At 39.0% G+C, this 270,017-nt stretch overlaps 5 protein-coding genes and 1 long non-coding RNA gene across 16 annotated transcripts in view; 2 read left to right on the top strand and 4 right to left on the bottom strand.

Annotated features, from left to right (window-relative positions):
- The window catches only part of DYNLT5 (dynein light chain Tctex-type family member 5), a 26,108-nt gene extending 1,635 nt beyond the window's left edge, over positions 1 to 24,473 (top strand). The window contains exons 2-5 of one of the 2 annotated variants that reach the window (XM_084871389.1): positions 925 to 1,046; positions 14,235 to 14,326; positions 22,830 to 22,954; positions 23,836 to 24,473. In XM_084871389.1, the coding sequence (XP_084727515.1) occupies positions 931 to 1,046; positions 14,235 to 14,326; positions 22,830 to 22,954; positions 23,836 to 24,039 (537 nt within the window). In that variant the 5' untranslated portion in view covers positions 925 to 930 and the 3' untranslated portion in view covers positions 24,040 to 24,473. Of the gene's footprint in view, positions 1 to 924; positions 1,047 to 12,312; positions 12,508 to 14,234; positions 14,327 to 22,829; positions 22,955 to 23,835 lie in introns of those variants that run through there. The other variant, XM_084871390.1, reaches the window with a different exon arrangement.
- Positions 24,474 to 39,919: 15,446 nt separating this feature from the next.
- Positions 39,920 to 97,469, bottom strand: DNAI4 (dynein axonemal intermediate chain 4). Of its 4 annotated transcripts, XM_084872593.1 has the most exons (17): positions 97,276 to 97,469; positions 91,961 to 92,135; positions 87,242 to 87,426; positions 85,805 to 85,917; positions 83,016 to 83,172; positions 78,934 to 79,073; positions 74,952 to 75,146; positions 69,118 to 69,312; positions 63,655 to 63,863; positions 59,479 to 59,565; positions 58,157 to 58,308; positions 55,679 to 55,836; positions 54,712 to 54,833; positions 50,906 to 51,004; positions 49,599 to 49,825; positions 44,927 to 45,083; positions 39,920 to 40,414 (listed from the first exon to the last, which is right to left on the bottom strand). In XM_084872593.1, the coding sequence occupies exons 1-17, from the start codon at positions 97,320 to 97,322 to the stop codon at positions 40,364 to 40,366; spliced, it is 2,469 nt and encodes an 822-aa protein (XP_084728719.1). In that variant the 5' UTR covers positions 97,323 to 97,469; the 3' UTR covers positions 39,920 to 40,363. The 4 variants fall into 4 exon arrangements, with proteins under 4 accessions (XP_084728719.1, XP_084728720.1, XP_084728721.1 ...); XM_084872594.1 differs by lacking the exon at positions 74,952 to 75,146; XM_084872595.1 differs by lacking the exons at positions 87,242 to 87,426; positions 91,961 to 92,135.
- A 68-nt stretch (positions 97,470 to 97,537) lies between these two features.
- MIER1 (MIER1 transcriptional regulator) lies at positions 97,538 to 152,388 on the top strand. 7 transcript variants are annotated; one of them, XM_084872603.1, is made up of 16 exons: positions 97,559 to 97,716; positions 98,847 to 98,947; positions 101,707 to 101,780; positions 113,110 to 113,134; positions 113,267 to 113,303; positions 118,621 to 118,766; positions 121,806 to 121,967; positions 122,618 to 122,750; positions 124,698 to 124,762; positions 127,224 to 127,296; positions 135,128 to 135,279; positions 136,267 to 136,348; positions 137,631 to 137,725; positions 140,655 to 140,782; positions 147,139 to 147,278; positions 149,513 to 152,388. In XM_084872603.1, the coding sequence occupies exons 1-16, from the start codon at positions 97,650 to 97,652 to the stop codon at positions 149,815 to 149,817; spliced, it is 1,785 nt and encodes a 594-aa protein (XP_084728729.1). In that variant the 5' UTR covers positions 97,559 to 97,649; the 3' UTR covers positions 149,818 to 152,388. The 7 variants fall into 7 exon arrangements, with proteins under 7 accessions (XP_084728723.1, XP_084728729.1, XP_084728726.1 ...); XM_084872600.1 differs by lacking the exon at positions 113,267 to 113,303 and having other exon boundaries at positions 97,579 to 97,716; XM_084872597.1 differs by lacking the exons at positions 101,707 to 101,780; positions 113,267 to 113,303 and having other exon boundaries at positions 97,538 to 97,716.
- Positions 152,389 to 161,970: 9,582 nt separating this feature from the next.
- On the bottom strand, positions 161,971 to 164,432 carry LOC311616978. Its single transcript, XR_014794030.1, has 2 exons — positions 164,023 to 164,432; positions 161,971 to 163,975 (listed from the first exon to the last, which is right to left on the bottom strand). It is a non-coding gene; the product is annotated as an uncharacterized lncRNA (long non-coding RNA).
- A 657-nt stretch (positions 164,433 to 165,089) lies between these two features.
- SLC35D1 (solute carrier family 35 member D1) lies at positions 165,090 to 212,863 on the bottom strand. Its single transcript, XM_084872992.1, has 12 exons — positions 212,190 to 212,863; positions 211,290 to 211,323; positions 211,106 to 211,192; positions 209,808 to 209,875; positions 208,223 to 208,294; positions 207,101 to 207,169; positions 204,833 to 204,935; positions 199,249 to 199,341; positions 185,105 to 185,172; positions 183,981 to 184,059; positions 180,567 to 180,649; positions 165,090 to 168,037 (listed from the first exon to the last, which is right to left on the bottom strand). Exons 1-12 carry the CDS (start codon positions 212,390 to 212,392, stop codon positions 167,929 to 167,931), a joined length of 1,068 nt encoding a protein of 355 aa, XP_084729118.1. The 5' UTR covers positions 212,393 to 212,863; the 3' UTR covers positions 165,090 to 167,928.
- Positions 212,864 to 222,257: 9,394 nt separating this feature from the next.
- On the bottom strand, positions 222,258 to 246,877 carry LOC311615748 (uncharacterized protein C1orf141; the record flags this gene model as incomplete). The annotated part of the gene is made up of 4 exons (XM_084871188.1): positions 222,258 to 222,839; positions 225,177 to 225,339; positions 244,707 to 244,864; positions 246,803 to 246,877. 4 exons carry the CDS (start codon positions 246,875 to 246,877, stop codon positions 222,258 to 222,260), a joined length of 978 nt encoding a protein of 325 aa, XP_084727314.1.
- Between the last annotated feature and the right edge of the window lie 23,140 nt (positions 246,878 to 270,017).

The raw sequence follows: 270,017 nt of genomic DNA, 5'->3' as shown, positions 1-270,017 counted from the left end.
GATATGAACAATAAAATGGCAATAAATACGCACCTATCAACAATTGAATCTAAAAATCAAAATAAACAAGCAAGAAATATAATGAACAAAATAAATTGATGAATAAAATAGGCCCAGAGGCATGAGAACGTGGAATACACTGACCTATCTCAGAGGGAAGGGGGGAGGGAGGGTAAGAATAGATTAACCAAAGAACTTAGATGCATGTATGCATCACCCATGGACACTGACAATAAGGTAGTGAAGGCATGGGGTGGGGTGGGGAGCGGGTGGAGGAGTGGCACTGGGAGGGACAGGGCAACATCTGTAACACTCTCAACAATAACGATTTAAAAACAACAACAGCCCTAACTAGTTTGGCTCAGTGGAGAGCATCAGCCTGTGGTCTCCAGGGTCCCAGGTTCAATACCAGTCAACGGCATGTACCTTGGTTGTGGACACATCCCCAGTTGGGGGTATGTAGAAGGCAACTGATTGATGTTTCTCTCTCATTAATGTTTCTAACTCTCCCTTCCTCTCTGTTAAAAAAAAAAAAATCAATAAATATATATTTTTAAAAACACAACAACAACAAAATAAATAAATGGGATCAATAAAAAATATTGCTTTCTAGGATGGGATACTATCTTTTCTTCTACGCATGGCTATCTTTTCTCAGTGACCTTAGCCTCTGCTGTAGTTCAGCAATGTGCTGCAGTTTAATATCTGCTTATGTGGAGTAAGTATACAACTGCATAAATAAATGTTATCCATTGAACTGACCAGAATAACACCATACATTAAAAATCACTCACTACTCCACTTCTCTGTTCAAAAATGGTAGAAAAAGTATCTGTGTACTGTATTGAGAATGAATATCTGAGTTATACTAAAAATGGTGTCAGATCTTTCGCCTGCTGTTTTGACAGGAGTTTTCTTCCATAGGTTCTGATGATGGCAGACACTGCTAAAGACGGAAGGGCTCATTCACTGAAGAAAGAGGGGAATGTGTCTTCTCTAAGCAGCCATGAGTCCCAGTGGAAGGAACATCATGGGCGCCTCAAAGAGTGAGTAACTGAAGGTCTCATATCTTACGTTCAATGACTGAATAAAAGGTTCATAATGTTTATCAGGAGAAAAGAAAACATTTCCTTTGGGAAGTAAAAAAAGAAAATGGACAAGTACAAGGTTCAGGTCATCCTTGGGAGGCATATTTTTAAAAAGCATTTTTTTACTATTTCAAACACTACCCCAAAAAATAACCTGCTCAAAAGAACACCATATACAATGTAGACCAGATACTTCCTACATGTCTCATAAATTTCCACCTTCAACATTATATAAATTCATAGTTTAAGCACTTTTGCAATCAATATATACATATGCAATGCATTTAGCATCATTTTATACAAATTTTGTAACATATTTTCACAACCATTGTTTGTGTCCTTATACATGGCTGTATAATACTTTGCCAGTTTATAATTCTGGGTGAGCTAACCATTCCCCAGCTATTGGGCACTTCGTTTCCATTGTTTTTCTTTTCTACTGTGTAATGCTTCTGTTGCTTTCTTCCCAGAAATAGAATCAGTGGGTCAAAGGGTACTAAGTACTTTTTATTATTTTGGCTCTTATTGAATATTGTATTTTGTCTCCTAAAGAGATAAATCAATTTTTTATATTTTTATGGCATTTCTATTTGACTGCCATTGGGAAGAAAACAAAACAAATTATTCAGTGCAGAGGTCAATTAACTCATATGACAGCCTCTCTTTCTTAACCATCTCACAGAATGGAAGGATGTGGTACAGTAATTAATCCTTGTGGTTGAGAAACAGGAGCTAGTGTGTCCTATGGAACAGAGACCATAAGAGCTGGGATAGATTTACATTAGAATTCTGAAACCAAATCTTTCTACTCTCAGAATGTTTCAATGCACTTATTTAAAACTAGATGCCTGGTGCACAAAATTCGTGTGCTTGCGAAAGGGCACAGGCCAGGCCGAGGGACCCCACGGGTGCACAGTCAGGGCCGGGGAAGGATGTGGGAGGTTGGCCAGCCAGGGAAGGACCAAGGGAGGGCTCCAGAGTGTGTCTGGCCCAACTCGCTCAGTCCTGACCCACCAAACCCCAGCATCAAGCCCACCTGCTGGTAGAAGCGTTTGCCTCCTGATGGTCAGTGCACATCATAGGAAACAGTTCAGCTGTCTTAGCATGTCATTAGCATATTATGCTTTGATTGGTTGACTGGCCCACTAGATGAATGGACACTTAGCATATTAGGCTTTTATTATATAGGATTCTACTTTCTAAACTTTCATGCATATATGCATGACCCATTAAGATGATGAAGGCCTGGGGCAGGGGGCGGAGAGTGGGGAGGGGGACAGGATGGGGCAGTCTAGAAGGGGCCAATTGGGGGGAAAAGGGAGACATATGTAATACTTTCAACAATAAAGATTTAACAAATAAATAAGATAACACTTTCCAATCCTGGATATTTGTGGATTTCAAGCACAGTCTCTCTTTTACAGATAAGAAATACAAAGGAATAGCAATCTTAGCATGACAGAAGTTAAGCTGAGAGAATAATTAACCTCTGTTACTTTTGCTTCTGACCCTAGCCATTTGGGCTGCTATTTCCGATATTTATGTATAAGAGTTCATAAGAGTTCTTTCAACTATGTATTTTTAAATAATTGTTAGGTTCAATTCAACTTTTTTCAAGAAAATATTTATTATAATCTGACATAAATCACATTCCCATGATTCATAAAAATAAAAAAAAAATAAAAAAAACTTTCTTCATCCAAAGACTAAACTGTTATCCCTATTTACATACTTCATTTACCTCTTTCCTTTCAAAGCAAATTAGGAAGTCATAGAGAAGCAGAGCATGGCCACATTTGAAGAATTAGAGGTCACTCTTTTTATTGAAGTATAAACACAAACTAAGCAACACAAATAAAAAATAGTTTTATCAACACATTAGAATCGATTTCTCACTAACAAATACATTTAAGTGATAATTGTTTTGATATATTTTGAAGTAGGAATTTGAACTCTCAAACAAAACATTCAGAATGATCCTCTATCTACACTTTTTCTTGAAGAGCCTTGCAGTCAGAGCCCTTTAGGAGGCGTTCTTCTTACACTCTGGCTTCCTTCTCCTCCTTCTTTCTCCTACCTCCCCACCTCTAACTCCTGCGTAATTTCATTGTCTTCATCCCTGTCTTAGACTAGACTGCATGGTGATTCCCTTCATGAAATCCACCATCAGCTCGTAGAAAAATTCTGAAGGCTTCGAGGCTATGAAATGCAGACATCGTTTTGAAATTGCAGTGCTTTATGGAACAGCATACACCTTTCATTTGAAAGTTATTTCAAACCAATTTTAATAGATCAATTTCAGTAGTATAAAGTATATATCCTGAAGTATATTGTGGACCTAATACACTGTCTCTTTTCTTCCCCCCAGCATTAACCCTACAGGGGGACATCATTTTTATCATTTTACAGTGAAATAACTGCAGCTTACAAGTGGAGTGATGATTTAATGACTAGGATACAGTCCTAGATCATGAGTAGGGCATATGACAGTGATTTTCAACCTTTTTCATCTCAGGTACACATAAACTAATTATTAAAATTCTTCAGCACACCAAAAAATAGGTTTTTGCTGATCTGACCAAAATAGGTTTAATTTTTATTCATTCACACCAGATGGTTATTGTGTTGACTGTTTTGTTATTTTTAATTTGACAATCCAGGGGAAAATAAGTCAGTTCCCTGACTAAATAGTCAGATATTGCTTGTTTTAAAAATTCTTTTGGCACACAAAAAGGAAAGGACAGACCCTTGTCCACTTCTCTAGCACCATCTTCTCAACTATCCTGCTATTGTCTATGCTCCAGCCATACTCAGCTCCCATACTTATAATCCCCTCAGTGCTCTGTCTTCCTTCCAGCCATTGCCTTATGTTCCTTTCCCGTGGGGTTCCCTTATCAGGAATATTCTTCTTACACTCTGGCTTCCTTCTCCTCCTCCTTCAGAATTTATCTCCATCTCCATCTTTCTCTCTCTCTCTCTAGGAAGCTCTCTCTAACAGTCCAACTACGACCACTTTCACTTCCAGACTGTGTTAGACACTCTTCCTTTCTGTTCCCGCTGCTTTCCTCTTGAACATGGTACTGTATTTGGCATGTTCGTTTGTTGTTTGTTTGTTTGTTTATCTCACTCATTAGGTTGTGGCCTCATTTGTGTTTATAACAATAAACACACAGATAAGAAGAGCACAGAGGAGTAGAATGTAGAGCTACTAGGAAAGCAGGATCTTAGGTGTGCTATAAGATCTGCATAGATTTAAACCTGCAGTCTTGGATTTTTTGTCTACAGTCTTATACAGTGGTAACCAGTGCCTAGCATTGATCCCTGGGCATAATGAACATCCAAAGAGCCCTCTGAATTGTGAAAGAATGATAGAATGTATAGCCCAGTAGGTAGAGTGTCAGCCTGTGGGCGGAAGGAACCTGGTTTTGATCCCAGTCAAGGACACATACCTCAGTTGCAGGCTTCTCCCTGCACATACTTTGGTTGCAACCAATCGATGTGTTTCTCTCACATCCATCTCTCTCTCTCTCTGTCTTTCCCATTCTCTCCACTCTCTCTTAAAAAATAATAATAAATCAATAGAATATATAGTCAATATAATTATTGTTAACAGTTTTTAGGGTTGTGTGTATTTATTGAAATTATGTTTTAATTCTAATGTAATTTTATGCTTTCTTTTTTTTAAAAAAAGAAACTTTTTATTCTGGATCTTACTATCTCAATATCCTAAGTGTTAACACATCACATTTCGTCCTATGCACCTACAGAGTTGTCATCATACTTTGTGTTTCACTTCCGCGATTAATAGCAGTAAGGGTGATAATGGCTGACACTTGTTGAGCCCTCACTATAACCTCACTGAAGTCTCATAGGTCTATCACAGACAGTGGCAAACTATGGCCTAAGGACGAAGTTCAACCTGCCACCTGTTTTTGTATGGCCCTAGTTAAGTATGGTTATTACATGGCTTTAAAAAATCAAAAGGAGAGTAATATTTTTGTCACTTGAAAATTATCAGAAACCCAAATTTCAGTATTCATAAATAACTTTTCATTGGAACATACCCATGACTCTATGTATTATATGTATTGCCTCTGGCTGCTTTCCCACTGGAACTACAGAGTTGAGTAGTTGCAATGGAAATCACAAGTCCCACAAAGCAAAAAATGAAAATTAAAAAAAAATTTGCTCTATGGAATTTTACAGAAATGTGTGCCAACCCCTGCTCTCCAAGACAGATGCTATTTATCATCTCCAGTTTACGAATGAAGAAGCAGATGCTTCAAGAAGCTGAGCCTCCGAAGCTACAGAATTAGGAAGTGGCAAAATGGGCTTTTGCTTGGGGTCAAGTATTCTTATTTCCTGCAAAGTGGCTATCTATGTGTGACTTGCATAAATGAACTCTTCATTCACCGGACCCTTGTTTCCCATCCAGGGGTAAGAGCAGGTATTTACAATGACGTTCTTCTTGTTGGAAATTCAGCCTTTGGCAACCGCAAACAGTATTTGAACAGATGTGCTGCTCTCACGTCCTTAAAATGGAAATTGAAACCCGAGGTTAGGTTACTGTCCCAGGATCATGTGACGTGATATCCAGGCTTATGATCCCTGAGTCTGCTGGTTCAACTAGTAGGCCAGGCCTCACGTTGGTGATGAGAGTCTCTCTTTTGCCCCAAATCAAAATTACAGTGATGTCAGGTTGTGAGAGCTTTGAGTATGGATCCCACAGCTCTTCGCCGGAAGCCTCTGGAGCATCTAACACACCATCCCATTCCTCCGCTTATTCATTTATTCAGGTTCATTGAGCTTCTGCTCCGTGTGGATGATTGTGCCTCGTTAGGCATGTACAGGTGACTCACTGTAAGGTTCGACTCTGGAGAAGCTCATTTTTTTTTTTTTCAAGTAAACTAAACACCACCTGGTAAATTTTTTTTTCTGCAAAAAATAGGAAAAACCATATTCATTACTTCATTTAAAATATATATTTATTAACCATGGAGCACATTCCAGGCACTAGGGGAGGTGGTAGACCACCCAGGAATAATCCCTGCTTTATTGGTTCATAATCTGGTAGGAAAGATTCATTATATGGAAGAAAATAAAGCTGGATTTTTAAAATATATATATATATATATATATATATATATATATATATATATATATATATATATATATATTTTAACTGATTTCAGAGAGGAATGGAGAGGGAGAGAGAGAGAGAAACATCAAAAATGAGAGAGAATCATCAATTGGCCACCCCCTACACGCCCCACACTGGGGATCGAGCCTGCAAACCTTGCGTGTGCCCTAACTGGGAATCGAACCGTGATCTCCTGGTTCACATAGGTCAACACTCAACCACTGATGGAACCCTGGTGTGGAAAGCTTTAAAATTAGTAGAAGAAAGTATAGGAGAATGTCTCTGTGTTCTACATGTTCCTTAGGAAAAGATTTCTTAAATAAGATCCCTACACACAAAAAAACCCAAAACCATAAAGTAAAAAACAAAACAAAAAGACACCTTGATAAGTAGAACTACAAAAAAACTTACCATTTCTGTTCAACACAGAATACAATAGGCACAGTTAATAAGCCGGTGGAAGATACGTGTTTTTTAATCATGGGCCTTAACAATAAAAAAGGAAAACCACTTTAAAAATAGTCATGTGAGATAAATAGCAGTTTACAAAAGCAAAGCTCAGATGGCTAAACAGAACATGAAGAGATGCTCACAAGCAGAATTTGAGAGATGGCTGAACTCACCTTGGAATTAGGAAAATGCAAATTAAAACAAGATACCATTTCACCCCAATCTGAATAGCAAAACCTAAGAATAAAAACTGATAAAGCCAGTGCTGTCAGTGAAGCAATCCAACAGCATCTAGAAAAAATAGGCTTGTGCCATTATGCCCATACATCGAGGAAACTGAGGCTTAGGGTGCGCTTGACAAATTATCACAACTGCCAGGTGCTTCCCTGACTCCAGCATTTAGAGACATCGTCAAAGTATTGGTATTTGCAATGGGCTGAATCGTGTGCCCCGCCCACCCGCAACGCGCCTCACTTGGCCTCATCTTTGCTCCCTCCACTGCAGCTACTGTGTATTTTGCACTTCAAAAATACCAAACTTGCTATGAATTAAATGGCCATAAAACTAAATTACCTTATCAGGCAACGTATACTTCCTACTGACAGGGAAGGAGTAGACATGCTTTTTCTGTAAGATTACTCTGCATAAAATTATCCATAGAAGCTTTGAGGTAGAAAGTTCCCAGGTAAGTGTTTAACGATGCATATTTTATCTTGTTTTCTCTTTCTTCCTTCTCAAGCACAGGGACTTTCTTTGTACTGCAAGGACTTCCCACTTCGCCCCCGCATTCTGGGAGAGGCACATTTGTTGAAAGATGAATGGGGGGGTAGGGAATGCAAATTTATATTCCCTGGAGCCCTCCTTTTCTCTGTGCGCTCTGAAATATCCCCACTAGGAGGCAGCACATCACTTCAAAATATGGTATTTCCAGATATTTATGGTAACAGAAAAAATGATATTCCGACCTTCTTAATCTACTAAATTAATGGCTTTACATGCATTCAATTATTATCTCTTACTACCTTTTCAAAATATCTAAGTGATAATGGCAGTGAACTGTCTGGGAATGACTTCTCAATGAAAATTACGTGGTATGTGTGGCTAGTGAGATTTAATTGAAATAATTGTTTCTATCTCTAACAGCCAAAACAGTAAGACACGCCTTGCACTTATTCTGTGTAATTCAAGGAATGGCCAGCAAGCAAATTTGTAAGATGTTTTCAGTGAAACTGAATTTCATGGAAGAATAAATGTATTCCAACTCCTTAGCTGTTTATTTTCAAATTTTTTGCCCCTTTTCTGAGTAATCAGAACACTGGCTGCTGGGTTAGTTCGCATGGGAAGTTTCGAACTCACGTGTACAATATCAAAGGGTGACTTTTGTCACTCTGGGCCATTTTATGCAGCTATTTCTGCATCCAGGTTAATTTCAGGTCTACCCTCAGCAACAGTACATGTGATTCCAAGTATTAACTGAAATTTGCATTGGATTACAAATTTTTACTCCTCTCTCTAGAATTTTGTTGATTTGTTCAGTGTTTTCACAAGTTTACATGAGATTTACTGGTAATCTACCTTTCTTTTTAAAACTTTACATCTGCCTTGTATATATTTTGCCAATTGAAATTTTTTCTCCATTAATGCCAAGAAGCTGATGGTAAGCATAAACAGCAAGAACATTTTTTACATTTACTAGTAAAAAAACAAAATCACCCTATTGTCAGAATGGAGAGGGCCTGGGGAGGAGGGTTAGAAGAGGCCAGTGTGAGAAGTAGGGACTATATGTAATACTTTCCACAATAAAAATTTTTTAATTTAAAATAAATAACAAGCCGAAACTGGTTTGGCTCAGTGGTAGAGCGTCGGTCTGCGGACTGAAAGGTCCCAGGTTCGATTCCGGTCAAGGGCATGTACATTGGTTGCAGGCACATCCCCGGTAGGGGGTGTGCAGGAGGCAGCTGGTCAATGTTTCTCTCTCATCGACGTTTCTAGCCCTCTATCCCTCTCTCCTTCTCTCTGTAAAAAATCAATAAAATATATTTTAAAAAATAATAATAAATAAAATAAAATAAAATAAAATAAAATAAAATAACAAGATCAACTATGGCATTCCCTTTGCAATGACTCTAGAAGAGTTACTGTGATACACTAGGGAAAGTCTGGTCATAGACAACTAAAATTCATCCACTTGCAATGTTGTGACATATACTCAATAAATATATTGTGCTGTGTATGCAGAATTGGTAATTAAAATAAGTTTTCTCTTCAAGCATCTCACGTTTTTATCTATAAAATTTTCCAAGGGCTTGAGTAAAGCTGTTTATCAATAGAAAACATGTTTGCTCCTGGCCGGGTAGCTCAGTTGATTAGAGTGTTTTCCTAACATGCCAAGGTTGTGGGTTCGATCCCCAGTCAGAGCTCATACAAGAATCAACCAATGAATACATAAATAGATGGAACAACAAATTGATGTTTCCTCTCTCTCTCTCTCTCTCTCTCTCTCTCTCTCTCTCTCTCTCTCTCTCCCCCGATCTCTTTCTCTCTCTAAAAATAAATAAATAAATAAAAAGAATCTATATGTAAAAGTCTAAGTTACCATTGCATCCGAAACAACCAAATGGACAATGAAACAGGCTGTGTGGAGTGACCAGGCCAGAGGGGGGATGGGGGGAAAGGGCAGTTGGGGATGATCAGGCAAGAAGGCACGTGAACAGTTAGGAGCCAGTGGTCCCGGATTGTGAGAGGGATGTCCAACTGCTGGTTTAGCCCAATTAAGACTAAACCGGCAGTTGGACATCTCCTGAGGGTTCCCGGATTGGAGAGGGTGCAGGCTGGGCTGAGGGGACCTCCCCCGCCACATGCACAAATTCTGTGCACCGGGCCTCTAGTATATATGTTTGTCTAAATCAATATTCTGATTTAATATTGGTTATACTCAACTTTCAAATATAGGATTTCTTTTTTATCTAAAAATTTACTGAGTTCATGTTCTAGTTTAATGTCAGTTGCCCAGATTGCAAGCATTTTTAATATTTTGTCTTTTTTCAAGAAATATCTTTTTTTTCTTTCTATTTTTTCTTTTCAACTTATTCTTCTCTCTTTCTTTTTTCAACTCATCTTATTCTAGTATTGGAACTGTCAAGTTTCGGTTCCAAAAATACCATAAACATTTTTAAGTATAATTTTCCTCAAATTATTCATGAAATTATAGCCTTGGTTTATAAATAGTCAGCCTATCCAAGGTACATAAATTGATAGACTAATTAAATATTTTCCCTCTGCATGATACGGGATACTGGATTTCCAGCAAAATATCTGAAACCTCACTCCCCAAAGCCCTGTCTCCTCTACAAAACTAACTCCAAGTTTTGTGCTCTATAATTTGCAGCATCCCAATTCCAATAAACAAATTCTGTATCAGAATTTGAATCAATTATAGCTCTAATCCTATATTATAAAGATGGAATATGCAAATCGACCATCACTCCATCACAAAGATGGCGGTGCCCATAGTCACAATATAGCGCTGCCCAGTTCCCTCAGCCCCGCCTAAGTCCTTTTAGCCCTTGCTGTGGCAAAGGGCAAGCAGGCCCCTGCAGAGAGCAGACAGCAGGGCCTGTGGCAGCGTGGAGCAGGCAGGTCCACAGAGAGCAGTGAACCACAGGGAGCAGGCCTAAGCCATCAGTAGGACATCCCCTGAGTGCTCCCAGATTGGAGAAGGTGCAGGTCAGGCTGAGAGGATCCACCTACCGACCGCGCCCCCCCCCCCCCCCCCCCCCGTGCATGAATTTCATACACTGGCCTCTAGTTTTTATAATAATAATTTTAAAAACAGTGGCTTAGCCGAAAACGGTTTGGCTCAATGGATAGAGCATCGGCTTGGGGACTGAAGGGTCCCGGTTTCGATTCCGGTCAAGGGCATGTACCTTGGTTGCGGGCATATCCCCAGTAGGGGGTGTGCAAGAGGCAGCTGATCGATGACTCTCATCGATGTTTCTAACTCTCTCTCTCCCTTCCTCTCTGTATAAAATCAATAAAATATATTTTAAAAAATAAAAAATAAAAACAGTGGCTTAAACAAAACAGAAATATATTGTTCTCTTACATAAGAAGTATGGAGGGGAGCATTTCAGGGATCTAGACATTATTTTTCTGATCCATAATCTATAAGGTCATCTCAAGACCAAGATACCTGCTGAGCTCTTGCCATCAGACCCATATTCCAGTCATCAAGGAGGGCACATGCAGGCTCCTCTTGGTTGAATTAGTTCTTTTAAGAAAGCTCTTTAAGAGTTTCCACCCAAAGCTTTCACTTACATCACAAGCCACATGGCACCAAAGAAGTCCAAAATGTGTCTTTAATTTAGAGAGAAACATTTCTACAAATTTAAGGTTCTGTGACCAAGGAAGAGAGAACAACCTTGGAAAGCAAAGGGCAGTCCCAGCCACAATGATCATTACAGTTTTCTTTATAATAATAGAATAACGGACACAACCTAAATGACTTAAAGAATAAACAGTTAAAAAATGTAGTATGTTTATATGTTAAATACACTCTTGGTGTTTAAACTATTCATGTAGACTGCTATTCATTGACATAGAAAATTATTCATGATACATTTCTGAGAGGGGAAAAGCAACTCAACATTGATCATGGACTCACATTTGTAAGATCACATCTGAAAATATTTCTTTTAACGTTAACAATGGTTAGATAACCACTGTGGTTAGTACTTTTTTGTGTAATTTTACTTTGTCCTTTATACTTTCCTACACTTTGAACTTTTTACAACTTTTTACAATGACTATGCGATGATCATACAGATGATGACTGTGGGAATAAAAAGACACTGAATGAAATTGTTACAGGATTCCAGGGAAGGAGGAATAGGGAAACTGAGATAGGAAAGTTAAAACAAGGCCAAAGAGTGTGGGCAGTTTGCAGCCAGCTTGTAACTAACAAGACACCTGAGAGCAAATGGTTAAAAACCTCCCTTGTGAAAGAATAGGGAAAGGGGGAGGGGTTGGGGGGGAGGGTAAAAGAAAAAGGGGAAGTTTTACTCCCAGTGGTTGGCAAACTCATTAGTCAACAGAGCCAAATATCAACAGTACAACGATTGAAATTTCTTTTGAGAGACAAATTTTTTAAACTTCTTCTAATGACACTTCTTCAAAATAGAATTGCCCAGGCCGTGGTATTTTGTGGAAGAGCCACACTCAAGGGGCCAAAGAGCTGCATGTGGCTCTGACCACAGCCCTAAGCAGAGGAGCCAGCAGTCTCAAGGCTTGGCAAGATAATGTTAGCAGGTGCTTCTCATGAATTCTGGAAGGTCACAGCAAAGTAAAAATAGGACGTTGAGACTAGATCTATGCCAAAATATTCAGCAGCAGGATTTTGAAACCTATAGATAGGAGGATATATAATGCCTCAAACCCTCACCCAACTTGCTCTTCAGGTTAGCTTAGAGCTCTTCATAAGCCAGATGTATAGGTTTGCTTACTTGCTTTGCTTTTTCAATAAAGGTGCGGGCTTTAATTGCTTTGATAAATTGGCTTTTCACAAGGCAGTCAAGGTCTCTCGTATAAATTCATTCAGATGAGAAGTCAAGGATCGAGTTGGGGACAACCCTCTCCTGGTGACTCAGAGGGCTGTCCCATAACACCGCTCTGGTGACAGTGAGAGGTGCCTGTGACAATATTATCTCCATTCATCAAAAAGGTCACCGCAAAACTTTCCATTTGTACAGAATCTTCAGCCAGTGAGGTTTCTAGGCTCCCTGTGATACCCATTTCATTCTGAAAATATTAAACTGCCCAGAACATCAGTTTGTAAGTAGCATGCCGATCGCAAACAATAATGAGGACTGTTTGTCAAAATCCTTATTTGCTTTCTTGTCTTAGACTTCTAACTTTTGCAAGTCTGAGTTTTGTACCATCTCTACTTCTCTTTCTATGAGTTCTTAGTATAGTATTCAGTAGAAAAGAAATAGGGATTCTATTAATACCTTCTTATGTTTATGTGTTATTGGCAGTCACTAATTTTCCAGGTAGTCATTACCCCTATATTTATTCTGTCAGGTACAATCATATGTGAGACTTTGTCTCATAGGATATTTAAAATACATCCTCCTTTTCTACGTGAAAAGCAAGCCTTTTGCATTGTTCCCTGTAACTCTGAAATGAGTATATAATACTCCTTTACTAATTTAAAAGAGCATTCTGAAGGTAAGATAAGGTCATTCTAGGAAATGTTTTGCAAGTTAAAAGTAGCATTTATTATACTGGGACAGGCTGGCTTATCTTAGAATCGAGGGGCTTATGCAACGTTAAGCAGAAGCAGTCTCCTCCGGTGCTGCCCACAGCACCTGCAGCCAACGGAGCCAAACAGGCTGGTTGCTACTTCAAAGGGAGCAAAAAATTGGGGACAGCAGGTGTTACAAGAATGAGCACTCAGTCACTAATCCAGAAAGCCATCGTGAAAAACAGCCACAATTTCTTGCATCACCTTCTTGATAAACCTTAATTTATTGTGTAAATGTATTGCAATTAAGGATTATAAAAAAAAAATAGGTCATCCATGATGTTCTTACAATATCACTTTGCAAGAAGCTCACTAATTCCAAATAGCTGAGAACTAAGTATTTTAAACTCCTCGTGGAAGAAAAGAAGAAATTCCAACAATTAAGGATAAATACCTCTTTTTTTATATTTAAAGCAAAAACACAGCCTGCTTATCAAAGGGGTCACTCTGAAAACACACACACACACACACACACACACACACACACATTATATAATCTCCTTTGAAATGACATCTGGCTTAACCTCCATTCTCACAGGTGGAGAGAACTGGGGTGGCGCATTCTGAGCCTGCCCTTCGTGGCAGTTGGATTTCCTCTGAATTGGGCTGAATTCAGTCGTGCCTGGGGGACCTTAGGGGCTTCTCTGGATTAGGCCTCCTGTTCAGCACCTGGTGAAGCTTATATTGCCTTGGTAACCGAGCCTAAACCCTTTCTGAGCTTTGAAAAGGGTGATTGATGCTTATTGATTTACCATCATTTGGGTGAATTGTGGTTTTTCTCACCATGTAGATGAGTTTTTCGCTTTTCTTTTTTTCTACTAACGGGATTTGTGAGGTACATACAACCGTGCATTCTTTATAACCCCCTATGTACACATAGACTTGTTTCCCAACGTGTTGTTTTCCATATATCTCCAGCCCCTTTTGTGAGCTTTGTCCACCTTGAGGGGAGCCTGTGCACCTGGGGTGGAGATGCACAGACAGACCCACCACGAACACTTTTTCAAGAATCAGATGCCTGGGCACCGCACTGGGCTTCGATTACTAGTGAATTCAATCACAATCTTCTTATACCTTAAAGTTTCCATCTCTCAAATGTTTTGGGCTTTAAATGTGCCACCGGGGTATTTACCTGGGACTTGCTTAGACTTTTTAGAGGAAATTTTACTTTTGTGGTATTTTTGCAGAAAGCAGTATTGTGCTTTGTTATTATCGTTGTAATAACCACTGACATCGGTTTTCTTCTTTCTCCTAGCTGCGTGAGTTCTGTGTCGTACGTGGATGAACCTAGCCAGCATGACGCTGCCTCTCACCTCACCGTTCAGATGGAAAACACCTATCAGCTGGGTGTGTTATTTTATCACTCTCTTCTGTGTTAAACTTCTGATTCCGTGAAGTTTACTTAAACTAATATTTGATAACTGGCATTATCTTCAACGCTAGTACAATGTAAGGAATCATAATTGAGTGATGGATGCTGCTGTAATTTCTCTTCTTTCCTTTCCTTTTCTTTTCTTTGAGTGTCATCACCCCAAACTTTAATTCCTTACAAAGAGTTCTCCACAACTCCATCTCTGCAGGACAAAAGGCTGCAGTTCTTCATGTGGGGGGCCAGGTTTCTCCCTGGGGAGCAGTGTGGCTCCATGTAGATAGCTGGACAGAGTGCAACTTGGCAAGACAAGGGACAAGCTTTTCCTAACCAGGAATCTCAGGGAATGCCCCCTCACTCCCAAGGCCTGAGGCTGGCAGGCTCCTCAACCCCAAACGATTCACAGCTGATTCAGGCTACCTGAGTCCTGGTCAGCTCCCCTCCCCTCCACGGGAAGAGGTAGGACTGGGACCGGGGTCCGCAAACTCATTAGTCAGCAGAGCCAAATATCAACAGTACAACAATTGAAATTTCTTTTGAGAGCCACATTTTTTAAACTTGAATATCTTCTATCACCACCTCTTCAAAATAGATTCGCCCAGGTATTTTGTGGAAGAGCCACACTCAAGGGGCCAAAGAGCCCCATGTGGCTCGTGAGCCACAGTTTGCCGACCACAGGACTGGAGTAATGGAAAGGAATGGGATTGGGGGAGACTCATCTTAAAGAGATCTGGGATTTGGAAGGGTCACCTGTGTGGAGACAGGTCAGGGCTGGATCTCTTCACCCCATCTGGGGGTCTGCTGGTGCTCATGCAGAACCACTTACAACCCTTCTGGAGGGTCTGCTTTCTTTTGCCAGTGGTTCCTCAACACCAAGCAATTCACTGGGCAGCACTGCTGAATACTGGGTCTGACTGAAGTCAGAAGTCCATTGAGTACTTGGGGGGATTATCTTGTGGAGTTATTTTATATCTACTTGAAATGAAGTGTATATGTAAAACATGAAATAAAAGAGCTATGCATTAAAGTTTTATCCAACAAAACCAACCAATGCTGTTGATAGGTGGGGGGGAAAAGCCTTTAAGTCAAAGGCAAATGATGCTGGGTCCCCTGCTGACAGAGATGTTTATCCCTGCACACTGAGGTTTTAGATCTTTGAAAACAAAGATCTTTGCACCTGCCCCTGAACTCCCAGGGGAGTCCACAGTGAATATCTTTTCCCATTCATGTTTCCTTGTAGGCCTATTTGTTTTCTCTCAATGCGTCCCTGCCCACTATTATCTGGATCCATATATAATTACTGCTATATAGAAATTCCGCAGAGACTTACCAATGACCAAAGAAAGACCCTCTGGGCCAGAGCAGTTCCATCTGTGCCAGTTAACCTCGTGAAAATTATAGACCATCCCCACATCCCATTAAGCCTTGTAGCTGGGTTTCTACAAGTAATCCCCAAGACTACATGGATTACAAGGCTCCATAATTAGTCAGTCTACTGGTATTTTCATCATGCTGTGGTAGACAATGAATATGCCTGCCCCCCAATGCACTTTTACACTTCTTCTCGTAACCTTACCCAGTTTTTTGGGGGGAGTCATCATTACCACTTTGGGTCCCTAACATTCTGCTGAAGCTGATCCTAGCCTCAGAGATTACTAGTGACTGATTCTGGGATGCATACATAGACCCTTTGATTGGCCAAGTCAATCAAAGCCTTGATATTCGATTCAGAAAATGTTTGGCTGTTGAAGAAGCAGACCGGGCCCTGAAGCCTTAAAGAATGTAGAAGCTGTGGCAGCTTTTGCTCTCTTGACCTCACAGGAAGCCTAAAACCAAGAGAGAATTTACATCCCAACGTCATCGTTTGAATCCTAAGTCCAAAGTACTCTGGGGCTTTTTAGTTAGGCAAGCTAAGTTTAGGTTAGGTTTTCACCCACTAGTAGCTACAAGATCTTTGCCATTCCATGCCTATGATTTGGGGTTCATATTTCAACAGGGTTTGGGTCCGATTTCAACAAGATAAAGGAACTAAAATATAAAGCCATCTGTTTCTCCTTCCTAGGACATATTATTTTTATGACTTATTTATTCAAATAAATGGGCTAAATTGTCTTATCAGTTTTAGAAGTATTGGATGTTGAACCAAGTTAGAAAATTAGCCTAAAATATGGTGACAAAATATGGTTTTGTTGGTGGGCACACAGTGCAATATACAGATCTGGTAACATAGAATAGAAATCCACACCTGAAACTTACATGTCACCCCAATAAATTTAACTTTTTAAAAAAGAGGATAGAAAAGAAATTTTCCAAATACCTTAATATGTATAATATTTCCCACATATTCTTACAAAACTTGTGTGAATTATTCTCCTATAATTATTCTTTTGTGCTTGACAATTTTTAAGCATTCAACTAGCCATTTTATTAAAAATCAAAAACATATTTCTACTTCTATTTTTTTCTGGATTTATTTTGCATATGAAAGATACTCTGTGGGCCTTGGTAAAGATTTTCTCATATCTACAAAAGGCAATACTGACCAGATTAGTGGGGGTGGGAGATCAGTCAATCACCAGCATTATTGTGTTTAATATTTCACATTCTATAAAAAATATTTGTATCATCTAAACATATCTTAAATAGTTAACATGTTTGCCCTCCCTTTATCTGAGTAATTACAGCTACCAAGAGTGAGATGAAACATGAATGTAAATTAATGAAATGAAAAAAAAGGGAATGATAAATACATATATTTCTTGTCATGAAATACCATTTACATATGCTCATTAATTAATTATTGAAACATGTATATAGAAAAAATACAGTCTATAGGATCCAATATATCTGAATTTCAATACTAGTTTTGCCAAATTCTAAATAAATGGTTTTCAAGCAAGGTATTTAGAATCCTTGAATCTCAGTTTCTTCATCTACTGTATAAATAGGGATAACAGTCCACACATCAGATGGATATTATGAGAATTAAATGAAATAATTTATTTACATTGCTTCTCCATTCATTATGTTATTGCTTCTCAAGATGACTGCCTCTAAGACTTTACCTTGGATCAAGTAAAAGAAAAGCCTGCTATGACATCCAATATAATTTCCTACTAAGTATGGAATGAGTTCTCCATGGTCCTTTTTTGGAGCAATGATTAAAGAGGTACTTGATTCTTTAAAAACACTGACTGATAAGCAAATCAGACGAGACTCATTGGTGGCCATATTTGCTGCACATTGAGACAGCCTGCATGAGGATGAAGCCAACATAATGGAAAGTTGACTTTTAAGATGAAGAGAGAGAGAGACATCATTGGAGCTCACCTTCTGTGAGAACATCAGGCATCAGATTGTGTTGTTGGACAGAGCCCATGAGTCTCAGCTCTGACTTCAGCCCACCCTGAGGAGACCTCCCTTCTTCCCTACTGACACCCTCACTGATCTCATTGCCTTCTCTGCACCAGCCCCCCCTTTCCTTCCTCAGAATAAGGTAGCAACAACAACAACAACAACGTATATCGAACTAGAGGCCCAGTGCATGAAATTTGTGCACAGGGGTGTGTGTCCCTTAGCCCAGCCTGCACCCTCTCCAATCTGGGACCCCTTGAGGGATGTCTGACTGCCAGTTTAGGCCCAATCCACCTGTATTGGGTCTAAACTGGCAGTCAGACATCCCTATCACAATCCAGGACTCCTGGCTCCCAACTGCTCACCTGCCTGCCAGCCTGATCACCCTCTAACCACTCCCCTGCCAGCCTGATTGATGCCTAACTGCTCTTCTGCCAGCCTGATCACCCCTAACTGCCCTCCCTGCCAGCCTGGTCACCTCAATTGCCCTCCCCTATAGGCCTGGTCTCTCCCAACGGCCCTCCTCTGCTGCCCTGGTCTCCCCCAACTGACCTCCCCTCAGGCCTTGTTCCTCCCAACTGTCCTCCCCTGCTGGCCTGGTCTCCCCAACTGCCCTCCTCTGCTGCCCCTGTTCCCCACAACTGCTATCCCCTGCAGTCCTGCTCCCCCTCCCCCCCACCAACTATCCTCTTTTGCAGGCCTTGTTCCCTCCAACTGCCCTTCCCTGCAGCCTGGTTCCCTCCAACTGCCCTCCCCTGCTGGCCTGGTAACACCTAACTGCCCTCCCTTGACAGCCTGATTGCTCTCAATTGCCCTCCCCTATAGGCCTGGTCTTCCACAACTGCCCTCCTCTACTGCCCCTGTTTCCCCAAACTGCCCTCCCCTGAAGGCCTTGTTCCCCCCAACTGCCCTCCCCTTCAGGCCTGGTCACCCCCAACTGCCCTCCCCTGCAGGTCTGTCTCCCCCCCACCTGCCCTCCACTGCAGGCCTGGTCTCCCCCAACTGTTCTCCCTTGCTGGCCTAATTGTTCACAACTGCCCTCCACTGCAGGCCATCTTGTGGTGGCCATCTTGTGTCCACATGGGGACATCCATCATTGACCATGTGGCCATCTTGTGTGTTGGTGTGACAGTCAATTTGCATATTACTCTTTTATTAGATAAGGATGAGTGTGGGGGGCAGAGGGAGGCACTGTTGTAAGCACTTTAAAAAGTTCAACTCATTTAACCCTAACAAAAAATATTTGGTCATTATTATTATATCAATTTTGGGAAACCGAGACACATAATTAATAACTATCTATTCTCTCATCTATTTTTATGGACAAGTTTTCCCCTTTTTCTTTGATTTTTATCCATAAGACCTACTTCAGGTCCTTGATTTTTTATTTCTAAAAAAAATGTTTCCCTTCTAAAGAAAAAAAGTCTCTCAAAAAGAAAAAAGAAAGAAAGAAAGAGCTTTGGCATTAACATCCCTTGACTCTGAAAGTAGCTTCAGGGAGCTTATTTTGAAAGTCAAAAGCTGAACACTGACAATCTCCTTCTCTTTGCATCTCAGCATCCCTGCCTGAGCAAGGCAATAATGATTGTGACTGTATAGGGGGAAAGTCACAAAGGTGAGAAAAGCTCAATACTATAGAAAAGCTTGTTCTATTTCAAAATAGAATCCGGTTGTTGAGATTATTTAAAAAAAAAAAAATAGCCAAAGTGCAGAAAAGACATAGGTCCATCTGGACAACAGGAGCTACTGGAGAAAGGCTCACGTGCCCGCAGGAGTCTGTCTCTCCAGCATCAAACTGTGTGAGCGCCTCCTCTCCCAGTGTCTGGATTCCTTCACACTGTGAGAAATGGGCCTCCAGCAGCTCCTGAGGGTCACATGGCGTAACTTTGCCACAGAAAGAGCCTGATCCTCTCCTATTCCCCATCAAGTTTTAAATAAAAATTCTAAGGAGGGGCTCTAATTGGCCTGGCTTGGAGCAAGTGTTTCCTCTGGGCCAATCCACCATGACCTGGCCTTGGGCTCAAAAGAGGCAGTGGGAGATCCTAAAGAACCACGTGGTCAGTGTAGGAAGAGGACCAGTTCTTGGAGAGAGAGACGCTGTTCCCAAATGGCAGGGAGGTGTACGAGGCAGACAGGCTTCTGCACCGAAGGAGTTTACTACTTTCTGAAGGCAGCCATGCATATGGTCATCATAGCACATGACCAAGTTAAGTGTCATGTGGGTGATGTAGGTCAAACGTAAGGTATGTATGATAGTGCTTGGTAGGAGGCAGTGAGAAAGAGAGAGGTATGGATCTAAAGGATGTAACCTACTTAATTTAGTCCAATCTGGCAGTTCATTTTAAAATTTCTTAAACAGAAAGGGGGGAATCATTCCCAGAATTAGCCTCATTTCACTAGAATATTTGAGGAGAAATCGAAAAGATCCACAGAAAGGGACACTGAGGTCTAGGGTACCGGGAGCTTGCCTACAGACCCATAAAGCAGGAGTAATCAAGACCAACCTTTCACAGGTTTGTAACTGCTTCTCTCTGTCTTGTGGAACAGAGATTCCTGCTGACTAACGATTGGGGTTAATTATCGCACCCATTGGGTCAGGTGTCCCTGTTTTACATGTTCAGAAGCATTCCCCACATGAATATAAATTTAATTGAACAATTTCTATACCATCATCAAAATAAAAATACTATTGATTGAGCCTCAGGAGGCTGACCTGACTCAGCTACAAGAATGGGCTGTAACCGTCTGGTTCAGTTCAGCCAATGGGAAACTTGCTTCAGAAGCCATAGGGTGGAAGGACCATGAGCTGGGTATATTTTTCCCTCCACTCTGCCCATGGGTTCATCTCAGGCTGTTTGTATCCATCCACAGAAGGACATAACTGCTCTCAAGGGAGCCTGTCCACATGCCTCTTCTAGGATCTAAGAAGAGTTCCTTTCTCATATCCCTCAAGCCAGGGATAGAATGAGGGCAATACCTTCTCTTTCACTAACCTAGAGGTGGTTTCCTTGAGATTTCCTACATCCTGCTCAGACCTCTCAAAGGACTCCCTTAGTAAGTCCTCCTGGAATTGTCTTAACTTCAGTGTGCCATGTGTTCCCTTGGGCCCTGACCGATACAGTCATTAAAAATAAACACTGAGAAGATACTGATGACTATTCAAGAAGAATTGGATATAATTCTTGATCTCATCCATTTATCCATATCAATTCAGCAAACAATGATCGGGCCCCTGTAGCCCAGGCCCTGGGCACATGGTACACATTGTAGAGTGACAGAAAGACAATGAGGTTAATATTCCCAGGAGGTACAGGCAAGATCCTGGAGTACCAGGTAAAGAAGACCCAACTGGTTGAAACCGGTTTGGCTCAGTGGATAGAGTGTCGGTCTGCGGATTGAAAGGTCCTGGGTTCGATTCCAGTCAAGGGCATGTACCTTGGTTGGGGGCACATCCCCAGTGAGGTGTGTACAGGAGGCAGCTGATCTATGTTTCTCATCAATGTTTCTAGTTCTCTATCCCTCTCCCTTCCTCTCTGTAAAAAATCAATGAAATAAATTTTTAAAAAAATAAAAAAAGAAGACCCATCTGAAGCTCCTTATCTGAACATGGACTAACTGTGGTTAAGAACAGTTGAGTCAGATAAACATGGGGCATCCCAGCTCTGCCACTGTGTGATTCTGGACAAGTTACACAATGCATTTAAACCTCGCTTTCCCATCTGTGAAAGGGAGATAACAGTAAGATTCACCCCAGAGATTACTGGAAGGTTATATAAGGTGACAAGTATGAAATTCTTATCATAGTGCCTGACGTGTAAAAAATGCTCAGTAAAAGTAGCCATGACCTGTACCATGATTATTAGCTCTACATATTTGATTCTGTCTTATTTCAGAAATCATAAATTAAATATTTCTTACACTATTAGCATTGTATTAGGCTCTGAAGAAGGTAAAAATCTGGCCAACCGTATCATTTCACTGGGCAGAAAGGCAGGTGTGCCTTAGGAGCCAAGATAGTGGTGGGGTCCCGGTGCATTGGGAGTGCAGAGAAGGGAGGGATGGTTTTTATCTGAAGGGAGGAAGAAGGCGACCTGGAGAAGACTTCTGAGCTGGCCTTGAGACACATTAGTGGATATTTCTCAGATGAACATGATGGGAAAGGATGTTCCATATTAAGAGAGAGAGAGCAAGAGAAAATGTACAAGCAGCTTTATAAGACAGATGAAGTCCATGAGGTGGAGCAGCATTGTGCAGAGACTGTGATGCTGGGAGAAGAGGTGCAGGTAGGGTGGGAGCTGAATGTTAGACCTTGCTAAGGGAAATACCACAGTAAGATCTGGGATTTAAGACCTAGAGACATGGAAACATCTAGCAAACTATCAAACCTCAGAGAGAAGGTGGAGAGGGGAAGAGATTAATTAACCAATGAATTCATATGGTTTGGGAGAGATCACTGGGGGAGGGGGGCTGTAACACTTTCAACAATTGAGGTTTAAAAAAAAAGAATGGCCCTGAGAACATAGTAAACAGCAAAAATTAAAAACGAGCTGGGATTTAGAGCGGTCCATCCCGTTGCCGTGTATTAGGTAGACAGAAGCAGAGAGAGGTGTTGAGCCTTGGACATAGGTCATTAATAGTGGGAACTGTTTAGGTAGTCTGTGAATGGAGGAGTCTATTGTCTTATTCTCTGCCAGAGAACTTGACTGAAAGCCTAAGAATACCATTTCTCCTTTAATGAAGGCCACACAGAAGATTAAATGTCTCTCCGTGTTTCAGAACTCTTAATTAGCCTGTGAGGTGGGTGGGTATGATATAAAATGACTTCTTAGCCCAGGCCAGTGTGGCTCACTTGGTTGGACATCCTTCTATGCATCCAATGGTGGCCGGTTCAATTGTGATCAGGGCACATGCCCAGGTTGCTGGCTAGATCCCCAGTAGGGGGAGTGCAGGAAACAGCTGATAGATGTTAAGCTCTCATATTGATATTTCTCTCTTTTTTCCAGTGTCTCTAAAAAGTCAATAAACTATTTTTTAAAATAACAAATGCATGCATACATACATGCACACATAAATATAAACAAATAAATAAAATGACTTCTTAGGAAGAAATTATGTCTGTATTTTCAGGTCCTACCAAACATTTTCCTGTGGCTATTGTCAATCAAATTCTGAAAGATGTGTTAACTAACTACCTACAAGAACAACAGTATGACCCAGAGCTCTGTAGACAGATGGCTAAGACAATTTCTGAGGTAATGTGCGATTTGTCTAAAGAGTTAACTGTAACTAAAATATTTTCAGAGAGCACAACCCCCTACTTTTTGAAGAAGGCAATTCATTTGCTGTAGCGGTACAAATGCTTATTTATATTTTATTTTATTAAAATATTTATTAGGTCATATTCTATCTCTGTATAAGAGCCTTTGTCTGAAACAATCATTATGGGCATCATTTGCATGTATCTCATTTTAAAAAAATGTATAAAACCGCCCCATTTATTTTTTTTAATTATTGTAAAAGATTTTTTAAAAATTAATGATCATTTCTCTTTCCCAAGGCAGCTTTGATGGACATCAAACACAGACTTTGTGACCTTTAAATTAATTTAAGTACATTCATTTCTATTTTTATCAATGAAAGTGCTGGCACTCTATCAGATTTTCTCGGTTTGCTTTTTTATAACAAAGTCTTTAATGAGCATTTATGATTAGTCATATTGCAGGAGACTCCAGATCTATGGCCTCTTAATTAGACATGAGCAAGATGGCGTGACTCTACTGCCAACATTCTTTGAAGGGAAGCCATCTTAACATAAATTTTCCAAAGAATATAACTCCATTAAATTCTGTTTTCTGGATTACAGTTTTTCTCATGCGCCTGAGGAAAAAATGTACATTTATTGCTGGTGCTGTCATTTTGTCCCTAAATGACCTTTCTCATGAGGACAGAGCTTGAAGCAAATCATAGTTATCGTCACTAATAGTTGCTAATCGACAACAATTAGTGACGGTATCTACAATGGATCATGCTATTTTCTTAAATTAAATCGATTATATTTATGACAATGAATATTTATGACAGTGCAGCTAAGTGAGAACCGTTTTTTTTTCTTCTTCTTCTTTTTAAATTCTAGGTTATTAAAGCCCAGGTCAAGGACTTGGAGATCCCACGGTACAAGCTGATTGTGGTGGTTCACATTGGACCTCGGTGTGGCCAGAGCATCCTGATTGGGAGTAGATGCCTCTGGAATCCTGAAAGTGATACCTTTGCCTCTTATGTTTTCAGGAACTCTTCACTCTTTGCTCTTGCGAATGTCTATGCTGTTTACTTTGAGTGACTGAAAATAAGAAATCATAGGCTGTGTCTAAGTACTCAAAAGTTTTACTGACTAAAGGTTTGGGAAGAAAACATTAATACTTCAAACAACTGGAAGATTTTGGAGTTTTTTATATTCTTTTAAAGGTTGGGGGCGGGGAGCGTGGCACAAGAAAGAATCTTGTTTATCTCAAGGAGGAACTAAATCTTGGTTCTGCTGGATTTTTTTTTTTTCATAGACATAGAGTCTTATTAAATATTGCTTTTGGCACTAATTATTTTAATTACTCTTCCATTAAAGAGCTGGATTTTTCTGCATTGTTTTTTAAGGAAGAAAGGTTTTTTGTTTTTTCAAAAAAAATACATGGCTACATACCCTGACCAATAAGCGACAGTAGGATATTTAACATGGCATACACAAATGACTAATGTTAATATGTCTCTGTGCTGCATATAAAAAAAATACTGGCTTCCATTTTCTATTTAATAAATTGAGCAGCCTTCATTAACTGCAATTATTGTTACATGTACCTGACAGTTGAAACTGCTGAGGTAGAATTAATGATTTCATAACAATTACTGTAGTCCCGCGGGGCTGCTAGATGAAACTGGAAGCTCTTGTGGGCTGCCTGCACTCCACAGAATTGTGGGAGAACTCAGTGTTGGCTCTTCAGTAATGGAAACATAAAGCGAATAAAGCCTTTTCCAGGCCCTGAAGTGACCGCTGTGACATTAAATATGCATGATGCTTAATAGTAAATGTATTTGTAACACATGAAATCATGAATTCGAAAGAGACACTGCTTTTAAGTATGCACTGCTCGTGGTGAGCCTTTGAGTAGGTCTTCCTAAGCTAACAAACTCGCCCACAAAATATAGCGCTGGCAGCCCAACACATCAGACGTGTGTGTTTACTATTTTGTTCTTGTGAATTTACAAGTGACCCAGTGCGGTTTTCAATGGATGGCACTAAAATTTATAGCGCTGAAAGAGCTTATTATTCCGCTGGTTAAGGTAGCTTGGGCCATGGATCATTTATTTTTATGGAGCTTTCCGTGTGTAAACTGATGCCGGGCCATTGTTCTTGGATGGTAAGTGGACTGCCTGGAGGACATTAGTTAAAGGTCAAAGACAAATCGTACACATATGGAGAAAATTAGCAACACTGTAATCCAAAGGAAAAAATGATGTGTAATTCATACCAAAAAGAATTTAACAAGCAGGGAAACAGTCGGTACTTTATAGTTTTAAAATGTACCGATGTCTCATTTTTCACCCAAACCACATTTACTTTTAAAAATCGCTTGCCTTCTGCTTGCTCTGGCTTTGAAGGTAGCTTTTCAAAATGAACTGGTCAGTTTTTGTTATTTTTTCTGTTAGAGCCTTACAGGGAAAATCTCTGTAATAATTTATCACAACCAATATTTGTCAATCTCCATAGACCAGTTTTGAATCTGGATTATGTCATAAAAACAGTAAGTAAATGAGCTTCATATTTTCATTACACACTTGAGAACATCTCCCCACTTGGAACAATAGCAGCGACAATCATAGAGCAATTATGCATGACTAAATAAGAATGAAGGAAATTATTTAGTATGTAGAAAGTCCATTATTTTAAAAATGGCTTTTCTTTTTCTTTTTCTTTTTTAGTTCTAAAATCTTATCCATGAGATTTTCTTACCATCTGTCCCAGGCTGTGTTAGGAATCAAACTTTAAAACATTATGTGCCCAGCCGGCATGGCTCAGTGGCTGGGCGTTAACCTTCACCAGGTTCGATTCCTGGTTGGGGCACGTGCCCACAGGGTTGTGGGTTCCTTCTCTGGTGAGGGGCGGGCAGGCAGCAGCCAAGAAATGATGCTCTCTTATCATTGATGTTTCTATTTCTCTCTCCCTCTCCCTTCTTCTCTGAAATAAAATTTAAAAACAAAACAAAACAAAAAACAACCATGATGGCTGTTAAAAAGCAAAAAGGAAGCAGTTTGCCAGCATATTGCCATTTTCTGTATGTAATTCAGATGGTCAATGATGAACTTGAGCAATTTTTAGTAATATAAAAATACGTAGTAAGAACTCACTGCTTGTGACTAACTGGGAAGAATGCTGGTTATCAGAAAAAGCCTTGTGGTAGGAAATGTTGATGGATGTGTTAGCTAACACCCAGGTGGTAAGCACATTGCTTATACAAATGTGTCCAAGCAACATGTCACTCACCTGAAACTTACACAATATTAGGTCCATTATATATCAATTTAAAAATTAAACATTTTCTTTTTAAAAAAAAATGACACTGTAAATTTGAGGGAATGGTTTTACTTTGAAACATCCTGAATTTCCCTGGTACTTTTCCTTCTCAGTACTTGTCCTTAAAGTGCCATCCTTCCGCCCCCTTGGCTTATGCCTTTCCCTTCCCCGCACAGCAACTTTCTTCACGTTTCAGCAGAAAACGCAGGTCTCACCTTTTCTCTACATTCTTCTCCATCCATTACTTTCCTCCAATTCTCCTCTCATCACTCTCACAGTAGAGCTTCTGATTTTCCGCTAGCCGCTTTTTAAATAATAGTTTTGTTTCCCTTACTACATTGAAAACATCTTGAATACATGGACCACACATCCTGACAGCACCTAACAATAAAATTTAGTCCATCTGAACTTTTGGAGTAAGAATCATAGGAAGGCACAATACTACCTAACTCCCAACCTCTGAAGACACTACTATGCACCACTTAACCCTAGAGGGACTAGCATCCTACCAGGATGATGAGTATACAAGTGACCACAGTACAAGCAAGAATATGATTTTGTAAGAAAATTCCAGAATGTATTGTAATAAGGGAATCAGGAAAAGATTCCTGAAGGAGGTTGCACTTACCTAGACCGTGAAGGGGATAAGTAGAATTTCAACAGACAGAGGAGGTCCTAATATGGCAAAAAGTCTAGCCTAGGTAAAAAATAGTGTTTGTAAAGATAAGCGGTCAGAACTAAAATGGGAAGGGCTTGTGGGTGGTAAGCTGAATGTCTGGCTTAGAAAGCAACGCTCCTTCCATGGGTAGTCATTGAAGGCTTTCCGTTCAGCTAATGGCAGTTATGAAACAATTTCTTCAGAGAAGTCCACCAGTAGAGATGGGGACACTGAAATGGAAAACAGGACAGTTGCACAATCAGGCACAAGGGAAGAGTACCGTATTTTCCGGCGTATAAGACGACCCCCTAATTTTACAGTTAAAACGTAGGTTTAGGCCTATATTCGCTGTATAAGACTACCCCCCACTTCCGAGGCAGCACCAGTTCTTTTTTTAATAGACCGCCTCTGACTCTGGCCAATCCAAGCAGGCTTTTTATGCATGCAAATTATACATGTTCTGTACCCGAAGCTACACTGTGTTCTAGTAAAAAGCCTGCTCAGATTGGCCAGAGTCAGAGAGGCGGTCTATTAAAAAAAGAACTGGTGTTGCCTCGGAAGTAGGGGGTAGTCTTATACAGCGAATATAGGCCCAAACCTATGTTTTAACTGTAAAATTAGGGGGTCGTCTTATATGCCGGAAAATAGGGGTCAGAGGTGACTTTCAGGGAACAGGATAGGCGGCTGAAGGTGCGGAGCGCTGGGTGTTTGCTGTCTCAGGTCTGAATCCTGCTGTCCAGCCACTAGTTAACTAACCTTAAACAAATTACCAGCCTCACTTAGCCACAGCCTTAGTCTTAATGATAATGCTGGTACCTATCTCACAGTGTTTGGGAGTCAGGCCAGTCCCAGGAGACAGAACACTTTTTCAAAGGGAGGGCTATGATGAGCCTGTGAGGTTACAGCCTCTGCTTCCTAAAAACAAGTGAAAATTCATGCTTGCTAGCCCGTAGCAGTACAATGCCTGATAGGAATCCCTCATCAAAGTGGCTCCATTGATAGCAGTTCAAAGTTTTGAGTCCAGGCAACTAGGTCAATGGTCCTATTGGCAAAACGAAGGGAGTCAGCAAGAAGTGCTGAGGACTGAAGCACTGAGTTTGAGCGTGTTCTTGTTGAATTGAAGTTAATAAGGGGACATTCCGGTGGAGATGTTCTCCAGCAGCTGAAAAAGTGCAAGTGGAGTGGAGCTACCACATCAGGGTGAGAGGCTTAGACTTGGCAGCCCTCCACGTTGAGGCCCGACATCTCCCTCCGGCTTTATAAAATATTCATTAGTATCAGCTTCCACCGCATAGTCAGTACTAAGAGCAAATTATGGATGAATCTGTTAACTCTGGGGATGTCAGCAGGAAACCCTCCCCCAAAATCAATAGGGAAAATTTCCCCCCGAAGCGAAGTCACTGGTGCCTTCCTTCTTATCTTCACTTTAAAATGTTTCTATAGGATCTGTTTCTGATACCAGACATCATAGGACATGCAAAGGGTCTCTCAAAAATACGTCAGCCTCTTGCAGCAAGTCGGAGAAAGATAAATATCACATGACCTCACTCATTTGTGGAATATGTCTGTGCTCCGTGTTCACAGGAGCCGTGACCACAGAGTCCAATAGATTATGTGCTGCGAAATGAAGCACTACTTCAGCTCATTGATTTAAAAAAAAAAAAAAAAAAAAAAAAAACGAAAAAAAAAACAACTCTTGAGAATTAACCAGTATATGGCAGTGATTTAAAAACCAACAATTGAGAAATTAGAACTTTTAAATCTAGCGTTTTAGAGAATGGGCACTTGCCTTGTTGGGCCCATTACCTGACCTGTCTTTCTAGATATTATTAAAACGCTCATTAAGAAAAAGTCAATATTAAATGGTTATTGATCATTTACTCTGCTGTTTTGCTCTCAAATGTTTAAGGAAGTGGCCTGCACCCACAGCCGCAGACTTTCTCTGGCTTCCACCTCCTGAAATCCGTCTCACCCCCCTCATCTACCCGTATTGTTTTCACAAACAGCAGACATGGTTCCTCAGGCCAAGTCTGCCAAACATCCCTCTAGCTGCACTCGCAGCAGCTTCCGAATTCATTTCTTTTGAGCAGCAGTGCGATCTAGGATTTTGGTTTTGGTTTTGTTTTTAGCACAGATTGGACAAACATTTCATTGTAGCTTTGAATCCTGCCCTACTGTGAAGTTTAGGCAAAGTGGCCAGTGTCCTGAGCCTCCATTTTCTCAAAGGTAAAAATGATTATAACAATGACCACTACTTATTACTGATCAATGATCACCACTTATGTTCTTGCCAAGAAGAGGGAGAGGCAGTGTGTAAAATATCGGATCCATCGTAGAATCTTACTCTTGATCTCCAGTTTCTTCCTGCAAACCTGTTTTCCTAAAGAATTGAGCACATGGTGAGGATGTGGAGAAAAAGGAACCCTCGTGCACTGCTGGTGGGAATGCAGATTGGTGCAGCCACTGTGGAGAATAATATGGAGTTTCCTCAAAAAACTGACCCAGGACCCCACATCTAGGAATATATCCCAAGAAACTAGAAACATCAATCAGGAAGAATATATGCAACCCTATGTTCATAGCAGCACAATTTACCATAGCTAAGATTTGGAAACAGCCTAAATGCTCATCAGCAGATGAGTGGATTAAAAAACTGTCCTACATCTACACAATGGAATACTATACTGCTGTAAAAAGGAACTCCTACCATTTGCAACAGCATGGAACCTGGAGAGCATTATGCTAAGCGGAATCAGCCAGTCAGAGAAAGATAAATATCACATGATCTCACTCATTTGTGGAATATAATGAACAACATAAACTGATGAAGAAAAACAGATCCAGAGACAGAGAAGCATCTAAAAGATGCTCAAACCTCAAAGTGAAGGTAGGGGAGGGTGGGGGTAAGGGGAGAGAGATCAACCAAAGGACTTATATGCATGCATATAAGCCTAACCAATGGACATAGACACCACGGTGGTGAAGACATGAGCAGGGCAAGGGGAGAGGGGGTGCAATGGGGGGATAAGGACATATATGTAAGACCTTAATCAATAAAGACAGAAAAAAATTAAAAATAATAAAAAATAAAGAATTGAGCAAATGTTTTAGTAATTTCTGCTCACCACCATCATGTACTGCCCTAGGTTACTTTTTTCTTCTCAAAGTTTTGATTATCTACTACTGCTGTCTTTGGCAACTAATTTCTCCTAAAGTCAACATCTATACTAATAAAAGGGTAATGTGCTAATTAGACTGGGAGACCATCCAGACATTCTTCTGGACAAAACCATGGTGGTGGGGCCGAGGTAGAGGCAGGTAGAGGCCAAGAGGGGAGGGCAGTTGTGGGTGATCAGGCCAGTGGGGGGAGGGGTGTTGGGGGCTGATCAGGCTGGCAGGAAGGAGCAGTTAAGGGTGATCAGGCCAGCAGGGGGGCCAGTTGGGGGCAAAGAGGCTGTCAGTGGGGGTCAGTTGGGGGTAATCAGGACAGCAGCTGGGGTTAGTTTATAGTGAGCAGGCCAGCAGGGGGCAGTTAGGGGTGAGCAGGCCAGTGGGGAGGAAAGGTTGGGACAAGAAGGCCAGTTGGGGGGTGGGCAATTGGGGGCAAACACACTGGCACAGGGGGTAATTGGGGGTGATCAGGCTGGCGCGGGGCGGGGGCGGGCAAAAGGGGCAAGCAGGTCAGCAGGCAGAGTGAGTGGTTAGGAGTCAGCAGTCCCAGATTGCGAGAGGGATGTCCAGCTGCCTGTTTAAGCCTGATCCCTGTAAACTGGCAGGACATCCTTAGAAAGGTCCCAGATTGCAGGTCGGGCTTAGGGATCAGGCATAAATTTTATATAAAATTCACTACTGTGTATACATTTTATATAAAATTCACTACTTTAATAAAAAATACTATTCATTTTCAAATGCAGCCTCTTTTTGCTCATCGCTGCTGGTCTGTGCGCTTCTTCCAATCAGTGGTCTTGCCGCCCTTTGAGTCCTTTCTCAGTCCCTTTCTCTGCTTTTGCTCAGTGCCACTTATTTTTCCCTGTCCTCGTGTCCATGTGAATTATATGTTCTCCTCCTTCTTCTTATGCATGCTAATAGAAGGTTGATTGAGGCTTAAATGTATTAAGTACCTGATTAAAGTTTTCTGTACTCTCTTCTCGGTTTCTTCCCTTGCTAATTTAATGAAGGTACGGATTTTTTTTTCCCCTTTAATTTTAGTGCAGGATATAACTTGAAAATTGTGGTTCCCCACCCACCCACGGGGCTATTTTTCCCAACTAAGCAAGCAAGGAACCAGTATAACCAGTATGGGAGCACTAAGCTTCATTTTCCATTTATAATTAAAAAAAAAAAAAAAAGATAGTTGTTGCTTCCCACAGACAGATGAAGATGAGGGTGAATCATCCAACTATCCAAAGGAAGGAATTCCTGATTTGTGCAGGGGGTGCTGGGAAATCATTTTTAAAATTCACATAAAAAATACTAAGCTTACAAAGTCATTATTTCATTTTAAAACTAAAAAAAAAAAAATGAACTAAATGTAATTAATTATAAAAATACCTTTTCTTGAAAAAGGAGATATATGTAAAACTTTAGATTAGTGTTTCCCAAACTTTTGACATATGTGTACCCCTTCTATAATTTTCATAATGCTGTGTACCCCTCGTACTCATAGGCGCAGCTAAGCACGGTGCAGTGCATATCCCCACCAAACTCTGGTGCAACACATACCCCCACCAAACTCTTCCCGTACCTCTGGGGGTAAGCATACCACACTTTGGGAAACACTGCTAAGTTTTAAAAATACATTATCTTTATGTTTTTATTTAAGGAAATTTATAACAAGAAATTTATTTTGGCAAGATTGTTAAAAAATTTTTTGAGAAACAGTCAATTTGCATCCCAGTTCATAAACACAAGTAAAAGCCTTTAAAGCAGTGTTTCCCAACCTTCTCTCATGATGAGAATCACCTGGTGGAGTTGTTAAAACACAGATTCCTGAATCCCAACTAAGAAGTGCTAAACTAGAATTTTTGGGAACATATAGGTAAAATTGTATACTTAACTAGTGCTCTAAGACTTATATACAGAGCACTAAGTTAGGTATGCAATTTTACCTATATGTTCCCAAAAATTCTAGTTTAGCACTTCTTAGTTGGGATTCAGGAATCTGTGTTTTAACAACTCCACCAGGTGATTCTCATCATGAGAGAAGGTTGGGAAACACTGCTTTAAAGGACCAATTCTAGGGAGCTGGGTCCATTTGAGGTAATATGATGTTCTTAAGCACAGGTCAGCGAAATGTCAAGGGCCAGTCGGTAATTATTTTCAGCTCTGTAGACCAGAGTCTCTGCCACAGCTTATCATCCCTGGCCTTGAAGCACAAAGCAGCCATGGACAGTAACCAAATATGTGTGGCCATGTCCCAGTGAAACTGAAAAGTTGCACACTTGGCTGTATTATACTGCAGTGAGTTTTTTTTTTTAAGTCACCAAGCAAAAGATACTATTGTTATTGGCGGGACAACGAGCCCTCAGTTCTTGTCTTCTTGAAGGAAAGATTTCAATCAAGAGACGAAGTGTAGCAAAGTAAATAAGAATGTACTGCCCACAGCAAAAACATACTTAGGAGAATGAAACAAGGAAGAGCATAGAAGAAAGAAGCAACAGGAGAGCCTAGGTGGGCTGCTTTAGCTCACTTGGGAAGTCAGGGGAAAGGGAGACTTGGGGACAGGGTCAGAATGTTAGCCCAGGACGAGCTGCCACTGTCCATTGCTCCCCTGGTTACACGTCTCATGGGGTCCCATAGAGGGGAGGAGGAGAAAGGAAATTGCATGGGCATGCTCACCTGGGGGAGAGTACACACAGGCGGTCCTTCATCCTGAACACATTCAGCTCTCTCTTACAGGTGGGTGTGTTAGGGCAGTGTTTCCCAACCTTCTCTCATGATGAGAATCACCTGGTGGAGTTGTTAAAACACAGATTCCTGAATCCCAACTAAGAAGTGCTAAACTAGAATTTTTGGGAACATATAGGTAAAATTGTATACTTAACTAGTGCTCTAAGACAGATTTTATATACAGAGCACTAAGTTAGGTATGCAATTTTACCTATATGTTCTCAAAAATTCTAGTTTAGCACTTCTTAGTTGGGATTCAGGAATCTGTGTTTTAACAACTCCACCAGGTGATTCTCATCATGAGAGAAGGTTGGGAAACACTGTGTTAGGGGAGGGTCTCAATGGATATTCATCAGCTTTCCAGGTGTGCTCTTTCAGGCTCGTGGTCTCCACCAATTAGTCAGTGCCAAGGCAGAAAATCATTAGTCAATGCAGCTGGAACTGAGGCAGCCATGGAGTCATTGGTTTGGTTTTGCTGCTTTTCTGGGCCTGGAGCTGAAATACAACTGAATCTGGACGTTATCTTTAAGGATGAAAAGGTCAGGGGGTCTAAACCACCTGACAAGCCATAGGCTAGGGACAAAAGGTTACCCTGGGGACGAGGTTCTTGTTTTTCCAGTTTTGCTCTTTGCCAGGCACACAGGGCTTTCCACCTTGGTGACCTTCTGTACCTGACCCATCATCCTTGCCCTGCTCATGTCTGTCTACCTGCCTATAGCTTTTTTTTCTTCCAAATTTCTAAAGAACAGATAAAGTCTTCATTTTATGAAATTAATCTTCACTGCCAAATAGGTAGAATCAACTTTCTTATGAACACGGTTATACAAATTTCAAATAAAATATTAACAGTTTGGTCATTCTGAACATTAAAAAATATTAAACCATGATCTCATTATTCTGAGAATGCAAGGGAATTTCAACAAGAGGAAGGCTTTCAACATAATTCTTTTTTATAACCTCACTGGTATGTCTTGCTGATTTTAGTGAGAGGGAAAAGAAGAGAGAGAAATATCAATATGAGAGAGAAATATTGATCAGTTGCCTCCTGTACATGACCCCACCAGGGATCAAACCCAAAACCTAGGGATGTGCCGTGTCCAGGAATCAAACCTGAAACCTTTTGGTGCCCAGAACAATGCTCCAACCAACTGAGCCACCTGGCCAGGGCCTGTAAACACAATTTTTCACCTTAACAAAAGAAAATAATTATATGATAAAGTTAAATAGGAACTTTATAAATTTAAAGGCTAATTTTAACAAAATAAGTTCTTATGCATATGTAATAGAATAAAACTCTTTAGATGACCAAGAATATTATATACAACCCTAGCTGGTTTGGCTCATTGGATAGAGCATTGGCCTGTGGACTGAAGGGTCCTGGGTTCAATTCCGGTCATAGGCACATGCTCTGGTTGTGGGCTCGATCCCCAGGAGGCGGTGTGCAGGAGTCAACTGATCAATGATTCTCTCTCATCATTGACGTTTCTAGCTCTCTCTCCCTCTCCCTTCCTCTCTGAAATCAATAAAAACATATTTTTAAAGAGCATTATATACACAATAGAGGCCTGTTGCCTGTAAAGACATTTATTTATTTATTGTTTATTTATATTTTTACCAGCGAACATCACACAGTGCCCATTCATGGTTTTGTTACATCATACATTGATATGTGTTAGTTATGCACATCTTACAAATGTTGACACATTTCATTACACAATAGCAAAAAATCAGAATTCATTAATATCACTACTGATGCTCACGTTGGTGAATAAAAGTTTTCCAAAATTGCTTGTCAGCTTCAATTTTTATCATCGGCTACAAATAGTGTCAGTTGTTTCTCTTGAAGTTATAGGATCACTTTGTTCTTTTTCAAGCCTGGTTTCATTTCATTCCAAATACCCGAGTCTGATCAACCACAGTTTTCCAGTCTTTTTCTTTAAAGAAAAAGAACATGGTGCTTCATGGGAAAAGCAGCTAGCCAGAGGCTCACAATTCAACCACACAAGTGCTTTTCCTCCCGACAGCCAGCACACTTGAGCATGCTGAAAAAGCTCTCTGCGCAGTCTTCCTGGTCCCCACCCAGAATAGTGAAAGGCATGTGCACAAGGGTTGAAGTCTTCCATGAAACTCACTTAAAAAGAAAAAAGAAAAAGGACTCCTTGGTGGTAACCTAGGGAATACATTGAGTACCAGTTTGACTTGACTGCCTTTGTTCAGTAGCCTGAATTTGGATCCAATTACACCACCTCTTCAGCTGTGTGACTTAGGACACGTTTATTTAATTCCACCGTGCCTCCATTTCTTTATCCAGAAAACATCGGTGAAGTACCATCCCACCCTTATAGGTTGCCTGCAACAAAGGCAGGAAGTAAGATATTCAAATGCCATGCACAATACCTTGACAGAATGCGTACAAACTACAGCATTGATCAGAAAAGCACTTCAGATAAACAGAGTATGACTATTGTTCCAACCCGCTGAGGTGTTGACTGTCAGAGTCAGAAATGAAAACAGTTTTGTGAAAACTGTCTTTTTATTTGTGAAAATATCCAATTGTATTGCAATGCCTTAACTGGGCCTTAGTTTCTCTAATTCCAGAATGAGAATAGAATGTCCTTTCATCTCAGCAGAAGAGAGGCAAAAGCAAGGTGGCCCAGACTGTAGGAAGGAGCTTATTACTCAACCATTTTCTGGGCTTTAACTATTAATGGGACCTGATGGTTACATACATGCCCTCAGCTATTCTTAAGGAGAATGTCAGTGCGGGATATTAAGCACATTTCTTGAGCACTCTAGGAGTCTTTGAGAAAGTGTTTTGTGTGGTTTCTTTCTTTTTTTTTTTTTTCTTTTTTTTAAAATATATTTTATTGATTTTTTTACAGAGAGGAAGAGAGAGGGATAGAGAGCTAGAAACATCGATGAGAGAGAATCATCGATCAGCTGCCTCTTGCACACCCCCTACTGGGGATGTGCCCGCAACAAAGGTACATGCCTTTGACGGGAATCGAACCCAGGACCCTTCAGTCCACAGACCAACGCTCTACCACTGAGCCAAACTGGTTTTGGCTGTGTGGTTTCTTATACCTGGCAATAAATCAGTGTTTACATTTTCAGTAATATACAGTAACCCAAAAGCTAAGAGTGGGTAATTTTTTTTCTGTTTGGTGAAATGACAGTTGGTTTTTATTGTTTACCCGTATTTTCCAGCGCATAAGATGACCCCCTAATTTTACAGTTAAAACATAGGTTTAGGCCTATGTTCGCTGTATAAGACTACCCCCTACTTCCGAGGCAACACCAGTTCTTTTTTTAATAGACCGCCTCTCTGACTTCTGGCCAATCCGAGCAGGCTTTTTACTAGAACACAGTGTAGCTTCGGGTACAGAACATGTATAATTTGCATGCATAAAAAGCCTGCTCGGATTGGCCAGAGTCAGAGAGGCGGTCTATTAAAAAAAAGAACTGGTGTTGCCTCGGAAGTGGGGGGTAGTCTTATACAGCGAATATAGGCCTAAACCCATGTTTTAACTGTAAAATTAGGGGGTCGTCTTATACGCCGGAAAATACGGTAGGATTTTCTGTTTATTGTTTTAAAGTTATTTTTAAAATTTTTTAAAGGTAAGAAAAATCACAGCAAGCTTTGTTTATGGCATTTTTATTGCAATTCTGCACAGAATTCGAAATTTCAAAGGATCTGTGGAAATTTGAAAACAGTCATCTAGGCAAAGGAAGAAAACAGGCTTCATTGTGGTTTTAACCATTCTTCAGACACAACTTTTAAGAAAGGAAAATTGCCTACCCAAAAGCCATTATTTAAATTACATATAATCTCGGGGCACTGGGCAGTAACACTGTGATTAACCATGTGCTAAAGCCCAGCCACCCATCGGGCATCTGCTCTCGTCTTAGCAAAGAGCACTCAGGTCAGCCACGGAGCAGCCACTGGTGCAGCACACACTTGCAGGTCCCATCTTGGCTGTCCACGCTGAAGACTTTCCTCCCCTGCGGAATCCGCCTGCCCAAGGTTTTACGATGTGCTTTCCTCAGAAACCTCATGTTCATTTGGAAGCTGGAAGTGGCTTCCTCTCTCAACTGAAAGAGAGAGAGAGAGGGAGAGAGGGAGAGAGGGAGAGAAGGAGAGAGGGAGAGAGAGAGAGAGAGAGAGAGAGAGAGAGAGAGAGAGAGAGAGAGAGAGGGAGGGAGGGAGGGAGGGAGGGAGGGAGGGAGGGAGGGAGGGAGGGAGAGAGAGAGAGAGAGAGAGAGAGAGAGAGAGAGAGAGAGAAGGAGGAGGAGGAGGAGGAGGAGGAGGAGGAGGAGGAGGAGGAGGAGGAAGGGAGGGAGGGAGGGAGGGAAGGAAGGAAGGAAGGAACTTCCTTAAAGGACCCTGTTAAGGAAGGCAGCAACCAAGTTCTACTCTTGGTGCAATGCACTGGATTTCGTAAAGGAAATTGAATTCTACACATCACTTTTTTTTCTGGCGTTGGTCTTGTTTCAAGAGATAGACATTTTGGGAAGCACTCAGGCCTTGCCAGCCTCCTCATTTTGTGGAGGAGGAGACACCGGGGCAGAGAGGGGGGACATAACCAGTGTCACTCAGCTGGATCATAGCCAAGGCAAGGCTTGACTTGGGTTGTCCTGGCCACCTCTGCTCTGCGGTCAGCAGCTTTCAAAGACATTAGTTACATGCTATGAACAAAAAACACACAAACACAAAACAACCCTGCGGTGTGCCCTGGAGACTTACACCTCTTGCCTGAAAATACAAAATGGGGCCCACTGTTTTTACCGGGGTGTTGTTCCCAACGTCCTCTCTCACTTTAACTTGGTTCAGACTTACTTATCGGCACCTTGGCTCACTAGCAAGCACCAAAAACTCATGTATGAATGAATGCGTATTGGTAAACCGGTAACTGATCAAATAAATAATATATGAAAAATACTCTGAAACCTATGAAAGTTTATTACATCAGTGGTGTTAAAAAGAGAGCGCCTTATACAGACATCCATTCCACTGCCAAGTGTGTCATAGATAGTCTGAATATGCTTTTTCTAGTGTATTTTGATTTTATATTCCAGAGATTGACAGATTATGTAAATCTAGTAAATTTATGCTTACTCTCTTGAGATTAAAAACACTTATTTTTTTCTGTTAACATCTAGTAACTCTGAACCTCTCAATATTAAGGTGGAGGTGGTAAGTTCATAATTTTTCAAGAAATTCACCTACCAAAGTATGAAAACTGTGGGTCATTTTAAAAAATAATTTTGTTTGCCAAAGTCATTTTACTTATTTTACTCCCTTCCTTCAATAGATTTCTATTGATTTCAGAGAGGAAGGGAGAGGGAGAGGGAGACAGAAACATCAATGATGAGGGAGAACCATTGATTGGCTGTCTCCTGCATGCACCACACTGGGGATTGAGCCCAAAACTCAGGGACCCTTCTGTACACAGTCTTACTCTCTATCCACTGAGCCAAACTGGCAATGGCTACCAAAGTCATTTTAAACCAAATAGAAGCCTTTACAATCATAGGTGACAGCATTTGTCATGTTTTCCTTTTTTAACCTTTTATGATTAGACATAAATGCAATTACTAAAATAGAATATTAAATAAACTCTGCCTCATACTTTATATAAGATTAGCAGAAAGAATACCAAACTTCTAAATTACTTGAATTTTAAAAAATGAAGAAATTCAGAGAGTTCAGTCCCCTCACTATTTCTGGAATACTGTAGGTTCATTCCCACTTCAAAATTCTGGTCAGACAATTCCTGCTACTGGGATTCCCACTATAATTCCATTTCACCCCACTTGTATCTCCACAATACTGTCATTTGTTACAGCAATCCACCATATCTTTTTTTCCTACCTGAGGCACAGCGTAGAATAAACAAAGACTTCAGTTCCTTGGTTTGCCCCCTAGGCTCATTGCTTACTACCTGGGTGAACAATTTGTCTGCGGTAAAATGGTAAATGGTGGTAAGAGTCCTTACTTCACAGAATGTTTCCCATGAAACTATCTGGCACTTCTTAAGTGCTCAATGACAGCTAGATTCCTTCCTTCCAACCTGCCTGAATTATTTAGACCTGCCTGAATTCCAACTTATATTCTACAATTATCCATGTGTGAAAATCTTGCAACTACAACATGCCCCTTGAAACCATGTGCTACCCTGATTCCCATAGCACCTGCTGTCGATGCTGAGCTTTCATGTATTGCTGGCAGAAATGAAAACCGACACAGCCAGTTTTGGAAGATGGTTTGGGAGTTACAAATCCAAACATACTCCTACCGTATGGTTCCAGCAATCGGACTGGTATTTTCTCAAAGGAATTTAGAACGTGTACATGGTTATCATATCAACTTCATTCATAATTGCCAAAATTTGGAAGCAACTGAGATACCCTTCAGTAGGTGAATGACAATTAACTGTGGTACATCCAGACAAAAAGGCAAAACTATCGAGACAGGATTGGGGAGGGGAGGGATAGATGGGCAGAGCACAGCTTATTTTTAGGGCAGAGAAAACACTCTGTGTAATACTACACTTAGAGAATGTATGCCACTGTGTATTTGCCCAAACCCATATAATGTACAACACTAAATGAACCCTAAAGTAAACTGGACTTTGTGTGATTATCATGTCTGTATAAGTTCATCAATTATAACAAACTTACCACTCTGGAGTTGATGTGGATAACTGGAGAAGCTATGCATTTCTCAGGGCAGATGGCAATATGGGAAATCTCCATACTCCCCTTTCAGTTGTGTTATAAACTGAAAGGGAAGTGAGTATAAAACTGCTCCAAAAAATAGTTTTTAATTTTTAAAAATTTTATGGTAACTAAAATTTTCTAAGAACCCAAAATAATGCCTTCTGTAGTTTCTATAACTCTCAAGTGAAAATCTTAAAAGTGTGATGCTAATCTAAAAGTATGGGAGAGTCTACAAGATTGGTGATCAGAAAGGTAAAATGGAATAGGGTCAATTGCCCAGGATCCAAGAAGTATAAAATAGCTTTATTTTTCATTTAAGCTCAATGAGAGTAGAACATGTGAAATTTTTTTAATGATCTAAAATACGTAATAAAAAGAAACACTTTTTTTCCAATGAAACCAAGTTTTTATTCAGTTGCACAGAGTGATATGGAAAAGCTAACCTTTCAGAAAGACAAGGGGATATATTACAATAGACTTAACCAAAAGGAAATGTATACCCCAAGCTTTTCTTCTAAAGGAATAATAATTTTCTAACATACATAGATATTTTATAAGTATATATATGTACTTGGAATATGATTAAGAACTGGCATAGGAATATCTTTCAAAATTTAAGGAAATCCCAACAATACCCTTACAATTAGTTTGGATAAAAAACTAACAACTGGAATAAAAGTTGATTAAATTTTTATTAAGTTCAAATAGAAGTTATACATTAAATACTGTTTTCTAAAATCAAAATCCCAGATTACTGCATCCAATCAGTCTAATAGATGTTAAACAATGTTCCTTTAAAAAAAATTAACAAGAAAGGATATCAGTAATGACAATTTATCCTGGTTGATTTGACCTTGGTCCAAGCAAACTATCTATCACATCTCTCTGGAAAAGAAAAAAAAAAGTTACACAATTATAATGCAATAAAACACAAATGAAGAGGTAGTCTTTAAATTGTCATTTAAAATTTACAAGTTAAAAAATACATATAAATTGGTGATACACATATAGAGGGCATACGATAAGATTGCAGAAGGGAAACAAACCCTAGTATAATCTGCTTTTTTCTATGAAAGACTCTTTTACTGAAATTTGATAAACAGTTTTATAAGAATTCAGTAAAGGGACAATTCCAGCAGCTCCTGTTTAGCTTAATGCATAAAGCTGAATTTTCTCATTTATAAAATAACTTTTAGTCTTAATATTATCTTAGGCTTTTTCATGATCTGTAATATGGTACTTAATTTAGAGAGAGTAAAATGTCTGAATTTCTAAGTGGATTGTGTATTTCATGTAATAAAAATGACCTTTGTACTAAAGGGGTAAAATGATCATATGTAAGAGGATGAAACCAAAGAGGGGAGGTGAGTTTTTAAGAAAGATACAGTGAAAAGATGGGAATTGGGAGCAGAAGCCTGGTGATTTCCCGATCACAAAGTCAAGGCAATCTTGAGAAAATCACTTATGTCTAGAAATAGCTAACCTCTCTCTGCTTCTACAGAGTGTTTTAAAAGTTGGATGAGCTAATAAATGTCAGATTGTACTATAAACTCTAAAGAGTTATAAACACCTCAGCTAACTTGTAGGCCAGTTCCTGTCTTTTAGCTGGTACCATAATTCTCTGTGGCATTCCTCCCATTCTTCAAGTCCTGACACTCCCAGTCGGTTCTCAGGTTGCTTCTCAAACCCATCTCTTTCTAGCTCGTTCTCATGTGGGCAAATAAATAAATCACTTCCATAATTGTTCATTATTATATTTTTAGTGCCCCAAATAGACCCTGCCATAGTGCATACTTGGTAAATATTTGCTGAAAAAATGGTGTATTTTTTTCTGCCTTCTGTGTCACTCAGCATGAATTCACTGTGTGTCTATGTTTTATGTTTCTAAAACCCCATTTTGAAGATTTTACTTATCTTTTATTTTTTCTTTTATTTGGGGAAGAAAAAGGTAAAAGCCCAAGTATATAGAATAACATGACAAACATTTGTACACTGAAACATAAGAGTAGAAATAACGTCCAAGAGTAATTCTCTACAGGCTGCCTCCAGAAAGGGAGTTTCTTTGTGCAGCGTCCCATTGAAACTGGCTTCTACCAAGTTTCATAATCTGCACAATGCAAGACTTGGGCTCCCAGCAACCAATTCCCATCATGCCAGGAGAGGAATTGGTGTTTCAACGCCAATAAATGCGAACCTGGTTGGTTAATCATGTTGACAGCTGGCTACATCACTTGCTTTAATTGCAAAGCTTGAATCCCAGGCACCTGTTCATGCCGGGCACCAGACTGATGCTACCCCAAACCATGAACCCTGACTTGATAGGATAGGGCTGCAGCCAATGTTCTGCTATGTCTCTGCACAATAGTATTCTGTTTTTTTGTTTTGTTTTGTTTTGTTTTTGTTTTTGGTTTTTTTGTTTGTTTGTTTTTGTTTTTTTGTTTTTTGTGTGTGTGTGTGTGTGTTTTATCACTTCAGGGAGGGGCCAGAGTTTCAGAAATTTCATCCCTCAAAACCTCCATAGCCCAAGGATCCCTCTCCTTCTCCTTCTCCTTCTCCTCCTCCCCCTGCTGTGCAACTCCATCACAAAGAGTGATGGGCAATGCAGAGATACGGGGGAGTTGTGGTCTTAAAACTGCTGTCAATCCTTTCTCCATGGGTTGTCCCAGTGAACCCTGCTGCAGCATATATGGTCCTTTGCCTTTGGGAAACATGTCCACTCCAAAGCAACAAATGTCATCTTTGCCTTGGAGACCTGTCTTATTTTGGTAATTTTCATCTGAGGGTATTTTTTCCATTGATTTTTAGAGAGTTGTAGGGAGCAAGCAGGGGGGGGGGGGTAAGAGAGAGAGAGAGAGAGAGAGAGAGAGAGAGAGAGAGAGAGAGAGAGAGAGAGAGGGAGACATCTATGTAAGAGAGATAAATTAGTTGGTTATTTCGTGCATGTGCCCTGAACTGGCCAGGGATCGAACCTGCAACCCAAGTATATGCCCTTGACCAGGAATCAAACCCATGACCCTTCTGTGCACAATCCAATGCTCTAAGCACAGAGCAACACTGCCTAGGGCAGCCTTGGATACTTTTTAATAAAAGAAATGAAACCATACTGATAACATTAAAGTTCCCTTTGCAGCCCTCCCCAATGCTGTTCTTCTCTCAGCATTCACTTCCCAGAGGCAGCCTTTACCGTAAATTTGGTACAGATTTTTCTTGTAGAATGAAATCATAAGCCTTCAAAAATTTTTATTCACTCTTGGTTAAAATTAATGGGGAAATTATAGATCATAATGTTACTTGATAAGATACCCATGATAGAAAATAATGGTTTGGCATTAATTACTTTGAGACTTCAAATTACTGTTATGATTATAATTCTCTGCAATGCTACAAAAGAGCTATCTCAGTTAAGCTCATGTTTGTTAATAAGTAATGTAAAAACTGATTAATAATTTAATCTTCCAGAAATATAATGTTTAACCTTTAGAATATTATGACCAAAAACATAAAAGACTTATTTGTATTAGGAAACTATAATTATTTACTAATTTATGGATTATATTTATTAAAAGAAAATTTTGCTCACCAGCATTGAAATCATTAAAACACACATACACACACACACACACACACACACACACACACTCACAACACTCACACACACACTAGTTTACCAAAAATGTTCAGACTCTCTGAGTTTTGCCTACTTTCTGCTTGCATGGCATACTGCTCACACAAAAAAAGATGTCTCTAATTGATTCAAATCCAAACACAAAAATGAAACATTGTCTTGCACCTTCCAGTCTATACATTTACTTCCTATATGTATGGCTAAGAACACAGTTTTAATTTTTGTGTTTAAGTAATATTACAAAATCATATTTGTACTTCCTTTCATGAAATTTGCTTTTATCGCTCAACGCTGTGTTTTTTAAGAGGTATTCAAAATGTGTCACATTGACACATTGAAATATACATAATTTAAACTTTGGTATTGTAGTCACTCAAGTGAATGCGCTATATTTTACTTGTATAGTTCTCCACTGATGATCATTTAGGTTGTTCCCATCACTTGATAGAAATCAATCAAGTGATGTAACAACATGTTGCAGAGCTCCATAAAAGGATGGAGAATGTAAGTAACTGTAACTAGACTTTCGGAGACAAGGGCTCTGAGACCTCTCCAAATGGAGGACAATGACGAACAGTGCAACAGGGCTAGGCCCAGCAGTTAGGAAAATCCCCTTAAATGGCTACAGTCAATATGCATCTCAGCCAGTTGAGAAAATAATCTCCAAAACTACCTATGATTGGGGTAGAACTATACCTCCAACATGTGACCCAAATCTAATCAACACATCTGCCTTTCCTGACCCTATTTCTCTCTGGTTGGATATTTAAGTTCTTTCCTTCTTTTTCTTTTTTAATCCAATTACAAACAATGGTATACTTAATTTCTTTGATTGCCTTTATGAATATTTCTACAACATAGAGTCCCAGAAGTGGATAGTGTTGGCTCATATTGCTAATTTGCTTCCAAAGAAGTTACGCCAATTTCTATTTCAAACATCAGTATAGCCGAGGACCTATCTTACCAAATGTTTGCCAGTACTGAGCAGTCTCATTAAAAAAAAATCTTTGTTTCTTTGTTAATTTGATATATGAGAATGCTATTGCATGTTAATTTAATGTAATAATTTGTTATTTCTTTAATTGTTAGTAAGGTTCAATTTTAAAATATAAATTACTAGTCATTTTTTTGTGAATGAAATTTCCAATCTTGTGCACTCTCTACTGGAGTCTTAGTGTTTTTCCTTATCAATTTCTGAATATTGTAATGTTTTTAACATGTTTATAGTATTTACTGTAATATTTGCTAGATTACTCCTTAAAATAGAAATTTAAACATAAGAAACAGAAAAAAAACTTGAAAAGCTACTTTACAAATAATGGGCATCTTTGATATTACTTTGCTTGTCAAAGTTTTACAACAAAGCTACAAAGCTTTGGTATTTGAAGAGAAAGGGACTAAAGATAATGCTAAACTAATAGAAACAAATGCCTATTTTAGGAACATTGGATAATATCTAAAAACATTATTTCTTGTAAAAGTTTTTGTATATTTTCAGTAAATTTTGTCAGCTATATTTATCAGTTATTAAGTCCTAAGTAAATACTAGATATAATTTTAAGTTCTTCCATATAACATTCATAAATCTTATGCTCAACATCATTATTCTAATTTTACAGACAGAGAATGAATAGGAATCATGCCAAGTAGGTAGCAGTTCTTGTCCATTGCACCACACTTAAGATATAAGAAATGTAAATCCCTTTTATGACACAAAATTGCAATTAAATGAAATCATACAATTACATAAAATTTTGACTTTTGAGTCTTACCCGGCTAGTAGTCAAAGCGGTGGGCATATTTCTCAGTTCATACACAGCAACCTGACCATCACTGTCTCCCACTAGAAGGCAATCTGTTTGTTTAGCGAAGAGAACAGTTGTGAACTTGATTCCAGGGTTAGCAACATTCACAATTAGAGGATCCAAACTGTAATAAAACATGTTCTTTGTAAGTTCAGTTGTTGTTAATATGTTCTTTGTATATTCAGACTTAGAGAAGTCAGAAATGTTTTTTGTGATTTTATGCAATAAAAATCAAAAGCTTAAGCATTTTCAAAATCAAAGTAACTGCTTCTTAATCCTTATTCAATCAAAACCTTTAATATCAACTAGATAAATTAAAGCAATGTACAATTGAAGGCGAGACCTTTTAAGTTTAAACTATCATGGTTAAATTTATGTATTAACTTGGCTAGGTTATGTTATTTGGTCAAACACTAGTCTACATGTTACTGTAAAGGTATTTTTTTCTTAACACTTAAATCAGTAAAATTTGAATATAGCAGATTATTCTACAGAACATGGGTCAGACTCATTCAATTTGTTGAAGGCCTTAAGAGAAAAGACTGAATTCCCCAAAGTGGACTTCTGCAACATGGACTCCTGACGAAAATGCCAGCTTACCAGCCTGTCATACAGATTTGGGACTTTCCAGGCACCACAAATCTATGAGCCTATTCCTTTAAATCTCTCTCTCTCTCTCTCTCTCTCTCTCTCTCTCTCTCTCTCTCTCTCTCTCTCTCTCTCTCTTTTCCCCATCCCACCCCATCCTACCCTCCTTCATCTCCCCTTCCTTCCTTATTTTCTCCCTCTCTTTTAATTGTTGTGTTTCCCTAATTCAAATCCTTAAATAATAAATTTATTTTAATAAAAGGATGTTTACATCCAAATGAATCTCTGAAACATAAAAGAATATTTTGAACAAGAATTTTTCCTATTTGTCATCCAAAGCATCCACTGATTCCCTTAAAAAACAAATGAAGCAGCAACTTGAATATTTCTTCTGAAGAAATACAGTCTTAAGAGCTTCAGTTTTATTAGAAAAATTAAAATCAGACAGTAGTCATCTCATATTCAAGAATAAATTGATTTGTGATATAATCCTTGATTTTTGGTTCAAGCTCTTTTATAGAACAAGCCATGACAAAATTTTAAAGTTATTAAATTATTAACTTCGGGGGGGGGAATTTTGCCTTTAAGAATAAACCCATTGAATTTTCCATCATTTATCTAAAAAATTTTTAAAACTTACTGATTTGAGAGAAGATGGGAGAGAGAAAAACATTTGTTGTTCCACTTACTTATGCAGTCATTGGTTGCTTCTTGTATGTGCCCTGGCCTGAGATTGAACCCCCAACTTTGGCGTATTGGGACAATATTCTAACCAACTGAGCTACATGGCCAGGGTCATCATTTACTCTAAACAAGAATGTTTTTCCCGGCTCCTTCTGCTAAAACAAGCATAAAGATATCCAATATTTTCTAATTGAAGTAGAATCATTAAACATTTTATGGCAACATTATATAAACTTGCATATTAAAAAGCATAAGAGGTTGTAGATGACAGTCTAATAACTTTGGTGTAACACCTTAAATAAAAAAAGTTTAATTAAACAAATCCCTCTTTGAATATGTTTAGGTGTGTAAGCCAAGATGGCAGCTTACACACCTGAACTGCTGCCATGCACAACTATTTCAAAACTACAACTAAAAGACAAAACGTCTATCACCCAGAACCACGGGAAAGCTGGCTGAAAGGAAGCTCTACAACTAGACTGAAAGAGAAAGGAGCATTCATGGCACAAGCGCTGAAAAACTGAGGTAAGGGGGCAATACGAACTGGCAGCAGATTCTGGCTGGCGGAGGGTGTAGCTTTCTTCAACTCAAAGAGAGACAATCTCCCAATCTCTCTGAAATCCAGTTTCTGGGGAGAAGCTAGACTGTCTGCCATCAGGTTGGAAAGTGAGGGTGGCTTGTTGGCAGAGCTGTGCACAAGAATAATTGTTTGCTGTGCTCGGGCGCAAGATGCAGGGACGCAGTCAGAGAGGCAGAGATGGCTGACTGGCAGCCATCACTGTTTGCCACGCCCTAGCCTGTGAAGCCCTGAGACTCCACCCCACACAATCTACAAACACACCCAAGCTCCAAACAACGGCTTTTGCATATGAATGGCCTTCTCTATTACAGTTTAACCTAGCAAACTTGCAACCTGGTGCAGACAGCTCCAAAGCCTCCAAGCTCCAAGCAGGGAGGAGAGCACTGTGGTTCTTGCTGTAGCTCCTGCAGGGTGGCCTCAGACAGTAGCTGAACTGCACCCCATTGGAGATCCAGAAGCCAGTGTATCTAGTGGTCAGTGTGAGACACCAGATTTCAACTCCTCACATCCATAAGTGACACATTCGGAAGGCAGACTCAGTGAGCACCAAAGCCCCACTGAAACAAGGCCTGCACCATAAGTGTGTCTGCAGCACAGCAGTTCTTCCATTATAGTCAAAGTGGGTCCTCACAGCCAATTGGCCTGGAGGTCAATTCCTCCCAGTGTACCAACAGCAATCAAGGCTTAACTACACCAAGACTTTGCACTCAGCCCACAAATGGTGTACCAAGAGCAACCACCTCGGGTGATAGGGGAAGCTGAGCTACTGGCTCCTATAAGTCACCTACCACACAAAGCCAGTCCATCAACACAGGAAGGCAACCAAAATGCAGAGACTCAGAAGCATGTCACGAATGGGAGAGATGGAGGAAAGTAAACTACTGGACGACACAGAGTTCAGAATCACATTTATAAGGTTACTCAAGAATCTTCTAAAAACTGCTGAGAAACTTGAAGAGACCTTCAAGGACCTTAATGAGAATACCCAAAAAAAAAAAAAAAAAAAAAAAAAAGAAAAAGGACCAGTCAGAAATGAAGCATAAACTGTCTGAAATAAAGAATATATATACAGAAACTCAACTGTAGATCAAAGGACCCCAAGAGTCAAACCAAAGATCTGGAATATGAGGGGGGGAAAAACACACAACCAGAGAGGCAGAAAGAAAGAAGAATCCAAAAGTCTGAGGATAGTGTAAGGAGCCTCTGGGATAGCTTGACGCATACCAACATCCGGATTTTTGTGGTGCCGGTAGAAGAGAGAGAGCAGGATATTGAAGGCCTATTGAAAGAAATAATGACAGAAAACTTTCCCTACCTATGAAAGAAATTGACTTATAAGTCCAGGAAGCACACAGAACCCAAAAAAAGAGGAATCCAAAGAGGACCACATCAAGACACATCATAATTAAAATACCAAGGGCAAAAGACAAAGAGAAAATCTTGAAAGCAGCAAGAGGAAAACAGTTAGTTACCTACAAGGGTGTATCCATACGACTGTCAGCTGATTCCTCAACAGAAACAATGCAGGCCAGAAGGGAATGGCAAGAAATATTCAAAGTGATTAATAGCAAGAACCTACAACCAAGATTACTCTATCCAGCAAAGCTATTATTCAGAAATGAAGATCAGATAAAGAGCTTCACAGACAAGAAAAAGCTAAAGAAGTTCATTACCACCAAACCAGGATTACATGAAATGCTGAAGGGTATTCTTTAAGAAGAGGAAGAAGAAAAAGGTAAAGGTAGAAACTATGAATAACAAAAATACATCAAGTACATACCTACTAACAAGTGAATCTAAAAATCAAGTGAATAAAAAATCTGAAGAACAGAATGGACTGGTGAATATAATAGAATCAGGGCCATAGAAAGGTATTGGACTGACAATTCTCAGGGGGAAGGGAGTCTGAGGGGTGTGGAAGGAGATTGGACAAAAATCTTACACCTATGGATGTATACAGTGGCGGGGGTAAGTGCATGGGGTGGGGTGGGGTGGGGAATCAGGTGGAGGGGAGCTATGGGGGAATAAAGAGGAACACCTGTAATAATCTGAACAATAAAGATTTATTATATAAAATTTTTAAAAAAATAAAAAATCTTTAGTTAAAAAAATTAGCCACTTCTCTACATTTTCCTGTAAACCAGTCAATTTAAAATGGTTAACTAAATTAAAGGTAGTTATGATATTATATATTAGTATTTAATCATTTGAGGAGATGAATAATATAATCTTTTTTATTGATTTTTTTAATTGATTTTTAGAGAGTGAGAAAGGGTGAGGGGTGAGAAACATAGATGTGACATTGACACAGTAATTGGTTGCCTCCAACATGTCCCACACACGAAGGAAAGATCCCACAACTCAGGCATGTGCCCTGACCGGGAATGGAACAGGCACCCTTTTAGTGTATGGAGCTATATCCAACTGAGCCACACTGGCCAGGGCAATATAACCTATTTTCATTCAAATATAATTATAACAACATAAGCAATTAATAGTAATATAGCATCTTTATTCTTAAAGAACTCTCATAGTATAAACTATTACAGGCCTTGTTTCAAAGTAAATTCAGGGTGGGGGGAAAGTAGGTTTACAGTTTTGAGTACACAGAGTTTATTCTTCTGTTATTATTTATTAATCATTGTGTTATTTTCCATATGAACAACTGTAAATCTACTTTTGCCCTACCTTGTACAGGTCTCTGTAACCAATGTCAAAACTTCCATGTATCATTTAGTTTGACCTGCTTCTACTAGAAACATCCCCAAGATAGATATTAACACTTACGTGCTGATGTGAAGGTCCCAAATCTCCACTCTGTTCTCATTTGCAGCTGCAAATATATAGGATGATTTCGGGGACCAAGAAACATCATAAACAACACAAGTAGTTGGATAAAAACTCAAAAAAGGCTTAGTATTTTCCTGTTGCCATATAATTACGCCCCAATCTGCAGAACAGCTTAAGAACACATCATGACAGAACGGATTCCAGGCTATTTTATACACTGGACCCTTAAATTAAAAAAAAAAAAAAATTTAAAACACATAGGTAAATAGTATTTAATATCTAATACTTTAAACTTCATCAACAAATTTAAAATGCTAAGATTTCTAGATTTATTCACCATGCATTATTATGTGGGTATTATTTTAGTTGAAAGTAATGTCATAAATTGAATCTTCTCTAAATTATGCCATACAAAAACATTTTAAAATAGTTCATACAATATTCACTAAATATTAATACATATTATACATATTGACTTAAAAACATAAGGAGTGTTGCCCTAACTCAGGGGTCGGCAACCTTTAAGACATAAAGAGCCACTTGGACCCATTTTCGAAGGAAAAAAAAAAACCTCGGAGCCGCAAAACCATTGCGACATAAGTGATACAGCTCCCCGACCCGCCCTGCTATCTGCCCTGCTAGTGTCGGACCTGCTGGGGGCCGCAGCAAAGGTTCAAAAGAGCCGCATGCGGCTCCGGAGCCGCAGGTTGCCGACCCCTGCCCTAACTAGTTTGGCTCAGTGGATAGAGTGTCCGCCTGCGGACTCAAGGGTCCCAGTTTCAATTCTGGTCAAGGGCATGTATCTTGTTTGCCGGCAAATCCCCAGTAGGAGGTGTGCAGGAGGCAGCTGATTGATGTTTCTCTCATTGATGTTTCTACCTCTCTCTCTCTCCCTTCCTCTCTGTAAAAAAAAAAAAATCAATAAAAATATTTTTTAAGTCAAACATTTAAAATATATATGGAATGTTAAAGAATGAAGAAATATAGATGGAACAATTATAAAAGATATGCAGAATAGGGATATGCAAGAGACAATTTTACTTTTGGATCAGTATGTTATCACAAACAGAGTCAGAAACAAATAAAAATTGCAACTTCCATAATGTGCAAGAAAAAATTGAGGATATCTGGAAACCAAATACAATGCTCCACACATTATTGATGTTTTCCATGCAAGAAAGCACTTATTTTGAGTTGATATTTTTAACTCTGAAGGTGTAAATGTATTGCATGTTTAAAATACTATGCATAATGATATTACTGTTTCAAGACACATTTTCCATACTTACTATACTTAAACTAACCTTATGTCCTCTGTAGGTATCTAGGTATTGTTCATTGTATGAACAAGAACATTTGTGAATATAACCTTCTTCAGTGCCAGCCAAATAGATATTTGTGTCCTACAACACAAAAAATCAAAATGCATTGGCTTTTGATACATTAGTAAATGTGTTAAACAGAATATTAAAACATTCGAGATATATTAAAATCAAATTCAAGATATATTAAAATCTAGAAATTACATGGACAAAAATTGCTTTAAAATGAGGAAGTATTTTTTAACACTTAGAGCTCTCTCTCACTGGAACTAGCAGTCCAGGGAACTAGTAAGTATTCTTTCAATGCAACTAGTCAAGAAGATAACTTAATAATAGCTATTGTTCTATATAAACCTAAGGAAATGATTCTTGCTGGGAATGAGAAATTGAACTAGATGGTGTCTCAGAAATCTATAACAAAATGTATGTCTTAAATAAGGATTTTAAATGTATTTCCTATAGTGAAAAATGTCATTGTTAGAAAGTCTGAAAGTAAGTGTTTTATGTCCTAACTATGTGGGGTCAGAATCACCTGAGAGCATTTTAAAACTGCAGAATCTCGCCTTACCCCAGATCTACTGAATCAGAATCTGCATTTTCACAAGATTTCCAAATAATTTGTATGTACATTAAAATTTTAGACACGCTATTCTAGTGTGTAGCAGCAGTATTTAAGAATAAAAATTCTAGATCATGGGGTATATGCAATTTTAAATTACACAAAAAGTAAAATCTGCACCCCCCACCAAGGAGCATTACTGGTTTACATTCAGCAGTAAATAAAAGTTCCCTTTGACCCACATTCGCTTCAATAGTTAGTTATATCAGACATGCTAAATTTTACCATCTATTAAGTGTACAATTATACCTAATGGTTAAATTGCCATGCATGTGAATATTAACAATGTTGAGCATACTTATTTCCTCTTCTGTTCACATCTCTGGACTATTTTACTATCAATAATTTCTCTTTCTCATACTTATTTGTGTAAGTTATGTATGTGTTCTATTACATATTATTCATCTATTAAATATATTGCAAATATCTTCTCCCAGTGAATGGCTATTTATTTATTTATTTATTTATTTATTTATTTATTTATTTTAGCAGCTCTCATTTTAATGTAGCTGGTATTTATATATATATATATGTGTGTGTGTGTGTGTGTGTGTGAGACCCCGCGCGTGAAATCACACAAGACCCAGTACTGCAGGGCTCCTTGGCAGATTCCCCCAAAGAGGTAGGCCAGAGCCAGGGGTTTCTGCCTCCATGGTATGCACAGCCACGGGACCCCAGGCCTTGTTGTGTGGATCAGCCACCAGGCCCCGCCTTCTTGACACGTGGAGCCACAAGATCCCCAGGCCTCGCCACATGGAGTGGCTGCTGGGCCCCACCTCTGCCCCACACGTGCAGCGTCAAGTCCCCGCCCACCTGTGCACACCAGCTGTGCATGCAGCCTCCTTGTGATGCGTGAAGGCATCACGGTATGAGGGCGTGATGGCCACCTAGGCCTGTGGTCTGCAAACTGCGGCTCCTGAGCCACATGCGGCTCTTTGGCCCCTTAAGTGTGGCTCTTCCACAAAATATCATGGCCTGGATGAGTCTATTTTGAAGCAGTGGTGTTAGGAAAAGTTTAAGTCTAAAAATTTGGCTCTCAAAGAAAATTTCAATCGTTGTACTGTTGATAGTTGGCTCTGTTGACTAATGAGTATGCTGACCACTGACCTAGGCTATTATTAGTATACTAGAGGCCCGGTGCCAGAAATTAATGCATGGGGGTGGGTGTCCCTCAGCCCGGCCTGCACCCTCTCCAATCTGGGACCCCTCGAAGGATGTCCTACTGCTGATTTACAGGGAATGGGCCTAAACCAGCAGTCGAACATCCCTCTCGCAATCCAGGACTGCTGGTTCCTAACGACTCACCTGCCTGCCTGCTGCCTGATTGCCCCTAACCATTCTGCAGGCTGGCCTGCTTACCCCCAACTGCCCTGCCACCAGCCTGTTCACGCCCAAATGCCCCCTGCCAGCCTAATCACCCCCAACTTCCCCCCCCCCATGCCAGTGTGCTTGCCCCCAACTGCCTCCTCTGATGGCCTGCTCACCCCAACTGCCCCCCCCCGCCCCCCCCACCCCCCACCCCCCGCCCCGTGCTGGTCTGCTCATTCCCAACTTTCCCCCCTGCCAGCCTGATCACCCACAATTGCCCTTCTCTCTTGACCACCTCTACCTCGGCCTCGCCACCATGACTTTGTCCAAAAGAACATCCAGAAGGTCTCCTGGAAGGTCTCCCAGTCTAATTAGCATATTACCATTTTATTAGTATAGATAGAGGCAAGATGCATGGATGGGGGGAAGCTGGTTTGTCCTGAAGGGTGTTCCAGATCAGGGTGGGGATTCCCTTGGGGCGTGGGGCAGCCTGGGTGAGGGGCCTGTGTTGTTTTTCATGCTGGCCATGTCCCTAGGGGTCAGAGTCCCTGCTCAGGGGGTGTGGGCAGCCTGGGTAAGGGGCTGAGGGCCATTTTCAGGCTGGCCACATCCCCTTCTAGGTAGAAGTCCGCACTGGGGTACCTGGCCAGCCTAGGTGAGGATCTGATGGCTGTTTGCAGGCTGGCCAAGCCCCCCAGTGGGGACCCTCATCTCATGGGGGTGTGGCCAGCTTGGGTGAGGGACTGAGGCTGTTTTCAAGCTGGACAATCCTCCTAGTGGGGATCCTCCCCCCATGGGGGTATGGCCAGCCTGGGTTAGGGCCTTTCTTTCTTTTCTTTTCAGTGCCTCCTTGAGTGAAGGCCAGGGCCAGCTGGAAGCAGGTATCTGGGATTTATTTATCTTCTATAATTGAAACTGCAACCTTAAGAGGAAGCCAGGGCTGACCAGGGCAGGTGGGAAGCTTGGCTTCCTCTATCGCTGAGGGCAAACCAAGTTCCTGCTTGCTCCAGCTCTGTGGCCACTGCCAGATTTGTTGGGTTAATTTGCGTACTTGCTCCTGATTGGCTGGTGAGTATAGTGGAGTGATAGTTAATTTGCATGTTTCTCTTTTATTAGTGTAGATATATATGTGTGGTACTTTTCTGTGCCTTGTTTAAGAAGATTTTTCCTACTTTGAGGTCATAGATATATTCTCCTACATTTTCTTCTAAAAGTTTTTTTGTGTACGATGGATGCAGTAGGGATCTAATTCCATCTACAATAAACTTTCAGCTTACATACATGTTAAAGGCATGCCTCAAAATTAAATACCCATTGCATTTTGAAGTTATTTATTACATGTTCTTACAAGCTAATATTTTTTTAAATTATGATACTTTGTAAAATGTTTTTGTACTCATTCAATAGAAATTTATCTGGCCACTGGGTAAAGCTAACAACAAAACTTCTGGTGTGCAGTGTGTTAAGTAGTCTTCCTGATGCCTACAATCATAAGAGCAACCCCTTACATGGAGGATCTAGAGGACTATAAGGTACATTTGGTTTCTATCGGAATAATAGAGCACCAGATCAGACAAGAAAGCCAAGCAGGGACACTTGTTATACATGCAGTGGTAAAGAGGATCTTGCCATAGTTCCTCAGAAACACAGACCTTTTCTCTGGAAAGTAGATAAAGACAGAGTATAGTCAACTGGAATGTGCCATACTATCTTTGGTTGACAGCTATGTTTGTTATTTTCTTACTTACAAGGCACACTATTAGTTAACATGCTAACTTTTTGTCTTGCTTTATATCTTAAAATACGTCCATTATTGAAAGTTGTTCTATGCAATAGTAAATCACGGATTGAAATAATTTACCTTGGGATGAAAAGCAAAACACATCCCAGGAGCTTGACGAGATATCAAAGCTTCACCTTTCTTTTCCTTTTCTCCTCCTTTTCTGTTGCTGCTGCCAGTAGTTCGCTTCAAACGCATCAAATCTTTATTTAAAGAAAAAATACATTAGATTTCTTAGGTCGCCCACAGGTTTCAAATTATGAGATTCACAGATTTTTATTTCCTTCATGGGGAGATATTAGTGTGATTTCACCATGTGATCTTTTTTTTTTTTTTTTAAGGCTCTGAAAATATAAGGTTTTAAGTGCTTTCCCTGGAACCAATTTGGGGTTCTTAGTAGTTAGAGGAAGCTAGGATGGTGAGTGGAGCAAGTACATACCAGGGGAAGAAAATCAATTGCCATGTGATTTAATACATATATGCCGTTTCTGCTACACCGGTGCCATTATTCCAAGCAATTATATAAACAACTGTCAGGGCATCTGAACTAATTTTTAGAATGAAGCAGGAAAAAGATAAATAAATGCAAAAAAGAATGGGAGAGAATAGGGTAAAATGTTTCCTGTCTTTGAAAACTAAGCTTGCAAACATAATATTGTTGTTTGAGAGTGCTACTAGTTTCAACTGAAATTCTAAACTGTCCCCAAACCAGTTTATTAAAATTATCTCAGAGTGGTAAAAAAAAAAGAAAAAAAAGAAAAGAAAAATAGATATCTTATTTATCACATGAAAAAGTATTGCAGATATAATGTGTCCCTTCGGCAAATAATGATTTCTGCTATCTTCTGCATCTGGTTTGGTTAAAATTAGCAAATACCCAAACTAGATGCTTAGAAAAAGATGACCACGCCCAGTTTTATTTTCTTATTTAGCAAAACCAAAATTTGTCACCTCTTATACATGGTTTACCAGGAGTTTTTAATTCAGCCTGTAACAAGAGAAAGTTAATTTAATATCTACTTATTATTAGTATTTTTTTTTTTTTTACCATGACAGTCCAGTCCTTTGCGTATAATCCATTTGGCGATTCTTCCGTCTGCTGATATAGAAACTAGTATTTCTCTCTTGTCATCACCTGTTGTTCCTCGATCTTGTTCTATCCACTGTAGTTGCCATATAGGTTCCAAATGTTTTTGAGGTGATTCACTGAAAAAGAGAAAAGTACCAACTATAGACTCATTATAAGAATTTTTTTTTTTTTTAAAGGCTTAGAGCACAAGTGACAAGGACACCACCATAAAGCATAATAACCTACTTATAGAGTGCTTTTATTCTGGAAAACTAGAGGCCCAGTGCATGAAAATTCATGTACTGGAGGGGGGTACCCTCAGCATGACCTGCTCCTTCAGGAGCCAGAGGCGACTTGGCAATCAGGGGAAAGCGACCCCCCCATCACACCTCTGCTGCTGTCACTACCAGCAGCACAAGCTTCAGTCGGCCCTGGTCAACAGAGCCTCGAGTGGCCCTGGGTGGATGGGCAGCCGCCATCCGAAGCTTGTCTGTATCTTGGGCCCGACCTGGGAGCTTGGGGAACTGAGGAAACTGGGGGATTCTAGAGGCTGGCACACAAAGTGGCTGAACCCACCTGGGGGTGGGCCTGGCCGTGCAGTGTGCCTGCCACCCAGGGGGATTGGGGGGACTGGGTGCAGCCATCTTGTGGCTGTGGGTGCTGCCATATTTGAGGGCATGGCAATCAATTAGCATATTCCCTCCTTATTGGCTGTGGGCAACACCATCTTTGTAAGGACGTGACAGTCAATTAGCATATACCCTCTTTATTAAATAGGACTAGATTTTTATTTTAAATATTTTGAAAAACAGGAAAAATAATAACTTTGCCATCTGATATTCACTGCCACTTTTCTCATTTCTTAAAAAAAAGAAAATTGTTACTGCCATTAATTCTATTGGCTCTCATAACAAATACAAAAGCAAATTATTTCCTTTCTTTTAAAAATTTATTTCACTTACTTTATTCCTTTTATTTTTTCTAGTTAAATTGTTTATATTTAGCTTATTTTATACATATTGAATATAAGTATAAGGATTTTTCATAGTTTAAATGAATAAGTTGTTTAAGTTTTATTCACTTCTCAGTGAATTTTTAAATCACTTGTCAGATTACTGTTTTTCTATCAGATTAGTAAATTGCTCTATTCCTAGGATTGAATCCTTTGATTTTTTTTTAATGCAAACTCTCCAAATTAAGAATTCTGAATCTTTTTAAAATCATAGATTTCTTTGATTTTATGGTAAAATTTAGGGACCCTTTTCCTGGAAATAAGCAGAAAGGCCCCAACTTACAAAACTATGTAAATAATTTCAAAGTTAAGCTTAAGAACTTCTGCTTTAATACCTATTTCCATTCAGTTCCAGCAAAATTTACCCAAAACTAACATAAATATCCTACCTCATTTCCCTCCCATTGATATCTGGTCTATTACCATACAAAAACCTAACATATTCAGTATCTTCCCCCTTTAACGTTTTTATTTTCTCAATATGACTCATTTATTCATTTATTCTTTTTTTTTCTTTTAAGAGTTCTATATGTTTCTTTTTCATTAAATTTATTGGGCTGGCATTGGAGAATAAAATTAAATAGGTTTTAAGTGTAAAATTCTATAATACATCATCTGTATATTGCATTGTGTGTTTACATTCATTCATTCTTAATCTTTTACTATAATCCTGTTACTTATCTAATATCATGGGATGGATGTATTGAGCATGCAAAGATAAACAAGACTTAATTCTTGCCCTCAAAAGGCTTACAGCCTCCTCAGTAGAATGATATATACATAAACAATTTATATACAGCATGATGTATCTGTGATAAATTTGTGTATAGCATGCACAAAAGAAAGAAATGGGAATGTTTCCTTGAGGAGGCCATACCACAGCAATCAAGGGTATAAACTTTCAGTTATAAGATAAGTCATTTCTGGAAATCTAATGTACAGCATGGTGATTATAATTAATGGTACTGTATTGTATACTTGAAGTTTGCTAATAGAGTAGACCTTACATTTTCTCACTACTTAGTAACTATCTGAGAAGATGGATGTGTTAATTAATTTGATTGTGGTCACTTCACAATGTATACAAACATTCAATCCTCGCATTGTACACCTTTAAAAAATCAGATTGTACAACAATGTACACTCTGTACAATATTTCAGTTATATCTCAATAAAATTGAGAAAACATTTTTCTTTAAAAAAGAATAAGCATAAAATTGTCAAGCCAAAGGAAATTTGTCGGTGAGGTGGGCAGAGAAGATAAAGATGTTAGGGGAAAGCATTCAAGTTGGAGAGAAAATAGGAGAAATTATTAAATGTTTGAAAAATAATGGTACCACTCTCAGTAACAATGTAAACATTCACTCAAAACCAAATAACATTAAATGTTTAGTTCTCTCTAAATAAGCATGTATTTTACATTTATCTAATTCTTGGATTCTCACCTGCTATCCAGAACTGGAACATTAACATTGCTCTGTACATTATAAACCGCAATGGTGCCATTGTGATAGCCAACTGCTAAAAGGTTAGGTGCTCCAATTGAAAAATCCACAGCAGTAACTCCATATGGACTCTGGTAAATGCGTTCTGGCCACTGGAAAAAAAATTTACTATATTACATATTAAACTTGGTTTTGTACACCACAGTAGGTAGGGTCTGATGATGACTGAAGTGTAGTTTAGTGCCAATGGAGTTAGTCTACATTAAGTTCCTTTTCTCTTCCTAAGTTTCAGAATAGATAAGAACAAAAACCTCGTTTCCCTTCCTTTGATGAATTCTCAGAGCGCAATAATTTTAATAAATACAAGATGGGTTTCTACAATAATTATCATATATTGGCAACTTTCAGTAGTATTTGTTTGATCAATACAGGTATATATTCTTAAAGAAACAAATAATGGGCTCCAAACAAATTATCTAACATATATATTCCTGTATGTTTCAAAACAAAGATAAAAGAAGCTCCAAAACTCTCTAAGGTACTTTCCTACAATTCTGTCAACCATTTTGTTTGTTTGTTTCAATGTCTAATTTAAATCCTTTCTTGTTTTTAACACCCTACATGGAAAAGAAGACAACCTACTGATGATGAATATTATACCAATCCTCCTACCTGTTTAAAATTGCTTTTCTTTTATCCTATATAAACCCATCTTCCTAACAAAAGTGGGAATATTTATAAAAACTCTATTTTTATATGCTCTCCTGATCCTTTTCTAGGTTTTTTACTTTACATTTCAGTTGTGAATTAAAACTAAATGTAAAGCTATAAAGTAACAAATTGGGGCAATTTAGCACACACACACAAATGATTGATTCTTATTTGTTCTCTTTGAAAAGTTTATGGCAATAAGATGATCATATTAACCTATTTTATATCAGTTGAGGATAACAGAAATCTATCTTATAGGGTGATAAGGAGTTATTCATATATTAAGAAACAACCCACTATTAAATGAAATGTAATTTTTAAAGTTTATTGGGTTTTTTTGGGGTTTTTTTGCAAATTCATTCTTTGTAATTAGCAGTGATAAATAATAATGGTTCAATTTTGGATCAACAGATGTAGTAGTACATAGTAAATGCTCAATAAATATTTATTGAATGAATTTGTAAATGAACTTAATTTATCCTATATAAAAAAGAACACATTTTAATTATTATGTACTTAAATAAAAAAAGTCTTGCTTGAAAAATTATCTGCTTTATAATCATGTCAACATTTAATTAAATAAAAATGGGTCTTCATTCTGTTTGAGTTACCATGGGATTTTTTATTGACCAGCAGCAAGCTAATCCTTTTTTTTGCTCTTTAAATCCAAAATGCCCATAGCCAACCGCCAAAAGGTCCTGAAAAACAGAAAACTGTATTTAATATAAGAGAGGGTGACATGCAAATATTTGCAAATTGTGCATAATATATGAGAGGGTGACACACAAATATTTGCAAAATATGCATATTAATGAACTGTGTTTAAAATAGTGATAAAACATTTCAATTAAGATTTTTTTCTAAATACTAGTATACTCTCTATTTTACTTTAAACCTTCGTCTTTCTAAGCAAAATTATAATGATAATCAAATTTTCAGATTAAAGAATAAGTACCCCCAAGGAATGAATTGCTAACAAGTTCCTTTACATCTATATCAGTGGTTGGCAAACTGCAGCTCACGAGCCACATGCGGCTCTTTGGCCCCTTGAGTATGGCTCCTCCACAAAATACCACATCCTGGGCAAGTCTATTTTGAAGAAGTGGCGTTAGAAAAAGTTTAAGTTTAAAAAATTTGGCTCTCAAAAGATATTTCAATCGTTGTACTGTTGATATTTGGCTCTGTTTACTAATGAGTTTGCCAACCACTGATCTATACTAATAAAAGGGTAATATGCTAATTAGATCAGACATCTTCAGGATGTTATTCAGGACCTCCTTCCTGATGAAGCTGGGGCTGGAGGGCCTGCTGGTGGCCAGAGGAGGGAAGCCTGGGCCCCAGGTGCCGGAAGGAAGCTGGTGCCTGCAGCCTGGGGAAGGGAGGCTTACTCTTGCACAAATTTTCATGCATCAGGCCTCTAGTATTGAGATAATCTTCCAAAATTGCATTATTACATTATAATATCCCTTGGGTTTTTTTAGAATGACCAAATCATTTTGTAAAATAAAGGCATTTAAGGTAAAGACAAGTATCATAAAATGATTGTGTCTCCTCCCTCAAAATTCACATGTAAAACTCATAATCCCCTTTGTGATTATATTTAAGGATAGGGTTTTTAGGAGGTAATGAAGGCAACATGAGGTCATAAGGGTGGAGACCTAATCTGATAAAATCTATGGCCTTATATAAAGAGAAAGACACAGAAGAGCCCTCTCTGCTATATGAGGACACAGACATCTGCAAGCCAGGAAGAGAGGGTTCCCCAGGAACAAATCAGCTGGCACCTTGACTCTGGACTTCCTAACATCCAGAACTGTGAGGAAACAAATTTCTATTGTTTAAGCCACCCAGCCTACAGTATTTTATGATGGCAGCCTGAGTTAATGAATAAAGCAGGTCATTTCAAGACATGCTTACATAAGTATAAATAGACAAAAGTGAATGATTGCACTGGCCAGTGTGGCTCAGCTGATTGGGTACAACCTATGCACCACAGGGTTTCCAGTTGATTCTTGGTCAGGGCACATGCCCAAGTTGCAAGCTCGATGCCCAGTATGGGGCGCAGAAGAGGAAGCCAATTGATGTTTCACTCGACCAAAATGAAAAGACAAACCACTGAATTGGAGAACATATTCACCATGGTACATCTGATGAAGGATTAATATCCAGAATTTGTAAAGACCTTGTAAAACTCAACACCAAAAATATAGACAAGCCAATTTAAAAATAGGCAAAGGAGCTGAATGTACACTTTTCCAAAGAGGACATACAGATGATCAATAGACATATGAAAAGATGCTTAACATCAATAATCATCAGAGATATGACTGCAGATTATAACCACTATGAGATATCACCTAAAACCTGTCATAATGGCTGTCATCAATAAATCAGCAAACAAGTGTTGGTGAGGATGTGGAGAGAAAGAAACCTTTGTACACTGATGGTGGGAATGCAGATTGGTGCAGTCACTATGGAAAGCAGTCTGAAGTTTCCTCAAAAAATTAAATATCAGACTGCCATATGACCCTGCAATTCCACTTCTGGGAATGTATCCAAATAAACTTGAAACACCTATTTGAAAGAATATATGAACTTTGTGTTCATTGCAGTATTATTTACAAAAGCCAAGATTTGGAAGCAGCCCATGTGTCTATCAGTAGATGAGTGGATAAAAAGGCTGTGGTACATTTACACAAGGGAGTACAAATTGGTCATAAAAAAGAAGGAAAGCTTACCCTTTGCAACAGCCTGGATGAACCTGGAGAGTATTATACCAAGTGAAATAAGCCAGTCAAAGAAAGACAAGGCTTTTACTTATATGTGAAATCTAATGATCAAAATACACTTTAAAAAAAATAGAAACAGATTCATAGATACAAAGAACAGACTGAATGCTGTCAGCGGGGATGGAAGTTGGGGGGGCTGGGTGAAAAGGTGAAGAGGTTAAGGAAAAACAATATAAGGAAATGGGGGGGGGTGGAGGGAGGTAGAAAAGGTAAAGAGGGGTGAATGGTGATAAAGAGACTTGATTTGGGGTAGTGAACTCCCATTACAATACATAGATAATGTATTATAGAATTGTACACTTGAAGCCTATATAATTTTATTAACCATTGTCACCACAATAAATTCAATAAAATAAAATCTAGTGTATTCAGTTTCTAAATAGAATTCATATGTTTTTTTATTACAGTTATTATTGATTTATTAAATCTCACTTATCTATGAGATGTTCTCAAGAATAGTGTGATAAAGACAAATCCAAATTAAAAGGATTTTAGTTTATTAAAAATAATATACAGCCCAGCCAGTGTGGCTCAGTGACTGAGTGTCACACTATGAACCAGGGGGTCATGGTTCCATTCCTGGTCAGGGCAAATGGTGGAGTTTCAGGCTCAATCCCCAGTGGTGGGCATGTAGGAGGCAGCCAATCAATGATTTTCTCTCATTATTCATGTTTCTATCTCTCTCTCCCTCTACCTTCCTCTCTGAAATCAATAAAAATATATACCTCTTATAATATGTTATTTATGCTTCAACAAAAATAATTATAGACCTTCTGTTTTGTAATAATCATAACAACTACCATATTTGCATATAGCACCTTAAAAGACGTGGCAATACAATAATAAGGCTAATTCTTAAACATGCATAATACAACTTAAACCAATAAATCAGTTTTGTTCACTTTAAAAATACACTAAATATCTATTCCAAAGGTATTGCTATTACATAAAAGGGTTTCAGAATAACTAGTTGAGAATCGTGTCTCCAGAAGCCTTTTATAAACCCCAAGAGAAAATAACTATCATTACTGCTGAAACCGGTTTGGCTCAATGGATAGAGCGTCGGCTTGGGGACTGAAAGGTCCCGGGTTCGATTCCGGTCAGGGGCATGTATCTTGGTTGCGGGCATATCCCCAATAGAGGGTGTGCAAGAGGCAGCTGATCGATGTTTCTAACTCTCTCTCTCTCTCCCTTCCTCTCTGTACAAAATCAATAAAATATATTTTTGAAAAAAAAAAGAAAATAACTATCATTACTTTATAATCATCTCTTTTTTACAAGCAAATGAATCATTCCCCAATTTGATGATTCATTTAATTTGTCTCAAGATGATTTTTAGCAGTTAGTATTTAAAAGAAAGAAACCTGGAGGTAGATGTTTGGGTTTGAACTCCAGCTGTTTTACTTAGAGTGTATAACTTTGGGCAAGTTGTTTATCCTTTCTGTGCTTCCATTTCCTCATTGACATAATGAAGCCTAACTCACAGAGTTTTTGTATTAATACAAATAAAATGCAAATCTGGATACCTGAGTTTAGTAAATCTTGACATAAATCAATTATATACTATATTATAAATCAATTATATACTATATTCTAGTTCACTTCTCAATAACACATACGGATTCAAGGGCACATTGCCCAGGGTGTGGGCTCAATTCACAGTAGGGGGCATGCAGGAGGCATCCAATCAATGATTCTCTTTCATTTTTGATGTTTCTCTCTCTCCCTCTCCCTTCCTCTCTGAAATCAATCAATCAATCAATCAATCAATCAATATATAGACATATAAAGATAAAAATGGTCATGTCTATTAAGGGAGAAAAATATTTTTCATAATTATATGCATTTTCCCTGTTTTGAAACATGAATTCTCTTTAGTCGTTTTAAAACTAGGGGTTATGTTTAAATACTTGCCTAATAGAAAATAAATATTCCTTAGGACTTGATAGTTTCCCTTAACTGCTAGAGATGGAATTGTTAAAATATTCGATAACTTACTGGATTACTTTTATTCCAGGCAAGGCTGCTCACATTAAGGCCTTTGGTTAAGTCACAGGAAAAGGACCAAAGTCGTTCCAAATTGGCTGGTATTGTTGATTGTTCTTCACTGATTTCTATGTCTTCTTCCTCTTCCTTCTTAATCTCTTCCTCTACCTGTTCAAGTTTTTTACCTTCTGAAAGGACTTTAGCCCCTTCAGGTTGTGTTTCTAAAATTAAATCAAATAAAAAAATTATCACCGGCCAGCTGACTCAGTAGTTGGCATCTACCTATGAAACAGGAGGTCATGGATTCTATTGTTGGTCAAGGCATATACCTGGGTTTTTGGCTCAGTTCCAGTGTGGGGCATGCAGCAGACAGCCTCGCATCATTGATGTCTCTGTCTCTCTCTCTCTCTGTCTCTCTCTCTGTCTCTCTCTCTCTCTCTCTGTCTCTCTCTCTCTCTCTCTCCCCTCTCTGAAATCAATAAAAAATATATTTAAAAAATAATATTATTCTCTTCTAATCTATAGGACCCTGCCTAAAGCTCCAAACAGCATCTCTACCACCAACACTACAAGCACCATTGGATCTGCTGGATCATCTGGCCCAAGTGACAGGGTACATTGAACAGTTCTGGCTGGACCTGTTGCAGAATCTCCTATTCTTCTGGCTTCCCCTCAAAACTAGCAGATTTTCAGGTCACTCAACAAGCCAGAAGAGCACATCCAAATGAGGAATACATTGCCACCAAAATGCAAAGAGTTCCATTAGGCATTGTGCCTCTTTTATGGTTGCAAGAGGGGCTGGAAAAAGTATATCAATAAAACAGTCATAAACATCTGTGTGCAATTTTTTATGTTGATATTAGTACCCACTATTTCTTAGTGTTAAATAAGAAAAAAAATGTAATTACCATACTCAAAGTCATAAAAATTAAACTTGTAATTTGAGAATTTCTTATCAAGAAAACTCAGTTCCAGATGGTTCACTAGTAAATTTTATCAAGCAATTAAAGAAAAATAATACACATATTTCTGGAATATAGAGAATGAAAGAAAATTTTCAAAACTCATTTTATGTGTCTATCATAGCACTGATACAAAAACCCATTAAGGGATTTACAGGAGGAAAACATCGCAGAAAAATATGCTGCATGAACTCAGTGCAAAATTCTTAACAGAATATTAAAAAATTGAATATACCAACATATAAAAAGGATAATACAATATAACCAAGTGAGGCTTAACCATAAGTATTCACTTTGTTCCAGCATTTGAAATCAAGCAATGTAATTGGCTACATTGACAAATTAAAGTAGAAAATTTATATGACCATTTTAATGAAAAAATTTTGAACAAAATGCAACACCCACTTATCTTTAAAAATGTCGCCGGGACCGGTTTGGCTCAGTGGATAGAACGTCGGCCTGTGGACTGAAAGGTCCTGGGTTCGATTCCGGGCAAGGGCATGTACCTTGGTTGCAGGCACATCCCCAGTAGGGGGTGTGCAAGAGGCAGCTGATCGATGATTCTCTCTCATCGATGTTTCTAACTCTCTATCCCTCTCTCTTCCTCTCTCTGAAAAATCAATAAAATATATTTTAAAAAAAAGTCTAGCAAACTAGAAAGAGAAGGAAATTTTCTCAAATCAATAAAGTGCATCTACAAAAAAACTGTATCTAATATCAAATTTAACAATGAAATATTGAATCTTGCCCTCTAAGTCCAGGAAGAAGTTAAAGATATTTGCAGACTTGGTGCAGGAAAAGATTTCTTAGAGAGGACATGAAAAACATTAACTACAAAAGAGAAAGCTGAAAGAGAAGATCTCATCGAGAAAAAGAAATCATCAAAAGACAAATGTATTGGCAAGCCAAAGACTTAGAGAAGATAGTTGCAATACATGTATCTTTCAAAGAGTTTGTATCCAGCCCTAGCCAGTGTGGCTCAGTTGGTTGTAGTATTGTCCTGTTCACCAATAAGGGGCAGGTTCAATTCTCAATCAGGGCACGTACCCAGACTGTGGGTTTGATGAGTGCAGGAGACAATAGATCAATGTTTCACTCTCACATCAATGTGTGTATGTGTGTGTGTGTCTCTCTCTTCTCCCTTCCTCTCTCTCTTAAAAGGGGGCAGAATACCTTGTACCCAAAACATATAAAAATAAGTTCTGACAACTTGATTTAAAAAAAAACAAAAAACAAAAAACTCAATATTAAAGTGGCCACAAAATATGCTCAGCCAGTGTGGCTCAGTGGTTAAGGGTTGACCTATGAACCAGGCAGTCACAGTTAGATTCCAGGTCAGAGCATGCCCCAGTGTGGGGTATGCAAGAGGCAGCCAATCAATGATTCTCTCTCGTCATTGATGTTTCATCTTTCTCTCTCTCCCTTCATCTCTGAAATAAATTATATATATATATATATATATTAAAGTAGGCACAGAATGAAAGTGATAGTAAAAAATATTTTTAAAATATTAATAAAAATATTTTAAGTAGGCAAAGGACTTGATCAAACATAACACAAAATAAGATTTACAAATGACCAAGAAAAGCAGATGGAAAGTACTTAATATGACTAGTTTTTAGGGCATTGAAAAGATTGCCAACATGAGGTATTATCAAGAATATAAAGCAACTGATACTCATATTGCTTGTGGGTTGTAAGATGGTACAAATACTATGGAAAGGTATTTTTCAGTTTTTTAAAAAATTAAACATACTAGCCGAAACCGATTTGGCTCAATGGAGCATCGGCTTGGAGACTGAAAGGTCCCAGGTTCGATTCCTGTCAAGGACATGTACCTTGGTTGTGGGCATATCCCAGTATGGGGTGTGCAAGAGGCAGTTGATCGATGACTCTCTCTCGTCGATGTTTCTAGCTCTCTATCTCTCTCCCTTCCTCTCTGTACAATATCAATAAAATATATTTTTTTAAGTGAAAAAAAATTAAACATACTAGTAATTCTACCCAATGATCCAACAATTTTGTCTCTAGGTAATTACCCAAGAGAAATGAAAACATGTCCAGAAAAAGACACAACAATGATAATAGCAGCTTTATCCATAATAGTTCAAAACTGGAAACAGTCTAGGTACCTATCAACAGATGAATGAATATACAAATTATGAGTGTTTTCATAAAATGGAACAGTACTTGGGGGGAAAATTAACTACTTATATACACATCAACCTAGATGAATCTCAAAAACATTATGTTGAATTAAAAAAGCTCAACACCTAATAATACTTACTATAGGAACCCACTTAGCTGATACACTAAAACAGCTAATCAATAGAGAAATCAGGTGAAAGCTTTCTATGGAGGAGACGAAGTAAACTGTAACTGGAAAACTGCACAAGGAAACTTTTTTCTTCTTTTTTACTTTATTAATTAAGGTATTACATATGTGTCTGTATTCCCCTATTAGCCCTCAACCCCTCACTCATGCCCTCACTCCCCTGTTGTCTGTGTCCATCGGTTAGGCTTATATGCATACATACAAGTCCATTGGTTGATCTCTCTCCCTTACCCCACATTCCCTGCCTTCCCTGTGAGGTTGAAGGTCTGATGGATGCTTCTCTGTCTCCAGATATGTTTTTTTTCATCAGTTTATGTTGTTCATTGTATTCCACAAATGAGTGAGATCATGTGATATTTATCTTTGACTGGTTTATTTTGTTTAGCATAATGCTCTCCAGGTCCATTCATGCTATTGCAAATGGTAAGAATTTCTTTTTTTTTTTTTTCTGTAGCATAGTATTCCATTGTGTAGATGTACCATGGTTTTTTATTTTATTTTTAAAAATATATTTTTATTGATTTTTTACAGAGAGGAAGGGACAGAGATAGAGAGCTAGAAACATCGATGAGAGAAAAGTATCAACCAGCTGCCTCCTGCACATCCCATACTAGGGATGTGCCCGCAACCAATGTACTTGCCCTTGACCAGAATTGAACCTGGGACCTTTCAGTCCGCAGACAGATGCTCTATCCACTGAGCCAAACTGGTTTCGGTGTACCACAGTTTTTTAATTCACTTATTTGCTGATGGGCACTTAGACTGTTTCCAAATCTTAGCTATTGTAAATTATGCTGCTATGAACATAGGGGTGCATGTATCCTTTCTGACTGGTATTTCTATTCCTATAAGTGGGGTCACTGGGTCAAATGGAACTTTTGGGATTGATGGATATATTCTCTATTTCTATTAGGGTATTAGTTGCACAGGCTTATATATTTTCAAAATGTATCAAACTACATAGTCAAAATATCTGTATTTCATTGTGTATAAATCTTACCTCATTAACAATTTTTCTATGGTATTTTCACTTCTTAGATATATTTAAAGAAGTGATCTATCAACATTTAATTGTTTTTAAAATGTCAAAATGCATAGTATAAAGTAAATTTCAACCTTATAACTCTTTAAATATAGGATTAAAAGTTTATGTATCTGATGAAAACATCAAATATCAACCTGATATGAGAGAAAGGAAATAGTTTTTTAATATTGTTGGATCTATGTAAATAAAAGGTTTATAGCCATTTGTCACACATGCTATTTTGTAACCTGACTTTTTGATGTAGGCATATAGAAGTTTGATTTTTACTTGAAAGATCAAGAAAGATTTCATGAAGCAGCTTGCTCTAATGCATTCTTGAAAGGTGGGAATACAATAAGCAAAGATGATGGGTACAAGGGTGGACTGGCAAACATAGTACAACTAAAGGGAAGGCAGAAATGTTCAGGTTTTGTTTGGGGGTTGTCAGGTAAGTATAACATGGATAACTTTTAGGGTCTCTAAAGTCATTCCATGGGATGAAATAGTCTGTGGCCATACTGTAAGCATATTTGTATGATACATATGAAGTTTGTAATGGGAAGGTTCTGAAGTTTTTTAGCAGCTAAATGCCATGTTCAAACCTGTGTTTATGATACATCAGCATGTTAGGATGGTAGAGAGAAAAGAATTGGAATGGAATCAAATCTTGATTGAATGCCTAGCTTTGTCATAGACTTTGTAACCTTATAAAGTTTCTATAGCCCTTATTTTGTTCATTCAAGTATTGAAAGGTTGAATTAGATAACCTCTAAAATCTTTCCAAATATTTGAGGTCTTGTGAGATGGAATTTGTAGCAATGAGAAGAGGAAGAATGATCCCACAAGAAAATTAGTAAGAGGCAATAAAGGCCAGAACCTGGGAGGTATCAAAGACAATGAAAGGGAAGTCTGAATAGGAGAGAATATTTAATGCAGGGCCAAAGAAGCCACAGATGCTTATGAGTTTTAAATCTAAGGAACTACGACTTGCTATGGGCCCTCTAGTCTGAATTCTGAGACTTGCATTTTTAGTGCTAAAAGCTATATAAATACATCTTCTGGTAAGTGATATCCCAATTGATGTTACACTTAGAAGTAATAACATCATTTAATTTTTAAAATTAATTGAGTTTGTTTAAATTTTTTTTAAATACCTTTTAGAATAGGAAGCTGACGATAAGCTGCAAGTTTGGGTTGAAATACGTTTTCCATTAGAACTCGTTCCATAAAAAATAAGTCCTGATGAAACTTATCAGATCTGAATATTGCTTGTGAGTAGTCTTCTTCTTCATCACGCTTTTTAGCCAGAATTGCATTTTCTATTTCCATTATAGAACTAGCTTCACTATCTGTAAAATGCAAACATAATGTAATGATAAAATAATCCAAATAATATTAGATGATTCATGCATTCTAAATATTAAAAAGTGACATTTTGTCATTTCTATTTGTTTTCTTCCAGGATTCAACAACTTCAGGAGACATTTGTTGAATAACTTTTATGTACCAAGCACATGCAAGATATACATATATTATCTCATTTTGGAATTCTCAACTTAAAAATGTACTATCTTCCCATAGATAAGCAATGATAACCTCATGAGGTAATTTTCATTCATGTCTATAATTTTTATTCCAATAAAAACAAGATAAGTCTTCAAATAGAGATCCGATCTGATTGTTGCTTTATAAGAATATTATACTATAACTGTGTTAATTTTTTATTGATGCTAGAGTAATTTATAAAAAAAACTTAGTGGATTAAAAACATGCATTTTTAGAGTGCTATAGTTTAGCAGTTTGAATGCAGGTCTCACTGGGATAAATCAAGAAGTCAGTAGGATATTGTCTCTTTCCAGAGGGTCTAGAGAATTGGTTTCCTTATCTTTTCCAGCTTTGGACCCATCCACACCCTTCCCCCATTTTCAAAGTCACCAATATTACATTTCTCTGAACTTCTGTCATTGCATCTCTCTCTGAGCACAGCTGGGAAAGGCCCTCCACTTTACATACATGGGATTAGATGGAACTCACTTGGATAATGCAAAAACATCTCCTTTGAAGACCTTTATTTCATCATATCTGGAAAGTCTTTCCTGACATGTAAGGTAAGATATTTATAGATTCCAGGTATTGGTATATATACATTTGGGAGGAAGTATTATTTTGCCTACCACACCCTTAGCAGACTCTTACTTTAAAAAACAAATAAAGGGATTAAAACTTCCGAAGCATTTTGAAAGATGGCTGACAACTGCAAGATAGTGTGTGAGAGAACAAAGGGAGAGTGTGTGGTTGCACAGGGAGTGTTTGTTGGAAAGAGACAACTATATAACCAGATACCCGGAGAAGAGAGATCATAGGGAGACAAAGAAACAGCCCGTATATGAAAGAAAAGTGGGCCTCACTAGAAAAGGAAGTAAGCGAAATGGAGGCAAGCAATCTGTCAGATAAATAATTCAAAGAAATGGTCATAAGGTGGATGAAGAGAATGGAAGACAAATGCAACAATATGAGTAAGAACCAAGGGGGAATAAAGAAGAACCAAGAAGAAATGAAAAATGACATCAGTGCTATAAAGAATTCAATAGAAAGCATCAACAGTAGAGTAGAAGAAGCAGAGGACTGCATCAGTGAGCTAGAAGACAAGGTAAGAAAAAATATTCAAGTAGAGCAGCTTCTAGAAAAAAAAATTAAAAGGCAGGAGGAAAGCCTAAGAGAACTTTAGGACAACACGAAACAAAACAACATCCACATAATAGAGGTGCCAGAAAAAGAGGAAACTGAGCAAGGAACAGAAAACCTGTCTGAAGAAATAATGATAGAGAACTTCCCTGATATAGGGAAGAAAAAAGCCACACAAATCCAAGAAGCTCACAGAGTCCCAAACAAAATGAACCCCAAAAGACAGATGCCAAGGCACATTATAATTAACTTGGCAAAAACCAATGACAAAGTAAGAATCTTAAAAGCAGCCAGAGAGAGACAGAAAGTTACCTACAAAGGATTCCCCATCAGACTAGTGGCTGATTTATCAACAGAAACACATCAGGCCAGAAGGGAATGGAATGAAATATACAAAGTCATGCAAAGGAAAGGTCTGAATTCAAGAATACTGTACCCAGCAAGGCTATCAATCAAAATTGAGGGTGAAATCAGGAGCTTCACAGACAAAAAGGGACTAAGGGAGTTCATTACCACCGAACCAGCAATGCAAGAAATGCTAAAGGGTCTGCTGTAAAAATAAGTAGGAAGCAAAGAAGGAGCACAGGAATAAAGAATAAAAATGGCAATAAACAAGTACTTATCAATAATAACTTTAAATGTAAATGAATTAAATGCCCCAATCAAAAGACATAGGGTAACTGAGTGGATAAGAAAGTATTATTACAAAGGATTGTTAAAAAATACTATGAACAACTCTATTCCAACAAACTGAACAACCTGGAGGAAATGGATATATTCCTAGAAAAATACAACCTTCCAAAACTCAATCTGGAAAATCTAAACATCTCAATAGGCCAATAACTATGGAAGAAATTGAAGCAGTCATCAAAAAGCATCAATCAAACAAAAGCCTGGGGCCAGATGGCTTCACAGAGGAGTTTTACCAAACATTCAAGGAAGAACTAAAACCTATACTCCTCAGACTATTCTAAAAAATTTCAAGAGAAAGGAACACTTCCAAGCTCCTTCTATGAAGCCAGCATCACTCTAATACCAAAACCAGATAAAGACAACACAATGAATGAGAATTACAGGCCAATATCCCTCAGGAACATAGATACCAAATTCCTAAACAAAATTCTAGCAAATCGGCTCCAGAAGTACATCAGAAAGATCATACATATGACCAAGTAGGATTTATCCCGGGAATCTAAGGATGGTACAATATCCGCAAATCAATAAACGTGATACATCACAAATAAATTGAGACATAAAAATCACATAGCCATATCAATTGATGCAGAAAAAGTATTTGATAAAATCCAACACCCTTTCTTGATAAATACTCTCAACAAGGTGGGAATAAAAAAATCATACCTCAACATAATAAAAGCCATATATGATAAACCCACAGCAAACATCATATACAATGGGAAAAAACCTAAACTATTTCCACTAAGAATAGGAACACAACAGGGATGCCCATTCTCACCATTCCTGTTCACATAGTACTGGAAGTATTATCCATTGCAATTAGATAATTAGAAGAAACAAAAGGCATCCAAATTGGAAAAGAAGAAGTAAAGTTGTCCTATATGCAGATGACATGATACTGTACATTAAAAAAAAAAAAACAAAAACAAAAAAAAAAAAAAAAACAAAACCTAAAGACTTCATAAAAAAACTAACAGACTTGATAAATGAATTTGGCAATGTAGCAGGATAAAAAATTAATGCCAAGAAATCTATGGCCTTTCTATACACCAATAGTGAACTTACAGAAAGAGAGACTAAAAAAGCAATCCCATTTATCATCGCACCAAAAAAATTAGGATACCTAGGAATAAACTTAACTAATGAGGTAAAAGAGCTATATGCAGAAAACTACATAACACTGAAAAAAGAGATAGAGGAAGACATAAACAGATGGAAGAACATACCATGTTCGTGGATTGGTAGAATCAATATCATTAAAATGTCCATACTACCCTAAGCAATCTATAGATTCAATGTACTCCCCATTAAAATACCAACATCATTTTTCACAGACCTCAAAAGAACTTTCAAAAAATTCATCTGGAATTTTTAAAAAGTCCCTGAATAGCCACAGCAATCCTGAGAAAAAAGAACAAAATAGGAGGGTTCTCAATACCAGATTTCAAGCTGTAATACAAAGCCACTGCTCACAAGAACAGATATATAGAGTAATGGAATAGAATAGAGAACCCAGATTTCGACCCAAACCACTCTGCTCAATATTTTACAAAGGAAGCATGAGCATACAATGGAGTCAAGACAGTCTCTTGAATAAATGGTGTTGGGAAAATTGGACAGATACATGCAAAAAATGAAACTAGGTCACCAAATTACACCATACAAAAAAATAAGTTCAAAATGGATAAAGGACTTAAGTAAATATCAGGAAACCATAGAAATACTAGAGGAATCCACAGTCAGAGAGATCTCAGACATATGCCGAAGCAATTTCTTCACTGATACTGCTCCTAGGACAATGGAAACTAAAGAGAAAACAAACAAATGGGACTACATCAAAATAAAAAGCTTTTTTACAGCAAAAGAAACCATCAACAAAACAATAAGAAAGCCCACTGTATTGGAAAACATATTTGCAAATGTTATCACTGATAAAGGTTTAATCTCCAACATTAACAGGGAACTCATACAACTTAATAAAAGAAAGATAAATGACCCAATTTAAAAATGGGCAATGGACCTAAATAGAAACTTTTCAAAAGAAGACAGAAGGAAGGCCAAGAGATACGTGAAAACATGCTCAAAATCACTAATTATCTGAGATATGCAAATCAAAATGACAATGCAGTACCATCTCACACCTGTCAAAATGGCTATTATCAACAAATGACAAGTGCTGGAGAGGATGCAGAGAAAAAGGAACCCTCGTGCACTGCTGGTGTGAATGCAGACTGGTGCAGCCACTGTGGAGAACAGCATGGTCTTTCCTCAAAAAACTGAAAATGGGACTCTCATTTGACCCAGTGATCCCACTCCTAGGAATATATCCCAAGAAACTGAAACACCAATCAGAAAGGATATATGCAACCCTATGTTCATAGCAGTTCAATTCACCATAGCTAAGATTTGGAAATAGTCTTAAATGCCCATCAGCAGATGAGTGGATTAGAAAACTATGGTACATTACACAATGGAATACTATGCTGCTATAAAAAAGAAGGAATTCTTACTATTTGCAGCAGCATGGATGGATCTGGAGGGAGAGCATTCTGTTAAGTGAAATAAGCCAGGCAATGAAAGAAAAATACCACATGATCTCACTCATTTATGGATAATAAAGAACAGTTTAACCTGATGAACAAAATATAGATACAGAGGCAGTAAAGCATCAAACAGACTGTCAAATTATAGCAGGAAGGCTGGGGAGTGTTGAGGCGGGGGGTGTGGGGGGAGAGATCAACTGAAGGACTTGTATGCATGCATATAAGCACAATCAATGGACACAAAACACTGGGGGTTGGGAGGATGAGGGCATGCTTCAGGGGGTAGAGGAGGCTGGGGAAAGGTCAATGGCGGGGGGGGGGGGGGGAGTTATATGTACTCTTATATGGAATACTTAAACAATAAGAAATAAAAAAATAATAAAACTTCAAAAAATAATAAAGATAAATAATAAATAAAGGAAATCCTGCTTTCATAAAGATGGCTTAGATGTTTTTGCCTGTTCTTCCTGATAACTACAATTAAAAATCCTGGGGGGGGGGGGCGGGATATATATATATATAATTATGAAAAGGCTTTAAAAGACTTTGGAAGAGGAAGGTATAACAATTAGATAAGAGTACTCAGAACCCAAGGAATGACACCGTTGTGAATTCCCTGGGTTTTCTTATTGCCACATATATTCTGAACATAAAGCTGAAGAGGCTGGCAAATTTAATGAAATTGAATTTGTAATTGTAAATCTCACCCACCCCCACCCCCTACCCCCCAGCCCCGCCAAAAAACAAAAAAAAAACAAACTCCAGGCCCAGATAGTTTTACTGGAGAATTCCACCAGACATTTAAAGAATTAACATTAATTCTCCACAACCTCTTCCAGAAAATAGGAGGGAAAAGAAACATTTCTAATGCAATTTATGACATTAGTATTCAAAAAAACAAAGTACAAAAGAAGATATAAACCAATGTCCCTCATGAGCATAGACATAAAAATACTATTCATGTTCCACCAGAAAGAAAATTATAACTGCTTTAAAAAAAAAAAAAGAAAGAATTTATTAAAAATGTCATGTGACAAATCCCATTCAAAAAATTGAAATCTTACTTTTTTCTATAGTACTTCCTGGCCCTCTTCGGTCCTGATCTTTAGAAGGTAGACTGGCTCTACTGCTTGCATCAATTACAGATCGTTTTATACTTGCTCTACTGCTTGAGTCAATTATAGATTGTTTTACTGGTAAAGATGCAAGCTCCAGAGCATTATAAGAATCATACAAATCCCAAGCAGTAGACATTATGCCTAAATAAAGAGACAGGAAAGTAAAAATTACTATAAACCAAATTCTAATATTTTAGTTTACACATACTCGTCAAAGCAAACTCTAAGATATCTACTGTCTGGGGGGTGGGGGGAGGAGGGACATTTAACCACAATGGCAGGAAGTGGATAAAAATAAAAAAGAAATAAATCATGAAGACACCTTCAGAGATCCTTAGGCATCACACTCGTAGCATCTAGACTTTAGTGGCAGCTCCTAATTAGCCTTACCATCCTTTCTGATTCCCTTACTCCCCCCCTCTTCATCCCCCGCTGGCACAGCATCAGCTCATCAGTTTGTCAGCTGACATGAGCCCAGACAATCTATAATAATAAAAGTGTAATATGCTAATTAGACCGTACAGCCAAATGACCTTCTGGACATCCTTCCAGATGACCTTCCAGATGAAGCCAGAGCTGCGAGTGCCGGCCAAGGCACGCAGGGCGGCCACGGCCAAGCCCCTTGTACCGATTTCGTGCATCAGGCCTCTAGTCATGTTACATAACAAGGTTTACTATTCCTTTACTAAGGTTAACAGATAAGAACATGTTATATTCTCCAGAACTTTGTATTTATAATCATCTAATTACATTTTATCAAGGAAAATTTTCTATATACTTATTGAGAAAATGACAGACCCTGTTTTCATAAAGCTGACAGAGTAGTAGGGTTTTGAACTTCTCTTTCAATTTTTTGTTTATATTTATTCAAATGAGCAAATATAACAGTCTACCAAAAACAAACAAACAACAAACAAAAAACCTCCCAACCCTTAGATGCTGATCTAAAAATGAAAGGCTTGTATAGCAATTATTTTATCAGTGACCACATAATAATATATTCCTACATGCTAAACTTTCATTTAAAGTAAAGGATTTCCCCCCTGAAAATAAAAACAGGATCTGGATCTAATAAAAGCTTCATTGTCAGAAGCTTTTATTCATGAAAAATGAAGGCTCTGTATTCTCTGGGGTTTAACAAGGTTTTCAATTAGTAGGAGTGTTAACTCGCATTTCATAGTACCATTTCTATCTTATTGAATTCATTTTAATAGTATCTAGCAAAGTCATACACAGAATAAATAGTATATTTTGCTGAATTGAAAGGGATATAATTTCTATGTTCATAAAGTAAAAGATCATAGAAAGAAGTCATCTTTGAATATTAAATTACCTAATCTCCCCCCCTTTACCTGATAGTTTATTAAGTTGAATTATATTGTTACATGGCCACTAAAAAAATAATTCCTACATAAATGAGTATGCATGTTATAAGTGAGCAATGTAAAATGTTAGAGTGATTTACAATTGTTTCTTCTTTGAAGATAACATTGGTAGTTTTACTTTGGGTACCATGATTATATTTGTTCGTTTGAATGAAGTAATTTTAAAAATAGAAAATCTCAAACCACATCCATAATATCATGGACAAGATGGTATAATAAATTGTTATAACCTTCTAATTTTATATTGTTGCATACTATTAAAGAGACCAATGTTAACTAGTATCAGAAAAAGTATTTTTGAGTCTCAGATATGCCTAAATAGTTTTCTTATATTTAAAAGTTTCTTTCTACTAATTTAATTCAGAGTACAAAAGAGTAGCAATTGGCTATATAACATTTACTGAATAATAACTTTACTTTTTAGCTGAGTAAGAAGACATGGTCATTTGAAAAAAAAAAAAAAAAAAAAAAAGGTAAATATGACTTGCATGTCCATCACCCAGAGATAACTGCTAACATTCCAGTGTATGTCCTTCCAGATTCACATATAAATGTATTTGTATGTAAACCAATATGTATATATTTTAATAAAATGAGCTCATATCACACATACTTTGATAAAAAAAAAAACTTTTTTATTGTAGTATCACATGTAGAAAACAAAGTAGCTTTATGAAATTTACAAAGTTATAAGATTTAACTGTATTTTCAAAAGTTAGCCAGAAACACAAATACACTTATTCTGTTATTCACTTATTTGTGATGCCATTTTTATTATAAACTAGAGGCCCAGTGCACGATTGGAATCCTGTGAGAGGTGCCCTGCCTCCCGCTGTGCAAGGAGGCACCCCGAGGGGGGTGTGGCACAGGACCTGTGCTTGACTCGCAGGAGTCAGGCCGGACCAGCGCTTCAGGGGGCTGGGATCTGCATCTGACTTGCAGCATTCCCCCCCCCGCCCCCCCGTCCCTGCCCCCTACATGTGTCCATTCTGGGGCCACCAGAGCCACCGCACTGGCTCGGGCAGGCCTCCCTGTCTCTGTCTCCATCTCTGCTCTGGGCCTCACCTGAGTGCACAGCCTCCTCCTGTCTGGTCTTGACCCGTTATGGCATCCTGGCCTAATTTGCATATTACCTCTTTAAATATATAGATTACTACTTATATACTGTTCAGTGGGAAAATTTTTCCTCACTTTTTGTGAATCTTTACAGAAGAAACGTCACTAACTTAACATTCTGGCCTTTGCCCTTCACTTATGCATTACCAGGGAAAGAGAAATGATTAATCCTGTAGGAGAGTTTAGAAGGAATTTCAGTTCAGTCACTTCTGGATCCTTTTGTTAGGCCTGCTCATTTGCAGAAAGCATTCATTCTTATCTGTTCTCACCTCTACAGAAGAGGTCTGATGTTGGCTAGTTGTGCCAATCACTATTGGTAAATTCTATTCTGGAGATAAGATATAACAAGCCCATCTAACTGCAAATTGAAGGCTACATTTTTCCATTAACTTTACCAGTAATAAACGTAATATTTTGATTTCCATCTGTCTGACTCCTAAATCTCTTTCAATTTCATTGAAAATAGGTGAAGGAAGAGATCTATAAAACCTTAATATTTGCTTGATTTGTATCCAAATTCTTTAGTATAAACTGTCTTTTACTATTTTAATAAAAATTTTCTTGTAAAATATATACCATTCACCGAAAAGTGTATAATAATATATGTGTAGTGTCAAGAAAAAGTTAACACCAGCTACTTATCAACCATAATAAGAAATTGAACATCTCCAGGTGCTTAGAAATTCCTTGGACATTCTCCTATCACAGCTTTCTTCCTTCTAGCTACCTAGCTTATAGTTTTGCTGAATTACAAAGGCCATTATGATTATAACCTTTCTTCTAATTACCCCTTTGCCAACACTTCACAGATTTTGTACTATGCAGTGTTTTCAGGGTTGTTAATTTATAAACATTGAAAGATAGTAGTTACAAGAACAGGCTAGAACTAGACTACTGAGGGATATTAGTTGTCTGTAGTACTAGCTGAGTGACCTTGGTCAAGTTAGTTAATGTCCCTTTGCTTATTTCTTCCTCTATAAAATGGGGAATAATAATAATACCTACTTCATAGGGTCATTGTGAGAATTAAACCAGTTAAAGGTCTAAAATAGTGTAAAAGGCCTAGAATAGTATCTGCTTCGCATTAAATGTTATTAGTTGTACATGATATTCTTTATAACATAAACAATTATTCTATAACATTTCATAAACACTTGAAGAGTACAAAGTTCTATGACATAGTTTGTGTAAAGATAAAAAATGATAATTATGTTATTTAAATCTTCTATATCTATGTTTATTACTAGTTAACTCAATTGTCATATTCTGAAAGCTATGTATCACAGTACTCAGATACTATTGTGATTTGACAAAATTATTTCTAGTTTTTGCTTTATATATTTTAATATTTACTTATTAATTGATAGACTCATATAATGCATATTAAAACATGATAGTTTATTAAAGTAGAATAAAACATAAATTACCTTTGTTTTCCTTTATAATTCTGTCACATTGAACATCTTTATTCTTCGGTGCTCCATTAATAGTCTGCATCATTCTTTCAACATATAAGTCATTGCCTAATCTATTTTTACAAAGGTTCTCATAATTCTTGTTTCTCTTCCTATAAAAAATGTAATATATTAAACTAAATACAAAAATTAATATTACTACACATATCATCTCTTTATATTATGCATTTTCTTTAAATGACTTTCTTAATGTGGACTGCACCAGAAAGGGAGAGATCAAAAATCTCCTTAGGTAGAGATTGCCTTTTATTAAACTACCAACAAATAAGTTTTTTATTTTATACCTCCCAATGTCACTACTACTTTCATTGCCCACCCAAAATATGTTAAGACTATCTCCACAAAGATTTGATAAACTTTGATATAAACACTTAAAGCTATAAATTTTCCTCAATGTACACTTACTTTTGTAACATCCTGTATTACTTTCATAATTACTTAGTTCTGAGTATTCTCTAAATTTCCAGTATGACTATTCCTTTGATTCATGAAGAATTTAGGAAATGTGCTTGCTAACTTCCAAATGTATATGTAAATATGTGTCCATATTTTAGTTGAGATTTATGTTATTAATTTTTTTTGTTGTTATTGTTAATCCTCACCCAAGGATACCTTTCCATTGATTTTTAGAGAGAGTGGAAGAGAGGGGAAGAGACCGAAGAGAGAGAAATGCCAATTTGAGAGAGATATATCAATTGATTGCCTCTCACAAGTGCCTGACCAGGGCTGGGGATGGAACCTGCAACCCATGTATGTTCCCTTGGCTGGAATCAAACCTGGGACCTTTCAGTCCTCGGGCCGATACTCTGTCCACTGAGCCAAGCCAGCTAGGGCTGTTACTAATTTTTATCTTCATTCCACTGTGTTTAGAGAATTTATTTTTTTATGATTTCACTTCTTTGAAACTTTTGAAACTGTCTCATGGCCTTGTGCATGGATGGTTTTTATGAATGTTCCATGTGTGCCTGTAAAGAATGTAGAGTTCTATGTATAACCATTAGATTATATTTTTGGTTCAAATTTTCTATATCTGTACTAAATTTTATCAGTTGACCTATCAATAATTAATAGAGGTATGTTTAAATATTTAATTTAAAGGATACTTATCAAGTTCCCAATTTTGCTTTATATATTTTGGAGATTATCTTATTATAAAAATTCAAGTTTAGAATTATTATACCTTTCTGTCATTATGAAGTAACCTTCTTTATCCCAAATAATGCTGTCAGTTTAATTGTTTCTCTATAGATGATATGCTATTTCTTTTAAAAATCTTTTACTATTTGTTGTTGTTGTTATATGCTCAATACAGCACCAGTATAATGCACTCAGTTCTTTTCTTTTTTTCTTTAGATTTTTAAAATATTCATTTCTTTTTCAGTAGAATGGTGTCTTTAAATAGTTTGGGAAAGTCCTTACCCATTCTCTTTACATAGTAATTCACCTCTATTCTTTTTATTCTGCCCTTTTGTAAATGACTAACTGTATATTAGGTCTTTATTCGATTGTCAATATCTTTTTTAAATTTGTCATACTTAATATCCCATTCTTATTTTGTATATTATACATACTTTAATTCATATAACTTATCCAGATCTTTGTTTGTATGTCATTCAGATGCATTTATTAAATCTATATTCTATTATGGCTTATTTAAATTTAATGTACTTTTTAATTACAAGAATTAAGTCAGTGTTTACTTTTTAATTACAACAAGCAAACCCTTCTCTTCTTCCTCACTTCCTCCTTTCTCCACTGCCTCACTCCCTCCCGTCTCTGCTGCCTTGCTCCCTTCTTTACCACTTTGCTTCCTTCTGAAGTGCTTGGCATCCTTCTATGCCGTCTTCAGTCTTCACTAAGCCCCTGTGTATGCAAATTAACTGCCATCTTTGTTTGGTTAATTTGCATGCTCACTCCTGATTGGCTGCTGGGTGTGGTAGAGGATGGTCAATTTGCATGTTTCTCTTTTAGATGGTAATACTAGAGGCCTGGTGCACTTGGAAGGGAGGGGGCAGTCCCCTCAGCCCAGCCTGTGTCCTTTTGCAATCTGGGAGTAGGGGATGTCTGACTGATAGCTTAGGCCTGTTCCCCATGGGCCCACTCCCCATGGAAGCCAGCCTAAGCCATCAGTAGGACATCCTTAGCGCTGCTGCTGAGGCTGGAGAGGCTCCCACCACCACTGCTTTGCTTTCCAGCCATGGGTCTGGCTTCTGGCTGAGCAGCGCTCGCACTGACCACCTGGAGGCAGCTCCTGTATTAAGTGTCTACCTCCTGGTGGTCAGTGCATGTCATAGTGACCAGTCGTTCTGCCATTGGGTCGATATGCCTATTACCCTTGTATTATATAGAATACAATATATTAGTGGTTAGGGTCTAAATCTAGGGTTTCTTATTTAGTTTAACTCTCATTTATAATGGCTTTTAAAAAGCAACTAGTAATCTTTATGGCTTTACTGTGCTTTTACCAAACCTTATCTGAGGAATCTTAAGAGCCTAAATGGGTATATTTTCCTTCAGAGAAGACTTGTGCTTGCTTATCATAGTGGCTAGGAGATCCTGCTAACCTGAGAACACTGGAGATAGTTAAGATCTTTTAAGGGTCTGAGTTTAATAAAAGAATCTCTCATTTAGCTTTTTCAGTTTGTTGGAGACCCAAGACTTACTGTGAGTCTAGATTTATGAGTTAATATAACATTTGCTTCTAACATCTCTCACTCTTTCACTCTTTGATGATTTCTTATCTATCACTTTGTTCTTTTTCTCTTTCCTTTTTTTTTTTTTTTTTTTTGGTCCTGGTAGCTTTCACATTTGTCATATGAAATTTTAAAAGTATATTATTCAATATTTTATATTTGAGTAAAGCAACAAACAGACTGTCAAATTACAGTGGGGAGGGTAGGGAGATATGGGGGAGATAAGATATCAACCGAAGGATTTGTATGCATGCATATAAGCAAAAATCAATGGACGAAAAACTTTGGGGAGGGAGGGCATGTATGGGAGTGAGGGGCAATGATAAGATATGTACACATTTAATACCTTAATAAAAAATAATATGCAATTATAAAAAAATAGTTTACATTTGGGTAAGAATAATATCCCCAAAATTATTTTAATGTATGTTTTTAGTACTCTGCATCATATTCAAATTATATTTGAAGCTACATAATCTAAATAACTACATTAATAATTTATTTGTAGTAACTATATCAATTTCAAACAGATCAGACTTCAGAACAAGGAAAATCATCAGAGATAAAGATTGGTTATTACATAGTGAAAAAGGAATCGATTTTTCAAAGACGACAATCCTGAATGTGTATGCGCCTAACAGAGATTCAAAATACATGAGGCAAAAACTAGTAATCTGTTTATAGTCATTAATAAAGAGAAATGGAAAATCTACTCTAATATAGTAAAGTCAATTATTTTCCCATAACATACATTCCCTTCTTAAATTCTGAATATAAAAATGTCAGTCCTTTCTTTTTCAATTGAAAACTTACATATGCATAAAATCATTAAACCCTATACTGACGCTTGGAAACTTCCTTTATTTATTTTATGACTTATCTTAGTAGTTCCTCTACTTTTAAAAGAATATGGTAAAGCTATGGGTTCTTCCTCTACACAAAGGTGCATACAGCATAAACACTTCAAGTATAATTTCACAGGACACATAGGGTAACAAATAATTTCACCCACCATGCACATACACTACAGTATTTATCCAGGAATCCCCCAGGACAGAAACAAGAATAAGAACTCCACTCAAACGGTGTAGCTCAGAGGTTGAACGTCAACCAATGAACCAGAAAGTCATAGTTGGATTCCCAGTCAGGGCACATACCTGGGTTTCAGGCTTGATACCTAATAAGGGACATGCAGGAGGCAACTTACTGATGATTCTCTCTCATCACCCTCTCCCTTCCTTTCTCTGAAATCAATAAAAACATATTTTTAAAAAAATAATAAGAAACTCTGTCTTAGCATTTAAATTATAGAAGTAATATAAACAATTGAACCATACATACAGTATTTTGTCAGCCTCATCAGCTTCTACAGAAATCATGACTGTTGGTAGGTCAAATAATGTTATTGTTTTTGTCTCTGTGAGTAGTATGTCTACCATCTTCTTTAGATCTTCTTTTGTTATAGCTTTTTTGGTTGTTTTCTTCGTAACTTTTAACTCTAAAATGCACAATACAAATAATTTGCTAATTGCTACTTTAAAATAATAAATAACTGGGAACATAATATGCAAACTTCCTTTAAACCTAAACAAATTTCTAGTCTATATTTACAACAACCTTTTGTTCTTTGTCCTTCTTATCAGTTGTCTTTTGATTTAGATTACAGCCTGCCTCTAATCATCTTTACCAAGAGCTAAAGACTCTTCATCTGAAATTCTGGTTAAATATAGGATCAAAATAGGCTTATTATCCATGCAAATAATACATTGAAAAAGGTTGGCCTCAAACTTCTAAGCTAGCCAGAGGTCCAAGTTTAAAAAAAAAAAAAAAATCATTCAGGACTGGGGAAGTTCGATTCAGGTAATAAAAAGCCATGACAAGGTATTTAGGTCACACAGAGTTCAATGTTTTCTGTTAAAAACAGGATGTGAAGCAGGAATCCATGAGTCTTTGAGAAGGGTAAAGCTTGGATAGCTTTAGAAAAACAAAACTTAAGGGTGTACACTTTCCACATATTAAGGCTCAGTCTCCTCTTAAGAAGTTCCAAAGCCTGAGAAAAACACTTCTCTTATGACCTAAAAAAATTCAAGTTATTAATTCCAATAATTCCAGAAAAGCAAGAGTCTAATCAATCTTCTACTTAATGGCTGATTTTTGCCTGGATCTCTGTATTAACCATTGTCTGAATGTTGCTTATATTAAGAATTTGCCTGGAACTCCCTCATTTATATATATAAAAGCCTAATATGCAAATTGTCCCCTCAGGAGTTCTACCAGGAGACCGGGAGTTCGATCACTCTCTATGACATGTGCTGACTACCATTGGGTGGCATGGAACAAAGAAAGGCCTCAGCTGGCAGTCAGCAGCTAAGGAAGGAAGGCCCCGGCCGGCAGCCAGAAGGACGTCTCCAGCCAGCAGCCAGAAGGCCCCTATGGGCCCTGATCACTGGCCAGGCCTAGGGACCCTACCCATGCAAGACTTCCATGCACCAGGCCTCCAGTACACCTATAGAATCTATCCCCTACAGCTAAAATGGCTGTACAATTAGATCTTGACGGCATATCCCTCTCTACCTGGAAAAGCCCACAAATTTATCAATTTGCCTCACTTGCCCTTATTTACTTCCAGAGATGGAGAGAATACATCTTCTCCATTCCTGATAGTTCTTCCAGAAGGAGTGAGTTCTAGTGTGACAATCTTGGCTCCTCTCCACACCTTTATTCATGATATTCCTTAAGAGGGTTGGGATAGACCAGAGGTGGTCTAGATTCTTGAATGAATGGGTAAGTGGGTCTGTCAAATTTGAGAATTCAATAAAGTCCTGCTATTGAATGATAATGTCGCATTTTGGCTCCAATCTATCATAGCTACTCTTATTATATTTTTCAATTAATTCAGAACTGTGTGGGGGAAAGGCATACTATCACTTGGCTAAGCTCAAAGACCCCACTAGACAGCAATCTGTGAAACCTTCTTTGGTTACTACTTGGCTAGAATTGGTGTGATACAATTACACTACAATTGAGTCACAAAAGCATTTTATTCATATCCCTCCTCACAAATGGATTATATGCAAATTAAGATTCTTTCTTTATGAGTTTATGTAAAAGATAAATAGCTGTTACTTATTCATTTATTTCCTGATAAGGGAGATGTGACATTTTCCTTCTTCTGCCTTTAATGTGGATATGATAATACCCAGAGCTGTGGGAGATATATATTGAGATCATGAGGCACCAGGCAAGAAAGGGCTTAAGCCTTAAGGGAAGAGAATGATGGAGCTGCCAATCCAGAGTCTGGCATAAATAAGTCACAAAATTAAGGCCAAAAGTTATCTACTTCTTAACTTCTTTTAATGTGGGGAAAAAATAAGCCTTTATTTGTATAAACAAATGGTAGTATGTATCCTCTTGTCAAGAGCATTTCTATTACACCAAAAATAAGAGTCCATCACCAAAAAGGAAGATTCCATCAAGCACTTTCCCAACCATGTCAATATTCTCACTAATCTTTCATTATCATCTTAGAGGAAAAGACATTCTTACTCTACCCCAAGGCAAATGCCCCTCAAGTAGGCACCCCTTCCTTCCAGTACTTCTGACCAACCATTATTTCCTCATTCTTTTACCTTTACTTTCATAATCTTTTGCATTATTTCATCTTCTATCCTTGGCTTGGAACTGGCCTCTACTCTTCGTTCTCACAAATAACTATGATATTTAAACCCCAATTCAAATGTCAATAATGTTCTTTGTATGAACATTCTCTTTTTTTCTCACCTCAAAGGAGCTAATATTTCCTTTGTAAGTGCTCCCATCACATTCGGCATATATCTTATTACAGCATTGATCACAATGTATCAGAATTATTTGTCTCTGAGTAAAAAGCTGAGGTCTTTTAAAATACACTCTGATTCTTGAAGATGGTGGTACAGGACAACCACCTTGGGAACTTTTAGAATTATATGGATAGTTACTACCCTGGTAATGTTCATGTTCCTACTGCACAAACGAGCATTGGGGAATCATTACCACAGTTCTTCCATCTCAAGTATCCAAAAAATAATGAGCATATTTGCTAAAGAAATATGATGGTCTGTTACTGCAATAAACAACTGTATTTTCATTACCTGTAACACTAGGCAGTCCTTCCCGCTTATAGGCTGATTCTTCTAGGTCTTCTGCTAATGACTCAGTAGTTGATAAACTTGACTTAGAAACTGTACTGCTTCCTAAAACTGACCTTTAATAACAACAACATTATTCATTTGCTTAGATGTCCTTATGGATAATTAAACATATAAATGAAAATATCAGATTGAGAAACCAATTATACTATAATCATAAGCAAAATTGATAAAAATTAGTTTTTCAAACATCAAGTTGATTTTTTATATTCTTTAAGTAATGTATTTTAGAGATAACACATCAAAACTATACCTAAAGTCCTTCAATGGATTCCCAATATATTTAGGGCAAAAACCTAGAATATAGCCGACCTACCTAGACTCTCCATCTTCAATATAACTTTTATCTTCCATTTTTCTTTTTTTCTTCTTCTTTTTTAATTTTATTCTTCAATCTTGTAGAGCATTCCTACTTCAGGGCCTCAGCCTAGAATACACTTCCTTTCATTTTTCACCCGGTTTCTGCTCATCGTTCAAATCCCATCTTAAATGTGACTTATTCATTTTGACAAAAGCTTTCTCAAGATTTACTTAAAAGAAAATCTATGTATTCATTGGGCAATCAGTATATTAAAGAGTTCCAAAATAACTTCCTTAAATACATGGACTTAAAATTACTCCAACATATTAACTGCGGTTCCCCCCCCCCCTTTCTGTCTATAAAGTCCCAACTGCACACCAAATGGGTGAGTCAAATTTAATGGAATATCCATTGTTTTGCTGAGCACACTCACTCCCCCACCCCCAAATCTCATGCCTAGTTAACATCTGGAACTTTTAATTTGTCAGATTGAAAATTACACACTCAAATATTTCCCTTTAATCTTTACATTGATTTAGGATACGCTGATTCATTAGTGCAAAGATCTGAACTTCTCTACTAGAAGCATTCACGAAATGTCAAGTGTGCTAGTATCTACATAATAAATGCATAACATTTCATTTACAAGAAAGAAGATTATAAAACAAGAGAGGAATCAAACCCTAGGAGAATAGGGATTTGCATGAGAGAACAGGTGTGAGGGAGGGGAGCAAAAGCCACTCTTTTCCATAAATTGCAGCATAAAAGAAACTGAAGAAATATGTCTGTGGGTATGTAAGACTAGCCTCCTCTTTTGTTTTTTCAGGAAATATTGAGTAAAGTTTATATATTTTTTTCACTAATGTTTTGGGGTGAGTGTAGGAGAACTTAAGACGTGCAGATTAGATCTATTCTACTTCTAATTAGATCTAATTATGAGATCATAAAGATGGTACATTAGGATGACAGAGTGGAACTTGGAGACTGGGGACAATAGACATCTAAGTTACATATATGCAACTAAAATGAAAAGAAAATGTATATAATATTTTTTAAAAGTATAGAACAGTATACTCTACCTTGAAAACTGCCCTAACATACTAGGATTTAGTGTATTTTGAAAAAGGCTGTGGGAAGCTACATATTCTGATGTAAATGATCCTTCTCGTGATGTCAATAGTTTACTTGGCTTTGGTGTACCAACCAGTGGATCTGGTCGGTAAAGAGGTCGAGGAGTAACATCAACTCCATTTGCATCAAACACCTGTGGGAAATGGTAATACAAAATTAAATAAGTAAGAAAGATGAGGTTCCTAGAAAATAGAAATAAAAGTAATAGGGGAAAAAAGGTAAGTATAATGTTTCTGGGTTAGAATAAACATGAAAAATTGAACAATAAAAGATCTTATGCTTAAAAAGTTTCTAAAGGAGGTGTACATTTTAAGTCTTATGTTTTACCTATGTGTAATATATAATATTTAATTTGAGAAAATTCAAATAGAAAAATGTTATTCATCCAGATATTTTTTGTATATTTATTTTTTTGTATGAGCTTTAAAAAACTTACTTTTCACTTATCACTTTATTAATAAGCATTTCCAGATTACATAAAGGGGGGGGGCAAAAGTAGGTTTACAGTTGTAAGTATGCGAAGCAGAGTTTATTCTTGTATTATTATTTATTAACTATTCCATTATTTTCTATTGTATTCAGGGGTCTTCAAACTACGGCCCGCGGGCCACATGCGGCCCACAGAGGAGTCTGATCCTGCCCGCCAGGTTTTTTGGGCAGTGAGCGCAGCCGAAGTGTTACAGTAGGAATTAGTAGTTCATATAGTCCGGCCCTCCAGCTCTCTGAGGGACCGTGATCTGGCCCCCACTTTAAAAAGTTTGAGGACCCCTGTTCTATTTGAACAACTATAAATCTATTTTTGCCTGACCCTTCATTCTTGGTTTGTTTTTGGCTAACTTTTCATCTTTTTAATAATGAAATTTAACATGTACAGAAATGTAATGAAACAAAATCATACAGTTAAATAACATAAGGCAAGTTATGTTAATAATCACAACTAAAAAATTAAAACATTGATAACACCTCTGGATCATGAGTAGGGCCTCTAGTCCTTGCCCCTTCTGGATGATAGCCATTCACTCCTTCCAGTGAAAATTATTAACTTAAGTTTGGTAATCCATTTCCTTTCTCCTTTTCATAGTTTTACTAGAGGTCCAGTGCATAAATTCATACACAGGTGGCCCCCTAGGCCTGACTGGTGATCGGGGCCGATCGGGGTGGGCCAGCATGGGAGGGGAAGGCAGGAACCATGGGAGGTTGGCCAGCCAGAGTGAGGAGCTGCAGGAGGTTGTCCAGCTGGGGGGAGGGCCTGCAGGAGGCTGGCCAGCCAGCAGGGGGGGAGGTTCCAATTGGGGCAATCAGGGCCAGCCGGCCATGGGAAGGGGCCACAGGAGGTTGGCTACGGGAGCACACTGACCATCAGGGAGAAGCTCCTGCATTAAACATCGGCCCCTGGTGGTCAGTGCACACCATAGCAACTGGTCAACTGGTCATTCTGGTTGTAATAGTCGCTTAAGCTTATATATATATATATATATATATATATATATATATATATATATATATACACACATATATATAGATTAAGCATGCATTCCTCAACAATAGCATTTACTTTTTATATAATGTATGGAAGTAAAATATGTACACAGAAAGTACACATATAAATGTATGGCTTAATAAATTTTTACCAACTGAACACACCCATGGACCCAGTATTCAAATTTAAAAACAGGAAATTACCAGAATTCCCGAAGTTCCTTTCATGAGAGTTCACTGTCTCCCACCAAAATTATTATTCTAATAACATGGATTAGTTTTGCTTGTTCTTAAACTTTATTTAGATGGAATCATATAATATGTACTCTTTGGAACTGGTTTCTTTTATTCATTATTATATTTGTGACATTTTTTCATATTATTAAGTATAGTAGATAGTTCATTTTCATTATTATACACTATTGCATTTTGTGAATAGTCAGAATTTTATTTATTCTATTGTTTATGGACATATCCATGTAGTTTTTTTGTTTTGTTTTGTTTTGGCTCTTACAAATGGTGCTACTATGAATACTGTTGTGTGTGTTGCTAAATATGCTGTATGCATTTATGTTAGATATGTACCTAAGAGTGGAATTTCTAATGAAGCATCTTTAATAGATACTGCTAAAGTTTTTGCAAGTGGTTTCCACTAACTATGTATGAAAGTTGATGTAATTTAGCTTTGCCTGTTTTTAAAATTTATATAGTCATATATTATGACATTCTGTCATTTTTGTTCGACAATATGTTTTTTCTATTTCTCCATGTTGTTGCATGCACATTAGTTTGTTCATTTAAAGATGATTGTAAACTAATCTGTTGCATTAGTATTACATATCTTTTTTCCATCACTTTTTATTTTATTTTATTTTATTAATATATTTTATTGATTTTTTTTACAGAGAGGAAGGGAGAGAGATGGAGAGTTAGAAACATCAATGAGAGGAGAAACTAAGATGGCAGCATAGGTAAACACCTGAACTTGCTGCCTTGCACAACCATTTCAAAACTACAACTAAAAGACAAAACGCACATCATCTGGAACCACAGAAGGCTGGTTGAGTAAAAATTCTACAACTAGAAGAGAAAAGCACACTGAGACTCAGAGGAGGTGTGGAAGTGAAGGGCAGAAGTACGGAGGCGTGTGTGTGGAAAGGGCTGGCAACTAAGGACACAGCTGTCTTTTTCAATCAGGAGGGAGATACAAGCTCCCGAATGCTATGAACTCCAGTTCCAGGTGAGACTCCTGGGACCCAGACTCATAAAGAAGGGAAACTGGACTGTCTGGCATCAGGTTAGAACCCGAGGGCAGCTTTCTCTCAGAGGTGCTTACAGCAATTACTATGGGACACTGAGACCTGGGGGCCTTTTAGTGCAAGGCTAAAGGTCAGCCATTGCCGTTTGCTCCGCCCTGAGACTCTGCCCAACCCAATTTACAACCCCACCCCAGTTGCGTGCAAAGGCTTTTGCACATGAATGGCCTGGCCCTTTGCAAACTAAAATTACCTAACAAAGTGCAGCTGGGTCAGGGAGCCCCAGAACTTCCAAAAGAAGGCCCAAGATTCCACAGCAGCTTGCATTGCTTCATAGTTGGGCCTCATCTGGGCACCTCCAAACCCCAAATAAAGAAGAGGAATCTGAAAATCTCTCCATAGCTCCTGCTGAGTGGACTCAGCAGAGCAAAATTTGCACCTCCTTGAAGATCTAAGAGCCAGTGTACCCATTGGTCAGAGTGGGACCATGCAGATTATAACTCCTCAGATCCATAAGGCAGACTCAGTGAGCACCAAAGCTTATATTTTCCTCTATCTCTTTTTTCAATGTCCTGTAGTTTTCTGAGTACAGGTCTTTTACCTCCTTAGTTTATTCCTAGGTATCTTAATTTTTTTTGTTGCAATGGTAAATGGGATTGTTTTTCTAGTTTCTCTTTCTGGAGTTCATTATTGGTGTAGAAAAAAATCCATAGATTTCTGGGTGTTAATTTTGTATCCAGGTATGTTGCCAAATTCATTTATTAAGTCTGTTAGTTTTTTGATGGAATCTTTAGGGTTTCCTATGTATAATATCATGTCATCTGCAAATGATGACAGTTTTACTTCTTTTTCAATATAGATACCTTTTCTTTTTCTTGTCTGATCACTATGGCTAGCACTTCCAATATTATGTTGAACAGGAGTGGTGAAAGTGGATATCCCTGTCTTATTCCTGTTCTTAGGAGAAATTGTTTTAGTATTTGCCCATTGAGTATAATGTTGGCTATAGATTTGTCATATAAGGCTTTTATTACATTCAGTTATGACCCCTTTATTCCCACTTTGCTGAGTTTTTATCAAAAAAAGAGTTGGATTTTGTCAAATGCTTTTCTGCATCAATTGATAAGATCATGTGTTGTCTCTCAAGTTATGTGATGTATCACGTTTATTAACTTGCGTATATCGTATCAGCCTTGCATCCCCAGAATAAATCCCACTTGATCATGGATATGATCTTTTTAATGTATTGCTGGATGTGATTTGCTAATTTTTTGTTGAGGATTTCAGCATCTATGTTCATCAGGGATATTGGCTTATAATTCTCTTTGTAGTATCTTTATCTGGTTAATTTTGGGGGAAAAGTCTTAGGAGGATTGGTGTTAGTTTTTCTTAAAAAGGCAATTCTTAATAAGTCTTCTAATGAGATATAATAACCTTCTTTATGACAACTCATTTAATGAAATTTTCTAGAGTACACTGCAAAGAAGAGGGGATGGCAGCTGTACAATCTGTATTATAGCTAGATTAGTCACAATTACTATCAAACCAACTAATTCTTAAGGTCACAAGTAGACTTTTTTCATTCAACTCCAATATTATTACCAATAATGAATTATAGGAGGCAACTGCCAATATTATGTTGTAAAATATGTTACGTGGTAAAGATGAATAAAATCAATATATCAATATTACGACCCTAGCTGGTTTGGCTCAGTGGATAGTGTCAGCCTGCAGAGTGAAGTCTCGGGTTTGGTTCAGTTCAAGGGCGCATGCCTGGGTTTCAGGCTCAATCACCAGTAGGGGACATGCAGGAGGCTGCTAATCAATGATTCTCTCTCATTATTAATGTTTCTCTTTCTCTCCCTCTCCATTCCTCTCTGAAAACAAATAAAATATACTGGGGGGTGGGGGATTGGGGGAGGGGGGTATTACCTGTATGGCTGCCTTTGTGGTAATCATTTTTTCTGTTTTCATCTCTGGTAGCGTCGACATGACTTTTGTTAAACCCAGTCTGCTTGGGTTCATACCAAGATATCCTTTTGTTTGAGCTCCTTTTATTGTGCCAGAAAAGCCAGTAACAGACTTCCTGTTAAGTAAAGCTAAGCTCCTATATCAGGAAAAGAAAACAATACAGAAGATCCACAACTGAAGAAAAACTAACCAACAATAAAAAGAGACTTTCCATTAGAAACATGAAAACAATCTAAACATATAAATAAGAAATACTATTACTAAAGAGCTCATTATGTGTAAGAATAGATCTAGAATGTTTATATGCATTATGTCAAATTTTTCACACAATTCTAAAAGGTTGCTATTACTATTATTTATACTAATTATTTATATGAAATCATAGAACTTTAGAGGGAAACATTTCTAGTAGAGTTGAAATTTAAATGCAGATAGTCAGATCCAAAGTCCACACTGATTTCTGGGTCTGTTCCCTTATCTGTATAATGGGGATGATAATAGTTTCTAATTCATTTAATCCTCATTATTTGAGGTTTAAAATAATTTATGTTATGGTTAGGAGGTGTCTATCATGTAGTAAGCACAAAAGAGTATAGAGTGCAGTTACACAGGCAGATTAAAGCATAATCATAAGCCTGCCTGAACAATTACATAATAATTTTTAATAAGTTATCATCAAAATGTTTATATCCTAGAGAAAAATTATTTTACTTTTGGATCTACTCTGTAAAGTTTCCTAAGACAAAAAACTACCTTATCATTCATTCTAGTACTCTTATTATACTAATCTGCCCTGAGATTTTAAAAGGGAAATAGATTTTCAATAAAACTTTTAAAAAATATATATTTTTATTGATTTCAGAGAGGAAGAGAAATATTGATAGAAACACCAATGATGAGAAAGAATCACTGATTGGCTGCCTGTGGCACGCCCCACACTGGGAATAGAGCCTGCAATGGGGGCATGTGCCCTGACTGGAAATTGAATCATGACCTCCTGGTTCATAGGTTGATGCTCAAGCATTGAGCCACTCCTGTCCTGGCCAAAGAAAATGTTTTAATAATAATTTTACTTTTCAAATCATAAATGACCAGACTACAGTAAGATATTTTTGAAGACATTAGTACATTTATTACGACTTGACACTATGTTGTTGTCCATTCCTCTACTAAAATATAAACATATTTAGGGCAAAAACTTTGTCTTATTTATTGCTATATCCCTAATTCAAAGGGCAGTGCCCATTATGTTGTGGGGCACAAAATAAGCATTTTTAAAAATAAATGACTAAGTGAATTCCATTCATGCTACCATATATCTTTTTTAAGTATTCTACCTGTCCTCCCCAGTTCAGACTCTTAAGTGACTTTACCTCAAACATCTCTAAGAAAATAAAAATAATCAAGTAAATTCTCCTTAAATTATTTTTCCACCTTTATTATATTCTTCTTCTTCATCCTACAAACTCATATAAACCCAAACCCATTTTTCTTCCTCTTTCAGTAAAAGAGTTCCCATTCTTATCTCAAGCTATCTTTCTACCTATGCTTTGAAACTTGTCTCTTACTACTCTCTCAGGGATACCTCTTCATCAATAACTCCCTGTCTCCTATATTTTATTTCCAATCTTTCCCCCTTAGCATATAATTATGCTTGTCATCCTTTAAACTTAAAAATCTTTCCTTTAGCTAAGTCTTCCTCTATTGCTACATTTCTCCTTCTTTCATAGTCTAACTTTTAAAAATATTGTACTAAACAACTATACTGGTTACTTCCTTACTCCTCATATTTGCTTCATAATTCACTACAATCCAGTTCTACCCTCTCCTCTTCTACTGCTAAAAACCATGTTTATCATGTCCACCATTTATAACCCCAGCAATTAGCACTCTGCCTACAACATTGAGAAATTAGACAGAAAATACAGACTTTTTAAAAGAAGTTGAAAGAAATTCCTGTAGCCGTGTTTCCCAAACTTCTCTCATGATGAGAATCACCTGGTGGAGTATTTAACACTTCTTAGTTGGGATTCAGGAATCTGTATTTTAACAACTCCACCAAGTGATTCTCATCATGAAAGTAGTTTGGGAAACACTGCTGTGGCCAATTATATTAGAAATTCATAATACATGTGTAATTATGTTAGAAAACAGATGTTCTCAAATAGATGAAAATTAGTGGGCAATAAGATGATTTTAGGAGATAATCACTCTGAAAATCACTTTGTCTAAAGCAGGGGTCTTCAAACTACGGCCCGCGGGCCACATGCAGCCCCCAGGGGAGTCTGATCCTGCCCGCCAGGTTTTTTGGGCAGTGAGCCCAGCCAAGGTGTTACAGTAGGGATTAGTAGTTCATATAGTCTGGCCCTCCAGCTCTCTGAGGGACCGTGATCTGGCCCCCACTTTAAAAAGTTTGAGGACCCCTGGTCTAAAGAATAGTCATGATACAAGAGGGCAGGTAGCTCTACACTCTTAAGTTTGCTAAAGCAGGGACTTAATTTTTAAAAAATATTTTTATTGATTTCAAAGAGGAAGAGAGAGGGAGAGAGAGAAACATGTAAGAGTTAAACATCAATAGGCTGCCTCCTGCAAACCCTCCACCAGGGATTGAGGTTAGGATTCTAACGGAAAAACTGGATAACATGCTCAACAAATGAAAATTCTAAAAATCAAAGGAAATAAATAAACACAGAAGTTAATAGAAAAGAGAAACTGAGCAGAGAAATGGGATAAAAGCATTGACCAATGAATTACTGGTAGTTTTTAAAAGAGATTGTTCAATAATGGTTAGCAAAATAGGAAAGACCTAAATTAGGAAAAATTGGAGTGAAAATTTGATAAATTCATATTCCATGTGATTTTTTTCAAAGGGCAGAATTAAATCCTAAAGAAGATGAGAAGTAACACATGTATTAGGTCAAACCATTGTATACTTTAGTATCTGTCAAATTTTAATTATACAACATGGCTAACTCGAAATGTTAAGGTTATACTACTTCCCTTCTCCCACCTAATTCTTTCCTTAACAGGTAATCTTCAATGAATTTGTCATTATTTAAGAAATTCCCATGGGAATTTTTCTCACACTCTCTCAGATGAAAGTTGTACTTTAAAAAAAACAACAAAAAAAAAAACAAAAAAACTACATGAATTCTATCTTGAGATTTTCATACCTTCATGTAAAAACAAAAACCAGAAGAGTAACCAGTCACTAAAGTACAAACTGATTCAGTCATTTGTTCAGTCAACAAATATTTATTGAACACCTTCTTTATTCTAGGCAATAGCAGTGACAAAACAAAAAAATCCCTGCTCCCATGAAGTACCCTAGCTTGAGTGAAGGCAGATTAACAAACAAGTACCAGTATACCAAATACAAATAGGTTTACTTGTTTTATGGAGAAAAATAAAGCAATGTGGAGGAGGAAGTATTTACACACACACACACACACACACACACACACATTAGGGAATTCTTTGATAAGGTGACATCTAAAGAAAATGAGTCATGAGGTTATCTAGGGGTACAATGTTCCAAAAGACAGCAAATGTATACATTCTGAAGTGGGGAAATAATGTGCCTGATATTAATGTGGAACAATAGTGAGTGTAATTACTCAAGAGGAAGAGACCAAAGTGAGATAATGTAAGTAGTGTTTCCACTCTGAGTGAAATGGGAGACAAAAGATGGTTTTGAAAAGAGCCAGTTATTACTAAAATGTGGGTGTTGGTGAGACCATTTATGTGGTTACTGCAGTGTTACAGTGGCTTATATCGGAGTGGTAAGCCTGGATTTATTTTTCAGGTAGAAATGGTAGAATCTGCTGATGGAACGGATGTTAGAGAAGTCAAGGATAACTCCAAGGTTTTTCACGAACTGAAAGAGAAGTTGCCATTTTATTACAGAGTTGGTTAGAAAATTAAGTTCCGTTTTGGATATAAATTTTGAGATGTCTTATTAACTTCTAAGGGCAAATATTTGCTTATTTAAATATTTGCTTTCTTGAGAGAGGTGTTGGCTAGAGATATAAACTTGTGAATCACCAGTGTTTAGGTGATTTTTAAAGGCATCTTAATGAAAAAAGACTGACCCCAGCAACTCTCCAATATTTAGACACGGGAGAAATGAAGTACCAGCAAAGTATTTTGAGAAAAATACTCATAAACCATGGGAAGAACAAGGGGTGGTGGTGTCCTAGAAACCAAAAGAAGTGATTGAAAACTCAAGAAGTGACAAGCTAGACCAGAGCTGCTGATGTGTGAGTTGAGGATGAAACAGACTCACTGGGCAGCAGCTAACTGCTGTGGACCTTTATGAAAGCTCTTTCGCTGGGGTGGTGAAGGAGCAAAAATCCTGAGTATCATATTCAAGAGAGAACGGCTCCTCCCCCTCTCCCCCCCCCAAAAAAAAAAAAAAAATTCAACAAGTTCTGCTAAAGAAAAACTAGCTGAGCTGGAGGAGACTGGAGAGATGTTCAAAGTTTGAGAAGAGAGAAGGAAAGGGGCCTGAAGTACGGGAGAGTGAACTCATCGGGGAACTTGAACGGCACTGCAGGGCAGCACTAAGGGAACACTGGAACTTTTTCAGCGAAACAAGTCCTCCTCGGAGCGGTGTGCCTTTCTCCAGCCTGTCTGTCATTCACCTGTTGCAGGAACACTAGAAGGTTGTAAAAAGGAATGAGCTTTGCTGAAACCGGTTTGGCTCAATGGATAGAGCGTTGGTCTGTGGACTGAAGGGTCCCCGGTTCGATTCCCGTTAAGGGTTGCGGGCACATCCCCGGTGGGAGGGGTGCAGGAGGCAGCTGATAGATGTTTTTCTCTCTCATGGATGTTTCTAGCTCTCTGTTCCTCTCCCTTCCTCTCTGTAAAAAATCAATAAAATATATTAAAAAGAAAAAAAGAAAAAAGGAATGAGCTTTAGGGCAGGATGGTACAAGAAGGAGGTAGAAAGAAAAAAAAACCCGCGACTGCTTGGGGGCTCTCAGAAGTTGAGAGCTGGAACACCAAGGCACAGACAGCTTGTGGGCAACTAGCTTGAGACTGCAGAGCGGAGCGGGAGGACCCCACCACGGAAGAGTGCTAAGGTCGGTTCTCAACAAACGCGGTCTTTTCTCAAAGGGCGAGCACAGCAGCAGGGGGGTATGTAGGGGCCCAGGAAGGAGAGACACCCCCGCCTGAATGCTGCTGTGGACTGAGCCCAGCTGCAGCCAGAGGTTCCTTCCTTCCCTCCGCGAACCCGAAGGCTGAACTTGGGTTTCCTCGCCGCCGGCACTTACGATCCGCCGCTCATATTCCTTAAGCTGTTCACCGGAGTGGTGGGCATGGTGGCGACCGTCTGGGGGAGTGGCCGACCACCCCTGTCCCCGCCGGCTCCGGGAGCCCCTGCGCCCCGATCCGATCCTGGGCGTTAGCGGCCGGGGCCGGAGCGCCGGAATGTTTGCCGGGCGCCATGGAGACGGCGGAGCCCGGGCCCAACAAGCGGCCGCGCGGTTGGCTGGCGGCTGGAGGCCCGGGAGGAGGGCGGAGGCGGAGGGGAGGGCAGAGGGTTGGTGGAGCAAGAGGAAGCTCGGGGAGACGACTAGAAGGAGGAGGCGGGCGGCCCCGGCCCCAGGCCCCTCCCAGGCTCCGAGGCTCCCCGGCTTGCAGGCGGATGGATGGGGCTTGTCCAGGCGGTGGCGGCTGCAGCGAAGGTGGCGGCGGTGGCGGCGGCAGCGGCTGTAAGTGCAGCCTCCATGAACCACCTCTCCTCTCCTCGTCCTTTTGGGGATGAGGGGCTCCCGAGATGTCCTCTGTCCCCTTTCTCTCCCCTTCCCCTCCCCCACCGCGGAGGACCGCCCGGAAGACCCTGAACTTCCGGGGCGGGACTGCCGCCCGCTTTCCCCCCCCCCCCCCGCGGGCCGCCGAGGCGCATGCGCAGCTCTCCTCCGCGCCCTCCCATTCCCTCCCTCGCCCTCCCTCCCAGCCCGGCCCTTTGCGCTGGCGGTGCCCGCGGCTCGCAGGGAATCGGCGGCGGAGTGAGTGTGCCCGACCCCGTTCGCCTCCGCCCCTTTCTCTTGGCGGCCTCCGATCCGGGTCGGGGTGGGGCTAAGGAAGCTGACCTCCCCTCTGTGGCTCCGCCTCCTCCCCCCAGCAGCTTGGGGTTCGGTCCCAGCCCCCGGCGGCTCCTGCTCGCACTGCAGCCCTGGTGGTGAGCAGGGAACCTGGGCAGAGCATCTCCTTCCAGAGGGAGTGAGGGAGGGAAGAGAGACTCCAGGAGGCGGGCATTGCTGTGAGGGGCCGAGGGCCTCCCCGCCGGTGGAAGGATTCCCGGGGACAGATGCCTCCCCCTCCTCTGGCCTTGTCCTCCCAGTAAATGGAAAGATCTCTCTGGCCTGTGGCTTCTCTCTGGTCCTCGCTTTGCTGTGTGACCTTGAGCGAGCCACCCACCACCCCTGTCCGGGGCCGCAGTTATCCCTAAAGCTTTCTTTCCAACGCTAAAATTCTTAATTTTGCAGAAAAACTTAGCACTGGCCAGGTCTTCCGAGGCCGCTGAGCCGAGATGATCTGGAGTTGGCTGAATCTTCGTTTTCTTCCTTCATGGGTGGAATGAGTTGATCTGTTTATTGAGTCGCTTATATTTTATTATTTTATTTTATTTTACTTTATTTTATTTTATTTTATTTTATTTTTTTACCATTGGTTACGAATAGTAGGGCTCGAGATTCCTTAATGTTTTCAAAAATTGCCACGGGATCCTTCTCCTCATCCCTGGACCTTCTTTAAAAATTAGAGACTGGGTGAGCGATGAGCTTGTGGTGCCAGGGTCTCTGGTCCAGTTACTACTGAGGCTCTCTTTCCTTTGATCCAGATGGTGTGGTGGCTCGATTCTCCCAGTGCCTGGCTGAGTTACGGACGTGGTTAAGAACCAACTGGTTGAGGTTCAATGCAGACAAGACGGATGTGATGCTGGTAGGCAGGGGGCACACTTGGAGATTAAGGGAGGGAAAATCCAAACTCCCTTAAGTGCTATCAATATATTGTTCTTACATGTTCCAGTGTTGGGAACTGCTGATGGGCCGAGAATGTCGAGTTTGGGTGGAATGAAAATGACATGTCCATAGCTTAAGAACTATAAAAATATCAGTTGGTGATAATCTGATGAAATAGGGCCGCTTGGTAAAACAAACAAACAAACAAAAAAACACTCTTTATATAAACATTATGAAAAGAAAACCCTCACTGATCTTTGGAGAACCAAAAGGTGTGTCTTGGGTTGGCGTTAACAATAAAAATCAAACTAACATCCGGATGCTGATGCTGATTGTTGAATAGAAGAGGGGCTTCCAAATGTAATGCATTACTGCTTTGTAACCTGCATCTTGCCTACTAAAAAAAAAAAAAAAAAAAAAAAAAAAGGAAAGGTAAATTCTCAGCCTTTATCTAAAATGTTGTTTTTAAAAATAGGTGATTTTTTTTTAGGTATTTTCAACCAAATTAGTAATTAGCCATAAATTTTTTTTACCTGCACATAATGTGTAGGCTGTCACTTTTAAACAAAAATTTTAGGAAATAATTACAAAATCTCCAAAGGCACTCAAGGATTCTGAAAATTATTAGATATAGAATTTGTTTTTAGGGTCTTGAATATGTTGTATTAATCTGTTTCACTCAAACAGCCCCGGTGTCTAAATGGTTACATTTTTTTTTTTTTTGGTGCATTTTGAGAGGTATCTTTTTGAATTGCATAGCAGTTTATACATACGGGTGTATATTACTTATATTTGAATCAGGTATCAGTAGTGAAAAAACGGTTATATTTCTTAGGATATGTAAACTGCCAAAGAAGTTTACTTATTGGTTATTTTAAAGTATTGGTTGAAGTAAAATTGTGACCTTAAAATGCTTTTGTTAACAACAAAACAACTCTGTGGTTCTTGTGTATGTGTATTATAGCTTCTATAAAATTGTTTTAATAACTTTTTAATGGAGCATTCAGTAAATTGCTTTAAAATAATTTTCCAATAGAATAGCAGTTCTGAATAGCTTAATGTAGTAAAAGCTAATGTTAGTTTCCCTGACAATAGGAAGCCTTTAGGTGGGGAATGGGAGCTAAAGAGGCATTTATTCAGGCTTTGTATAGTGAAGTTTTTGTTTGTTTTGGGACATTAGCCACAGACCTCACATAAAATTGGAATTAACCACACTTTTTAGTTTAATTTTAAACATAATACTTCAATTAACAGAACTACCATTTTGAATGTTACATTAAAAAATACTGTCAACCATAATATTTTTACGCAACTCATAGATATTGGTGAGTTTTCTCAGGCCTTTAACTCTGTCATGTCCTGTTTTCATCTCTTCTAGTATCAGTAGACTTTCAACATTTATTTTTTGTTAACCCAAGTGTAAATATTGACTGTTTGCATTTGAATACAAAGAAGACATCTGTTGTATTAATCCAAAGTGCTGAAGAACTCAGAGTAATGGATGGAAGTAACAAGGAGGTAGATACTGGATTAATAAAAGGAATGTTCCAAAAATTAGCGTTTTATTTTTTAAAAGAGCAGCTTCTTCATGACACAGTGAATCTTTGGAGGTGTAGGCAGAAAAGCCTGGTAATGAGTGGGGAAACATAGATAGGGGAGAAATATACCAAAGGACCTTTTAGGTCCCATCCAACACTAACATTCTATGGCTAACGAATACTTAATTTTTACATATTTGATATTGAAGAGGTAGGAAGAGTTTTGAAAAAGACTTTCCTTAAGGTGGCTCCTAAAATTTGTAAAGATATAACACTAGAATTAAATGGAAGTAGACTGTATTGAATATTGTAGTCACGTCTTACTGATGACTTAAAATACTGGAGCTGTTTCTCTTTACTTTTGGAATCTCTGAACCTAAAAAAAAAAAAGGAGAAAATCACTGAACCCACCTTTATAAAGACAGGAGGAAGAAAAATGTAGAGGGAATTTTTTTTCTTTATCCCATAATGCCACTTAAAATTAGTAAAATTAATACATAGTATTAATAAACATAAAGGTCACTTGTCAGTAAGATAGATATCCATTCAAGTATTTCTCAGACCTCGATTTTCCTGACCACTTCGGAATTCACTAAGTAACTTAAGAGGCTGTGATCCCTAGCTTTTTATCAGTTGGGATTTTTGTTGAGGTTTAACTGAATCAAAGATTAAATGGGTCTAAGCAAGCAAATTATTCCTGTACCTTGCATTTTTGACAGTGCTTTAAAATTTTCCTTTTGGTAACCAGCTACATAAATTTCATGTATTAGCTTTCACTTTTAAATGGAAAATCCTCCTTTGTCACCATGGTATTATAAAGCCTGAGTTTCTACCTCAAGGCCCCTCATTATTTTTGCCTTTACCCACCTAAAGTCTATGCATATCCACTGTTCTTTGCCTTTAGTTGTTTCCATCAAACATCTCAAAGTGAAAATTATGTGACTATGACCTGACTTTGAAAAGCCATTTTTATTTTGAATCCTAAGGATTAAGGAAATTCAACAGGGCAGGTAACTTAGAAGCTATATATCTATGCCAACATATTCCCTCCCCCAAGGAATCCTGAAAAACACTTTGATATAAGTATTCTAAAAAATAAAATGAAAATACTGTACCGTACAGTTAATAGTAAAAATTGTTTGTAGATTTGGGAACCTTAAAGTTTTCCTTTCTCTTCTTTCCCTTGCTTTTCTTTCAGTAGAAAATGTGCATCAGATGTTTATGTTTAATTGGTTTACAGACTGTCTATGGACTCTTTTCCTGTCAAATTACCAGGTAATGTCCTTTCACTTAGCAGCTACTTCATATTCCTGTAAATGCACAAATTATTATTGGACATAAGAATTTCAAGTTAATGTTGGATCTTTAGAAATAGGAAACTGCTTACAGAGTCTAGAATGTTAAGGGAATACAAATACCTTAAGAAAACAGCTTCCCCCATATTCATTGTAAGTTGAGTATTAAAGACAAGTTTTTCTATGTGCAACTTTTTGTAATATACTGTAGCACTGGCATTATGTTATTTGAAGGGAATGAGTAATTTTCATATTTAACTGGTTGATTTTGGTAGCCATTTTAAAAACTGCTTTGAAAGGAACCCTTGCACATTTGGGGGAGGGCGGTAAACTTGTCTTTTTGAAATAAGACTTATAAACTCCTGGCTTAGTAAAATATGTGAATGCACTTTTTGATAATCACGTTTGCATTAGCTAATACGTGCCTAAATAATGGAAGCGAGACATGTCTGTATTTTTCAATTTCTTGGCTCTGGCAATCAGAGTTGGTTGGCATTCTGGTCCAGGACAGTTAGTTCTAGGACAATACCTCATAAACTTTTAACTTGCAGGCACTTCAGGCATTGCAAATAAGCAAGTTCTCCCTCCATGCAGTTAAGTCAGAGATCATGTCCACCAAAGAGCGGCTTTTCAATATCTCACGTTAAAAAATTTCTGTCCTCTAGTGCAGAATGCAATCGTTTGCACACTTAGCATTGTGACTGGCATCGCAGCAGGTTATGTGAAAAGCAAACGAGATAGGGAGATGGCAGACTTAACACAATCCCTTCTCTTCATCTCTGCCCGTACCGCCAACATTGTGAGATATTGAATTTTTACCTTGCCTATTGCGAATCGACCTAGGGAAGACTATATTTGTCAAGGGATCACTGCTTTGAAGCGCAACATCCGTTTTTCTAGCAAATGCACTTTCAAAAAAAAAAAGGGGGGGGGCCTACGTGTAAAACATAACGTATCTGTTTCCCTGCGGTGTGAATGCCAGCCCCGCCGCGGTGTGCACCCTCCCCTGGCTTGTGCGGTTCCTGGAGGCTCCTCCCGGCTGGAGCGCGGTGGGCGGGTCCGGGCGGCGCCCGCCTCCCTCCACACCCACCTTGGCCCCGCCCCTCCGCGCGGCGGGGGCGGGCTGCGCGGGCCCGCGCGCTGCTCCCCGCGCCCGCGCCCGCGCCCGCGCCCGCGCCCGCCCGCGCCGGCCTTTCCCTCCAGTCCCGCTCGGCGGGGTCGCCGCGAGGGGGCGGAGTGGGGCGGGGCGGGGTGTGGTGGGCGCGCTCGGGCGGCTCGTGGCGCGCGCTCCCGCGGAGGCCGTGGCGGCGGGAGCGGGGAGAGGCGGCCGCGGCGGCGACGGGAGTCCCGTTGCCGAGTCTCACATCCGGGTTCTGGCCGTGACCCAGCCGGCGGCCACCGCGGAGATGTGACCCGTCAGGACGGCAAACATGGCGGAGGTAAGGGAGGCGAGCTCCCCTCCCCGTCCCGGAGCCGGGCGCTCCGGGGGCCCCGGCCGGCCGGGGAGCAGTGGAGTGGGCCCGGCCAGGGGAGGCCCGGCCCTGCCTGCCGGCGCCGCTGCCCACCTGTTGTCCGGAACAGGCCGCGCTCGGGGCGGGAGCTTTTCCGGGAACTTAGTTGGGATGGGTGCGGGGGCGGCGGGCCGAGCGCGGTTGGACTTGGGGGCAGTTTGGAGGGTCGGGCGCCGCGTAGTCAGTCCTGCGTGCGCGGAGGGCCGGGTGGGCGCCCGCCGGGCCGGGGCCGGGGCCGGGGCAGCGGCAGCTCGGCCGGCCGGCGCTCGGGCCGAGAGGAGCGGCTCTTCCTCCTGCGAAGTTTCTTCCCTCCCCGGCGGCCGAGATGCTGTTGCGCCTCTCGCGTCGCCCCCGCCCGCCGGCCGCTCTGACAACCAGTCGGTGTCGGGGCCTTCGATTAACTGCGGGCTTTCCCGGCTGGGATCGGATGGGCTGGGAGAAATGAACCTGGCCTTTCCCATCCCGCCGTCTAGGGTGCGAGTCTCCCCATGTCTCCAAACTTCCATCCCCGACCCCAAGGGAGAAAGAGCCGCTTTTTTTCTCGACGTTTCAGCCGAGTTGCTTTCTGCCTTGCCCGGTTTCACTTTCCTGGCAGCCCCCTCCCCCCGGCAGCCCTTCCCTCTCTCCCTCCCTCCCTCCCTCCCTCCTCCTCCATACCTCCTCTTTCTACCCCCCCCCCCCCCACCCCAATTCTAGTCTTCTAGTTTGGATTTAGTATAGGACCTGCAGATTTAAATTTTATTATACTAAACCATAAACATTTGATTTAAAAAAAAACTTTTTTTCTTACCCTCGGAAGAATTTTGTTAAGTACCTTTCAGTTCAAGAGATGATACGTTTAGATTTTTGTTTGAGTAGAGCCACTCACAGTGATCAATAAGGCATTTTTTCCTCTCGTGTGAATTGCATTTACATGGTCTCAGAGGCACCCCAACACAGATTCAGGAAGTAGGTCATTCTTTTAACCATGCCCTCCCCGCGCCCCCCCCCCTCCATTTTTGTCTTTCTTACTTGCTGAATGAAATCAATGGTGAGTGTTTTCATCAAAACCACATCTCCTTTTTTAAACCTTGGGATGCAGAAACATGGTTAAGTTATGGACATGTTTATGGACATGTTTATTTGGAGGCCTCTTCGTGTACCTGTTGAGTGGGGGGACACAAAGGTTAACTGTCTTCTGGAGTGGCTCTTAGGGTTTGCTCCCTCTGCTCGCTGATGGAAACTGGCTTTATATTTATGCTGCAAAAGGAGGATGAGGTTTTGCTGTGGCAGGATTGTTTGCTTCCAGTATTCTTCTTAAAACATTTAATATTTTTTTAAAAAAAACTAAATTTAGTCTTAGATTAATTCCATTTCTTTGCTCTTTGTGATTAAAGAATTGCATTTTAATTTCACATGAACTGGAGAGAAAGCATAGTACTTTGTATTTTACTTAAATGTGCCTGGATTTATTTCACTTAGCTGAAAGAATTTTAGTCCTGTTGAGTCTTAAGTGTTGCTTTCCCCCCCACCCCCCCTTCCTATGTCAGGGGGCTGGGGGATGGGGTGGTAGGTAGCTGGCTTTACATATGTTTTATCAAATGGCCTTTAGCAGATCACCCTTTCTGTGAATATGCATTGGATAAGCAGCATTGTGCTTGCTTTCTGTCATAGGTGTTGTGGTTTCTTCCCTAGTGGTACTGCTCACAATGGTTTGAGCTTTAAGGTCTGTTGTCATATTTTAAAGCAGGGTATTCTTGAAGGAAAGTAGCTTAGGATATGAAAATATGGTAAAATTTAAGTTTAAAACACCTCACCCAGAAATTATAACTGCCCAGCATACTGAAAACTTACTACGTAAATGGAAGTATTTTATTTCTCATTTTAGAAATTAAAGATGTTTGCACTAATGTAAGAGGAAAAGCAATGTGTTTTGAATTACTAATAATATACTAATTTTTTCAAGTGTATTATTTTCATTTTCTTAAAAATTGCATCATTTGGACACTGTTGGAACACATGAGTGGTCCAATTTCAAGAAGAAAAACCCTGAATTTTATTTTCAGCACATTTATTTAGTGACCTGGTGTCTTTAAAAATTCATCGTTTATATTCTTCAATTCTTGTAGGTGGTTTTTTTTTACGTCAATTTGGAAGAAGAGTGAAGTAAACTTCACTGTGTCCTACAAAAAAATCTAAAATGGGTGAAGAGGAGGGAAAAGTTATAATTTTCTGATTTCTACATTTTAATAAAGAAGATTTTAGAGACTGGTTGGTTAAAAAATTTTGATGCAGGAAAACTTTTTTCTTGATTTTGTGTGCGCTTCCTAGAGATTCATTCTTTATGATACATGTGGTAAATAATTCAAATGCTGGCTATTATACCTTTGATTAAGTAGACCTAAGGATTGAAGCTAACTGGTGAAAGAACAGTAAGTGCAAAGCAGTAAAATGCATTTATTCCATAAATCTGAGGGGAAAACAGGTTATTGAAGAAGCATGTCTCCAGAGAAAATATAGGTATTATGCGTCTGTGGGGTTTTTTGTTGTTTTTTCCTACATAGGAGAATAACCCTGGCCTTGTTTTGGCCCCCCACCAAAAGTATTTAATTCTTGAATACAAATTACTTCAGATGTAAATAGAATATATCAATTTTTCATACTTGGTCTGGTCACCTCAATCCATAATAAAAAGTAAGTAATGATTCTTCTAATTGTGATAACACTAGTAACATATATAATATGCTTCAAAGAAATGGGATATGCTCCTTTTTAAAAACACTTTTTGGTAATATTTCTTATTCTTTATTATCCCTTAAAGTTATTTATCCACCTCCTAAAAGAAGGCTAGTTGATCCTTTGGGTTTTATAAGGAACTTGGTGTAGGGACCTTTGGGAAGGAACAATTTGTCTTTTATTTCAGCGTTTGTAAGCACATAAGGGATTTTTTCTCAAGTTAAAAAAAAGCCACAGTATAACACAAGTCCTATCATTTCACCTCATCCATATTGCTGTTATATAAATAAAGAGAAGGAAATTTAATGGGCTTGCTCTTCTGTATTAGTCTTAAGTATTCAGATATTTCAAAAAATGGTACATAATCCGTTTATTCACTATCACATCCATTCATTTCTTTTAAAAACATACTCCTTCCTTAACATTTTTTTTAGTATATTTGGATTTTTGGGTGTTTGTTTGTTTGTTTGTTTTTAAGGAAATGTGACCATCTTGCTATTCTTGATAGTATTAATTTCTACGCTAGACAAAACTTGTTTCACTTTAATGAATTTAAGTCTTAAATTTCTATATTGGTAATTATTATTTTTTTAGTAGTTATATTTTAGAGCTAGAAAAGATTTATCAAAAGTAATCAAGAATACCAATGTATGAGATTACTTAAAATTAGTTGAAACTAAGCTACTTAAAAGTTTAATTCAGAAGAAGTAATAGGTAAAGTGCTCGAAAAGGTAGAAAAGGTTGGTGGGGAATATATAGTACTACTAGAAGTGAATTCGCCTTAGAGAATTCTTATGAGACTAATCAGTTTCCCAAATAATTTGGAAATAAAACATTGCCATTGAAACTTCAGGATGTCTTTATGAAAAGTAATTAGCTACATAGGCATTTCTTGCTTTTGAAGTTCAGATTGAGTCCCATATACATTTCAAAAGATTAGCAAATGGCTTCAAAATTCATGGTAGTGATTAAACTGTTCAAGTAACATTCTTGGCTAGGGACCCACTCTGTTGTACTTATCCTGTGGCTTAGAAGAATGACTTATAATTATGCTTACTTAGTATGTAGATGTGAACTCATAGCACCCCCAGAAAGCTTTTTGCAAGTTGAGATCCTCTTTTTCCAAAAGTCATAGATTAAAAATAAATTTAGAAGAGTCTGTTAAACATGTCCGATCCATTTCTCTAAACATTCCTTAGTAGTGTTGTCTTCTGAGAAACCATAAAAAAAGTAAAAAACTTCAATCTCAAAGGAATTTAAACTAAACTTGCAGAAATTTAATTATTTGAGAAAATGAAACTAAAGCAAAGAGTTTATGTAATTTGTCCGAGGTCCTGCAGTTAGTCTGTGACACAATTATTGGGGCCTAGACTTTTGAATTCCTAATGCTTAATATAGCAATTCACCCTTTAAGTTGTTACTACTAGAGTAAATTTGCTAATTTTTACTCCAAGACTTAATCTTTTTATGCTCCTTCCTCAGGGTTTACAGCAAAGTTAAGTGATTTAATTTTGTATGAAGAGGTTATGGTGAGCCCTTGGCATGGTCCCTCCTGCCTTTCCCACTAGGGAGCTGGGTCCTTAGCTCCTTCCTGGCTTCTGTTCTCATACTCACCTGAGTGAGAATCTCAGACCAGATGAAGAGAGTCATGAGCATTGTAGTCTTGGACAAAGGTTGTTTTTAAACGGGAAATTTAGTATCTGTATTCCATACTTAAAGGAATGGCGGTGGAATTATTTAGAGCGGAAAATTTAATTTATATAGTTATACTCACTGAAAATATGATTATGTTTGCCTGGAATGAAAGAATCTAAAGATTCCTTCATGTTTTTACTACCTTATTTTTTTATTTTTAAATAGTGGCAATATTCTATTTTATTATTTTTTCCTCTTTTCCAATTTATAGTTTTCTGGTGTATGGGATATTTCTCACTGTGTTCTAAAAAAATATTAAAACATTTGAACACATCTGAGGCATTGAATATTTATTACAACTCAGCAATTTGATTGGTTAAATTGTATACTATATGGGTCAAAGTATAAAAATTGCTATAAATTTAATATAAAATTAATTTAGCCTACTCAATGTGTATGTGTCTGTCTGTGTGTTATGTTTTCTATCTCAAGCAATTATGTATATACTTAAAAGAAAACTAGGTTATTTTTCAAAATTATACTACTAGACTTGTTAAAGAAAAAAATAGTGGTACTAGGTTTTTTAAACAAAGGGTAAAGTAAGAAAATTAAAATCTCCCATAATTTCAGGAGACAATCTTCCACTGATTTTAAGAAACAAGGAGTAATGTTTGTAAGTAGTTAGCAAAATGATGTGTAAAATGAAAAAAACCTCCTCTCCCCTACCCATTCCCCTCTCTCTCTTCTCTCTCTCTCTCTCTCTCTCTCTCTCTCTCTCTCTCTCTCTCTCTGTGTGTGTGTGTGTGTGTGTGTGTGTGTATATTTTTTTCTCATACAAATAAATCTGTGCCATTCATTTTTTTAAATGGACTAATAGTGTTCCTTTGCTTGGAAGAACTATATTTCCATTTCTAGCTAATTAAATGGTGAACTTTTATATTTCTCCCTAACTTTGTGCTGTGAAAACCTTAGTGGTGATGATTATTATACATCTTGGTGTTCTTTGTTAGGCGTATCAGTAGGGTAAGTTCATTTTGGCAAAAACGATCTCCAGAGCAGGTAAACCAACTCATATTTTTTACCAATAGTGTATGAGTGCACTTAAGATATTTTAATCCCCAAGGTAAAATCTTAACTTCTTCATTTTATAGTTTGAACTTTTTCTAAAAATAGATATTGTTACAAGTGAGTACCTATATAGGTTTAGTTTTATTTTCCCCATTTCCAGTTTAGTGTGATCATTACTGGTAGATTGTTGCAGTTTTCCTGGAGGGTATTCTTAGAGATACAAGTTCCTAAGGATACATAGATAGGAGTTACACGACAAATGAAAGACTTCCAGTCACATTTAAACCATTTTACAAAGAAAAAGAAAATAAGGGTAAGAAAAAAAGGAAATGAGAAATTTTTCTACGTAGTTGTTTCCCTGGGAGGTATACAAGGAATCAGGCTCTAGGCTTTAGTTCCACCTTTTTCACTTATACTATGGAACCTTCATCAAGTCACTTTATCTCCCTGGGTTTGCTGATACATAAAATGTGGTAGATGGGGACGGTATTATTGCCAAGTTTATGTTTATGATCATGTAACTATGCATTTGAAAAAAAATGTAGTTTTATAAATGTAAACTACTTTTGTTGTTTTAAGTAGGTCAATAAAAAATGCCCTCATTCCATACTGAAACATCCTGTATTATAATATTAAACTCATATTTTGAAAGATAATAATTTTGTTTGTAGGTTGGGCAGAAGTAATGTTTATAGTATAAACTGTTTTCAAATGCTAGTTTTCCAGAAGTTCCTCTTTTTGTTTGTTTAATCAGTCGTATATTTCGTTTTAAATTAAATTTATTTGGGTGATATTGGTTAATGGTCATCTTTTATTTAATTGGATATAAATACTTTCAAGAAACTAATGTTATTCCAACCCTCCTCAAACCAATAAGTGGAATTTTATTTTTAATATAGAATAAAATGTGTATGTATAGGCAAACTATCCCTACTTTCCCTCCCTCTATCCTAATCTAGGTATACCATCAGTCAAATCATGGTTTTTGAAACATTTCAGTATTTCTTTTTTTTTTTTTTAAATATATTTTATTGATTTTGTACAGAGAGGAAGGGAGAGAGATAGAGAGTTAGAAACATTGATGAGAGACAGTCATCGATCAGCTGCCTCTTGCACACCCCCTACTGGGGATATGCCTGCAACCAAGGTACATGCTCTTGACCGGAATCGAATCAGGGACCTTTCAGTCCCCAAGCCGACGCTATCCATTGAGCCAAACTGGTTTCGGCACATTTCAGTATTTCTGACATAATATGATCATTAATGCTATCTTTCAACACTGGATGTGTATTATATGCCAGCTATATTTACAAATGCTATCAGTCCTCGAAATATTTGGTATTTTATTTTACTTTATTTTATTTTATTTTTTGTTGCTAATCTCACCTAAGGATAATTTTCTATTGATTTTTAGAAAGAGTGGAGGGGGAGAGATAGAAACATTGATGTGAGAGAGACACATTGATTGGTTGCCTCCTGCAAGAGGATAGAGCCTGCAACTAAGGTATATGCTCTTGACCGGAATCAAACCTGTGATCCTTCAGTCTGTGGGCCGACACATGTCCACTGAGCCAAACCAACTAGGGCGAATAACTTATTTTTAATCAGAAAGACTTTTTTTTTTTATCAGACTGTTAGATGGAATAATTATTGGAGAGTTCAAAAATGACAGAATGCTCAAAAGACCATTTCTTTTAAGCTCCTAATTTGAAAGAAATACTGGTTTTTCTTCTTTATGCCATGCAAACTTGTTTCAAAAGTTTACTGAAAAGGAAGAACAGCATTCATTGTAAGGCTATTATGTGGATAGTGAATCTGAGACCAGATGAAGATAGTTATGAACATTGTAGTCTTGGACAGAGGATGTGCTTAAACTTGGAAAATAAAATATAATTACATGAAATAAACAGATTAATTTTTTAAAATATTGATTTGCTGTGCAATAATTTTTGTGGTGGTTAAATTCATTTTCAGCCAGAAATGTGTAGCTCTGCCTGAAAGATGTTAAGCAAACTAGAAACCCTTTGGTTCCACTAGAGGCTGGATGCACAAAATTAGTGCAAGGGGGCTTGGCCCCGCAGCCCCGCTTCATCCAAAAGGTCGTCCGAAAGGACATTCGGAAGGACATCTTGTCTAATTAGCATATTATGCTTTTATTATCATAGGTTATTGTGTTGTCCCACTCTACTCTTCAGCTTCCCATTGAAGAACTGAATTAAAAAGTGACACTTGTGCCCGGCTGGTGTGCTTCATTGGTTGAGCATTGACTCATGAACCAGGAAGTCACGGATTGGATTCTAGTCAGGATACATGCCTGGTTTGCAGGCTTGATTGGATCCCCAGTAGTGGGCATGCAGGAGGCAGCTGATTGATGATTCTCTCTCATTGTTGATGTTTCTATCTCTTCCTCCGCCTATCTTGCTGAAATAAATTAAAAAATACTGCTGAGACTGGTTTGGGTCAGTGGATGGAGCCTCAGCCTGCGGACTAAGGGATCCCAGGTTGGATTCCGGTCAAGGGCATGTGTATTGGTTGCGGGCACATCCCCGGTGGGGGGTATGCAGGAGGCAGCTGGTCGATGTTTCTCTCTCATCGATGTTTCTGGCTCTCTATCCCTCTCCTTTCCTCTCTGTCAAAAAACAATAAAATATATTTTTTTTTAAATAAAAAAATACTAAATATTCGTTTGTTGTGGCATAGTAACTTAAAGATGGTGACACTTGAAAATATACATTACTAAATTGTACCAGTCTTTTGTTAGAATAAAACAGTGCTATAAACAAGGACCATTCTCTTTTAAGAATTAAAAGAAGAAAATAGGATCCTTGAAAAAGTATGCCTTAAGAGAACTCTTAAGTCATCATGTGAAATTTGGAGTGTATACTTACTACAGTAGCATAATGTGGACATTTTTCAAAATGGAGTTTTAACACCTTATAAAAATTTGTCTTGGTTACCTAGCTTTTGAAGTATTGGGCACATTCCTCATTTCTATTTTGTTCTTGCCTCTCTGCACCGTTACTTAGGAGAAAGAAGGAACATGCTAGAGATCCCCTTTCTCTCTCTAGTGCTTTCGCCCTTCCAGTGTCTCTTATTTCTATTGGGCATAAAATAGATAGCTCTGAATGAATGGACAAAGTTTAGTCATAAAGTTTGTCATTTGAAGCATCTTTTGAGTTTCTTATTGAACTTTTAGGAGTTTGTTTGTAAATGACTTCATTATAATTTAATTAAGATAAAACAGCCATAGATATTAATAAAACAAGTTGCTAACAATTTTATCTTTAAGTTTTCCAGATGTATGTGGTTAAATTTATGAGAGGTGAAATGGTACAGTAGAAGGAGCATTATAATTTGAGCTTTTGTGGTCTATCAGATAACCTGATAATTTCTCCAGCGCATGAAAGGCTGCTTATTTTGTGATAATTTACAAGTATGTTGTTTGTTAGTGAAGTTAACCTAATATACTGTTTGGTGCTTAAGTAACACTTTAATTTTTCCTTCTGCTTGCTTGCAATATAATTTTTAGTTAAAATAATGTTTTAAATTGTTTCCATCTCCATTCTCACATACATTTAAAAATACTTATTTTAGAGAGAGAGAAAGGAGGAGGAACATCGATCTGCTGCCTCCTGCATGCCTCCTTCCAGGGATAGAGCCTACAGCCAGTCATGTGCTTTGATGGGGACTCAGCTGGCAACCTTTTGGTGCAATGGATAGCATCCAACTGATTGAACTATGCTGGCCTAGGCTCACACATGTTAAGCCAGAGATCAGCTTGATAGTAAAACTGTGCGCATAGTTTTCCTGTATTGATAGGAGGGAATATTTCAGAAAATTTTAAGATCTAAATCATATATCTTAAATTATGTTATGATACCCATATTTGCCTTTAAAAATTTGAATCAATTCCAAATTACTGTCTTTGTTTCTAGATTCAGGAGTGTTTTTCAATTTTCCTATATGTTGAAATAAATATAATGTCAGAATTAAAACGGGAAGTATTATTTTTGTCCTAGACAAGTGGTCAGCAAACTCATTAGTCAACAGAGCCAAATATCAACAGTACAATGATTAAAATTTCTTTTGAGAATCAATTTTTAAAAACTTAAACTTCTTCTAACGCCACTCTTCAAAATAGACTCACCCAGGGTGTGGTATTTTGTGGAAGAGCCACACTCCAGGGGCCAAAGAGCCGCATGTGGCTCTCGAGCCGCAGTTTGCCGACCACAGTCCTAGACAATTCAGACATTAACAATTATGGTAGTTTTTGGTGTGTTGTTAGTTGTAGTTGTTGAATAATTTCTGTAACATTTGTAAGGATTACTACACAAAAATGCTAATTTTTCTTCTTTTCTCCTCCCCCCACCCCACCCTTAGCCATCTGTTGAGTCTTCAAGTCCAGGTAAGTATCTTCTATACTTTTTAATAATCTCTATTTGACTAATATTTATCCTATTCATTGCATAAAGGCTAGGAGTTAGACTATCATCTGACTTGCTTTTCTTCTGAATGCTTCTTTTCTTTGGGGAAAAAGAAATGGATGAAATGTTTGACTGCCCATGAAAGTACAGGTGAGGCTGCTGTGAGTTCAACCTCGTGACTCTTTATGGGTTCTCTCTTTCCTTCTCTCTCTCTCATGAATTTTCACATATATTGCTTAATAGTTTTTAATTGCTATTTGACTTGAAGTATATATTCATATACTTTTTAAAAAGAAATTAACAACTTTTAAAAAAGAAATTACTAACAACTTAGAAAGACTAGCTTGTATAGGAAATTCAAAATATTTTTAGAGAAATATTGTTAAAACATTTAGTAAAGGAAGGAGAAATAAAATAAGAAAAACATTCAACAAATGAATATTTAATATTGTAAATTAAGGAAATTTTTAAATATTTGAATAGGAACAGTTTTTATCTTCTGAATACATATCTTTGGATTTTTGTATTATTTAAATACAGTACAGATTCATTTTTTCCTAACTTAGATGTTATCTTTGGACTAAATCTGGCCACAATAAATGTGTTTAAATTTGAATATTTTATATAAAAATCAGTATTTAGGCTTCTCTTGATCAATTAGAGGTTCCAGCACCATTGGGTACAGCATTTCTGTGTGGCAACAATTGGTTGGAACTGAATAGCAGTCAGCAAAGAGTTTGGTACCAACCAGTTTTTCTGACTAGTGTCCAGGGACTTTACCGAGAGAGAGTACTGTCTTCTGCAATGAAGTACTTGGATTAAGGGACAGAATAATGTAGCTAAAGAAGAGAGAGAAAGGGAGCACTGTTAAGGCATTGTAATATTTTATTTGAAAACATCTCATATGTTGAATATTTAGTTATGTATTACTAAAATTTTCAGATTATTGAAGCAATCACTATTCTTTGTGTTCAATTTTAGAAAGTAAATTTGTAAAAATGCTTAACATAATGGTAATCTTTTTTGTTTGTTTGTTTGTTTGTTTTTAATGGATCAGGGTTCTTTTCATGAACACATATCATTGCACTCCATGTAGTATAAGGCATCAACTAGGGTGGTTGGACTAGAATACCTCCAGATTCATTCAAAAAGACAAGTGTGCTAAGTTAACAGTGGTTTTACCATATTTCAACTTCATGGTTTATAAATATGTTCTGGATAGTTAAGATTGGAAGTAGTCTGACCTTAGATAAATACTAGATTATCATATCTTTTATAGGACATAGAATTTTTCTTAATTTCTTTTTCTGGCAAACAGTAATCATTTTCATTGAGGAAAAAAAAATAGGTTCTAGTTGTTTTTTGTTAATGTGATATCACAAATTGAGTTTTGTATATTTCTCCTTGAAATTTTGAGATATTCATCAGGTAATACATAGGTATAAAAATAATTTCTTCAAAAATGATATTAATGAATCTTGTTTCCATTGCATTTGAATCAGTCTAGGTTGCATTGGAAGAATAGTAGAGCTTGAAGAATACAAATGTCTTTGATGCCCTTTACTACTTGCTGAATGCTTATGCAAACAGATTGACTCATTGAGTGTTTTTGTTTTTAAATTGGTTTTAGATTAAGGAAGATCTTTCAAGATAGATAGTGTTTCTAATATTAGGCTTCTGCCCAAGGGAATATTTATTTTTACAAGTAATGCTAATAATGTAAGTTGGAAGCAATTAGAAATAGAGGCTTCATGTAATAAAATGTTTGGTCCACTGGTGAAAGGCTGTGTCCTTTGTAACATCTGCACTTTGGAATTCATTACAGTAATAACGGTCACATGCCCAGGTTAGGTGGTTTGTCTATAGATACCATCAGTGTAAACCAATGTGGAGGCATAAGACAAGGTTTAACCTGTAAGACTAGTAGCCATTAGAGGTAGGGATTTAGGGAGGGGAGGAAAGAAAATAATTTAATAAGTGCACATCCTATATAATAAAAGAGTAATATGCAAATTGGTGGAACAACCAGTTGGCAGGGTGTGGGGCTGGTGAGCAGGCAGCACCAGGCCAGCCAAAGTGTGTGCCAGCAGGCAGAGGGAGGGGAAAGCAATGGGGGAGGGGAGGTTGTGGTGATGACCAGCAGCAGCAGAGAGGCAGTGGGGTGCGGCTACTAGCTGGCCTGTGCCATCCCCGATAGCCCAGTTGCCTTCCGCAGAGGCCACCGGCAGGGCCACTTGCTGCCTGTGCCATCTCCTGATTGGCCCCACCAGTTATCTCCCGCAGAGGGAGGCCAGACTGCAGCTCAGTCAGACATCCCCTGAGGGCTCCTGGACTGCCAGAGGGCACAGGCTGGGCTGAGGGTCTGCCCTCTCCCCCCACACCAAGTGCACAACTTTTCATTTACCAGGCTGGGCCTCTAGTGATATAAGTGGAATTTTATCTTTTGAATGGTTGAAATTATGTAGGATACCTTTTAGTAATTTTGCAGTAGGGTACAAAAAGCCCTGATATTAGCTTAACTCGGAAAATTAATTCTTATTTTCACAGTGCATCATAATAATTTATTTTTGAGACCTTTTTTTTACTTAGGAGACAGCCTAACAATGTGCCTTAGTAATTAACAAAAAGGAATAGGGTGATTATTTGGTCCCAAAGAACAAGGTAAAAAGAAAAGTCATAAAATAAAGAAGTCATATGAGGGCAAGAAAAAATTGGAAGTTTATAAAAAAAAAAGTTACAGTGTATATGTAGGGAAAAGAATTAGAGTAAGAAGAGAGAAAAGTTTCACCTAAGCTATTTCTTGTAGGGAGGGGGAAATGACAAAACTTTAAATACAATTGGTCTTGTCTATAATGACAAAAAATGAAGGGCTTTAGGTAAATCATATGACATGATTTGGTCTGATTTTTTTTTTTTTTAAGTTCGTAAAGGAAGGGAAGCAGTTAGGAATTAAGCATAGTTATTTTGACAATATTTGCATCTAATAGGAATTATATTATGACTAAAGGCCTGGTGCATGAAATTTGTACACTTGGGGTATGTGTGTGTGTGTGTGTGTGTGTGTGTGGCGGGGTGGAGGGGAAATCCTTCAGCTCAGATTGCGAAGGGTGCAAGCCAAGCTGAGGGACCCCACTGGTGCACGATTGGGACTGGAGAGGGATGTGGGAGGTTGGTCAGCCAGGGAAGGACTGTGGGAGGCCTCCAGGGCATGTCCGTCCTATCTTGATTGGCTGGACCTCAGCAAGCTAACCTACCAGTTGGAGCGTCTGTCCCCTGGTGGTCAGTGCCCGTCATAGCAACTGGTTGACTGTCTGCCCCCTGGTGGTCAGTGCACATCATAGCGAATGGTTGAGAGACCTTTGTATATCATTAGCATATTATGCTTTCATTGGTTGAATAAATGACTGGGCACAGCATATTAGGCTTTTATTATATAGGATTAGTATAGTATACAAAAGGTTTGTGTGAGCCGGGACCGGTTTGGCTCAGTGAATAGAGCGTCGGCCTGAGGACTGAAAGGTCCCGGGTTCGATTCCGGGCAAGGGCATGTACCTTGGTTGCGGGCACATCCTCGGTGGGGGGTGTACAGGAGGCAGCTGATCGATGTTTCTCTCTCATCGATGTTTCTAACTCTCTATCCCTCTCTTCCTCTCTGTGAAAAATCAATAAAATATATTAAAAAAAAAAAAAAAGTTTGTGTGAGGGTTTTTTTTTGTTTTTTTTTTTAAATCTTTCTGCATATGAGAGAGAAGAAAGAAAAGTATAGTATTATCTGTAGGAATACATAATTGTTAACTAAGTGTCCTAAAAGATTGATTGCTAGGTGAAAAAAGTTTTGGGAGCGTTTTCCGTTAAAAACTCAGAAAGAAGGAATAATGATTAAAACAAAAAAAAACAACTAAATTAATGGTTCTTAAACTGCAAGTCCCTCAACCACTACTAAGATGCTCTAATTATGCCATGTTTTTCTTACTTTTCCAAAAGAAATTATGATAATATGCTTTTCTAAATGTTTTTATTTTGTATATCATTCTAAAACTTTGATACTTTGTTAACTTTTTTTGTTGTACTGTAGGATGAGAACTGATTTAGCAATTACTTATCTAGTTATTTTATGTTTAATATCGGTATTATGTTCCTCAGAAGGTACCATCACTTCTAAGTATATTGCTTTCTAACCTGGCTTGCTATTCACTCATTATAGTAAACAGAGGCTCTTTTCAAGTATTCTCTGAGGCAGGAAACCTACTGTTTCTGAGGCTGTGACTTACATGAGGCTTGGAGTGCAGTAAAAGCACAGCCTTTGGAAATACAGGCCCAGGATTCAAATTTCATCCTTGCCACCTACTGGCTCTAAGAGTTTAAACAAGCTATTTAACTCTGAGCCTCAAGTTTTTCTTTCTGTTCCTCGTAGGATTGTTTGCTTAAATGAAATGATATATATGAAGTGCTTGAGCATAGTATATGGTACATAGTAAGCACTCCAAAAATATTTCCTATTCTAAAAATTGTGGCAGGTGACAAGAACCTGGAGCCTTCTGTATTTCCTTATCCCTAATAGACTGTATTTAAAACAAATCAGCATCTGTAGCACTTTGTTTTACTTATTGGTTCTTTTACTGAAGGAAAAAGGAGGAGTAGGTGCATCTGTTAATACAACTTTTAACAGTTTAAACTTAAATTGATTATTTAATGTTAAATAACTCATTTGTTCATTTGTAAACAATGCTTTTGCAAACTTATGTCCTTGTTTAACAATAGCCAAATCTGGGGGTAGTTTACAGAATATGTATGCCCCAGCATTTGCAATCCAGTATTACAAGGCATGACCTATTGAGTACAGCAGTATTCTCCAGCCACCAGGCTAAAAATAGATTAGCTTACACTTCAGTTACCTACTAGGCTATTTTTAATGCCTTTCATAAGAGTTTTGTATGCAATTTTGGTACATTTTGCTTCTATAGTTTATCTTTGAGTTATTTTATATAAAAATCATCCAAGTAAGTTAAGGACAATTATCCATATACTAGAATAAATTTTCATAAAAGTGCTAATAGAAGAGTAATATTTGAGTGCAGCTTTGTTTTCATTAGACTATATGTTAAGATGACTATATATTTTACATGAATATATACTCTCAGGTGCCATAGGGGTTCATACTCATTGAGTCTATTAAATATTGATCAAGTGATTAAGAATTGTGATTCTTATTTTGCAGTTGTACCTGTGTATAGAGATGAGAAAGGCAAAAAGTGGTCGCTTAAAACCCTTAGAGAAGGTTTGCGGGGAGATATGAGTAATGGCAAGAATTTCAGAAAAAAACAAATACGTAATACTTTCTGTGTATAGCTTTTCTTTGATACTGTTATTTGATTTATATCAGCTTCAAATGTCATATACATTGTATTAATATTAATGAGGTATACTTAATTTAATTTACCAAGCTTTTAAAAATATTCTTTACCAGGAGGTTCAGCAACATCAGATGACCATGAATTTGATCCATCAGCTGACATGCTGGTACATGATTTTGATGATGAACGAACATTAGAAGAAGAAGAAATGATGGAAGGAGAAACAAACTTCAGTTCTGAAATAGAGGATCTTGCAAGGGTAAATAAAAATAAGAGTTAGAGGATGAAGTGTTTATAACTTTTTTGTGGTGAAAGGAAACACTTGAAATTTTGGTTCTCTGCCTGTGTTTGGGGAGAAAAAGGATGTTGTATAGAGTTGACTGAAAAATTCTATATGATCATAGGTGGTATGTTTAAAGTTTGAGATGAAAGGCCTTTTTTAAAGAAGTCACTCCATTATGTAAAATAAAATTCAAGTAGTTACTTTTGTAAAACATCACAGGTATCAGGTCAAAAATGGACTATGAAAGGATCCTAAATCTCTTCTTACACATCTCTGTCCTCTCCCAATTAATGCACCTTTTATTTTTATCCACCTTCACAGCCAGAATTTAAGAGTTGTTATCTTCCTTATTTCCCAGACAACAATAAATGATTCTTACTTGATACTTGCTAAATCTTTAAGCATTTCAGTTAGCACATAGTAGGAACACTTATTTGAATTTAAAAGAGGATTCCGCAGCAGAATTGATTTTGTTTTTTGTAGTTTTTTAGCCCAGTGTTGGCTACAAGATTTTGACTTTATACCTTAGATCAAGTAAGTTAACTCTAACATGTATTCCACAGTGGGTCATTACTATTGCTTACTAATTTATTGCTGCTGACTGTTGCTTACTAAATTGATATTGAGTGACAGAGGTTAAGATAAAAGTTAATACCTAACCAGAATTATAATACCATTATATAGTTTGTTTTTTAATATGTTTGGTGTGTTTTTTTAATTGATTCAGAGACAGAAAGAGAAAGGGAAAGAAGGATAAAAACATCAATGATGAGAGAAAATCATTGAGTAGCTGCCTCCTACATGCCTCCTGCTGGGGATCAAACCAAGACATCCTGGATCATGGGTGGATGCTCAACTACTGTGCCATACCAGCATTTTATATTAACTGAGCATTTTCTTGATAGAATAGGCAATGATTCTTTTGTTTACACATGATAGAATCAACCTAAAACTAATTTTAAGAATACATTTTAGATGTATATTAGAACTTTTTTAGAACTTTGTTTATTTTAGAAGTCTTGTGGGTATCAATAGCCAAATGTGGGGATAGTTTACAGAATAAGTATGCCCCAACATTTGCAATCCAGTAATTCAATGAACATTGAATCTGGATTCAATGTTCCTAGGACCCCTTACACTCTTAATCCATGGTTACATCCTCTTGGTTTCTTCTGCAAGGTCTCTTAAGTTTTTTCTTTACCATAACCACTCATTTAGTTTAGGTTCTAATTATACTACATGTGATTTACAGCAGTGAATTCCAACTTAGCTTAGTCTTTCTGGCAAACTAAATCTCTCCCTGCCTGAGTCCATCTTGAACATTTGGTTATATTTTCCCTAAGCCCTAACATTGTGTTATTCACTGCTCAACATCTACTTTCAAACCAAGTCAAAAGTAGAATATGAAGATTTTTTTAAAAACTATGATAAGTAAGACTAGAGAAAATAGTTTAAAATACCAGCCCTAACTTTCTTTTAGTTATTACAGATATCCTCTGCTCTTATCACGGTAACCTACTTAGCATTTTTGTTTCTATACTTGTAATAGTTTTTCCTGAATTGATTGACTTTTCTCTGCCAGTTCTATTACTGTTTTTTCAAATTAAAGTGGTTCTTCAAAAGCACTGTGATGAGCTACGTTTGACTCTCCTCAGTTCTCTATCTAGTCAATATTGGAGGTGTTGGTAAATTTTTGTTTTAGAAATAAATTTTTATAAAGTGAGTCACATTTCTCAAATATGTATCCAAGAAGCAAAAAAATCTAACCTAACTATGGATGTCAACATAAAGATTTCTTATGACACCTATTTTTTTGACACATAACTGAGGTAGATGTCAGATATCAGTGATAAGCTTTATTAAAGTTAATGATCAATCTTTATTACCTTCCACTGGAAAGGCTGATGTGCAGGTAATTTTATCTTAGAACTATGAGCTAATTGGTTCTTAATCTGATCTCATACAAGTAGCATCAGTATCACCTGGCACTTATTTTAAAAATGCATATACTCACGCCCTACCTCAGCTTACCTAGATCAGGGTGGGACTCAGTCTGTTTTAATAAGCTCTCAAGGTGATTCTGTTGTCCTTGAATAAGACAGAACAAATGGTTGAGAGCCCTAGGACATTTATTTGGTAATCTGCCTGTTTTGTGTTATTTCTCAAGGTATCAGTTAACACAGTTGTAAAAAAGTAGAGGGTGTGTGTGTGTGTGTGTGGATAATTTTAAAGATGAAATGAATATGAAATATACATTAAAGTGTTTCTCCTGGTTTGGCCCTTACTAGTGACTTCAGGGGCTTTTGTTCATAATAGTGACTTCAGTTGTTAAACCTGCTTCTAATTTGTGGTGCAGGATGAGTTTATGGAAAGTATGAGCTGGGATTAGGAGGTGTAGTTATGTAGTAAAGTCTCTGTCAGTGCATGATGCTTCCTTCTATTTGGTTTTCTGAATATTCATAAATAAGAGTAACAAACATTCCCATCTGGTACTTTAAAGATCTAATAAGATTGTAATACTCTCAAATGAATGTAGTACTGCTAATAATAATTTTATTGAGTTTTGATCTAAGATATTATCCCTGTACCATATCATTGCTATTTTCTTTTCATGTATTTGCGCTGAAAAGGCTTAGTTTACAGTCCCTTTATTTTCTAATTATGCTATTCCCCCACTTCCACATTATATATGATACTCTTGAGTGTGAGCATCCATACATTACTATTAACTGAGGTTCACATTAACTAAATGACTGCACGAAAGAATAGTTCTAAACCAATGTCCCTTTTTATTATACTTAAAATATTTTGTTGTTAACAATTCTCATTGGTCAATGTCTTAAAAATTCTTAAAAGAGTAGAATTTTCTTAGCTTTCAGAACTACTTTCAGTTTCACTTTTTATGATTTTAAAATTCTAGATACATGTCTAAGTGCATTCTTCAGTATGGAATGAGTGCAGATTTGTGAAGTATAGGAATATGAAATATTACTCAGAAATTAACTTTCTGTTTAGGAAAGCGACATGCCAATTCATGAACTTCTCAGCCTTTATGGTTATGATGGTACTAGTCGACTACCTGAAGAAGATGAGGAGGAGGAAGAAGAGGAAGAAGAAGGTGAAGATGATGAAGATGCTGATAATGATGATAACAGTGGCTGTAGTGGAGAAAATAAAGTAAGCTTATACAGAAATTTTTAAGATTGTAGTCTTTATTGTTGGAATTATAATTTGTAATACGTTCATTTTGACTGCTTATTTTGATCTGTATTTCTGATTTTAAAAGTAATACATTTAGATAAAAATTGGAAGTTCTCTTTAATCCACTCCTGAGGGGTAAGTTTCATCTGTGTTATTCAGATTTCTTTTCAATGCCTATTCTAAATAAATTTGTACCAACTTTTAAAAACCACTGTTTTTAAGTAATAAAGAATAGTTGGCAGTTCCGTGTTCATTTTTCTTAATTTGTTTTGAAATAATTTTAGATTTACAGAAGAGGTTCTAATGTTGTACAGAGACTTCCTATGTACTCTTTACCCAGAAATTTCCCATATGTTAATATCTTACATAACCATGGAAGATTTATCAAAAATAAGAAGTCAATACTGGAACTATACTACTTAATTAAAACTACAGGCAATTCAGATTTCATCAGTTTTTCCATTAATGTCCTTTTCCCTGGTTCAGGATTTGACCCATGCTACAGTTTAGTGTATTTATTTTAAACTTCTAGTTATATTTGAAATACTATGATCTTTTATCTCCAACAGGTTTTTATTGTTGTTACTGTTTTACATCTTAAAGCAATTTAATTTATGATCTCACAGGAAGAGAATATAAAGGATTCATCAGGTCAAGAGGATGAAACTCAGTCTTCCAATGATGATCCGTCACAATCTGTTGCTTCTCAAGATGCACAGGAAATAATCCGCCCACGTCGATGTAAATATTTTGATACAAGTAAGTGTTACTGGTTGCTATAGTCGGAGTATAATTTTTACTCTCTAATATATGGCCTTAAATATCTAGTGTGGTTTTTTCCCCCCCCCCACTGCTCTGTTTGAATTTATTTACTCTTAAATATCACTTAATAGTAATGGAGTTTTGTTCTAGGTTATTAGTTTTGCAATGCTGGACCCTGTTCATGAACATACTTCAGTGATTGTTGTGTCACTTACTACTTGGTTTTAAGTGTGTTCCTTTTTTTTTTTTCCCTTCCTAACCCTTTCTTAAATTTACTCTGTTTCATGGTCATCTTTTTTTATTTTTTCCTAGTCTTTTCCTCAGTTTTCATTTTCTACTTTCTTTGCTTATTAGCCTATTTAAAATAGATTCCTAAGCATTGCTTTCTTTAATTAATGCCTCCTAGTTCTGAAGAAGTGGTTGACTTTTGAGGTAGGAATACATTTTACTTAGAAAGAAGTCTCCTAATTTTCCTACAATTATGATCTAGTCAGAGATGACCAGTAATATATATCTTGAATATTTGCATACTTCATCTACTGCACAGTGTTTTATTCTAAACAATAATCTTTACTTTAGAAGTCAGCTTTCTGATAAAAAGTCAACTATTAGTGTTATTAGTTTAAATTTTTTATCTAAATTTCTATACTTTAAAAAAGAAGAAAAACACTTAAACAATGCCTCATGAAATTTAGGAATGTAATAACTGATTAAACATGGCAACTGCTTTGTATGAATGATTTCTGTTACACATTTAGTTTAGAAGTGAATGTAGTACTGCTAATAATAATTTTATTGAGTTTTGATCTAAGATATGGTCCAATTGAAAATTGTACCAATTTAAGAAGATATTAGTTACTGAAATAATTGTGTTGTTAATCCTCACCTGAGGAAGTTTTTTACATTGATTTTAGAAAGAGTGGAAGGGAAGGAGAGAGAAAGAGAGAGAAACATCTATGTGAGAGAGGCACATTGATCAGTTGCCTCCCACATGTGCCCTGATTGGGGGCCAGGAATCGAACTTGCAACCCAGGTACATGCCCTTGACCATAAATTGGACCTGAGACCCTTTTTGGTGCCAGGGACCAATGCTGTAACCACTGAGAACACGAGCCAGGGCAATAGTTGTGTTAATTTTAAGTTTGGGGAAATGTAGTATTAACCTCTTAGTTAAGCAGAGAGCAGATCTACTGACAGTGGGATGCTAAGTGACTGCCTGAACTGTAATTTGCTATTTCAGTTGTGATGTTTGCATAGAAGCTATATATTGCCTATCTTTCTCCATAGGGATAATTAACTTCTATATGAAATGTTATCCTATTGAACTTTCTGTACCATTTTTGAGTTAAGAAGATGCTGAGAATATGTCTTCAGATTTCCCACCCCTTTTTATAAATACATTCTTACTCCAAAATGTAAATACATAGCAGTTTGCCTGCTCTGAATGAAACAGTTGGGTAGAATGGAGGGTATCATACATATTCCCTTCATGTGCTTCCACCCGAAGTGATGCCATAAAATTCTCAGTTTCAAGGAGCACTGTTTGGAAATCACTATTCTGTCCAAATTCTCATTTTGTAAGGAAGAGATTGAGATCATATAATTTATTCTGTCACCAGGCTGTTGATAGGAGAATTAAGTTTAGAATAGGTTATTTTGATTTTAAATTTTGTTTTTGAAGTTTGTATAGAAAATCATTTCATGGAAATACAGTTGTCTAAGATTAGGATTGACCTGAAAGGTGTATGGGCTTTTTTGTTGTTGTTTTGTTTTGTTTTTTTAACTGATGGGGTATTATTTGATTTGAAATATCTTGGCCTACCTCTGGAAATAACTTTGGGCATATTTAAATATTTTGATGGTAGATGTAAGAATAAAATACAAATATACACTGTGGACAGGCTAAGCAATCATTTTATAGTAATATTGTCTTACTTATTCTAGACAGCGAAATAGAAGAAGAATCTGAAGAAGATGAAGATTATATTCCATCAGAAGACTGGAAAAAGGTAGGTAGAGCCATATTTTCCAAAAACTTAGATAAATTGATATTTAAAAAGCCCAGTGTAATTACTTTTTTACTAACTAAATATATGTTGATAAAGTTGAAGTAAACCCTATCTGACATTTAAATGTTGGGTAGATGTTCAGATTTCCCCTAATATATTCAGATGTTTATCTTATTATAAAATAAAATAATGACAGAAAGAATTGGCCTTTGAACTGGCATTCAAACCAAGATTAGAAATCCAAATTTCTGAACTGGTGCTGAATTAGACTTTTGTTTCACTATAGAAAGTATCACATTGATAAATATATAAAAATCATGAGGCTTTTTAGTATTCAGTAAATTCTGTTTAAAAATTTGATTATAAATTTACCTTATATCAATGTTGATATTTACAACAAATATAATGTGTAAAAAGGTGGATTTGGGCTTCTCTAAAACTGCATAATTAAGTTGATTTCTAAATAAGTCTAAAGAGAATATAGTATTGACATAGTTTTAAATTATAGAATTGTATAACATTGTTTAATCATACAATTAAATTGAATTAATGGTAAGCTATTGCAAAGCTGTTGACTTATGAAAGTATGAAAATATAACATTGTTTAGAGCAAATCATTTATATTTTTAAAAAATTATCACCTGATTTTTCTCTTAAAAACTCCATTGAGGTTTTTTTGTTATTGTTTTTCCTACATTTGATTTTAAATTTAGTGCATAAATTTCTTTGAATGCAGAATAGACCAGAAGATCAAATTGAGTGGGATTTTTGCACTTCAGTCATGATTGATTATTTATTTAGTTAATACTTTTGAGCTTTCCCTATGTTTTTGTGAGGTTTTTTGTTTGGTTGGTTGGTTGGTTGGTTGGTTTAAAGTTGTCTGGTATGGGATACCTGGGGGAAATTTAAAAATGAGCTGACCCCCTTCCTGATTAAAAATAAGGAAACATTATATTTAGAGTTTCTATTAGGAAGAATTAAGTATTCAAATGAACTTGGACTGGGTTACCCAGGATTTGGGGCTTCAGCCTAAATTGATCTGTTACTGGTTTCCAAAAAGATGTTTAGAAGGGAGAGACCTCTGTTTGGGTTATAGTGATAAGAAGGTTATCCCAGTATGATATTTTTTTTATTTTTATTTTTTTTTTGCAATAAATAAATGTCTAGATTCAGGATCTTATCAGGCTTGTAAGATAAAAGGGAGTTTTTATAGAAATAGGTAGAGGGAACAGCTTTGAAATGAAATCTCTTCAAGTTACAGCCCCATAACTTAATAATACTGTGTACTTGAAATAAAATTTTTTGAGTTTCACCTCTTCCCATAAAATATGGAAATAACAATTTCTAACATCAGTGAGATGACAGTAACTGGAGAACATAAGTTTTCAAATCCTAGGAGTTCTTTAAACTTGATACACGAAGATTTTGTACTTTTCCCCCCAAGTCTTCATTTTAAAAATGCAGTATATTTATTCTTAACATTTAGCTATCAGACAAGAGAGAGTCTATAATTTTGGATCCTGTGTGTTGTAAAATCTTGTCTGTGATGATCTCTAATGTCTTTCTGAATAGTTTCCCCTAATTTATGATTTGATGCTATAAAGTCAATTACCAGAGTTCCTAAAGTAAGTTTTAATTATGTTTTGGGAGATTACTTTTACATTTTGTATTTTTTTAATGTAAGTCAGGCACTAACCTCCTATCCATTTGGTTTGGAGTTTCATCCGTGTGGCCTCTACTGAGCTTTATACAAACCCTTTTTGTTACTTTCTTTATCTTAAAGCTCTGGTTCTCAGACTTAAGATGTGTCAGAATCACCTGGATACCTTGTTAAAATACAAATTGCTGAGTCCCATTTCCAGAGTTTCTGGTTCAGTAGGTCTGCATTAGGACCTGAGCATTTGAATATCAGTTTCCCAGGGACTATAGTTTATAGTGTAGATACTCTGAAAATATATGAATTTGACTTCCAGTTTTTTAGTGTTTGTTATCTTACTAATTGAATAGTAAGAATTTATTTTTTTCTCCCTGTTTTGAAGTAGTTTGTATATATTGTCTGTATTACATTTCACCCCATTATTATTACTAATATTTTCATCCAATCATATCCAAGCTCCTATTATTAACTCATTCATCCTCACAATACTTCTCTGAGGTAGTTAATTGTTGCATCTGTATTATAGGACACAGAAACCAGGAACAGTTTGCCCAAGAAGATGGTAATACTAGAAATTGATTTAAGTCTGTTACTAAGATCTTATTAATGTATTTTTAAATTTTTTTTTATTGATTTGGGAGGTATCGAATTGTTACTCCACTTATTTGGTGCATTCATTGGTTGATTCTTGTATGTGCCCTGACCAGGATCGAGCCCGCAACCCTGGTGCATTGGGAAGATGCTTCAACCAATTGACATACCAGCCAGAGCCCTTACTAATGTTTTATGTTATTTTTAAAATAGGAGATTATGGTGGGCTCCATGTTTCAAGCAGAGATTCCAGTTGGCGTTTGTAGATACAAAGAAAATGAAAAAGGTGGGTTATTAGTAAAGTTAATAGCTGGATTCATGCTTTTGAAGTGATGAACTGTTGTTTTATTATGGGATAAGAACATGACAGTTTATGATACCCCATTGAAATGTGAAAGAGGGCCTGCATTATTTCTATAAGAAGAAATATGTTTTTTGTTTTTCTAGTTCACACAAATCTAGTGGAAAAGGTGAATTCTTATTTTGGTGTTAAGTGACTTAAAACATCCCAACTTTTATTTCTTTTTTTCTTGTTCATATATTAAGTACTCTGAATATACCCTTTCATAGCCTATATAATTTAGATTTTAAAAGTTATGTCAGTGGGAGCTGTTGACAGGTTTAAATAAAACTTTTGAGTAAATAACTACTATAAAAAGTTTACTTGCTTCTGAAACTTTTAATGATTATTTAATTTATCACTTTCATATTTGTGTACTTAAAATAATTTGTAAAATCAACTTTTACATGATTTTTTTCATTTTATCTTAAAGTCCTAAGATAAGTAATAAATACTTAAGTTTCTAATAACATAAAATACTTGAGGTTTTTTGTTTTTTTAATCTGCTTTAGATTACCCAATTTAGGTGAATTCTATAAAGAATGTTGTGGTTGTATGTGTGTTTTCGATGAGTTCATGTGCAGTGTGACATCACTTGTTGCTAGAAATCTTCATTTCTTTTATTTCAGTTTACTCCATATTTCAAGCTGACATGTGCAGGTCCTTTTGGAGTTGTAGAAATCTTTTGATGTTTATTTTCTTTTTAGCATCCCCTCCAGAAATGTACTTTATATTCTGAGGGCTCAGGGGCTTTCAGGGCAACCAGCAGATCAGAGGTAATTAAGGGAACACCACAGGCTGATAAATTCTAGTGACAGTAAAAATGTTTTACACACCAGTGACTGCTTTCACTCACTTTCAAGGTAATTCTTTATTATATAGGAACTTTAGAGTTTCAATATGGAGGGACCTCGTTATATGTTGAAGTTCTGTGCATATGTTTTCTGAACACATTGTAATTATATGCAAAAGTAAATGATCCGTTAGCTTTTTTATTGTACTTTTTAAAAAAATATATATATTTTATTGATTTTGTACAGACAGAAAGGGAGAGAGATAGAGAATTAGAAACACCGATGAGAGAGTCATCGATCAGCTGCCTCTTGCACACCCCCTACTGGGGATATGCCCGCAACCAAGGTACAAGCCCTTGACCGGAATCGAACCCGGGACCTTTCAGTCCCCAAGCCGACGCTCTATCCATTGAGCCAAACCGGTTTCGGCTTTTATTGAACTTTTTAAAAAATATATTTTATTGATTTTTTTACAGAGAGGAAGAGAGAGGGATAGAGATCTCTGTTAGAAACTTCGATGAGAGAATCATCTATCAGCTGCCTCTTGCACACCCCCTACTGGGGATGTGCCCGCAACCAAGGTACATGCCCTTGGCCAGAATCGAACGAGAAACCCTTCAGTCCACAGACTGACGCTCTATCCACTGGCCAAACTGGTTTCGGCATTTTTTATTGAACTTTTCTAATTGAATTTGCAGTGCTATGCTTTACCTATCCTGTATAAGAAAAGAGCTAATATGCTAAGTGTCCAACCATATGTTTGACCATTTGCTATGACATGCACTGACCACCAAGGGGGGGCAGATGCTACGACTGGTAGATTAGCTTTCTGCTGGGGTCTTGCTGATGAGGACTGGGCTAGATGGGCCGGACATGCCCTGGAGCCCTCCACGGTTTCTCCCCGGCCCCAATCATGCACTTGTGGGGTCCCTCTGCCTGAACTGCGCCCTCTTACAATCTTGGACCCCTCGGGTGATGTCAGAGAGCTGGTTTCAGCACGATCTCCACCGGCCAAACCGGGGGACCCTACTGGTGCACATATCTGTGCACCGCGCCTATAGTGTTATATATTTAGTATGTGTTCACCATTGATTTCTTTCTCTTCAAATAAAGAATTAAAATTAGACATTTGTTCCATTTTATTAAATTTCTTTATTAAAGAAACTATTACAAATTAATTTAAATTTGACTATGAAAGATACAGTGCTTATCTTTGAAAATTTTGTATTTTGCTGTGTGAAGGAAAACTGCTCAGTTTTATATTTGGCAAGTTAATATTATGGCTGAAGATAGTTTAATTATCTATTAATGTGTTCTTTTTTATTATAACATGTTTTATTGTCATAGACCACAGTAAATAAGTGATCGTAAACTCTAATTTTCAGTGTTTAAGTTTTGGTTTAATATTTTTAGCTTTAATAATTTTAAAAAGGAATTATATTTTTTTCCCCCAGGCAAAACAATGATTCATGAAGCTTTCTTACTTTGAGAAAGCCTATTAGATTGTGTAAGGATCAGACTAGATTTAGCAAGGTGATACTGCCTTGGAGGGGGTTACTATGGTACAAGGCCTATCCTTAAATTTGTCATTACATGAATTCAAACTTTTGTTGTAATATCTAGAATTTGTTTCCACTTATAAGGTACCTTATGCATACAAACCAAACAGATGTGAAACTTATGAAAAGCACAAAGTTGTCAAGGGGTTTGTGCTGGTTAATGCAATCTTTTCTTATAGTTAAACAAGTATAGGATATATTTAATGGTTTAGTGAGCACACATTCAAAAGGGAAAGCATTTGGTCTGAGTGATTGTGATAAAAGTTCCATAAAACTAAGATAACCTGATCTCTTTACTGTGGGAATAATTTTTCATTGACATAAACCCTATTTTGAGTTTTGGAGAGATATTGATGACACTTTCCTATGACATCTGATTTCTTTTTAGTAGGCTCTGTGCACATTATATATTCCTTGTCAGTTATCACTCCTAATTCAAACAATTATATAAATACTAGAGGCCCTAGTGCATGAATTCATGCACCAGTGGGGTCCCTTGGCCTGGCCTGTGGGGTTGGGCTGAAAGTGGCTCTCCCAACATTTCCCAAGGGGTCTGGATTGTGAGAGGATGTAGGCCAGGCCAAGGGACCCCCACCAGTGCACAGCTGGAGCCGGAGAGAGACGCGGGAGGTTGGCCAGCTGAGGAGAATCTGCAGGAGAGCTCCATGGCATGTCTGGCCCATCTTGCTTAGTCCCAATTGGCAGCAGCGAGCTAGCCTACCAGTCAGGGCATCTGCCCTCTGGTGGTCAGTGCATGTCATAACGAATGGTTGAGTGGTCTTAGCATATCATTAGCATATTATGCTTTGATTGGTTGAACTGATGACTGGACACTTAGCATATTAGGCTTTTTATATAGGAAGATTAGTAGTTACAATCACATTCAAAGACATTCCTTTGAACAGGTATCCATTTTGGTTATAAAACTTCAACTACACATTAGCATTTTCTTAAATTCATGAAAATTACCATTTATTCTCACCACAATCTTCCTATATAATAAAAGGCTAATATGCAAATTGTCCCCTCAACCGGGGGTTTAACCAAGGGGTGGGGCCAGCCGGACCCCATCCATGCATGAATTTGTGTACCAGGCCTCTAGTATATAATAAAACTCTAATATGCAAATTGATTGAACGGTGGAACGACCTGCCACTATGACACACACTGACCACCAGGGGGCAGATGCTCAACACAGGAGTTGGTACTCTGGCTTGCACATTTTGTGGTCAGCCCTGATTCTGACACTTATAACAGTGTGTCAAAGCCACTTCTCTCTGCTTCAGTTTTTCCACCCACAAGATGGGGGAAAAGGTACTACTGCCTCTGAAGGATGATGTTATGTACTACTTTTTATAATTAGGGCAAAAAAACGTATCTGCCCATACAACAGCAAGATGCCTTTCACCTGTATGAAAAGTATGGTCACTGATGCATGCAGCGTCCCGGATTGTGAGAGGGATGTCCCTGATTGCAAGAGAGCGCGGGCCAGGCTGAGGGATTCCCTTCGACCCCCAACCCTGCCCCCTCCATGCCCAAATTTCATGCACCGAGCCTCTAGTATATTATAATAATTTATTCATCTCTGTATCCTTAATGTGGATACAAGGCACTTAGGTAAACATTTGGTAGCTGGTTGTTAGGTATGTGCAGTATGGCATTAGCACAACTGATATGGAGTCAGTAAACTTGGATCAGTATCTAGGCATTTGACTTTGGACATGCTACTTAATTTTTTCTCATCATCTATAAAATAGCAATAATAGATCATTTATTTACAGAGACTCCCGTGAGGATTTATACAATATGTGACATTTTTATGTGTAGTACTTAGCAGCATGGTGTCTGGTACATAGTAAGTGCTCAGTGAGTAGCATTAATACTCAATAGATGATTAATCTTATCCATTATGTTGTTTTACTCAGATTTTCAGAAATCATCACTTTATATTCTTGTTTGCAAGTGATAAAAACCCAGTTTAGCATCAGCTAAAAAAAAAAAAAAAATTTACCTCATGACTTTATTGGAAAGTTTTTTTCTTCAAATATAACTAAATTGGAGAGTTCTTACCATATTAGGAGTCCCTTCCCTCTTTCTCTTTTATTTTCAGACAAGCTAAGATGGCTACTGGGAGCATCTGGCTTATATCTTACACTGTCCTTATAGCTAGAAGACAGCAAAATTGAGAATTTCCCCCATACCCTTTTGCTCCAGCAAAAGTCTAGAGAGCCTCTGTTGACTAAGCTTGAACCATATACCCAGCCAGAAGTAATTACTGTGGCCAGAGAGTTAGCTTGCCCTAACTCCTTTATCTGTTCTTGGAGCTCCCAGGGGTGGTATCAGCCCCTCTCAGAGCATATAGAAAGAAGATGAAAGACATGCTTTTCAAGATTATGTGTTTTATTGTCACTCTCATGTACTAAACTGAGTATAGACACTGCAAGTTTGTGATAAGACTAGGTAATTTGAATGCTGGTACTGGTAAACATCCTACAATGCACAGGTTCGAACCTCTCCTTACTCCCACCACTAAGAATTATCAGGCCAGTGTCAGTAGTGCCAACGTTTAGAACACGACTAATTTAATTGGGAATTTAGATGGGCTCCTTAGGAAAAGGGAAGGTCATGTTTCAGATCATTCCCATTCAAGTTTTTGTGTTTGCATGACATAGGTTTTAGAATTAAGTAAATGATTGTTAGGAATTATGAAGCAGTGAATAGCAAAGGAGCAGGCAAATTGTTTCTAATGAGCATTCGACAAATTAATTCTTTAGTTACTGAAAACTGAACACATACACTACTCTTAGTTGATAACAGACATTTTTTTGAAGAAACGTATCCAAAAGTAGAGTGTTTCTATGAAACCTTTTGTATACCAAAATGGCACAAAGCCAAGAAGCAGTTATAGTAGTGTGCTCCCCTTATTTGAGGGCAATACACTCCAAGACTATCCCACAGGAAATCCATTTTTACCAAACCCTATATGTATTTTGTTTTCGCTTATACGTATACTATATACCTCTGATAAAGTTTAAACTTAAATTAGGTACAGTAGGAGATTAATAGCAATAATAATAAAATAGGACAATAGCTACTGAAATAAAAATTATGAATATGGTCTCAAAATATCTTGCTATATTGTACTTCTTGTGATAATATGAGAGGAAACAGTGTGTATGTGATGAAATGAAGTAGGTAAATTATGCAGAGCTCTTCAAACAATGGTTGATAGTGGATAACTTAAAACTGCCGGAGCAAAAATGCTTATAAGGGGGGGATTAATTTATATGGAAAAAATTTTGAGCGTTCCCATACCCCAAAAATAACCTACCAAATAACACATAGAACCTAAGAAAATATTAACATATAGTAAAAGCAGGAACGATATAGCTCTCTGTTACCTTAAGGACATATCTTGCCAAATGGATGCACAAAATAGAAGTAAATCACAGATATAGACAGTAATAAACCATGGCAGCTTGATACTTAAATGATGGGTGTAATACCCAAGGCAGAAATTTGGTGGCGCCACTCAGGCACACTACAAAAAGCTATAAAGGCTCCCTACAAAACAAAGTTGAATGCCATTTCCACATCTTTTTTTTTTCATACAAGTGAAAATTGTCTCCAGATATTTTTTGATTAGCAAAAAGTTACTAATGTAGATCTTTCATATAAGTGAAGTTATGTAACTGGAAAAGCTCAGCTAGATGACTTAAAATTCATGTCATTGGTCATAGTATGATCTTTCAAGATTGTATCCTTGGCTTCCTGTCACTTCCAGAATGATTCCAGAAGTATCTCCCAGTTTGTGCTGGTTTCATAGGCTTTATGTGGGGGTATCTAACTGGGAGAACACTGGGACTCAGGGGACCTCCCCCCACCCCTTCTTCCTGAGTCAGGTTTCCTTATAAGGCCTTGTCCACCCCATACCCATCGCTCCAAGAATATAACTAGTCTATAACCTTCACCGAACATGGACTGAGCAGGGAACAGAAATCAATAGCAGTATATTCAAAGTCATGTCATGGGTGTTTCATTGTATTTATAACTTAGAGTTTCACTAGGATTCTACAGCAGTTTTAAAAAGGCCTGAGATTTACAAAGGAAAAATCTCTAGAGACTATCCTTTGAGCTGTATTTTAAATAATATAATTGTTGGGGAACAGAAAGGATATTTAAACTGTGGTGAGTGGAGCAGGTAATGTTCATGAAAACACTTGGCATATTGCCTGGTACATAGGAGACGTTTAGCTTTAATTTCTTTTTCATAGCAAAAGGAACTTTGACACTGTCAGTTATCCTTTATCTCTTAGAGTCAAAATCTTTCTCCAGGTGGTACTTTCATTGACATTTAAATGATAATGTCTCATCTCTCTCTAAAAAAACAAACAAAACCAAAGACTTCCTTCCACTATACCTCCTCTTCAGCTACTGCCCTATTCTTCCTCAAAACCAAACTTTACAAGAGTTTTCCATTTTACTTATTCACCATTCATTTATTCCTTAGTTCTTTCAAGTATGACTTCAGCTTCTATCTCTGCACAGAATGTTCTTGAAACATCTCCCTTCCTCTTTATTAATAAATCCAGCATACTTTTTTTCAGTGTTCAGTCTGGTCTCTTAGCATTTAACCAGTCTATCACTCCTTAAAACATTTTCTTCCCCTAGTGGCTGTGATACCACGGTTTTGATATTTTATCTTGTGACTGTTCCTTCTTAATTTTGTCTGTATTTTCATCTTCCTGTCTTTTAGAATTACGCAAGTCTCGGGTTCTCCTCCTTTCCTTTCACTTTTAAAATTTTGATGAGATTCAGGCTTTATTCTTACTATAATGGAGATTTTAATGATGGAACCTAAATGCTTTTTTAAAAATGACTTTATTTTTATCAAAGTTATTTATATTCATATATTTTCAAGCATCATAGAAAAATAATTGCCCCAAATCCTACCAAGAAATAAGCAGTGCTAGCATTTGGGTGAGCAATTTTTTAAATTCTTCTTTTCAAAACTATTGAACATCCATTAAATCTTAAAATGTGCCAGAATTGTTTTAATTGTACCTATGTGGTAGGATTGTGAAGCCTGTTTCACAGGTGAAGCAGAGAAAGGGAAACAATTTGCCTACAGTCATAATAGGTAGTAAGTAGTGGTGGTGCTATCTAAACCAAGAGAGCTTGGAATTTGATAAATAAATTTAAGTATGACAGAATTTGAATGAGGATAAAGTGATACTTCTCTGGTTAGATGGCTTACTCACCTAGGTTATGAATATTGTCCAAGATTGAAATTAGACAAGTAGTAGGACAATTTACCTTGTAGTTTTTATCATTTTGGCTTTAAGTGTGAGTTGCTTGATTAATGATATGTTTAACAAACTTTCAAATTTTGACAATTAAAAAAATATTATTTTATTAAATTAGTATATGAAAATGATGATCAACTCCTGTGGGATCCTGAGTACTTACCGGAAGATAGAGTGATTATATTTCTTAAGGATGCATCTAGAAGAACAGGTGATGAGAAAGGTGTAGAAGCGATTCCTGAAGGATCTCACATAAAAGACAATGAACAGGTATATGAATAAGAAATGTTATAATTTCCTTGAAATAAATTATATTTAAAATATGTATATTTTAAATATGCTGTCACATTCAGTGTTGTTACTCTATCCACCAAAATTCCTGTAATGTTTTGAATGGAATCTGAGGTTATGATCAGCATAAGATACCTAATGTTAACATATCATGGGAATGACTTCAGCTCAAACCAAAATCTTGATATTTCAGTTTGGTTGTATATGTTTTTTATTAGGCTTTGAAAAACATATTTTTAATTGATTTCAAAGAGAGCAAAGGAGAGGGAGAAAGTAATAATAATTAAAGAAAAGTTCCTTTGGATCTCATCAAGTTGGGAATACTGTGCACATCTAGTATAATGTTATTACATACCAGTGGTTACTGCAAACCTAATGACTGCATTAATATTTTTACCTTTAAAAAAAAAATGTATATTCCTATTGACTTTAGAGAGAGAGGGCGAGGGAGAGAGAGACAGAAATATAGTCAATGATGAGAGGGAATCATCAGTTGCCTCCTGCATGTCCCCCTTCGGGGATTGAGCCCCAACCCAGGCATGTGCCCTGACAGGGAATTGAACCATGACCTCATGATTAATAGGTCGACACTTAACCACTAAACCACACCCAGCCAGGCTTTTTATTTAAACCTTTTTTAATTAGTGTTTTTCTGTTCTGATTTGTTTAAATTAGAATAGGAACCCTAAAGGGCCAAAAAAGAAGGAATTTGTGATCTTTATAAATAAATTTTTTGTTTCTAAATTTTTGTGATACTGTGGAAGCCAATTTAGGTTATTTGTTTATCCTATTTTTGAAATATTTAGAGATAGTTAATTATCAGGATTGGGGTTAAGTTTGTTTCTCTGTAGTATTCCACCCATTGGAATTATTTGTCCTCCAGAAAGGATGAAAACACTGGATTTTGGAAAAGTCTTTACTTCCTTAAGAAATTGTAGCTTATATTGAAACTCTTTATTTTTCTAGGCATTATATGAATTAGTTAAATGCAATTTTGACACAGAAGAAGCATTGAGAAGATTAAGATTTAATGTAAAAGCAGCTAGAGGTAAGCATAAATATTAAAATTGTTTTTATGAAGTAGTAGAAATTTAAAACTTAAGCTCTTAGATCTACCTAGCTATATTCTTCTTTTAATAATACTGATCTTTCTGAATTTAGTAAACATCTGTTGAATAACAAATAACTTGTTAAATAACTTGTATATAGCAGCAAGAGTTTTACAAGGGTGGACAAAGTAGATTTACAGTTCCTATAGAAAAAGACATGCAGGTTATAATTATGTTATAACAATACAGAAATAATCTTTTGCATACTCACAACCGTAAGCCTACTTTTTTTTTTTCTTTAATCTTTATTGTTGAGAATATTACATAGGTCCTCCTTTCCCCCATTAACCTCTTCCACCCTGCTCCCATCCTCCCCCCACTCTCCTGTAAGCCTACTTTTGCCACCCTGTACAAGGCATTATGGGAAATGGTTTTCAGGTTGTTCCTTCTTTAGAGAAAATAAAACCATTTAAGTAAAACTACTTACTGCTTTTGAATTTCAGCACATTTTTATAAACACTTTCTTATTTGATCTTGGGAACAGCCCTAAGTTCTAAGTTACGTGACAAATGTTACCTTCACTTCAAAATTATTAAGACTGAATGGAAATAATTTAGCTGAGGCAATCATTATTCATAAATAGTCATAAGTAAAGTCTGGGTTTGGGTCTTTTTTTATGTGTGTTTTTCTCTCAACTCTTTATATATTATTATATAACAAGTGAAAGATTTGTTCAACAAAAATTGGAAGGTCTAAGTACTAAGGACATAACTACAAACGAAGTCCTTGTCCTCATGGTGCTTAGAAATGGTAGGAAAACTGGAAATAGTTATACATTTTTAAAGGAGAACTAAAGGGTGCATTTCAAACTTATTGCAGTGGAACTTAATGTAGTTGAGGGAAAGGTTGTGGCTGTTAGGGAAAGCTTCTAGAACGAAGTGATATTTTTGTTGGGATGTAGGAGGCAGGAAATAATTCCAGGCAAAAGGAACAGTGAGTGTGCACAGAGTCTAAAGAAAGAACATAAATTTAAAGAATTGAAAGGTCATAAGGAATAAAGGAGAAAGTAGCTCAAGATGAGATTGGAGACATAGGGTATTATCCAAAATTTTATAAATAAGGAGTTGTTATCACTTGGTCATTTGGCAGCCATAAGTAATAAGGCTTAGGGGTAAAATACTTTTCTTTATTGTGACCAGAGTTATATTTTTATTTGCAGTTTTGTTGTATACAACATTTGGGGAACATTCCTTAATAGTTGTTTTTCTCCCATTTTGTCAGAGGAATTGCCTGTTTGGACTGAAGAAGAGTGTAGAAATTTTGAACAAGGGCTGAAGGCCTATGGAAAGGATTTTCATTTAATTCAGGCTAATAAAGTAAGTGACATATGTTCTCTATTTTATAAAAAGAAATTAGTTAACCCAAATTTATCTTATGTCTTCATTATTTTCTAATGTTAAAAGTTATACAATGAGCCCTAACCAGTTTGGCTCAGTGGATAGAGCATCAGCCTGTGGACTGAAAGGTCCCAGGTTCAATTCCGGTCAAGGGCATGTACCTTGGTTGTGGCCATATCCCCAGTAGGAGTTGTGCAGAAGGCAGCTGATCAATGTTTTTTTATCATTGATGTTTCTAACTCAATCCTTCTCCCTTCCTCTCTGTAAAATAACAATAAAATATATTGCCGGAAACTGAACATTGTCTCTCTCACTAATAGAAAGATGTGGAAGGCTGATCAACCTTGAAGCTCTGAAAGATCAGAGTCAACCACTCCCTATCTAATTGAGACAATGGTAACTGAGGCAACATCCCCACCAAATAATCATGTAAATCCTTACTGATAAGATAATCTGCCTGTTACATAATTACCTGCCTAAGGGCTATGGGTGTATCCCATAGTCTCAGTGAAAGGGATAGCCAGGCCCAAGCCAGGAGGTAGTCCTATCTTTAGAGTTGGGTTTCTGCCTGGCCCCCATTTCCCAAATTAATATTTTTCTAGTCTTTCATTTGTGTGCGGCCTTCTCCAGAACCCGAACCCTGAACCAGAACCCTGAACCACGCAGGACATGAAAAGGGCTCCCACAATATATATATATATATATATATATATATATATATATTTTAAGTTATACAATGAAATTTTAATATATTGGTATTTAGGGATTATAATAAACATGCCTGGACTTCCTGGCAGATATTTGCCAAGGGACTTTTCAATGTATGATGTTAGAAGCCTTTATATTGAACTCATTTGCAAATATGTTCACCAACTTCTGGGTGAGATGTGTGTGTACTATGTAATTATTTAAAGCTATTTTCCACATCCTGTGACAAATTTCTGTTAGGAGGGTCTTCAAATAATTTTGAAACTTTAAAGCATATTTAACATGACATTATTTATATTTTAAGTATTTACATTTGCTTAAGTCCTGAGAGGCCAAAAATCAGATACTTTATTTAATATGGATAATTAGGATAAATATATTTTTATTGATTTCAGAGAGTAAGGGAGAGGGAGAGAGAGAATCATTGATTGGCTGCCTCCTGCATGCCTCCCCCCCTGCCCCCCCATAGGATTGAGCCTGCAACCCAAGCATGTACCCTGACCAGGAATTAAACCATAACCTACTTGTTCATAGATCGGCAATTTTATTTAATATGATCATTCCATATTGGTAATATTAATCACACAGTGTCAGTGTATCCCTAAAAGAACTTCACTATTACTTGCAGATTTATTTTTAGGTTTAATTCTCTTGCAGCTGAAATAAAGTAAGATTTTTAATAGTAATTACACAATTATATAGACTGGAAAAATGTGCTGTTCCTATGGGGAATTGGGAAAGGCAAAATTAAACTCTGAGCGTTTAAATGTAGGGAATTAAGTAATTTCCAGGTTAAAAATATTACACTTTTAGCAAATACAAGTGACAAAGAGCTTGGCTTTCCATGTTTCCTTAAAGATTGTAGCTAAGTCTTGTGTGGTGGCTTACTAGGATGATGTTAAAAATATCTGGGCTTAAGTCTTAGGCTCTCTAAATAGTCTGTTTCCACATTCTCCTTATATTCTTCTGGATGTGATTGGATGGTGTAAGCTTGATTTGTTTTAACACATATTTAGCAGTATTTTGTTTCATAAATAAAATATTGCTTACAAATCCTATGGGTTCATTTTTCTTAATTTTGCTCTGGGTTATCTTGCATCTTGGTATATGACATCAGACATAACTAATAGAAAAATGTTGAGTTTTAGCATTGTTTTAGAAAATGTATCTATACTCCTTAATGCTGTATCCAAATATATGACCTCCAATATAGTGAATAACACTATGAAAGGGATGCATTATGCTAATGAATGATCATGTATGGTTCTGAATGTAAAAAATATATATAGTTTCATGTTTGAAGGGACATTTTGGATAACAGTTTTCTAGCATTCCTGCTTGAATTTGAACATTTTTTATCAAACCATGTTGGATTACCTATGGAAGAGACCCCTAGAATGATAGGCTGATATAACTAGAAGCAACAACATGCCCCCCAAAATCCCCCCCCCTTTTTTTTTTTTAAGGAATACAAACTTATTAGGTGATTTGAAACCACTATCCAAGAGGGAGAAGTATGGTACAGTGAAAACATTAAGACTTTGTTTTTATACCTGGATTGAAGTTTGATCTTAGTCATAATAGAACTTTATTATATTGAGGATTTTTCATAATGTTAAGTTCACATGCCCCAAAATATCTTCAATTTTTACTCAAAAAAGTACAATTGACTTTGCTTAGATCTATGGAGAAATAAGATTTTAAAGGAGGCAAAATGAGCTTGAAAAAAAATTTTTTTGATCCCTAATAGCTTTCAGCCTTCAAGTGACATAGGCCAAAGTTGTAAAGGGGAAGAAAGAAAAATGTATGTCAGGTAATGAAATAAGTGAATAATCAAATTTGCCTTAGGGTGCCATCAATCTCACAAGATACCTCCTTCAAGATAGAAATATATGGGTTAAAGTAATATTATCTTGCATTCCAAGTACTCATGCAGATACCTTTTTTTCATTTTCAATCCTTCCAGCTCTCCAAGCCAAGTAGCAAAACGGAATTTTGTCAACATTGTTATCCCATAGGTGAACATATGTGAAGTGAACCCATTCAACTACACACATAGGGACAGCACAGTAATCACAGGAGTAACTTAGTAAACAAAGCATTAGCATTATAATAGTTTTTAAACTCACTGCAGACTATTCTCAGGCTTTTTATAAAATAATTAATTTTGGATCACTGTAAAAATATTTGTTTCTTACAGGTTCGAACAAGGTCAGTTGGTGAATGTGTAGCATTCTATTATATGTGGAAAAAATCTGAACGTTATGATTTCTTTGCTCAGCAAACGCGATTTGGAAAAAAGAAATACAATCTTCATCCTGGTGTAACGTGAGTATCTTTTCTTTCATGTAATGTGTTTTTAAGCTTTTCTATTTGCTTTGTTGGGGTGCGAGTTGTGTGTTTCTTTTTAACCCTTTGCACTCTGCTGTCCCCTCTCAGGGGACATCGGAATTCTAGCATATCACTCGGATGTCCCCTCTCAGGGGACATTGCAGTTTATTAGTGATTACAGGGAATTGAGTTATTTCAACACACTCCGCTGCAAAGTAGCGTCGAGTAGCTGGTAGCCAATGTCCAGAATGGTTCGGAGTGCAAAGGGTTAATTTATTAACTTTAGAGAGAGAGAAACATCAATTTGTTGTTTATGCATCTATTGGTTGATTCTTATATATGCCCCTGATTGGGGATTGAACCCGAAGCCTTGGCATATCGGGACTATGCTCTAAACAACTGAGCTAACTAGCCAGGGTTTTACTAAGCTTTTCTAAATTTTTCTTGAGGAAATTATAATTGTTTAACAATACTTCAGTTTCAATTTATTATTTGACATATCTGTAGGACATTTGGACTTCTCAGTATCTTAGAAAACATTGCAAACTACAGTTCATATTATTTGAGCCAACAAATACATCAAAGCAGCTGAAACTGGTTTGTCTCAGAGGATAGAGCTTCGGCCTACGGACTAAAAGGTCCAAGGTTCAATTCCGGTCAAGGGCATGTACTTTGGTTGTTGGCACATCCCCGGTAGGGGGTATGCAGGAGGCAGCTGATCGATGTTTCTAGCTCTCTGTTCCTCTCCCTTCCTCTCTGTAAAAAAATCAATAAAATATATATATATATATATATATATATATATATATATATATATATCTCAAAGCAAATGTTAGAGTGTATGTTTTCAGTAGGATTCCTTAGAGTAGTGGATCAGAACAGCTGTGAAAGCATATTTTTGTTTAATTCTGTTTTATTTAGTATAAACATTTATAGTTTAATAACTCTGAGAGCAGTAAAAATAGAAAAGAGAGACTTATCTTTTCTAAAAAAACTACAGGGTCATATGCCTAATAGAGCACTTTAAAGAGGAAAGGAAATTAATATTTTTTCTTGTCTAATCTATTTTTTAAAATATATTTTTATTGATTTTTTTCAGAGAGGAAGGGGGAGGGATAGAGAGGTAGAAACATCAATCAGCTGCCTCTTACATACCCCCTACTGGGGATATGCCCGAAACCAAGGTATATGCCCTAGACCAGAATCAAACCTGGGACCCTTCAGTTCGCAGGCCAGTGCTCTATCCACTGAGCCAAACTGGTTGAGGCTTGTATAATCTATTTTAGATCCAGGGAACCAAAACTCATTATGCAAAATGCCTTTTATGTCTAATCCAGTCCCCATGCACCAAATTCTCTTAGCTCTCAGTCAGTCTAGTTCTGGAATGAAGCATTGTCCCCATTGCCACTAGTAATTTGTTATTTAAATGCATAGAGCAGCCACATTCAACCTTTTTCATCTCATGGCACATATAAACTAGAGGCCCAGTTCACAAATTTGTGCATGGGTGGAGTCTGGCCCGCCTGCCCTGATGGGGGCCGATCAGGCCTGCGGGTGGGAGGGACTGAGGGCAGTTGTCCAGCTGGCCCTGCCCCTGATCAGGGTGGTGGGGCCAGGCCAGTCCAACCCCTAATTGGGGTGTAGGGGACCGATTGGGAGCTAGGGGTAGAGCGGCTGCAGTGCACATCATAGCGACCAGTTGTTCTGGTTGATTGGCTTTTATATATAAGATTGCTGAAATTTTTGCTGATCTGACAAAAAAATTGGGTACAATTTTGATTCATTCATACCAGTGGCTATTGTTGTGTTGGCTGTGTCACTTTTGAATTTGACAATCTAAGGCAGTGGTTCTCAACCTTTCTAATGCCGCAACTCTTTAATACAGTTCCTCATGTTGTGGTGAACCCCTACCATAAAATTATTTTCATTGCTACTTCATAACTGTAATTTTGCTACTGTTATGAATCGTAATGTTTTCTGATGGTCTTAAGCAACCCTAAAGGTTGAGAACCGCTAGCAGGGTCACTTAAGACCATCGGAAAACACAGATATGTACATTACAATTCACAACAGTAGCAAAATTACAGTTATGAAGTCGCTACAAAAAGAATTTTATGGTTGGGGTCACCACAACATGAGGAACTGTATTAAAGGGTCACGGCATTAGGAAGGTTGAGAACCACTGATCTAAGGGAAAAGAGGTCAGTGCCCCTGACTCAATAGTTAGGTATTACATGTTTTAAAAGTCTTGCAGCACACTAGTTGAAAATGGCTGACATAGAGTATAGAGCCTATCCTCTCACATGAGTTGCTCTAAAACAGGGGTCTTCAAACTACGGCCTGCGGGCCACATGCGGCCCGCAGAGGAGTCTGATCCGGCCCGCCAGGTTTTTTGGGCAGTGAGCGCAGCCGAGGTGTTACAGTAGGAATTAGTAGTTCATATAGTCCGGCCCTCCAGCTCTCTGAGGGACCGTGATCTGGCCCCCACTTTAAAAAGTTTGAGGACCCCTGCTCTAAAATGTTATTATAGTGGACTTAACCTGATCATACTATACCTGATTATTCCCTACTGTGTATGGAATAAGAATAATGTAAAATGTGACTTCATTTGGTCAGTGTTCACTAGTCAAGTTCTTATGCTGGCCAAATAACTGCCTTTGAAAGATGTGCTTGTATACATATTTTGGAGTAATGTTTCCTCATAGTTCTCGCTGCTGGTCATTTTGCTGAAGGATCAAACACTCTAAAGTCACAAGCAAAATCATCTAAAAGCGAATAAATGGTTATGATTGCCCTTGCAAATCATGGGTACATTGGACACTGCCTCATCCCCCATTGCTTAAAGCTCATGATAGCTAGAGTGGAATTTCATAACAGTATTCCAAATTTTGTCTAATTGTTTAATATTATACATTTATAAGTTTTTCTGGATTATATAATGAATTGGTATTGTTGAAGCATAATGTAGAACTAGATATAGCTGTCTAATTTACAGAATGTACCATTTTAGTCTCAATTTTCAAGCTATTCTGTAGGAAAAAGCCAGTAGTAACATATTTCATTTTTTCCACCCATTTCAGAAATAATATTCACACATGAATTACAGGCATTCTGTTATCATCAGCATAAGAACATAAGAATTGCCATGTTGAGGCAGACCCATGGTTCATCCAGTTTTCTTTTCCAGAGAGCATCACCAAGGGCGGTGCTGTGGGCTGGCTTTGTTGGTCCTCTGTGTTGTCAAGCTTCGCAGGTTAGATAGGGATGTGCTGCCAAACACTTTAGTTTCTCTGATAATTTCTCCATAACTTCTGTAACGTTTTGAAGATGCCTATGTCTATAACCTTGTTTCCTGTTAAGGTTAAGTTATTCTGTAGGTGGAATAGCCACAGGTAAGGGTAATCCTCATTTTCTCTTTCCTTGGGCTTCAAGAGTTAACAGTGTTCCTCTGGTGTAATGTATGAAGTGAACAAATGTGCTTGCCCCACTAGGCAAGATAACAGTTTTATAGTCTTTGATTATGTTCCCTTTGGGTCTTTCATAAAGTTTAATATATATATATTTTTAGCTGAACTGTAATTTTAGACCACACTATACATTATTTTCCAGATGAGAAGAAATTGTGGTTTTCTGTAAGCATGGAGATATTTTTCCAGTTTGCTTCCAAACCAGTTTACTTTTTGTTATTAGTTGCACACAACATTAAGTTAATGCCTTTGGCCAAAATTGCATTTTTCATCTTTATTTTTAGTCAAAATCATAGAGTACATTTTCCTGAAAGTTATTTGTTCATTTTTTTGTTGCATTGTTATCTGGCATTTGTTCACCAGAATGAACTACATTCTTTGCCTATAAATATCCTTTGAAAGATTCTGATGCAGATTCTTTACTACTTGAAAGAATTGGTAGCCATATGCAATTTGAAGATTTGGCTGAAACCACCTTGCATTTAATTTTTTCCTCTTTTTTTTTTTCTTTTTTTTTTTTTTTAAGTAAAAATTGCCCTGGCTGGTTTGTCTCAGTAGATGGAGCTTTGGCCTGTGGGCTAAAGAGTCCCAAGTTTGATTCTGGTCAAGGGCACATGCCCAAGTTGTGGGCTCCATCCCCGGTAGAGGGCATGCAGGAGGCAGCCTATCAATGATTCTCTCTCATCATTGATATTTCTATCTCTCTACCTTCTTCTCTGAAACCAACCCTATATAATAAAAGCCCAATATGCTAAGTGTCCAGTCATCTGGTTGTCTGTTCAACCAATCAAAGAATAATATACTAATGATATGCTAAGGCCACTCAACCGCTCCCTATGACATGCACTGACTACCAGGGGGCAGACAGTCAACCAGTCGCTATGATGTGCACTGACCACCATGGGGCAGATGCTCCAACTGGTAGGTTAGCTTACTGTTGGGGTCTGGCAGATCAAGACTGAGTGGGAAGGACCAGACACACCCTGGAGCCGTCCCGCATTCTCTTCCTGACTGGCCAGCCTCCTACATCCCTTCCCAGTCCCGATCGTGCACTGGTGGGGTCCCTCAGCCTGGTCTGCACCCTCTCGCAACCTGGGACCCCTTGAGGATGTCGGAGAGCTGGTTTCAGCCCGATCCCACAGGCCAGGCCGAGGGACCCCATTGGTAAACGAATTGATGCACTGAGCCTCTAACAAAAATATATATATTTTTAAAAGTAAAAATTAACTCAGCTAACTTTGGTTATCTGAATGCTGTTTCACTCTCCTGGGTAGTCTACTTGACTCCTCTTCTTCCTTAAGCATTCTGAATGCCATTAATTATTAAGTAATAATAATTCTTTCACAATATCATTGATGTATTCAGAAATTTAAAATAACTTTGATATCTAGTCAATTCTAGTTTCCTTTGCTTGGGTTTTAGCATCCTCCGTTATCCATTCCCACCATACCAAATTTATTTCCAGCAATTCCTCATCATGCATCTTCTGTTCCTATTAGCCTTAGCTTCTGAATTCCCTTTAGCCTTAATCATTCTTATTTCTGTTTCTCTGTGCTTCAACTTTGTTACATAATTGTTCTGCAGGTAAGATACATGGCATGAAGCCAAAAGGTCATAAAGACAATTAAATTTAACTCCTTTCATTTATAGATGAGGTAAATAGGCCTAGAATGTTAAATTGATTAGCCTGTTATCTTGTATGTTTCTCTGATATGTGTTAATTTTGTACCTCAGATTGTTTGAAGCTTCTTGAGCTCAGGTACCACATCCCTATATTTATTATATCCCATAACCCAAGGGACAGCGTGATCATGAAGTTTGAGATTAAAGCTATAGTTGATTTCTTTTTATGGACTTTTTAACACAAGACTTTTGAGCCTTTCCACTGTTTTCTTGTCCACATTTTTATCCACATTCTTTGTCCTGCTCACAAATTTCTAAAACATTTGACTGAATATTTCCATTATACTTATTCTAAGGGAATTGTTAAATATGTATTTTTGTTTTTATTAAGATACTACGCCGTGTCATGTACAACTTAGGCACCAAAAGTGCAGTGGTAAACAAAACAGACTAAAGTCTCTGCCTTCAGGAAGTTTTTCCAGAGCTGGTGTTGCAGACTTTTCCTATATGTGTCTTATACAGCAACCCTATGTGGTAGATAGGTCATGTATGATTACATGGCTTTTCAGATAAGAGCACTATACCTCAGAGAGATAGTAACCCAGGTCTAACTCAGACCAATTCATATACATAACTACCTTCCGCGCCATAACATTCAGGAATGACTTGGGAAGAAGTGAACTCGCATTTAATGACATAGTGGCAGATAAAGCCAGTAGATAAGCCCAGAAATTTAGTGAACTTATAGCTCATATCTAGCAGAAAGGTAATATAGAAGGTATCCAGGAAGATTTAGGGAGGTGATTCATTGTTAGGACCTAATTTGTCTTTTAGATGTTGCCGTAGTTATCAAATAGACTTTAGGGGCTTTAAAACCCCATTGTGTTTGCTCAGGAACTCTTCTATACTCCTTCTGGTTGACATCATCCCTATCTCTTCATTTTTAGATCCTCTGGTTTTAGTTGGACCACTCTGAGCACTTGCCTACAATTTTTAAAGTCGTAAAACTGCCCATAGGTCTCTAAAATTAGCTAGTTTAAGGTTCTTGCTCATTTTTCCTACAAACTTGTAACCAAAATAAGCTTTCCATTTACACGTTCAGATCCTGGTGTGATAGATAAGGCAGTAGAATTAATGTACTAGTAAGTGAAAATTAGGATATATTTGTAAGTAGAGCCTTCTCAATTTAACCTCACTTAATTTTAATTGTCAGCTTTTATAATATAAGAAAATAATTACTTTATTATCTTACTTAATTTTAAGGGATTACATGGATCGTCTTCTGGATGAAAGTGAAAGTGCTGCCTCCAGCCGAGCACCATCCCCTCCCCCAACTGCCTCAAACAGTAGTAACAGCCAGTCTGAGAAAGAAGATGGCACTATAAGCAATAGTAATCAAAATGGTAAGCAACCAAAGAAACACTTCTGTTTCTTTCTGTAGCCTGGAATGTTCAGTTTTGGTTTCTATTAAACTTCAATGCAGAAGTTAAATTAATAATTGTAAACATCAGATGAAACATGATATCAGCATACATACATACATATTTACATACTAACAATACACAGACTACAAGTTAATTGGAAAGACTTCCCATTAATATCACTATAAAAATAAGTTTAATAAACTATACTGTCAACAGTGACCATTTCTTTTAAGAAATTTATTCTTTTTGAGTAGCATCTATTTTCTTATCTGGTTAGGATGTCTGAATATAAATATTCTTGTTAATTTTTAGACCAAAACTCCAGCCATTTCACATCAGAAATACACATTTTTAAAATATTTTGAGAGCGTATAACACATACTGATAAAGAGAGATAGCTAAAAAGACACCAGCTTGAATATTTTTCTCTTTGATAGCATAATAACCTTGAAGGATAGGAAAAGATCAAAAAGAAACATTTCTATTTCTATTTCCATGGAAAAAAAGAAGCAAAAGGCATACCAGTATGATTGAAGTTCAGATAATGTTCTTGTTTAAAATATATAGTGGACCAAAGATCATTGTGCTGATCAGTAACACCTAATCAGAGAACTATTTTGACTTCTAATTTAATAAAAAATGATCTTCCAAGTAAGACAGTAGCCAGGCAGAAAGTAATAAGTCCCTCACTCCTCTTTAGAAAGAAACGGGTACATTAGAGTTAAGTTCTGCCTACTTACATTCTGATGTAGCAGCCTTAGGGAGGGCTAGTGCAGAGCTAACCTAAACTCGTGACAGAAACTAGAAGAGAAATGCTGAGAAAAATTTGACCCTTGTTCTAACCTTTGGTCTGACCCTGGCACTGCTGTAGTGAATATACTGCACATGCTTATTTGATTATCCCTTTCTATTTCCTCACTACTTCCCTTCTAAGACCAGCTAAGCCAACAAAAAGTAGGGCCCAACAACCAATTTCCTGGTCCAAAAAGTTTCATTCACATGACATCTAATGCTACCACTTCCACCCTGAAATACAATAAAAAGCTGAAATCTGACCTTGGGACTAGAAGTAGAAACTCAGTTGGTACTACTTTTGTCTTCCTATTTGCTCATAATACCAAATAAATAATTTCCTTTTCTTGTTCTTTTTAAAGCATTTGATGAGAACATGCAGGTCAAGTAGGAGAGTTTCATGATTTTCCTATAAATTACTCAGTAGCCCAGAAGCCATTCACATTGAGTACCTAAAACTCAAATTCTCAGGTTTTTCAAGGAAAGGAAGGAAATTTCTAACCCAGTTTTATTTATTTGTAAGGGACTTTATCAGTGTCTTGAAACCTTACAGTTATTTTCTACCTAATCACAATATTACCAACTCTTTCAGCTTACTACAACAAAATCATGATGCATACTTCCGTGATTCATGATTGGGTATACTTGTGAGTTGGGGAAAATAGAATATTTACTTTGACCAAAATATAATATTTGAGTCTTATCCTTTATACTGAATATTTTAATTGTCTTTAGTGGTACATTTTATATTTTTATATTAAGTATTCCCACAATTTCTACTTCTTATTGCAGATAATGTGAACATGACCTTTTTACTATTAACTTGCTTTCATTAGAATAATTGTGTTCTTTTCTCACCTATTATGGAGGAATTTATTGACTTTTAGCATTTTAAGTGTATGCTTAGACAATGAAAACATTAATTTTCAACATGACAGACTACAGGAGTATCTAAAGATTTACATTAAAATTTAAAAAGTCACATCGTAATTTTATGTGGCAGTGTAAAGCTCAAGCTTCTAAAAAAGAATATAATATTTTACATGGTTTTAGAAAGGTTTGTTAAATCTGAATAATTTATGCATATCTTTGCTTAAAAATTCAGTTTTTGACTACTGGATCCAGTGCTTATTTTGTCACATAATATTAACCTGCTCTTAATATATGCCAAACTCTGTTCTTAATTCTTTATACTTAATAACTTATTTAATCTTCTCAGCTGTGCATCATAGTTATCCTCATTGTATATGTGATAAAACTGATGTTCAGAGAATATAAATAACTTGCCTGAGGTCATACCGCTAGTAGGCAAATAAACATAGTCCAATTTCAGACCATAACGCAGATTTGATTCCTCACTTCCTTGATGAAAAGCAATCTTATAACAGTTTAATATTAGCAGTTTGTTTCTTCCAACTTAGGAGTGTCATCTAATGGACCAGGTGAATTATTAAACAAAGAAGAAGTAAAAGTTGAAGGGTTACACGTTAATGGACCAACAGGTGGAAATAAGAAACCACTTCATGCAGATATGGATAGTAATGGTTATGAAACAGATAATCTTACCACTGACCCAAAGCTTGCCCATATTGATGAGAAAAGTGAGAGACCTGCCAAAAGGCGAAGGGTAAACAGCAATGGAAAAGAAAGTCCAGGTTCTTCTGAATTTTTCCAAGAAACAATCTCACATGGGAAATTTGAAGAACTTGAAAACACAGATGACTGAATTTTAGACTTATTTTACTTTCTTTGGAGTAAATCCTGGTGTGATTAAAATTTTCAGGGTTGATGGGTTACCTTAAAAACTTGATTTTCTTAAATTGGTTAAAATTTGAAAACTGAATTGAGTCCTAACTTTAGTAAATATGATTTCATAATTCTGCCTTTTGCAGAACTTTTATTTTAAAACTATAAAAGACCCTTTAAGGATATAACAAACAATTTAGTAAATTTGAAATAAAGATATATCTGTACCTTTTCATTGGATGTATTAATCCTAAAGTTTTACTCTAAGGTACTTTTTGCTTAATTTTTATGGCAGAGAAGAAAAAACAAATTTTCTGCTTAACACCAAATTTTTTTAGTTTATTGAAATCTTTCAGACATTTTTCTCTATATACAAGTTGAGTATCGTTATTAAGGAAACCCTTATGAATCCTGAAAGTTATGCTAGCATGATTTTTTTATATATAGAAGTTTAAAAATAAACCAAGTCAGGTTTGTATATGTAAAATTGTTGACATCAATGATGTCTTTCCATATTCTTATCTGGGCTTAAGAAATACATTCTGTATTTTTCCAGATTCTTTGTAGCCTTTGAAAGATTTTTACAGTACATATGTCTTGACTGAGCTGTTCTTTCTTAATACAAAAGCTTGTATAATTTTCTTAACTTGTACAGTTGGTAAACTTTTATGAGAGGAATTGATATCTGAGTCTGTCAGCTTTCATTTTATTTTGCTATGGTTTTTCTAATGAATTTTTAAGTGTTTTGTGTAGTAACTGAGTCATGTTTCTTATTCAGGTGGTAAAAGCATTCATGAAGGATTGTGAAAATTTTTTTTCAATTTTTTACTTATGGACAAATAGTGTGATAATTCTCAAATTAAGCATGATACTTAGATTTCATAGTTTGTATTTGCTATAATTTTCAAAATTATTTTTGAAGCAAGACAAACATTTAATATTGGCTTAAATGCTTAAATGTATCATGCTGACCAGAATCCTGTTCAGTTATTTTTATATGCATTATGAAATTTTCCATTTTTGCATTAAATGAACTGGGGGAAAGGTCAAGTGATATTTAGATAATTGGCACACACAAAGAATTGGCAGGCAGCAATTTTGATTTTTAAAAAGAAAAAGTGAAGTTAGAGAAAAGTTTTTGGACTTTTCCAGTTACAATCTAGTTTTTCAGATTCGACAGTATATTTCCAAAATGAAAATAAGTTATACAGTAACTATTGTTCTGTGATTACAAATAGAATCATCCATTTGCATAGCCTTGCAAAAGTGCCATTTTATTTTTAGTGCAAAATTCTTGTTGAAAAATGTAGTTTTATACAGCTGATAGACCAACCTATATCCAAACTTTTATAAAAGATTGTTACCTATTGTTTTTATCACACAGGCATACCCCAAATGCTTCTACCAATTCATTTCCAGCCATCAGTTCAAGAGCTGATGCCTTTTTAAATAAATCTTCTGTGATTTTGTTTTTAATGGTTAAGCTGTCCAATGCAATTGAGTAGAGGTTTACACTGAGACATTATGGTTTAGGCCTTACTCCATGAAGTATTACTATTAACATATGTTCAGACTGCTTCCCTCCACCAGTGTGAACAAGTCCCCCTACCCCAAACAGTGTTAAGAGCCACTCTACAACACTTGACTGGCTTCATATAAAGTGCACTCACTGTTACATACAGAATCCCAGTAAATCCAGGTTTTGGGTGGAAGTGTTGAGAAGCATGAATTTTGTTTTGTTTTTGTTTTGCCTAGAACATTAATTTATCCAGAATGGCAGCTTTAACATATAGTCACAATCCATTTTCTAAATCAGATTTTATTCAAATGAATCCAAAGTATCCTAGCTCTTTGTCAAAGACTATAGAAACGTTTTGAACAAATAGTAATGTACTTTTTAAGTTGTTGTAATATTTGAGGTACCATTTTCACCTTTTATAAAAGATGCATTTTGTTTGCAGGTGTGTGAAGTTGTTGAATACAGCACATGTATACATGTTAGGAAATCTTTTCTTCATCTTTCTTTTTAAAGTATGCCTAATGAAAGACATTCCACTATTATAATACATAATGCTCAGCTCCTCATAAAGGAATATTTAATTATATTTTGTGTTTATATAGGCATTTCACACAGTACTTAGTTATAAGTCATTGCACTATGAAATTTGTAGTAATATCATGAATCTAATTTGCTTAATATTTACTACATTTCATAACTCTTGAACTCCTGACAAATTGCATTGGGAAAAGAAGCCTTTGTTAATAGCTACTTAGTCTCTCTGACCTCCAGCAAAGCACTGTCGATTTCATTTGGAATGGTTTTCTGTTCTATGACGTGTCTTCAGCTAGAATTCAGAATCTGCAACTCAGTTCAACAGAAGTCTGTTGAGCTTTAAAATGTATTTGAAATAATATTTAAATAGGCATTTAAAATTATGAGTTGGATGTTTTTAAATTTATGCATAGTAATTTTGCACTGTAAAATAATTCCCTTCTCCCATTCCCTGTCTGCCATTCTGAATATGCTTATTAAAATATTTTTTTAAACATATTTGCATATTTAATGTTGTGTGAATGATTTTCATTACATTGATTTACTAGAATTATAGGTTTTCATTTTCTATGATGCACATTGTTTACAGTACAAAACACATACAATCTGTTGCTCCTACTCCTAGACATATTCCACGAAGTAGTGTTTCAGTGGCTCCAGTCTCTTCTATCTCATCTTGGATGATGTATTTTTTGTCCTTTTTTTCTCTTCAGAGATATCCTTTGTGCTATGGACTGCTAGTTACCTGTTTCTCTTCTGAACTATATAATTAAAGTTACTTGTTTCCTTCTTTTGCAGACCAGACAGCTATCATAGCAAAATACAATATCACATATTTTGCAAAAACTTCTGTCACCATATTGCTCTGCTCTTAATGGAAAATTAAGAGTGGGCACTTTGAGCCCTAGCCGGTTTGCTCAGTGGATAGAGCATCAACCTGCGAAATTAAGGGTCCCGGGTGCAGTTCTGGTCACGGGCACATGCTTGGATTGTGGGCTGGATTCCCAGTAGGGGGTGTGCAGGAGGCAGCCAATCAGTGATTTTCTCTCACTGATGTTTTTCTCTCTCTCCCTCTCTCTTCCTCTCTGAAATCAATAAAAATATATATATATTTTTAAACTGGGCACTTTGAATAAGTAAGTGTTTCTGAATTTCCATAGGCAAGATGTATGCTGATGACAATGGGCTGTGTAACAGGCTCCATATCACTATTAAATGCCAAATAAAAAATGAAGATTATCCCAACTATAATCTACATTCATGAAAAAAGCCACTGTGGAAAATCATATAATATTATGGGAAGGAAAAAAAGGAATTTCCAAATTTTAGTCTGTTAATTCTGTCTCCCTAAAAATGATGTTTCTGTATCACATAATTCTGATTATTTAAATTTTTTGTAATAAAATCAACACTGTTCTTTAATCAATTTTATCCTTTGCAAAATCTTAAAAGGGTCATCCCTTTAAGTTGTAGGCTAATTTTATGTATTTAATTACTTGGTTAGAATATCTTCCAATATCAATTTTCTGTTAACTCATTTATTATGTGCTGGTGTTTTTTTTACATCTCTGTGTGTGCATGGAGATTTTCTTTTTCTGAAAATCTTACTTAACATGTATATTACGTCATTTTGCTTTAAGTGTAACTAATCCTCTTGTCCAAATTGATGCTAAAGGCAAGAAGGCATGAGTAGGTAAGTACTGTGGTAGAAGGCTGAGTACCGAGGGCAAATGGAGAGGACGGATCTCGGGGAGTCCACCGGACCTGTGGTGGCCAGCCTTTCGGACCTCCCAGACCACCGGTCCACAGACCATATAATTCTAGCTAAGTAAGGTTTTCCTCCAACTTAACATTTATGTTAGAATATAACCCCATATGAAACAAATGAACAATTCCCCCCAAGAAAGACCATTTATTTTTAACACATACTTCAGAGTTTACACATTATTACTCAGGACTTGCCCCTTTCTCTTATCATTCACTATCCTGATTTCCTAAAATTTGGAAGAGGTGATGCTGACCTTCCTTGCTTTTTTTTTTTTTTTAAGTTGTGGCTCCAAGAATTTTGAAACCCTTTTTTTCCTCAAAAGGTGTCTGGTTAAATTAGGGAAACAGCATCTCCTATTGCTTTTGTGTAACTTTACAACATTGCACTTTCCTTAAGATCTGCTGATTTGGGGGGGAGTCGGGTTTGAGAAGAAACAATATGGATGTCACTCACGATATTGCTGGCTTGAATCACCCCCTGGGCTCCACAGAGGGCCTAGGTCAACTTTTGTGGCTTGGGGTACCAGCAGTAGTACAGTCTTTTGTCGTCTTTAGTTGAATTTGAGTAGATTAAGTTTGCTGTTGCAAGTCATCATCTAGAGTTAAACTTTAGAAGTGTTTATGAATCAGTGTCATTTTCAATAAAGACGTATTGACAAGATATATCCGATAGGCCAACGGGGAAAGCAGTGGACTTAATTAGATGTTTGGAGTCACATTAATGTTTACCAATAGTTGTAAATATTCCTTTTCAGAACATAGAGTTAAATTCCCACACTACCTGGCCTTGCGTTTCCTTACCTCGGACTATACCTTAGAGTAGACCAGTGTTTCCCAACCTTCTCTCATGATGAGAATCACCTGGTGGAGTTGTTAAACTACAGATTCCTGAATCCCAACTAAGAAGTGCTAAACTAGAATTTTTGGGAACATATAGGTAAAATCGTATACTTAACTAGTGCTCTAATTTTACCTATATGTTCCCAAAAAATTCTAGTTTAGCACTTCTTAGTTGGGATTCAGGAATCTATTTTAACAACAACACCAGGTGATTCTCATCATGAGAAAAGTTTGGGAAACACTGCCCTAGACCAGTGTTTCCCAAACTTCTCTCATGATGAGAATCACCTGGTGGAGTTGTTAAAACACAGATTCCTGAATCCCAACTAAGAAGTGCTAAACTAGAATTTTTGAAAACATATAGGTAAAATTGCATACCTAACTTAGTGCTCTGTATATAACATCTGTCTTAGAGCACTAGTTAAGTATACAATTTTACCTATATGTTCCCAAAAATTCTAGTTTAGCACTTCTTAGTTGGGATTCAGGAATCTGTGTTTTAACAACTCCACCAGGTGATTCTCATCATGAGAGAAGGTTGGGAAACACTGCCCTAGACCATACTTGCATTTCAACCAAGAGGTAGTCTAAAAATATGTCCTTGATTCAGAATCTTGCTCAAAACACACATAGGCTCTAATATCATGCTACCTCTTTGCATCCCATTCAGCCATATTTTAAGAATGATTTGGCCATTACTTATACTAAAAACCATTACAGTGCCCCTCTGTAGAATCAGGAAGATACCCATTCACTGTATTACAAGGCTGTTGTGATTATAAAATCACATAGGAAAATCCATTTCTTGAGAATACAAAATAGTAATTTAAAGTCCCTGTGGCCAGGAATCTTCAGATTTTAGAAAGGAAATGTATTTTTTAAAAATCCACAGCAGGGCCTAGAACCTATGGGGAAGGCACTTAGGTCCACAATGAGCTGTATTAATATGCATACAAATTTCAAGTCAGATATTGCTTCCAGACGAATTTGGCAACAAACTCAGGAAAGAACTTGTTTTTCAGAGCACTGTGGCTTTCAGAATTACAAACATGTAGTAGCCCTCATAGTTTTGCCAGCACTTAACGTGGCAGCTGATTTGTTTTGTTACGTATCTGGCAAGAAAGCTTGCAAACAGGAAGCCAGAAGTAAACTAGCAGGGAGTTTTGATATAGACAGTACCCTGCACGTGGGCCTTCAGAGCCAACAAGCAGCGCGGACATGAAGTGACTGAGTGAGAGGAGCCCAACACCCCGAGGTGGAGCTTCCTACTCCTCATTTCACAGACGGGAGAACCTAGGGCCCCGAGTCAAAAAGTGCCCCGAGTCCAACCACCTTAGCCTCTCAGACAAGGTCTGATCCCTCTGTCCTTTTCTCTCATGGCATTTAATAGTTTATATATTTGTGGCGAAGGCCCTGGCCTCAACCCTATAACAGATGGCTCACTGTGGCTGGCAGGTGGCTCGCATAAAGCAGCAGCTCCTTTTGTTTGCATTGTGCTAGAACATTTGGGGAAGGGACATTCCCTGCCAGGGAGCCTTCCCTGGTCCCAGAAGTCATGAGGCAGGTAAGCCCACTGCAGATAAACATGTGCCTTCCCTCACTGCTGTCACACGCACGGGGCTATGTACTACAAACGAATCCTCACCACCTTCTCCCAGTTCACAAATGGGGAAACGGCCACCTGGGGATGAAAGACTTGCCTTTCCCAGTGACCTGGATTTTCTTTACCCATTTTCCTGAGTTAAATCTTATCATTCAGGGACGATGTGTTGGAGGTTGGAAGCAGATGTTACTTGCAAACAACCTATCCCCACAAGTCTGAATTCTGGAAAGGAGGAAGTCCCCCAGGTTGGGGGTAAGGGGGTGGGTCAGTAGGTTCTGGGAACAGCTGGGATGGAAATCTCCTCCAGAAAGACCACATGGGCCGTGAGAGGTCAGACCCAGGGACCGGGACTCGCGGTAGTGGAAACCGCCACCCTGCCAAAGCTGGTGCTTGGCAGTGACCGTGAAGGGGAACACGAGAAGGTCGTGCTGTTTGCCAGGGAACAGGCAGTTCCCTTGAATCTTGTGTGACTGCAGGGAAGGACAGGGATTGAGTTTCCTGTGAGGTGATGGGACGGAGAACACACTAATTTGACTTAAAGGGATAAGTAATTTGACATTATTCCCATTCCCAAACATTGCACAGCACTGCCCGCTGTGGGCAACTCCACGAACTCAGAGCAAAAGGCAGCCCTTACAGGAAGGCAGATTTATACTCTGTAAAGCAAAGACTCCCCGCAGTTTCTACTGTCCAACAATGGAGCTTTCCTGTATGTTTCCTCCCCACTGAAATAAGGGAATAACAGAACTGACTGTAAAGGATTCTTTAGAGCAGCCGTGGCTAACCTTTCAGACCTCATGGACCACCAGTAGGTCCATAGGCTACCGGTTGGCAACCGCTGGTTTAGAGGATTAATCATCTATAATAATAAAAACGTAATATGCTAATTAGATCAGATTTCCTCCCGGACGTTCGAGGGAAGCCTAGGACACAGGTGCCAGAGGGAAGGCGGGGCCAGCAACCAGGGGAAGGAAGGCCTACTCCTGCATGAATCCCGTGCATCGGCCTCTAGTGTATCAATATGTAAGGAGCTAAGACGTGCCTACCTAGCATGTAGCAGATGCTCAGTAAACTTACTGAGTCAGAGCAGGTACTCTCTTCCCTTGCTACACTTCAAATATTCTTTTCGGAAAACACTTGGAAGCCTGAATTAAATACCTTAAAAAGGTTCACGTTTCGTTTCCTGAAGTTCAAATGGTCTCCTGAAAACAGAGTTAGGAAGAAAGATTCATCACAGCTTTCCTCATAAATGAAAAATAGATTTTATCACCCATCAATTTTATCTCCCTAAACAACTCATCTTGTTTCTCCTCTGTGCTTTCACAACTACACTTTAGGACCCCATCATTGCTCATCACCAGCCTCCTCCAGCTGATGAACTTAATTGGACAGTTCTGCCTTTTGGCCCCTCACCCCCCACCCAACAGCAATCTGAATGGCATCCTCAGTGATCTTGCTCGAGTGCAAACCTGATCTATAGTAGTTCCTCAGTTCAGGCTCACGGGTGGCCAAGGGGCCAAAACTAGCTGGCAGCTTTTTGTTTAGCTCTAATGTGAGTGCCTTTAGGCAGCCAGGTACCACATGCCCTACCGCTTACTATTGTCTCTAGTGATTGCACTCATTCAGATTTACACTTCCTACCTGCCTGGCCCCTTTAAGATCGGAATCTGTCAACACTTGACCTACAGTATACAACTCAAATCAGGCAGCTGGGATGATCTAAAATGAAGACAAGGCCACGTTTTTGCCTTGCTGGGCTCAAAAAATGGAGTTATTTCATTGGTATACTTTATTAATTCAGGAATTATTTATTGTGTACTTACTATGTGTCCAGCACTGTTCTAGATGCCAGGGAAACTATAGTGAACAAAACAGACCCATGTCGCTGCCTTCACAAAGCTTACATTTGATGAGAGGAGACTAGGCCTGTGGAGATAAAGCAGAGTGTGGTAGGGGCCACTTCAGACAAGTGGTTCCGGGAAGGCCCACGGAGAGGAAGCATGTGCTATAAGGTATCAAGGGGGAGGGTGGGTAGAGAAAAGAGATCAGCCAAAGAATTTGTTTATGCTTAACCCAGTGGCCGGCAAACCGCGGCTCGCGAGCCACATGCGGCTCTTTGGCCCCTTGAGTGTGGCTCTTCCACAAAATACCACGGCCTGGGCGAGTCTAGAAGAAGTGGTGTTAGAAGAAGTTTAAGTTTAAAAAATTTGGCTCTCAAAAGAAATTTCAATCATTGTACTGTTGATATTTGGCTCTGTTGTACTACTGATATTTGGTTCTTATTGAGTTTGCCGACCACTGGCTAAACCCATGGACACGGGCAATAGGTGGTAAAGGCCTGGGGCAGAGCAGGGGTGGGCTGGAAGAGGACAGTAAGGGTTAAAGGGGGACATATATAATACTTTCAACAATAAAGATTTTTTAAAAAGACATCAAGGAGGAATGAATTCCAGACCGAAGTAGATATAGTGGCCCTGGAATGCTAGGGGGTGGTCCCCTCCAATACCTTAGTTGAATCTTAGTGGTCCTTAAATCAGCTCAAATGCCATGTTTTCCAAGAAAATGTTTCCACTATCTTTCCCAGGCAGAATGATATTCTTCCTTCCATTCTTATGTATATCTCAGATAGTTTCATGAATCTGTCATTTATACATATTGTCCTCAAAACTATTCATTTAAAAACGTTACCTTAAGAAGAAGCAGATGTGAGAAGCACTCTTGATGATCTCCGACCTCATTCTCGTAATCACAGCGTGATTGGAATTCTTTTAAAGAAAGGTTTGGGAATCAAAGTGCAGATTTAAGTTTAATAGTTAGAACAGGCTGGAAAAATCCCTTCGCCTTGCTTAAGCCACCATTTGTGCAATGGTAAAGTACTGTAATGGGAAAAAGCATCACAAAAGCTCCATGAAAGCACATAGTAGGCCCTCAGTAAGCAATATCGCTTTTCTTTCTTGGAAAGCAAGCTGCTTTCCATCATTAACCTCCAATGGCAGCTGTTACCACAAGAGGGCACTATCTGCACAGCTGGGAGAGCATGGCTCCTTAGCCTCAGATTCCATCAGCTACCAGCTCACACCTAAGCTTGAAATCCATGGTGTGTGGACTCTGATTGTAGAATGGCACTGGACATGCATATAGTGGTGATGACCTTAGACCCATCAAGTCTGTTGTGAGCAGAGCAGGAGAAACAAGGACCTAGTATGGTGGTAAAAAGGTCTTTTGAGTCAGATTGATTAGGGTTTGAATATTGGTTCACCAACCACATTGGACTTGTCTCTTTCTGAGTTTCATCTGTGCAATGTGGTTGTGCCAGGCCTCCATCAGGCTGGGTCCTGGCCCAGTGAGCTCAGTCTGGCTGGCAGCTGGATGAGCGAATACAGGTGATGAGAGTGCAGGGAAGAAGTCTGGGAGGTACCTGACAACTGCTCACCTGCAGTGGATGCATAAACCAGCTCTTGGCTCTGCTCCTCTCAATGGTGCTTCTTCTCTGGAGTCCCCTGAGTGCAAAAGCCAAGCAAGACAAGAAGCCAGCAAAGAGCTAAGTGAAAGAAAGAAAGTAAAACTAGGAGCACTTTTAAAAGTTGTTTAAAACACATTCTTTACCCTAGCTGGTTTGGCTCATTGGATAGAGTGTCGGCCTGAGGACAGAAGGGTCCTGGGTTTGATTCTAGTCAAGGGCACATACCTCAATTGCAGGCTCAATCCCCAGCCCTGGTTGGGGCACATGCAGGAGGCAACCAGTCAATGTGTCTCTTACATCGATGTTTCTCTCTCTTGGTCTCTCCTCTCCCACTCTCTCTCTCAAAAAAAAAAAAAAAAAAAATCAATGGAAAGATATTTTTGGGTGAGGATTAACAATAACAAAAATAAAAACATGCTTTAAGGACCTCTTCAACAAAAGGTGTCAAGAAAACTGGATATTCACATGCAAATGAATGGAGGTGGACCCTTACATTATACCACATATAAAAACTAAAAATGGATCCACAACTTAAATGTAACACCTAAAATTATAAAACTCTTGGTAGAAGAAATAGGGGGAAAGCTTCATAACAATGGATTTGGCAATTAACTCTTAGATATGACACCAAAAGCATAGTCAATAAAATAGATAAATGGCGCAATATCAAAATTTATCATTGTGCATCAAAGGACACAATCAACAAGAGTGATAAAAAGGCAACCTACAGAATAGGAGAAAATATTTGCAAATAATCTATCTGATAAGGGGCTAAAACTTAATCTATAAGGAACTCTTACAACTCAACAACAACAAAAAATCCAATTTAAAAAAAATATAGACTCAAATAGACATTTCTCCAAAGAAAGCATATAAATGGACAACAAACGTAAGAAAAGATGCTCAACACCACTAATTAACAGGAAAATACAAATCAAAACCACAATGAGCGATCACCTCACACTCACTGAGATGGCTACTCTCAATAAAATGAGTGGTGGCAAGGATGTGGGGAAATTGAAACACTGTGCACTACTAGAGGGAATGTAAAATAGCACAGCCACATGGAAAGCAGTGTGGCAGTTCCTCAAAATATTAAAATAGAATTACCATTGGACCCAACAGTTCCAAAATAACTGAAAGCATATTTGCGTAGCCATTACCATGGATTTTGTGTGCCCTAATTCATATGCTAAATCCCTAATCCTGTCCTGGCCGGGTAGCTCAGTTGGTTATAGTGTCATCCAGATATTCTAAGGTTGCAGGCTCGATCCTCAGGGCACTTATGAGAATCAACCAATGAGTGCATAAATAAATGGAACAACAAATCCATGTTTCTCTCTCTCTCAAAAAAAAAAAAATCAATAAATTCTTTATATAAAAATAACCCTACTCCTCAATGTGATGGTATTTGGAGATGGGGCCTTTGGGGGGTAACTACGTAATGAGGGAGGAGCCCTTCTGATAGGATTAGTGCCCTAAGAAGAGGCAGAATACAGCTCGCTGCCTCTCTCTGCTCTCCACCACGTGAGGCTACGAGAAGACGGACATCTCCAAACCCGGATGTGTGCTCTCACCAGACCTCGATCTGCCGGCACCTTGGCCTTGCCCATCTCTCTAAAACTGTGAGAAATAAATGTTTGCTGGTTAAGGCACCCAGCCGGTGGTAATTCGATACAGCAGTCCAAACTTGTTACCGCAGTGAAGAGGTTCATTCGCCTGCAGGCGTCAAAGCCCAGCAGACAGGAACAGGAGTCTGCAGCCAAGAAGGTGAGGATTTCTAAAGGAGATGGCGCCAGGCCTGGAGACACAGATAGCTCATACTCAAATACTTGGCTCCCCGATAGCTTCCGCGGGGGCGGAGGATTACCCTGGGGAAAAGCCATTAATCATGGTGACTAAAGGAGGTAGGGTTGTGGTCTCTACTGATTGGTTGGTGCCAGGATGTGGGTAATTGATCACTGCGTTCAGTTCTCCTGTCAGCCATGGAGTTGCTCTATCCAACTTCACAAGGATTTGTTCTGTGGGGTCATTCCACTTTCCTATTCTGGAGCTAAAACACAACTGAGGCCAAGATATTTCTCTTGATTGAAAACCCTGTCTCAATAGTCAAGAGACCCAGGGGCATGTTCCTAAGACTACTGGATGTTGACCAGAACTTCACTGTCCTGAGGGCTTAATGATTAAGCAAGGGAGAAGGGGGGTGGGTGAGTCAGGGCAGGGTGCTAGGTGAGGCCAGTTTGAGTCAAAGGGAAAAAATCAGATAAAAGGAAATAAGGGTTCTGCGTGGTTACAAACGGACTAAGACACCCACGTCCAGCAGCAGCTTTCACAATCGCCAAGGTAGAAGCAACCCAAGCATCGATCAATGAATGAACAGATAAATAAAACGTTGCAGATTCATGTGTTCAGAAAAAAAAAAGTATTTATTTGACAACTTTACAAAAATATTTAGGCACATAATTTTCATGTTTATGTCACCTGGTTTTACATATCTCAATCCTCAGTACCTCTTAAAAACACTAAAATGGTCATTTGGTAAATAGAATCTATACTGAAAAAAATACTATAATAGGCCAACATTTGTAGGCAAAAATCAGTTGATCATCAGCACGGGGAAAGCAACATTATGAACAACAGAATGTCTAAAAACATTTCTGTGAGACCATAAATCTAACCAGTAGATTTATTTTAAAAGTATTTTCAAACAAGAAAGCTTAAAAAAAAAAAAAAAAAAAAAACACCCGACCATAGAGTATCTCCTCACACCATGAGGAAGCGGGGTCCTCACAGGAAGTACTAGCAGGAGGTTCAGGGAAGGTGCCAGAGGTTCGCCAACACCAACCACCTAGGAACCCGAACGCGGACGCAGACGCAGACGGAGCGTGTGGTCCAGAAGTTTCACTCGGAGAAGGGAAGGAGGAATAACGGGCATGCAAACAGCCACCTCAAAGAGACAAACTGGAAACGCTTTAACTGAATCACCCTTCTGATGTATATCTTCCTAGGGTAACGTAATTTTTGTTTCTTCAAATTTACTGTAAATATATAATTAATTTTGTCATTTAAAAAAAAAACAAAAAAAACAAGTGGAATCACCTGCATCACACAATGGCCACAATTATATCCGGTAGGAATTTGAAAAGACCTTGAAAAGACACTATTGTTTAAGCATTCCGGAAGCAAACAAAGTACAGGTCACATTTTGCAAGAAATACGCACACTGTCTAGGGCCTCTAGCATTCAAAGAACACAACGTAAGAAACTTGTTTTGCCTAAAGTCTCACCATACGATGACAGTAACAAAATCTGCCAATGTATCCTAGGCATTGTGCTGAGTAGTTTTGCATCCAACACCTCATTTCTTTTGAATATTATTATTAGGAGGGACTAATCATACGATGTATTTGGGGAAGCAAGAAAACACACAGTTAATGGAGGAGGGACTCAGGGTAGTCATGGAATTCTAATAGCCTGGCACATCTCAGAGCTAAAAGACTAGTATAAATCATAAAAGTCCTCTGAGAGTGAAAAAAAGCTTCAGCTTTATGGGTGGGCCATCCCCAATCACTGATACTGATAAATCACTGACTCCTTCAACTGCTTCTCTCAGTTAGGGTCTTGCCAAAGAATACAAGCAAGAAACATGTCCTAGTCACCTCAGTTTCCCCAGAGCTCTGCATTGTCTATTGCTTTGATAGGATTTCAATTTTACTTGTTTATGACAAAATTAAAGTTGTTTTAAGAGTAAAGCTGCTTTGCCCTAGCTCAGTGGTCGGCAAACTGCGGCTCACGAGCTGTGGTTTGCCACTCTGTTGACTAATGAGTTTGCCAACCACTGGGATAGGGGTTTAATCACAAAGAACAACAGCCTGTAATTACTGGAATCAAGAGTCTAGGTCAGTGGTTGGCAAACTCATCAGTCAACAGAGCGGCAAACCTCGGCTCGCAAGCCACATAGCTACAGTTTGCTGACCACTACCCTAACTGGTTTGGTTCAATGGATAGAGCGTCAGCCTGTGGACTAAAGGGTCCTGGGTTCGATTCCAGTCAAGGGCACATGCCTGAGTTGCAGGCTAGAATCCTAGTAGGGGGTGTGCAGGAGGCAGCCAATCAGGGATTCTCTCTCATCATTGATGTTTCTCTCTCTCTCCCCCTCTCCCTTCCTCTCCGGTCAATAAAAATGGTTTTTTTTTTTTTTTTTTTTTTTTTTTTTTTTTTAAGAGTAAAGCTGTTTTGATATAAAAGAGAAGTAAGATGTGTCATGATCATATTATCTCAGCTGTTGAGGAGCGTCCCTGGGGCCCTGGCAATAAAAAACACCCCAAGAGGAAGCAATTGGTGAAGGCCTACTTAGATGATACACAGCCTGCGTGTTTGTGCAGAGTTTATGAGGTCTATTAGAAAGTTCTCTCTGGGCAAAGAGACCCTTTGCTGATCTAAATAGCACTCCCGAGACCTCTGGGCACCAGCTCCCCATGGTAATGGAGACTCTGACCAGCAGTGACAAGAGCCTGGAGCAGCCTCTCAGAGGACTTCTTGCCGGCCTACCAGTGCCATCATTCCCCAGCAATCTGCCCTAGCAACCAGAGATCCGTTTTGTGCTGGCAGCTGGAAGGCACCCTGTTGATGAAGCTGTCTCTCCCAAGAACCCACCTTACAGAAAAGACACACCTCAGCTAGATTTGGGCTTTATTTCACTCGCCTTCCCTTGCCTGGAACAATAGTGCAACTAATCTATCATTGCTTCAGATCATGTTGTTTTGTTATGGGCTTAGGAAATTTTTATAATTCCCACAGTGAACATGTGTGAAATAAAATACTGGCAAACCAATCTTAGTCTCTGAGCATAATGTTGCCACCCAAAACAAAACACTGAGCATAACGACTGGCATAAAACAGATGCGCAGTGCCCTAACCGGTTTGGCTCAGTGGATAGAGCGTCGGCCTGCAAACTAAAGGGCCCCAGGTTCAGTTCTGGTCAAGGGCATGTATGTTGGTTGTGGGCACATCCCCAGTAGTGGGTGTGCAGGAGGCAGCTGAATGTTATTTCTCTCTCATCAATGTATCTAACTCTCTAACCTTCTCTCTTTCTCTCTGTAAAAAAAATCAATAAAATATATATATTTAAAAATAGATGCACAGTAAATCTTTGCTCACTGACTAAGGCCATGATATCAAAGGAAAGGCAGGCCTAAATTCCTAGATACTACTCCAAACCAGTCAAATGTGTGAAATCCTCTATTCTTTCCATGAAGATCAGATATCAGCTTTACTGACCTGAACGTTCCATGGTTTTCTGACACAATAGGACTACTGAAAACTTTTCACCTACACGCAAGATGGATTCTACAAATGACTGACTCATAAAGTCGACAGCCATATGAGGTGATTAAAAATCACCGGACATGTTATGTTGGTAATGTGTAGCCTCATCCTCCAATGTTATTCGAATCAAATCTGGCACTGATAAAAGCAAACTGGCCAAAGAGGACTTTACTGTCATTAACTCAAAAAGACAAGCTAGTAGTCAGAGATTTTTGCTTTAAAAGAATTCTCTCCACAGCTGTCTCACAGAGCACATTACAGACTAAACTCAACACTGCCGCTTTTTCCTCCCAGGAGGTAGTTAACAGGTCAGAGAACGTTCGATCTTGCAAAATATCAACCTCAGGATACACTCCAGACAGCCAGTGATGCCATAGCACTAGGTAAGTCGCTAGCGTACTGCTGTAACCGAGGGGCACATAATGGAAGCAAACTCCAAAAATGGCTGGCCAGTTCTGTCCTTGCTCAGACAGAGCTCTCAAATAGATCCCAACTTCCCCAGGCTGCCTCCTCTTACCCTGAAATGTGGATGGCAGTTGAAGGGGGCATCCAGAAATCAGAGCAGGTACAGGACAGGATCTATAAATTGTCCTACAGGTCAGTCAGTTCGGCATAGGGTAGGGGCCCTGAGACCATGTGCATTTAGCAAAGCTGTAACTTATACATGATTTTCCCATATTAACCTGGAGAGATGGAGGAACTTCAAGGGAACCTGACCCCAAGAGGAAACTCAAGTCCTGGTGGGGTTCTAGTTAACACCTCTAAACACATCCAAAGGCCTTTCATGATGAGAAATTCTGCAACACAAACTATTTCTAATGTCCAAGTTCTTTCTTTCATATGGCTAGTAGGAAAAGGAACAGAGCTGCTAAAATTAGGTCTCACAATGCCTTTCCACTGTGCCCAGGCAAACCCAGGCAGTGACAGGCAGTGGTCACAGCCAGAGGATCAGCTGGGGCCAGCCTGGGAGTTAGAAGAGAGCTCTGGCATATAGAGGGATCCGTCATTCTCCCTGATGTGCAAAGCCTATTCCTCTCTGGCTAAAATTCAATCGACTGCTTGCCTCAAGCTAATCCAGCTAGCACCCCCTTTTCCTTACTCCTTCTTATAGGACAGGTAATTTATGGCAGCATGGTACAATGGAAAAAACATACGTTTAGACTAATTAGCAAATCACCTACTTCTATTAAGTCTTGTTTTCTCATTGGTAAAACAGGGACAGTAAGAACCATCTTACAGAAGATAATGTCCTATGCTCCCACAGAATTTCCTCAGATCAGCTGATTTGGGGGGGGGGGAGGGAGGAGGAGTGAGCCTTAGGAACTCTTACATGGAGCTTATAACTTGGAAGTTGGCTGTGAGGCTAATTCTGGGGACCCGGCACCACTGGCCAGGCTTTAATAAAGACAAAGCAAAATAAGGGAAAAGCATAAATATGACCTCCATCAAAAATATCAACAGATCAAAACATTCCAGGGGCCATGCCGAGACACCAAATTATTCATTGTTTAGATCAGAGGAGCCCAGTGGATCCACACCCGATGAACTAAAGGTAGTGTGTGCACCAGGCACCCGGCCTCCTGCATACTCACTGCACAACTGACTGAGCAAACACTCATCCCCGAAGTCAGCGGTTGTGTCTGAACCAAGTCACAGGGCTGTGTTGAATTGAACACCCCGGCCCATCCAAAGAGGCAATTCAATGTCATTCTCCCAGAATGCAGCACTGGGCTTGAGAGAAGCTGGTGTCCTCAGTACGTCAGCGGAAGGACATGGATGGCAGAATGTAGGTGGGAGTGGCCACCGGAGAGAGGTGTGCTCATGCCATCAGGAGCAAGAAGGTGACAGCTCTCACACCAACCAGACCTCAACCACACACACACACACACACCCCTAACCAGCCTTTCCCCTCAAGCCAATCCATTCAGGAATATAAGACCCAGGCATGTTGATTTAAAGAGGGGTAAGAAGAGTAGCAGCTAAACCCAGAGAAGGGAGGCAGGGGGAAGTACACAGGGGTCACCTGGCCTGCCTGCCTGCCATGCTCACTCAGGGAAGGGCCTCGCTGCATGGTTCACAAGATGCAGTTCTTCACGCGTATCTGACCTCACAAGCTGTGGGCTGGGTGGGACGGGTGCTCCCAACCCCACCCCACCCGTAGACTTGCAGTGTCAGAGAACTGGATGAAGTTCTACGACTTGCTCTCAGTCACATGTGCCGAATGGATGGATCAAGCTAAGTTCTCCTGTCTAACCTCACTCAGTCACTACGGCCGAGGCGAGATCATTCAACGACTTCCAGAAAACTTCTCTGTGTCCCCAGCACTTAGGGATAAGGCCTGGCACATGTTACACACTCACCACATGTTAGGTGAATGAACGAAGCAGACAGATAAGTGCTTCCTGCAGCACTTCATTACCCCCCTCCCACACAACCCAGAGGCAACAGCAAGTTTTCAAGGAATGCACTCTGCTCATCCCAGGACTTCCCAGGAAAGCCCACATGCAAAGCAATATACCTCACAGCCCCACCTATTTTTTTTAGAGCCAAAGTTGTAGCCTTTGGCAAATGCGACGATGATATCCTTAGGAAGAAAATGCAATCGTTAAGAAATGTAATGCAGAGAAGAGACACTGCCCGTACTCCACTGCATCAGACGCAGCGGCGACGTGAACAAGGAGGCTCCGGTCGGAGCACGTTATAGATGCAGCTCTCAGGGATACCTGGGTATTAAAATATGGAATGCAACAGTTTCCAAACACGGGTGGTTCACTGTCGGCACAGAAGAAAAATAAATTAAAAAGTCCGGTGCATTTTCCAGTCTGATATAAATTAATTCAAATGGCACAATTAAAATAGAGTCCATTTTAAGTTTCTCTCATAAAATGTTAAAAGGCAGCAATCAATCCTCAGATTGTGTAAGTGCAAAGGAATGATATTTTCTCCATAATCGAGACACCTCCGAGTCTGTGTGAGAATTGCCAGGGTTCCAAGCGGACCAAAGTCTCAGGCCTACGTCGCTGAAGCCATCCTCTGGTCATACCGCTCCTTTCCCCTTGATGTCCAGCTTGCTACTGGCCTCCGACTGTTTGCTCAGCTGCTCTTCAGAGAAAGTGATGTAGGAATACACCAGGCTCCCAGCAATACTGCAAAAAAATAGAAAACCACCATCAGGGAGTGAGGAAGGGACGGCAAATGCAAGGGAGACGGGGGTGAGGGCGGAGTCACCTGTATAAATCAACGGCCCATAAAATGAAAACATGCAGCATTTTCACCTACCGAACTAGAGGCCCTCACTTGCCCTGGTATTATCCACTGCTGTTGACACTCTGGGAAGATGAATGTTTGCACAGACTTGTCAACAGGACTATCAATTTTATACAAGCTTTTTGGGAAGACAATTTGTTGAAATCAAAAGCTTTTAAAATTATGCGCATCCTTTGACCTAGCCATCTATTTCATTGATGAATTGTGCACATCTCCTTAGACTTACCAACAAAGTATTTATCACATCATTTATCACAGCAGAAAATTAAAGGGTAAATGTCCCACAGTGAGGAATTATGTAAATTCATACATAGAATACCATGCATCCATTAAAATGATGTAAAATAAAAACAGGCAATGACATCTTAAGTGAAATAAATCTCACAAAACTTTAATTATTATCTAATCCCATTTCATTTAAATGAACAAGAGTATGTATATTGATATGTACCAAAATCAAGGCTGGAAGGAACACAAGAATATTAACAATGGTTACGCCTGGATGGTGAGGTTATAGGTGACTTCGTTATTCATATTTTTTGCATTTCTAAAGATAATCATTCCAGGCAAATGTTATTTTTAATAAAAATCATTGCAATGAATACGTAAGCATGCGGATGCTGGGAGATTCAGAGCTTGTTTTCCTCTCACTAGAATCACATCCGCAGTGGAAAACCCACTGTCTGAGCTCTCAGCCTCTGGTGCCCTTCACTTGTCCACCACGCCTCCTACCAGGAGGGTTCACTCTTTTGGGACAGGGATTGCTCTTATCTGTTCTCTGTGGGGACCTCAACCCCACTTGCGACGCACAGCTTCCTGCCTGATTCGCTGAACTGAGAGTCAGTGGAGGAGCTCAGAGACGGCCCTGGCCTGCTGGGCCTGCTCTCCCGCTGAGCCTGCCCCCATGGCTCCCCTGGGTCTCACACTGGCAGGCTGGCCTGGGCTCTGCTTTCAGACGTCCTTGCCCTAGGTTTGACCCCAATCTTCTGCTTGACCACTTGGCTCATAAACGTGCTGCATTTATTTGAAATTAGTCCCTTTTTCCCCTGGGGTTTGGTAGAGGTGCCTCGTCCCCGCAGTAAGGATGACCAGGCACTTCACAGCACTTAGTAATCAAATGGTGGCCCTCTATTCAACTCTATTACATGTCACGTTACTTTATACACATCTGCTGTTGCAATATTCCTGCAAGGTACAATCCCTCTGCAGGTGAGAAAAAAATCCAGAGGCAAAAGAGAACTCGCTCAGGGCCACAAAGCATCCCAATGATGGACCAGAGTAGAACCCCGTCAGTGCAATGTTTCCACTGGATGTGGCAGGTGCCTGTTGTTATTTTGTTCCCATCAGCCTATAAATTTCCCAAGGCCACCCTCTCAGCTCCACAGAGTCCCTGGCGCTTTGTGGCAGCTCAGTAAATAACTGCTGAACGATGTCCGTATGGCCCTGTGCACAGAAAGGAACCTCGTGAGCCCAATCTTCTCACCTGATAACTTTACTCCACATATTCTTCTTTTTTTAATTTTATCTCACTTCTGGAAAATTTTTAATTTTCTAGTGCACCAAGTAGATAATTTTGCCTGGCTGCTGGAGCTAGGACCAACGGAGATGGTTTGCTATGTAGCTTTTGGACTAAGGCTAAATATTCTTGAGGTTCACTGTACATCTACATGGTAGTCAATTTCCACCAACCCCACTCCATGCCCCAACACACTGGAAGGACTGCTCCTTCTTTCTGTCATCCTATTCTCCTCTAGATTCCCACTCGCATGACAACCTATTTTTCCTGTCAGGATTATCTTTGACGCTCCTGTTATGCCAGCTTTACCTGGATAGGAATAATGAAGCAATGCAGGCTAGAAGACAAGGACCTTATTCCAGGCTTAGTCCTTCTGGAGACCCAGGACCCTATGCTGTCAGTGCAGTTAGTGTAATGAAAAATCAATGACTGTGGAGATAGGCCTTGGTTCAATCTGGAATACAGTGGTGCCTCACACAACGAACTTAATTCGTTCCAGGAGCAAGTTTGTTATGCGAAAAGTTCGTTATGTGAAACGCGTTTTCCCATAACAATACATGTTAAAAAAAAATAATTCGTTCTGTAGCATAAAATATGCTAAGATGACATAAAAAAAGATAAATTTTTTGTTATTTTTATTTAGATACGTCTAAAAACATAATTTTTTTAGAAGCCATGATATAAAAAAAATATTGAGTTTAACTTAAAAGGACGACTGCTGTGATACGTGCGTGATTTAATTCGTAATGAAGAACGATTGCCGCGATACGTGCTTAAGTTAAGCGCAGTGACTAACGACTGCCTGCAGTGCCTGCGCGGAAGGATGCAATACATCGGGATCGGGATCGTGGAAGCTCGGGCGACTTCGTTGTGTGAAACGAAGTTCGTTGTATGAATCATGAAATGAAGTTCGTTGTGTGCAGCGTTCGCTGTGCGAGGCGTTCTTTATGCGAGGCACCACTTGTATACTGCTACCTCTGTGTCCCTAGGTAAATTTGTTAAGATATCTAAGATTCTATTTTCTGTATTAATCAAATAAGAATAATACTACCATCCAGCCAGCATGTGTCAGTGGTTGAACATCAACCTATGAACCAGGAGGTCAAGGTTCAATTCCCAGTTAGGGCACATGCTTGGGTTGTGGGCTCGATCCTCAGTGTGAGGCATGCAGGAGGCAGCCGATCAATTCTCATCATTGATGTTTCTTTCTCTCTCTCTACCTCTCCTTACCTCTCTGAAATCAATAAAAATATATATTAAAAAAAAAAAAAAGAATAATACTATCTATCTAGGCTGGTTTGAGGATTGAGATAGCATGTATAAAGAGTCAGGCCCTTAAATAGCTAAGATTTGGAAACAGCCTAAGTGCCCATCAGCAGATTAGTGGATTAAAAAACTGTGGTACATGCCAAAACCGGTTTGGCTTAGTGGATAGCGCATCGGTCTGTGGACTGAAAGGTCCCAGGTTCGATTCCGGTCAAGGGCATGTACATTGGTTGCGGGCACATCCCCAGTAGAAGGTGTGCAGGAGGCAGCTGGTTGATGTTTCTAACACTCTATCCCTCTTACTTCCTCTCTGTAAAAAAAATCAATAAAATATATTTTAAAAACAAACAAACTGTGATACATCTATACAATAGAATACTATGCTGCTATAAAAAGGAAGGAACTCCTACCATTTGCAACAGCATGGATGGACCTTGAAAACAGTATGCTAAGCAAAATAAGTCAGTTGTAGAAAGATAAATATCACATGATCTCACTCATTTGTGGAATATAATGAACAACAGAAAATGCTGAACAAAAACAGATCCAGAGACAGAGAAGCACTGATTAGACTGTCAAACCTCAGAAGGAAGGTAGGGGAAGGTGGGGGGAAGGGAGGGGGAAATGTCAAAAGGACTTGCATACATACATATAAGCCTAACCCATGGATACAGACAACAGGGGGATGAAGGCTTGAGTGTGTGTGTGTGTGTGTGGGGGGGGGGGGGGAGAGACACGACAATGGGGGATAAGGTCACATATGTAATACCTTAATCAATAAAGAAAACAAAAATAAAAATAAAATAAAAAGAACCAGGCCCTAATCCTGGCACACAGTTAAGCAATTAAGAAATATTAGCCGAAACCAGTTTGGCTCAGTGGACAGAGTGTCAGTCTGCGGACTGAAAGGTCCCAGGTTCGATTCTGGTCAAGGGCATGTACCTTGGTTGCGGGCATATCCCCGGTGGGGGGTGCGCAAGAGGCAGCTGATCGATGACTCTCTCTCATCGATGTTTCTAACTCTCTATCCCTTTTTCTTCCTCTCTGTACAAAATCAATAAAATATATTTATATATATATATATATATATATATATATATATATATATATATATATGTATATATTTTATTTTATTTTTTAAAAAAAGAAAAAAGAAATATTAATTCCCTCCTCTGTCAACTCACCGACCAGAGGCAAAATGCAATGTTAACAAAGGGAGGGTGGTATAATCAGAGTTAACCTGATGCAAGAGGGCACCCTGTTGCCACATATCCAGTGCAAAACTGCACATAGAGACTACTGAACTCTGGAGAATGAAGAGCACAGCCTGGTCAGAGTCTCACAAGCTCCAACAAGAAGCAGCACAAGACTTTCCATCTCATCTTTATGTCTGACTTGATCATTATCAGGCATGTAAATTCTCAGAAATGACCTTTTCTGAATCATCTGAAGAGAACTGAATATTCATCAACAAAGATACCATGTGCCAAGCAGTCATGAGTTAATGCTTTGGAAAGGATTATCATACAGTTGCCCCATAAACAACTTGGGGGGTTAGGGGTGCCAAAAATCCACATATAACTTTGGATGCCCCCAAAACTTTACTATCAATAATAGCCTGCTATTGACTGGAAGCCTTACAAAAAAATATACACAGTTGATGAACACATATTTGGTATGTTGTAAGCATTCTATACTGTTAGAGGCCTGGTGCATGAATTCATGCACGGTGGGGTCCCTCGGCCTGGATGGCGATCAGGGCCGATTGGGGCTGGCCAGCAGGGGGAGGGACCACAGGAGTTTGGCTGGCTGAGGGAGGTTGGCTGTGGGAGCACACTGACCACCAGAGGGCAGCTCCTACGTTGAGCATCATCATAGCGACTGGTCAGAGCATTGTCATAGCGACTGGTCAACTGGTTGTAACAATCACTTAGGCTTTTATATATATATATAGATAATCCTATATAGTGAAAAGGTAATATGCAAATTGACCCTCACATCACGAGATAGCTGCCCCCATGTTGTCACAAGATGGCTACTCCCTCATCGTCACAGGATGGCTTCCCCCACGTCATCACAAGATGGCTGCCCCATGTCATCACAAGTTGGTTGCCCCCACATTGTCACAAGATGGCTGGCAGGGGAGGGCAGTTGGGGATGACCAGGCCTACAGGGGAGGGCAGTTGGGGGTGATTGGGCTGGCAGGGAAGCAGTTAGGTGTCAATCATGCTGGCAGGGGATTGGTTAAGTGTCAATCGTGGTTAGGGGGCTATTAGGCTGGCAGGCAGAGTGATTAGGGGCAATCAGGCAGCCAGGCAGGCGAGTGGTTAGGAGCTAGCAGTCCCAGATTGTGAGAGGGATGTCCCAGATTGGAGAGGGCTGAGCTGAGGGACACTACCCACCAACCCCCCGGTGCACAAATTTTGTGCACTGGGCCTCGAGTCTTACAATAAAGTAAGATAGAAGAGAAAGAACAGTTCTAGTACTTATATATTTATTGAAAAATTGACAGACAAGTGGACCAACAGAGTCCAGACCTGTGCTATTCAAGGGTAAACTGTAAAACTGCTTCCTGGCAACTTTGGGGATGCAGGGAAACTGGGAGGAGGGGAAGAGGAGGATGGAAAAGAGCAAGGGAAAGCCTAGATTTGGAGCGGAGTGGGGAGACCTATATCTGAATTTTCATACATCACTACCATGATTGTGAACCAGGATCTTCTACTGCTTCCAAAAAAAACACAAAAACCCAACTTCTCATTAATCTGGCTCCATAAACATTCACATGGAATTTGATAACTTCTGATACTTTGGAATTGGTGTTTATATATTCAACCGTTCTAAATATTCATTTTTAAAATCTCAAGCAATTCTCCAGCTGCCTAATATTCACCTCACATAGTATTACCAAATTCACTGAGACTGTGGCAAATACCACCAGGAGATAAACAGAAGAAAAAAGGCGAAGCTACTGTGCCTTGCAGATAGGGGTCTCCTTAGAATAATGCAGGAAAGACTGGGAAGTGCTGAGCAGCGTCCCGCCTCGGCTCTGGCCCACTTCTGATCTTCCGAAGCCATGCAAACGCAATCTGCCTCTCCCAGACCGAGAGCCATGCACACGTTTTCCAGCCACAGAGAAGTAGACAGCCGTTCACAAATGCAAACTAAAATGCCTTCAGTGGAGCCACTTCATGGCCAGGCACTGAGTCCTCCCGTCCAGCTGACCCCTCTCTTCTTTTGGTCCATAGTGTGCTCCTCCACCCCATCTCATTTCATTCACCCCACTCCACCACACCGGCCTCTTTGCTGTTCCGTGAACACACCAGGCACACTCCCACTTCAGGGCCTTTTTCTTTTTTTAATGTTTTTTATTGATTTCAGAGAGAGAGAGAGAGAGAGAGAGAGAGAGAGAGAGAGAGAGAGAGAGAGAGAGAGAGAGAGAGACGTGGGGGAGAGAGGGATAGAAACATCAATGATGAGAGACTCTTTGCTTGGCTGTCTCCTGCATGCCCCTTACCAGGGACCGAGCCCGAAACCTGGACATGTGCCCTGACTGGGAATCGAACCGTGACCTCCTGGTTCATGGGTTGATGCTCAACCACTGAGCCACACCCGCCGGGCTACTTCAGGGCCTTTTCACTTGCTCTTCCCTCCAGAAATCAATGTGGCTCATCCCCTCCATTTTTTAGGTCTTTACATAAAATATAACCTTTCAGCAGGTGCCCCCTCCCCTGAAATACTCCCTATCCCCCCTGCCCTGCTTAATTTTTCTGCAAAACTATTTAGCAGAGCTAACATTTATTGCCAGCACGTAGTTCACTCATTTCTCTCTTCCTTCATTTTCTGTCTCCTCTATTTGAAGGAAAACTCCATGAAGGGAAAGGTTTTGATCAGTGTGATAGCAGCTCTATCGCCTCTGCCTACAATGTTTGTACCTTGTAGATACCTACTATGCATCTGTTTATGAATAAATCTTCCTAGGTAGATTACAAATTCCCTGAAAATAAAAATTAGCCTATGGCTTTGCATGCATTAAGTAGTTACTTCCTTTAATATATGTACAGAAAGGGTTCAACAATTCTGATTCTTTCGCCTGCAAAGGGAAATAGAAGAATAAAAGACAACTCAGGCAGGAAGTAAGCAAGGAGACTCTGGAAATGTTCAAAACAAGAAGGGCCATTTTAACCGCTAATCCCATGTGCCCTCACATAGTTAAATTATAGGGCATATTTTAAAAGTTGGATTAGGATTAGAATCTCAGCTCTGATTCTTACTATGTGTGACTTTGGACAAATTATTTCACCTCTCTGATCCTCAATTTCATTATTATGTGAGATGACTAAATGAGATGACACTATAAAGGTGACCATCATCTACAGGTACTCAACAAACATTAACTTCCTATCTGTTGCCTTCCCAGGGATCTATTTATGTCCTTGCTATACTGAGATAAGTGTTGGTCTGTGCACAAACTTTAAAAAATAGAAGTACCTTAGTCACACAATTATGGCCAGGATGTGAATCAATCCATCTGCCTAGGAGTTTTAGGATAACCTAAATGGTACAGACACTTTCAAATAGTTCAGAAATTTCTTATACACATACACTTACCACACAACCCAGGAATTCTATTCCTAGGTACTTATCCCAAGCAAAATGCAAGCTTATGTTCACACACAAACTTGTAAGCAAATGTTTTAGCAGCTAATACAAAACAGTTAAGAACTAGAAACTTTTCCTTCAATTGGTGAATGGATAAACTGTGAAATTCCCAGTTTATCCATTCACCAATTGAAAGAATAGAATTCTACTCAGCAATAAAAAGGTACAAACTACTAATATATGCAACAACCCAAAATCTCAAATGCAACATGGACTGTGTTAAATGAAAGAAGTCATAATATTATGTATCATTAATGACATTCTGGACACTTCCTGGATAGAAAACAGATTAGGGGCAGAGGTTCAATGCAAAGGGACATAGGGACATTTTTTTTAGGAGTGTGTGTGTGTGTGTGTGTGTGGGGGGGGGGGGTGATACAGATGTTTCATATCTTGAATGTGGTGCAGTTGTCAAAACTCATAAGCTGTACATTAAAAGCATTTAATTTTACTGTAATTAAATGTATATTAATTTTTTTCCTGGAAGCAAAAAAAGGGTCAACAGCTGAAGAAGAGTTCCAGAGATTCTAAGAATTCTAGCTTGGGCAGTTCTGAGGATGATGGTGCCATTCGTTACAAGGAAAGGCTACATGACTCAAGTCAAAGCCACAGAGGGAGTGCAGCCACTGGGAGAAGTGCAGAAGCACGCACTGTCACCACCCTTCACTGCTCCTTCCCACCCTCTCTGTGACTGTCCCAGGCCTGGCCCAGCACCCTCATAACTGGCCACTGGACAAAGGCACTTAGGGGATTTGGAGAGAGCCAGACTCGCAACAGAGCCCTACTTCTGTCAGCTGAACATGCATCAAATCCAACATCTTGAAACAGAAATTCTACTGGAAGATTTTCCAGATGTTAGATTTAATACATGTTAGGCTGACATAAGTTGTAACATTCCAATATACTCAAGAACTTTAAAAAAAAAAAAGTTATTTTAAGTGGCTTTCAATGTGAAAAAAAAGATACCTAATCTTTCTGAAAAGATTATTTTATGAGATTTGAACTGTAGAGATCTAAAAAAAATGCAAATATAGAAACTTCTACTTCATTTTGGCTCTCAGGTTATTTATTTTAAGGAGGCTAAAAGAAAATTAAGACATCTCTGACTCAGTGTCATAATGACTTTTAATCCAGACTTTTAGAAATGAGTGAAAATCAGGCCATATCCAAGGTCAGAACTGGTTCACCATTTTGCTCCTTATACCCAGCCCCTTCCTCACAAATTTTAATGAGAGAGATATTTACTAAGCATGGATGTCAAGCAGTGAGTTAGGTACTTTACACTCATTCTAACAACTCTAAAAAGGTAGGTATTTTCATCCTTAGCACATTAAAAAAAAACTGAAGCTCAGAAAAGATAAGCAACTTAGTCACACACACGGTAAACTTCAGAACAACAATTCCAACCAGATCTGAGACCCGACTACTCATCTTCTTTCTATAATATGCAATTCTCAGATCGACATACATACCCACAGTCCTCCCAACTCTGAATCCCACAAATCACAAGTGATTTTTCCTCTAAAAGGCCAACAACCACAGTGGCAAAAAATGTCAGGGAGGGGCAATGATGAATTATTAACCTATTAATATTTGTGTTAGATTCTCATATACTATATACTAAAAGGCTAATATGCAAATTGGGCAAACAGCGGAACAAAGGGTTGATATGACCTGTAATGATCACCAGGGGGCAGTTGCTCAATGCAGGAGCTGCCCCCTGATGGTCATGTGCTCCCACAGAGGGGGCTCCGCTCAGCCAGAAGCCCTGAGCCGGGCTCATGTCTGGTGAGCGCAGTGGAGGTGGCAGGAGCCTCTCTCGCCTCTGAGGCAGTTGGGCATCCCCAGAGGGCACCGGGACTGCTAGAGGACACAGGGTGGGGAAGGGATCTACCCCCCAGCCCCAAGTGCATGAATTTCATGCACTGGGCCTCTAGTTGATCCATAAGAGAGGTAGAATAGCTACCCAAAATAAAACATCCTCCGAAAATAAGACCTACTTACAGGTTTCCTTCTGAGTGAAATATAAGGCATCCCCCCAAAAATAAGGCCCACCTAGGCTCTGTCTCAGAATGAAAATTAATTTACCGTAAACTGGTCGCTAGGGCCTAGTAACCAGTGACATTACGCGGAGTCCTGACATCACTGCTGTGTGGAGGCGGAGCGGAGGTCGGAGTGAGTGGTGAGCGCGGGGCAGGAGAGAGGAGGAGACTTTCGCAGATGCGAGTAGAACAGGAGGATTAGAGCGGATGGGAAGTAGCTAAGGTGGTGAGTGCTGGTCTGTCTCTGGTGACACTACCTGATGCTCGCGGCCGCCCTCATGATGACTGAAGGTTCTCAGTCAGTGGCAGACCCTGCTCCAGCCCAGATCCAGGCCCCAGCAAGCCCAGTGACAGTCCCCAGGCAGGCCCCAGGGGGTAAATGTCTGATAAAGGGGTAGGAGGGATGTCTGGTGAAGGTGTTCAGTGGCACAGGGGTGGGTGGAGGGGGATCACTAAAAATGACATAGGAGGATCAGAGGGGGCAATCAAACTGACACAGGAGGATCAAAAGGGGTTACTAAAATGGTAATCCCCCTCTGATACTCCTGTGCCATTTTGATTCCCCCATCTGATCCCTCCTGTGTCATTTTAAGTGATCCCCCTCCCCCCACCTTGATACATGAGAGATTTGGTCCACTGATTCTGAAAGAAATGGAGTCACAAGAAATTCACCAGGAAATTTAGGAATTGGATTGTTATGATGATGTTCCAGAAGATGATGACATGATTGTCATTGAATAAATAAGTAAATTCTTGATACTGTAGGATTCACAGTTTGTCTGGTTTGTGTTGACAAGTACTGTACTACCGTACCGTATACAGGTAATAAATGTCCTTTATTTTCATTTAACAATAAATGTGTACCATATTCTTCTTCATGGAAAAATAAGACATCCCCTGAAAATAAGACCTAGTGCATCTTTGGGAGCAAAAATTAATATAAGACACTGTCTTATTTTCGGGGAAACAGGGTATTATCATTTGTTTACATTTAAAGAGATTAAAGCTCAGAGAGGTTATGTAATTAGCTGCAAATGAGAAAGATGATACTACCATATTTTAGGCGAGAACTTCATAATTCTCAAAGTGCTTTTTCACCAATCCAAATAGAATTCAAAGAGCAAATACTTATTAAGCAACAACCAGGATTAATTCTAGGTGCTTGAGAAACGTGAGTGAAAAATATAGGCAGAGAGCCTACCCTCATGGAAGTTATATTCTAGCAGGGAAGACAGAAAATAGGCAATAAATATAACTAAGTCAATTATATAGTATATTAGAAAGAAAACAAGTGCTCTGGAAAAAAGTAATCAAAAAAGCAGAAGAAGATGATTTGGAAGAATCAAAAGAGGAAGAGCAGACTGCAATTTTAAAAATTAATTAATTTTACTTTTTTATTGAATGTATTGGGATGGCACTGTTTTAATAAAATTATATAGGTTTCAGGCTTACAATTCTGTAACACATCATCTGTATATTGTATTGTGTGTTCAAGTCTCCTTCCATCTCCTTCACCATTTATTCCCCCTACAGCCTCTTTTCCCTCCTCCGATAGCCCCATAGGTTATAATTTTAAATAAGGTGGTCAGGGTAGACTTCCTTGAGAAGACAACTTCTGAGCAAAACTTTTTAGGTGTAAAGAAGTTAGCCATGCAAGTATCTGGCAGTACGACATTCCAGGCAGAGGATATAGCCTGTACTAAGACCCTAAAGTGGGAGCATGTCCAGTGTTCTAAAGCAGCGGTCGCCAAACGGTGGTCCATGGACAACTGGTGATCCATGATGTCTGAAAGGTCAGCGGACACTGTTCTAAAGGAATAGGAAGGACCCCACTGTGGGTGAAATAGAGTGAGGGAGAAAAGAAAAGCAGGAGCTGACACTGGAGAGGTAAAGGAGGTAGATCTTCTAGGGCCTTGTCAGCACTTTGGGACATGGAGAGCCTGAAGCGGGGGATTAAAAAAAAAAAAAAGAGTGACATGTTCTGTCTTACTTGTTACAAGGAATACACTATCTATTCTGTTAAGGATTGCAGGGTTTGGAGTGGACAAGGGATTGAGGGATGGGGTGGACAAGAAAGGAGTCCAACCAGGGACAAATATAGAAATTAGACAGTAATTTAGACAAGAGATGTTGGTGTCTTAGATGATGAACAATGCAGATACTGAGAAGTAGTCCTTTTCTGAAGATATTCTGAAGGTAGAGCCAACAGAATTTGCTAACACACTAGATATTGGGTATAAGATGGAAGAGTCAAACACGACTCCAAGATTTTAAAACTGGAAGCCTAGAAGGATGGAGTCTCCTTCAGCTGAGATGCAGAGGTTTTTGGTGGAAGAGACTTTGGGAAAACTAAAAGGAGGTCAGTATTGGACATGTCAGCTGGAGATGTCAAGGGGGCTGTTAAATATATAGCATGAGTTCAGGACAGAGGTCTGGCCCAAATACAAATGTAATAATTTTTAAGCATATAAATAGATTAAAAACCATGAGATTCAAAATTCTTGAGTTGAAAAAGATCTTTCATACAAGACACACTCATCATTGATGAAGATAAAGTCTAAAGAAATGCAGTGATACGGCCAAAGTCAAACACATATAATGCATTTTTAACGGAGCTGGTATTCTTAGTCCTGCATTTTCTTAAGAACAGTGTACTGCCATCTGGTATACTAAGTAAAGGTCTGTTCTTCGAAGAGCTAAGTAAAAAGGAATTCAACTTCCAGAAAAGATTCCCCAACTATTACACATAAAATATGGAACCACTTTCTCTCCCTTAAAAAGCACTCTCTAAAGATGTTAAATATATAATGCATTGGAAGCACTCCATATAGGTTTGTTTAATAAATAACAAATTTGACATTAAAGAGCCCAACCTTGCTGTGACACTATTTGTCAAAGTGGTTATATTTAAATATTTTTACTTACCTGATATTTAAGCCAATGAAGTTCGTCCATGTGAAAATATAATCTCCACCAAAGACCATTCCAATATAAGTTATTAATATATTCTAAAAAAAAAAAAAGCAATACACTGTTACATAAGCTTAACTGAACTTTTTAAATATTCACATAAACGCCTCCCTGCTATGACCCAAATACCTATTCTTAAAATGCAAAAAATAAATAGACAATAACAAAATTCCACCAAACCTAAAATGAACAAGTATACTAACAAGGAAACAATGACATTAGCCTCTCCCCAATTTTTCCTCTACAGAGCGCTAAATGCTTTCACCAATACTAAAAAATACTAACAAGGTAATCAAACTTTCTCTGCTCTGTGGAATGGGCTCACATTATAAATCTAAACAGAGAAACTCTGCTGCTTCTAAGGGCAGAAAACACTAAGGCATACTTAGCAATCAGAAAAGAACACTTTTCCTCTCGTTGAGGTAACTGTTGACTTGTGATGGGACAGTGAAGAAGAAAAGCCTGCTAAGGTCAAGAATCTTTCCCTCTTTTTTGAGAAGGATAAAGGGGATGGTGGGAGTTTACCAACATGAAGAACGTTTTTAGAGGAGTCTTAGTATTTTCAAAACACACATGGGAAGTCATCTCAAAGTAGCATACCTAAAATCACGTCGCCTGACTCCCTTAAACTCCCAGGCATAAACGTCTTCTGCTTATCTGTGCTCCCCCTTTAATTAAACTCGGACCACAAAGGTGAAATAAAATTTTCCAAATGGATTCAGTTCTTCCCTAACAACCCCCTTTCTTTCACATTCCTAAGTCACTTACCTCCCTCCCTGCCTTTACAACTGCCATAAACTGTAAAAGTCACAAACATTGTTAGTACCTGGGTTCTCCTAGATTACTAGGTCTCTGAAGCAGAAAGTGCTCTACTTTAAAATGAACTTCCAAATTACTTTTATAATGGAATGCCCTTGGAGCATTCGAAATTATGTCTGCCTCTTCTAAGTCTAAGGATAGAGAAAGTATCATACGTTACCATAAAGCAGGTCTTTCTAATAATTTCAGGGGGTGTGAAATGCCATGGAACAGTAGGCAGCTGGGGAAAATGTGTAACAGGACCTCTCTTCAAACACAAGATCCAGAGATCCAGAGAGAAGGTGGGCTACCCTGTGTAATTACTCAAGGAACTTGAGAAAGGGAAAAGACAGAGAACCCAGGCCTCACTGAGCAAAACCAATCAGCAGGAGGCAGAAAAACTATAAGTACACATTAGGGCAGCCTAACACAGGTTTGCTATCAGGAAAAGATCCCAGCTCACAAAGCAGAACTAACCAGGAAGCACAGAAGAGTCCAGTAGTTCAAGACTAACTCTCAAGTTTTAGTAATACCTGAGAATCATCTGGAAACTGTTCAAGATGATCATTTCCAGGCTCGACTTTAGAGATTCTGACTCCATATATCCGAGGTGGGCCTAGGAATTTCCATGTTTAACTAGCTATCCCAAGTGATTTCCCCACCACACTTAAAAGAAACAAGAAATGCTGACCCAAGCGTTCATGGGGTTGGGATCCTCAAGCACAGAAGACAGCTTAAAGCCCCTTGGGGAACAATGACTGAGCTACAGGGTATCCACTGAGAGGCTAAGGAAGGAAGCTCCACTGTCACTCAGGAGAGTGAAATAGCAAGGGCTTCTGTGGACTCTCATCCGCCAGAAGGTTCAAGACATCCTTCAACAGCGATACCACATGGCAGAAAGAAGCAACAGCAATTGCACACTAAACAGGCAATCCAATTCTCTCCCTCCCTCTGGAGTTTGGAAGCAAAACTGATCCCTTTGGACTAAGTTCATAAGGTTCTACGCAGAGAAGGAAATAGGCAAAAGTAAAGAAATGGACTTAATGTTCATGAGAGCATGGCTATATTTGTGCCCCTTGCTGATAATGACAAAGAAAGTGCACTAAGAAATTCTAAGCAAATAGGTTTAGTTATTAAAATTAAATATAGGCTCTCCTGTACCATCCTTCTTGGCTAAAAACATGGTACCAGCTGCCCTGCTCTTGCTGTTCTTATTCTGAAGATGCAAGCCATCCAACTTTGCTCTTAAAGCATTTACTTTACAAAATGGAAACAGAGCTGCAAGCTCATTTGGGTGGGGGGGGGGGTGGGGCAGGGAAGAGGAGGGACGGAGAAAGGGGGGGAGGGCGGGGCGCTAAAGCCATGTCAGCCAGGTCTTTGAAAGTAGATTAACTGTCTAGATTTCAATGGAATTCAAACAACTGATTGTTATAATTTCATCCACAATTCTATTCACACCAAACACTCCAATTCCATGAAGTTTTGACCCAAATCTAATTTCTGAAATAAGGTCATGTGGACACCACTCCATTGGGGGTGCAAAGGGTAACACAGAGCAGTAAAAACTTGGCTCTGCAACCACTGTCCTCACTTTCTGACAAAAGGGGCATCATCAAGGAAGTCCCAAGGGCACCTCCACTCTTTCCCCAGTGATCTGGGATCTACCTCTCTCTGTTTTACCATTCTCAGAAAGCAAGCCTACCTGGCTAATCCACTTAAAACTCAGGCTCGCTGGGGCCGCTTGGACTTAAACCACTATGATTACAAAGTCGGGTGAAAGAGGCCTCAGGCTTCAAAGCCACTAATGTCAGCTCAGTATTTTTTTTTCCATTTTTTTTTTTTTTTATTGATTATGGTATCACATAATTGTCCTCATTCCCCCAATCCCATCCCAAACCCCTCCCTACATATGTCCCCCCCCTCCCCCCGTTGTCCATGGCCACTGGCCAGGCCCATGTGCATGCACACAAGTCCTTTGGTTGATCTCTTCCCCCTACCCTCACCCTCCCCAAATGTCAGCTCAATATTTAAGTCAACTTGACTCTCCTGGTGAAGATAAATGAGCCTGACTCAAATAAAACCATCAGGAGGAAATGACATCACTGGAAAAGTCAGACGCAGCTTTTAAAAGTGGGCCATTAGGTTTGGCTGACACACAGGAAACCTCCCTCGATTAGTTCTGGCAGGCACCCTTCCCCTAAAAACAGCCAGCACTCAGCAGGCAGAGAAGGAGCAGCTCTCATCGGGGGTTAGAGACAGGTCTCTCCCTACTGAGCTCGTCAGCTGCCCGGTCAGGAACAGGCCGAATTCTTCTTCCTCTTCTCTAAGATAACAGGCTCTCCTTTTCTCACGCTCCTCCTCGGAGCTAAACTGCCAGAAAGTAGAGACACTGTCCTCCCTGAGTTCTTAAAGACTATTTCCGAAACCATCACCACAATTTGTCAGACTATTAAAAAAAAGAAGAAGAAATAAGGAAAAAATATGGCTTAAGGCCTTAGCCAGACTTATTTGAGAGGAATAATTCTCAAGTAAAGCAGGTCCCCAAGGATAACAGTATTTTTTTCAACTCACCTTAATACAGCCAACTATTGTAGTTGTAAGAGCAGAATTATACTGAGTGCAGAGTACTGTGGCGTACATGAGGATAAACCTGGGATGAAGGAGGAGAGGTATCTTATGAGTAAGATCCAGGTGCTTTCTCTACAACTAGTATGTCAAATTCCAGGCTCATAACGAATATTTTTGTGGCCCAGCCAATATAAAGATATGTAAGAAACATTTCAATAAAAATTTCTTAACTTAATTTTTACAATATCCTGTTATACATAATTATCAACAACATTCACTATTGACTGGTTACTATAAACGTACACACCCTTATGTGCAGGGGCACCATTTCTCTCCACTAATACTAGCAGCAAATATTTTAGCAGCCGATTGCCATGTCATTAGTCTTAGACTGACTTGTTTGGTGTGCGCAGCACGAAATATTTCGCTTTCAGAGAACAAGAAAAATAGGTTTGTTTGTATTATGTTTATTAATTTGTGCAGTTATTCAGTGCCTGGTAAGTTGATGTTCAAGAAAAATTATTAATTTTTATTAAAATGTTCTATCATTTTATGTTAACGATTACTCATTTATTTCAGCCCTTTGTATTCAGCATGTCTCTCTCTCGACATAAACCTACGTTTCTATGAAAATTGAAGCTTTTGTTTTTTTTGCAGCCCACATAAACTTAAACCTTGTTTATTCGGCCCGTGTTGGCCTTCGAGTTTGACATGCTAGCTTTACAACAATCACTAACTGTGCAAACTCAGGCAACCTACCTGAGTTCTGAGCCTGCTTTCTCATGATTATAGGGACAACAACATATCCCAAATGGTCAATTTAGAAAAAAAATAACCCTATGGTGAAAAATAATATTGAGAAATAATGGTGCTTATTACCCACTACGTCATTGGGTAAACATTAGTGGTCCTCCAGCCTTGTAAGCATGACTTTGGGAATCTGTTTAGCTGCCGTGAGGGTACATTCCCAAAGGCTGTGAAACCACCTGAATGCGGAAGTTTCATTATCGGAGGGCAGAACTGGATACAGAATGGGGACAGAACAGGATTCTGAGGAATGAGGCAAAAGGACCCTAGAACACATTTCTCTAGGAAAACTACTTGATTACAAGACAGCAAAGGCTTACCCCATCACACAAGAGAGGGTGAACTGCAGAAGAAAGAGGGTGTCCGCCCAGCCTTCAAAATCCATTGCCTGCAATATATGGCAAAGCATCAGTTTTGGAACAAAATTAGCTGTCCCACTTGTTAATCAAAATCCTGTACTTGCTCCCAACACACACACACACACACACACACACACACACACACACACTTTTCCCTGCATCCCTCCAAGGACAGATGATGTTCAAGAATTTCATATATAAGGAGTTGAACCAATAAGCAGGTTCAAAAGGTTTTCTCCTTTTCAAAACGCAATGCGAGGGAGATTTTGTACTTCTCCCTATGGGTACAAAGAAATTGGCATTAGCTTGAAGGCACAAGCCGCACGGGGCAAATCTCAGTAGTTCTCCCAGATGGCTGGGATGAAAGGCTTTCTGAAGCATTAAATCATGCTCCCTCCTTGTTCCATGTGAAGCTCAAGTACAGCCTTCGCTGCACAAATTCAGCTGAGGTCTGTTCACAGAGAATTGCTATTTTAAAATAGTTATAGAAAAAGCAAGGCTTTTGCTGTCCTGTTTTTAAGCCAAAAGCAACAAAACGGAGAGACATGAATGGGCGCATTGATCATCTCATCTCTCATCCAAGAGGGAGGGTTTCTCTCTTACGTACGTAATTTCTCTTGCAGTAGGAATTGGATAAGCAAATGAGAGACACGTTTCATCTTTTGCCCCTGCCAACCTGCCCAGCTTCTACTCTTGCCACTTTGACATAAATAATCTCACAGCTCCAGGGCGCCAGCAGTTTGGGCTCCTTGTGGTTTATGAAATGTCACCATGCAGTTTCACACTCACATGCCTTTACCTGGAGTGCCCTTTCCCTCAACACCCAGCTTCTGCCCACCCACCGCACTGAAGGTCAAGCACCTCCTCTGCGGCACTTTCCCTACCCAAGCACGCCTTCCCCTGAGCCTCAGCAGGCGGACTGCGCCACAGGGCTCTTCCCTCTGGCCTGTGTGTATCTACACCAACTCTACAGGCTGTGAGCCGCCTGGAGAGAGGACCCACATCACATCTATCTAACCATATTCCTAACACAGCACTTGAAAGACAGGTAGACACTCAGTTTGTTTATAGTTCTTACTTTGTTGAGGCATAGCATACCAGAAAAAAAATGAACCAGTTATAAGTGTATAATTCAATGAATCTTGACAAATATACACTCAGTGGCCAGGTTATTATGATTTCTGAATGCATAATAACCTGGCCACTCAGTATATACCCTATATAATAAAAGACAAATATGCAAATTGTGCCCTCGACCAGGAGTGTAGGCTGGCCAACTGCCCATGTCCCCTCCCCCTGGCCAGGCTGGCCGGACCTCACCCATGTATGAATTGGGACTCTAATACACATACACACACACACACACACACACTCACTGAGTGACCAAATTATTATGCGTTCAGAGGTCATAATAATCTGGCCACTCAGTGTATATAGTCATGTAATCACCATGACAATCATGATAAAGAAATTTCATCTCAAAATCATAAAACTCCTCAAAGAAAATATAAGAAGAAAAAAAAGGTCCATGACCCTGATCTTGATAATATTTTTTTGGATATGACACAAAAGCACAAACAAAAGCAAAAAATAAGAAAAAATACATCAAACTAAACAGCTGCTTCACAGTAAAAGAAACCATCAACAGAATGAGAAGGCAACCTACTGAGTGGGGAAAATATTTGCAAGTCACGTATCTGTTAAGAGGTTAATAACCAAAATCTGTAAGAAACTAATACAACTCGACAGCAAAAAAATAAATAAAAAAAAAAATAAAATAAAATAAAATAACCCAATTAAAAAATGGACAGAGGAACTAAATAGACTTTTTTTCCAAGGAGGACAGATGAAAAGGTGCTAAACATCACTAATCATCAGGGAAATGCAAATAAAAAATACAGAGATATCACCTCACACCTATTAGAATGGCCATTATCAAAAAGACAAGGTTGGAGAAAAGGGAACCCTTGTACACTGTTGGTAAAAATGTAAATTGCTATAGCCTCGATGGAAAACAGTATGGGGGTTCCTAAAAAAATTAAAACTAGAACCACCATATGACCCAGCAATTCCACTTCTGGGTATTTATGTAAGGAATTAAAATCAGGATCTCAAAGAGATAAAATATGGAAAAATATTTTATATAAAATATAAAAAATGAAATATTATGTAGCCACTAGAGGCCCAGTGCACAAAAATCGTGCACGGGCAAGGGAGTGGGGGAGTGTCCCTCAGCCCAGCCTGCATGCTCTCCAATCTGGGACCTCTCGAGGAATGTCCGACTGCCCGGTGGGATCAGGCCTAAACAGGCAGTCAGACATCCCTCTCACAATCCAGGACTGCTAACTCCCAAATGCTTGCCTGCCTGCCTTCCTGATTGCCCCTAACCGCTTCTGCCTGCCAGCCTGATCATCCCCTAACCCAGCGTTTTTCAACCGCTGTTCCGCGGCACATGTTGCCTGGTGTGCCGTAGGTGCAGACAAGACAAGAATTTTATAATTTTTCACTATTTTGTTTACTTAATATTTCATAATAAAGTTATTATAAAATACTTTCTTTGTGTTTATTTGATTCCTATTCAAGAGAATTACTTTATATATAGTCAATATAGGCACAGAGTTAAATTTTTTAACATTTTCTAATGGTGGTGTGCCTCGTGATTTTTTTCATGAAACAAGTGTGCCTTTGCCCAAAAAAGGTTGAAAAACACTGCCCTAACCACTCCCCTGTCAGCCTGATGGATGCCTAACTGCTCCCCTACCACCCTGATTGCCCTTAACTGCCTTTCCCTGCCAGCCTGGTCACCCCTAACTGTCCTCCCCTGCAGGCCTGGAAGCCCCCAACTGCCCTCCCCTGCTGGCCTGGTCGCCCCTAACTGCCCTCCCCTGCCAGCCTGGTCGCACCCAACTGCCCTTCCCTTGCAGGTCTGGTCCCTCCCAACTGCCTTCCCCTGATGACCATCTTGTGTATTGAAGTATTGAAGTGATGGTCAATTTTCATATTACCTCTTTATTATATAGGATAAGAAAAAAAGGAAATCCTGCCATTTGCAATAATAGGACCAGAACGTGAGGGCAGTATGCAAAGTGAGATAAGTCAGACAGAAAAAGACAAACACTGTATGATCTCATTTATATGTGGAATCTAAAAAGGCCAAACTCAGAGAAACAGAGAGAATTATAGGGACTGGGGGGTAGGGAGATGTTGGCCACAGGGCACAAATTTCCAGTTATAAGTTCTGAGGATCTAATGTACATCATGGTATTACAATTAACAATACTGTCTTGTGTAGTTGAAAATTAATTAATTAGTTAATTAAATAAGTGGTGTTCTAATTCTCACTCTGCCATTAACTTTCTGCAAGGCCATCATAAAATCACTATAACCTAAGTCTCTATCTATGTTACAAACATAGAAAGCAGACTCCTCCATTTGCTCTTACGAGAATCAAATCAGGGAATGAAATGCAGACATTTCAAATGTATACAAATTTAGATATTATTGACTTAAAATTCCACCATTAGCCGAAACCAGTTTGGCTCAGTGGATAGAGCATTGGTCTGCGGACTAAAATGTCCCAGGTTCGATTTCAGTCTAGGGCATGTACATTGGCTGCGGGCACATCCCCGGTAGGGGGTGTGCAAGAGGCAGCTGGTCGATGTTTCTCTCATCCACGTTTCTAGCTCTCTATCCCTCTTCCTTCCTCTCTGTGGAAAATTAATAAAATATATGAAATATATATATATATATATTTAAAAATTCCACCATTATCTCTCAATAGTAGATGTGTAAATTTTTCTTCTAAGACAGAAGTCACAGTAAACATGTACATTACTAACGAGGAGGGAAAAAAACACACATTTAAAACAAAACTTGTGCCTCTAGAAAAGACTGAAGAAATGCCCGCTTGTTCAATCTGTGTGACACAGAACCAGATGGGCTCCTGCCACAAGGCCTGCAACCTTCAGCACTGGCCAAGAGGGGGCTGTGATTACAGACGGGATAGGAAAGATGCTTTCTCAGGCTTCGCTTCTGTTTTGGACAAACTCTCCGGTTCTAGGTGCTGGTGGTGTAAACTAATACCACAGGCCCACAGGCATGAAAAGAATGTGGTGTAACCCATGGGCAAATGGTTGATATGGATTCCCTAAAACGAGGCATTTGTTTGAATGAGACTTTTATTGAAATAAAAATACTTAGAAAAAAACATGTAATGAAAAAAAAACAACAAAAAACAAAACAAAACATGCCTTTTTAATTTGCTTCAATTAAGGAAATTAAGACAGAAAGGGAATACCTAATAAGATTAGGCACTAAATACTACATAATCAATAATACAACCAATAAAATCAAGTCCAGGGAAACAATCAGACTTGTCTGATATACCAGCTCTAAAAGACTGATTCTGGCCGTCTGGACCACTGTCTGGTAAACAGCTGGAGGTTGTCTAGACTTTGCAAAAAGTGCTATGGCTACGTGGTAATATCTGCAAGGAGTATAGGATAACAGGACCAGTTCACCACTCCTAATCCAGTGAAAAGCATGAAATAATTCCAACGTGCACTTTAGTCTAAGATGCAGCCATTCTCTCTCTCAGGAAAATTTGCTAAGAAAAGAGTCGCCAAATTACTTGAGACATGAAATAAATTCCAAATCATAACTGGGATATCTTAAGTGTTTTGATACCTCCCTACTTAGTATAAAGTCTAAAAATAATAAACCATTTAGTCTTTGGACTTCATGGTAAAGAAAAAATGTTGGCATATGATACAATTCTATTTTCAAAATTCTTTTCCCTAAAAAACTGTGTTAAAAAAAAAAAAAAAAAAAAAAAAAAGGAAACCTTATCCCAGAAAGTAAGCTGCTAGGAACCTTTCTAAGACAGAAGATGATGTCCGTGGAGCCAATGACTGCACGGCTCCTTCCCGCCTTGGGAAAGTCGTCCTCGGGTACCTCTACGGTCCTCTGCACTACTCCGACCATTCGCCACAACTGCTCCTGCTCTCCCTCACGCTCCTAGCTCAGCCAAGGAATTGGAACCCAGCTATCTCACTCCCTCTGCTCAGCAGGCTCTACCACCTAAGGAAAACCTATGTACCATGGCAAAAGTAACTACATACTCCAGCCCACCAACAAGTCACTTAAAATATATATATATATATATATATATATATATATATATATATATATATATATATATATTATTGATTTTTTTATAGAGAGGAAGGGAGAGGGAGAGTTAGAAACATCGATGTCAGAGAAACATTGATCAGCCGCCTCCTGCACACCCCCTACTGGGGATGTGCCCGCAACCAAGGTACATGCCCTTGACCAGAATCGAACCTGGGACCTTTCAGTCTGCAAGCTGACAATCTTGTCACTGAGCCAAACCAGTTAAGGCCAACAAGTCACTTTTATTGAAAAAAAAAAAAAAAAAAAAAAAGATTCTCAAAGGTGAGAATGGCTGAAAACATCATTTTTGTCAAACAATAATCCAAGAGAAAGATGTAGTCATTCGTAACTAGTAAACTATAACGGACCCACCCCTCTTGTTTTATGTCTGGGCATACCAAGGTCCACAAAGCAGAAGGGACCTGTTGCTGCGTGGAAAGGATAATTCAGGGTTGAGACTCAGTCTCTGTGGTCTACAGAGTGACCCAGAAACGATGAACAACTCTGGAGAGGCAGAACCAATGGCCTAAAAAAAAACCCTTCCTATTTAGTCAGCTATGCGTATGAAGAGGCACTGCCAGGTGGATGATTTGTGTAGCAAGTTTTCCTGTAAAACTCATCTGAGCCGAGCAATGTAACCAGTGATATAATGCAGACATTCTACCAGGGACCAGGCCCTCAGTGCCGGCCTTGTGAGATCTACAGCGAGAGTCTGTTCTCCGCCTGTCGGAGAACACCTCGCAGGCGGTGCTGTCAGCAGGCCAGGCGCCCGTCCCCTGGGCTCCGTGAATCATGGGCTTTGTGGGGCAGCCATTCCTTTTGGAGGCAGCACCCGATCAGTGTAAACACAGTCTGTCCCAGCTGACACTTTGGAAGTCATTAGCCAAGTGATGCTTGCTCCGCCTTTATCTGGTGAACCGGGTATCTTTCATGGACAATACACTGGCTTTTGCATGATACACAGCTCTGGGTGTATTGTGTTTTTTTTTTGGGGGGGGGGGTGTTTTAAGGAGAATCCTTTGAAGTTAGAAAGCCTATGTGGTTTAAAAAATATATATTTTATTGATTTTTTACAGAGAGGAAGAAAGAGGGATAGAGAGTTAAAAACATCGATGAGAGAGAATCATCAATCAGCTGCCTCCTGCACACTCCCAACTGGGGATGAGCCCACAACCAAGGTACATGCCCTTGACTGGAATCAAACCTGGGACCCTTCAGTCCACAGGCTGACGCTCTATCCACTGAGCCAAACCGGTTTTGGTGAAAACATATGTTTTTTAAAAACTAAATGTTGAAATAGTATTTGGTTCCTTGGTCTCTGGTAAACCCAGGACTTTGAGAACCATAATGTTTTTTTAATTACACACACATTTGGTTTGGTTTCTCAGAAAGCTTTGCCAGTGACCTGTATTATGTCCTCACTGGGATGGATGAGTTGTTCAGTTGAATCTTCCCTTTCAGTTCTTATGGTAATTTAGTTTTTTTCTTCTTCCTAGTCTTCCAAGTCTTGTTTAAAGGCTGTGGCAGCCCCATAACTGCTCTGCAGAACTGCCTCCCTGGGATTCCTTCCTAACCGAGGAATTTTCCCTCCTCTGCCTACGAAGGTGAGCAGTGGGATTTGGAGAAAAGTAATTTGCATTTGATTCTGTTTCAATTTATATCCTAGGTCCAGTGTCTGCAACTCTGAATAATGAGAATAAACTAATTTGTCCCACCTCACCTAACTATTTTAAAATTTAAGAGTCATCATTGGATAGTCATTTTTTTTCCCTTTAACTTTATCGTTTCCCTATCATTACTTTTATAAAATATAACTTAAAAGTACATTCACGTGGTTCTATAATCAAAGAAATATAAAAGGATGAATAATCAAGTCTTCCTCCCATTCCTGTTTCCTTGGCAGGGAGAATGAGTCATCCAAAGAGGTGCCTCTGAGGTATGCAGTTCATTTTAAGCTAAAGGCACAGACACCCTGCAGGCTCAAGAGAAACTTTTGTTCTCCCCCCCCTCTTCCCCCCCCCAACTACTTAGAAGAACTTAAATTAAGGGCCTTCCCAATAATAAGAGATTATCAGAGATAACCTTTTTGGCCTATCTATCTATATGGTAGGGCAAACTACTAGTTACCAGGCATCTGTTCCTTTAATCTTCGCCCTGAGTAACCTTCCTCTGGAGTCCCAGAGCACTTTCCTCCTCCTTGGGTCAGAATGTGATACACACGCCATTTTAACTTCCTGTCCTGAACCTCGCATGTGGGGTTCCCATATGTACATACGGAATTTAATCTGGTTATTTTCTTGTTAATCTGTCTCATGCAGATTTAGCTATTAGACCAGCTAAAGAACCTTGAAGGACAGAGGAAAGTTTCACCACCACCACCACCACCCCCCACCCCCACCCCCGGCCCCCCGCCACCGTCCCCCCTCCCCCACCCCCGCCACCCTCCCCACAGCCCTTTCTTCTACGTGTGTCTATCTATGTCTCTCTGTCTCTCTGTCTCTCTCTCACACACACACACACACACTGGTGCTTGCTTTATTAGTTTCATTATATTCATCTAGTTGGTTTTTTTTTTTTTTTACTTAAATAGTGAATAAAATGTATGCATACATATGTTCTTATTGTGGTTTCCTTTCTACTTTACTCAAAAGGTAGCATATCACACACACTGTTTTATACTGTGCTTTTTGCTTAACAATTTATCTCAGAGATCTTTTCATTCAATTACATAACAGATCTGGGTCAGGAAAGCCAGGGGCCCAAGAGATAAGGAGAGTTTATCAGCACTGGTTACCAGGAGTCAGGGAGCCACTGGGCTCATGCCAGCTGTCAGATCAGCAGCCTTGTCTCCGCCCTGGAAGGCCTTCTACTTCTCAGAAACTCTGTCTCAGCCCTGGAAAGGGCCCTACCTAGAGAAGCAGCCAACTTGGTTGATCCAACCTACTCAGTTTACACAGGACAAAGCAGGACAGGAGGGCAGGGGTCTAGCCCAAAGTCAGACCGTGGTCAGGGAAAGAATTAGAGATTGCTGGTCGTCTGCCTTCTGGCCCCAAATTCTCTCTCCTGTACTACTTATTTTTAGGGACTTGTCACTATCTGCAGAGTAAACTTCAAATTCCTGCATTTAACACTGGTCCCAGCTGGGAAGGAAGCAGGGTGTGGTGTGATGGGAGGAGTGAGAGCAGGAGTCACAGAGCAGGGAAGTCTGGGTTCCAGTCCTGAGCCCTCTTTGGGCTCCCGTTTCCTCATCTGTGAGGAAGAGGCTGAACCATGCTGTCTAAGGTCTCTTCTAAAGTCTCTGAGCCTTGCATTTCCTCCTTCTAAGCATCCTGAAGAGTCTAGTTCTTGCGGTTGAGCCTGTGCTCATGCTAGTAGTAACACCTGGGATGTACCTTTTGTTTTTCTTCCTCCACATCTTTCAAGGCCCACCTTCACTTTGCCTGATATTTAGTTATTCAGAAAATGTCCTCTGCGAACAAGCGCGGCACTCCCACCACATCTCTTAGAACCTGCCCTTCCTTTGACCTAGATCAGTGGTCAGTAAACTGCCGCTCATGAGCCACATGCGGCTCTTTGGCCCCTTGAGTGTTCTAACGCCATTTCTTCAAAATAGACTCGCCCAGGCCGAAAACCGACTTCTGCACATGGGCCACGAAGTTTCAGTCGCACTGTACATGCACGCCCGCACATGGTATTTTATGGAAGAGCCACACTCAATGGGCCAAAGAGCCGTGTGTGGCTCTCGAGCTGCGGTTTGCAGACCACTGACCTAGATTATCCTTTCAAAGAGGCACAACCATTGGGTTGTCTGCTCAAAGGAACCTGACAAAGAGGCTTTCCCTTAACCATCTGATGCAAAATGGGACTTCTCCAGTCACTCTCCTCATTCTATTTCTCTTCGTAGCTCTTATTGTATAATTATGTGTAGTCCACCTCATGCCACTGGAATGCAAGCTCCTTAAGGCAGCAACATGTCTCTTTTCTTTCTTTCTTTCTTTTTTTTTTTTTTCTTTTCTTAGAACAGCATCAGAGTGAATGAAAAGAAATATGATTATTTGTAAACAATTAAGTAACAACAAGGCCCAGCTTCAGAGACTTCACTTCTAATACTACCCTGGGGTGTTTTTCACATTCAGCAGCTTGTTCTGGAAGAAAGCCCTAGTCGGGAAGAGAGCACAGATGTAGTCAAGCAAACAGCAAGGGATCGATGTGGAGTCAGATAGGCAGGTTCTAAGATCTGACACTGTGCAACCTTAAGCATGCCCTTAACCTTTGCAAATCAGATAATGACCTACCTCACAGGCATATAATGAGGTCAGGGAAAGTAATTTATGTGGGAGCATCTTATCAGGTACAAGGCCTCATACCCTATAAGGCCAGAAGGAGGCCCAGATTGTTAACTTGGGAACAGCTTTAGTTAAAGATACACTGTCACATGAAAAAGCACCCATTCTTGAAAAAATACATGCACCTACATGAATGTCCACTTATAGGTATACGCACTTTGGAGAAAAAGCACAGGTCTAAAAGACATGCGCTAAAAATGAGCCTGACTTACTAGAAAACTCTGACATGGGAACTCGTTACCAGACTTCAACTGACCACTCTGAGACTGAATTTTCCGGTGGAAGAAATACACTGCAACTCCTGTAGGCTGCTATGAGCACCCATTGTTTCTGTGCTGGTTAATAAAAACAAACCCCTCAACCACCTCTCTAAGTTATGTCTCAACAACCACCCCTAGCACAGGTGAGCATTACTTGTTTCACTTGGTAGATAAGAAAGCCAAGTCCTGTCTCCTTTAGTTAAGTGCTCTTGTGCCCTTCACAGTATTAGGCTCAGGTGATAAGAAAGAAAGATGAATTAGGTGGTCTTCTTGCCTTTGAGGACCGTGGAGTCACCTTGTGGAGTAGACCTGTCACCATCAGAGCAATAAACTATGATAGGTTTTGTGGAAGAAATGTTTTGGCTGCATTGTGGGGTATAAAATGGAGGAGGATTAAAAAGCTAATCTTGCCAAAACCGGTTTGGCTCAGTGAATAGAGTGTTGGCCTGTGGACTGAAAGGTACCAGGTTCAATTCCGGTCAAGGGCATGTACCTTGATTGCGGGCACATCCCCAGTAGGGAGTCTGCAGGAGGCACCTGATCGATGTTTCTCTTTCATCGATGTTTCTAACTCTCTATCCCTCTCCCTTCATCTCTGTAAAAAAAAAAAAAATCAATAAAATAAAAAATAAAAAAGCTAATCTTGAACTCCAGCTGGTTTGGCTCAATGGATAGAGCATTGGCCTGTGGACTAAAGGGTCCCAGGTTTGATTCCAGCCAACGGCAGAAGCCTGGGGCGTGCAGGAGGCAGCCGATCAATGGTTCTCTCTCATCATTGATGTTTCTATTATCTCTCTCCCTCTCCCTTCCTTTCTAAAATCAATAAAATATATATATATATTTTTAAAAAAAGCTAATCTTGATTCCCAGTAGGGGGCGTGCAGGAGGCAGCCGATCAATGGTTCTCTCTCATCATTGATGTTTCTATTATCTCTCTCCCTCTCCCTTCCTTTCTAAAATCAATAAAATATATATATATTTTTTTAAAAAAAAGCTAATCTTGAGATTCAGCCCACATACATTTCTTCCAACCCTATACTTATAGCACTGACTGATGGTCATGCACTTTGGTGCTATTTCTTACACCATCTCTGTGTTTTCCTGGTGTGGCAAGAACTATGCTATATTTCTCATATATTCCCAAGAGAACTTAGCACAGGGCTTTCTTAGCAAAAGAAAAATACTCAGAAATACTAATCCGAATTGAACTTAAAATAACATTGAACTGACTTATCTCAGGAATTTAAGAAAAGAATCAAACTTAGGTTCTCAATTCCCAAGTTTCAAATTTAATTCACAGCCTATGAAAACAACACTGATAATTCACTGATATTTTAATTCCGTGCACAGGAAAGCTCCCTGAGGCATTCCATCCCCAACAAGGAGAGAGACTTGATCCTCTTCCATTTTACACCCTATAGTGCACCCAAATCATCTCTTCCACAAAACATAATAGTTTATTGCTCTGATGATGACAGATATGCTCCACAAAGTGACTGATGGTCCTCGAAGGCAATACCACCTAACTCATCTTTTTTTTTTTATCACCTGAGCCTAACACTGTGAGACACACAACAGCACTTAACTATTTGAGAATGTTAGAGGGAGAGCAGATTAAGGAGAGAGATAAGAAAAAGATCATGAGATGGTAAGGTTATTAGCTAGCATGTCTATCTATACCTTAATAAAAGTGATACAAGAACAACAACCTATATATATATAAAATCCTAATACACAAATAGACCGAACATCAGAACAACCAAACAACCAGTCACTATGACGTGCGCTGACCACCAGGGGATACGCACAGAACATGGTGAGCATCGGCAGCAGGCAGGATGGTGAAGCAGGTGAGCGGGGGGCGCCAGAGCAAGGTGGGGTGCCAGTCGCTGTGATCAGGGCAAGCCTCTCGTGGTTACTGAAAATTCTTTGCCCCCACGCACTGCGGTCCCGCTTGGTGCTCACACCTGCTGCCGGCGCCGGCCCCGCTCACACCTGCAGCTGGCGCTGGAGCCACTGCTCGCACCCACTGTTGTCACTCAGTGCTGGTCCCAATCGCTTGGCGCCATCAGCTGGTGTGAGCGGCGGCCAGCCCCATCACCCCTGAGGGCTTCTCCACCTCCCCCTTCTCCTGAGGGGCCATCAGGGCAGCAGCTGCCACTCGCACCCATTGATGGCACCGGACCCACTCGCACCCGCTGCTGACACTGGCCCCAATCACGTGGTGCTGTCAGCGGGTGCGAGTGGGGCCTGTGTATGGGAGTGACGGGACCCACCCCTGTGCCCACCACAGCCCACAGTTCCTCTCACAGTGCATGAATTCATGCACTGGGCCCCTAGTACCCTTTAATAATAAGAGTGAGAATGAACAAATATGTGAGATCAAAATACTGGTGGGGTTTGATTATAAAGCAATGAGTTCAGTTCCCATAATTAATTTATCAGCCCAATTTCAAAGTATTTAGATGAACCATTATTCCTCCAAAATAAACCTTTCTTGACCTTTGCCTGGCATTTTCATTGGGGAAAAACAAACATTACTCAAATTTCACTCCTCTGCTTAAAAAAAAGGAGAAAAATCTAAATCTCATTCTAATGCGGGTGGCAAAGTAATTTTTCCACTAAGGGTAAACATTCTTACTTATATTGAAGCATTTCATATTAAATGTGTGTTACTGAAATATGCATGAATTATTATTTTCTAGTTCAATTATAATCACTCTGGAATGAAGATATTTCTCCTTTGGTTCAATTTTTTCAAGTAGCTACTAGTCAGAATTTCAAGTTAACGAAAATTCCACCTTTGCCAAGTATGTATCAATAGAATAACCTAACCAACCACATTACTCCTTCCAACTCTCTCATGTACAGATTGGCCTCGAGATCTGCAATCATCTGCGTTGCCAAGGAGGGCCTGGTTATTCTGCATCACATTCTTGCCCCAAAGCTAAAGAAAGAGGGCTGCTTCAGCCAAAGTCTGCTAGAGAAAGACAGAACTCTGCGGAAAAACCAGGGCCTTTGGAGTCAAGCTTGGGTTTAAATCCTGACTCTACTACCCACAGACAGTATGACACTGAGCTAGTTACTTAGTCTCTCTGAACTTCATTTCCACATGGGTAACAAAGCTGTTATGGGTTACATCGTATCACACACATAAAGTGACTGGCACCTAACAGGGGCTAATAAATGTTGGTTTCTCTTCCCACTTTTTTCCACAGCCACAAAATATTTATTTCAGCACTCTTGTTCAGTCAAAGCAATAGCTCAGTTTTCTACTTTGGTGTCATTTGTAGGCCTGCTAGCAGCCCGGTTACACAGTGCATTAAACCTTTATGCATGTTCAAGCTGATCTGTGCCAGGTTTTTTTGTTTGTTTGTTTGTTTGTTTGTTTTAAGTAAGTTCTTGATGGGGGGCTACAGGGGGGAAACCCCAAACAGCTTTAAAAACAGTCTTCTCCTACCTTTTAATTCAAGAGCAATTTTTTAACAGATTAACCACTTGCCTCCTCTTTGTGGAAATTATCACTGCTACTGGAGTACATAACCAACACATTTATTCTGAAAACCTACCTGCCAGGGGGATCATTAGAAGGAATCTTGGTACAGAAATCCTTGGCAGAATTCTAGATTTCCATTTACGTAGTTTGCAAAATTTTGTGAATTCTAACAAAATGGTATCAACTTTTTTTGCCTATGAATATAGGCTTGTTTTAGAGAAGAATTCTTATTTGGATTTATTTTGTTCCTCTATTCTGGATTTATTTAGCTAAACATTTGCAGGAAATGAGTAAACTATTATATTATTTGCTATTTATATGGTTAAGTCACCACACCGTGCTAAATATCTCCGGGGGGGGGGGGGGGGGGGGGGGGGAAGCCAGCTTGGGATTTAAGCCAGGATGACAAATTTTACACCAAAACAGAAGCTTCTAGAGAGGTCTAAAATTTTAAGTCTTGAAGAATTCTATTATTTCAAGATTTGTTTGTTTGTTTTTCAAGGATAGCTTGCTACTATTATTTTGCAGTTTGGTAGAAATGTAAGAATTCCCTTTCTCCATCCTTCTGGCCCATAAGAAAAAGACACTGGTTGGCATGCACTATTTTTATGTTGACAGCCAGAGCTATTTTGAGCCATCTTAGCACTATGCAATACTTATGCCAAGAAAAAAGGTTAGCATGACATTAGCAAGCTAAAAAGTAAATTCAGATTTTGGTCCCTTAATACTAGGTAAGTACATTAATTAACAACTCCACAATTTATCTTTTGTTAATAAACAACAATACAATTAAAAAACAGAAGGCATTAAACCACTTTTAGAAAGTCCTACCTTTTGTGCATCTCCTGTAAGATATGCAATGGCCAGGGTGGGCAGAATCATGAACAGTGCATTGTAATAGAGCAGGCCATATTTTCCCAGCTCCTAGGATAGGGAATAATTAGGTGTTTCATTTAGTTCTAGCAACACAACATATACAAAACCCTACATAAAGTCCTACCCTCACTATACACACACACCTTCCCCACAATATGCACAGCCAGTTAGGCCAAGTCAGAAGTTTTCAAACATCAAGAAGTAGCCCAAGCTTTCAAAAGAAAAAAAAACATCAACTTATGTTTTAAAATTTATTTAAAATAAATTCCTTGACTGTTTAAGAGTAGAGAAATAAAAATGATACCAACTGTTGCCTCAAAACAGCCAAAAGGGGAGAGGCTATACTGAACATATGCACATATCCCTACAGAAATCCATCTCCGAAGCCCTTCCCCTTCCGGAATTGAATCAAAAGTCACGAAGCTGGTGTTGGACTTTTTAGAACCATAAGAGATGGCTGGTCAGAGCCAGACACACACACTCACATCTCATCAACACAGGCAGGTATAACTTCCCAGAGAAGTTTTTCTGAAAATGTGTATGTGAAGTATATTAAAAAATTAAGCTCCCTCTATCTACATTTCCCAAAACAGAGTATGACTAGTTGTATCCTAGAAAACCGGGGAGCAATGAAGGACCCCAAACATCTTCAAACACAGAGAGCCTATGAGAACTCTGGGTCCACCTCTGACTCACACACTTCTGGGACATTCATGGGGAAGCAGAGTCACCTGGAAAAGTAGGCCAGAGTTTGGGGGGTAAGAGGGTGAAGTAGTAGTGAGGAAAAGGACATATTTGGCTAATTTCTGTAACTGAAAGATCACCGAATTGTGTAAAAAGTCAAACCACCTTCCAAAAGAAGTTGTGAAAAACTGGAAACAAATATCCAACAACAGAAAACTAGTTGATTAGACTATGATACAATCATACAATGAAACATTATAAAGCCACTAAAAATCTATACTAATAAAAGGTAATATGTTAATTAGACCATATATCTTCCAGACATCCTTCCAGATGTCCTTCCAGACAAAGTCATAGCGACGGCAATGGCCGAGGGCCAGCAGCTGTGACGGCTGTGAGGGCCAGTACAGCACCATGGTCCCTTTAGCAGAGGCCATGGGAGAAGTCACCACAGGAGAAGGCAGAAGGAAGAAGGCGACGCCGAGGGAGAAAGGAGAAGGGAGAAGGTGACGGGAGGATCAGGAAGGGAGAGCAGTTAGTGGGATCAGGCCAAGAGGGGAGGGCAGTTAGGCAGTTAGGGGCATCAGGCTGTCAGGGAAGAGCCAGCAGGGGAGCAGTTAGGGACAATCAGGCAGGAAGGCAGGTGAGCAGTTAGGAACCAGTGGTTCTGGATTGGGAGAGGGATCCCAGATTGGAGCGGGTATAGGCCAGGCTTAGGGACCCTCCCCCCCCAATGCACAAATTTCATTCACTGGGCCTCTAGTCCTATATAATAAAGAGATAATATGCAAATTGACCATCACTCCAACACACAAGTGGCCACCCCTATGTGGTCAAAGATGGCCACCCCATGTGGACACAAGATGGCTGACAGGGAAGAGTAGTTGTGGGCAATCAGACTAGCAGGGGAGGGCAGTTAGGGGTGATCAGGCCTGTAGGGGAGGACAGTTTGGGATGGGGGGGACTAGGCCTACAGGAGAGGACAGCTGGGGGGACCAGGCCAGCAGGGGAGGACAGTTGGAGGGGTGGGGGAACCAGACCTGCAGGGAAGGACAGTTAGGGGCAACCAGGATGGCAAGGGAGGGAAGTTAGGGGTGACTGAGCCAGCAGGGGAGGACAGTTAAGTGAGACAAGTCCTACAGGGGAGGACAGTTAGGGGCAACCAAGCTGGTAAGGGAGAGCAGTTAGGGGTGACCAGGCCAGCAGTAGAAAGCAGTTAGGGATGACCAGGCCTGCAGGGGAAGATAGTTAAGGGCAGTCGGGCAGGCAGGGGAGCAGTTATGCAGGGGAGTGGTTAGGCAGTGATCAGGCTGGCAGGCAGGAGTGGTTAGGGGCAATCAGGCAGGCAGGCGAGTGGTTGGGAGCCAGCAGTCCTGGATTGTGAGAGAGATCCCAGATTGGAGAGGATGAAGGCTTGGCTGAGGGACATCCCCCCACATGCACGAATTTTGTGCACCGGGCCTCTAGTGTCTAATAATACTGAAAGGTATTCATGAAACAGTAGTAGATGAAAAATATAGGTTAGGAAATATTATGTATCATAGCTCTTTAAAAATTTTAGTTAGGTGTGTACATACATACACACACACACACACACACACACACACACACACACTCTAAAGGATATCCATTAGAACAGTGCTCTCACTAGAGGTTAGAATTAAGGAGTATTTTCTTCCTCTTGCTTATCTATGTTTTCTACAACTTTTATTATAAATATGTATTATTGCCCAGGTCAGGTAGCTCAGTTGGTTAGACCATCGTCTTTCTATGTCCAGGTTGTGGGTTCAATCCTCTGTCAGGGCACATACAAGAATCAACTAATGAATGTTCTTAAATAAGTAGAACAACAAAATTAATGTTCCTCTTTCTCTCTCCCTTCCTTTCTTTTCTCTTTCTAAAAGTAATAAACAAAACATTTTAAAACGAATATTTCTATAAATAGTATTATTTATGTGATTTTTTTAAAGTTAAAAATATTTTAAATTCAATAGCTGCATACATGTCTGAAATGCAGCCCTAAATTTTTATGCCCCATGACTCATCCTCAAAGGACCATGATTATAAGCAGTCCTTTTTATTAAAAGCTTCTCAGTGTGGCTATACTGCCTCTTGGATAAACCAAAAAACTGACTGCTTATGGCCACCACAAGCATCAGGGAAAGAAGTACCTCATTTCTAAGGTAGCAAGAAAAAAGCCATAGGACAAAACAATCTGAAACAGCAGGCACCCAGTCAGCCAGAGACTTACGTATTATCCCTCTCTTAAAGAGGATGCCTACACACCACACAAAACACACCTATCCAGGCAACTGACAATTGCCAAAAAACTAAAATGCCAAACTGTTTTGTTTTTCTTTTAACATTTTAAGTGTTTGAAGCATCTTTTCCTCTGCCTTCTTAAAGGGAGCACATAGACTAAAATTTCAGTCAGGGCATTATAAACATTATTAAAGTCAGGGCATTGTATTGTTATGGGGAGAGAGAGAGAAATATCAAGGTGAGAAAGAAACATTGATGGGTCGCCTCCAGTACACGTCCCCAACAGGGATCGAGACCGCAATCTGGATGTGTGCCCTGACTGGGTATCGAGCCTGCTACCTTTTAGTGTACAGGACAACGCTCCAACCAACTGAGCCACACCAGCCAGGGCTGTACTTTGTTCTTATATGGTGTTGCCCTTAAGGGTGTTTAATAGCCCCTAAATCATTTCTGAGTACATCCATCTGATGTTTTTGCTGTTGTTAATCCTCACCTGAGGATAATTTTTCCATTCATGTTGAGAGTGGAGGGGGTTGGGGGAAGACAGAGAGAAATATCGATGTGAGAGAGGCACATCATTGATTGCCTCCTGCACATGCCCATTAGGACTGGGGATTGAGACTGCAAACGAGGTATGTGCCCTTGACCAGGATCATACCTGAGACCCTTCAATCTGCAGGCTGACACTCTATCCCCTGGGCCAAACAAGCCAGGGCTTCCATCTGATTTTTATAGTTTTCCTGCTTGTCTTTCTTATTGTTAGCTGACCTTTCAGACTGCCGGTAAGCCTCTCTGCCTCTACATAGAATTCCATGTGGAGTTTGTTGCTTCTAATCCATTAACTATGAAAAACAGATCAATGTGCTAAAAAGGTCTCATACAAAGAAGTCATAAGTCATTTCTGAGTAAGGAACAAAAGGGATCTCTTGGGAATAAAATACTCAGAAACCCTCTTTACTTTTTTCTAGGTTCTAGGATATATAGTACTCTAGGCCAAGGGTGGGGAATGTCTGGCCCACAGGCCGTATAAGGCCCAGGAAATCATTTGGTCTGGCCCTCCCAAAGCATTAGGGGTGAGTTAATTAAATGTTTGACCAAATATAGCAGGCTAATTTTTAAACTGATAATTTTGTATGGCCCGCAAATGATGTTATAAATATCCAAATGGACCCTCGCAGAAAAAAGGTTCCCCATCCCAGCTCTAGACTGTGCTGTACAATAAGGTATTTTAATTTACACATCAAACTATTAATTCAGTTTCTCAGTTTTACCAGTCATATAGCGAGTGTTCAACGGCCACATATGGCTAGTGCCTACCATTACTGGACAGCAGAAATACTGAAAGAGCTGGGGCTGCTGAACAAATGAAAAGTTATTCATACCTATATTTCAAAGCAGCAAATGGGCTGAAGGAAAAAAAGAAAAACAAACAAAACAAAAACACAGAATAAAACTAAATCTCTAACTGGTCCCTTTTCTTTAACTATTTCAGAAAGTCAAAAATGTTAATAGTCGCTTCCATTAAAATGCAATGATCCCATGAAGTTGTCGAGGCAAGTACACGGAGAACAAGACATAAAAGGTTTGGAAACATCTACACTGTCCCCAGTTCTTCAAGGATATTAAAGGTCAACATTCTCTGAAAATGAGAACTATTGGAATGGCCATGGGGTTTTAGGGTCATTTTCTGGAGAAGGTAAAGCTTCTCACCAAGATGATGCAAACTCAATATTAATACTATTAGTATTAGAAAGGGCATTGGTATTTATGATCTGAACTCCAAAAAAGGACCTGAAAGTCATTTCAGAAACACTGAACAAACTAAGCAGATAAGACTATCTGACTGAAGAGAAAACACGGGTAGGAAAATAAGATAAAGCCATAGTCAGTTACAATGAGATAAAAATAAACCAGCTATTCAGGAAGAGCTGTGGTGACATCTATGATAAATATCTCATGCGGGTCCCCATACAGGACACATTATGACAGGAAGGACAACCCCTTCAATAACAACCCTATGATATGTAATAATAATGTAACCTTACACCATAATGGAGTAAACTAATGTGGCTCAAATACTCAGCTTCCTAACGATCTGACTTCATCTAAAAATAAAATTTAGCGTGTCTATATGCAAAGCATATACATAAACTAACAACAAATATCTATAAAGCCTTTGTGTGCATGTTGCAAACTTAGAGAAAAGAGATGGGTAAAAAAAGTTCATGTGCATGAGATCTGAGCCAGGGAACTCGGTGTTGCCCCAGAGAGAGAAAGATACCAATTCTCAGGAAAGGTTCCCATTATTTGTAATGCGCAAAGTCCGTTCTTTTTCTGCAGATCCTGCCAACACTCGCTTCTCCTCAAATCTGCTCAAGGGCTTCCAGATATTTCTTTCTTGTTCAGGTCCCTCACCATGAATACAGCCATGATCATTTATGACACTTTTCTCTACCCTCAGAGAACCCCCTCTTTCTTTCCCACTCCTCCTAAACATTTTTCTTTACTCCCTGCTTCTTCTCTGATGAATTGGCATTATCATTCCCAAGATCAATAAACATCATCTTACAGAAACTTTAGATTTGCTACCTACCTTTGAATCTAATTTTTGTTTTACATATGCGCCATTTGCTGCTGTCAGGACATCGTTGATCAGAATAAAAACATATCCTTCCAGATCAAATGCCAAGTCAGAGCTGCAAAACATAAGCAGCACTTTAACAACTTTCATTTAAGGAGCACGTCCTTTTAAGTAGGTGTGAACAGAGTATTTTCAACCACGTATTTTTAGGTCAATGAACAGTAGGCATTTTATTTCTTGATTTCTAGTTATATATTGCAACTTCATAGTAAGTAGAGTCTTCAGAAAGGAGAAACACTAACACTTAAAATTATCAGGAACAATCATGTCAGTTAAATAGCACACTGTTCTGAATTCCAAGTCAGACAACAATTAGCAACCAAATTCACTGTTACAGCTGAAGAGGGCAGAAGGCATCAGAGCTGAATTTCATAGGTAAGGAAACCAAACAGATGAGCTGTTAATATGTCATTTTCCAAAAGTTCACGCAAAAGGCAGGACTATCTTGCGCAGGTGGTTGGACCCCGAGGTGGAATTTCTGAAGTGTGGATCATGGTTAGCTCTGAGATCAAGCTACCACAGTGCCCAAAAGCACACAGAAGGAATTCAAATACTGCAATAATTGCTTAATGCACCTATGTGGTATATACTAGTGGCATGAGGAAAACAGAAGTTTTCTCGTACTTAGTAGCGATAAAAAAATTTATTAAATTCAACAAATAAATGAAAATCTAAGAAAAGTATGCCTTCATATTTTAGTACCCTAGCTAAATAGTGGAACCACATTTCATGATTTTGCAAAGATACTATGTGTTTGTATCTTAAACTACTACTACTACTATTACTCCGATGCTGTTACATGGAACAGGACTTCTGAGGAGCTCTCCACCACTGCAATGTGATGCAGAACCAGCCTAATGCCCACCCCCCCTTTCAAGCAGCCTAGACAACCCCCTAAGCTCAGACTCCCTTCCTCACAACCTCTTTCCTAAGCAGAATGTCCTATACAGACAAGGCTGGTCCAGATAGCAATCCTCCTCAGAAACTTTGCAGGCCAGATGTTAGCCCTGAGGAACCCCTATCGTGTGGCTCAATTTTGGATCCCACCAGCTCCAAGGAAATGCTTCAAAAAGAAAGGTAGGTGCTCATACAGAATTTTTATCCAAGGAGGCAATAATATGTAGAGAGAAAAGCAGTTAGCTACATAATGAAATTCTAGTAACCAATTATTCTATCCCCCCCTTTTTTTTTTACAATGAAATTTCACTTGGAGATTTAGGGTGGAATAAAATTTAACTTATATTCCTACCCCCTCCCTGTCTATACCACAGGGAAATGATGAAGGTAAATGAGCCAGTTTAAGAGGTACATTATTAACTCACAAATGAAAAATGTACATCAGGCAGAATCTGTGACATTAGCAAACCCATATATGCATGCGCTGGGCTGAGTAAAATTAGTGTTCCTGCCTCGGCTACTTTCACTATAAATGTGTGTGACCTTTTTCTACCTAAAGAGATTCCTGTTGTAGAAGGTTTCGGGCCATCGTTTTAATTTTCTGAGTCTTTGGATATACATTTTATCCAACCATCTGAAAACTAAAACTTAAGAACAATGGAAAAAGCTTTAATAATTTAGAATAAGTTATGCCATTTGTGATACATCCTAAGTGAGGCCCAATAAAGCAATTCTATTATTCATTATTCGATGAGGCAAATAATTCATTATCATTTGCCTTTTCTGAGACACTGTTTCCTTCAGCAGTACACAAAGTAAAAACAAAAACAAAAACAAAAACAAAAACAAAAAACACCACATGGTTTATAAAAGCACGTAGGCTCTGGAGTCAGGCACAGATTCAAATTCCAGCAAGCTCTGCTGCTTACCAGCTGTAGGACTCTGAAGAAGTTATTGAATTTACGTTTTAGTTTCCTCAACTATAAAATAGAAAAATTATATCCATACCTTTGAGAGTTGAAATATAGAAGAAATATGTCTAAAATGTCAAACATATTGTGTGGCATATGGTAGGTGCTCAATCAGTAGAAGATTGTATAATAAATCCTAAATTACATGAATTTAACTTTTAAGAATCTGATTTTACCAGCCTTGATCTTAACAAACTCAAAAAGATTTAATTTTTTAAGGGTCTTTGGATGCTTTTCAAAGATATGATTCTTAGGGAGCCTATAAAAATTATCTTCATTGGTAATTGATCATTATTAATAACTACTGATAATTTCTAATGTGCTCATAGGCTTATATAAGCCCACATCTTACCTGGCAGCTACAAAGGCTCCAATAATCATTGCAAATACAGTCATCTTAATACTCCAAGAAAAGGTCTTCCTACAAAAAAACAAAAAAATTCATGTATACTGTGGCTTTATTCACAAAAATTCATAACACAGGCATACACACAAAAAGATATATATTTGAAAAAAGCTATAAACAGTCATTTTTAAAAAATATATTTTATTGATTTTTTTACAGAGGAAGGGAGAGGGATAGAGAGCCAGAAACATCGATGAGAGAGAAACATCGACCAGCTGCCTCCTGCACACCCCCTACTGGGGATGTGCCCGCAACCAATGTACATGCCCTTGACCAGAATCGAACCTGCGACCTTTCAGTCTGCAGACCGACGCTCTGATCCACTGAGCCAAACAGTTTTGGCTAAACAGTCATATTTTTTATGTTTCCAAGGAATTAGATATTTAAGAGAACCCCTTTGGTAAAGCAAAAACTTATTTTGTTATATACGCATTTTTTCCCTTACTCTTATCGTTTCTTTTTATTGAGCTTGTAGTTCAACAAATTGGAATCTCTTAAAGTAGAAAAAGGTCACACACATTTGTAGTGAAAGTAGCTGAGACAGGAACACTATTTAAGTCCTATTCTACCCTGGCCAGGTGGCTGTTGGTTGGAACATAGTCTCGTATTCCAAAAGGTTGTTGGTTCGATTCCTCGTCAGGTCACATATCTAGGTTGCAGGTTTGATCCCCGATTGGGGTGCATACGGGAGACAACTGATCAATGTTTCTCTCTCTCCCCCTTCCTCTCTCTCTAAAAATCAATAAAAACATGTCCTCGAGTAGGGATTTAAATAAAGCACAAAATTATACTGATGTTTCTGACTCCTCTTCCCCCAGTGGCAGCAGTCAGTATAGGAATTCATGAAAGTATATCTCATGTTTAGACAGGTTTCTAACTCCCCAACTACTGTTCCCATAAACTATCAATTCCCAGAGCAAAGGGATCAAGTTGCTTAAACTCTCCAAGAGATAAAGTAGAAGCAAGGCAAATAATTTTAATATTTTTATTAAACAATCACTATGCTGGGTACCTTTTCAAAGCGACTACAGTTTGTTAAAGACTAAATGTATTAGAAATGTAGCTCACTTTAGTAACACTCCTTCAGCAATCATTGTAAACAGGATGGAGAACCTCCTCAGAACTGTAAACATTGGCAAGCTGGGGGGGGGAAAAAAAAGATAATTAGGTAAAATAAATTTTAAGAATTTATTTTTCTCTCCTTTCTTTACTGACCTCCCTTCCCACTCCAACCCTCCTAATAACATCTACCATAAGCTTACTCCATTAGACATTCCTTAATTGTCCTTTTGTGGAAGTAATTTTTGTCTTCCTCCAAATTCTCAGAGTATTTTGCTTGCATTGATCAAACATACAGCCTCTTGGAATACAGTGATTTATGAATATATCTCATCTCACTGCAAAGTGCCTTATATTGAGCTGGCAATCACAGTCAGGGTGTGGCTGAACAGACGGATGGCAAGGATGAAAAAGAGCAAACGCTATTAGCAGCCTTTCCAGCAGGCCTGCATTTCTTTCCAAGTGGGTACTGAGATGGGAAAGGATGCCCGCCTATGACAAATTTGACTTCCATGAAACGCTCTCCAGAGATACCATCATGGTCCTTCTGTAAAGTTTCTTGGGTCTAAAGAAGGAATGAAAAACAATTGGTCCCTGACCCTCAGAGATCTCCCCATTCTGGTTTATACCCATCCAGCAAGTATGCCAGGGTTTAGCTCATGTGAAAGTGAAGACATGGATTTCTGTTAAATGGTTTCCTTGTGCTGGGACCGGTTTGGCTCAGTGGATAGAGCGTCGGCCTGGGGACTGAAAGGTCCCGGGTTCGATTCCGGTCAAGGGCATGTACCTTGGTTGCGGGCGCATCCCCAGTAGGGCGTGTGCAAGAGGCAGCTGATCGATGATTCTCTCTCATCGATGTTTCTAACTCTCTATCCCTCTCTCTTCCTCTCTGTGAAAAATCAATAAAATATATTAAAAAAATAAAATAAAAAAAATAAATGGTTTCCTTGTGTGTATAATTTTAACATCACATACACTCAATACATACTATACTCCATAAGTATAGATGCCAAGAATAGGGAAGTTGAAGGATAATAAGACAGTATTGTCATAGAGTGGAGAGCTATCACTTCTTTCCGAAAGTGAAAAGGCTGCCTCTACAGGTATATAGCCATGCGGAAAATATTAATCATGCTTACATCAGGGTTCCATCTGGTGTTATTTTAACATGTTAAAAGAAGCACTACGAAAGTTCTCCTACCCACCCTCTGATTTTGCTTGTAAAATTTGTCAAAAACATAATATCCATAAATTGAATTAAATAATTGAAATCCCAAAAGCACAGCATATATCCTTCACTACTAGACATCTGGAAAAATAACGTAAATCCTCTATCACAGCATTTTATGACACTGTAAGACTTCTATCATCAAACTTAGTGATAAAAACCCCAAACAAATAAAAACCCTCTTTCTCTTTAAACTGAAAGAGCTTAAACTAAAACCCTTAGTGTAATCTTCACTATTTAGTAGCACAAGCTTTCTGGTCCTTTCATTTCTTTCAGCATCAATAATAATGTGTTAAATATTTGACATTCAAATACAATTTTAAGAATACATTAGATAACCTCACTAGTAAGATAAAGTATCCATACTTCAGTTTCTTTGTGCTGAACAGTCCCGTGATTTGGTTCCCAAAATATAGTAGAGGTAGTGGAAACGTCTAGAAAATTTAAAAGGGATAACAAAACTCAATAATAAAGATAGCTAACACAGGGCCTTTCAAACAGAAACAGTTTTGTTTATATGATTAAATTCTTTCCCTTTAAAAACATAAGATTAGTTCTCACACACAATTTTGGCCCCCACATAGTGCTCCAACAACATTATTCCTGGATAAACAGCACTACCATGGCAGAGAGAGAAAGGCATAGGGGGAGGGAAGGGGAGGGGGGAGTAGGACCAACAAATATGAGTATAATCAAACATGTGGGATAAAAATATTGTTTATTTTATTTTTTTTTTAAAATATATTTTATTGATTTTTTACAGAGAGGAAGGGAGGGAGATAGAGAGCCAGAAACGTCGATGAGAGAGAAACATCGACCAGCCGCCTCCTGCACATCCCCTACCTGGGGATGTGCCCTCAGCCAACGTACACGCCCCTGACCGGAATCGAACCTGGGACCTTTCAGTCCACAGACCGACGCTCTACCACTGAGCCAAACCGGTTTCGGCAAAATATTGTTTATTTTAAAATATGATAATGTATTAGCCCACAGCTCTAAGGTCAACAGGAAAAAAAAAATGCATTTCATCTTCAAGTGGAGCAAGCAGATGCAGACAGAATAAGAAAATAAACCTGAAGAATGAATAAACAATACACTGGCTAGATTAGATGCAGAAAATGCAACATGGTTGTATTCCAAAAAGAAAGTGTTCATTACTAGTAAGTTAAACAGAACACATGATTTCTGGGGCCTTTTTTTCTTAATTTTAAAAGATTATGGAACTTTTAAAAAAAATACCCTAGCCAGTTTGGCTCAGTGGATAGAGCTTTGGCCTTCAGACTAAAGGGTCCTGGGTTCGATTCTGGTCAGGGACATGTGGGAGGCAACCAATCCATATGTCTCTGTCATACTGGTGTTTCTCCCTCTCCCTTCCACTATAAAAATCAATGGAAAAAATAACCTCGGATAAGGATAAAAAATTATAATAAATAAAAGTACCTATTACAACATTTATTCTTTACTTTTATTATACCCACTCTGGATTGGGTGACAATTTTTAAATATGCAAGGCAACTGATTAATATATATACTAATATATGCAATATATTATATGTAATATATGATATATAATATATAACATATAACATGTAATATATAACATATAATATATAGTGACTTCTTTTCAGAAAATAAAGAATTACTTTGTTTATTTATTTTTTTACCTTTCGAGGTACATTACTGTCAAAGTCAGGAAACTTGACTACTCTGAGCGCCTTTCCCACCCAGAGAACTGCCACTGTAGCCACCATCTGTAAACAGAGAACACAGATTCACTGTTCCACACATAAAGCCACACAGAGAAGTTCTAACGACCTAAACCACGAAACGCTGAAGCTTCCAACTCACCTGGCCAAGTCCAACACATAGTGAGGAGGGAAATCTACAAAACGGTAGAGAGAGAAAAACAAGACAGGGTCAGAAAAACCCGAAGGTAGCTCTGTGAATGCAGTTGGCGCGCAGTTGACCTTAAAATGCATCCTGATACCAAAGCACACCCGTGTCCGCCTCCAATCCAAATGAAAACCGGTGAGAGAAAAATCCCTGCGTGGGGTCAAGCAACACCGTGGATTTTGTACCTTCAGGCGGCCACTTGCCTCATCTCAGTTCGATTCTACAATCCCAGTCCGCTGCTTGCAACGGATTTTTTTTTTTTTTTTTTTTTGAAGGAAATGAAGACAGGGGTCTCTGCAATGGTTTCATACCTTGCAAGCAGACATGCTGCTGCCTCAGGGTCCAGTGACAGCACCGGGCTCCTTACAAATGGGCTTGAGGATGCGCGCGTCCCCAGAGGCTGTCAGCGAATTCGGGGACCCTGATGCCCCAGCCCCCAGCCCCCAGCCCCCAACCCCAACCCCAGCCCCAGCCCCAGCCCCGAGCCCGGCTGCGCTGGCGGGAGGACATCCCCGCTCCGCTCCCAGCACGGCGTGCACAGGGACCAACAGGTCACCAAACAACTTCGCTCCGGAGCGCCCGGAGGGGCAGGCTTTGCAGGGCGCGGCGGGCGGGCCGGCGCTCCCCGAACGCGCGCCCGGCTGTGCGGAGCCGGGAGCCGGCGCGGGCCCCCGGCCCAGGCCCCCAGCCCAGACCCCCGGCCCAGGCCGCCCGGGCCGCGTGTCCGCGCCGCCCGCCCTCCCCCGCGCCCGCCCGGCCAACTTTGTTCAGCCTGAACTTTGGAGCCGGAGCGCCGGGGCCGCCGCCGCCGCCGCCGCCGCCGCCGCCGCCCCGGGCCCGGCGCCGCGGCCGTACCGGTAGCTGGTGAGCACGCTCTTGTTGACCACCACGATGAGGAAGGAGCTCACGCCGTAGAAGCCGGCGGCCAGCAGCTTCAGGAACACCGTCAGCGTTTCGGCCGGCGCCATGCCCAGCGCCTCCGCATGTCGGTGTGTGGAGGCTGGCGCGGGGGCTTCTCCTTTAACCCGGGCATGCTGACGTCTGTGGACTTCCGCCATGGCTGCGGCGGCGGCGGCGGCCGGGAGGGCGGCGGGCGGGCCCGGCGGGGGCGAGCGGCGGCGGCGGCGGCGGCGGCTCCGGGGGCGCGCGGGCCGGGCTGCGGGCTGCGGGCTGCACTGCGCGCTCGCCGCCGGGGCTCCCCGCACGGCCGCCGTCCCCGCCCAGGGGCAGGGAGGCCGGGGTTCACACCCTCCGGACTTCGCCCGGGCGGCGGGCGGGGTGCACCGCGGGGTCAGAGGGGAGGGAGGGACCGTGCGGGGCCAGGCCGGGGCGAGAGGGACGGAGGGGCCCGGAGAAGGGGCAGCGGCGACCCCGAGTGCGGGGAGGGCGGAGGGGAAGCGCAGGGGGAGCCCCTGGGGGGACCCCGGAACGCCGGCTGCGGAGCCCGGCGCGGAGCGGCGCCGCCACCTCGCGCCTGCGCGCCAGCCGCGCGCTCTCCCCGCAGCCCGGCTCCGGGGAAGCGGAGGCAGCGGCTGCGGGCGGGAGGCTCCTTCTCCGGGGACAGACCTGGGACAGGAATGCAACCGTCCTCCACCTTCCCAGGTGCTTGGCCCAGGAGTTCACGGCTATGTGTTTATAGATTCACAACGAAGGCCCTTGGTCTAGGTGAATCAAAAGTAAACACTGGGAGGGAATAAGGACACATATGTAATGCCTCAGTCAGTCAATCAATCAAGTAAACACTCAACGTTTGGTTCTGCCTAGTCTCAGGCTTTTTACATGTTCCCAATCCAGAAAACACCAAACATACACTCGTGGCAGATCATGGGAGGATTTTTAAAGAAAAATATTGGCATGTCCAAAAAATAGAGCAAGATAATCAAGCACCTTGTGGGCTGAGTTCCAATTCCGGGTTTCCTAAAAATGCCCCTTCCCTGGCTGTGTGCTCTTGGGCCTGTTAGTTGAGCTCTCTGAGCCTGCATCTCTCCATCTCTATGAAGGTAACGCTAGCACAGAGCTAGTTTCCATTGTTATATAACGGAAACAAATCTTTATTATCAGCTTAAGCAAATAAATGACTCGCCTGCCCTAGCCGGTTTGGCTCAATGTATAGAGCGTTGGCCTGTGGGCTGAAGAGTCCGGGCTTTGATTCCCGTCCGGAGCACATAAACAATACAGCCTAGACCAGTGTTTTTCAACCTTTTTTGGGCAAAGGCACACTTGTTTCATGAAAAAAATCACGAGGCACACCACCATTAGAAAATGTTAAAAAATTTAACTCTGTGCCTATATTGACTATATATAAAGTAATTCTCTTGAATAGGAATCAAATAAACACAAAGAAAGTATTTTATAATTACTTTATTATGAAATATTAAGTAAACAAAATAGTGAAAAATTATAAAATTCTTGTCTTGTCTGCACCTACGGCACACCAGGCAATATCTCGTGTGCCGCGGAACAGCGGTTGAAAAACGCTGTTGTAGAAAGGTTTCAGATGCAGCTTCAGACTCTATGTTTCAGATCTTCTCCCCATCTAACCACAAACTTTTGGAACTGACCAATGTAGGACATGCTTGAAACTTTGTGTCACATGATAAAGTAGCACAGTGGACATTTGGAGTATTCTTGGATGCCACTCATACATTATAGCACTATGTAGAAGTGACTGCATACCATCTATATACATCCTATTAAACACAGGCTAGATAGATCCAGGACTCAATTTCTCTTAGAAAGAGTTTCAAATACCTTTTGCACCTCAAATGTTATCTGCTATGAGGGGAAGTATGATGGTGGCAAAATTTGAGTGGAAAGAGACAGCATTCTTAACCAACAACAGTAAAATATCTCACATCTGCAAATTTTATAAAATGTATAAAATATATAAACAGGTGATCATTTTTCTAGTGCCCCTCTTGACTCCTTAGAGATACTTCATATGAGTGAGGGTTGTGAAGATTAAGTGTCATTAGCTTGATTATCCATGCCTCTATCTGTGGAGGACTTTTTTGTTGTTGTTCACAATTGTATTCTTGGTACCTAGAACAATACACATATGCTAAAAGAGAGAACAGAAGGAAAAAAGAGAAAGTAGGGTTGTTGCTTTTCATAATTTGGGTTATAAAAGCATAATATGTCTTCTTTACACTTGGAATAAAATACGCATTATTAAGAGTTATTTCCAAGGAAGGACAATGCATTGGGCCAAATGAGGTAGTCTAGGATCCTAAACCACTCCACACATTAAGAAAACATGTCAATAGGAGGTGGTGATGCGCCTCTTTGGACTCTGAGGTAGGCAGAACTGGGAGATGGCCCAGGAGAAGAAGGTTCTGGATGGAAACTTTGGTAGAGACAAAAGAGGAAACTCAAGTTATGATGGAGGGTTTACGTACAATGTACACATCCACGCAGGCATTTTTAAAGTGTTAGGATACTGCAGGCTTCACTGACTCTGGAAGGACCAATATTGCTGATAAATTGACTTAGCTGTATGTCCATATTGCCTCATCAGTTCTACCTAGGGTTTATATTCAGTAGCAACACATGGGTAAAGCCACTCTATAGTTAGAATATAAGAATATTTCTACAAATGTTAGTAAAAAGTAATATCCCCAGATCCTCTGAGACTCAACTTACTACCATGGTGCCTAGCCCCTCCCCTGGAATCCCCACAAATCAGCAACCAAAGGAATAAGTCCTAGAGTGACGACTTGCTTCAGTTATAAGTTTGGTTGGCCAATGCCTGTACTATGCTCATTATTAAATATTTTTCATATAATCCCTGGTTCTACTAAGCTGTCAACAAAGCTACACGTGGGAAATGATAAACTGGGAGGGGGCCTAGACTCACCCTCTTGGTACCCTATGGGTTAGCCTACGAATAAAGCAATGCAACCCGACTGCTTAGATGCATTGTTCTCCCTAAATCTGAGCTTCCCATTGGACAGGGAGTCAGCTTCTCCATCAAAATAAGTGAGGGCATTCATCAATTCTGTTCTAGTCACTGTTTCATTACCAGCATCTAGCACAATGATGGCATACAGCTGGTACTCAAACATTGTTTTTGCTTAAAAGTTGAACAGTAAAGAAGAAGAACCTAGAACCTTAAAGATCTACACCTGGAATGATCATCTAAAATCTTGAGGGGGAAAAATAATTAAAAATTTTTATGATGTGCAGATGGGGAATCTGAGGCTGGCCAGGTTGAAAGTCTTGCTGAATCAACCATATACTGTATGTTATTATTATTATTTTTTAAATATATTTTATTTTTCATAGAGAGGAAGAGAAAGGGATAGAAAGCCAGAAACATCAATGAGAGAGAAATATTGATCAGCTGCCTTCTGCACACCTCCCACTAGGGGTGTGCCCGCAACCAATGTATGCGCCCTTGATCAGAATCGAATCCGGGACACTTCAGTCCACAGGCTGACGCTCTATCCACTGAGCAAAACCAGTTTCGGCTGTTATTATCATTTTTTAAATATATTTTTTTTTTATTGATTTCGGAGGGAGGGAGGGAGAGAAACATCAATGATGAGAGAGAATCATTGATTGACCGCTTCCTACACACCCCACACTGGGGATTAAGCCCGCAACCCTGGCATGTGTCCTTGACCAGAATCGAATCCAACACCCTTCAATCCACAGGCTGATGCTCCATCCACGAGTCAAACCGGCTAGGGCCATTTATTATTATTATTATTATCATTATTATCATTATTATTATTACTGATTATAGAACCCTGGCCTTTTATATCTCCCTCCAATCTTCTTTTCATTACACTGAACTCCCTCTATTAGATCCAAAGAGACAGGTAACCCCAATTTGACTTTCTCACAGCATGGAGAAATTCAGAAATGATCAGTATTGTTACTCCCATGGGAACTAGAAATTTTAAGTAAATGCCAGGATTACTTGAGGAAATAATCTCATATTACAGCTGCAATTAGTTTTGCTTTCCCCCTATTCTTGGAACTGGTAGGCAGGGTATAGTCATGAATTTGAGCACAGTGGGAGCGTTTGGAACAGCCACCATGGAATGTGTGAAGGAATGTGAACAGGAGTTAAATAAGATTGCTGAGAGCTGAGAGGATAAGGTTGAAGTTAAATAGAATAACTGTGCATGGACCTACTCAGCATTGTTGACAACAATAAAGAATTATCCAGCCCAAAATGTCAATAGTGCTGCATCTGACAAACCCTACCCTAGAAACAGTTTATGTGTTTAATGGCCACATGTGGCCAGCAGTTACTATATTGAACAACATAAATATAAAAACATTTCCATCATTGCTAACCATTCTACTCAACAGCTCTGGCCTAGAAGATTTTTCAAGATCTTTTTTAGCTCTGAGGTCCTAAGCCAAATCAATTAAAGAAAAAAAGAAAAAGAACAAGATACTAAGGACATTGGGAGAAAAAAATAAGGCAAAACAGTGAAATAGAATTGTCTTTAGAAGCATTAGTTATCAATTATTGCCACCAAACACGTGTAGTTCATCTCTGAAACAGAGAGCCCATATTTAGTTTCTGGTTCACATAGAAGTCTGCACTTGGGTTTGGATCAAATTGACTATTGACTGAAATAAATTAGACATGTTGACAAACTAAATGCCACTTTGGAATTTACATTGTGACTACTGCTCTGCCCTGCCCTTTGCCTCTTTCTTGTTGCCATCCCACTACTCTAACTGTAAAGGCATGGTCTTACCTTTTTTATGGGCAGAAAACACATGTAATGAAGGTTTTCTTTAGAGTGAAATCAGCAGCAAATAGGATTTACATTTAATAATATCCCCTCAGCTTTAATAATGACTAGTTTTGATTCTCTCTTTGGGCACTGAAATAAAATACCTTCCTGCTCATACCACACCTGTGCCTAATCCTGGACACCTGACTCCTTGAGAAAAATGAGACATCTCTGATGTCTTGAAATATCTGAATGGCTTCCAGGAAAAGGAGAAATGTTTTTAAAAATTATCCAACAGCCATTCTGATGTGTGTGAATATCTCATTGTGGTTTTAATTTGCATTTCTTTGACAATCAGTGACATTGATCATCTTTTCATATGTCTATGCGCCATTTGTATAGCCTCTTTAAGTAAGTGTCTATTCAGATCCTCGGCAAACAAAATAGAAATGGACTCATAGATACAGAAAACAGACTGACAGCTGTCAGAGAAGAGGGGGGTTTGGGGACTAGGTGAAAAAGGTGAAAAGATTAAGCATAGGGAAAAAAAACTTAAAAGACACAGACCAGAGGGAAAGGGGGATATGGGAAGGTAAAAGGGGGGGATAAATGCTGATGGAAAGAGACTTGAAACCTATACAATGTTATTAACCAACGTCACCCCAATAAACTCAATTATAAAATCTCTGCCCATTTTTAAATTGGATTTTTTTATACTGTTGAATAGTATGAGATTTTTTAAAATAAATTTTGGATATTAACCCCATATCTGATATATCATTGGCAAAAAATGTTCCTTCATTTAGTAGGTTGTCTATTTGTTTTTAGTATGGTTTCCTTTGCTGTGCAAAAACTTTTTAGTTTGATGTAATCCCACCTGTTTATTTTTCTTTTGTTTCCCTTGCGTGAAGGTATATATCAGAAAAAAAGTATTGCTAAAGGAATTGTCCAAGATTCTACTGCCTATGTTTTCTTCTAGGATTTTTCAGTATCTCCACAAATGTCAAGCCTGCTCTCTCCAGCTCCATGGCCGCCACTATTTTTCTTGGGATTTACCTTCTATAATAGAAACTTTGTATCCTTGAGTGGAGGCATCGGCGGCCAGGGTGTGTGGAAAGCTTGGCTTCTTTGCCAGGGAAACCCAAGCCTCTCAACTGCTCTATGTGCCTGCAGCTATATTGATTGGGGTTAATTTGCATACTTGCTCCGATTGGCTGGTGGGCATGGCTGGTGGTGTGGCTTGAGTGGAGTGATGGTTCAATTGCATATTACTTTTATTAGATAGGATTAGGAGCCCAGTACAAGATTCTAAATCACAGTGCCACCCACCCTTGACTCCTGCCCTGCCTCCCTCCCTGGGCCCCGCAGCAGCCAAGGCCGCTGCTGATCAGACCCTCCCTCAGTGCAGGTGCATGGAGGCCCCTGCCACCCCACTCCCGATGCTGCACGTGCAACCTCCTCCTGTCTGGTCGACCCATATGGTGTCCCAGTTAATTAGCATATTTCTCTATTTTATATACATATATATGTATGTTTATAAATATATTTTTATGTATGTAAATAAATATATATTTATTTCTACAGAGGCCAACTGGACAGCTAGTCCCAGGATATAACACAACCTCCATCATGGCCTTGTGACTCTGAGACTGGTCTCCAAGGACCATACTCAGATTTCAGCATCAGAATGGAAGCCATGTCTAACCTTGCACCCCACTGCTTGAAGATTCCAGCAGCTGTTTGGTTTAGACGATGAAAGGTTTAAGTTGAGAGTACAAAAGAAAGGTGCTGAATTTAGGTCACCATCTTCCCAGAATCTACCGCTCCCATCTGTCCAGCTGTTTTAATGGAGAATCCTCAGCAAAATGGAATATTTTTTGAAGTTGACTGAGTGCCTTCCTAAAGGGTAAAGCTCACAAACTCAAGCAGATACCTCCAAAAATAACTTATATAAAAATCCTCAAGTTTCATTTGAATCTACTTTAGGCAATAGTCTAAAATAGATTTTAGAAGAGATTGAATTAAGAGACTTGGAGGAACATCTTTTAAGATGTTATGCTTACATGAAGAGCAGGGGAAAGGGAAAGAATAGGAAAGGAATCTTTAATGAATGTTTACCATACTTAAGGTACTTCACATTATTTTTTATTCCTGAAAATAACTATGTAATAAGACATGGCTATCCCATCTTAAGGAGGGGATACAGTAAAGTGAGGCTCAGATAGTTTACTTTGTTTACCCAAGTTCATTCACACCTGCCCAAACCCAAGGTCCACAGTTGTTTATCTGATACTGAATATCAGAAAACAAACAAAAACAATCATCATTACTGTGCTATTATTAGGTATATTTTCTTTTTCTTTTTATTGTTAGTGATTAAAAAGAGTTTGTGTTTTATCTTCTGAGGCAGCAGGGTAGTTAGGGAGCCTGGGAGGAGGGAAAAGAGGGATGGAGTGGGGGTAAAGGGAGAATAGACCGTAGTAAGTAAAGAGAACAAGAGGGTCAGTCGATGCTTGTTGGACAAAGAGCATGGTGACTTTATGACTTTGCACTACGGCTGCTGCTTCTCCCCAGCCAGGAACTGGAAGAAAAGCAAACAGGCAGGAAAGCTTGTATGCTCCTCCCCTACCTCCCACATATCTGAGCCTACTACCCTAAACTGAAGCCCCCCCCCCTTTTTTTTTTAAATATATTTCTTTATTGATTTCAGAGAGAGGGAGAGAGAGATAGAAACATCAATGAGAGTCATTGACCGGCTGCCTCCTGCACACCCCTACTGGGGATTGAGCCTGCAACCCAGGCATGTGCCCTTGGCTGGAATCGAACCTGGGACCCTTCAGTCCCCAGGCCAATGCTCTATCCACTGAGTTAAACCAGATAGGGCTAAAGCCCCTTTCTTTTGCTCTTCCTTCAGTTAGTCTCCAGTTATACCCCTCTCACCCCCTCTCCATTTCCTCTTCTTGTCATTCTGTTTGAGAGCTCAAGTTGATACTACTTGTGAAGAGACACCGAAGCGTAGCATTGAAGACGCACGATAAAGACCACCTCCAGTCTGAAGTGGAAACAGGAACCTGAACAACTTTATCTCCTTTCCCTTGGAAGTTTTCAAAAGCCTTCCCCTTACTGAAATGCTGCTAATTAAAAACATTTCTTCTCAAGAACTAACAGTTAAGTTTTTTGTTTTTGTTTTTATCTTCCAAGAAATGCCTGGTCAGTGTGTGTGGCTGAGTGGTTTAGCATCTACCAATGAACCAGGAGGTCATGGTTTGATTCCCAGTCAAAGAGCATGCCCCAGTTGCAGGCTCCATCCTCAGTGTGGGGCATACAGGAGGCAGCCAATTAATGATTCTCTCTCATCATTGACGTTTCTATCTCTCTCCCTTCCTTTCTGAATTAATGAAAATTTTTTCTTTAAATCCTCTAACAAGTGGGTTTATAAGTGAATTTTTGAAATGCAACTTGTTTCTAAGTTGAGTTCTGTCTTTATCCTGTCCGGGTTAATGAGAAGTTAAATGCTATACTTAAAATGTTCAATACTTATAGGATTTGCTACCGGTATTATTTAACTTATGAAGGATAAGTTTTTCTTTCATTTATTTATTTTTTTGTTCTTTTAAATTGTTTAACAATTGAGAAAAAAGTCAAAGTTAAGGCATTTTATAGTAATGAAATTCTAACATTTACTAACAAAAAACTATTTGAAAATTTACAAAGCCTTTATAATTATACAAATTGCTAATCCTATCTAATAAAGAGGGAATGTGCTAATTGACCCTCATGCTGTTGAAAATTGGGCGATGCCCACAGCCAATAAGAAAGGAATATGCTAATTGATTGCCTCACCCTCAAAGATGGTGGCACCCACAGGCACAAGATGGTGGCACCCAGTCCCCTCAGCCCCGCTGGGGTGGCAGGCATGCATCTGCCTCCAGAGTCCCCTCTTCCCCTCAGCCCCCCAGCCTCCTAGGGCCAGCCCAAAGCACAGGCAAGCCTCAGATTTTGGTTACACAGCTTCCCAGGCGTGGCCCAAGGCACAGGCAAGCCTTGGATAGTGGCTCCCAGCTGCCTAGGGCTGCCCAAGGCTCAGGTAACCAGGACCGGCCGAGGCTTGTGCTGCTGGCAGTGGCAGCAGTAGAGGTGTGATGGGATGGCAGAAGCCAGTTCCAGCATGTCATAATTGCAAGAGTTTCATCAAAAGTTTGATGGAACTTGGGGACTCAACAAGGCTGAGTCACATATGTTATCACCTGTTGGAATGGCTAAAGGCATTTCCCCACACCTGAAAAAGATTTGAATAGATGATTGTTTGCTGCCAGACAGCTCAGGGCATCTTAATCTATATGTTATTGCCTCCTACTGGCCAAACATATGAACAGCCGTAGGTTATTCCCCAATCTGACAATGTTTCTGTACAGAAACCCTGGCCTTTGGAGTGTATATCTCCACCTTGACTTAGGATAAATTATGTTAATAAAAAGTAAGGGTTCTGGAGACAAAGAGAACTTAGCTCCTTTAGCTAAAGTCCCTCTGACTCCCAATGCCTTTCAAAATTATCTTTCATTGCTGGACTCTTGCTTCAGTTACACCTGGCCTTTCTCCAAATTGCTGTACCCTTCTTAGCTCTGGAGCAAGAACCCCAGCAATGGGGCATCGCCTTCCCTTGATCGCCTGGTGGCCTCCCACCCCTGAGGGCTCCCAAATTGTGAGAGGGGGTAGGCTGGTCTGAGGGACCCCCCTCCAGAGCATGAGTTTTCATGCACCAGGCCTATAGTGCAAAATATTTTTCAAGGATTATCCACAATGCTGATATGATTAATTACAAATACATCAGATTAATGTTACATTTATTTTATTTTAGTTTCAATTATAGAGCAAAATTATCGATGTTATTTGGCTTCCAATAGTGAATTTCCAGAATCAGTCTGACATTCTTGGTCCAAATCAAACTTTACTGGAGGAATGCTGGTGATTAAGGACCAAATGGGGGTAATAGAAATTCATGAACTAATTCTCTTATTAATATTATTTCTTAATTTTGTTCTTTTACCTTGTAAAAACATTGATTTTTTTTTCTTAAACAGAGTTCTATTGATTTATAACTCCAATTTATATGCCATCCACTAGGACAGTACTATTTAGACAAGAATTTCTTCTATGATCTTGAAACTTTGTTCTTTGCTTCTTGTTACTCAAGTATTACCGCAAAAAATATTTTATGAGGCATTTAATTTTCACTTGAAAAGGTTAGCAAATCATCCAGTGGAGTTACAGTTTGTATTATATGGACTTGGAGTTTGTTTTTTAAAGGCTTTGAACAACATTCGACAGGTGAAGCACTGAATTTGCTCGTTGGTTTTACTGTAGACAACATTCTTTCAAATTTGCCAATTTTAGCACTTGTTTCTTCAATGACAGTTTTACCAAGTAAACCTACAAATGTTTTTGTTAGGCTGGAAAAAGGCTCTGAGAAATTATAGGATTTCTCAGATATGTTTTTGGAAGTTTGCGCAATACTTTTCTTTAGTTTATCTTCTATAACTCTGCAACCCATTGCAAAAGATATCACTTGCATACGCTTCCTCCACGCTGTAGGCATGGTTCTTTTAGGTTTGGAAGAAGTAATCCTTTGATTATTAATTAAAGGTTTGAGAATTTCACGATTTCTTTCTAAAACAAAATTTACTCTTTTCTGTGGTTCACTGATTTTATTTTCCATAAATTCAAGCAGAAACCTATTTCTTGTCAAAAGAAACATTTGTACATATCTAGTCTCATGAAAAATTATGGGATTTGTATCATTTTGTTCCTGTGAATTAAAGAAAAGAGTACTTAATCATCAGTCTATTGAGGCAAAAAGGCTACATATATTTTTAAACATAAAATAAAATACTCAGGAAAGATAATAGGAGTTTTAAATATGAACAATAGTGATATTCAAACGCACACACAAAAACAAGTACTTGTATGTGTCATATTTCCTTCTCTTCTTAATATTTTATCAGGATGTTAGGATTTAAAATCTGTTAGGATTAAAAGCTTTGGGCCTTCTAAAACCCTTTTACAAATAAGGTGGGATATTGGTAGAACAAAACATCATTCTGACATTTCTTAGATTTCCAGTCCAGAAATAAGCATATAAAAAAATGGATTGAGTCAAAGGTCATAAGAGATATAAGTGATTATAAACCCAAACTACAAAGCCTGGATATCCTAGTAAATAATTCAGAAAAATCTAAAATTATCTTTAAAACAGTTATATTTATTATTGTACCCCAACACTTAACACATAAAAAGTGCTTAATATATATCTGCAGAATAAAGTAGCTAAAATAATAGATTGACTTTAAAATAGACTATTTTTATCACAGTAGTAACACAATATGTATGTACAAGCTTCTCATGAAACTCTTCCCCACATTTCTATTCTAGAGCAAAAAAATTAACTCTAAGGAAACTGTTAAATATAAATGTTATCAGTGTTTAGTTTACAATAACTGCTACTTTTTCTTTAGATATCCTATATAATAAAAGGGTAACATATTCTTTTATTGATGTTCACTCAACCGTTTGACCAGTTGCTATGATGTGCACTGACTACCAGGTAGCAGATGCTCTGACTAGTAGGTTAGCTTGTTGCTGAGGTCTGGCCAATTGGGACTGTGTGAGGCAGGCCAGACACAACCTGGAATGCTCCCACAGACCCTCTCCAGCCCCAATCTTGCACTGGTGTGGTCCCCCTGACTGGCCTGCATCCTCTCACAATCTGGGATCCCTTGGGGGATATTGGAGAGCTGGTTTCGGCCTGATCCCTGGAGGCCCCACTGATGCATGAATCTGTGCACCTGGCCTCTAGTATAATCCTATATAATAAAAGGCTAATATGCAAATTGATTGAATGGCAGAACGACCAGTTGCTGTGATGCACACTGATCACCAGGGGACCCATGCTCAATGCAGGAGCTGCCCCCTGGTGGTCAGCATGCTTCCACAGGGAAAGTGCTGTTCAGCCAGAAGCCAGGCTCACGGCTGGTGAGTGCAGTGGCGGTGGCCAGAGTCTCTCCTGCCTCCAAGGCAGCGCTAAGGATGTCTGACTGTTGGGAAGTGGGCCTAAGCCATCAGTTGGACATCCCCCCAAGGGCTCCTGGACTGCTAGAGAGTGCAGGCTGGGTTTAGGGGACACCCCTACCCCCATTGAGTGTATGAATCTTATACTCTGGGCCTCTAGTTAATAAAATAAGAAACTAAGATCTATCTAATTATATATTAGTACACTTAGTTTAAAGACATGTTAATGCCTATGATTTCCTTCAAAATGACAGAATAATCCATTGGTAATGCCAATGTTGTCCACTTCAGTAGTGGAGATGTGTCATATTTTTGTTCTGTACAATACGTTAAAGGAATTTTTCACCTTTCAAATCTATGTGCCTTTAGGGAGAAGCAGGCACTGGTTGTATCAGCCTCTCTTGAGCTTAGGGCATAGGCATGTGACCTGGGCTCTATCAGTAAGGTATATCAAAGACAAGTCTTTAATTCAGAAAAAGCAAGGACTATGAAAAAATATTAAAGCTATTTTAGTGAGGATGGTGATAGATAGATATATCTATAGCTTTGAAGGGCAGCAGTGGCAAGGGTCTTTGAAAGAGTATCCCCTGCCCAGAATCAGAGTTGTTAACTGTCATTGGTGACAATAGCATGGGCCCCAGTGGAGCAGTTTGAGGCTGTAACTTGGTGACTTTTGACTACTCAGCTTTCAAGCCAGCCTGTCTTTCCAGCCTTCCTAGAGACTCTGTGAGCTGCCAAATAGCCTTTAGTAAATCGATTTTCTGCTTGAAATAGCTGACGTACATTGACAGAAAAGTGATGCATGATCCACTTTTTTTAAAAATACCATTTTTATTTCATATTTCCTTACAATCAAGAAAATTTGATAAAGCCTTCTTCATTTGAAAGCATGTGGAATGTTCAGCTGGTGCAGAGGAACCCCCAGTTTGGGAGTGAAGGTTTTAAAAAGAGCATTAGGACTTTAAAGTGTGTGAAATCAAAAGAAGGGTTTACCAAAGATTCTGGTCACTAAAACATGATATTCCCACAAGTCGTGGAATACACACATTTACTGAACAACAGTAGATATTCTTATTACCTTGTGAGCAATGACTGTCTTTGCCGGACTAGTGCTGATTATCTTGGTGGTTGGCTTTTTCAATTCATCCTCCAAGCATAAGGGTAGCAAGCTTTTCGTTCCTTCTGAATGATACTCAATTCTGACAGATTTATTTTCTCTTGAACAAAAATGAGCTTTTTTTCTGAAAATGAACATAAGTTCAGCATAAATGTCTATAGGGATGATTTCAGCTTGCCAGTTTTTGTCTGCCCCAATTCCTCAAAGTCTCTGCCAACATCTCCCCCAAACTCTTTGCTATAGATCAGACAAGACATGGCTTCCTGCCTGGTTTGGGGAAAAAGGGGAGATGGAGGAAGGGACAGGAAAAGTGGTGGAAGCAAGACAGTAATCTGTGTGTCTCTTTGGTTTTTCATTGGGGGAAGGAATAGTATGTAGGTTGAGAACACCAAAGATAGAGAGGTATTTCCACATCCTTTGTTGAAATTCTGGGAGAAAGTGCTTTGTAGGATGGCTTCTGCCAACATAAGGTGGCCCCAGCTTTGTTAACAGGATGGAATAGTGTGGTTAGACAGAGAGGATATAATTTTCATGCTAGATCTCCCTTGGTTCTCATGTGGCATGGACACTGAGTTTAGGCTTGCCAAGAAGCTTGTCATTGCAAGGATGGGGTAACCCATAGCAAGGGCTTGGCATATGTGATGGACAATCAAAGAGCAGATGAAGGAGATGGAAGAGACTCAGAAAGTCCTACCATACTGATGAGCAGTAAGAGTGGACTGTATCAAAATTCAGAAAGAATAGACCATATGTACATGAACCAGAGATAGCAGTAGTCACAGAACATCTAGGAATGAGACCAGCAGTACAGGATATTGAGAATGACCCTTGGTCAAGTACTTTTCCTCAGTCAAAGTCCAGTGAGCCCCTCACTCATCTACTCAGATACAATCTTGGAAAGAAAGAGGACTGAGGTAAACCTAAAGAGACTAAATATTATTGCTCCAAACAAATTTCAAAGCACACTGGATTAAGATGATTATTTTTTCATTACACAGTGTTTGAGGAATCTCAACTATTGTAGTCTCTCCATTTATTCTACTACGTCTTTCTCTCCATTTGACTGTAAACTTGCAGTAGATAGGTCATATGTTCAAGGTTCGCATGTAATGCTGACTAGCTGAGAAGTCTAGGATCAGCCATTGGATTGTAGTATGAGTCTAAGTAGTAATAAGTCAGAATAAATCCATTCTGGTCTTTTAGAAAATGAAAGCAGAACTTTTCCTATTAGAAACATCTTTGAACAGAATGAAATATTTAAAAATTTAAAATAAAATACCTTTTATATGCATAATCTTTTAAGTAGACAACTGAACCAAATGATTCCTTAGGTTTTTTTTCAGTTTGAGCTGAAATTATAAAAAATTGTCATAAAAGGCACATATATATTATGACATTTAGAAAATACCTTATATAAAATATTTTACAATATAAAATAACATAGAAAAACACCAGGTTTTGTGCCTTACCTGTAGTAGTTACTCAGTCAAAATTTCTTTTTTTAAAACCTATCTTTACTGTTGAAAGTATTATAGATGTCCCCTTTTATTTTATTTATTTATGCCAGAAGCCAGTTCCAGAATGTCATAACTGCAAGAGTTAAATCAAAAGGTTGATGGAATTTGGAGACTCAACAAGGGCTGAGTCACATATTTTATTGCTTATTGGGAATGGCTAAAGGCATTTCCCCAAACCTGAGAAGGATGATTGTTGCCAGACAGCTCAGGGCATCTTAATCTACATGTTATTGCTTCCTACTGGCCAAACACCTGAATAGCCATAGGCTACTCCCCAGTCTGACAATGCTTCTGTAAGAACCCTACCCTTTGAAGTGTATAGCTCTACCTTGCTTTAGGACAATTTGGGTTAATAAAATGCAAGGGGTCCTGAGACAAGGAGAACTTGGTTTCTTCAGCCAGGTTCCTCTACCTCCAATGCCTTTCAAAATTATCTTTTGTCTATGGACTCTTAAGTTATACACAGCCTTTCTCTAGATTGCTGAATCCTTCTTAATGCCAGAACAAGAACCCCGACACATTTATTTTTAAATATGTTTTTATTGCCCTGGCTGGTTTAGTTCAGAGGTTAGAGCATCAGCCCATAGACTGAAGGGTCTTGGGTTCAATTCCCACTCAAGGACATTTACCTTGGCTGCAGGTTCCCCAGCCCCAGTAGGGGCATGCCAATCAATGTCTCTCTCATGTTGATGTTTCTCTCTCTTGAAATCAAAGGGAAAAAATATCCTTGGGTGAGGATTTAAAAATTAAAATTATATATCCTCTCTAACAAAGAGGGAATATGCTAATTGACTGCCACACCCTCACAAAGATGGCAGGGCCCACAGCCACGAGATGGCGACACCAGTCCCCTCACCCCCGCCTCATCCAGCCTCAGTCCCCTCCTCATGCCTGCTTCATCTAGCTTTAGTCCCCCAGTCCCTTCAGGACTGCCTCATTGAGCCAGAGTCCCCCAGACCCCTCAGCCCTGCCCCCAAGGCAGGGAGGGGCACGGTAGCAGGTTCCACATGCCTCATCCAACTAGAGTCCCCAGTCCCCTCAGCCCTGCCTCATCCAATCTCAGTCACCCAGTCCCCTGAGGCCCACCTCATCCAGTTAGAGTACCCAGTCCCCTCAGCCCTGCAAGAGAAGGCAGTTGAGGGTGATTGGGTTTGTAGGGGAGGGCATTTGGGGACAATCATGCAAGCAGGGGAGCAGTTAGGCAGCAATCAGGCTAGCAGGAGAGTGGTTAGGGGACTATCAGGCTGGCGGGCAGAGTGGTTAGGGACAATCAGGCAGTCAGGCAGGCAGGCAAGTGGTTAGAAGCCAGCAGTCCAAGATTGTGAGAGGGATGTTCAACTGCTGTTTTAGGCCCGATTTTGCAGGGATTATATATATATATATATATATATATATATATATATATATATATATATATATAGTTGATTTTTGAGAGAGGAAGGGACAGAAACATCAATGATGAGAGGGAATCGTTGATTGGCTGCCTCTTGAATGCCCCCTACTAGGGATTGAATTACAACCCTGGCCAGGAATCAACCATGACCTCCTGGTTCATAGGTAGATACTCAACCACTGAGCCACATTGGTTGGGCAGATTTTCTTTCTGTTTTAAATAAAATAAAATAAAATAAAATCCTCACTCAAGGACACATTCATTGATTACTTTATAGAGAGCAGATGGGAGATAGTGAGACCAACTGAGTACCAACAAAGGTGGTTAAAGATTTTCTTAATGCTTATGCCTAAAAGTTAGGTGCAATTAAATTTTCAGTTATTTCAACATTAACACACAGTATGTATACCTGTAAATGAAGTAGCAACTTTTCCTTTCTTATAAGCATCAGATTGAATGCTGGGTTTAGAAGAAGAGATTGTAGAACCCGATGTTCTTTTATGTTCTTGTCTATATTTATGGTGTGGAAATAGATACCGTAAGGGCTTAGCATAGTCTACCTAAAATTCAGGGAGGGGAAAAAGGAAAACTTTTTTTTAGAAATAGTTTCTTTCCATGTGTCTATTGGGTATTTATACTTGCTTATTCACCTTTGGAATATCTAATTATGATGACTAATAGCTTTCTAGTTCTATAAATACTTTAAAATATGTTTACTTAATTCTTAAAAACACAAAACAAAACAAAACAAAAAACAACCCTGTGAGATGGGTGTTATTATCATTTATAGGTAATAACAAATGTTATTATCATTTATAGGTAATAACAAATTTATAGGTAAGGAAACAAATGTACAGAAATTTAAAAATTTGCCCATGCTCATACTTACTAATTTTTACTTTCTCTATCTTTAAAACCTAGCCTTTTGATCCATATAAAACTTATTTTTCCAAGTGTAGGGAAAGTCTGAAGTTAAAATACTGAGAAACAAATAGCCTTCTCAATTTAAACAGAGGCTTTACTTGTTCATACATAGAGTCAATACAGCAAAATAACCCCGAGTAAAGGAGGAGAAACTGGAACAAATTATCCAGATTTCCCTAAATTAGAGTCTCAGATTGGCTCCATCTGTTTTTACTTAAATACACATATCTAGATGCCCAAAACATACATATGCATATGTAAATATAAACTATAATTTATGAATCTTCATCAACAAGCCAAATATGTATTTAGCACCCACAATTGTTGTTCACACTAGGCACAGAATATATGTAGTTCTGGATAATATATGATAAAAATAAAGCATATGATAAAAATATAGGCCACAAAGAACTCACATTAAAAAATTTTTTTTTTTTTTAAATAGATTTTTATAGAGAGGGAAGGAGGAAGAGAGAGAGAAACATTGATCAGTTGCCTCCGGAATGCACCCCAACCAGGGATTGGACCCAAAACCTAGATATGTGCCTTGACAGGAATTGACCCTGCCATTTTTTTGTGTATGGGAAGATGTTCCAGCTGACTGAGCCACACTGGCCAGGGTGAGCTCACATTCTTATTGGATAGATATGATTAGCATACATGAAACATATATACTTAGACGGGTTGTCATGACCAGACGGACGACCGGTCCAGGCAGGAGCTCTGTGCAAGTGCACTGGGCCCCCTGCCAGGAGCGGAGAAAGCGGAGAATGGGTAGGAATGGCCCAATTGCGTGTGGCTGGGCGGCCTCGGGGGTGCAGATGGATGGACTGCGCTGGACGGACCACGTTGGATGGCGCTCGCGGGCTGCGAGGAAGGCCGCAGAGGTACTGAGCTGTTAGGGCGGTGGCCTGCGGGGTCAGCAAGGCGGGGGTGCCAGGTAGGCCCCAGGTTCTTGGGCGCTGCCAGGGGAGCATGGCCATCCAGAGTGGGAGAAAAAGCCCTTCTTTCCGGAAGAACAAGGATGGTTTAAACGTGCAGAGATAAATTGCGGCAGTACCGACATGGCTATGTGAGTTCCCCCAGCTGCCTGTCGATGCCCAACCGTGGGGTTCACTGTGGGGCGTAGGCCTGGATGTGGGCCAGGACGTGGCCTTGGCAGCCAGACCCACCCCTGGCGTCGCCTCAGCATCAGGACTTCACGATGTCACTCCAAGTGGCCATCGCTGTGGTCTGTGGGTCCCAGTGAGCCGGCACCATGTGTGCTCAGGGCAGTGCTCTCTGTGTTTCCATTGAAAGCACACCATAGCCGAAACCGGTTTGGCTCAGTGGTAGAGCGTCGGTCTGCGGACTGAAGGGTCCCGGGTTCAATTTCGGTCAAGGGCGTGTACCTTGGTTGCGGGCACATCCCCAGTGGGGGGTGTGCAAGAGGCAGCTGATTGATGATTCTCTCTCATCGATGTTTCTAACTCTCTATCCCTCTCTCTTCCTCTCTGTAAAAAATCAATAAAATATATTTTAAAAAAAAAAAAAGGAAAAGCACATCATATGTGATGGGTGCTGTTGATTCCTTAAGGTTGAAACGGGGCAGCCTGAACTTGCTTACAATGCTATCTTTTCTCACAGTCTCCTCGGGGAACCGGCAGCAACTGGAGTGCCAGCTTGGCCATCCCACACAGCTAGATGCCACCAGGAAGCACAGAAATGCCAAAGCCCCAATGGAACCCATTGCGAAACAAACCCCAGTTCACATGTTGGAGTGGATACAAGAAAACGGTGACACCTGTTGGACTTCAGCTGGGGCTGTGCCCGCAGGTCTGTCTGCAGGGTTCCTGCACCCTGCCCATGGCCCATTTGGCTAAGGAAGCTCTGCAAGCCCTGATTCTGGAGTTATGGATCTTAGCAAGCAGGCAGGTGCACAAAGGTAGAGTCAAAAATAGCAAGGTTAGACTCGGTGTGAGTGTGTGCATTTATACTCATACTAGAGGCCCAGTGCACAAAATTCGTTCACAGGAGGGTGGGGTGTCCCTCAGCCTAGCCTGCACCCTCTCCAATCTGGGATCCCTAGAGGGATGTCTGATTGCCTGATCCACTAGGATCGGGCCAAAATGGGCAGTCAGACATCCCTCTCACAATCCAGGACTGCTAGCTCCCAACTGCTCACCTGCCTGCCTTCCTGATTGCCCCTAACTGCTTCTGCCTGCCAGCCTGATCACTCCCTGACTACTCCCATGCCAGCCTGATTGATGCCTAACTGCTCCGTGCCAGCCTGTTTGCCCCTAACTGCCCTCTCCTGCAGGCTTGATCACCCATAACTGCCCTCCCCTGATGGCCATCTTGTGATGGCAATCTTGTGTCCACATGGGGCAGCCATCTTGTGTGTTGGAATGATGGTCAATCTGCATATTAATCTTTTGTTAGATAGGATAGAGGCCTGGTGCACGGGTGGGGGCTGGCTGGTTTGCCCCGAAGGGTGTCCCGGATCAGGGTGGGGGTTCCCTTGGGGTGTGGGGCAGCCTGGGCGAGGGGCCTGTGGTGGTTTTCAGGCCAGCCACACCCCCTGGTGACCCAAGCAGAGGCCCTGGTATCTGGGGTTTATTTATCTTCTACAATTGAAACTTTGTAGCCTGGAGTGGAGCCAAGCCTTCTGCTTGCTCTGTGGTGCCAGCCATTTCTGTTGGGACTTATGTATCTTCTATAATTGAAACTTTGTAGCCTTAAGTGGAGGACTGGGCTGGCCAGGGTGTGTGGAAAGCTTTGCTTCCTCCATCACCAGGGGCAATCCTAGCCTCCTGTTCTTTTCAGCTCCGTGGCTGCCGCCATTTCTGTTTGGATTCATCTATCTACTATTACTGAAACTTTGTAGCCTTAAGTGGAGGCCTAGGTCAGCAAGGACAGGTGGAAAGCTTGGCTTCCTCCATTGCCAGGGAAACCCAAGCTTCCCTCTTGCTCTCTGTGGCCGTAGCCATCTTGGTTGGGTTTATTTGCATATTTGCTTCTGATTGGCTTTTGGGCATGGCTTGTGGGTGTGGCTTATGGGTGTTGTGCAGTGGTGGTTAATTTGCATATTACTTTTTTATTAGATAGGATATGCCCATTTCCCCCAGTCTTTTTCTGAGCTGTTTGAGAGCATGCTCTGCATTTGACAGGATGCCCAGATATTCTCCTATGTATTTCCCAAAAGCAGGCACTCCTACATAACAATTCTCCACCCGACCATACGAGAAAATCTCCATTCAAATGGTATTAAGGTTCAATTCACAGACCCCATTTGAATTCTGACAACTGTGTCAACAATGTTCCCCACTCCCACTTCCAGAAACCCATCCACATAGGATGGATCCTCTGTCATTCCTGTTCCTGACTGTTTTTCAGTTTTAACTAAAAGTCATAGATATTTTCCCTAAAAAAATAAAATAAAATAAAATAAAATAAAATAAAATAAAATAAAATAAAATAAAATAAAAATAAAGAAAGACCCACTGGTGCTCCGAGTTAGGAGATAGTGGTACTGTGAGGGGGATGTCTGACTGCCAGCGGGAACGGGCTTAAACTGGCAGTCGGACATCTCCTGAGAGGTCCCAGATTGAAGAAGGTGTAGGCTGGGCTGAGGAACTTCCCCCGTCACTGTGTACAAATTTTGTGCACTGGGCCACTAGTGAGTAAATAATGTAGTAGAGTAATATCACTAAGAACCAAACTAATCAATAAATAAGGAGGCATTTAAAAAAAGGGGAATATTGCCGAAACCAGTTTGACTCAGTGGATAGAGCGTCGGTCTGTGGACTAAAGGGTCCCAGGTTCGATTCCGGTCAGGGGCATGTACCTTGGTTGCGGGTACATCCCTAGTGGGGGGTGTGCAGGAGGCGACTGGTTGATGTTTCTCTCTCATCGACGTTTCTAGCTCTCTATCCCTCTCCCTTCCTCTCTGTGAAAAATCAATAAAAAAATAAATAAATAAATAAATAAAAAAGGGGAATATCAGTGAGGGCTAAAATAGACAAAAAATATTTCATCAATGAGGAAAAACTTAATACTAGGATTTGAAGATGAGGCTATTTCAGAAGCCCAAAGTATTCATAAGAAGAACAAGAAAACAGTATATTTAGAGCAGGAGGCATTTACTATTTATTGAGTATAAAAGATAAGTTTGAATAGTTAAGGAGAGTTGTAAGAGAAATAGACTACAGATATGAACATGAAACAGAAACTTTAACATAAAAATTACAAAAATTTACTTGAGAAGAAAACCTGTTATGATAATTTATTATAACTAGAAGCCTGGTGCGCGAATTTGTGCACAGGTGGCGGCCGGCTGGCCTGTCCTGATGGGGGCTGATTGAATCAGGCTGGCAGGGCAAGGGGACATGGGAGGTTGGCCAGCCCTGCCCCTCATGGGGGATGAACTGAGGGAGGAGCTGGTCAGGGGGGCCACAGGATGTTGGCTGGCCAGCCCTGCCCTTGATGGGGGGGAGGGAAAGAGCAATCAGGGGTGGGACCTGGAGGGGAGAGAGGCCACGGCTGATTGGGGCCCTGATTGAGCCGGTTGGCTGCTGCAGTGTACATCATAGCAACTGGTTGTTCTGGTCATTCTGGTTGTTCTGGTCGTTCCAGTCACTGGGCTTTTATATATAGAGATTATATAATCTAAATAACCATCCCATGCTCAAAAATGGTCTTGGATACACATCAGAAGATTAACAAATACATATATATTTTCATATTTAAAATTAAACATTTAAGTTATGTGTGTACAGATTATGATGCCCTGTCTTAACCAACTTTATGGTAACTGCTAGTTCTTATCATATTTAATACAAAATAATTTCTATTGTACTGATTGTCCAACAAATAACATATTATTTCCTCTGTTATCTCCATAAAGTTTTCCATCATAACAGAGATAAAATTTTATGCTTTTGAATCCTAAAACTCATTTGCATTTTGGATTGGTAGAATATATACAAAATTATTTGGGTTAATTTGAATTGCTATTAAGTAATTGTAAGCACACAAATTAAACCTACCTCATTTGAATCCTTAAGATAAAGAAAAGATTTTTTACATCTTGGTTTTTTATTTTCTTCTACTGGTTCTAAAGAAACAAATAAAAACTTAAAATGATATTTCTACACTATTAGTCTACTTTTAATTTATCTCAATAAACTATTTTCTTTACATATAGTAAAATTTTTAGAAATGTAGTTTGATAATCTTGTTTGCTTACATAGAATTGCTTTCACATGTTTAGAGCTAAATCTATTCTAGAATAATGTGCTTTAGAAGTGAATTTCTATTAACAGAATACAAGTGTGTGTTTTTTAATACATTTTTTAATTGATTTTAGAGAGGAAAGTAGAGGGAGAGAAAGATAGAAACATCAATAATGAGAATCATCAATTGTCTGCCTCCTGCATGCCCCTATTGGGGATCGAGCCTGCAATCCAGGCATGTGCCCTGATTAGGAATCGAACCATGACCTCCTGGTTCATAAGTTGACACTCAACCATTGAGCCACATCAGCTGGACAACAGAATAAGTTTTGATTACTTACTATAATATGATAACCCCATCTCCAAATATGAGTTTTATTAATCTGGTTATCACTTAATGGACTGTCTCGAAGTAGGCATAATATAGGGTAAAACATACAGACTTTGCATTTAGATAGCCTGGGACCCAAACCTACATTCCTTTATGAGAGTTAGGTAGCCTTAGGGAAGTTATTTAATCCCACCGGGTCCTCACCTTTTAAGTGGAAATGATAGTCCTTATCTTAATAGGGATGCTGTGAGACTTAAATGAGATTTAAAAAAAAATAGATGTAATAGCCGAAGCCGGTTTGGCTCAGTGGTAGAGCATCGGGTCTGCGGACTGAAAGGTCCCAGGTTCGATTCCGGGCAAGGGCTTGTAAGTTGGTTGCGGGCACATCCCCGGTAGGGGGTGTGCAAGAGGCAGCTGGTCGATGTTTCTCTCTCATCGACGTTTCTCGCTCTCTATCCCTCTCTCTTCCTCTCTGTAAAAAATCAATAAAATATATTTTAAAAAAATAAAATAAAAAATAAAAATAGATGTAATAAACAAATATAGTGTGTGGTATTCATTCGATCAATGGTTATTTGTTGACCACCTACAATATGCCAGGCACTGGTGCTAGACTCTGGAATGGTAACTCCTGCCCAATGATGCTTACATTTTAGTGGGTAATGCAGAAAATAAACAAGAGACAACGAAGTGAATAATTATAAATGGAGATATATGCTGTGACAGAAATAAACAGATGTTGGTGAATGATAATAATACATGGGGGTATCTCTCTCTCAAGAATAATACATGGGGGTATAATTTAAAAAGGGTAGCTGCTTTGTACTGAATATTTGTGTCCCACCCACAATGTATATGTTGAAGCTTTGATCCTCAATGTGATAATATTTGGAAGTGAGCCTATGGAAGGTAATTAGGTGGGGCCCCATGATGGGATTAGTGCCTTTATAAGAAGAGCTAGGAGGGAGCCGACAGGAAAGAAAGGTGGCTGTCTGCAAACCGGGAAGAGGACCTTCCCCAAACCTGACCCGGATCTCAGACTTCCAAACTCCAGAACTGGGGGAAATACGTATTTGTTGTTTCAGCCACCCACGCTATAGCAGGTTGTTACAGCAGCCTGAACTGAGAGAGAAATTGGTACCGAGAAGTGGGGTGTTGCTGTAAATACCTAAAAATATGTTGCTGTAAATACCTAAAAATATGGAAGTGGCTTTCGGCGTGGGTAGAGGCTGAAAGAGTTTTGATGTGCATGCTAGAAAAAGTCAATATGTCCATAAAGGGATTTTAAAGGCAATTCTGGTGAGAACTAAGAAAGAGGAGAGCTATAGAGAAAGCTTCCATCTTCTTAGATAATACATAAGTAATCATGTGCAGAAATGTTGGTAGAAATACGAATGGTAAAGGCCATTATGATGAACTGAAAATAAATTCAGAATTTTTCTTTCTAGAATAATAAACATAAAAATATCTTCTTAATTATATAAATTACCCATTCTGATATTTAACATCTCTTTCTCTTAGGAAATTCTTCTTTTTAGCTTACCAAAATCTTTCACACTGCAGTTATAATCCATAACTTTTGAGTAAATGCTTTTAACAGAGATCAAGTTATCAAGAACCTTTAAGATAAAAATATTAAAATGTATAATAAAAACATGCATTTATATATCAAAGGAGAAATAAATACATTACACAAAATATTACCTGTTGACTTGTTTTCTTGATTTTTTATATTTGTTGGCGCAGCATGTAATCTTAATTTTAACTTCTCAAAATCACTCTTTCTCGGTTTAGGCTTATTTTTTAAGGGGACATAGCTGGAAAATAAAATTAATGTAATTAAAATAATCAGAAAATGTATAAAGCTAATCTAAAAAATAAATTTGGCCCTAACCGGTTTGGCTCGGTGGATAGAGCATTAGCCTGTGGACTGAAGGGTCCAGGTTTGATTTTGATCCTGGCATGTACCTTGGTTGCGGGCACATCCCCAGTAGGGAGTGTGCAGGAGGCAGCTGATCAATGTTTCCCTCTCATCAATGTTTTTAACTCTCCTTTTCTCTTTATTGGCACCAAGCGTTTTATTTCTTCTAAAAATTCCCTTTCAATCCTCTTATATTACATAAATTGTTTCTAACTCTCTATCCCTCTCCCTTCCTTTCTGTTAAAAATCAATAAAATATATTTAAAAAAATAAATTTGGACAACTGTGGTGATGTCCCTGTTATATAGATTTGGATGTTTTTGTGTTAACATATTATAGTAAAAAGTGTAAAAGATTGGGACTGATAAGCAGGAGCTGAAAAAAACTAGTAATATTCACTCAAAATAAGAAGAGACAGGAAACTGCTATTGTCATAAAATTGAGGGCAGTTAAGAAAGCGGTTGTTCAGGAGCTTTTAGAAAAATATGCTGGAAAGTGATAAATGAGATACTGGGGACATTGCAATGAATCAATGTGATGAAACATAGAGTTAGGATCAGTTCAGATACCAGATCACAGTATTTATCCTATATAATAAAAAGGTAATGTGCAGAATGACCAGAATGCCTGTGGCCACTTGCCCTGGCCAGCCTCCCAGTGCCCCCCCCCTACCCCCCATGATCAGGGGCAGGGCCAGCTGGCAAACGGCGTATGGCCCCTCGCCCTGATGGCCCCATTCTCCAATGGCCCTCCCACTCTGATCGGTATGTAAGAAAGTTAATGGTATATAATTCATGATATTTCTGACCTCTAAGTGCTTATAATCCATGATTCAATCCTTAGACCTCAGACACTCACCTGTAGTTGGTATTACCCAATCCCACACCTTTAAATATTACCTATACACTAGGTCCTTGGGTTACATTGGAGATCCAATCCTACGTGACGTAACATGGTTTTTGCCATAAGTCAGAACCAACCTATATAAGCATCTATGTCACTCACATGGAGCACATACACAGCAGTGATGAAGTGAAACAATAAAAAAATTTAAAAGATAACAATTCCTGACCTTTATTTGTGGCAAATAAGTAATAAAAAACATAAAGCACATATGTACATATGTCAAAACGATGGAACTTTTTTATAAAGACTGTAAATGGGAGATGGTGACATAAGTTGAGTCTGACGTAACCCGAGGATTGCCTGTTATACTGATGTCCCCATATACAGACTAGACCCCAAACTCTTGCTTGAACTCCAGATTTATATATTTAACTGCTACATGACTTCTGCATTTAGGTGTATTATAACCATCTCAAACTTAAGATATTTTAAACGAAATTTTTGCTTACACCTTCTTCCCAGTCGGTTCCTCATCCTGGCTTCCTCTTCTCCATTCAGGCAGAGGCTTAGTACAGAAATTCTAGTCATCTTTGATTTCTTTCTCTCCTTCCCTATTCCCAATCTGTTAGCAAATCTCACTAGAGATTTGTTTATTATAGTCACCATGCTGTATATTATATCTCGAGGACATTTATCTTATAACTGGAAATTTGTACCTTTTGATCACTTTCACTCATTTCACCAGCTATGTTCTTTATGAGTAGAGTTGGCCAGAAAATAACAATGAGAGAGAAGATGGTAACAATGGCCAGATAAAAAATTTTGTTGTTTCCCTCTTCCTCCTCCATTACTCCTATATAGAAGGGTGCTGGAAAATATTTAATAACTTTTTCCCTGATGTTAGTTGATATTTTCATTTACATTAAAAAATAATACTGCCAAGACCGATTTTGCTCAGTGGATAGAGCGTCAGCGTGCGGACTGAAAGGTCCCAGGTTCGATTCCGATCAAGGGCATGTACCTTGGTTGCGGCCACATCCCCAGTGTGGGGTGTGCAGGAGGCAGCGATTCGGTGTTTCTGTTTCATCGATGTTTCTAACTCTATCTCTCTCCCTTCCTCTCTGTAAAAAAAATCAATAAAATATATTTTAAAAAAAGAAAGAAATAATATGAAAGTGAACAATGAAAACATATATTGGACCTTCACATATTCATCAATGACATACGTTACTTCTTTGCTGAGACAGAGAATAGTTTTTGAATATGAGAAGAATATTTCCACAATTTTAATTTTTGCTATTTAAAATATAATGGTTACAGGCAAGAGACGTACTTTTAAGTTTAATGTTCATCATTAACATTTACTCCTTAACTTTTTAAAATCTAGTCATACAATATATACAAATTTGATTTGTAATATTTGTCAATTTTTATGATGAAAATATTTCCAAGGTTGATTTCAAGCTACCAGTGGGACATCATTGAATATGGAACTGGGAAAAAATGTGTAGTAGCATGATAATACATAATAGTTTTACCATATGGACACAATACATGTAAATAATTTCAAGGCTATCCTACTTAATAAAAGTGTAGTATGCAAATTAACCATCACTCTGCTCAAGTCACGCCCACAAACCATGCCCAGCAGCCAATCAGAGTGAGTATGCAAATTAACCCCAACCAAGATGGCTGCAGCCACAGAGAGCAGTTGAGAGGCTTGGGTTTCCCCGGCAAAGAGGAATTTATTTTTCCCCTTTGGGATGCTGGGGGGCATGGCCGACCTGCAAACCACCACAGGCCCCTCGCCCAGGCCACCCCACACTCCAATGGAATCCCCGCCCTGATCCATGACACCCTTCAGGGCAAACCAACTGGCCCCCATCTATGCACCAGGCCTCTATGCTATCTAATAAAAGAGTAGTATGCAGATTGACCATCACTCCAACACACAAGATGGCTGCCCCCATGTGGTCAAAGATCCTGCCTCCATGTGGACACAAGATGGCCACCACAAGATGGCCAGCAGGGGTGGGCAGTTGGGAAGGACCAGGCCTGCAAGAGAGGGCAGTTGTGGGTGATCAGGCCTGCAAGGAAGGGCAGTGGGGGCGATCAACCCTGCAGGGGAGGGCATTTAGGGGTGGCCAGGCTGGCAGAGGAAGGAAGTTGAGGGCAAACAGGCTGGTAGGGGAGCAGTTAGACATCAATCAGGCTGGTATGTGAGTGGTTATGGGGTTATCAGACTGGCAGGCAGAAGTGTTTAGGGGCAATCAGGAAGGCAGGCAGGTAAGCAGTTGAGAGCTAGCAGTCTTGGATTGTGAGAGGGATGTCAGACTGCTCATTTAGATCCAACATCCCTCAAGGGGTCCCAGATTGGAGAGGGTGCAGGCTGGGCTGAGGGACACCCCCCCCACTCCGTGCACGAATTTCATGCATCGAAACTTTAGTAGATAATAAAAAGTAATAAAATACTTAGGAAGTGATAAATTTTGAGTAATGTCTTTGTTTTTAGTATATCTTTGAATTCTTAGTTTACATAATTTGATTTTAATTATAAGTGTTTAATAACCAGTTTCTTTCTTAAAAGTAGGTGTGAAGGACTATGAAAGGTCTGAGACTTGACCTTACTTACAAACTAACAAGTTAGAGTGTCAAAGTTTTATCTTGCTGGCAGAAAACATGAGACTCCTGGATCAGAGGCATTGGACCATTTGTTATTCATAGCAAAAGAGCAACAAGCAGAGTGCCAGATGACACCTGCACACACAATTGGTTATATCACAGGAATGGAACCCTAGCTCAAGGAACCCAAATTTTTATAATGGACAGTAACATGCCTGCTCTTGATCAGAAGACAGTACTATCTCTGTCTTCCAAGGCTGTTTGCTACATAAACATCCTGAAATGACTGTCAGAAAGGCAGCCAGTGCCTCTGCTCATACAATATATAAAAATACAAGAGACTATGAAGAATTTTCTCCCAACAGTATGAAAAATGAATGAGAAAGCTAAGAGCCTAGAAATAAAAACTGTGTTTAAGCACTGGTTTCTCATATAATATGAGAAATAAAACTTGGAATTATAAATTTTGTGAGTTAATTCCCAGTTCAAGCGTTTTTTTCTGGCACCATAAACAATTTTGAATGCATTTTTGTATAATAAAGTTTGTATCTTTGTATTATTCATAGTCATATTTCATTTTATTTTGGATAAAATATTTCTTCAAATAAGTTCCTCAGAAAGAATACATAGGTAGGTGACATTCTAAAATCTTTCATTTTCAAAAATATTATTCTCAAATATAAATGATGATTTATCCAAATAGAGGATTCCAGGATTGCCATTCAGTTCAAAGGCTGAAAACGGTTTTTCTGTTTTCCAGCTTTAGAAATGCAGATGAGACATATGAAACTCATTTTATTTCCTTTTCTTTGTAATTAACCAATGTTTTTTCCTGACTTTGGTATAATTTTTCCATAAGTCTAGCACTTGGTAATCCTTTTGATCTGAAAATTCATATCTGCCTTCAAAAATGGGCATATTTTTCTAATATTTTTTTATTTTTCTTACCATTTGTTTCTCTCTCTCCTGATTTATGTATTAGGTATATATTTAGATATTGATTATCCTGAAACCTTACTACATATATTTTCAATCTGATTCCCATTTCTTTCTTTTTTTTTTTTTTTAATATATTTTATTGATTTTTTACAGAGAGGAAGAGAGAGGGATAAAGAGCCAGAAACATCAATCAATGAGAGAGAATCATCGATCAGCTGCCTGTTGCGCACGCCCTACTGGAGATATGCCCGCAACCAAGGTACATGCCCTTGACCAGAATCGAACCCGGACCCTTCAGTCCCCAAGCCGACGCTCTATCCATTGAGCCAAACCGGTTTCGGCCCATTTCTTTCTTTTTTAAAATTTTTGTAAGATTGTGTCTCTCTTTGATCTTCTAGATTAGGGGTGTCGAACTCAATCAGAGAAGGGGCCAAAATCTAAAATCCAGCCTAAATCGAGGGCCGAATGGTTTACTGAACAGTCATAAACTGACAATGTCATAAACTGACAGCGGAGTGCAGTGATGACAGCGCGGTGCGGGCCACATTGCAAGGCCTGGCGGGCTGGATTTGGCCCGCAGGCCTTGTGTTTGACACAAGTGTTCTAGATTATTAATCCAATTTGCAATTGTATTCTATTTTTAAATTTTCCTACTCAGTTTTTGATTGTGAAATGCTTTTTTAAGACCCCCTTCCCCACCCACTCATTATTTGTCCTCAAGATACATATTTTCTAAGGTTCTCTTCTGCTTCCTCTTATAAATACTCCTTATTTAGGGGTTATCTCTTCTAGTTGTCCTCACCTCCCTCCTTCATGTGAGGCCTCCTGAGATTTCTCCTTGACTATTCATTTCAGTGAGTTTTTATCCCTTCAGCACCTATGAAGGTCAAGTGATTCTTCCATTTATCTAAAAAAATTCTTTTTTTAATTTTAAAATCTTTATTGTTTAAAGTATTGTATGTCTCCCTTTTCCTCCATTGACCTCTCCCCATTCATTCCTACCTCCCCTAAAAAAGTTCTTAATCTACCTACTTGCCCTAACTTACTATTTCTCACTACTTTATACATGGTAAAATTGCCATTATCAGACGATAATCCAGCACTGAATGCTTAAGTAATGAAAAAAGTCACTTCATCTCTCTTACTAAAATTCCTTATTACAGGTGGTTTTCTAAAGAGACTTTTGTTAAAAAGAGCATGGCTCTTTTGTAAAAGGTCCAATTATAAAAAGTTGCAGAGAAGATCGTGTTTGGTGTTTATTGAGAAATATTAAAGACTCTATCCCAATTAAATGCAAAGGACTGGGAGATATTTTTGAAAGATTATAAAACTTTGCTTATCAGAAAAGTGATCCAGGTGATAAAGGCTATCAGTTCCTTTTTATCTAAGAGAGATGCAGAAATCCCGAGCTAATAATAACATAGAAAAATGTCTCTGGCAGTTACTGACAAAGAAGCCTTAAGAATTGAATGATTTTTCAATCTTACCTTTATATAGGAATCATCTCTGGGAAATCTTAAAAATAGTAATGGCTGGGCAGCACTCCAAACCGATTAAAATAGAACCCAATTATTTTAAAGCTCCCCTGGTAATACTAATGTACATACTGGTATGTGTTGGAAATGACTACTCTGAAAGCAAAGCTCAGCTGCAAATAAACCCGGGCACGTTTGATCACCGCCTGTCGCTATGATATCCAGTAAGCCAAGGAAAAGAATGGAACGAATGCTGGTATTAGGCAGTATGATTACAGTGGGACATACAGAGCAGTGACTCAGAGGGTGGTACCCCGAGCAGCAACGTCAATGTCAGTATTACCTGGAAACTTACTGAACATGCAAATTATCAGGCCCCTACTTTATCAAAAGCTCTGGAGGCAGGGCCCAGCAACCTGTGTTTTAGCGAGCCCTTCGTGTGTGCGAACCTCTGTGCTAAAGGGAGTGTTGCTCTGTTGTTAGTGTCCATAGGAATCACTTGTAGGATCTTGTTGACTGTAGCTTCTGTCTAGGAAGGGGCTAGAGTTTCTGCACTTCAAACAAGTTCCCAAGTGACACGGATACTGCTTGTTGGAAGGCCACACTTTGAACAGCAAGAGGCTAGAGATCAAAAAAGAGCAGGCAGTCTCTGGTAGGAGGTGGCAGTCTTGGTGTAAACTTGAGGCCAAGCTGGAAGCTGTGTGGACTGGATCTGACACCTTGTCTAGGTGTTGGAGTGGGGTTTGTGAGCATTGGTGGAGACTCCTAGCTTGGTTATTATTTCAGGGGTCCTCAAACTTTTTAAAGTGGGGGCCAGATCACGGTCCCTCAGAGAGCTGGAGGGCCGGACTATATGAACTACTAATCCCTACTGTAACACCTTGGCTGCGCTCACTGCCCAAAAAAACTGGCGGGTAGGATCAGACTCCCCTGGGGGCTGCATGTGGCCCACAGGCCGTAGTTTGAAGACCCCTGACAGGAGCTGCTCAAGATTTGGAGGAACTGAATCTATACAGTTTAATCGTATAACCAGCATAGCATTCTCCATATGAAGATGAAAACTTTCTGCCTTATGCTCTGCTATTTAAGTAAATATAGACAGAGCAAAATTAAGCAGTCTATATTATATTTTGCTCTGTCTAGAAAAGAACTCATGGCAAGATGGGATGCCTCCCAGAAGAGGCAGTTTCTGGAGATAATATGACTTTAGTAAGGGGTCGGGTTTTCTGAGGCGCCCTCATCATTTTTAATGACCTCTTTTGCTGTTTTTAATGATATTTCTAAGATCCAAATCTGCCTATGCATTGACCTGTGTAAACCTTTTGGTCGCTCCTTACTGGTTTTGACCAAAGCTGTTTCGTAGGCTCATAAGGCCTTTGGTGATCTGGCCTTTGTTTCCTCTTTAGCCTCACTTCTTTAGCTTTCACCTCCCCTCCCCGTATTCAAGTCTAGCAACAGTGAATTACTTTTGATTTCTCAAATTAAGCGAGCTTTTGAAAGGGCAGGGCAGGGCTAACTCCTGATCCTTCATTTTGTAACTGGACCCTAGCCCTCACCCAACCAATCGGGGTCAGCCAAGCAGTGACATCACCACCTTTATAAAACCCATTGATTTGTTGAAGCTCGCTCTCTTCTGCCACGCCGCTGTCTGTGTAAGTGGGACAGAGCCCATGCTAGCATGAAATAAAAGGCTCTTTTGTGTTATTTTTGCATTGGACTCGGCTCCCTGGTGGTCTTTGGGGATCACGAAATCTGGGCATAACACTTTCCTTTGACTCTATTGGTTAAAGTTTAAAATAAATCCGGACAATCTGTGGCCATACAGCATGGCTCAAGGAAGGCCTTCCTTTAAAAATTCAGAATTGTAATTACTATCTGTAGTAGTGAAATAATATAATGAATAATTTATAAACTTTAAAAAATATATATATTTTATTGATTTTTTACGGAGAGGAAGGGAGAAGGATAGAGAGCTAGAAACATGAATGAGAGCGAAACACTGACTAACTGCCTCCTGCACGCCCCCCCCACCGGGGATGTGCCTACAACCAATGTACATGCCCTTGCCCAGAATCGAACCTAGGACCTTTCAATCCGCAGACCAACGCTCTATCACTGAGCCAAACTGGTTTCAGCAATATAAACTATTTTTAATGCTTATCTAGCATATTCTACCGTAACTCATAACCATTATGAAATATACCTATGTTTGACAAAGCTTACATTAATATAGACTGCAAAATATAAGACAAATCTAAAGTAATACTTTAAAATTCCAAGTTGAAAGTTTGAAGTAGTTACCATGGTTACCTTTTAGTTTTTATAATACTGTGTGGCTTGTCTTCTCTGCTCTGTGATACTGTCACAGATGTAGATGTAGCAGAAATAGCCTCTTTGGATTCCAATTGAAAATCAAATGTCAGGGGTCTAACAAAAGTCTTCCTTATGTAACTCTGAACACTGTTTTCCTGCAACAAAGACAAAGTTTTAACACCTTGAAAAAAGAGTGCTTTTCATATAGGGAAAATCCTGTGTGGAAAGGACAAAATTCACCTCACTTTACACACACACACACACACAACACACACACACCACACACACACAAACACCACACACTCACACACACACTCTCACACACACTCACACACACACACACCACACACACACTCTCACACACTCACACACACACACATACACACACACACACACACACACACACACACACTCTCACACACACTCTCACACACACTCACACACACACACATACACACACACGCTCACACACACACACACTCACACACACACTGCACATACACACACACTCACACACACACACCACACACACACTCACACACACACACACACACACCACACACACACACATACACACACTCACACACACACACCACACACCCACACATACACACACTCACACACACTCGCACACACACACATACACATACACACACACACACACTTTATGTGTAGTCAATACAGATTGAAAATTGGGGCCCTTGTACACCAATTTTTTATGTCGCTGCTGTGTGACCTGAGCTGCTCTTTGCCTATATATGAAATGAGGGTGTTGGACTAGATAATGGTGAAGGCTCCCTCCTAATTCCCAAATTTAGAAATTAGGAACAACCTATATCTTTAGGAAAGACAATGTTGATATGTAGAGTTATTGGAACCATAGCAGGCCTGTTTCTCCAACCTGTTCCTCTTCCTGACACCACACATGTGTGAAGATCACATAATTTGTCTAGTAGCATGAGCAAGTACTCGAGTTAGAAAGCAATCAAAGGAGAACTTTGTTCAAATATTTACATAGATGGACAGAAGGGGAATAAGGAGTGCTAAAGAGTAAGCTAAGGAGCCAAAAATCTTCTATAAAAAATTATCTCAGAGAACAACAGCACAGAGGAACAAAGAGATAAAAAAAAATTTAAAGCAAATCAAAGGATATGAGATCTTTTGCTTCTGCCAATGAAGTTAGATTAAGCACTATGGGAATTGCCTTTCTGCTTCAAACTACTTAGAAAACCAGACAAAATATAGGAAGACAGCTGGAAGCAGGCATTAGAAAACAAGCAGAGCCACAATCCCTGAAAACAGGGGAAACAAATGAGGTAAAACCTACTATAGCCCAGTTTACGTCTTGGAGGCAGTTTCCAGGCTGAGGCACAGGGAGGGGGAACTCAAACCAAACCTTGTGGCCTTGACCTTGTTGAGTTTAAGAGACAAATTTCACCAGCAATCACTCTTGGGCATTCACTTCAGAGATATTTGTTTACTTAAAAACCTGTAACAAATATTCATAGCTGCTTTATTTTACCTTATTTTTTAGCTGAGCTACTGGCCAAGCACCAAGTAAATAATTTTTAACATGCTTAACATGTAAGAATAACAGGTGTAGCCCTAGTCAGTTTGACTTAGTGGACAGAGCATTAGCTTGAGAACTGAAGGGTCCCAGGCTTGATTCCAGTAAGGGGCACATTCCCAGTTGTGGGCTCAATCCCTTTAGGGGTGTGCAGGAGGCAGCCAATCAATGATTCTCTCTCATCATTGATGTTTCTATCTTTCTCTCCCTCTCCCTTCCTATCTGAAATCAATAAAAAAATATTTTTAAAAAAGAATAACAGGTGCAGTCACATTTACTATTTGACTGCCTAGTATCTTAAGCAGTTTAAATACATCATAACCTAATATGGCTCCTATCTAGAAGTTACCTTATATTTAATTAATTCTTTATAGCGCATCCACTTGCACAGATGACTCAACTAACATATTTGTTTTTGCAAATTAATTTATATCTTCATATTAACTAAGAAGTAAAAATAATCACTTACTTTTGAAATGAAAACCTTTTAATACTTAAATTAAATCTTAGCTTTTATTTTACAAACCTTTATTCTTCTGGCCAAAAGTACCTTTGCTTGCTCATTTAGAATTTCTAACTTCTTTACAATTCTTTCTGCCATTGTCAATCAGTAAATTTCTATTTAAAAAGGAGAAGAATAAAACAATTTAAACATATTATTGACTTGGCATAACGAGAGACACCTTTATTTTACTGTTTTAGGTAAAAAATAAAAAACTGTATAAATAGATCATGGAATAAATCATAGAAGTGTAGAGGTCAAAGCTTTTAGGTAGTAAGTCGCATAATCAGAACTCTCAGATGTTTGTGGGCCTGGGAATTTTTAAATGTATGATAAGGTGAGTTGAAGAAAATTCAAGATTACCATATGAGAAGCAGATGTGACTCATACTTTTTTTTTTCTCTTCTTTTTTGTTCTCTTTGTGACTCATACTTGAATATGCAGCGTGATTTATATCTATTTTCTTTTGTCATGATATAATTTTAATAAAAGTAAAGAGCTCACATTTATATAATCATGTGCATTAAAATTTAATTGATTGGTGATCTAAAACTGTTAATATGGCACTTCTATTCCCCCTCTGTGTTTCTTAAAGGTAGAAACCATGCTTAATTCATCTTTGCATCCCTAATACCTGACAACCGAAATGAATGAATTAACCATCAGCAATAGAGGAAATGGACAACTGTAAATGCTATGACTACTTTTAGCCTGCATTTACACTCATGAAAATACACAAATCTTTGACAGAGTTCTGTTAAGGTCTTTCTAGAGCAAGCCATAGTATTAAAAAACAAAACAAACAAACAAACAAAAAAAACCAAAAAAACATTGTTTTCTCTCCCATCTTCAAACCTAGAAAGGCAGCAAGGTGTTCTGGTTAGGAACATGAATGCTAAAGTTTGAATCCTTGGCTCAACTACTTACCAGCTGTGTGACCATGGGCTAACTGCCTAACCTCTCTGTTCCCCTATCTGTAAAGTGGGGATAATAAAAGTACATACTTCCATTTGTCCACCATCCAGAACTGAAATATAATCGCTGACATGTACACATAAGGAACTGTTTGACATTGAAATTGGGTCTCAAAAGAACTGGTGGCCCAGAAAGAAACTCACTACAGACGGATTCATATGCCTTTCAGCATAACCATTATTGCTTGTCTCATTTTTTTTCTTTTTTTCTTTTATTTTATTCCTCCCCCCCCCCCTTTTTTTTTTATTAAATTATCTGTGTACATATTTTAACATTAACCCTCCCTCCCTAGAGTTTTGTGTCCATTGGTTGTACTTATATGCATGTATACAATTCTTATATTTCTAGTAGGACATGATCTCACTCATCTAGGGGAAATGGTGAACAACATAGACTGAAGAACAAGAACAGACCCAGAGATAAGTAGCCATGGGCCAGACTGTTGGACCTCAGAGGGAGGGTGGGGATAAAAGGGAGGGATCAACTAAAGGACTTATGTGCATACATATGAGTCTAACCAGTGGTCAAGGACAATAGGGGGGTGGGGGCATTAGTAGGGAGGGTGGGGGATTGGAATGGGGGGTTGAGGACAAATATGTGATACTTTAATCAATAAAGAAATTTAAAAAAATAAAAAATAAATAAAGAGGTAATATGCAAATTGAAATATATATATATATTTCATGGAATTGTTATGAGGTTTAATTGAGTGAATGTAAATAACATATTGTGGGGAAGCATGAGACTTCGTTGAAAAGTTTGTAAGGAGAGTCTATGGCCATACCACCCTGAACGCGCCTGATCTAGTCTGAAAAGTTTGTAAGGAGAACATTCGAGAAAAGAGAAGTGTGTCGAAGGCCACCTGCACTGTTTGTGGGGATTCCAACTTAGGGGTGTGCCGAAGGAAGTGCCCCCAATTACTCCTTGACCTTTCCAAACAGGCCTGTGCTCATGCTGACCCCCAGGTGTTCACTGGAATCCTTATGCTTAGCCTTTAGGTGTCCTTACTTAAAGGACATTATAGACACATTTGTCCTCCCAATATTACTTACCTTGCTGATTGTCTCTAAAAGATAAACTTTATCTCAAACTGCTATTACAATAAAAACTTAATGAGACAGGCGATCAAGGTCTGGTTCCTCTAGCCAGGCAGTCCCTTAGCCCTCTCTTTCACAGCAAACATTATGTCAGAGTAATCCAGTCATCTGTCACTCAGGGTCTGCTGATCAGCCCCAGCAACACATAAATGTTTGGCAAATAAAAGAAATGAATATAAGTAATGATATACTTACAAGTTAGGAACAAGATATGTGATATTATCTATTAGTGCTGCAAAATGCATGTTCTCCATCTGTATGTCATTTTGCTTTTTTTGTCATACCTGCCACATGCATTCACCAATGATATCCATATATCTGGTAGCCTACTTGTTTCCTTCACAGTATATTTCTAAATCCTTGGAACTTAGGAAACAATAATAATCTATTCAGAAAGTCTGTATCTTCTATTTTGGTATGGCAATTCAGTATCTTCTGTACCATCATTTGATTATTTTGCTTCTTTTTCTTCTCTAATTTTCTCACAGTTTTACTTCTCAGTTTTCTATTAAATCCTTATTCTGAGCTCAGTGAACAGAAACTAAAATGCACTGTGTTATAAAGCACAAGTGTAGGCCTCCTATTTCGGGAGACTACTATGATAATCATTACTTTGTTTCCAAACTGGAAACACACACACACAAAAATCAGTTTGTGCTCGAGGAAATAGACCAGTTATCTACCATTTCAACTGATATAATAACTGGGTGGGAGAGATGATCTCACTTCTTAAATATGTAGAGATATGTCTGAAGCATTCTTAAAGATACTTAGAGTTGTGGGGAAATGCCCTCTTCTGGGAGTATAGAGTTCTTCTGTTGTCAGAGAAGACCAACTCATAGAATTTTGAGGTCAGAATGGGTCACAGTCTTTCACATAATTCCATGAACAATGAGGCAATGTTGACCCCAACTGGACAAGACCTTCCAAGTCCTTACTTTTATTTCCATTGCCATTGTCTTCCTTCAGACCTTCTGGTTTTCACTTTCCCTCCTCTAGATTATTGTACTATTACTGTCTCCTTATCCTTCCCCTCCTTATCTCTCAAATATTGATCCTTCAAAATGCCATCAGAACTGTGTTCCTTAAACAGGACACTGGTCAAATCCAGCTCCAGGCCACAAACCTCAACTTGCTCCCCATCACCTGCAGGATAACTCATAAACTCTTCAAATGGCATGCAAGATGTTTCAAGGAAAGGCCGTTGAGGATCTGGCTCAGTATGCCTTTCCAGGTAGTCTCCTACCATATCCTGTCTTCTGCAATACTCTACTCTCCTAGCCCCTGAATGCACTCTGCCGTTTCCTCAGGCATGTCTGTCCTTCACTATAGAACTTGGCGCATCCTGCTATGGGGATTCACTCTCTGACAGATCTCTTTCTCCCTATATTGAAAGCTCATTGAAAGCAACAATTGACTTACTCTCCTCTGAATCTCAGCACCTAACCAGGATCTGAAAATGACAATATAATTTGGAGATGTTTCTGATTATAACGTTTGTGGGGAGTAATCCCAGTTTATCTGTAATAGGTTATGTTAATTCAAGATGATTTATTGGGAGGATAAAATATGAAATTGAGTGAATTATTTTATGGCTGAGAAGAGATGAAATTGAGTGAATTATTTTAAAATGTAGTTCTTGCCAAATCTAAAATGACTTTCAAAGACAATTTGGGTTCATGTTCTTAATTAGTTGCTCAGTAATGACAGTTGTTTTGAAAAGAATACAATGAAACAGAGAGCTTGCCAACTAGGGCAGAAGAAAATTCCCAGCGACTTTCAGCATAAATCATCCATAGGCCTCACTGCAAAGACTTGGCTATATTAATGAACAATTTCAAGGTTGCTGGGCCAACCCTATAAGCACATTAGAGTCTGAGTCCTTACGAAAAATAACAATATCAAATTAAAAAATTACTTTTGAGAGAAGAACATTATTTTACAGTTAGAACCTTCTGGATTGTAAAAAATGCAAACAAACGTATGTATTATTTTTGCAGCCAAGTTATTCAAATACTTCATTGGCCCAAAACATTTTTTTCTTTTTGTGGGACTTGAAAAGTCAAAAGCCTCTTAAAAAAATTTTAAAATGTCTTTTCATTTGGTATTCAAAAAGTTTTTACAAAAGTACACAAAGCTGTCAATGTAAGGACATCCAAACCTAAAGAGAATTTTTATAAAACTTTATTTGAGCCAAACAGGATATGCCTGGAAGCAAAATCTCAATAGACTGAGAAAATGCTTTTGCATTTGGAATTTAGGAGGGACTTTAAGGAAGATTACATGAAGGTGGGAGAAAGCAAGGAGGGGATTGTTTGACAGGATAGTTAAGAAGATTTTGTGCCGAAACCGGTTAGGCTCAGTGGTAGAGCGTCGGTCTGCGGACTAAAGGGTCCCGGGTTCGATTCTGGTCAAGGGCATGTACCTTGGTTGCGGGCATATTCCCGGTAGGGGGTGTGCAAGAGGCAGCTGGTCGATGTTTCTCTCTCATGGACGTTTCTAGCTCTCTATCTCTCTCTCTTCCTCTTTGTAAAAAATCAATAAAATATATTTTAAAAAAAGAAAAAAAAAAAAAAAGAAGATTTTGTGCTCTCTTGAGGGCGGTTTCTCTTCTGAGGGGCCCTAAAGGAGGCATTTAGAAAGCTTGTTAATTTACATGCCCAGAAACAGTGGACAGGGCTTACGTTAAAGATTAAAAAGAAGTTATTAATATATTGGGGGGGGGCGGGAGGGGGCATGACTGCCCATTAGGAACTATGATCAGGTCACTCTGTGAGGTTACTTTTTGTAGAACCCCTTTTTCATCCACAAAGCTAAAGCCTAAAAAATTAACTTAATGATTTCAATTATTACATTAAAAATAGAAAAGCTGAGAATAGACAAAAGAAATATTGTTGATAATTTGATAGTAATACCTTTAAAATGCTTCTATTCTCTAGTCCAGGTTGTGGCACTTTTATCTGAGGGAAGGACCACAGCACATTTTTGTTGACTACAAGCTTGAACCTTTCCAGTTCATCTGCTCTCGAAGACATTTTACAAAATCAATGTAAGCAATTGGTTTTGATCCCAAGGCAGGAAAAATCTGAAATGAGCAAGACATTAAATTTGACTTCAAGACTCCTAAATACAGATTATATCCTGGAGTAGAAATAATATATCAGTTGCTCTTATGACTCATAAAATCAGATGTAAACATTTTTATTGCTCAAAACTACTGAGGATACATCCAACTGAATCAAAACAGAATCTCTAATGCTGAGCTGAATATAGAATTTCTGCTTAGACTAACTTAGAGTTGAAAATACTACTATAATTCCAAATTCATTTGTTCAACTTTTTAGGACCATTAAAGGAAACTAATTCAAGATGATTTAAAAACATATATACTTTTATTCAAAAACATTTGCCAGGGATTTTGTTACTTTAAAGAAAAGTTCTAAGAAATCTGTCATATTAGTTTAAACTGGTAAAAAAAAAAAATACTCTTAAACTAAATTAGAAAAAAAATTATTAAAGTCAAAGTACACTAGTGAAAAAATCAGGCAAATGGGGGGAGGAGGAGTGTTTCTGTCAAGGTGGGAGGAAGAGAGAAAGAAGGGGGAATGGGTTGGAGAGCATTAAAGAGCAAATAAGTAATTGATTTATAAATAAGAAAGAGTTTTATGGTACAAGCAAGAATATGTTCTCTTGTTATTTTCTTCTTTTTGGTTTTATTTAGAGAAAAGGTAAAACTTAAAGAGAAAGAGGATATGGAGAAAAGATCTAAGATACAGGTGTTTTGCTAGTTTTTTGTTTTTGTCTGTTATTTCGCTAAAGAATGAACCACTTGTAACTGGACACTGTGTTCATGGCCTAACCTCATCTAATCTTCCCCACAGGCTTAAGAGGTAAGTATTTTGATCCCCATGCCATAGATGAGGAAACTGACACGCAGGAGGTTAAGTACTTTAACAAAGGAATTTAGGAAGTGAGAGGTTAAGTTTTTTGTTTTTTTTTCCTTTCAAAGTCAGGATCTCTCTACCCACTTACAGCATAACAAAGTCAAAGGTGCTTCACAGGCAAAACCTTGGCAGGTTCAAATTCTGTCTGTGACCAAGACACATTTTGCTTTCTGCCTGGTGATAAATAATCTCTAGGTTGTTTTGAAACGAGTAGCATGACTTAGAACATAGTGCTGAAAAGGATTTTTGCTTTAAAAGTGAATTGAGAAGGAAAACGTAATGATTGTTACAAAAGGTTCTACAGCCTATTTGTGTGTTCCCAAAAGCAGATCAAGCAAAAAGCAAGGAGTTTGGTACAAGGCGTTTATTTAGTAGGTGATCCCAGGAAGTGGGATGGATTGTAGCCAGGACTGAATCAAGTTTTCTATTGGTTTTTAGAGTGAACCATGAACAAAGGTTTAACTCTAACACTGAATCATTCTTTTTATTTAAAAACTGATTAGTATTAACTTAAGAAGGTAATTCCAGCAAAATATAAAGGTTCTTATAAAGAAGGCTATAGCAAGGACCACTTATGAAAAGTATAAAGGCATCAAAAGAAGACAAACTAATTAAATTCATCAGCCAAGATTTATTCTGTCAAATGAGAAAGTAGAAATTTGACAACCTAATTTATACTATAAACTAGAGCCCGATGCACGAATTTGTGCATGGGTGGGGTCCAGCTGGCAAGCCCCACTGGGGACCCATCTGGCCGGGCTGGTGGGGGGAGGGGCCATGGCGGTAGGCCCCGCCCCTAGAGTGTTGGGGACTGATCAGGGACTGGGCGGGTCAGCGAGGGTGGGGAGCCGAGGAGACCCAGATCAGGTCGGTTTGCTGCCACAGTGCACATCATAGCCACTGGTAGTTCTAGTCATTCCGCTATCCTGGTTGCTGGGTGTATATATATATATATATATATATATATATATATATATATATATGGATTGCCTTGTACAATGTGTTTACAAGTGTGAAAACAAGGAGTCACAAAGAAGAAATATTGTGCTTGCAAATTATGAATGGTGAAAGGTGTCAGTTTCTCAGTGTTTAAGCCCCTGTGCTGTACCGGAATTTAAAAATAAACTGCAAGAGCTCCACTACTGATTGAAACATGAAATGGAAACTCTCAGACTGAAGTTGCCAGAGGATTCTATTAAGAGAAATAGTTGACAAAGCAACTGCTTTCCCCTTCTCCCCCATAGAACTTTGGTTTCACCCGGAGTGCTAATGATTTTAACATTTTACTTTTTTTCTCCCTGTAAACTTGTGCTTCATTTCATTTGAGAATTTTTTCATTCTGTAATGGTATTAGATTTTTAGTGTGGAAAGGAGCAAAGCATTGAACTCAATATAGGAGCTTTACTTGATTTCATTTACTTCATTCAATAACAAATGATTTCATTTGTTATTCCCATAACCAAGAAACTAACAGTTATTAAATACTGTTTTTAAAAAGTTATTAATATATGTGCCAGGCACCGTGAGGCACATTTGATAAACATACTGTCATTTCATCCTCCCCTAAAACATATGGTATCTATAAATTATCCATGTTTTATAAAGAAAACAGGTCTGTGACTCGTCTGAGGTAATTCAACTAGTAAATGGTCGGACTAGAATTTAAGCTCAGGTCTCCTTGGCTCCAGAATATTTCTCTTTCCCATTTCTTCTTGCAGATATAACAATTAGAAAGCTTACGGCATGGCCTATTCTTCAAGGAGCAGCAATTTTAAAGAAATGTGAACTTGATACTTTCCTTGAAACATAGCTAAAAGAGTTTAAGGGGAAAATTATATTTCAGGTTAATAATAGCTTCTTTGATTTTCCTTTGAAATGATATCTACTCAATTCCTAGTAGAGTGCTTGCTACATTGTAAAGGTTAACTAGTTCTCTTCCAATTGTCTTCTATTTTAACAATGAGGATTAATAAAACTACTTCATATTTTACCATTTGTATCTACAAACTAATACTATAGTGGACACTTATTATCTTGTATCCCAACGTCCAGTCTTCCTCTGGGAACTGTTTCACACACCCACCCTCTTTTAAATTAAATGACTTATCCCCATCCTATCCCACCCCCTACATCCTGCTCTAAGTAAAGCTTCACTGTGAACAGAGAGTATTTCTCTTCCTCTTGACTTACGTGCCTAGCCATGTGGCTTGCTTTGATCCATGGTGAAACGGAATTTTTGGACTGAAACACAATGGTTCCCGGGCTCTTGTCTGGTGGAGTGGAAGAATGAATCCACAGACAGAAGGTGGTATAAAAAAGGTGGAAATTTGTTGAAGAACAAGTACAGACTCCCACGTGGGAAGAGGGAAAGAGTCCTTCAGAATGGACTCCCACGTAGGGATGGTGAAGAGTCCCACTGAGTTCCTTTTCCCTACAGCTTATAAAGGCTGAAGAGCCAAAACCGGTTTGGCTCAGCGGATAGAGCGTTACTGTGGACAGAAAGGTCCCAGGTTCAATTCTGATCAAGGGCATGTACCTTGGTTGCGGGCACATCCCCAGTAGGGGTTGTGCAAGAGGCAGCTGATCAATGTTTCTCTCTCATCGATGTTTCTAACTCTCTATCCCTCTCTTTTCCTCTCTGTAAAAACTCAATAAAATATATTTAAAAAAAAAAAAAAAAAAAAAAGGCTGAAGATTCTGGTGTCTTGATATCCCATATGATTGGTCACTATTCCCTTGGACTGGTTACTATAGTAACTTCTGAGCTCAAAGGTTGAACCTCATCTGGGACGTGTGAGGTTTTCCTAGCCTCCTTCCTTATTGTTTTCCTAATCCCTTTGGACTTTCTTCTTTTGAATGAGGGGCTTCCTCCCTTTTATTTTGTAAATATACCCGTATTTTCCGGCGTATAAGACGACCCCCTAATTTTTACAGTTAAAACATAGGTTTAGGCCTATATTCGCTGTATAAGACTTACTTTGCCGTCAAGATCTGCAGGTAATTTTTGTGCAGTTTTGATCTTTTGCCCCCGATTTTTGGTTGACTTTTTTTCGTTTCAAAAGTCGTCTTATACGCCAGAAAATACGGTAGACCTTCTGCTGTTCCCTGATCCCTCATTCTTTGGAAATGTATCTGCTGCAGCTTTTCAGCTTCCCTCTTCTATGGAGATATACCTTCTGCTTATAAGCCCTGCTTATAAGATCTTATAAGTCCCATGTTTCTTCCATGGTCCCCTTAATTTCTAAAATTTCCTAAAACCTGACTTTTCACCCCTAAAAATTCCTATTTCAATGATATGAGTTAGAATGGTTCTGAGCCTAAACTTCAGAGGTCTCCATGTGTCCTGGCCCAGAAGGGGGGGGATGAACAATGTGCGGAATGCAACCACCCTTATCACCACCACAGTCTGAAGTATAACTACCCCCAGACAACAAGCAGATCCATGGAAATAAGTGACAGTTGTATTAAACCACTAGTTTGGGGTACTTTGCTGTACAACATTAAAGTGATAATGGCTAACTGATATACCTTCCATCCCATTCCATTCCCAATCATATGGTTCCCATGGGACTTACCAGGTTCTTCTTATAAGACCTGACCCCTTATAAGATTTTTTTTTTCTTTTTACAAGATCCTGTTATCAGTTTGTCCAGAAGCCAACTGGGCCACTTAGAGCTTTTCTCAATATTTTGAAGTCGGAGAGACAACATCGGGCACTTCTGTGGCAGAAAGTCAAAGGTATAAAACTCAGGAGTTAAACTCAGCTAAGTTGGCCAGTCTGAGAAAGCAGATTCACAGTGAGAAAGATGAGTCAGCAGGTGGAGGGCGACACCTAGGGGCTTCTTAGAATCCCTGTTGCAGTTATCTTAAAGGTCCAGCTGCATCTTACTGTTTCTTAGGTTCTCTGAACAAAAAAATCTCTTCTGTTTGACTAAGCTATTCTGGTTTGGTTTAGTCGCTACAATTGATTACTTTTTTTTTATTGTGTTAAAAAAATAACATAAAGTTTATTATCTTAATTATTTTTAAATGTTCAATATAGCAGTTCAATATAAATGTTCAATATAGCAACAGATCTCTAGAAATTTTTTATCTTGCAAAACTGAAACACTACATCCATTGAGTAACAACTCCTCTTTTTTTTCCTCCTCCCTACTCCTTGCAACCACTATTTTATTTTCTATTTCTATGAGTTCGATTATTTTAGATATATAAGTGGAATCATGCAGTATTTATCTTTTTAAAAATATATTTTTATTGATTTCAGAGAGGAAGGAAGAGGGAGAGAGAGAGAGATAATCATCAATGATGAGAGAGAATCACCGATCAGCTGCCTCTCGAAAGCCCCCCCATTGGGGATAGAGCCCACAACCAGGGCATGTGCCTTTGACTGGGAACCCTTCCTTTCCCAGGCCGACTCTCTATCCACTGAGCCAAACCAGCCAGAGCAGTATTTGTCTTTTTGTGACCAGCTCATTTCACTTAGCATAACATCCTCAAGGCTTATCAATGTTATAATATATGGCATGATTTTCTTCTTTTTAAGGGGCTGCATTGTATGTATACACCACTTTTTTCTCCCATGGTAAATTTGTTATACCTAATGAACTAGTATTAACCTTATTGGTTTTTAAATTTTTCATTTTTAAATTTATCTTTATTGTTGAAAGCATTACAGATATCTCCTTTGGTTTTTTTTTTTCTTTCCCCATTGACCCCCTCTTCCTTGCACCTGCCCTTCCCAAGCCTTCGACACACTATTGTCTGTGTCCACGGGCTATGCATATATGCATAAAAATTCCCTGGTTAATCTCTCCTCCCCATGCTCCTACCTCCACTTTACCTTTGAAATTTATACAACATTTTTTTTTTTATGGGTTCATTCACTGATGGACATTTAGATTACTTCCACCTCTTGGTATTTGTGAACAATGCTGCAATGAGTTTGGGCGTACAAATATATGCGTCTTTTCTTTATGGATTCAAACTAGTAATTGTTTATGCATTCTCTGCTCCCCTGCTTGGGAGAAAACAATGAAGAAAATAGTAGAGGACAGTAACAATGGTTTTGGAACATGAACATCCATGAGTGGAACATTCTCCCAACCCAGGAACTTTGCCCACATCATACCCTTTACCTGTCAAAATCCCACCCTACCCTTATGTTAGAGGCTATCTTAAATGCCATGCCCTCTATGGAGCCTTCTAAGATTTTCCCAATGGAGAATCACTTTCATTAGCTTGAATCTCCATGAAATATCTCTCTGCCTCACTATGGCACTTGTCACATTTTACTTATTCTCCTTTTCTGTTGTACTCTTTCTGAAGAAAAAGGCTGTGTCTTATTCATAACTCTATTTCCCAAATTATCCTACCAAATGTTTTACACATAATAGACACTCAATAAATATTTCTGAATTGAGTGGTGCCCTACCCAAACCTCTGATTTAAACTAGGTCCCTCTTTTGTCTGAGCAACCCCATACTTACACTAGTCTACCTACTCTAAACTGAAGATTCATATTTCAATCAGTGCCCATAATTTGAAACTAAAACCCTAACCTAAAATTGGATGAATGACTCAGGCAGCTAGTTTTTTAAATGTCAAAGTATTTGGTGCCAAAAGGCCAACAGGCTGAATTTGATCATCCTTTAAACTCAAGTCTATTTTAGCATCAAAGTTCTTTAGTTTTGTTATTTGTAGTTAGTTTTTTTCCTCCCCTCAATAATGAAAAAATACATTTCCTGGCAACTTTCTTAAGTTATTAGAAAATTTTCCTTGTCTCCCTACCCCCACCCCCACCCCATTTTTTACATAGGCATGTTTTAGGCTCAGTCCTATGATTTCTTTCCTTTTCTACTTCTAGTTTATATCTATTTTCTTGGTAATCTCATCCATTTTTATAACTTTAAATTTCATCAATGTGTAGATGAAACTTAATTTTTTATATCCTGCCTGTATCTCTTTTCTGAATAAACTGATATGACCAACTGCCTATTCAGCATCTCTATCTGGATGCATAGTAGTCATTCTAAACTTAACATGTCTCAACACAAATTCCTAAATCCATTCCCCATTCCTCAGCAAGTATTTTCCTCTTAAAATTTTTATCAGACCTCAATTAATGGCCACTTTATCCAAGCTTTCTAGTTGCTTAGATCAAAATCCTCGGAGTCGAATCATTATAATTTCTCCACTTAAAACTCTCCAATGGCTTAACTCAATTATCAGAAGAGCTGAAGGCCTTCTAGAATCTTTCACTTGCCCATCACCCCTGGCTACAGATAATCCTCAGAACTCATTTTCTTCTCATTTAATTCCCATTGTTCTCCCCTTTCTTACTTTGCTCCTCCCACAGTGGCCTCCCTACCGGACCTCTAATGCACCCTAGTGCTTCTTTTTCAACTCTCTTCCTATCCCTCAACTGTCCTGTCTGCCTGAATCTCAAATTAGAAATTGTTCATAGAGACTACAATGAACAATTATATGCCAACAAATTGAATAATCTAGATGAGATGGGTAAATTCTTAGAAGCATACAACCTACCAAATCTGATCATGAAGAAATAAGAAGTCTGAACAGACTGATTAATATTATAGTATGGAGACTGAATCAGTAATCAAAAATCTCCCAACAAAGAAAAGTCCAGGACCAGATGGCCTCACTGATGAATTCTACCAAACATTTAAATTGAATCAATACCAATCATTATTAAACTCTTCCAATAATCAAAGAGGAAATAACATTTTCAAACTCATTTTACAAGGCAACATCAAAGGCAGACAAAGATAAACAAAACTGACAAATCTTTTCAGTGCTCTGATTCCTAAACCAAACAAAGACACTACAAAAAAAAGAAAATTACAGACCAATATCTCTGATGAACACGGATGCAAAAAATTCTCAACAAAATTAAACAACACATTAAAAAGGTTGTAAACTATGATCTAGTGTGGTTTATTCCTGATATGCAATTCTAGTTAAAATAGGCAAATCAATAAATGTGATAAAAATAAATGTGATATACCACAGTAACAAAATAAAACAATGATCATTTCAATAGACACAGAAAAAGCTTTTGACAAAATTCAACATCTTTTCATGGTAAAAGCTCTCAACAAATTCGGTATAGAAGGAATAACCTCAATATCATAAAGACCACTTATGACAAGTCCATAGCTAACATCATACTCAACATTAAAAAGCTAAAAGCTTTCCTTATATGGTCAGAAACAAGACAAGGATGCCCATTCTCATCACTTCTATTAACATAGTACTGGAAGTCCAAATCAGAGTAATTAAGTAAAAAAAAAAAAAAAAAAAAAAAAGGAAGAAAAGAAATTCAAATTGAGAACGAAGAAGTAAAACTCTTTCTGCAGATGACATGATCATATATATAGAAAACCCTAAAGACTCCACCAAAAAACTATTATAACCAATGAATTCACCAATGTTTCATGATTAAAAAAAAAACCAATATATGAAATATCAATGAACTATCTGAAAGAGAAATTAAGAAAACAGTCTCATTTACAATAGTATCAAGAACAATAAAATACTTAGGATTAATTTAACCAGGATAATGAAAGACCGGTTCAGTAAAAACTGTAAGAAAATGATGAAAGCAATTGAAGAGGACCCAATTAATTGGGAGATATTCCATGTTCTTAGATTGGAAAAATATTGTTAAAATTTCCATACTACCCAAAGAAATATACATATTCAATGTAATTCCTGCAAAATTCCAATAGAACTTTAGAGAAAACAAAAAATCTAAAATTTTTATGGAACCTCATACCTCCCTAAAACAAACAAACAAATAAAATAATAGTCAAGACAATCTTGAGAAAAAATAACAAAGCTGGAGGCATTACATTTCTTGATTTCAAACTATATCACAAAGCTATAGTAAGTAAAATAGTATGGTATTGGCATAAAAATAGAGAATGAAACAGAATAGAGAGAGTAGATATAAACCCATTTATATATGGTCAACTAATCTTTGACAAAGGCACAAACAACACATATTGGGAAATGGATAGTCTCTTCAATAAGTAGTGCTGGGAAAACTGGATATCCATATGTAAAAGATTGAAATTAAAATTGAAAAAGGACTTAAATTGAGACCTGAAACTATAAATCTCCTGAGAAAAACAAAGAGAAAAAAAGCTCCTTGATATTTGCTTAGGCAATGATTTTTTTTTTAATTTTTTTTAATTTTTTTTTTTTTTGTATAAAGCACCAAAAGCTCAAGGAACAAAGGCAAAATTAAGGAAGTAAGACTACATCAAACTAAAAAGCTCCTGTACAGCAAAAGAAATAATTAAAAAAAGAAAAAGAAAAGAAAAGGCAACCTACTACATGGGAGAACATTTTGGCAAATCATATATCTGATAAGGGTTAATATCCAAAAAATATAAGGAATTCATACAACTTAAGCAAAATAGCCAAATAATCTGATTTTAAAATGGGCAAAGAACCTGAATAGACATTTCCCCAAAAAAATATTGGGTCGGCAACTAAGTAATTGCGGATTTTTAAAAGAAAATCAAAGACAATTTTTTTAATGGAACTAAATAACTTTATTCTGTAATGTATTGCCCATTTTGATCAATGACCTTTTGCCATCTTTCAGGCAGCATCATAATCCCACGTTCAAAAAACTTCTGTTTTTTATTAGCAAAAAACTGAATCTGGTACGATTTGACATCATCATCATTATTGAAATTTTTACCATTCAAGGAGTTTTGTAAAGATCGAAACAAAAAGTAATCAGATGGTGCAAGGTCAGGACTATATGGTGGATGTGGCAAAACATCCCAACCAAGCTCCATTAATTTTTGCCGAGTGACCAAAGATGTGTGTGGCCTTGCATTGTCATGATGGAATACAACACCTTTTCGATTTGTCAATTCGGGCCGCTTTTCTTCAACTGCATTGTTTAATTTCGTTAGTTGTTCAATGTAGACATCAGAATTGATCGTTCGGTTGGGTGGTAAGAGTTCAAAGTAGACAATTCCTTTGTAATCCCACCAAACTGATAACAAAACCTTCTTTTGATGAATATCAGCTTTTGATGTTGTTTGAGTTGGTTCACCTGGCCTGCTCCACGATCTTTTCCGCTTGATATTGTTGTAAACAACCCATTTTTCATCGCCAGTTATCAGTCGTTTTAAAAATGGATCATTTTCATTACGTTTCTTTAGCAAATTGCAGCTGCTAATGCGTTGCGTTAACTGTGATTCTTTCAGTTCGTGAGGAACCCATGTATCGAGTTTTTGAACATAGCCAAGTTGTTTTAAGTGATTTTCAATGCATGTATGTGATACATGAAGCTTCTCTGCAATCTCACGTGTTGTACTGTGACAGTCCGAATTGATTATTGCTTTGATTAGGGCGTCATCAACTTCAACTGGACGACCAGAGCGTTTTTCATCTTTGAGTGAAAAATCACCAGAACGAAATTTGGCAAACCGATTTTGACACTGCCGTTCTTTTAAGGCTTCATCACCATAAACAGCACATAACTTTTTATGAGCTTGCAATGCGTTTTTCCCTTTGCGGAAATAAAAAAGCAAAATATGACGAAAATGTTCCTTTTGATTTTCCATTTTTCAACGAACGCCAAACGAAAACTACAAAACAGATCAAAAAACTTTTTTTACTGATTAACAGCTGAATAGCCAACTATCAAATAACAAAATGTGTTTTACATTTGTACTACGTCTGCAAACCTAAAAATTCAACTGAAGCCATATATGTGTGAAACCCGCAATTACTTAGTTGCCGACCCAATATATGTTGGTGAGGATGTGGAGAAAAAGAAACTCTTATACACTGTTAGTGGGGATGTAAACAGGTTACAAGCACTGTGAAAAACAGTATGGAGGTTTCTCAAAAAATTAAAAATAGAACTACCATCTGATCCAGCAATCCCACTTCTGAGAATATATTCAAAGGGAGCAAAAGCAATATCTCCAAGATATACCTGCACACCCATGTTCATCGCCACATTATTCTCAATAGCCAAGACATGGACACAATCCAAGTGTTTGTTAACAGATAAATGGATAAAGAAAATAATATATATATATATATACACACACACACAACAGAGTATTATTCAGCCGCAAAGAGAAGGAAATTCTGCCATTTATAACAATACTAGGAGCCCAGCACTCGATTTGAAATCGCACGGTGCCACCCACCCTCGAGTCTCTGGTCCGGCCCTGCCTCCCTCTCTGGCTCTTTTTTTAAATATATTTTTATTGATTTTTTACAGAGAGGAAGAGAGAGGGATAGAGAGCTAGAAATGTCGATGAGAGAGAAACATCGACCAGCTGCCTCTTGCACACCCCCTACCGGGGATGTGCTTGCAACCAATGTACATGCCCTTGACAGGAATCGAACCCAGGACCTTTCAGTCCGCAGGCCGATACTCTACCACTGAGCCAAACTGGTTTCGGCCCTCTCTGGCTCTTGAAGCAGCGGGGGCTGCTGCTGATCAGGCCCTTCCCCAGTGCAGGCACATGGAGGCCCCTGCTGCCCCGCCCCCGATGCTGTGTGCGCAACCTCCTCCTGTCCTGTTGACTCCCTACAGTGTCCTGGTTAATTAGCATATTTCTCTATTTTATATATATATATGAATGAATGTTGAGGGCATTATGCTAAGTCAGGCTGGGGGTGGGGGAAATTGGGAGATATTGGTAAGAAGGTACAAACTTTTAGTTATAAGATGAATAAATTCTGAGTATCTAATGTATAGCATGGTGATTATAGTTAATAATACTGTATTGTATGTGTGAAATTTGCTAAGAGTAGATGTGAAGTGTTCTTTTTAAAAAAATATATTTTATTGATTTTTCATAGAAAGGAAGGGAGAGGGATAGAGAGCTAGAAACATCAATGAGAGAGAAACATCCACCAGCTGCCCCCCGCATATCCCCCAACGGTGATGTGCTCACAACCAATGTACGTGCCCCTGACTGGAATCGAACCTGGGACCTTTCAGTCCACAGACAAACACTCTATATAGTAAGCCAAATCGGTTTCAGCAGATGTGAAGTGTTCTTACCATGAAAAAATTAAAAAATTATCTCATAGTTATGTGAGATAATGGATGTGTTAATTATCTTGATGGTGGTAAACATTTCACATATGTATGCATATACAAAATCATCATGTTATACACTTTAAATATATACAGTATTGTCAATTATTCATTAACTAGAGGTCCGGTGTACCCTCTCCAATCTGGGACCCCTCTCACAATCCAGGACTGCTGGCTTTCAACTGCTTACCTGCCTGCCTTACTGATTGCTCCTAACCGCTTCTGTCTGCCAGCCTGATCACCCCCTAACCACTCCCATGCCAGCCTGATTGATGTCTAACTGCAGTGTTTTTCAACCTTTTTTGGGCAAAGGCACACTTGTTTCATGAAAAAAATCACGAGGCACACCACCATTAGAAAATGTTAAAAAATTTAACTCTGTGCCTATATTGACTATATATAAAGTAATTCTCTTGAATAGGAATCAAATAAACACAAAGAAAGTATTTTATAATTACTTTATTATGAAATATTAATTAAACAAAATAGTGAAAAATTATAAAATTCTTGTCTTGTCTGCACCTACGGCACACCAGGAACAGCGGTTGAAAAACGCTGTCTAACTGCTCTCCTGCCAGCCTGTTTGCTCCCAACTTCCCACCTCTGCTGGCTGGCCACCCCTAACTGCCCTCCCCTGCAGGGTTGATTGCCCCCAACTGCCCTTCCTTGCAGGCCTGGTCCCTTCCAATTACCCTCTCCTACTGGCCATCTTGTGGTGGCCATCTTGTGTCTACATGGGGGCAGGATCTTTGACCATGTGGGGGTAGTCATCTTGTGTGTTGGAGTGATGTTCAATCTGCATATTACTCTTTTACAAGATAGGATAGAGGCCTGGTGCACGGGTGGGGGCCAGCTGGTTTGTCCTGAAGGGTGTCCTGATTCAGGGTGGGGGTTCCCTTGGGGTATGCGGCGGCCGGGGCGAGGGGCCTGTGGTGGTTTTCAGGTCAGCCACGCCCCCCAGCGGCCCAAGTGGAGGCCCTGATATCTGGAATTTATTTACCTTCTATAATTGAAACTTTGGAGCCTGGAGTGGAGGCAAATTTGAGAAAGGGTACATGTCGAATTTGAAAACCTGAAAATTGACCTCCTTTGAAGTACGCATGCAATCTTTAAGAGCTAGATTTGTACATTGAAGTTTTTGAACTCGCCCACACTTCTTAGAGTTCTTAAGTGTCTAAAAAACTCAGGAAATCAGAGTTTGCATATTTCACAGGAAGTGATGATGATTCAGCCTGCAGCACCTGTTTCTCCACCAGAGCTGGAGGAGCCATAGGTGTTTGATGTAGGCACCATCCTTTGGATGAGTCAAAGGACTTACGGTGTTTATTTCTCTTCATAGAATCTACATAACTCTTTATGAATAATGGGGTTATTAATTCAGTGGTTGAGTAATTAAAAAATAAAGGGACGCCTCATTTATCTGGCTTATTTGAAGAATGTGTTCTTCTAAGTGAAATTATCTTCAAGACAATTAAAAGTTACAACTTCAAGTTTAAGCCATGAAGTTAGAAAAACAGCTCCAACACTTTGGATAACACGTTTTCTTAAATGACTATTAAGAGTTGTGAGTGTGGCAAAGTAGGGCAGGGCCAGACAGTGAGCTGCGGGTGGAGTAAAGTGGATACCATGTGGCAGCACACACCCATTGGAAGATGGCGGGGTAGCAGCAGAGGCGGTTGAAAGAGGGACGCTGGTATCATACAATGAAGCGCAGAGTCACACGTGTGAGATCAAACAGGAGGCAGCAGGCAAGGAACGGAGCCTGAGTCATTGGCCCAGATCAGGTAAGCTTTGCTCTACAGGAGCTGGCCCACAGGGCTGAAGCTCAAAAGAGTGTGACCTGAGGCTGTTCTTTATTCCTCTCGGTATATACTAGTAACTGTCTTCTTATCTTTCCATTAGCATTTAAAAAATATATATTTTATTGATTTTCTACAGAGAGGAAGGGAGAGGGATAGAGAGTTAGAAACATCCATGAGAGAGAAACATTGATCAGCTGCCTCCTGCACACCCCCTACTGGGGATATGCCCCCAACCAAGGTACATGCCCTTGACTGGAATCGAACCCGGGACCCTTGAGTCCGCAAGCCAATGCTCTATCCACTGAGCCAAACCAGTTTTGGCTCTATTAGCATTTTATTCTGTCCTGTTGTATTTGTAAAATACATCTTCTTTCCCAGTTCAGGATCCTGGAAAGCCATTAACATCCTTTTCTCTAGTCAGAGCCCCTGGCACATTGACTGTTGACACAGAGGAGGCACTAAAGGGAGGTGCAGCTCTGTATTAGGCCTATGACAACAGTAAGACAGAGGGGCACCATCAGTCATCAAAATAGCTCTTCACTTTCATTACACAAACAGTCTAGAGTACACTGGAGAATGCAAAAGAATAGTGTCAGCTCTTATACTGTACATAAGAGTCTTTTCAGCCTATTTAGTGCTACATTTTATGGTTTTTGTTGGTGATTTTGCTGTTTAAAATGGTCCCCAAGTATAGTCCTAAAGTTGTAAGTACAAGGCTACAATGTATATTATAAAGAAAATATGTATGTTAGGTAGGCTTTGTTCAGGCATGAATGACAATGTCACTGGCCCAAAGTTTAATGTTAATTAATCAACAATATTGATTAAGTAAGATGTCTTTAATCAGAAACACACATGAAACCAGATTATGCGTTGATCTATTGAAGAAAATGTGAGCAGAGGCTTGCAAGACAAAAAAATAATCTGAATCATTAAAACAGTAAAATGAGTTGAACTTAAAATTAAAAACTTCTTCCCTGGCCAGTTTGGCTCAGTGGATAGAGCACTGGCCAGCGGACTGAAGGGTCCCAGGATCGGTTCTGGTCAAGGGCATGTACCTTAGTTGCAGGTTCCTCTCCGGCCTAAGCCCTGTTTGGGGCTCATGCAGGAGGCAACCAATTGATGTGTTTTTCTCACATCGATGTTTGTCTTTCCCTCTCTCTTCCACTCTTCCTAAAGATCAATGGAAAAATATCCTCAGGTGAGTATTAAAAAACAACAACAAAAAACTTCTGCTCTCAAAGACATCATTAAGAAAAAATATTTTTTTAATAGATTTTATTGATTTTTGTACAGAGAGGAAGGGAGAGAGATAAGAGAGTTAGAAACATCAATGAGAGAGAGTCATCGATCAGCTGCTTCTTGCACACCCCCTACTGGGGATATGCCCGCAACCAAGGTACATGCCATTGACCGGAATCGAACCTGGGGCCCTTCAGTACCCAAGCCGACGCTCTATCTATTGAGCCAAACCAGTCCCGGCCATTAAGAAAAAATATTAGCCATAGACTAGGAGAAAGTAATTGCAGAACACATATTTGATAAAGAATTGCTTTTTCAAAACATATAAATAACTTTCAAAATGCAATAATAAGAAAGCAACAAACCGATAAAAATGGGCTAAAGAAATATATATAGCACTAGAGGCCTGATGCACAAAATCCCTGCACTTGGGGGAGGTCCCTCAGCCCATGCTGCACCTTCTCATAGTCTGGGAACCCTCGGGGAGTGGGCCTAAGCCAGCAGTCGGACATCCTTAGTACCACTGTTACTGCACTCACAACCTGTGAGAGGCTTCTGGCTGAGTGGCACAACCCCTGTGGGAGTGCGCTGACCATCAGGGGTCAGCTCCTGCATTGAGCGTCTGCCCCCTGACGGTCAGTGCACATCATAGCGACTGGTCATTCTGCCATTCAGTCAATTTGCATATTAGCCTTTTATTATATAGGATGCCCTGCTGTGTGTTCAGTAGTTGAACATTGACCCATGAACCAAGAGGTCACTGGTTTGATTCCTGATCAGGGCACATGTCCAGGTTGTTGACTGAATCCCCAGTAGGGGGCATGCAGGAGGCAACTGCTGTATGATGTTTTTCTTTCATCATTGATGTTTGTATCTCTCTATCCCTCTCCCTTCCTCTCTCTCTAAAAAAAATCAATAAAAGCATATTTTAAAAAAAATTTTTATTGAAAAGATGGTTAAGAACCACCATCAGCCCCCACACTACTTATATTTCTTCTTTCTTTTTAGAGTCAACATTTTCTGGTTCTGGACACCACTCCTTCCCTTATTGCTTTAAGTGTTCTCTTTGAATCCTATTATTTTTATATATTAAAATGAAAAAAATATTTATTGATAGAGAAAGAAATGTCTATTTTTTGTTACAAGTGTTTATATTTATGCATTCAATGGTTTATTCTTTTAAAAATATTTTTATTGATTTCTGAGAGGGAGGGAGAGGGAGAGAGAGTTAGAAACATCAATGATGAGAGACTCATTGATTGGCTGTTAACTGCACACCCCTTACTGGGGATTGAGCTCACAACCCAGCTATGTGCCTTGACAGGGAATTGAACCGTGACCTCCTGGTTCATAGGTCAATAACAACCACTGAGCCATGCCAGGCTAATGGTTGATTCTTGTATGTGCCCTGAGCGGAGATCAAATCTGCACCCTGGCATAACAGGACTACACTCTAACCAATTGAGCTACCTGGCCAGGACTGAGTCTTCTTATTCTAATTTTAGTTTCAATACTCTTAATATGCTGAAACCATTCAAATTTAGATCTCCAACTCAAACTTTTCTCCCAAGTTTACCAATGTCTACAGCAGTCTATCAGGTAGTTCTCTCCGAATATGTGCTAAGCATCCCAAAGTCAACATGCTCAGAACTAAATTCATCATTTCCCCACAGTCTCTCCTCCTTTTGTGTGCTCAGTTAATGTCATTATCTACTGGGTCAGCAAAACTAGTCACCACAGTCATTCTTCATGACCTGAATCCTTAACTGCTCACGCACATGGTTGACTGCATAATGCCAGAATCACCATTTCTTCATTGGTCACAACAGCCTGTCCAACCTGCCTCGACAGAGCTCTCAGTTCTATGTTCTCCTCTCAGTTCTTGCTGCCTTTGCTTTGCTCTGGATCCTCATCAGCTTTTGATTTTCATTAGCCTCCTAACTGGGCTCTTTTAAAAAAACGTGTATATATTTATTGATTTCAGAGAGGGAAAGAGAGAGAGAGAAAAATCAATGATGAGAGAAAATAACTGATCAGCTGCCTTCTGCATACTCCCATACAAGGGATCAAGCCCACAGGAATCGAACCATGACTTCCTGATTCATAGATGGATGTTCAGTCACCGAGCCACTCCAGCCCAGCTCTTAACTGGGCTCTTTATCTTTAGTTCATTCTCTCCACTGTAATTAGAATCACCTTTCTAAAATCTAATCTAATTATGTTATTCATATTTAACAACCTTTGCTATCTCTTGGCTGACATCAAGATAAAGGTTAAACTACTTAGCAGGAATACAAGGCCTATTACAATCTGCCATTGACCCAATTTTCCAGCTCAAATCTTATTCCTCTCAATCTGGAGAAATGCTTTCCAGTCCCATAACATTTATATTACTTGCAAATTTTGTTCTTGTGAAATGTTTTTCTACACTCTCTCCTTTACAGGTTGGAAAATGGTTACAAATAATTTAAACCCAGTGGATAGTCATTTCTTCTGTGTGGTCTTTAAAAATAGCAATTTTGTTTGTTATATATTCCAGTGGTTCTCAACCCTAACCATTCATTCTATCACCTGGGAGAGGAGGGCTTTAAAAAATGTCAGTGCCCAGCCTCTACCCACAGAAATTCAGACTGCATTATCTAGAATGAATCTAAGCAAAGGAATCAGTTAAGTATTTTTAGAGTATTCTAATGTGTGAGTTACTAAGGATATAAAAATTAAAAAGTCAGTGTGGAGTTTCTGACTTCAAGAAGTTTGCAGTAGAGGAAACAAGTAAAATGAATCATTTACAAATAGAAAGAAGTATATAAAGTGAATAGGTTGAGCATGTAGAACAAATAGAGGAAGCAGGAACAAAAGGCAAGCCAGGAAAAGCCCCCAGTGGTACCTACTATAAGCCAACCAAATATTTGGTAAATTTATTATTGCTAAACTGTGAACCTCGTTTAAAACAACTGATCTGTAATTTAATGACTGTACACAATAAAACAAAGGAGCTGTTTCATAATCAATAACCATTATACCTTTAATGCCCAGAACATTACCTGGCACAAAATACTACTAAAAATG

Source organism: Pipistrellus hanaki (assembly GCF_964339955.1).
Source record: "Pipistrellus hanaki genome assembly, chromosome: 2".
NCBI classification, from domain to species: domain Eukaryota; kingdom Metazoa; phylum Chordata; class Mammalia; order Chiroptera; family Vespertilionidae; genus Pipistrellus; species Pipistrellus hanaki.
This window is presented reverse-complemented; position numbering and strand designations above follow the sequence as displayed.

What these genes read in the sequence shown, in the direction of transcription:
- DNAI4 (XM_084872593.1), bottom strand. Translation starts at nt 97,322, where the DNA reads ATGCCCACCACTCCGGTGAACAGCTTAAGGAATATGAGCGGCGGATC. An exon ending in AGGAAGTACTATAGAAAAAA is followed by an intron (nt 69,313 to 74,951) that starts GTAAGATTTCAA and finishes TGCATTTTACAG; the next exon opens with ATAGTGAAGCTAGTTCTATA. An exon ending in CAAAGGACTGGACTGTCATG is followed by an intron (nt 54,834 to 55,678) that starts GTAAAAAAAAAA and finishes CTTTAAATAAAG; the next exon opens with ATTTGATGCGTTTGAAGCGA.
- MIER1 (XM_084872603.1), top strand. Translation starts at nt 97,650, where the DNA reads ATGGATGGGGCTTGTCCAGGCGGTGGCGGCTGCAGCGAAGGTGGCGGC. An exon ending in ACAAGACGGATGTGATGCTG is followed by an intron (nt 98,948 to 101,706) that starts GTAGGCAGGGGG and finishes TTCTTTCAGTAG; the next exon opens with AAAATGTGCATCAGATGTTT. An exon ending in ACATAAAAGACAATGAACAG is followed by an intron (nt 135,280 to 136,266) that starts GTATATGAATAA and finishes TTATTTTTCTAG; the next exon opens with GCATTATATGAATTAGTTAA.
- SLC35D1 (XM_084872992.1), bottom strand. Translation starts at nt 212,392, where the DNA reads ATGGCGGAAGTCCACAGACGTCAGCATGCCCGGGTTAAAGGAGAAGCC. An exon ending in TTCAGCACAAAGAAACTGAA is followed by an intron (nt 208,295 to 209,807) that starts GTATGGATACTT and finishes TCCCCCCCCCAG; the next exon opens with CTTGCCAATGTTTACAGTTC. An exon ending in GGAGCCTTTGTAGCTGCCAG is followed by an intron (nt 204,936 to 207,100) that starts GTAAGATGTGGG and finishes TATGTTTTGCAG; the next exon opens with CTCTGACTTGGCATTTGATC.